At 50.6% G+C, this 253,756-nt stretch overlaps 12 protein-coding genes, 1 long non-coding RNA gene, 1 other non-coding gene and 2 pseudogenes across 41 annotated transcripts; 9 read left to right on the forward strand and 7 right to left on the reverse strand.

The window, feature by feature from the left end:
* Positions 1-3,157: 3,157 nt before the first annotated feature.
* CREB3L4 (cAMP responsive element binding protein 3 like 4) lies at positions 3,158-7,220 on the forward strand. Of its 2 annotated transcripts, none has more exons than XM_044266407.1 (9): positions 3,158-3,420; positions 3,601-3,823; positions 3,973-4,094; positions 5,473-5,751; positions 5,887-5,993; positions 6,115-6,183; positions 6,305-6,389; positions 6,552-6,648; positions 6,762-7,220. In XM_044266407.1, exons 1-9 carry the CDS (start codon positions 3,250-3,252, stop codon positions 6,950-6,952), a joined length of 1,344 nt encoding a protein of 447 aa, XP_044122342.1. In that variant the 5' UTR covers positions 3,158-3,249; the 3' UTR covers positions 6,953-7,220. The 2 variants fall into 2 exon arrangements, with proteins under 2 accessions (XP_044122342.1, XP_044122343.1); XM_044266408.1 differs by having other exon boundaries at positions 3,160-3,420; positions 5,659-5,751.
* JTB (jumping translocation breakpoint) lies at positions 7,128-10,253 on the reverse strand. Its single transcript, XM_044266409.1, has 5 exons — positions 9,841-10,253; positions 9,621-9,658; positions 9,377-9,459; positions 8,071-8,150; positions 7,128-7,665 (listed from the first exon to the last, which is right to left on the reverse strand). Exons 1-5 carry the CDS (start codon positions 9,921-9,923, stop codon positions 7,509-7,511), a joined length of 441 nt encoding a protein of 146 aa, XP_044122344.1. The 5' UTR covers positions 9,924-10,253; the 3' UTR covers positions 7,128-7,508.
* A 2,342-nt stretch (positions 10,254-12,595) lies between these two features.
* Positions 12,596-12,761, forward strand: LOC122918970 (annotated as a pseudogene).
* Positions 12,762-14,646: 1,885 nt separating this feature from the next.
* Positions 14,647-19,257, reverse strand: RAB13 (RAB13, member RAS oncogene family). Of its 2 annotated transcripts, XM_044266423.1 has the most exons (8): positions 19,049-19,257; positions 16,815-16,875; positions 16,016-16,076; positions 15,696-15,773; positions 15,519-15,608; positions 15,370-15,435; positions 15,211-15,264; positions 14,647-15,039 (listed from the first exon to the last, which is right to left on the reverse strand). In XM_044266423.1, exons 1-8 carry the CDS (start codon positions 19,170-19,172, stop codon positions 14,962-14,964), a joined length of 612 nt encoding a protein of 203 aa, XP_044122358.1. In that variant the 5' UTR covers positions 19,173-19,257; the 3' UTR covers positions 14,647-14,961. The 2 variants fall into 2 exon arrangements, with proteins under 2 accessions (XP_044122358.1, XP_044122359.1); XM_044266424.1 differs by lacking the exons at positions 16,815-16,875; positions 19,049-19,257 and adding an exon at positions 16,265-16,801 and having other exon boundaries at positions 16,016-16,159.
* RPS27 (ribosomal protein S27) lies at positions 18,655-22,414 on the forward strand. Of its 2 annotated transcripts, XM_044266421.1 has the most exons (5): positions 18,655-18,768; positions 21,020-21,285; positions 21,531-21,639; positions 21,889-21,999; positions 22,331-22,414. In XM_044266421.1, exons 1-5 carry the CDS (start codon positions 18,692-18,694, stop codon positions 22,398-22,400), a joined length of 633 nt encoding a protein of 210 aa, XP_044122356.1. In that variant the 5' UTR covers positions 18,655-18,691; the 3' UTR covers positions 22,401-22,414. The 2 variants fall into 2 exon arrangements, with proteins under 2 accessions (XP_044122356.1, XP_044122357.1); XM_044266422.1 differs by lacking the exon at positions 18,655-18,768 and having other exon boundaries at positions 21,212-21,285.
* A 272-nt stretch (positions 22,415-22,686) lies between these two features.
* Positions 22,687-105,892, reverse strand: NUP210L (nucleoporin 210 like). 10 transcript variants are annotated; one of them, XM_044266420.1, is made up of 39 exons: positions 105,740-105,892; positions 97,554-97,685; positions 96,000-96,093; positions 95,027-95,177; positions 93,468-93,600; positions 92,375-92,560; positions 87,496-87,564; positions 86,191-86,297; positions 85,394-85,534; positions 82,510-82,647; positions 81,163-81,318; positions 78,980-79,178; positions 75,069-75,214; positions 67,893-68,114; positions 66,686-66,859; positions 55,889-56,081; positions 52,067-52,155; positions 51,768-51,872; positions 51,428-51,529; positions 50,394-50,522; positions 49,753-49,880; positions 48,856-48,988; positions 47,562-47,624; positions 47,039-47,218; positions 46,608-46,688; positions 46,395-46,526; positions 44,223-44,381; positions 42,793-42,884; positions 41,123-41,297; positions 39,611-39,786; positions 38,805-39,022; positions 36,539-36,675; positions 32,593-32,719; positions 29,685-29,834; positions 28,093-28,343; positions 26,217-26,421; positions 23,320-23,424; positions 22,973-23,047; positions 22,687-22,896 (listed from the first exon to the last, which is right to left on the reverse strand). In XM_044266420.1, the coding sequence occupies exons 2-39, from the start codon at positions 97,576-97,578 to the stop codon at positions 22,793-22,795; spliced, it is 5,250 nt and encodes a 1,749-aa protein (XP_044122355.1). In that variant the 5' UTR covers positions 97,579-97,685; positions 105,740-105,892; the 3' UTR covers positions 22,687-22,792. The 10 variants fall into 10 exon arrangements, with proteins under 10 accessions (XP_044122355.1, XP_044122353.1, XP_044122351.1 ...); XM_044266418.1 differs by having other exon boundaries at positions 46,395-46,688; XM_044266416.1 differs by lacking the exons at positions 82,510-82,647; positions 105,740-105,892 and having other exon boundaries at positions 97,554-97,763.
* A 2,885-nt stretch (positions 105,893-108,777) lies between these two features.
* On the reverse strand, positions 108,778-132,868 carry TPM3 (tropomyosin 3). Of its 6 annotated transcripts, none has more exons than XM_044266428.1 (9): positions 132,655-132,868; positions 125,902-126,035; positions 123,984-124,101; positions 123,796-123,866; positions 122,450-122,525; positions 121,702-121,764; positions 121,461-121,530; positions 119,544-119,622; positions 109,960-110,048 (listed from the first exon to the last, which is right to left on the reverse strand). In XM_044266428.1, the coding sequence occupies exons 1-9, from the start codon at positions 132,784-132,786 to the stop codon at positions 110,045-110,047; spliced, it is 747 nt and encodes a 248-aa protein (XP_044122363.1). In that variant the 5' UTR covers positions 132,787-132,868; the 3' UTR covers positions 109,960-110,044. The 6 variants fall into 6 exon arrangements, with proteins under 6 accessions (XP_044122361.1, XP_044122360.1, XP_044122364.1 ...); XM_044266427.1 differs by lacking the exon at positions 122,450-122,525 and adding an exon at positions 123,085-123,160 and having other exon boundaries at positions 132,655-132,867; XM_044266426.1 differs by lacking the exon at positions 119,544-119,622 and having other exon boundaries at positions 108,778-110,048; positions 132,655-132,866.
* A 198-nt stretch (positions 132,869-133,066) lies between these two features.
* On the forward strand, positions 133,067-134,210 carry LOC122918228. The gene is made up of 2 exons (XR_006386576.1): positions 133,067-133,856; positions 134,032-134,210. It is a non-coding gene; the product is annotated as an uncharacterized LOC122918228 (long non-coding RNA).
* A 9,873-nt stretch (positions 134,211-144,083) lies between these two features.
* On the reverse strand, positions 144,084-144,934 carry CFAP141 (cilia and flagella associated protein 141). Its single transcript, XM_044267578.1, has 2 exons — positions 144,635-144,934; positions 144,084-144,185 (listed from the first exon to the last, which is right to left on the reverse strand). The coding sequence occupies exons 1-2, from the start codon at positions 144,932-144,934 to the stop codon at positions 144,084-144,086; spliced, it is 402 nt and encodes a 133-aa protein (XP_044123513.1).
* Positions 144,935-149,895: 4,961 nt separating this feature from the next.
* Positions 149,896-161,019, reverse strand: C10H1orf43 (chromosome 10 C1orf43 homolog). The gene is made up of 7 exons (XM_044266431.1): positions 160,750-161,019; positions 160,371-160,472; positions 156,500-156,617; positions 156,224-156,277; positions 155,450-155,616; positions 155,308-155,366; positions 149,896-150,698 (listed from the first exon to the last, which is right to left on the reverse strand). Exons 1-7 carry the CDS (start codon positions 160,813-160,815, stop codon positions 150,503-150,505), a joined length of 762 nt encoding a protein of 253 aa, XP_044122366.1. The 5' UTR covers positions 160,816-161,019; the 3' UTR covers positions 149,896-150,502.
* A 268-nt stretch (positions 161,020-161,287) lies between these two features.
* UBAP2L (ubiquitin associated protein 2 like) lies at positions 161,288-204,266 on the forward strand. The gene is given in 30 exon segments (XM_044266432.1): positions 161,288-161,372; positions 165,725-165,854; positions 166,775-166,852; positions 167,434-167,544; positions 171,760-171,928; positions 172,305-172,400; positions 172,840-172,885; positions 173,552-173,667; positions 177,950-178,002; positions 179,596-179,681; positions 182,022-182,193; positions 186,523-186,721; positions 187,314-187,591; positions 187,749-187,921; positions 189,258-189,447; positions 190,149-190,203; positions 190,618-190,792; positions 191,119-191,191; positions 192,857-193,052; positions 193,132-193,220; positions 194,546-194,599; positions 195,195-195,276; positions 196,011-196,228; positions 196,803-196,908; positions 201,382-201,449; positions 202,140-202,337; positions 202,746-202,796; positions 203,632-203,721; positions 203,723-203,821; positions 203,824-204,266. Coding segments are annotated over 29 exon segments (3,510 nt in total). The 5' UTR covers positions 161,288-161,372; positions 165,725-165,764; the 3' UTR covers positions 203,923-204,266.
* LOC122918941 lies at positions 194,980-195,116 on the forward strand. Its single transcript, XR_006386721.1, has one exon. It is a non-coding gene; the product is annotated as a small nucleolar RNA SNORA58 (small nucleolar RNA).
* A 942-nt stretch (positions 204,267-205,208) lies between the features above and the next one.
* On the forward strand, positions 205,209-207,930 carry HAX1 (HCLS1 associated protein X-1). 2 transcript variants are annotated; one of them, XM_044266433.1, is made up of 7 exons: positions 205,209-205,278; positions 205,815-206,074; positions 206,232-206,425; positions 207,006-207,057; positions 207,184-207,290; positions 207,419-207,509; positions 207,675-207,930. In XM_044266433.1, the coding sequence occupies exons 1-7, from the start codon at positions 205,256-205,258 to the stop codon at positions 207,758-207,760; spliced, it is 813 nt and encodes a 270-aa protein (XP_044122368.1). In that variant the 5' UTR covers positions 205,209-205,255; the 3' UTR covers positions 207,761-207,930. The 2 variants fall into 2 exon arrangements, with proteins under 2 accessions (XP_044122368.1, XP_044122369.1); XM_044266434.1 differs by having other exon boundaries at positions 205,212-205,351.
* Positions 207,931-209,062: 1,132 nt separating this feature from the next.
* LOC122918015 lies at positions 209,063-210,089 on the reverse strand (annotated as a pseudogene).
* Positions 210,090-214,643: 4,554 nt separating this feature from the next.
* On the forward strand, positions 214,644-217,344 carry AQP10 (aquaporin 10). The gene is made up of 6 exons (XM_044267587.1): positions 214,644-214,748; positions 215,126-215,252; positions 215,906-216,043; positions 216,141-216,259; positions 216,484-216,701; positions 217,152-217,344. The coding sequence occupies exons 1-6, from the start codon at positions 214,644-214,646 to the stop codon at positions 217,342-217,344; spliced, it is 900 nt and encodes a 299-aa protein (XP_044123522.1).
* Positions 217,345-218,494: 1,150 nt separating this feature from the next.
* ATP8B2 (ATPase phospholipid transporting 8B2) lies at positions 218,495-237,403 on the forward strand. 10 transcript variants are annotated; one of them, XM_044266440.1, is made up of 28 exons: positions 218,495-218,574; positions 220,760-220,827; positions 222,762-222,820; positions 223,150-223,263; positions 223,370-223,468; positions 223,738-223,799; positions 223,895-223,967; positions 224,642-224,712; positions 224,937-225,016; positions 225,753-225,911; positions 226,280-226,368; positions 227,701-227,897; positions 229,791-230,128; positions 230,634-230,677; positions 230,906-231,071; positions 231,197-231,385; positions 231,519-231,634; positions 231,719-231,883; positions 231,966-232,077; positions 232,175-232,280; positions 232,368-232,512; positions 232,641-232,824; positions 232,918-233,141; positions 233,491-233,574; positions 233,753-233,998; positions 234,082-234,220; positions 235,254-235,384; positions 235,621-237,403. In XM_044266440.1, the coding sequence occupies exons 2-28, from the start codon at positions 220,797-220,799 to the stop codon at positions 235,897-235,899; spliced, it is 3,702 nt and encodes a 1,233-aa protein (XP_044122375.1). In that variant the 5' UTR covers positions 218,495-218,574; positions 220,760-220,796; the 3' UTR covers positions 235,900-237,403. The 10 variants fall into 10 exon arrangements, with proteins under 10 accessions (XP_044122375.1, XP_044122380.1, XP_044122371.1 ...); XM_044266445.1 differs by having other exon boundaries at positions 229,920-230,128; XM_044266436.1 differs by lacking the exon at positions 218,495-218,574 and adding an exon at positions 221,497-221,569 and having other exon boundaries at positions 220,777-220,827.
* The last annotated feature ends 16,353 nt before the right edge of the window (positions 237,404-253,756 follow it).

The raw sequence follows: 253,756 nt of genomic DNA on the forward strand, positions 1-253,756 counted from the left end.
GAGCCGAAGGCTGCGGCTTAACCCACTGAGCCACCCAGGTGCCCCTATTTATTTATTTTTAAAAATTTTATTTATTTGTCAGAGAGCACAAGCAGGCAGAGTGGCAGGCAGAGTCAGAGAGAGAAGCAGGCTCCCTGCAGGACAAGGAGCCGGATGTGGGACTTGATCCCAGGACCCTGGGATCATGACCTGAGCCGAAGGCAGCGGCTTAACTGACTGAGCCACACAGGAATCCCCCCCAAAATAATTTTTTTTTCTTTTTTTTTTTTAAAGAATTTATTTATTTATTTGACAGAGAGAGATCACAAGCAGGCAGAGAGGCAGGCAGAGAGAGAGAGAAGGAAGCAGGCCCCCGGCTGAGCAGAGAGCCCGATGCAGGGCTCGATCCCAGGACCCTGGGATCATGACCCGAGCCGAAGGCAGCGGCTTAACCCACTGAGCCACCCAGGCGCCCCCCCAAAATAATTTTTTTAATAAAGATTTTTCTTTATTTATTCGACAGAAATCACAAGTAGTCGGAGAGGCAGGCAGAGAGAGAGAGAGGAGGAAGCAGGCTCCCCATAGAGCAGAGAGCCCCATGCCGGTTGGATCCGAGGACCCTGAGATCATGACCTGAGCTGAAGGCAGAGGCTTAACCCACTGAGCCACCCAGGCACCCCCGACTTTGTTTTTTTTTTTTTTTTTTTGTTATTTTTTTAGAATTTTATTTATTTATTTGTCAGAGAGAGAGAGCAAGTGAGAGTGAGCACAGGCAGACAGAGTGGAAGGCAGAGTCAGAGGGAGAAGCAGGCTCCCTGCGGAGCAAGGAGCCCAATGTGGGACTTGATCCCACGACCCTGGGATCATGACCTGAGCCGAAGGCAGCTGCGCAACCAACTGAGCCACCCAGGCGTCCCACTGACTTTGTTTTTTAATATGAAATTTTTAAATGTGTTTATTTACAAAATTTTTTTCTTAAAGTAAGGTCTACTCCAAACATGGGGCTTCAACTCACAACCCTGAGATCAAAAGTTACATGTTCCACTGACTGAGCCGGCCAGGCATCCCTCTACCTTAATTTGATGTGTGATCTTAAGCAAGTCATTTTCTCTCTCAGGAATTTGATGAAGCAGGTGAAAGAGGGAAGTCAGACTAGAAAATGATGCCAGTGAGTCCTTCCGGTTTTGTTTTGTTTTTAATTTTTATTTATTTCAGAGACAGAGATGAGAGAGAGCATGAGAGGGAGAGAGGGTCAGAGGAAGAAGCAGACCAGGGAGCCTGATGCGGGACTCGATCCCAGAGCTCCAGGATCATGACCTGAGGCGAAGGCATGGCTTAACCAACTGAGCCGCCCAGGCGCCCCAATTCCTTCCAGTTTTGATTAACAGAAGCTGACTACACTTTCCTCATAATCATCCGTGCACATGCAACCTGCAAGAAGCTCTTTGAAACCTTTCTTGCTCTAGGAGAGGTCTCAGCCAGGACAGCTCTGCTTTCCTTCGAGCTCTGCGTCAATCTGGGACGCCTGCCTAGTCTGCGCACTGCTTGAGCAGGAAGATGCAGGAAGACCAGCAGGAAACTAGCCTGGCACAGAGCAAAGAGCTCAGGCACCCAAACCTTGGCTCTACTTCCAGCGGAACCTTGACAAAGTTACTTCTCGCTCAAGCTACCACTTGCTATGAGAAATTACAGGAGTCGTGTCAAATGCCTGAACATCCAACGGTGACTCCGTGCGCACCAAATCCTGCTCCTGTCTACGCCCGGCGCAGGCACGCCTCCGGAGGGGCCGCCGGCCCGAGCTCCGGATCCACACCCCGAACCGTCCTGCGGCTCCGTTACCGCATTTGAAATGAACCCGCCGCGCATCCGCTTGGCCAAGGCAAGCGACACGGTCAAGCCGTGTCCGCTCGTCCGAGAGCGAGCGGCGGGCGGAGCGGCGGGCCGAGGCGGAGCGAGGAGCAGGGAGCCCGGTGCGGGGCTCGATCCGGCGCCCGGGGCTCCCGGCCTGAGCCGACGGCAGCGGCTTCACCGAGCCCCCCGCCCGCGTCCCGCCCCTGACCGCGTCGCGGAGACACGCCCTGCTCCGTGCCCCGCAGAGACGACAGGGAAGGGCGTTTAGGAAAACGTCGCGGGACCTACAGAAACGCAGGGCACGGACTCGTCGGAAATGACACCCGAGCAGCCCCCCGCCCGCCCTCAGTGCCTTCCTTCTCCGCCTTTCGGTTTCCAGCCCCTCGTGGGTCCCCCAGGCCAGTGGGCGAGTCCCGCGGGCGCGGACAGGGCAGCCCCCGCGCCGAGCGGGCGGGCGCGACTCTCCGCGCTCAGAGCTCCAGCTGGGCCAACCGGTTAGTCACCCTCGCCCGGCGCCTAGCCAGGGCCTGGCGGGCACGCGGGAAGCGGCTGCCCAGGCGGCTGCGCCCCTCCCCCCGCGGCCTCGGCACGCCCCGGCGCCCCCGCACCTGCCGGGCCGCCCGGTGGGAATCGGAGTCCTCCCGAGGCCGCCACCGCGGCACCCCGCCCCCCTTGGCAGCCTCCGACCAGTCAGCGCGCAGCCTGTCTCGAGGCGGCGCTCCCATTGGCTCTACGTTCTGCCCCTCATTCTCTTGCGTCCAATCAGACCCCAGAGCGGACAGAGCGCCTCGAGGGCGCAGAGGGGCTGCCTCGGCCAGTGCCCGGCGGTCGGCCGCCACTTCCCGCTTTTGTTTTCCAGCCTGTGGTGCGCTCGTCTGACCGAGTGACGGCGGGAGAACAGGCACTTCGTGTCCTCCAGTCCCAGCCATCGCCGTCCTTCCCTGAAGAGCCCCCAGGCTCTCGGGATTATTTGCTGTCGCTGGGAGAAACTGAGGCAGGGAGGGCGGGCTGCCCGTGCCTTCCTGCAGTCCGGTCCGCGGACGCCTGGGCTCCCAGCCCCCGCCCTGGCTCCCGGCCAGGGACCGCCAGCTTCGCGCGGCCGGAGTCAGGCCGGGGGCGGGGCTTGGCTGGGCCGGTCCAGGATGCGAGATCCTGGAGGGAGGAGGAGCGGCGGCGTTTCGGGCCGCCCGCGGGCTGGGCCGGCTCGGCGGGGCTGGGCTCTTCGGGACCGGCGAGGCGGCGGTGGGCCCGTTCGTCGGAAGCAGAGAGAGAAGGCCGGGGGCGAGGTCCCCGGGGTGGGGGAGGGGCAGGTGAGGCAAGGGGGTGACGGGAGAAGACCCCCGGGGGCCAGGTGAGGAAGGGGGCACCCAGCAGCTGCGTGGGAGGGTGCGCTCACCCTCCCGCCGCTCTCCCCGCAGGATGGACTTCCGAACCCCCGACCTGCTGGACGTGTGGCTGGAGCCCCCAGAAGAGGTCTCAGCAGGAGCCTTCCTGGAGCTGGGACTCCCCTGCCCTGCCCCAGAGGTCCCAGGGCCTAAGCTCCGAGAGCAGGGGCCTGGAGGCTGGGAGCCCAGCGGGGGACGGGGCTGTGTGAGTGTGAGGCCCGCAGGTGGGGTGGGCCGAGCTACAGCTGCGAGGGGGGTCATCTGGAGACCAAGCCCCTAAGATGTCCCAGGACACGGGGGGCTGAAATTGAAGCGGGGCGGATCTGGGAGCGCGCCGCTCTCCACACCTCTCCCCTGCACACCTGCGTGCTCTCTCCCACTGTAGGGCCTCCAGGAGAGTGAGCCCGAAGACTTCCTGCAGCGGTTCATTGATCCCAATGAAGTGTACTGCTCAGAGGCCTCTCGTGGCAGTGACCGTGCCATCTCCGAGGACCCTGGCCTCGCAGACAGTTCCCCTGCTCTCTGTGAGGTCGTCTATGAGGCAGGGGGCCTGGAGAGGCCGCAGGGGGAAGCTGGGCCGGCTGTAGGGCTCACCTCTCTCCAGCTAGGTCAGTGTTCTTTGTGGGAAGGGGAGAGTGGCCTTTCACGTCCAGCCCTACTCCCGGGGCTAAGGGGTTTCCCCAACCTGAGCCTCTCCCCGCTGCCATTATGGTCTACCCTTCCTCTCCTTTCTCCTAGCCACCCGTGTCTCCCTCAGGTCCACGGAGCCCACCACGGACGGTGCCTGCTGCCTGCACGGTCGGCGAGCTGCCCCTGGCTGCTCACGCGCACACACCACCCAGCGTGGGCGCTGTAAACCCAGTGGCCCCCGCGACCCTGGTGAGTCTTAGCCAGACAGAGCCGCACTCCTGGATGCAGAGACGCACCCACACAGATGGGGTGAGGGACTGAGGAAGGGGAACCCTGCCCCGGTTTTTGTGGGCCCTGAAGATCAGAGACATGAGCAGCTCTGAGAGCACGAAGTCGAGAGAGACACAAGCCTCTGGAAGTAAGGCGGTGACAATTGGATTAAGAAGGTGGGGTGAGGGAATCTGGGGAGAGGACCTGGGAGAAAGCCCAGACCTTATGTGCAGTTTACTCAGCCACAGGTCAGGACACGGAGTGGGATGGGCTGGCTGCCTGGGGATTCATCCTGCTAGGAGGCACCGGGTGGAGAATTTTCCACCAAAACAACTGTGCAGCTGCACCCACCACCCTGGGGGGTAACCCAGAGGTGCCTTCGGAAGACCGGCTGCTCTGCTTTCTGCAGTAGCGGGAGAAGGGGGTCTTGCTCAGGTCACTGTTGACCAATAGTCACTGGAAAAGAAGTTCTAGTCTTCCTGCCAGTCTGTGGCTGGAGCTGGCCCCAGGGTCCAAGCCAAGCAGCTCAGAATTGAGGGACCTTATTCTGTCTGATGCTTCTAGGCTTGCTTTCCCATCAAAACACTGGGGAGTGGGGCGCCTGGGTGGCTCAGTGGGTTAAGCCGCTGCCTTTGGCTCAGGTCATGATCTCAGGGTCCTGGGATCGAGCCCCGCATCGGGCCCTCTGCTCAGCGGGGAGCCTGCTTCCCCCCTCCTCTCTGCCTGCTTCTCTGCCTACTTGTGATCTCTCTCTGTCAAATAAATAAATAAAATCTTAAAACAAAACAAAACAAAAAACACTGGGGAGTTTGTGGCTTCAGGGGAGCAAGGGATCCTCAGGAAGAGGCAAGATGACCAGAAATGTTTTGGCTAAATGCCAAAGGCCATCAGGAGCCAAGAGCAGAGACAAATTCCTTTGAAGTCAGAATGAAGCATAAAAATCTCAAAAAGGAGCATCAGAAAGGCAGGTTCCTCGGCTGATGTCCTCTACCTGCTCACACACTGTGTTACGAGAAGCTAAGCCTGATGACCCTGGGAGTTCTCTGTAAGGAGACCGAGCTTTAGTCTTGAAAGTGGGGCTCAAATCCTGAGGGCAAATGGGCCACTGCCCCAGGGAGCTCCCTGACGTTGACCCTGCTGAGACAACACACTGCCCAGTCAAAGTTAATGGGCAAAAGGGAATCATTTGCTTGCTGTGAGATTAAGCAAACCCTGCCTTAGTGAGTTCCTGTCTTCAAATACCCTTCGGAATCGGGGAGGCATGCACCAGAACAAGCCCCCCCTAGTTTGCTCCGAGTGCCAAGGTCCTAAGTCTGGGGGCAAAGGATGTAACATAAGCCCTCCTCTCCCTTCACAGCCCCAGGAGGCCCCTTTGGCTTGGTCCAGGGACTGTCTGGATGAAGTTCCTTCCCTCACCTCATTTCATGGTTACTTATTCCTTAGTACAAATGGGAAACTCTCCAGGTGTGCAGGGGGCATGGCCCTGGGTGATGGGAAAGGGAAGTCCCTCTCCCCGTCATTGATTTTCTCTTTTCTCCACCAGCTGCCCTGTCAAACGTTGTTCCTGACAGAGGAGGAGAAGCGTCTGCTGGGACAGGAAGGGGTTTCCCTGCCCTCTTACCTGCCCCTCACTAAGGTAACATGCTTCCCCAGAGTATCCCCAACCCAACCCAGTGGCCCCAACATGGCCTCTGAAGAGCCAGGATTACAAGAACAAGTGGGGAGTTGAGGCAGGTTAAAGGCCCAGCACTGACACACCCGGGGCCCCTAGGCGGAGGAGAGGGCCCTCAAGAAGGTCAGGAGGAAGATCCGTAACAAGCAGTCGGCGCAGGACAGTCGGCGACGGAAGAAAGAGTACATCGACGGGCTAGAGAGCAGGTACGTCTGGACTTCGTGTCTTGCCCCCTGTGGGCCACACTGGGGGACTCCTTCCTTACCAAGGCAGGCCGGGTCTGGGACCACGTGACTGCAGACTGTCCTACCTTTCCGCGCTCTCCAGGGCAGCTGCCTGTTCTGCACAGAACCAGGAACTACAGAAGAAAGTCCGGGAGCTGGAGAGGCACAATATGTACGTGACAGCGGACAGTGCGCCCCAGGGGGAGGGCGTGTGGCACCCAGGGCCCATTCCTGGGCCTGGCTCCCAGGAGAGCGGACTCTCCATTCCTCTTCCTCTCTCTCCGCTGCGCCAGCGCTCTGGAAGCTCAGCTCCACCGGCTGCAGATGCTCGCTGCCCAGACCTCTAACAAAGCTGCCCAGACTGGCACTTGTGTTCTGGTACTACCTACTTCCCATCTCCCCCCACCTCGACCCTCACACCCCATTCCCAACCATACCCACCTTCCCATCCCCGATGACTCCAACTGCCCGCTGTTCATGCTGCCCTTGGGCCCCTCCTTTAGTGTCCCCACAACCCAAGTGTCCCTTTGCTTTCTCCAGATTCTTCTTTTTTCTCTGGCCCTCATCATCCTGCCCAGTGTCAGCCCCTTGCAGGGTCTCCGGGAAGCTGGCACCGATGACCACCAGCCGCAGGGAGGTGAGGCGGGGCAGGGTGGGGCTCCGCTTTCTCAGGGTAGTCGGGAGGTAGGAGGTCGGTCCCGTCCCGTCTAGGACCCCCCACCCAAGGGAACACTCTGTTACTGCCCACAGTGATTTCCAGAAATATCCTGACTCACAAGGACATGACAGAAAGCTTGGGGACCACAGCGGTAGAGCCTGGAAAGGAGGGGCCACCTAGGGCCAAGGGTGTCAATGGCTCAACAAGGAACCTGCTGAAGAGGGGAGGGAAGACAGGCCCCAGTGGGCATGTCAGAACTGTCCTGCATGCAGATGAAATGTGAGCTGGAACATTTCCCAGGCCACTTCCAACCGCAGTAAGGAATCCGGGATCCCCGATGGCTCTTTCCCCTGGGATTCCCATTCGGAGTTCTTTGGCTTCGGGGTCTGAATCATTTCAGGACATCCTAAGTATCTGTACCCTGAGGCCCAGGCTATGTGATGAGGCATTTCAGATACTTTTGTTATACATCTACAATTTTATTTTTTCTTTGGGTAAGGGTTGGGGGGAAACAGAGGTTTTGGCTGAGAAATAAAACTTTTTTGCTGAAATTTTGTCCTGAAAATTTTAAATAAGTACCAGAAGAAGGGGAAGATAGGTAGTTGGTACACTGGGGCCTAAAGCTGATATCCCATTTCTGCCACCAGGACTTCCTGTCCCAAACCAAATTGTAATAGAGAAGAAAACTACTCTGTATTTTGCTCGTTAATGATCCAGACAAGAGACAGAGAAGGAGGTGCCACCACAAGTTCCCAAGAACTAAGGGCCCAAGTCCGTTCATTCTATTGTCTGTGTCTGAGGTACAATCCCTAAGGCCCCTAACAAAAAGTGGAAGGTAGCTATATGGACTCGATTTGCTTCCGGACCTTTTCCAGAGCTTTTCTGTCCAGCTGTCGCTGACGAATGATGACAAGGCAAGCAAAGACCAAGGCCACACCCACGATGGCCCCTTCAAATTTCCAGAATAAATGTTGTTCCATCAGAGCTGAGCGGCAGCTAAGAGCAGGAAGAAACAGTTATTCCCGGGGAAGGCTGAACCACCTCTCCCTCCAAACTCCCTTCTAGCGAGGCCTAATCAAGATACAACTGAGAGAAAAGAAGAAGCCACAGTCATCCTTCTAACATGTTTACCCTATACAAATCCCAGTCAAATCTATGTTCAACTTATTTTCTAGGGAGGTAAACAGAGCTGGTATTAACCAATTCTACTGATGAGAAAATGAGACCAATGACGGAGTGCTGAGGATGAGAGCTGGAACGTGGATTCAAAGACTTTGGTGTCCCACCCCCCCATATGCCACACGACCTCCGGACAGAAAGATGTGGGGCTATTAGTCTGCTTAACACCACAAGAACAAAAGACGTGATCTAGAAGGTTCCAAGATGAGAAACACCACTTGCCTTTTGAATTCATTCCTCTTAGATGAGCTGCATGTGATTTTCTCCACATACCCTGTGGAACCACACTCAGGGGTGGTTTTCTGTCAGAAGAAAAGGACCAAAGCACATGTCAGAAAAGGACCAAAGCACATGTCAGGAAAGGGCAGCAGAAACAGGAAGACCTGCCATTCAGAAGCGCCAGGGGTCCACCTGCTATGCCGCAGAGCTGGTGGGCAACAGAGGACCAACAAAGAAATTGTTTTTAAGGATTGTCTTTATTTGACAGAGACAGAAGCAGGGAGAGGGAGAAGCAGGCCCCCACTGAGCAGGGAGCCTGATGTGGGGCTCAAACCCAGGACCCAGGGATCAAGACTGAGCGGAGGGCAGACACTTATGGACTGAGCCAGCCAGGAGCCCCAAGAGAGAGTTCTGATGGGGATGGTGGAGGTACTGGTTGCGTGATCACTGACATATTAGAACACTTCAGAGGGACACATTCCAGAGCCTACAGGATTAAAAATGATCATGACTGGGGTGCCTAGCTGGCTCAGTCAGCATTTGAGTCTTGATCTCAGAGTTAGGAGGTCCAGCCTCACATTGCTGTAGCGCTTACTTAAAGATAAGATTTTTAGGGGCGCCTGGGGGGCTCAGATGGTTAAGCCTCTGCGTTCAGCTCAGGTCATGATCCCAGGGTCCTGGGATGGAGCCCCTCATCCGGCCTCTCCCCGTGCCCCGCCCCCGGGCTTATGCACCAGCTGTCTTGCAAATAAAGTCTATTGGGGGGGGGAAACACCCACAAGAAAAACCGAAAACCGGTTTGTAATAATTATATAGGTTAAAAAAAAATCTTCAGGGCGCCTGGGTAGCTCAGTGGGTTAAGCCTCTGCCTTCAGCTTGGGTCGCATCGGGCTCCCTGCTTGGCGGGGAGCCTGCTTCCTCCTCTCTCTCTGCCTGCCTCTGCCTGTCAAATAAATAAAATCTTAAAAAAAAAAAATCTTCAAAGAATTAGAGGAAGGGCACATGAACCTGGCAAGTGGCAGAGAGCAGAATGTCAAGCAAGAGCCCAGAGCCCCACAAGACGGGGCACGACCCAGGGGAAAGTCAAGGAGGCTCAAATGACTGAGCCACCCAGGTGCCCCTAAAAATAAATTTTCCTTAAACGAACATGATTATTAGCCAAATATTACCATTAACTTGGGAAAGGGCACATTTTCAGAGAGAAACCAGTTCAGGGGGACACACACCGAGCCCGCAAGGGAAAGCACCGGAAGGCGATGCGGGGGCACACGCAGGCCGAGCCGGCAGCGCGGGGGGAGCACAGACTCACGGCCTGGAAGCGGGAGCAGGGCGCGCACTCCTCCGCCACCGCGAAGTCCTCCGCCAGCCAGCACGGCAGGTTCGAGGCGCCCACTGCAACGGCAGAGAAGGGCCGCCCGGAGCTCGATGGGAAAATGGGTCTCGCGCAGGGGCGGCCCACCCGACCTCCCAGCACCGCTGGCCGCCCGCGTCCCCACCTGCGCTCCGGCCCGGTGGGAGGACGAGGGGGCCCGGGCCGGCGCGCCGTCACCCACCTGACAGCTTCTCGGCGGGCGCGGGGGCCTCGGCCTGGCTGCAGCCGGAGCGAGGAGGGTGGGGGCGGGGAGGCACACATCAGAAGCCAGAAAACAGGCAGGTCCCCACCTCCGCGGCGCCGCATCCCGCGCGCCCTCCCCCCACCGCCCGGGCCCCACGAGGGGCGGGACGACGCGGGGCTCCCGGCCCCTCCGCCCTCCGCCCTCCGCCGCTCCTCACCAGAGCTTTAGGGTGAAAGCGCAGAGCAGCCAACACAGGTGGCGGCCCTGGGGGAGGCGCCGCCTCCCTCCGCCCGCAGGCATGGAGCGCTCAGGGTCGCGCCTGTCGGGGCGGAGGGACTTGCGAGACCGGCCTCGTGCCTCGGCCGGGGCGCTTCCGCCGCAGGCTCCGGGCGTCCGGTCAGGGCTGCGAGAAGCCGACACTGCCTCTCAGGGCAGCGGCATCACTGGGGCGTCCCCACGGCCACGGCAGGAAAAGCCATCACGCCTTCGTTGGACTGGGCTTGAGCTCGCTTCCGGGGGCCCGCACGGCCCTCGGGAGAGGCCGCGGGGGACGGCCTAGCGCCGCGTCACCTCCGGGGCCGTCCCGGCCGCCGCCATCTTGCTCCGCGGAGGATGCCGGGCCCGCGTTGGGCGGGAAGGGGCGGGGCGGGAGGAAAGGCCGCAGCCGCGGGGGATGCCGGGACCTGGGAGGGTTCCGGCGGCGGCGGCGGCGTTCCGCGCAGGCGCGCGAGTCTCGGCCCTCCGCAGGCGGCGGGCTGGGCGGGGGCCGCTCGGTCGGTGTTCGCGGCGGCCGAGTCCTTCTGCGTGGCCGCCCGCTGGCCCCCTGTGGGCGAGGTGAGCAGCGACACGGAACCGTCCGCCGCCACCTCCGAAAGCGCGGGGATGGCCCGCCGAGCCGCCACCCGGCCCCGTTCCTTCCCGGATGGTCCCGGGAGCGAGGCGCCCCCGCACTTCCCCATACCGGGGCGCGGTGTCTCCGCTCCTCCGGCCGAGCCGCCGGCGCCGCTGCTCCCGGACTGCCCCCGGGCCCGGTACCCTGGCGAGCTCCGCGCTCCGGCTCCGCGGTGGGAGCGCCGTTCGCGCCGGGACGGGAGCGCGGGACCGGGAGTCCCGGGGAGAACCGAGGCGGGCCTGCAGGGCGCCGGCCGCCTCTCGGTAGCCTCGGAAACGGGGACGTTCGTGCGCAGTTTCCAGGGTTAGGGCGACGTGCAACCAAGTATTTTCTTTATCCTCTGATTGCACTGGGTCCCATCACTGTCCTACTTCTTGACGTCAACGTTTCGGTCACCTTGGTCTTCGGTGACCCTGTGTTGTAAGCTCAGAGTGGAAGTGACGTGCAAGGCCACCCAGAGACTGACCGGGAGCGATTGCAAGGCCAAAGAGTCACCCCCCGCTTTCCGCCCCATGGAGATAACCCCCCATAGATGGACCCAGAACAGCGGAGACTTGGCCTGCTCTCTGGGTTCGTGCTTTACTGCCTGACTGTCCAACTCTGCCCCTGATTTCCTCCTAATTTTACATACACGTGGGTTCACAGCCTCCCAGACAATAAGAACGAGTGAGTTCACGGGGGTACTGAAATTCATACAATTGTGGTCACTAGTAGTAATCTGTCCCCCACTTCTCAAGACTAAAGGGCTTGCCTATTTAGTTAACCCTACCCCACATTCTCCTGTCCCCAGAAGTCTTCCTGGCCTCCCCCCCCACCCCACAGCCCTAAGGGCTAGAACATTGCATTTAAGTTGAGGCATATATGCAATGCTGCATCCCATAAAGGCTGCTGGGCCCTCAGCAGCAGGAACAATCGGACTGTGGAAAGATCATTAGATGGGGGTGGAGACCAAACTTGACTCTTCTTGTGACTGTTTGCTCATTCCTTGAAGTTACTGTTTGTACATGTCTATAGTTGTATGTAACAGGAAGTAGGTGTATTTTCCAGTAGCTTTTAGCTGCTAGGAAAGTTTGGATGAAATCCTTCTAGCAGCCTGTTACTCCTTATCAAACCTGACCACGGCTGGTAACAAGCTGTGGGAACCCTAAGCTCTCACTTCCAACAGCTGTACCAAGCAACTGAGTAGGTTTCTACATAGATACTGGATTTTTTTTTTAAGATTTTATTTATTTGACAGAGAGATCACAAGCAGGCATAGAGGCAGGCAGGGGCGGGGCAGGGGGAAGCAGGCTCCCCACTGTGCAGAGAGCCTGATGTGGGACTCAGTTTCAGGACCCTGAGACCATGACCTGAGCCAATGGCAGAGGCTTAACCACTGAGCGACCCAGGCGCCCGATACTGGGTTTTCTTTCCTTTTTTTTTTTTTTCCGATACTGGATTTTCAAACATCCGCTCTGGGGTGTGAAGATGTCAGTGTTCGTCCTGGGATTCACAAAATGCAAGTCTTTCCACATAATCCTGAGCAAAGCAACAGCAAAGCGGCTGACTACAGAGCTCAGGGCTGATCTTCACCCCGCGGAAGTTTGGTACTTAACACACATACGCAATCATTCCCGAGTTCTGCTCCCAGCATGGTCAGGCTTTTTCCTGGTGTTGTCCTTTACCAACAAACAGCGGCATCGATGCTGCTGACCCAAGCCTGTGCCATCCATTTCCATGCCACTGGCACGGGGATTTCTGAAGTGCCTTGAACTTCCTATCTGTAAAATTAAACTTGTGGAAGCCAAATGTGCCATTTTCATTAACCCTGATAAAAGGTTGTCTGTGAGATAATTTTGCTGTTTAGAAACTCGTGTGCAGGGTGCCTGGGTGGCTCAGTGGGTTGAGCCGCTGCCTTCGGCTCAGGTCATGATCTCAGGGTCCTGGGATCGAGTCCCGCATCGGGCTCTCTGCTCAGCAGAGAGCCTGCTTCCTCCTCTCTCTCTCTCTCTCTCTGCCTGCCTCTCTGCCTACTTGTGATCAATTTGTGTCAAATAAATAAATAAAATCTTAAAAAAAAAAAAAAAAGAAACTCGTGTGCAGCTTTGCGCAGTGGCAGTATCGTAGCCAATGAGGTTTATCCGAGGCGCGATTATTGCTAATAGAAACTCCTGTGCAAGTGTCCAAGGGGGCTGTGTATGTTTATGGGGACTATGTGTCATCAAGCCTGAGTTTTTGGGTGGTGGTTCTTTTTTTTTTTTTTAAGATTTTATGTATTTATTTGACAGAGATTACAGGTAGGCTGAGAGGCAGGAAGAGAGAAAGGGGGAAGCAGGATCCCCGCTGAGCAGAGAGCCGGATTTGGGGCTCCATCCCTGGACCCTGAGATCATGACCTGAGCCAAGTCAGAAGCTTTAATCCACTGAGCCACCCAGGGGCCCCTGGGGGGTGGTTCTTTAGCATGCCAGTAGTTTTGCCTCTTTGTTATTCAGTACTTAGGAACTGTTTCTTTTCTTTTTTTTTTTTAAGATTTATTTATTTATTTGACAGAGATCACAATAGGCAGAGAGTCAGGCAGAGAGAGAGAGAGCAAGCGCGGAAGCAGGCTCCCCGCTGAGCACAACGCCAGATTTGGGGCTCGATCCCAGGGCCCTGAGATCAGGGCCTGAGCCGAAGACAGCGCCTTAATCCAATGAGCCCCTCAGGTGCCCCAGGAACTGTTTTTGTTAAAATTTGCTTGTCCTTCTTTAAGTTCCACCCAAAACTGACCATTGTGTTTGGCACATACTAAATGTTCAATAAAGATTTATGACTGTGGGGGGCACCTGGGTGGCTCAGTGGGTTAAGCCGCTGCCTTCGGCTAGGGTCATGATCTCAGGGTCCTGGGATCGAGCCCTGCCCGCCTCGAGCTCTCTGACCTGCAGGGAGCCTGCTTCCTCCTCTCTCTCTGCCTGCCTCTCTGCCTACTTGTGATCTTTGTCAAATAAATAAATAAAATCTTAAAAAAAAAAAAAAGATTTATGACCGTGGGGTGCCTGGGTGGCTCAGTCGGTTAGGTGTCTGCCTTTGGCTCAGGTCATGATTCGGGGGTCCTGGGATGGAGTCCCATATCAGGCTCCCTGCTCCGCGGGGAGTCTGCTTCTCCCTCTGCCTCTTCCACTCCCCCTGCTTGTGTGCTCCTGCTCTGACAAATAAATAAATAAAAATCTTTAAAAAAAAAGATTAATGGGGCGCCTGGGTGGCTCAGTGGGTTAGGCCTCTGCCTTCAGCTCAGGTCGTGATCTCTGTCCTGGGATCAGGCCCCGCATACGTCTCTCTGCTTGACAGGGAGTCTGCTTCCCTCTCTCTCTGCCTGCCTCTCTGCCTACTTGTGCTCTGTCTCTCTCTGTCAAATAAATAAATAAAATCTTTAAAAAAAAAAAAAAGATTAATGACTACAGTGCCAGGGTGGCTCAGTAAGTTAAGCATCTGTGTTCGGCTCAGGTCATGATCCCAGAGCCCCATGCTGGCGTCCACCACCCCGTCAGTTTCCCTGCGGAGCGGTGAGTCCGCTTGCTGGCCCCACCCCTTGTGTGCGCTCACGTGCGCGCTCTCTCTCTAATAAATAAATATGTAAAAAAAAAAGAGAGAGAGAGAGAGATGACTAAATGAATCTCCTCCGTGTCTCATTTTCCTTACCTATGAAAGCGGAAAATAAAGCCTACCAGCTACCCAAGAGGACTGGTGGTAGAATCAGAGATGCTTGAAGGAAGCACAGGATGAAACCAGGGCCTGTTACTTCCTTGAGTCTAGGGCTGTCATTCCCCTGGGAAGACCTAAGAAAGAGTCCTCTGGAAACCAGGCAAGGCGCTGCCCACAAGGCTCCTCTCAACCCTATAACAGAAAAAGGATGTCCAGGTCTCCAGGTTCAGAGAATCTCCTGGTCTCTTCCTCATCCACGTGGGGACAGGTCCCAGTGTCACAGGAGGCCAGCCCGGTTCCAGCAGCCCAACCACCTCAGAGGCAGGAATTGGGTCTGATGATGAGTGTCACCCAAACCAGGGACCTTCGTGTGGGTGCTGATCCGTCATACTGACAAGACCGTGCAGGGTCATAGGGTCAAACTTCCAGAGGGGGTGCTGAGCCAACTTCTCACACAACCCTAAAACCTGATCCAGTAACAACAAATCAACTGTTTATTTACATTTATGTCTGCCCTAGAAGCCCAAGGAAGGTCTGACACCCAGGGCCGGTTCTTTCCTCCTCCCGTTGCTTCCTGCCCCCTCTCCTCCTGTTATTCCTTCGCCTCTCTCCTCCTTGCTTCTCCTTCCCTCTCTATTCTACCTCCTTTCCGTCTCTTGCCTGCCCGCGTTCGTCTCCGTTTGCTTTCCACCATCTACCTACCTCCAGCCCCTCCAAGTCCCACGTGCTGCTCCTCCCCTGCCCTCCCACAGCCTCCCTCAGGTCCAGCCTCCGGGCCGAGGGTCCTCAGCCGAGGGAGCACTTGCTGGTGTTCTTCTTGTCACAAGCTCTCAGGTCAGTGCCGGGGGGCTTGTGGCTGTTTCCCTGGAGGGGGAAGGGCACAGGATCAGGGTGACAGTGGCCGTCTGGGGTCTGTACACTGCTGGAAGGGGATCCACCCTGGGGGGCGTCAGCACTGCTGTCTCCTGGGCTTTCACCCCTAACAGGTGCGTTCATGCACACACAGCTGTGCCCCTCCCCGCAGAACCAACTCACCGGCCTCCGGCCTCCTGACTTGAGCAAGATGTCCCGGGCCAGGGAACTGAAAGCCTGACGGGTAAAGGAGTGAGTGGTCAGAACAGGCCGGAGGGGAGGAGGGGCTTGCCGACCATCAGCCGTCTCTGGGAGTGGGGGTGGGCACGGGGCATGTCTCACCTCATCCACATTTGTGCTGGACTTGGCACTGGTCTCGAAGAATCGGATCCCATGCTCGCGAGCCAGCTGTGGAGTGGAGGGGGAAGAAGAGAGGTGGGTCAAGGGCGGCAGCCTTCTGGAACCCAACTCCGTCTGGGCCTGGGCCTCACCTTAACAGCGCGCTCCTTCTGCACCTTCCTCTTGGCCTCCATGTCGCACTTGTTGCCCAGAAGCAGGCGCTCCACCCCAGCAGAGGCGTTCTGGGAGCACAAAGGCAGGAAGAGTCAGGTGCGGTCCCGCTCACCTTCACGGCTCCTGGTCTCCCGTCTCTTCAGGAGGGTCTTTACCTCTTTGATGCTTTTCATCCAGTTCTGGATATTCTCGAAGGATTTTTCATCCGTGATGTCATATACGAGGATAATGCCCTGCAGGATGGCGAGAGTTCACCATGGAGCCTTGGGCCCCATTCCGCCCCCCCACCCCGTTTCGGCTTCCTGCCCCTTCAAGTGACCCTGCAAATTCTCTCCAAGCTTCTCCCATAGTCCGAGTGGGGTCCTCCACCTCGCGCACTGTGCCCCTCCCAATTTCCCCGCCCCAGCCCTGCCCCTGGGGACTCGAACGGCTCCACTCCGCTGCCTCATCCCTCGTCCACACCCACACCTCGTACCATGGCCCCACGGTAATAGGCAGTCGTTATCGTCTTGAATCGCTCCTGGCCAGCCGTGTCCCTGAAGAAGGGGCAGGAAAGAGGGAATGGTTCTCCAGAGACAGAAATGCCCCTGCTAAGGTGCAGCTCTTGCAACATGGCGGGCTGAAAGAGCAGCATCAGGAAACAGTCAGGGAAGGAGGTGGGACGGCTGGGGGGGCCACAGACCCGAGGGACAAGGTCTCCCGGGCTCATCTGTCCAACACCTACCCCGTGCGAGGCGCCTCCTTCACCCTACCCTCGGGACGCATGTCGTCCGGTCCCTGCTTTACAAACGAGGGCAGAGATCCGAAGGGGCTCCGTAACGGATGAAGGTCAATCAGCGGCAAGTCCCAACCTACTCTTCTCCACTGCGTCCTAAAGCTTCTCCAGGCCGCCCCCGCTTCCACAGCCGGCACCGCACAGGTCTCCTGCGGCAGGTCGGCCCTCGCAGCTCGGCTCTCCAGGCTCTCCGTGACTCAGGGAGAGCACGCACAGACCATCCCAATTCCACCGTTTGCTGGGAACCTGCCTGAATGCCCTTCCCACGGGACAGCCCTGCAGACATCTACTGTCAAGTTCAGAGAACGCTCTGGAGCCAGGAGAGGCGAGAGAGTTATGAAAAAGCTGAAAATAGTTGAGCAGGCTGGAAGAAAGCCGGCAGGAGGACGTCTGAGGGCAGGGACAGGAAGGAGCAGTGGGGAGGGGAGCACCATGGGAGGTAACCGGTGCCAGGAGGGAACTGAGGGAATGCGCCCCGCAGTGCTGGGGGTTCACTCACCAGACCTGCAGTTTGATCTTCTTCCCCTCTACATCCACAGTGCGGATCTTGAAGTCGATTCCTAGGAGGGGGCGCACACGCTGAAGCTGAGACCCAGGGAGGCCTGGGAGGCGAGGGACTGGGGCACCGCAGTACTAGGGACTCTGCAGGGGCTGTACTTGGGAAGCAACCTTGTTGCAAGTGAAACGAGAATTTTCTCAAAGCTGTATTTGTACAGTAAGCATCTTGTTTCTCCTGAGATGTTACGGATCTGGGAGGGCAGGGCGAGGTGATGGAAACTCTCGTGGGCAGCTTCAGGCACCTCTTGGGTCCACCCAGCAACCCCAGCTGACAGCTCTCTTAGTTCAGTGTCTCCCTCAAAACAGGACTTTCAGGGGCACCTGGGTGGCTCAGTGGGTTACACCTCAGCCTCCAGGACAGGTCAGGATCTCAGGGTCCTGGGATGGAGCCTGCTTCCTCCTCTCTGTCTGCCTCTCTGCCTACTTGTGATCTCTCCCTCTCTCTGTCAAATAAGTAAAATTTTTAAAAAGATTTTATTTATTTATTTGACAGAGAGAGAAATCACATAGAGGCAGAAAGACAAGCAGAGAGAGAGGGGGGGAAGCAGGCTCCCTGCTGAGCAGAGAACCCGATGTGGGGCTCGATCCCAGGACCCTGAGATCATGACCTGAGCCGAAGGCAGAGCCTTAACCCACTGAGCCTCAGGCAACCCCATAAATAAAATCTTTTTTAAAAATAGGACTTTCGGGACGCCTGGGTGGCTCAGTTGGTTAAGCAGCTGCCTTCAGCTCAGGTCATGATCCCAGCGTCCTGGGATCGAGTCCCACATCGGGCTCCCTGCTCAGCAGGAAGCCTGCTTTTCCCTCTGCCTCTGCCTGCCTCTCTGTCTGCCTGTGCTCGCTCTCTCTCCCTCTCTCTCTGATAAATAAATAAAATCTTTAAAAAAAAAAAATTGGACTTTCAGCTTCCTCTTCCCTTCTGTTTTCCTAGAACGCTGTATCCTCGGTGTCCCGGCCACCCTCCAGCCCTATAGGACAAGGAGCCAAGAAAGAGGTAGCTGAAGGCGGTGTGTTATTAAGGAGCCACACTTGCAAGCAAGACCAATTCCTCCTGAGGCTGAACTAGGAAAGGCGGCATTTTCCTTTCCTTTTCTAACCAGAATTGTCTTGAGACTCCCCTTGTTTTATTTTTTATTTTTTTTTAAAGATTTTATTTATTTACTCGACAGAGAGAAATCACAAGTAGACGGAGAGGCAGGCAGAGAGAGGGAAGCAGGCTCTCTGCTGAGCAGAGAGCCCGATGCGGGACTCGATCCCAGGACCCTGAGATCATGACCTGAGCCGAAGGCAGCGGCTTAACCCACTGAGCCACCCAGGCGCCCCAAGACTCCCCTTGTTTTATTTCCCAGGCCAGAGAAGATGAAGAAAGACAAGAAGAGAGGACGGGAGGCAGCGTTCTTAGTGGCAACGTGGACCCCTCCCCAGAGCCCTTTGGGAACCCAACAGGGAGTCTGAGTCACCAGGCTGACTCAGGGCCCCCAAAAGTCCCTCCACTCCTACCCTCCTTGCCTGGCTGACTGTATATCCACCTTCCCAGTCCTTGGGCCACTTTCTAGCACAGAGGGTCAGTCTGTCCCACCCTGCCCACCCCCATTAAGCTGAGGGGCAGGGAGACTGGGAAGTGGTGAGGTGGGGATGCAGCGGGAGGCTCTGAAACTCAGCAAGATGGAAAGAGGCTAATGGACCTGGAAAGCACGTTCAGGGAGAGGGGGCACAGGAAATTCGGAGGGGGTTAAGGCTTACAGGTGGGTGGGGGTGGGGAGGGAGCACGGCGGTAAACGCAGAAGGGTTCACGTGGATTTGGGGAGAAGGACGTGGATGAGGGAGGAGGACGGTACCAGGAAAACGAGGGGCTGGCACAACCGAGAAGTTACGCGGCCTCAGAGAGCTTCGAGGTTGGTACCATTCGGAGAGATGTGCGGGGGATGGGCTGAGACTGGGCTGAGTTTAGAAGCCTCCCTCTGGAGGTCTGAGAAGTAGGGGCCACTGGGGGAGCCGGGGGTGTGGGACAGGGCAGGGGGCTCCGCCAACGCGCTCACCGCCGGTGGAGAGGCAGGGGTGAGGGCCTGGGGGAGCCGGGGGTCGGGGCGCGGCCGACGGGCTCGCCGCGCGCGGAGACGCAGGGGTGAGAGGGCCGGGGGCTCCGGGGGTCCGGGGCGCGGCCGGCGGGCTCACCGATGGTGGAGATGTAGGTGTTGTTGAAGCTGTCCTCTGCGAAGCGAATGATGAGACACGTCTTGCCCACCCCCGAGTCCCCGATGAGCAGCAACTTGAAGAGGTGGTCGTAGGCTTTGGCCATGGCGGACACTGGGGAGCCGGGGCAGGCGCCGGTGGGCGGGCCCGCAGGGCAGGCGGACGGAGCGGCCCGGAGCCCAGGCCAGGAAGTTTTCCTCCCTCTCCGCCCAGGCTCCGGGAAAGAGGGGAGGCGGCCCTGCCGCGGGCCCCACCCCCTGGCCGCCCGCCGGGGGCCCCCCCAGCCCCCTCCCCCGCGCGCTCGCAGTCCGCGCGGGGGACGCCGTGGGACGGGGCAGCCTCCGCCACGCGGATGGAATCTGGGGGACGCCGGCTGACGGCGGCGCGGGCACCGGGGGCCACCACCGGGGCGGGGGTGCCGAGACGAGGGACCCGAGGGCCATTCCAGGCTGCCCGCCTTCGGGACCCTGTTGGGCTCCGGGGTTCCCCGCCCTCAAGTCCGGCCCAGCTCCCCGGGAACGCGGCGGGACGCCCCGCGACACGAGCCACCGGTGCGGACGCTCCGCCCCCTGGTGGTCGGCGTGAGGCGGCGGCGTCCCGCAGCCCCACGGCGGGGGAGAAGCCGCGCGCACACGGGCGCGTCGACACACACGAGCCACGACCGCACACCGCCCCGGTACACGCACCAGCCCGCCACACACACACACACACACACACGCTTTCGCCAACTCCTTCTGGGCCTTTATTCGGAGACCCCGTGTGGGATCGGAGCGACGGAGACCGGGGCCACCCGTCTGCTTTCCTCCTCCGACGGGGCACGACCTTCACGTCCGGCGCCGTCCAAAGGCCGCAGAACGGCAGACGCGGCTGCGGAGACACTCGTTGTCTTTGCTTTCGGGGAGGACAGCGGACCCCGCTTCTCTCACAGCGGCCAGCGCGTGCGGTGCGGGAGTGCGAGGGCGCCTCTCGTCACCCGGCTCGGCCGGCCGTCTGGGCGCCCAGGGCCCGCCGGCCCATCCCCTCCGCCCCGCAGACCGTGACCCGTCTCCGGCCCTCACTTTCCCTTCTCTGCCGAGACAGCGGGCGGGCGCACGAGCAGGCGGAGGAGGACAGGGAGCAGCCGACGGCGCGCCGGGCGGGGAGCCGACGCGGGGCTGCGGACGCCTGGGCCCTGGGGTCACGGCCGCAGCCGAGGCAGAGGCTTCACGGCCGGAGCCACCCCGGCGCCGCTCCGACCCAGCCCCGAAGCCGCGCGCCCGCTCTCGCGGCCCGTCTGCTGAAGACCCGTCCGCGTGTCCTGTCCTTCGGCCCCGATCTGGGCTCTTCCCGCCCGCAAGCCGGGCTGCGGGACGCCGCTCTCCGCCGCGCGGGACCCCCCGACTCCGGCGCCGGCCGGCCCCGCTCGTCCGTCAGCCCGCAGCGCTCCTCTCGCGCACTTCAGCCGAAAGGCCGCTTCCTCGGGACGTTCCGGCCCCCGGCGGCGCGCTGGAGGCGGTTCTGCCCCCCGAGGCCGGAGCGACACCGGCCCCGGCGCGGGGCTGACCCCAGCGAACTAGGCAGAGGCACGTCAGGGCCCCGGGTCCGCGGCGGAGCTCTGGCCCGCACGCCCCGACCGCGGCGCACACGCCCTTCCCGGGACTCCCAGGCGCCCTCGCGTCGTCCTCGAGCCTCCTTGCGACCGAGGGCTGCGGAGACCGGGCTGCGCTCCCCGTGGGGCTTCCTTCCCGCTCTGCCAAGCGCGTCCGCGCTGCGGAGAGTCGGGGCCGGGGCGGACGGGCGGGAAGGGCTGCGGGAGGGTCAAGTGGCACCGCCGCCTCGGCGGGGAGGGGGCGGGACCCCGGGCGGCTCCTCGGGTCTGAGGTCGTCGTCGTGCGAGGAAAGGGGCCGAGAGACCCAACCAAACCCAGCGGCGGGCCGCGGCGCGGGCAACGGGAGCTTTTCTGCCCCGCGTAGCTCGCTGGCAACGAAGCCCGCCGGAAGACACCGAGGGTCTCCGCCACGTCCCGGGCACGGCTCGGCCGCCCCTGCGGACGCGCTCCTGCTCACGCCGCGCCGCAACCCCCGTCGGCGGGCGGCCGTTCCCGGCAGCGGCGGCGCGCGGACTCCGGCATGGCGGCCCAACGCGCGCGCGTCACTTCCGGCGGGCGGCGGATATAAGCGGCAGGATTTCCGCTTTCGCTCCTTTCCGGCGGTGACGACCTCCCCACGAGAACATGCCCGTGAGTTCCCCGGCCCGGGTCCCGGCGAAGCCCTCGCCTCTCGCGCGCGCGCTCGTCCCTCCGCCGGGTGCGGGCCCCGGGGGCCGGCCGCGGGCTTCGGGCCTCAGGCGACGGGCGCGGGGGCGGGCGGCGCGCGGCCCGGGGCGGGGGTAAGATGGCGGCCCCGCTGCGGACTTGGGGCGGCGCGAGGTGCCGCTGCCGCCGGGGCGGCCGCCGCCCTGACCGCGCCCGCCTGCCTCTCGCAGCTCGCGAAGGACCTCCTGCACCCGTCCCCGGAAGAGGAGAAGAGGAAGCACAAGAAGAAGCGCCTGGTGCAGAGCCCCAACTCCTACTTCATGGACGTGAAGTGCCCGGGTGAGGGGCGCCGCCCGGGGGGCCGACGACGGCCGGCGGGGGGAGGGGGGCCTGCGGACGGCGGATGCTCGGGGGGGCGGGGCGTCCTGAGACCGCGGCGGGCGGCTCCCGAGCGGGCTCGAACGTGCCTGTGCATCCGGCGCATCCCGCGGAGGGGTCGGTGGATTCGGGGGGGCGGGACGTCCTGTCCTGAGCGGGCAGGCAGGCGTCGGGGGTCCTAAGTCCCTGCTCCGTGGCGTGTCTCCCCAGGATGCTACAAAATCACCACCGTCTTCAGCCACGCGCAGACCGTAGTTCTGTGTGTCGGCTGCTCCACTGTGCTCTGCCAGCCCACGGGAGGGAAGGCGAGGCTTACAGAAGGTGAGCCCGCACTCGTGCAGCGGGAGCGGCCGTGGGTCGACTGTCTGACTGCTTCGTGACGCTGGTGGGCCTTGGGGTCGCTCGTCCCCCGCACAGTGCGAGGGAAACCGCGTCGTTCTTCGTGCCCACGCGCTGAGCGCTAAAGCCGAGGCGGGGGAGTCCTCGGCGGGTCTGCGTTTGACCGGGCGGTAGTGTTTCTGGCGCGCCTGGAGGGTAGCTGCAGGGTTACAAGGAAGTAAAGTCGTAGTTTTCGGGGGGGGGGGGTGTCATCAGGCAGGCCCTTGTTTTGTGGGGTGGGCAGGAAGTTAACCTCTGAACCTCCTCCTTCCAGGATGCTCCTTCAGGCGGAAGCAGCACTGAAAGCACCCGGGATCAGGATGAGCGGGACACTACCCCAATAAACAGATTTTGGATACGTTCTGTTCATGGTCTTTGTTTTACTGCTAGGAAGTTGTGCCTCAAGTACTCAGGGGCAACCAGAAGCGTGGACTGCTAGAGTCATTTGGGGCAAGTAAGTGGCCAAGTACTTAAGTCTATTTGGGACATTTTTGTCCAGTTAGGTTCACTGAGTAAATTTTCCGATCTTGATTAAAAACGTGGGATACTACATAAAAACGTTTATTTCATTTTTATGATTTCATAGTATGAAGTGTGGATACTTAATCTTTAAAACACAGCCCAACACACTTGAGCCTAAACAGCTTAGGATCCTTTATTTACAGCGTTCAGAAGCCTAGTTTGGGGCCTTCTGGCTCCGCTCTGCGACCGTTGAGGGGATTTGTGCGAGTGGAGGTTAGTGCCGTGCACTCCATAGCCAGTGTTGCAGCCGAGTGGGGCCCGGTGGTGGTTGCGGACTCACGAAAGGTGGAGGAGAACGTGTGCTGGAGGTGTAAGAACCTGGGAGTAGAAAGGACAAGCAGATGTTGTATGGAGTAATTTGAGCTTTTCATAGGTGAGGGTGGTTATTTTTTACCTGGTTGTGGTGTTCCTAGAGTTGGTACGTAAACAACTGGAACCGTCTGTATCTGGTTTAAGAAGGCATTGTATGCTGGAAAAAGAACAAGGCAGATACCGCCGTTATCTCCAGGCTTAGCAATGGTGTCCACTTCCAAGCGGAGTCTGTCACATGCAGTTTACTGCTTGGTGGTTTAAGTTGGGCAGGACGTTTGGTCCACTAGGTGACCAGGGCTGGGGAGGCTGAATGAGGTCCAGCTGTTTGACACAAGTGAGATGTGATCATCTAATTCTTCTTCTCATAGTTGGTGAATGAAGGCAGTTTATAAGTCAAAGGCCCACGGTGCTGAATGTAAGGTACCTTACCTAGAAAAGTGAAAGCCGTTGATGCCAGCACGGCAAAGAGGGTAAAGAGGATGGTCTGGTGAGAACCCAGGAACTTCTGGAGGATACCTGAGTCTTCACGTTGATCTGTGTATTGGTCAGAATGATACAAAGTAATAGTTAAAGCTAAAAACACATGGTCATGGGTATGAGAGCAGAAGCTCTCAGAACCCAGTCCTTGGGGAAGTTGTTTTGCTTCTTAACAGGGTTAAAGAGGTGAATTATGTACTTGGTCCCTCTGCCTCTTTGTCTTGTTCTCATCTCCTAGATAATAAACTCCCAAACTTGGAATCTTGTATTTCTTACCAACTTACAGATGGGTATTTAACAAATGGATACGCTACCTTAAGATGTATTTTAATTCCAAGTGACGTGCTTCTCTTGACCAAGTTTGTGATTGTGGCAGTTGAACTTCCAATGCTGATCCCTCTAACCTGAAATTCTTATTTGGATCACCAACCACTTTTCAGTTCCAAGGGGGTTCCCTTGTCCTGTTTTACTTAGGATGTGGTTTTTAGGGAGCATTCTGATTTTTGTATAACCGTGTCCTCAAACACAAGTCCTTAAGACTTGTATTTTTGAAGCACATCTGACATTGGACATTGGATTTTTCAAATTCTCCAGTGTCTAGAAACGAACACCTGCCCCAGCAGACTCCCCTGAACTTACAGACCTTCCCATATATCCATATTGTCACCAGGCCTTCCTACCTAGTTCCTATTCTGCATCTAACCTTCAGACTTGTGAGTGGTCTCTCTTCTCGTGGTACTTTGTTTCAGAATTGTTTACAAACTGCTTTGCTCTGAAGAATAGTTTGAAGTTGTTTGGAATAAAGATGCACTAAAAGCAAGATGTTCTATACTAATCCTTGATCGGGTCCAATTGTTGAAAGCTTTTGACTTTCCAGTATTTACAGAGTAAGAGTCCAAATAAATTGATTAGGAACAGGATTATGATTATGAAACATGATCAACCTTTCCAGTACTGCTTTGTTCTGGCTACAATGAACTGATTACTAGCTCCTTAATTAGGCCCTGTCTTAAATCGGATTCCTGTACTAGTACCATGCCTGGTGTACATACCATGCCTGGCATATACCAGCAGGTACTCTGTGGGCTTATGTTGATAAGCTGAAGGCTGAGTTGGATCTTTGTGTCTGACCACTTCTACTCACCAGGGCTGTACTATTCCCTCTGGTCCCTCTCTTAGCTCTGAGAAGTGTGGACGTTAACCATTTATTATGCTATGAACAACTTGGGCAGTATGGTGACACCTGTGGATCCTATCTCAGAATGTTTTTATTTTATTTTTTTTATATTTTTTCTGATATATATATATTTTTTAAAGATTTTAATTTATTTGACAGAGATCACAAGTAGAGAGGCAGGCAGAGAGAGGGGTAAGCAGGCTCCCTGCTGAGCAGAGAGCCTGATGTGGGACTCTATCCCAGGACCCTGAGATCATGACCTGAGCCAAAGGCAGAGGCTTTAACCCACTGAGCCACCCAGGTGCCCCATCTCAGAATGTTTTTAAATGCAAAAATTAAATTGTGTAGGAATAAAGAAAACCAGCTTGACCAACGTTGACCAAAACAGAAAAAAACTTAATTGTGATACAGCTCTGTATACACTTAGCAAGATGTTAAAAAGGCCTTTTTCAGATACAGTAATGTGCTTTAGTAACAAAGACCTAGACTCCGGTCTGATAACTACTGTAATTTTTTGTGTAATTTTGAAGTGAACATTGCTATCTAATAATTGGAACATGAAAATACCTGAATTCTGTAGGGGACAGAGTCCCTACACACTGCTATTACTGTGGTTTGTTGCCTATATTCATAAAACTGGAAATGGAAAGTTTCAGTTAGAGGTTAATTGAAAATAAAGGGCAGGGGTGCCTGGGTGGCTCAGTCAGTTAAGCTGCTGCCTGCGGCTCAGATCATGATCCCAGAGTCCTGGGATCAAGTCCTGCATCCAGCTCCCTGCTCAGTGGGGAGCCTGCTTCTCCCTCTGCCTGCAGCAACCCCTGCTGTGCCCTTTCTCGCTCTGACCAATAAAGTCTTAAGAAAACAAAGGTGCAGTTCTTCCCCTGTTGAGGGTCATGCGCTCCTGGAATTCCATCCGTGGACCCTTGCAGAAGCTAGATTTACAAGAGGACGCAGGTTGAACACTGGTTCTAGTCATGGAAACTTGAGCATCTCCAGTTCCTCAGAGGGAAAAACATCTACTTTAGAGTTCTAAGAGAACAAATGCATGCAAAATGCACTTAGGGTATTGGCCAGTACATACCCTGTGCTTGTAGAAACAGCTCTCCTTTCATGGGAGACGAACAAGGGTTCAGTCCAGTTCACTCCTAGTTCATTCAAAGAACACTTTCTCTGGAGGGATGGGCAGGTAGAGGTGACGGCACACGGAGGAGGATCCTTGGGCTTTCCTGACCTCTCCGTAACTACACGTGTTCCCATACCACCCAGGCAGGGGCACAGTTTCTAAACTGAGTCAGGACTAGAATCAGGATTTTGGAGAGTAAAATCTTAGTTCTAGGGCTGTCCCCATTTACCCACTGCCTGATACAAAAAGATCTGCCAGATGTTTTTGAAGAAAATCATTTCTCAAGAGGTTTACAACAGAGAAGAGTGTAATAACAAGACCGAAGTTCTTAAATTAATAACTACTCTTAAATATGTCGTCAAGTGGAATACCGTGGCGGTGGTAAGACAGCGTCCCGAGAGGTCGCGCTCCAGGCCGTCTCGGAAAATCAAGCTCCGTACCCAGCTAGTCTGAGTAATCCTAGCCGAGTGCCTGAGTTGTTTCTCATTAAGCAATACATTCTGTGGTCTTTCCTTCTCTAGTTTAAAAACAGGAGCCCCCAGTGCTCACCTGCGCCAGCCTTCTCCTCCAGAGCGCTCACTAGCACAGCCTCGCTTTGACTGGTGAGCTCACAGGAAATGTTGACGAAAATGGGTGATGCCGTCTGCTGAAGGGACGTGAAGTTGACCACCCTTACGGGATAGACAGCCAGGCCAGGTGTGAGGGGAGATTGCCTGTGGCCAGAGACCACTAGAACTGGGGAGCTGGGGAAGACCTTGGAGAAAAGAGAAAACGGCCCTTGTCTGACAGAAGGAAAATCAGTTTTGTATCAATCTTGTGTTCTAAACATACAGTAAGATCCCTGTATTTCTAGTTAGCAATCTTAAGTCATCTGCTTTTTCACACTCCGATGTGTTGAAGTAGATAATGGAAGAAAATGATCTATGAAGGCGCCTGGGTGGCTCAGTGGGTTAAGCTGCTGCCTTCGGCTCAGGTCATGATCTCAGGGTCCTGGGATCGAGTCCCGCATCGGGCTCTCTGCTCAGCGGGGAGCCTGCTTCCTCCTCTCTCTCTCTCTGCCTGCCTCTCTGCCTACTTGTGCTTTCTCTCTGTCAAATAAATAAATAAAATCTTTTTTTTTTTTTTAAAGATTTTATTTTTTTATTTATTTGAGAGAGAGACAGTGAGAGAGAGCATGAGCGAGGAGAAGGTCAGAGAGCGAAGCAGACTCCCCATGGAGCTGGGAGCCCGATGTGGGACTCGATCCCGGGACTCCAGGATCACGCCCTGAGCCGGAGGCAGTCGTCCAACCAACTGTGCCACCCAAGCGTCCCTGAAATCTTTTTTAAAAAAAAAAAAGATCTATGAGAATATTCAAAAAAGTTTTGAAGGCTCTAGGGGCGCCTGTGTGGCTCTGTCAGTTGAGCAGCCAGTTAACTCTTCGATTCTGCTCAGGTCCTGCTCTTACGGCTGGAGGATCCAGCCCTGTGTTGGGGCTCCACACTCAGTAGAAGTCTGCTTGGATATTCTCTCCCTCTGCCCCCACTTGCTCTTAAACGAATCGTTAAAAAAAAAAAAAAGCGGGGGGACATCTGGGAGACTCTGTTGGTTGGGCAACTGCCTTTGGTTCAAGGCATGATCCCAGGGTCCTGGGATCACACCCCACATCAGGCTCCCTGCTCAGCAAGGAGCCTGCTTCTCCCTCTCCCATTGTCCCTCTCCCTGTGCATGCTCTTTCTCAAATCTTTCTGGGCGCCTGGGTGGCTTAGTTGGTTGAGGTACTGCCTTTGGCTCAGGTCATGATCCCAGAATTCCAGGATCAAGTCCCACATTGGGCTCCCAGCTCCATGGGGAGTCTGCTGCTCCCTTGGACCTTCTCCCCTCTCATGCTCTCTTTCTTTCTCTTAGCAAATAAAGAAGTAAAATCTATAAATAAATATTTTTCTTTAAAGTTTTAAAAAAAATTTATTAAAGATTTTATTTATTTACTTGACAGAGATCACAGGCAGAGAGGGGGAAGCAGGCTCCCCACTGAGCAGAGAGCCCGATTCCATTCGGGGCTCGATCCCAGAACTCTGGGATCATGATCTGAGCTGAAGGCAGAGGCTCAACCCACTGAGCCACCCAGGCGCCCCTAAAAAAATGTTTCAAACTAGAATTCTAAAGATTGTTTAAGATGATGCTGGTGTTATCTTCCAGACTGACAAAGCTCATGACCTAAATTCTGGACTCTGGGAATCCCCTGGCATTGTGAAGAGGACAGATTTTCTTCATTCGTTTTAAGAACCACCTCCTTTCCCCTCCCCTACCGGGGGGCCCCGTCCCTGCTCATGGTGAATTTTATCAAAGTCAGTCCATAGCTGTTCCTTTGCCCTTGGACTACGAATGAAGACTCCTTTTTCAAAACCTTGATCTCAGTTATGTTTTGGTTCAGTGCTTCACATACCTCTAGCTTCTCAAGAACTCTGTCCACCCCCAGCACTCTGATCTCCCCAACGTCTTGTCTGCGGCTAAGAACCAATTCTGACTGGTTGATGTAAAAGGCTGGGATGAAAGGAATAAGGATTCTTTGCATTCCATTCTTGCTTCGCTCCCTGACCAGTGTGGCCCACCCATAGACTGCGGTGTCAGCCACGCTGAGGGCCTGGAGCAGCTCTTCAGACTGGGGTCGAGCCCTGATGAGGCAGACATAAACCCCTGCAGGAAAGATGAAAAATGAGCAGGGAAGGTTCAGAAGCTCTGTTCAGCCAGCTGGCTTGAAATAGGAAGGAAACATGGAAGCAAGTTCAGAAGAAAAGGTGAATTCAATTTTGACTGTTCCTCTGAGCCGACTGTTGCCAATGTGGGGAGGGAATGTACCGAAGGAAAACAGTCCCCGGCAACCCATAGCTGAACTTGTTGCTTAAATCCGGTAAATAACACAGGCCAAATGGAAATTAAGCAGGTATAGAATGAGGTGACCAACAGTTGCCAAGATCAGGAAAGGGTTTGTGGAAAGCTTTGAGCATGGCTTAGTCCCTTCCCCGTCAAACCAGATCTCGACAGAATATTGTGCTAGTTACCCCCGCTCGAACTCAGCTGTCTTTTCACAGACACCCTTTACTTCATTCCTTAATCCAACCATCCAAATCTTGCGAACTCCTCTTTTTGAAATGTCTGACACTTGCCCCTCCGTTAGTATCTCCCTGTTACTTGGGCTAGACCCTCAGCGGGTCATGCTTGGATTACTGCAGGGCCCTTCCCTGGCCGCCTTGCTGCCTCCTCTTCCCTCTCCATTCTGTGTCCTGCCGAACTCCGGGCTCTTTATTGCCTGGGATGTCCTGGCCTGTGGCCTTCTCACATCTAGCACATTCCTAGTCATCCTTCCACAAGCCTTGCTGTGTAAAACTGACCAACCCCCAGGTTCGAGGTACCTGCTCCTCTTTTCTTCCTGTCTCTACAGCATTCCGTGCATCTCTGCTCTGTGACGGATCTCCCGGCACAGCGCTGGTGAAAATGAGAAGCCCTGACTTGCTCCCCTGTGTGCACCTAGTCCCTGGCCTGGCACCATTCTGGTTAGTGCCCACCAGTTTCCTGAGTGAGCCTTCCGTCTGATACTGCCCGGCCTTAGAGCAGAAGGTCTCGGCCTGTAGCACTATCCTGTCGATGCCTTACGTTTGACATGAATCCTCTCGTTCTACAAGGTGATTCATATGAAATTCCAATGTCATGCCTGTTTCTGCTTTATGCTAGTTAATGCTACTCTGCTTGGAACAGCCTTCAGTTCAACAATAAACACTCCAACACTGCTACTTCCTGGGGATAAAAGATGAATGATCCAAGCCTAGAGATAACAGGGACGGACTAGCAAAGAAGAAAGTAGAAGACTCTAATAGAAAAAGCACAGGGTGTTACAGAGACTAAACAAAAACACTGGTTGAGAAAGTTTCCATAGTTCTACAGCAGATGAAACTGCAAAGTGTAAATGCAACCCAGGAAGGAAGTGGTACATGTGCAGAGACAGAAACAAGGGCGCCCGATGCAGCGAGTGGGACCCACCTCTCTCCATGCTGAACCCCACGTGGACATGGAAGACTTTGCTTGCTGGGATGTCTAGCAAAGTATTGCTGAACTGCACACGGCACAGCACAAGGGTCTCAGGAAGAAGTACTGTTGTGATGGCCAAGGCCTGACTTGGGGTACAGGATCCTAATAAGCAGAAAAGAGAGAAATGACTGCCATAAGAATCTGTAAAAGTAGAAACTTACATAAGCCAGTAGTTTGATTAAAAAAAAAAAAGGTAAGGCACGTGGATGGCTCAGTCTGTGGAGCAACTGACTCCATTTCGGCTCAGGTCATGATCCAAGGTTGTGACATGGAGCCCTGTGATGGCGTCTGCACTCAGCACGGAGTCTGCTTGAGATTCTCTCTCTTGCTCTCTCAAATCTTTTTTTTTTTTTTTAAAGATTTTATTTATTTATTTGAGAGACAGGACAAGCAGACGCCCTGACAATTGAGGGCTCCATCCCAGGACTCCACGATCATGACGAGAGCAGAAGACCGACATTTAAGCAAGTGAGCCACCTAGGTGCCCCTCAAATAAGTAAATCTTAAAAAAGGAGGCTAGGGAAGCAGCTGGGTCAGAGAAGCATGCAACTCTTCATCTCAGGGTTGTTAGTTCGAACCCCACACCAGGTATAGAAATTACTTAAATAAAAAAATTTTTTAAATAGCAAAAGAAAGCAGTCAGTTCTGTCTTACTAGGCCAGCCCCCTTGGGCTCCTGCTACAGTCAAGATAAAAGAATGGTCTAAGACCCTTGTTTTTGCTGATTTGTGAATGACTATAGTGGCGCTTCCATTATCAATATCATAGGTGGGTCCTCTTTCAAAAGTTTCTGAAATTTGTCAGTGGGAATGAGACAGATTCCAGGAAAACTGGACAGCGATTACAGCTGGGAGGCTTTTCAGTCTAGAAAGTCTGATTTTCCATAACTGATTGCAGTGTGATTCAAATTAGAGATATCCAGAATATTACAAATGCTGTCTTAAGTAGGAGCCACACAGCCTGCAAGAAACGGACAGTTTCAATGGACAGCAGGTGGTGTCCTGTCCAAGATTTTCCCTTGCACAGTTTCTGAAGTTCTTTCTCAGCTGCCAGTAGTCAGTCCGGTGACCATTCTCATCTTTTGGAGACTATAAGCAATATCAAAGGAGTTGTTTCATAATAAAATAAGCTGTGGTTTTAGAAAGATTCTGGGAGGAAAAATTGCAATCTGTGTATCTTAAGGCAGAGAGCAATGTATGAATATGTTATACATATTTAATACTTTGTAAAAGAACTTGGAACACTTTAAAAATCAAGTATTTATATATACTTAGATTATACGTATAAAATTAAATAATGTGAAAAGAAAGTAAGTGCTTAAAAACTGAATGACCAAAAGGGCAATTAGACTTAAATTTTACAGACAGTAATATTTTGGACTTCTTGGTTTTGCATGCTCTCTTTGCAAAAAAAACAAAAACAAAAACAAAACAAACAGAATTTGTTCTTTCTTTAAAAAAATGAAAGAATTCGGGGCACCTGGGTGGCTCAGTGCGTTAAGCCGCTGCCTTCGGCTCAGGTCATGATCTCAGGGTCCTGGGATGGAGTCCCGCATCGGGCTCTCTGCTCAGCGGGGAGCCTGCTTCCCCCCTCCCTCTGCCTGCCTCTCTGCCTACTTGTAATCTCTCTCTGTCAAATAAATAAATAAAATCTTTTAAAAAAAAATGAAAGAATTGGGGCGCCTGGGTGGCTCAGTGGGTTAAAGCCTCTGCCTTCAACTCAAGTCATGATCTCAGGGTCCTGGGATTAAGCCCCACATCGGGCTCTCTGCTCAGCAGGGAAGCCTGCTTCTTCCTCTCTCTCTCTCTGCCTGCCTCTCTGCCTACTTGTGATCTCTGTCAAATAAATGGATAAAATCTTTAAAAAAAGTAAAAATAAAAATAAAAGAATTTACTTGGACTTTGGAGTGGGACAGATGTACCAATTCAGCCACTAACTACATGTTTCTTGCTCTTAGATTTGGTATTTCTCATTTTTAAAATGATGGTAATTATTACATAAGATTGTTAAATGAGGGGCACCTAAGTGGCTCAGTCGGTTAAGCGTCTTTTTTTTTTTTTTTAATTTTCATGTAGACTTTTTTTTTTTTAATAAGATTTTATTTATTTATTTGACAAACAAGAGATCACAAGGAGGCAGAGAGGCAGGTTGGGGGGGTGGGAAGCAGGCTCCCCGCTGAGTGGAGAGCCCGATGCGGGGCTCAATCCCAGGACCCTGGGATCATGGCCTGAGCTGAAGGTGGAGGCTTAACCCACTGATCCACCCAGGCGCCCCATGTTTATTATTTTTTTAAAGTAATCTCTATGTCCAATGTGGGGCTTAAACGCATGACCCTGAGATCAAGAGTCTCATGCTGCTCTGAGTCAGGCACCACCTCCCCACCTTTTACTGACAGTAAATTACAGCCCAGTACAGAACAAAAAAACATACACGGTATATTTGCTGAGCAAATAACAGTTAAAATGTCGCATACTCCAACACTTCTTAAATCTAGGGAAGCTGGAAAAGAATTGGGTCTGAGGCCTTATCCAAAACTTATTAACTATCTGGATGGAGCCTAAGACCATATTTTTACAAAAGTTACGTCGGGTAGCTTTGAAAATCAGCCATATTTGGAAATCCCTGGTTTAGGCCACCTCTCAGGCAAGGTTATAACTAGAAAAACGACAGTGACCAAGTTTAGCCTATACCAAAACCTGGTATTGAGTCATTTTGTGAAGTTACAGCAGTCAATGATTTACTTATTAAAGGTGGAGTCAGTTCTGAAATAAAAATAAATATGGACTGCTAGTCTAAGGGGTACATGAGAAGGAAGACAGAAAAGATGGGAACAATCACCCAGACCTATTAAGAGACCTGACCTTTGAGATTAGCTCCGTTTCTGCCAGTGGTAATGAAGAGCTTGAACACAGTTGAATTGGGGGTATTGGTGAGGTAGGTCTTGAGGTCATAACTGAGCGTTAATCTTGATGATGCATTGACCACCACCTGGGAGCAAACCAAAGGAAAATCTGTCCCTAATTCTTAGAAAATATTGTTCTCTCCCTCTCAACGCTTCATACCTTAGCCAACCGGACGCGCCATCTCACTCAAGGCCCGGGGGCCTTTCTACTTCGCATAGTTAAGAACCACAAAATCTGTTTACCTTTGAGAAGAAAATAACATTTTTTTTCCCTAAAAGGAGGTCTTTGTCCATTATTCTGTTTGACATCCTCCCTTTAGATGACCCCCTACTAAAATGCCTTCAAAGACAACTGCAACTTTCATTAGTTGAATATAATCTCAGCCTTTTCTGAAACTTCAAAGGACTTTGTTTCTCTCAGAATACTTGTGATGTTCTGTCTTGTGCTGTAGGTATTTGTATTTTTGTTAAAAATCATTCCTATTTGAATCTAAGTTCTTCAACTGAGAGACTAATCTATCTTTGTATATCCTGTAATGTGCCTTGTATTTAAAGCAAGTGCTTCATGATTACATTGAGAGAAGATAATTAATGATGGCTCTCTGCCCCCAAATATCTTCAACGTAAGTGTCTGTTATCCTGTATCATTATGTCATTATTCCTGACATCATGTCATTACATTAAATGTATCTCGTATTACAACACAGTCTTCTCAGTACTACCATGATTTTTTGTTCTTTTCAAATATTCAAGAACCTTGAAACCAAGTTAGTGACATTAAATGCTCAGGAAGGGAAGGAGTTTTGTCTTTCTCATCTTTGTGTTTCCAGAGTCTGTCACAGGGCTATACAGAAGCGGCCTCCATGGGAGTCTGTTAGTTAGTAAACTATTAAATGATGATTTTACACAGTATACCACCGAGGGTCTATCACACCCTTTTGGACTTCTCTGTAGCCTCTGACAGCAAAGGCCAGTTCCTCCCTTGTGACCCTCTCTCTGCTTCCCCAGCACTGAAACCTTCTCAAACTCCTCCGGCTGTTGCCTCTGTCCCTAGCCCTCTTTTTTTTTTTTTTAAAGCTTTTGTTTATTTTTTTTTAAGATTTTATTTATTTATCTGACAGACAGAGATCACAAGTAGTCGGAGAGGCAGGCAGAGAGAGAGAGAGGAGGAAGCAGGCTCCCTGCTGAGCAGTGAGCCCGATGTGGGGCTCGATCCCAGGACCCTGAGATCATGACCTGAGCCGAAGGCAGAGGCTTTAACCTATTAAGCCACCCAGGTGCCCCTTGTGTATTTTTTTTTTAAAGACTTATCCACCTATTTGAAAGAGGAATATCAGAGTCGGGGGAGGGACAGAAGGGGAGGGAGAGAAGTAGACTCTGCGCTGAGTACAGACTCCAAGATTATGACCCAAGTCAAAATCAAGAGTCAGATACCTGATTGAGTCAGCCAGATGCCCCTCTTCTGTATTTTTTTTTAAGATTTTATTTATTTAGGGTGCCTGGGTGGCTCAGTGGGTTAAGCCTCTGCCTTCCACTCGGGTCATGATCTCAGGGTCCTGGGATCGAACCCCGCATCGGGCTCTCTGCTTGGCGGGGAGCCTGCTTCCTCCTCTGCCTCTGCCTGCCTCTCTGCCTACTTGTAATTTTTGTCTGTCAAATAAATAAAATCTTAAAAAAAAAAGATTTTATTTATTTATTTGAGAGAGATTGAGAACACAAGCAGGGAGAGGGGCAGGACAGTAGAAAAAAGCAAACTCCCACTGGGCAGGGAGCCTGATGTAGGGCTTGATCCCAAGACCCTGAAATCATGACCTGAACTGAAGGCAGACGTGTAACCAACAGCCAGGAGGCATCCGCCACACACAATTTTTTTTTGGAAGCTGCACATCAGGAATCAGATACTCCCCTAACTCCCCAGCCAGGCGTGTCTGGACTCTAGGAGCACCTCTAACTTGTCACTTGTAAAGCACTGGTCAGTTATGTTTTAGTTACTTAAATTGTCTACATGTAATTATTTCTGTCCTCACTAGACTGTGAACTCCTTACAACACCAGATACCCTGTGGGCACAGACTGTGCAGTTCAATCATCTATAAAATTGGGATAATACTTTGCAGGGTTGTGAAGATTAAGAATGATAGTTATACTGATGTAAAATTTAAAAAAACAGATGCAAAATGCCAACCCCACAGTAGATGTTCAACAAATGATAGCTGTTACATTTGAGTAATGGAAAGAGGAACAAACAAGTCCTCTGGGCACCGAGGAGGGAGACCCAACAAGGATTTAAGGAGAAAGAGAAAAGGCTTCATCAAGCCAACCCTTCACTTGTTCGACCGTCTCACCTGCTAGAGGTTGTTGCTTCAGCGACGCTCCCTACTCCTGCATCACATTTTCCCTTCTCTACTAAACACTCCTAAATCATTTTTTCTCCCATCTCAAAGAATGATCAACCAAACAAAAATTTGACTCCAGTTCCTCGCAGAGCTGTCCTGTGCCCCAAATCCACACGTCCTCTCAATCCTCTAGACTTGCGCTCCTGTCACTGCACGGAAGCCTCCTTCAAGTGACCACTGTACTGCGAACCCATCTGTCATTTCTGTCTTCAGGCTACCTGGCCTATCGATAACATTCGACATGGCTGATCCTTCACTCCCTCCTTGAAATACAGGGACCCCTTCACTTCTCAAAAATTTGCATTAAGCCCCATCACTTTTAAGAAAGACATTAGTAAATGGTTTCCCTAAGAAAAATAAATCCAAAGACGATTTTTGCTTTTACAAAAAAAGGTAAAAAGGGAAAGTAGCGTTCAGCATGTGTTTTGCAGAAAGCATGCACCCCAGGCCCCTTCCCTGGGGACCACGTTCAGCAACTAAGCATTCAACTGTGTAGCTTTTCTTTTTTTTCAGATTCTATTTATGATTTATCTGAAAGAGAGAGAGCGTACAAGCATAAGCTGGGCGAGGAGCGGAGGGAGAGCGACAAGCAGACTCCATGAGCGCGGAGCCAGATGCAGGGCTCCATCTCAGAACTCTGAGATCATGACCCGAGCTGAAATCCAGAGTTGGACGCTTCATCTCCTGCACCACTGAGGTTCCCCTCAAGTGATGGCAATTCTGTCCTTTTAGTTATTGAGTCAAAAACCTGAAGTCATTTTTTTAAAAACTTGAAGTCAATTATATATCATCTGATTACATCACATCATCAGATTACATATAATCTGCTAAGAAATTCTACTGGCTCTACGTATAAAGTACACTAGAATCTGACCAACTTCCCATGACCTCCTCTGTTACCAGACTGGCACCCCAGTGCACCGTCCTGTCTTACCTGGATCATTGCAAGAATAGCTTCCCAACTCTTCAACCCTTGCCCCTACTGCCTACTACCAACCAGTAGCTCCAGTGAGATAGAGATAGATAGATAGATATCTATCTATCTCACACCACCTTGTTTTGGGGGGAGGAGTTGGCACTGCTTTATTTATTTATTTGTTTTATTCATTTATTTATTTTTAAAGATTCTGCTTATTTGAGAGAGAGAGAGCATGACCCAGGGCAGAGGGAAAGAGAAAAGCAGGCTCCCTGCTGAGCAAGGAACACAACACAGGGCCTCAGTCCCAGGACCCTAAAATCAGGACCTGAGCCAAAGGCAGATACCCAGCTGACTGAGCCATCCTCCTGCCCCTGGTGTTGTCTGAAAGATTTTTTTTGGGACGCCTGGGTGGCTCAGTCAGTTATGCGACTGAGCTACCCAGGCGCCTCCTAATCACGTTTAGCTTTGTATTCCAAAGTTTTCTGGCTGGCTTTATATCTGACGTGTCAGTATATATCTTTTCCTCAGATGTGTATTCTATATGCATATCCCCAAATATGGAAATAGTCACCCTGGCCTTGTTAGGGTTACCTCTCGATACGTTTTTACCACTCCTGGGATGTCATGAAAGACTGTTGCTATTCCTGGACTCCTGGCCACTCCCACTCCGGTGCCAGTGTCTGTTTGTAGAATGTTATCAGCAGAAATCATCCATACCCCAGGTTCACCTAGGCAAGGACAAGAGAAAGCACTTGGTTGCAACCTCTGATCTAAACGGAAGGTCACTCCGCCCTTACGCAGATTCTGTATCAGAGGACCGTTCAAGCACACAGGTATCTTTTCCCAGGAGGAACATACAGCTTTGAAGATGACTTTATTTTCAGGTTCCCCTGAAATACCCACAATTCCCCCATCATACCCACAAAATATAAAACAAGGATTACCTCAGAATCACAGAAGGAGCTACTTAGTTGGAGGATCTAACTGTGCTTAGGAAATAGGAAAAATTCTTTTACACACAGGAATAACTCTCTTTCAGCTACTGATAGGTATCAGCAGAGGACTGCAAAAAAGGTGACAGCTGGCAAGGAAGAAGGTTTGTTTGCTTTGGCTTCAGTCTCAAAGTGGCAGAAAAATGCTACCTGGAGTTGGCGTTCGATTACTGATCCTGGTATTGGTCCTATTGCTTCCCATTCAAAGTGGTATAGATTTAGAAAGTCAGAGTATTCCGGAATGAAAGATAGGACAGTCCTAACAAAATCTAGCAAAAGAGTCTTTCACTGACAAGAGAGTAACAATCATAAGATTGTAACTCCGTCAGCCCTAAAGCAGGGCTAGCTCAGTGGCCCTGGGTTCCATGTTCGTGGTGGTTGCTTGCAAATCAGTCCTTATAGGATTGGGGGATCTGACCTGAGCTGAGTGGACTCCCTCTCAGTCAAGCCCTGAATATACAGACTCTGGCCTCACATCACATCACTGTACCCACATGGATCCGCAGTTCCCAGAAGAGGTCACAGGGCCATACAACGTGCCCTAGTCCTGCTCGGATGGAGGGTCGGGACGCACACACCCAGGCAGGGCACTTAGCTTTGGAATATGCTCTCGGTAAACCCAGAGAACCGATACTCATTTATTAACCAAAGATGTCCTTGCGCTCAATAGCACTTTTTAGGGCAGAAATGCTTTGTTGACCGAGAGTAGAGTCTAGCCCAGTACAAGGCCAAACCTTACTATGCTGATGACGTATTTAAGAGTTAGGCCTTCAAATGTCTCTCACAAAACAGTGTACTCACAACTGGTTCCTAAAACTAAAGCCTTACTGCATTTTCCTTCACTTCAGCTCATCCTTCACATTCTTCAACTTACCAACTCCCCTCCTTCAGAAGCTGGGAATGGGGGAGAAGACAAGGTACCCACACCACCTGCGTAATAATACAGTGAGCTGTGCGGCCAGGAGGTGCATGACCAATATTCCTAGAGAGACACTCAATATTTTTTTTTAAAGATTTTATTTTTGGGGGCACCTGAATGTTCAGTTGATCAAACATTCAATTCTTGATTTGGCTCAGGTCATAATCTCAAGAGCTGTGGGATCAAGCTCCACCCTTAGGCTCCAGGCTTGTGGGGAATCTGCAATTTGATTCTCTCCCTCTCCAGCTGCCCCTCCCCCACCCCTCTCTCTCACTCTCTCTCTCTCTCTCTCTCTCTCTCTCAAATAAACAGATCTTTTTTAAAAAAATATTTTATTTTATTTTTAAGATTTTACTTATTTATTTGTCAGAGAGAGTGAGCACAGGCAGACAGAGTGGCAGGCAGAGGCAGAGGGAGAAGCAGACTCCCCGCTGAGCAAGGAGCCCGATGTGGGACTTGATCCCAGGACGCTGGGATCATGACCGGAGCCGAAGGCAGCCGCCCAACCAACTGAGCCACCCAGGCGTCCCTATTTTATTTTATTTTTTAAATAATCTCTGCACCCAACATGGGGCTTAAACCAAAGCTCCAAGATCAAGAGTTGCACACTCTACTGACTGAGCCATGCAGGTGATCCTAGGCCCTCAGATTTTAAATCATTTTGAAAGAATTATCTAAGGCATGAGTTGTTTTCTCATCCTGTCAGCTGTGAAGTTAAGAAAGGGAAGGTAGGGGCGCCTGGGTGGCTCAGTGGGTTAAGCCGCTGCCTTTGGCTCGGGTCACAGTCTCAGGTCCTGGGATCCAGCCCCGCATCGGGCTCTCTGCTCAGCGGGGAGTCTGCTTCTCACTCTCTCTCTGCCTGCCTCTCTGCCTGCTTGTGATCTCTCTCTGTCAAATAAATAAATAAAATCTTTAAAAGAAAAAAAGAAAGGGAAGGTATCCAGACCATTGTGGTTGAGGAGGTGTGTCCTGAAGCAGATGACGTCTCCAACAAAGGTGAGCTGGGTGTCTGGCGTGATGGCATGCTCCACAGCAACCGGGATGTAATCTGCCACACCTGGGTGTCTCCGGTCCCAGATTCCCACAAGCGTCACTCCTGTGTTCACTGCCTGGGCCACATAAGTATAGTTCCTATTCCCTGGCCCAATAAGTAGCAGGTCATCTCTGAAAGGAGATAAGAAAGTAGCAGGTCGTCTCTGAAAGGTCACTGTTAGGACACAGTTCTGGGGGCAGAGCTCATCACAGCATCTGCTATTCAACAGCTCAAAGGTTCAGAAGGAATTCTACGGTGGAGGGCAAGCAATGAGTGGCCAAGGGTCAGGTCTATTATATACAGAGTACCCAGTAAGCCCTTTTATTTTAAATTAAAAATTTGTTTTCCAGTAAAGCTTTTTTTTTTTTTAAGGTAGGTTCCATGCCCAGCATGACTTGAACTCACAGCCCTGAGATCAAGACCCGAGCTGAGATGGAGAGCTGGATGACTAACCGGCTGAGCCACCAGGCGCGCAGTCCGGCTTTTTGATAATACTCCTACCAGCTCCCGAGGGAGGCTTCCTGTGAACTAGGGCTTGACAGATTGAAAACACCCTGAAATACTTCTTCATTAAACAACCAGCCCCATCTGGTGTTTCCCGTCCTAATGAAAGAAATAAATATCAGGTTCTGAGTTGAGAACATGAGAATTTACTGGACAACCCTAGCCTATCTGTACAGTTTCTCCCCCAACATGGTATCATTCCTTTGACTCCGCACCTGTTCAGAGCCAGATGAAGCTGGGTGCTGTGTGTGTGGAATTTCTCTCCAATGCTGTTGTAGAAGTGGACAGCGAAGGTGAGAGCCATGCCCACAGGAAAGGCCGGCAGAGCCCTCCCACGGGCGGCGTACAGCTTGGCTTGGCTGCTTATCCGCAGGTATGCCACTGGTGCCACCTGTGGGAGCAGGGCCACTGGAGAGGAACTGCGGCAGATTCTGAAGTTCACAGGCCACGGTAAAAACGGGGCTCTTCTCTCATAGGAAACAGCTCCTCATAAGGGATGACTCAAGTCAGAGTTGAATAAGAAACACAATAGTACAGGAAATGGCCCCTTAATTATTAAAGCTGAGAGAATGTGGAGAGAAGTTGGAACTTTCTTTTTAAGATTTTATTTATTTACTTGAGAGAGAGAGTGCACACGGACGAGCAGGGGGAGGGGCAGAAGAAGAGACAGAATATATATATCTTTTTAAGATTTTATTTATTGGGGCACCTGAGTGGCTCCGTCATTAAGCATCTGCCTTTGGCTCGGGCCATGATCCCAGAATCCTGGGATCAAGCCCCACATTGGGCTCCCTGCTTGGCAGGAGCCTGCTTCCCCCTCTGCCTCTCACCCTGCTTGTGTTCCCTCTCTCACTGTCAAAGAAATAAATAAAACCTTTTTTAAAAATTTATTTATTTATTTATTTATTTGAGAGAGAGAGAGAGAGAGAGAGAGAGAGCACAGAGAGAGAATGAGAGGGAGAAGCAGGCTCCCCGCTGAGCAGGGAGCCCGATGTGGGGCTCAATCCCAGGACCCTGGGATCATGACCTGAGCCAACGGCAGCGGCTTAACTGACTGAGCCCCCCAGGCAATGCATGGAGAGTGAGAATCTCAAGCAGACCCCGTCCCCAGCATGGAGCCTGACACAGGGCTTGATCTTACAACACTGAGATCATGACCTGAGCCAAAACCAAGAGTTGGATGCTTAACTCAATGTGCCACCCAGGCACTCTATGTTAGACTGAATTTTTAAATTCTAGTAACAAAGCCTAATTTTGGTAGCAATAGTTCTACCTTGCCCCACACCCTTTTGCCAACACTGCTCAGAAGTGCACCAATTTGAGGCTGATCCCTCTTATAACAAGGGCTCTAAAGGTCACTTTTAATTTGATGGCTTATATCCATGTCAAGACTGTCTCTATCTTACAGTTTGTTCTGACTTCCAGGGAAGTTCCTAGTTCTTAACTCAGGAAATCTGCCTCTTCAGGCCATGGTATTCCTTTTATTTTTTCTTTTTCTTTTAAAGATTTTATTTATTTATTTGACAGACAGAGATCACAAGCAGGCAGAGAGGCAGGCAGAGAGAGAGAGAGGAGAAAGCAGGCTCCCTGCTGAGCAGAGAGCCCGATGCGGGGCTCGATCCCAGGACCCTGAGATCATGACCTGAGCCGAAGGCAGAGGCTTAACCCACTGAGCCACCCAGGCGCCCCTTCCTTTTATTTTTTCTTGAGCAAGACCCTGAACTCACCTGAACTCCAGTTATGGTGGTCTGGTTGACTCCAAAAGGTTCTACAGACGTGACTTCCAACACAGCAGTACCTGCAATGGAACCAGCTTTCAGGAGCCCTTCACCATCCTCCTCGATGACAGACGAATTAGGGAAACACTTGAGAACACGGGAAGTCACAAAGGCGGCCCCTTCCCTAGGGAACAAATGGAACAGGTGGCATCTCTTGGGGGCTGTGACCAGAAAGGAAGGAGATCGGCAGGGTTACTGCTAGAAACTGAACTCCGAGGAAACCACTTGCCATTCTCCATGTTATGTGCTTATTTGTTCCTCAAGTAAAAGTCTGCGTTTGGATTATGCCTATCTCTCTAAAAATCACATCCTACTACATATTTATCATTAAAAATCATTCAGCTAGAGGCTCCTGGGTGGCTCAGTCAGTTAAGCATCTGCCTTCCATTCAGGTCATGATCCAGGGTCCTGGGATCGAGCCCTGCATCGGGCTCTCTGCTCGGCGGGGAGCCTGCCCCGCCCCCCTCTGCCCTTCCACCCTCACTCCTGCTCTCTCTCTCAAATAAATAAAATCTTTAAAAAATAATAAAAATAAATTTAAAATTCAGCTAAAAGGATTGAAACAGGTATTTAAATAAATAGTTCTGTGTGATTACTCATAGTAGTGTAATATTCACAAAAGCCAAAGGTAAAAACAACCCAACTGTCCAACAACAGATGAAAGGGTAAACTAAGTATGTTATACCCATACCGCAGAATATGGTTTAGTCATTAAAAGAAATGAAATAGGGGCGCCTGGGTGGCTCAGGTCATGATCTCAGGGTTCCGGGATCGAGCCCCATGTCAGGCTCCATACTTAGCAGGGAGTCTGCTTCTCCCTCTCCCACTGCCCCTCCCCGTACTCAGGCTTGCTCTTGCTCCCTCTCTGTCTCTCAACTGAATAGGTTAGCGTGACTGCTGATGGGTCTTCTTTGGTGGTGATGAAAATGTCCTGGAACTGGACAGAGGTGAGGGTTGCGCAATACTGTGATGCACTAAACGCCACAAAATTGTCCATTTTAAAATGGTTAATTTGGGGCACCTGGGTGGCTCAGTTGTTAGCCGTCTGCCTCTGGCTCAGGTCATGGTCTTGGGGTCCTGGGATCAAGCCCCATGTTGGCCTCCCTGCTCAGAGGACAGCCTGTTTCTCTCTCTCCCTCTGCCTGCCTCTCTGCTTAATTGTGCTCTATCTCTCTGTCAAATAAATAAATAAAATCTTTTTAAAAAATAAATAAAATGGTTAATTTGGGGGTGCCTGGGTGGCTCAGTTGGTGAAGCATTCGGCTCAGGTCATGATTCCTGGGTCCTGGGATCGAGTCCCACATCGGGCTCCTTGGTCAGTGGGGAGCCTGCTTTTCCCTCTGCCTGCTGCCCCTCCCCTTGCTTGTGCTCTCTCATTCTAAAATCTTTTTTTTTTTTAAGATTTTACTTATTTATTTACAGGTGCCCCACCTCTGTAAAGTCTTAAAAAAAGATTTTTATGTAACATGAATTTCACTTCAGATTAAAAAATTTAGATTAAAATTAAGATTAAAAAAATCTTATTTATGGATTAGAAAAATCACCTAGAAGGCAAGAGTTCTTTCTTATGTTCCTAATGGTAAGGTTGGAACCTGGCCTGCCCTTCCCTAATTCCTCACCTGTTGGTGTGGAGTCTGAGCTGGGAATTCATGGGCATCAGAATTTGCTCAGGCTGGCACTCCGGAAAGAACAGTTGGAGTTTCTCAAACACCTAAAGTGAGAAAATAATGTCTTCCTCATTTCTGGAAAAGACAAAACTATAACCTTTGCTCACATATCAACTACAAATCAATATCTACATCATTTTAGCTTGGCCTGAGGGCCCACAACACTCTTCATCAAGTGAGCCCGCCACTTAAAACATGCCTCGGTGTTCTAGAACACAAATCTAATATTAGCCCCACTCCTGATGAAGCCACACTGACTACCACATCCTCTGTATCACTTAGATATTAGGTATAAAATAATTTTGAGGGGTGCCAGGGTGGCTCAGTGGGTTAAGCCTCTGCCTTCGGCTCAGGTCATGATCGCAGGGTCCTGGGATCGAGTCCCCATGTCAGACTCTCTGCTCAGCGGGAAGCCTGTTTCCTCCTCTCTCTCTCTCTGCCTGCCTCTCTGCCTACTTGTGATCTCTGTCAAATAAATAAAATCTTTTAAAAAATAAAATAATTTTGAAATTTTTTTTCTTTTTTAAAGATTTTATTTATTTATTTGACAGACAGAGGTCACAAGTAGGCAGAGAGGCAGGCAGAGAGAAAGGGGGAAGTGGGCTCCCCGCTGAACAGAGAGCCCGATGCGGGGCTCGATCCCAGGACCCTGGGACCACGACCCGAGCCCAAGGCAGAAGCCCAACCCACTAAGCCACCCAGGCGCCCCATAATTTTGAAATTTCTAACTTTAGCTCTGCTTACCTGAAAAGAGATTTGAGAACAAAAACCTACAATAATAAATTAGGAAGGAACATTATTCAGGTTTTCTACTTCCTAGTAAAATGCACTTTCCTCTACCCCTCACTGAATCAGAGAGACAAAGCAAAATAAAGGAGAAGAATAGAAAAAGAAAAAAAAAATCAGTCCTAAACTCAGAGGCAGAGAAACTTATTCTCCCTCCAAAGATGATCCTTTTTCTTCTGAACACTAAAAACAATAGGGCCAGTTGGCTTTCAGCCTGAGAAACCTGTGGAAACCAACCATCCTTGCTCTTCACACTCCTGCAAGTTAGGGTTAGATCCCCTAAGTGGATGGTATCACAATATTTGTGTTAGGCAGAGCAGCTCGGAAATGAGTCCCTCTTTAGTTATTCTGCTTTGGCATCCTGTGTTTATTGTGTGGGGAGGTGAGGGAGTGCATATTCTTACAGTTTCTAAGATCACTACTTATATAGATGCAATTAGGAAGAATGACAAAGCTCTAGAAACTATGAGCCTGTTCTAGGGCTCCCTCTAGCACTTTCTCTACCTCTATCCAGACCAAGCTCCACATGGATGATAAGAGAATATAACTTTCTTCTCCTTGATATGTATAAACAAAATTTAGGTTTGGGACCTTACCAGAATCTGAACTTCATCAGACAATTCTAATAAATTCCCCTCAAGCTGCCCAGAGGAACTGTTCATACAGCGGACAGTGACTTTGATACTGGTCCGACCAGCTGCTTTTGTGTGGACAACCATGGCAAAGTTATTTTCTACCGGGAGCTGTAGGAAAACCTGGAAAACAGTCAGGAATGGATTAAGAAATATTCATTAATAATCACTGTGCTCGGGGCACCTGGGTGGCTCAGTGGGTTAAGCCGCTGCCTTCCACTCAGGTCATGATCCCAGGGTCCTGGGATCGAGCCCCATGTCAGACTCTCTGCTCAGCAGGGAGCCTGCTTCCTCCTCTCCCTCTGCCTGCCTCTCTGCCTGCCTGTGATCTCTGTCTGTCAGATAAATAAATAAAATCTTAAAAAAAAAAGAAAATATATGCTAGATAGATCTGTAGAAAAGAACTACAGTACCAGGGATTATTTTCATGGTTACTTCTTTTCATATTCCCAGCAACACAGTCACCCCTAAAGTAAACTCCAGGTATAGCACTCAACTAATTCTGGCAAGCCTCTGTGAGAGTCTCATGTTATTTTTTTTAAGTCTTTTTTTTTTAAAGTTTTTTAAATTTATTTGACAGAGAGAGGGATCACAAGTAGGCAGGGAGGCAGGCAGACAGAGAGGGGGATGCAGGCTCCCCACCGAGCAGGGAGCCCAATGCGGGTCTTGATCCCAGGACCCAGGGATCATGACCTGAGCTGAAGGCAGAGGCTTTAACCCACTGAGCCACCCAGGCATCCCTAAAACACTGTACATATCTTAATTAAAAATATTTTATTGGGGCACCTGGGTGGCTTAGTGAGTTAAGCCTCTGCCTTCAGCTCGGGTCACGATCTCAGGGTACTGGGATCAAGCCCCATATAGGGCTCTCTGCTCCAGGGGGAGCCTGCTTCCCCTTCTCTCTCTGCCTGCCTGTCTGCCTACTTGTGATCTGTCTGTCAAATAAATAAATAAAACCTTACAAAATATATTTTATTGGGGCACCTGGGTGGCTCGGTGGTTCAGTGCCTTTGGCTCGGGTCATGATCCCAGGGTCTGGGAGCGAGCCTCGCGTCTGGCTCTCTGCTGAGCAGGGAGCCTGCTTCCTCCTCTCTCTCTGCCTGCCTCTTTGCCTACTTGTGATCTCTCTGTCTCTGTCAAATAAATACTTAAAATCTTTAAAAAAATATTTTATTGCCAGGGTGCCTGGGTGGCTCAGTTGTTAAGCGTCTGCCTTTGGCTCAGGTCGTGATCCCAGCATCCTGGGATGGAGCCCCGCATCGGGCTCCCTGCTCCATGGGAAGCCTGCTTCTCCCTCTCCTACTCCCTGTGCTTGTGTTCCCTCTCGCTGTCTCTCTCTCTGTTAAATAAATAAATCTTTAAAAAAATCACTTCATTGCTAAAAAATGCTAACCATCACCTGAGCTTTCAGTGAATCATACTCACTGACAGATCACAGATCCCCATAACAAATAAAGTAATAATGGAAAAGTCTGAAATATTGTGAAAATTACCAAAATGTGACAGAGGTACAGAGTGAGCAAATGCTGTCAGAAAAAAATGGCACCGGGGCGCCTGGGTGGCTCAGTGGGTTAAAGCCTCTGCTTCTGGCTCGGGCCATGATCTCAGGGTCCTGGGATCGAGCCCAGCATTGGGCTCTCAGCAGGGAGCCTGCTTCCTCCTCTCTCCGCCTGCCTCTCTGCCTACTTGTGATCTGTCTGTCAAATAAGTAAATAAAAATCCTTAAAAAAATGGCACCAATAGACTTGTGGTTGCTACAAAGCTCCCGTTTGTAAAAACCTGCAGGATCTGTGGAGCACGGCGACGCGAAGCCGTCAAACATGTGCACCTTGTGTTCGTGACATGTCGCTGCTCGTGGAACACAGTCAAATGCTCACAAATACAATATTAAAGGGAACATTTTTTTGAGAACTCGTTCTAGCAAAGTATATTAAAAATTACACAGAATTATCTGAGTACTCCAGTTGAACTCTTCATATGATTTATAGGTTTCTAGAGTTCAGAGAACAAGGGGGAAAGGAGATAAACAGTAATACTGTGTAGTTTAGAAAGCGAAATCAGTCTCAAACTTGATGAAATAAGGCGAATTTACTATCAATGTCCCTGAGATGATGTAACAAAGAGATACATTCATACCTCTGAATGCCTGGGTACTAGATCCAATACATCCCTTTTGCTCATGGACCAATGGAATGTGAGTCCAGGGTTGGCGTTGCTGAAGGAGAAAGGGGTCTGGGTACTGGTCACTCCCATGACATACACGGGCATCTGAAAAGAAGATGTATGGGCTGTATGTCCTGCCCAGCTGGCACTGCCAGAGCGCGCCGAGAACAGAGCCCCCTTACCGACCTCAGTCGCTGTGACGAGTCGAGTGGCGGCTGCAAGGACCCTCACGGCCCTGAGCTGGACCACTTCAACGTGCACTTCATCCTGCCCCACGGGTAGAAGCAAGCGCAGGCTAAGAGGGAGTCCATGCGAGGCAGAGGACACTGACGCTGACTAGCTGCTGTTGTCTGGGGCACTCAGCAAAATATATGCCAGTAGATGTGCTTGTTTTTGTTCCCTAAACAGTTCCTAAGAGAGGGACTAGGTCTCACACCAATGCCAATACTCTGGGGGGTTTTCACTGAAGACTACATACTTCCCATGCTTGGTTAAGAGAACGCCACGTAAGGGACTCCAAGGGTTTTTCTGAGCTACTGACACCCTCCCTCATCGCCCCCACATGTCCCAGTTTGGCTCCCAGATAGAAAAGTGGAAGCAGAGCAAAGAACCAATACCTGGGAAAACACAATGACTTTGCCAGTATCTTCATTTACTGTCTGGATGGTGCCATGGACCACAGCTGTGCCAACTACCTTCCCCGTGACTTGCCCCAGCCTATTCACAACAGCCACCGTCTGGTTACTGACAGAGAAGTGAATGATAGATTGCGGCTGGGGGCCACCTTCAGACATGACCTAGAATTGACACGTGCAAGCAGAGGCCTGGAACACGGGGAGAAATCCCATCTCTTCTCCCAACATTTGTCCAAGCAATTTGACCTCTTACTCCCCGCCACTTCCCAGAGGACACATCCCACAGCAACTCATGGAGAAGAAACACCAGTGCCACATATGATCTGGGTGTTCCCAGAGGTGGGTGATACCCTGTTCATTAGGGGACGTGCTGTACTTATCGGGTCCTGCTGTACTTGGCGGGAGTAGACGAGAGGAGGCCAGTAGGAAGAAGGGCACATGTGGAGGGCGGGGCAGAGCAGGGTGAGAAGAAAGGGGACATTGGATTTCCCGACTTTGAGATCACCTGCATCATGTTAGCTGGGATCAGTGTCATTTTCTCTGGAACAAGTCTGAAGGGAGGAAACACCTTGAAGGAAAAGACCAAAAAGACAACAGGGACAGACCAGAATCAATTTCATAATAAATGATCATGCAGCTTATTCTAAGGGGAAAAAAAACCCTATACACAGACATGTATTTAACTTTTTTTATAGATATATATTTTATTTATAATAGCAAAAAATAAATGAGAATGCTTAAAAATTTTTATGTCCACTTATTGGAATAAAAGTGGTCATTTTAAAAAAGATTTTGTTTATTTTCCTTTTTTTTTTTAAAGGATTTTATTTATTTGACAGACAGAGGTTATGAGCAGGCAGAGAGAGGGGGGGGAAGCAGGCTCCCCGCTGAGCAGAGAGCCCGATGCGGGCCTCGATCCCAGGACCCTGAGATCATGACCTGAGCTGAAGGCAGCGGCTTTAACTCACTGAGCCACCCAGGCGCCCCTTTATTTATTTACGTGTGAGAGAGAGAGTGGATGGAGAGGACAGAGGAGAGGGAGAGGGAGAAGCAGACTCCCCGCTGAGCAGAGAACCCCGTGGGACTTGATCCTGAGATCATGACCTGAGCCAAAGTCAGATGCTTAACCGACTAAGCCACCCAGGTGCCCTAAAAGTGGTCATTAAAGTTATGTTTATAATTACCTTTCTTTTATACTTTTTTCCCAACATATATAAAAGTAGAGAAAGCAGTATAATAACTCTCAGTTACAAATACCTATTACCCAGCTTCAATAATTGCCAACACCTGGCCAACAATGAGCTTTTAATGACATAAAAATACTTTTGATAAAGGATTAAGATGAAAAAAGCAATATGATTCATCTATGTTAAATAGGCATGGGGAAGAAGAGAAGGATTATTAATAATGAACAGTTGCCTCTAAGTAGTGGAATTATAGGTGATTTTCACTTTGCATCTTTATTATTTCTCTTGCTTTCAAATTTTCTACAAGAAGTATTTTACTTTTTTTTTTTTTTAAAAGATTTTATTTATTTATTTGACAGAGAGATCGCAAGTAGGCAGAGAGGCAGGCAGAGAGAGAGGAGGAAGCAGGCTCCCCGCTGAGCAGAGAGCCCGACGCGGGACTCGATCCCAGGACCCTGAGATCATGACCTGAGCCGAAGGCAGCGGCTTAACCCACTGAGCCACCCAGGCGCCCTGAGTCAAATAATTTTTAACTTGTGCAAACTAAACAGAAAAAGATGAATAAAGCTAAAGAAGATATGATACTAACTGTGGTTGAGATAATTTCCTTACCTCAATTTGGCGAGGAGCTGATGTGAATTTCCTCCCCATCTTGTCCCTGGCAATAGCCACAAGTGTGGTTTGCCCAATAGAAACAGCTCGAAGGATATAATTTTCAGAGTATTCATCCTGTTCCTCCATTAGCCTGGGAAGACAAGACATGTGTGTTTGTAGGTAAGAAAGATTTGATTTTGGGACACGTGGGTGGCTGTCAGTTGAGTGTCCAACTGTTGGTTTTGGCTTGGGTCCTGGTCTTAGGGCCGGGGGACGGAGCCCCTTGCCGAGCCCTGCACAGAGTCTGCTAGTCCCTTTCCCTCCCCCTAAGCCCCCTCACAAAATGAATAAATAAAATCCTTAAAAAATATATATTTTATTTTAAGAGTAGCCAGTTATGTTTCTTTCTAAGATGTATAACATTTTCTGCTCATTTTAACTCTAGCTAAAGAGAACTGCCCGAAAATAAATTTCCAGAGTCAAGACGAAGTTCATGGCAATGGCAGGAAGCTCCTGAAGGCTGAGTGTTTGTTCTAAGGCCCCAAAGGAACAAGGGCAACAAAAACATAAACATAAACAAAACCATAAATACTCAAGCAACTTGGAGTTCTGGGTCCCCCTTTTGCAGAGGGGGACACCAGCACCTCTCTGTCTAGATAAGAGTTTTGAAGGTCCTCCAGGCTGAGGCACCCCAGACGATACTATCCAAGGAGAGTTTCATAAAATGGAAATATTCACAAGACATGAGGGTTTGTCCCGAAACAACACATCTGAGGGTGTGGAGGGCTGAAGCCGGGCAGTGTGGGCTGAAAGGCAAGGCTGCAGAAAAGGAACGAGGAAGATGTGAAGTCATGCAGGGAGGGCGGACTCCTGGCGCCCAGCACGGGGAGAAGGAAGCGCCGAGGGGGCACTCACGTCAGGGTGACAACGGCAGAAGCCAACTGCAGTCTGAGCTCCATGTTTCTGAAGTATTTAGTTCGGAATGGGCGTTTGGAAGAGCCCAGAACCCTCACAGTCACTAACACCGTTTTACCTATTTCAACCTGGTAGTAAAAGAGAAAAATAATTTTAGTGAAAGTGTTTCATTCACCAAGGACAGTCTAACGAACTCTTTCAGGGCGACAGACTATTTTGTTTGTGCTGAATGCTCCTGGTCAGCCCTTTATCAAGTCCCCCACTCAACATGCGCCAGGTTATCTGCTCTGCAGTACTCGCGGCGCCTGTGATGCTGAAATGTGGTTTTTTGTTTTGTTTTTTTTTTTAAGATTTTATTTATTTGTCAGAGAGAGAGAGAGAGAGTGAGCTCTGGCAGACGGAGGCAGAGGGAGAAGCAGGCTCCCTGCCGAGCAAGTAGCCCGACGTGGGACTCGATCCCAGAACGCTGGGATCTTGACCCGAGCCGAAGGCAGCTGCCCAACCAACTGAGCCATCCAGGCGTCCCTGGAATGTGGTTCTTTAAGGAGCATTTCCTCTCACATCACTGAAGGCCTGCTGCACGCACAGACCACACAGACCATACAGAGCGCAAATGAGGCCGCTTCTCTGAGGCCTCTCACCTTATCAATCAGATCGAGCTCCAGCTCCTGTATGTCTGACACCCTGACGTAGGCCACTGCTGGACCCAGGAAAGCCAAGCACAGATCATAGACCTCCAAGGTGAGAAATCCAGGGTGTACCGGAACTAACTAGAAGAAAGAAGAGGGCAGCTGGGTAAGAAAGAGCACATGCTCCAAACATAATCATAGCAGCTATTTCCATTCAAAGCACAAAACACAACAACTTACTTCCTTTGTGATGGGAACTGAGAGGTCACAGCGCATGGTGCAGGCACAGCACAATCTGCACCCTTAACAAACACTAAGGATAAGGAGCAAGGGTTAAGCTGACTGAATTCAAGCAGAATCCAGCGTCCATATCCAGCTTTCTTGATTATAAGCAGGGAAGGGATTTCATGAAGATATGCTGAAGCCACCAGTGGGGGAGGAAGCATGAGAAGAACCTGTTTCTGTCTCGGGCTGTGGATCCCGCCCGGCACAACAGGTCCTTCCAAACTCTGTCCCCAGCGCTGCAATCTCCCCCCTTAACAGTATGACCGAGGAGAGAGAAATTTCTTTGAGCTCTTAGAAGGAAGGGAAATACATACATATGTTAATATAAGCTATTGTTTTTATTACTAAACGTCAATTAAAAGTAAATCCCTTGGCATGTTGACTGCAAAGACGGCTTAATACATGGAGTCATCACACCCTGGCTAGAAACAGCCTACACTCAGGTTAGGAAGTCAACAGTACAACTAATTGTCCCCTCAGTTCTTGCTTTGAAATGTATAGAAATGAACCCTCTTTTCATGGAAATCTTATAATTAGATGTCTTCTACACTGTTGGTTCAATTAGAAACAAAAATTGCCCAGCTAGTTGAAGAAAAAAAAAAAAACCTTGTTTTGGGTTGGAGAATCTACTAAGGTTAAAAAATGAGGCAAATGTTACTTTTGTAACAAGTCTGAGACACACAGTGGAATTTTTCCAATCATTCTTGTAAAGATGAACTTTAACCCAAGACTGTCAACCTGGGACTATCTCTAGACCTCACCTGGATAGAACTTTCTGCTTCCATGTAAGTGACGGTGACAATGTCCTGCTCACTGCTGTTGACCAGAAAATAACCAGATCCTTCCACAAGGCTAAATATCTCCTAGGGAAAAATGAGACAGACAACACTCCGTCCTCTTTGGGCCAAAGACAAACCAAGATTATCACAGTATTACTACCAAGGGTGCTGCACCTAATTATTATGCACAGGTTACCTAAACTTATCAGGGATTCTCAACACATAAGTTAGCTTGTTTTTATTGCCTTACTGTTCATCTCAGTCCCCTCACACTCTCCCCCTCCCATGCGATCCCGTTTGACTCAACCCCTCCAGCTTTCACCTTCACATCAGGGTGGTTATAGACGGTGGCATTCTCAGGCAGTACGGTCACATCGTCTACCAGGAGCAGCTCCACAGCTGCAGATCTGGGCAAGTTGGAAAGTTTCTAGAAATGCACAATCACCACAAAGGTGAGTATAAACTTTTAACTCCTCAGCTGAGAGAAGATTCCAGAGTTCTTTCATGCACCACAGATAACAGAATCAGATTTACATCAGTTGCTAGTGATGTAGTGATTTTTGTTCTCTTTTTAAAGTTAGAAATGAAGAGTCTTACATTTCAGTGATTCCTCTTTCTTACCTCTGGACTTTTCTTCTCTGAGTAGCCCACAAAATTGACTCCGATGAGTACAGTCCCTTTTAACTGATGTACTTTAAGGACCTGATGACCTGGAGACATGTGAGAAACGGTAACATGTAGACTACAAAAGTGTCTCCAGAAAACCAAATTCTGCCCTATTTTTTTCCAAATGATGTTCTACTGCAGGAAGATAACAAATACTTTCTGGGGAAACACAAGAAACAGAAAACTGAGTTTTTGTGTTGATTGCTATTTTTTTTAAAAAGATTTATTTGACAGAGAAATTACAAGTAGGCAGAGAGGCAGGCAGAGGTGGGGGCGGAGGGAAGCAGGCTCCCCGCTGAGCAGAGAGCCCGATGCGGGGCTCGATCCCAGGGCCCTGAGATCATGACCAGAGCCGAAGGCAGCGGCTTAACCCACTGAGCCCCCCAGGCGCCCCATCAGTTTCTTTTTTAAATGAGGGTTTGGGCTAGGCAAAGTCTAAAATTCTTTCCAGCTCTAATGGTCTGTGGGTCCAAACACAGACTGACAACCGTGTATGGAGAAATTTTTTAGTTTAAAAATTGGAGTGAGGGGGCGCCTGGGTGGCTCAGTCCATTAAGTGTCTGCCTTCGGCTCAGGTCTTGATCCCAGGGTCCTGGGATCAAGTTCCACATGAGGCTCCCTGCTTAGAAGAGATCCTGCTTCTCCTTCACCCTCTGCCTGCGCTCCCCCTTCTTGTGTTCTTTCTCTCTGTCACATAAATAAATAGTAAAATCTTTAAAAAAAAAAAAAAAGAGAGAGAGAGAGAGAGAGGGAGGGAGGGAGGGAGCAGCAGGCTTCCCCCTGAGCAGGAAGCTGGATGCCGGAAGACACTTAACCAGCTCGGCCACCCGGGCAGGCGCCCCTCAGCTGGGCCACTTTAAATAACTATTCCTCATTACAGAAATTCAAACTCCTTCAACTAGTATTTGAAACTTTCTGTAATCTGACTCTGTTTTACCTATTTATTCTTTTTTTTCTTTCTTTTTTTAAAACTTTACCATAAATCTGCCACTTAAGTCAATTTTTGTTTTATCTTCCAGATAGTAGTATGATTGTGCCTGAGTCTGGGGGTTCCACGGGATGCTCCGTCCGTCCATAAACACAGATTTTCTGCGGGGCTACTGCAGGGACTGCGCCACATGATGAGGAGGCAGAGATGAAGAAGAAAACACAATCCTTGCTTTCCAAGAAGCCCGCAGGGTTAGTATGATGATGGAGAGGGAAACCAACCACTACCATTCCGTGTGTGAGTGCTGCTCTGTGCAGAGCACGGAAAAGGAATACTTTCCTTAGATAGGTAATATAGAGGAACAGATAACTTCCAGAGGGCAAGAGGAAAATTTCAGCCCCGTGACGGTGCAAGAAAAGAAAACATAAACTTGTGAAAGGGAAGAGGTACAAGAAGCCTTGTCATGGCTAAGGATATCAAGTTGTGAGTAGGGGGCCCTTGCTGGCTCAGCCAGAGGAGGGTGCAATCTTGATCTTGTGGTCATCAGTTCAAGCCCCACGTTGAGTGTACAGATGACTCAAAACAATAAAACCTTAAAAAAACCCTTTTAATAAATAAATAAAGTTGTTGCGTGTGAGAAAAATATAGAGTATACATGGGTAGTAACAGCACGTGGAGCCAGAGAGGTAGGCCGGGGTTGGTATGGTACGCTGGACCCCAGGAATTTTATCCTGAAAGACACGGGGAGTCCCCCCCAGCAGGACGGTGACAGGACAGTGAGTGGCTGACAGCTTAGGCTTCGGTGTCAGAGAGCTTGCTGCTTCCCCTATTTTCCTGCTGTAATCTCAAAGCTTAAAACTGCACCTTGAATATAGTCAGAACTCAACAAATGATGGGGGGACACACTGACACCCCAGGAGTAACACTGTACCAGGGCTGTTACGAGGGTCACACGAGAAAACACATGGGAAGCATCCGGTGCGGCGTTTGGCATGTGGTAGACTTCAGGCCACAGTAGCGAGAACAATTTTTGAAAAGATTGATTGATGGATGGATTGGTTTAAATTGAGAGAGACACAGAGAGAGAGTGGGGCCGGGGCAGAGGGAGAGAGAGAGCAGACACCCCACTGGCCTGATGCGGGGCTCAGTCTCAGGACCCTGAGATCAAGACCTGAGCTGAAACCCAGAGTCAGATGCCGAACTGACTGTGCCGGCCAGGCGCCCCGGGTGCCTCGCTCAAGGAAGAGGCTTGGATCTGTACTGCAGGAAGGTACTCTAGACAGCAGTGTGCAGGGCAGATTAGACGGCAGCACCGGCGCAGGGGGGTCAGCCAGGAGGCTACTGTGGTAACAGGGGCCGACAGGAGGACACAGCGACGGCGTTAGAGGAAGGGATGAAATCAGAAAGAGGAGACGCACGGATGGTATCTGGAGGTTGAGTGTCCCAGCAAGTAAAGAGCCTCTCTTTCCTCGCTCCTCTTTTTAAAGATTTTAAAGTAATCTCTGCAGGTAATGTGAGACTCGAACCCACACCCTGAGGTCAGGAGTCGCATGCTCCCCGGACTGAGCCAGCCGGGCGCCCCTCCCTGCTAGCAGGTATCACACGCGGTGCCAGTGCGGCGACCTGCTGCGGGCAGGGCTGCAGGAGCGCATACGCAGGAGCGCCGTGCTGCCGCGCTCCCCAGCGGAGCTTCCAGACTTGGCCTGTGGCTGCGTCCCTGTGCGGGTGGAGAAGGCTGAATCTTACTGCTCCTCTAAGCGTTTCTCATCCCATGAATGGTCACACCATCCATCCAAACCTTCATGCCGGAAACGGAACAGTTACCTTCTGGACCTCTTCCTTCCCGTGGGGATCGCTCTGCGGCAGACTTCCCTGTCACTGGCCTGCTTACACCCGTGTCCTTGAGCAGGGCTTGTCCACCTTGTGTCGGTCTGGGCGGGTGACTGCTTTGGTGAGTTGGCAAATGTGACACAGGCAGAGGACGGAGGACGGAGGCCACGTGAGGGCTTGCTGCTCTCTCAGAACTCCTGCTGGTCCCTCTGGTCCCTCTGTCAAAGTCGCTCACCTTATTCTCACTCTGTCTCCCCTTTTGGCCGCCCCCTCAGGTCTCAGTGTAAATGTTATTTTCTTGGGCGGCCTTCCCTGTTCTGAACTCCGTTACGTTCTCTAACTTACAGCAGCCCATCTTTGTCCTTCAAAACACCTAACACTATTGTAATATCTAAAGTCTATGAGTGGGGCGCCTGGGTGGCTCAGTCGGTTAAGCATCAGCTCTTGGTTTTGGCTCAGGTCTTGATCTCAGGGTCATAAGATCGAGCCCCCCACTGGGCTCCACCCTCAGCAGGGAATTTGCTTGAGATTCTCTCTCTTCCTTTCCCTCTGCCCCTACCTGCCTCTAGAATAAATAAATAAATAAATAAATAAAATCTTTAAAAAATACTTATACAAAGGCAGAGGTGTGTATATATACATATTTATACACACACACACATATGAGGGCAGAGGCCATGACCATCTCATATGCTGTTCCATCTTCAGGAGCCTAGCACAGGGTCCTACATGTAACAGTCACTCAATAAATATTTTCTAATAAATGAATGCAATTTTTATAATATTAGGCAAATAATATGTAATAAATAGATTAAAATTAATTTTATGTTCCTGTGAGAAATGTTGGATCCTACACCCTGACTTTGCAACAAGAAATCTTTATACACATTTGCTAAAACATACAATGATCAAAGATGAAAAGAGAGATAAGATGAAATCTGAAATAAACTGTTACCCAAGGGAAACAGTGCAGAAACACTAAGCAGACATGTAAAAGGATTTATAAGTCACCAAAATACCATGTAGGCGAGTCTGCCCACTGCCGTCATCCTTTGCTACCATCTCCACTGAATTATAATTTTCGAAATGAGCTAGTGTTTCATTTGAGGATTTCCATTCCAGCATTAGCGAACTGAAATTATCAAACTTTCTCCTGTGTTGATCAAACACTGCCAGTTCCAGAATGGTGTCCCTCAGGCTTGATACAGGAATCTGCATTAAAAAAATAGAGAGGGGGACGCCTGGTGGCTTAGTCGTTAAGGGTCTGCCTTCGGCTCAGGTCATGATTTCAGGGTCCTGGGATCAATCCCCACATCGTGCTCTCTGCTCAGTAGGGAGTCTGTTTCTCCCTCTCCCACTGCTTATTCGTGTTTTCTCTCTCTGTGTCAATAAATAACTCTCTTTTTAAAAAATTTTATTTATTCATTTGACAGAGATCACAAGTAGGCAGAGAGGCAGGCAGAGAGAGAGGAGGAAGCAGGCTCTCTGCTGAGCGGGGAGCCAATGTGGGCTCGATCCCAGGACCCTGGGATCATGACCCAAGCTGAAGGCAGAGGCTTTAACCCACTGAGCCACCCAGGTGCCCCTAAATAACTAAAATCTATTAAAAATTTTTAAAAAGAAAAAGAAAAAAACAATAGTTTAGGTGGCGTTGATACCCCCCTGAAGCAAGGGCTCATGTTTATCCCATTCTTTTCTCTTTAACAATTTTCTTTCTTTCTTTTTTTTTTTTTAAAGATTTATTTTTTTAGGGGCTCCTGGGTGGCTCAGTGGATTAAGCCTCTGCCTTCAGCTCAGGTCATGATCCCAGGGTCCTGGGATCGAGCCCCACATCAGGCTCTCTCTCAGCAGGGGGCCTGCTTCCTCCTCTCTCTGCCTGCTTCTCTGCCTGCTTGTGATCTCTGTCTGTCAAATAAATAAATAAAATCTTTTAAAAAAATATTTCAGTTGTTCTGAATTTATATATAATTTTTTTTAATCTTTTTTTTTTTTTAAGATTTTATTTATTTATTTGACAGACAGAGATCACAAGCAGGCAGAGAGGCAGGCAGAGAGAGAGGAGGAAGCAGGTTCCCTGCCGAGCAGAGAGCCCGATACCAGGCTCGATCCCAGGACCCTGAGATCATGACCTGAGCCGAAGGCAGAGGCTTTAACCCACTGAGCCACCCAGGCGCCCCCTGAATTTATATATAAATTTAATATACTCCCCCCAAAATACCTGGAATTGAAGAAACTGATATCCAACAATTTAGCTGATCCCAAAGCTAAGCATGCAGAGACGTGAGTGACCACAAGGGACAAAGAAATACAGACATTACAGACCTAGAAAGGTCACTGAACAGCTACCACTACCACAACAAAAACCAGTAACAGCCGCAAAACCTAGTGAGGGAACAATATGATTTCAGAATTGCTAGATTATGTGTTGGAGGCTATGGCATGGTTGGAGTCGAGGATCAAACCAGGCCTGACTTGCGTCTCCTTCAAAGTCCGGACCCCTTGACAAGGTTAAGGACGGGAAAGTCGAGCAACACTGAGAAAGGGTCTGTGCTCTGTGTCACGCGCTCGCCAACTGACTTGCACACACTCCCCTACAGAAGGGAGCAGCGTGGTCAGGGTCATGAATTCTTAGTTGGTCCTTGTTGTTCTGTACCGCCCATGACCCACTCCCTGGTTGACTGTCTTGCTAATGGCTTTAACCAAGACTACCTGGCATCACGAGGTTTGCTGGTAGTTCATGTAAACTTGTTATAGAAACTTGCGGTCATCTGACTAGGTACTGATGTATTCCTCCTCCTATTCTGGTCTGCCTTATAAATGACTGGAAGACGTGGAATAAAATCGGCCTTGTTGGACATCATCTTCGGTGTCCCTCCTGCCCCCACCTCTTTGTCTCTTCATTTCTTTCACCATCCTCTGAGCCCTCACATTTTCCTCGTCGATTTGTCGCGCTGGCCGTGACAATTATGCTATTTAAACTGTCATGTTTTGGGGCGCCAGGGTGGCTCAGTCCATTAAGCATATGCCTTCAGCTCAGGTCATGATCCCAGGGTCCTGGTACTGAGCCCCGTATCAGGATCCCTGCTCCACGGAGAGACCGCTCCTCCCTCTCCCTCTGTCCGCTGCTCTACCTGCTTGTGCACATGCATGCTCTATCAAATAAATAAAATCTGAAAAAAAAACAGGTCAAGTTCTCGACCAAACATCATTAGAAATGCAAAGAAACAAGAAAGTAGGGGCACCTGGGTGGCTCAGTCAGTTAAGCATCCGCCTTCTGTTCGGGTCATGATCCCAGGGTCCTGGGATTAACCTCTATCTTGGGCTCATTGCTCAGTGGGGAGCCTCCTTTTCCCTCCCCCACCCCCACTTGTGCTCTCTCTCTCTCAAATAAATAAATAAAAATCTTTAAAAAAAGAAAAAGAGGGGTGCCTGGGTGGCTCAGTGGGTTAAGCCGCTGCCTTCGGCTCAGGTCATGATCTCAGGGTCGTGGGATCAAGTCCCGCATGGGGCTCTCTGCTCAGCAGGGAGCCTGCTTCCCTCTCTCTCTCTCTCTGCCTGCCTCTCCATCTACTTGTGATTTCTCTCTGTTAAATAAATAAATAAAATCTTTAAAAAAAAAAGAAAAAGAAAAAGAAATGATAGCCCATACATAGGAAAAAAAACAGTTAATGGAAACTGTCCTGGGGTTCGGGCACCTGGGTGGCTCAGTCAGTTAAGCCTCTGCCTTTGGCTCAGGTTGTGATCTCAGGATCCTGGGATTGAGCCCTGCATCAGCCTTCCTACTCAGCAGGGTGGCTGCTTTTCCCTCTCCCTCTGTTCTTTCTCTCTCTCAGTAAATAAAACCTTAAAAAAAAAAAAAAAAAAAAAGGACACTGTCCCTGCAGATGTTCAGACACGGGACTTAGTAGACAAATACTTTTTTTTTTTTTAAGATTTTATTTATTTATTTGACAGAGAGAGACAGAGCGAGGGAACACAAGCAGGGGGAGTGGGAGAGGGAGAAGCAGGCTTCCCCCGATCAGGGAGCCCAACACGGACTCAGTCCCTGGCCCCTGGGATCATGACCTGAGCCAAAGGCAGATGAACCACCCAGATGCCCCATAAACATAGACTTTTTGAATCAACTATTTTGTTCAGAGAACTAATGAAATTTATGTTTAAATTAAGTGAAGTATGAAAATAATGTCTTAGCATATAGAGGATATCAATAAAGAACCAAAGTAAAATTTGAAATTAGTAGAGTATAATTGCAATGAAAAATTCACTAGAGGAACTAAATAGCAGATCTGAATAGGCAGAAGAAAGAATAAGAGAACTTTAAAATAGGTCAGCTGAGATTATCCAGTCCGACGAAGAGCAAGAAAAAAGGATAAAGAAAAATGAATAGCATCAGAGACCCACAGGACACCACTGAGTATATCAATATATGCAAAATGAGGGCCCCTACAAAGGAAAGAAAGGAAAACAAAAGAGGAAGAAAGGGTAGTTGAAAACGTAAGGGCCAGAAACTCCCTAAACGGAGGAACAACATTTAACCTCCAAGAAACACAAAGAACTCCGGGCAGGATAAATGCAAAGAGACGTGCCTCTAAACATGTCATAATCAAAGTCAAAGAGTAAGAGAGTCATAAAAGCGGAAAGGGAAGGACATAAGATTGATGCCTACTTTTTTATCAGAAACCATGGAAGATGTGATGAAAGAAAAGGACTGCCAGTGAAGAGTCCTATATTGAGCACAATAATCCTTCCAAAATGAAGGAGCAGGAACCTGGGGGGGCGGTCAGTCAGTGAAGTGTCTGCCTTCAGCTCAGATCATGATCCCAGCCTCCTGGGATCGAGCCCCACATGGAGCTCTCTGCTCAGTGGGGAGCCGGCTTCTCCTGCCTCTGTGTTCTCTTGCTCTCTCTCAAATAAATTAATAAAATCTTTTTAAAAATATAGGGGAAATTAAGATAATCCTGATATAACAAAACCAGAGAGGATTTGTTGCTAGTAAACCTGCCCTACGAGAAAGAAAAGGGGCTCCTTCAGGCTGAAATGAAAGGTCATTAGACAGTAACCTGAATCCCCAGGAAGGAATGAATAAAGAGCCTGGTAAAGATAACTACATACGTAAATATGCGAGACAGCATACATGGACTTTTGACTTTTGTTTGTAATTCTTTTTTTTTCCTGTCTGATTTTAAAAACAAATGGATAAAGCACTAATTGTAAATCTGGTGGAGGAGCATGCATGAATAAAGATTATGACACTAACGGGACAAAGAAAGGGGAGGAAATGGAATTTAATAGGAACAAAGGTTTTGTACACTACTGAAATTAAGTCAGTATTATTCCGAACTGGACTGTCAAACGTTAAGATGTTAATTGTATTCCCTAGAGTAATAACTAATAAAATAACTCAAAGTAAAATAGCAAAAGAAACGACAAGAGAAGTAAAATGTTACACTAGAAATATTTATTTATTTATTTTAAAAGATTTTATTTATTTACTTGACAGACAGAGATCACAAGTAGGAAGAGGCGGGCAGAGAGAGAGGAGGAAGCAGGCTCCCTGCTGAGCAGAGAGCCCGATGCGGGACTCGATCCCAGGACTCTGAGATCATGACCTGAGCCGAAGGCAGCGGCTTAACCCACTGAGCCACCCAGGTGCCCCATAAAGTATGTTTTCTAATCACAATGGAATTAGAAATCAACACAGAAGGGGGCACCTGGGTGGCTCAATGGGTTAAGCCTCTGCCTTCGGCTCAGGTCATGATCTCAGGGTCCTGGGATTGAGCCCCACATTGGGCTCTCTGCTCAGCGGGGAGCCTGCTTCCCTATCTCTCTCTGCCTGCTGCTCTGCCTACTTCTGATCTCTGTCAAATAAATAATATCTTTAAGAAAAAAAAAAGAAATCAACTCAGAAGGAAATTTGAGATATTCATAGATGGGTGGAAAATAAACAACACACTCCTAAATAAGCAATGGATCGGGGCGCCTGGGTGGCTCAGTGGGTTAAAGCCTCTGCCTTCGGCTCAGGTCATGATCCCAGGGTCCTGGGATCGAGCCCTGCATCAGGCTGTCTGCTCCGCGGAGAGCCTGCTTCCTCCTCTCTCTCTCTGCCTACTTGTGATCTCTGTCTGTCAAATAAATAAATAAAATCTTTAAAAATAAATAAATAAATAAATAAATAAGCAATGGATCAAAGAAGAAATCAAAGGTAAATTAGAAAACATGCTGAGACAAATGAAAATAAAACTCAACATATCAGAACTTACGGGATTCAGTAAAAGCAATGCTTAGTGGAAAACATAACTGCAAATATCTATATTAAAAAAGAAGAATCTCGGGGCGCCTGGGTGGTTCAGTGGGTTAAAGCTCCTGCCTTCGGCTCAGGTCATGATCTCAGGGTCCTGGGATTGAGCTCCACATTGGGCTCCCTACTCAGCAGGGAGCCTGCTTCCCCCTCTCTCTTTCCCTGCCTCTCTGCCTACTTGTGATCTCCCTGTCAAATAAATAAATAAAATCTTTAAAAAAAAAAAAGAAATAGAAGAATCTCAAATCAATAACATAAACTTCCACTTTGAGAAACTAGAAAAAATAGAGAAGCTAAATTCAAACCAAGCAGAAGGAAGGAAACAATAATGAATACAGCAAAATAAATAATATAGAAAAACAAAAGAAAAAAATTAACCAAACTAAAAATTGATCCTTTGAAAAGATCAACAATACTGACCAGCCTTTAGCTGAAATGATTAAGAAAGAGAAGACTCAGTTTACTAAAATCAGAAATGAAAGGAGGGACATTAGTACTATCCTTAAAGAAATAAAAAAAGGTTACATAGGGTTACTGTGAACAACTGTTTAATTCTACAAATTAGATAACCTAAGCAAAATGGGAAAACTCTATATACAAATGACTCAAGAAAAAATAAAAAATCTGACTATACCTATAACAAGAAAAGAGACTGAATCAGTAATTAAAGAAACACATAAACATTCAAAGAAATCCTAGGCCCTGATGGTTTCATGGGTGAATTCTACCAAATGTTTAAAGAATACTGAATACCAACCCTTCATAAGCTCTTCCAAAAACTAGAAGAGGAAGTCAGTACTTCCCAACTCATTCTCAAAGGCTAGTATTATTCTAATACTAAACCAAAGACACTACAAAAAAGTAAAACCACAAAATCTTGTATGAATATAGATGTAAAAAAACTAACAAAATACTAGCAAACAGAATCCAGGAATATATAAAAAGGTTCATACATCATGACCAAGGGGGTTTTATTTCAGGAATGCAAGGTTGGTTCAACATATGAAAAATCAATCAGTGTAACACATCATCTTGATAGAATAAAGGGAAAAATGTATGATCATCTCAACAGATGCAGAAAGAATATTTAACAAAAATGCACTTCTATTTCATAATAAAAACATTCAAAAAACTAAAAAGGAAACTTCCCCATGGCGCCTATGTTGGTCAGATGGTTGGGCGTCTGCTTTCGGCTCAGGTCATGATCTTCAGGTCCTGGGAGTGAACCCCACGTTGGGCTCCCAGCTCAGCAGGGAATCTGCTTCTCCCACTCCCTCTGCCTCTCTCCTTGCTATGCTCTCTCACTCAAATGAATAAATAAAATCTTAAAAAAATAAAAATAAAAGGAAACTTCCTCAACCTATAAAGGGCATCTTCGGAAAAACCCACAGCCAATATCAAATTTAACGGTTATAGACCAGAAGCCTTCCCCCAAGGAAATTTGCTATAGAAAATATTTAGGAATAAATCTAACAAAAGGAGTGCTTGTATATTCTAAACTATAAAACACTGTTGAAAAAAATTAAAGAAGCCCTAAATAAATGGAAAGATATCCCATGGTTATAAATCAGAGGACAATATTATTAAGATGGTAATACTCCCGAAATTGATCTAGAGATTCAATCTAATCTCTGTCAAAATCTCTGCTTTTTTTTTTCTCTCAGAAATTGACAAGATGATTCTAAAATTCATATAGAAATGCAAGGGACTCAAAATAGCCAAAACAGGGCACCTGAGTGGCTCAGTTGGTGGAGTGACTGACTCTTGTATTCAGTGTAAGTCATGATCTTGAGATCCTGGAATGGAGCCCCGTATTGAGCTTCCTGATTGGCAAGGAATCTGCTTGTTTCCCTCTCCCTTAGCCCTTCCTCCTACTCATGCTCGGTCACTCTCTCTAAAATAAATAAATAAATCTTTTAAAGATTTTTTTAAAAAAAGATTTTATTTATTTATTTGACAGAGAGATAGAGAGAGCCAGAGAGCCACAAGCAGGGGAACGGCAGAGGGAGAGGGAGAAGCAGGTTCTCCGCTGAGCAGGGAGGCCCATGCAGGGCTCAATCCTAGGACCCTGGGATCATGACTACATCTGAAGGCAGATGCTTAACTGACTGAGCCACCCAGGTGCCTCAAATAAATCTAAAAAAAAAAAAAAAAAAAAAAAGAACAGCCAAAACAATCTTGAAAATGAAGAACATAATTGAAGAACACACACTTCCTAATTTCAAAACGTACTACAAAGACTTTAAAGGCATCCCAAGGTTAACAGATTCTTTTTTAACAAGAGCCCAAGACAATTTAACCTTATTAAAAAGGTTAAGAATAACCTTTTTAACAAATGATGCTGGATTAAGTGGATTATCACCATGCAAAAGAATGAAGGTACACTCCAACCTCATGCCACAAACAAAAATTAACTCAAAATGGACTAGGCCTAAATGTAAGGCCTAAAAACTATAAAGAGAAGTCACAGGTATAAATATCTGTGCCCTTGGATTAGGCAATCATTTCTTAGATATGACACCAAAAGTACAACCACCACCGGGGCACCTGGGTGGTTCAGTGGGTTAAGCCTCTGCCTTCAGCTCAGGTCATGATCTCGGGGTCCTGGGATTGAGTCCAGCATTGGACTCTCTGCTTGGCGGGAAGCCTGCTTCCTCCTCTCTCTCTGCCTGCCTCTCTGCCTACTTGTGATCTCTGTCAAGTAAATAAATAAAACCTTTAAAGAAAAGAAAGAAAGAAAGCATTAAAAAAATAAATTTAAAAAAATTGACCAAAAAAAGGGTGCGTCCACATATAATAGGATTCTATTTATATGAAACGTACGGAAGAGTCAAATCCATAGAGACAGATAGTGGTTTCCAGGGACTGGGGTCGGGGGATGGGGAGTGACTGCTACTGGGTGTGCATTTCTTTTTGGGGAAATGAAAATATTCTGGAGTTGGACCAGTTGGAGTTGGCTGCAAAACACTTATTTGTATGCTATTTCTTTTTAAAGATTTTATTTATTTATTTGTGAGAGAGCGAGGGAGAGAGAGAGTGACAGTGTGCAGAGGGAAAGGGAGAAGCAGGGTCCCAGATGCCGGGCTTGATCCCAGGACCCTGGGATCATGACCTGAGCTGAAGGCAGATGCTTAACTGACTGAGCCACCCAGGCGTCCCTTACTTGTACACTTTTATTTATTTATTTTTAAAAGATTTTATTTATTTGTCAGAGAGAGAGAGGGAGCGAGAGCGAGCACAGGCAGACAGAATGGCAGGCAGAGACAGAGGGAGAAGCAGGCTCTCTGCCGAGCAAGGAGCCCGATGTGGGACTCGATCCCAGGATGCCCGGATCATGACCTGAGCCGAAGGCAGCTGCCCAACCAACTGAGCCACCCAGGTGTCCCACATGTACACTTTTAAAAGGGTCAATTTTACAGTATATAAGTTGTACTTAATTATTTTTTAAAAAGAAATAAATTCTTTTTTATTTTTATTTTTTTTTTAAAGATTTTTTTTTATTTGTCAGAGAGAGAGGGAGAGAGATCGAGCACAGGCAGACAGAGAGGCAGGCAGAGGCAGAGGGAGAAGCAGGCTCCCCGCCCAGCAAGGAGCCCGATGTGGGACTCGATCCCAGGACGCTGGGATCATGACCTGAGCCGAAGGCAGCTGCTTAACCAACTGAGCCACCCAGGCGTCCCTAAAAAAATGAAATAAATTCTAAAGTATGGGGAAGTATGTCTGTAAATTACTCCTAAATGGCTCCAAGAAAAAAATTTTTCTTACAAATTTTCTATTTAAGATTTTATTTATTTATTTGAGAGAGAGAGAGCATATAAGCTAGGGGGAGGGGCAGAGGGAGAGGAAGACGGAGAGTTCCAAACAGACTCCCCACTGAGCGTGGCACCTGATGTGGGGCTCGAGCCCATGACCCTGGGATCAGACCTGAGCCAAAAGCAAGAGCTGGATGCTCACCCAACTGAGCCACCCAGGGGAACCCTTTTCTTACAAATTTTCTATAAATTATTTCAATTGAAAAAAGTGACACTGAATGACAAATACATGGATAACTTTAATTCTGCTCCATCTACGTGGGTTTTTTTAAGATTTTATTTATTTATTTGACAGAGAGAGAGACAGAGACAAAGAACACAAGCAGGGGAGTGGGAGAGGGAGAAGGAGGTTTCCTGCTGAGCAGGGAGGCTGATGCAGGGCGCGATCCCACGACCCTGGGATCATGACCTGAGTGGAAGGTGTAGATGCTTCATGACGGAGCCACCCAGGTGCTCCCCAAGTGCTTTTTTAAAAAGCGAATCATTTATAGGTACCTGCGTGGTGCATCCTTTGAGTGTCAGACTCTTGGTTCTGGCTCACGTCTGATCTCAGGGTTGTGGGATGGCGCCGGGGTCCGTGCACAGCTCTGAGTCCACTTGAGTTTCTCTCTCCCTCCTCCTCTGCCTCTCCCCCCATGCTCTCTCTCTCTCTCTGAACTAAACACATCTTTTTTTTTTTAAAGATTTTATTTATTTATTTGACAGAGAGAGAGCTCACAAGTAGGCAGAGACGCAGGCAGGGAGAGAGGGGGAAGCAGGCTCCCCGCTGAGCAGAGAGCCCGATGCGGGACTCGATCCTAGGACCCTGGGATCATGACCTGAGCCGAAGGCAGAGGCTTTAACCCACTGAGCCATGCAGGCGCCCTAAACACATCTTTTTAAAAAGAGTACATGCTTCCCCCTCTCTCTGCCTGCCTCGCAGCCTACTTGTGATCTCTCTCTGTCAAATAAATAAACAAGTAAAAAATTAAAAAAAGAGTACATCACTTATAAACTTCAAATAATATTTCCTGTGGAATTTAGTTCTGAAAAAAAAAAAAAGTTCCTAACCTGTAGCATCTCATATTCTTCTTCTTTTATAGTAAAAAGAACAGTATCAAAGTCAGTAACATGTGCTCTGGAGTTGAGCAGGATACGCTATTTTCTAGCTTTATGCCTTTGGAGAAATTACTCAATCCCTAGGAGTCTCAAGACTCTCCCATCTGTAAAATAGGAACAATTGATCATTCTGTTCTGCATAGGCTAAGAAAGGACTTCGATTATCCTATGGTTATAATTAAAGTCGATCTCATTTAGTATACAGTCTGTTGTTCTAGTTTCTAGGTTAGAAAACTCATTTATTCCTCAATCCCTACTAGTTACATTATTGCTTATCATTACTCTTCATGGTGGGTTTAGAGAAGAGATAAATTCTATTAATTACCAATAATGACAATAAAATATCTGGTAGGGAAAGATACACCCAAACCATCTGGAAGTTTAGAGACATGTTCATTGTTTAGTGCCACAATTACAAGCTATGTCCCTAGTACAGTAAGCAAACTAAGTGTCACTAAGTGTAGCCAATTCTAACTAGTTTATCTCTTTACAGACACTGTCAGAAAAAGAATAACAAATATTTCCTTCACTTTCATAAGACAAAAGCTTTACTTTCTCTAAGGCATGGAAGGCAAAAGTATCAAGTTAGGCGGAAACATAGTGCTCACCAACTGTTTGTTGTGCTGTGGCAGAGGGCACGGCTGGGCACCAGCTGGCACTTTGTAGACTGGGGTCACGGACATGCTGGCAGGGTGGGCACATATGAAGCGCACCTGCACGGCCTCCACAGCTGGACTGGGGTTCAGCACACCTGGGTGATTTCCAATTCGGAATGTCAGAGCCTTTAAAGAAACAGCAGAGCAAGAGGCAACTGTGGGTAGATACTTGATGGCAGTTGTTCCAACCTACACGCGTCAGAATTATTCAGACTGCGGTACCGGATCCCTTTGGACACTGTAATCACCATAGTGCTGAATCATGTGGCTAAGAGAAGCAAGGGTATCATGGAGATTTATAAACAAAGAGAATATTTAAAAATCTAATTCTGAGGGGCACCTGGCTGGGTCAATTGTAAATCATCTGCCTTCGGCTCAGGTCATGGTCCCAGGGTCCTGGGATCGGCGGGCATCGGGCTTCCTGCTCGGCGGGGAGCCTGCTTCTCCCTCTCCCACTCCCCCTGCTTGTGTTCCCTCTCTCACTGTTTCTCTGTCATATAAATAAATAACATCTTTTAAAAATTTTAGTTCTGGCCAATTACTTCAGCCTTTTTCTCCACCAAATCTTTTGTTATCAGTTGGTAAAAAGTGGAAAAACTATTTTGTGTTTCGACATTTCTCTGGTGGAAGCACCAAATGAACAGAATGTGGAGACAAAAGGCAAGAGGGCTCTGGCGGAGAGGACTCTGCTCTGACACTGCTGACATCCAGCCACACACACAGCAAGGTTCGCAAGAGATGTTAGAAAGAAGCTCAGTTCTTTTTAAGTTAAAATCACACCTCGATTTTTTGTGGGCTGGTTACAGAGTCATACACTGAATTCTCACCCCTAGCGAAACTGCAACCCTTTGTGACTGGTTTGACAGAAGCGGGCACAGCTGTGTGTGCATCCACCACTGCTTCTAAAATCATCAAACTAATTCGACTGATAAAGGGCAACACACTTACTATCTTATCTGCACAGATCTAATCAATAATCAGAATTTCCCTGTTTTAACTCACTAGAATTTAAACAAAAATTTGGAAGAAAAAAGAGAATTTTCCTACCTAGTCTCTGAATGAAATCCATTCGAATCTGAAAAGGAATGGCTAGAAGCAAAAAAGACTCGAAGTATTACTACTAAAAGCAATGTTAGAAAAAGATTTTTTTCCTACTTACTTGTTCCCCCAAATCCAGGCACAAGACCCGGTAGATGTACTGGTTCTGTTTTCTCTTAGCTGGCAGCCGGACTTGTGTTAATTCAATTTTCTCTGTTTGCTCCATGCTCAACTCCAGAAAGAATCGGGAGGGCTCCAAGATCCATGGACGGGGCCCCCCTTCAAACACCATTTCCTTCACAGACTGCCACGTCACCAAAGCCACCTCTACAGGGTTTACAGCCTGATGACATTCAAAGAAACCCTTGATTGGTCATGGAACTCAACAATTTGTAAAGTGGAAACTAGTTGACTGCTGACAATGACATTAGACTTAACTCCCAAATCAGGAGACATGTACACGATGCCTCTCACTTGATGCTTCTCAACCTCTGTATTCAATCAGACCTTACCTATTGTTCAGGCCTGACTTGTGTGTCACCTCACCCATTAATATCAAAACATTCCGGACCACAACCATTTCCACAGCCTCAGAATTCTTACAATCCTCATCTCTACTATTCATTTGTACACTAGTTCATCTCCTAATGCTGTTTGAATATGTCCAATGTTTCACATCTGAGTGTAATAATTCTTCTTATGCTTTCTAGTTATATAAAATTATTCAGAGAAGAAAGCATCTTCTATCTAACTTTTAAGAGAATGTCTGGGGCACCTGGGTGGCTCAGGCAGTTGGGCATCTGCCTTTGGCTTGGGTCATGATCCCGGGGTCCTAGAATCGAGCCCCACATTGGGCTCTCCAGAGTGGACAGTCTGCTTCTCCCTCTCCCTGCTGCTGCCTGCTTGTGTTCTCTCTCCCTCTGTCTCTCTCTCCCTCTCCCTCTCAAGTAAATAAATAAAATCTTCAAAAATACATATAAAAATTTAAAAAAAAATAAAAGAGAATGTCTCTTCCTTAATGGATTTAGTACAATGTTGGGAACATAAAAGGTACAAGTAGCTGTATAAACATTTTAAATGGATATTTTAGGGGCACCTGGGTGGCTCAGTGGGTTAAAGCCTCTGCCTTCGGCTCACGTCATGATCCCAGCGTCCTGGGATCGAGCCCTGCATAGGGCTCTCTGCTTAGCAGGGAGCCTGCTTCCTCCTCTCTCTCTGCCTGCCTCTCTGCCTACTTGTGATCTGTCAAATAAATAAATACATTTTTTTAAAAAAATGGATATTTTAGGGACGCCTGGGTGGCGCAGTTGGTTGGACGACTGCCTCCGGCTCAGGGCGTGATCCTGGAGTCCCGGGATCGAGTCCCACATCAGGCTCCCAGCTCCATGGGGAGTCTGCTTCGCTCTCTGACCTTCTCCTCGCTCATGCTCTCTCTCACTGTCTCTCTCTCTCAAATAAATAAAATAAAATCTTTAAAAAAAATGGATATTTTACTTCTTAAAATCTGAGTATAGCTGACACACAATGTTATGTTAGTGTCACATGTACAACAGAGATTCAACATCTCTGTTATGCTGTGCTCAGAAGTATAGCTACCATCTGTCCCCATACCACACTAGTACAGTACCACTATGTTCCCTATTACATAGTGACTTTTATTCCCATGACTTATTCACTCCATAACTAGAAGACTGTATCTCCCACTCCTTTTCACCCATTTTGCCTATCCACCTGCACCAATCTGGCAACCATCAGTTTGTTCTCTGTATTGATAGGACTGATTGTGCTTTTTTAAAATTTATTTATTTGTTTTGTTTTTTAGATACCACATATGAGTGAGATTGTACAGAATCATTTGTCTTTCTCAGTCTGACTTATTTCACTTCTCATAATACTCTCTAGGTCTATGTTGGCACAATGGTATGACCTCTTTATTGTGGCTGTGTAATATTCTTCTATGTTTGTGCGTACATATGCATCGCATCTTCCTTATCCACTCTTCTGATGGACAGCTGGGTTGCTTCCATATCTTGGCTATTGTAAATAAGCTTCACAAACACAGGGGCACGTACGTCTTCTTAGTGTTTTCATTTTCTTTGGCTAAATACCCAGTAGTGGAATTACTGGATCATAAGATAGTTCTATTTTTAGTTTTATGAGGACCTTCAATACTGTCTTCCAGTGTGGCTGCACCAATTTATCTTCCCATCAACAGTGCATGAGGGTCCCTTTTTCTCCACCTTCTAAGACTTGCTGTTTCTTCTCTTTTTTAATGCAACCGTTCTGACAGGTGTGAGGTGATGTCTCACTGTGGTTTTGATTTGCATTTCCCTGATGCTAAGTGATCTTGAACATCTTTTTATGTGTCTGTTGGCCATTTGTATGTTTTCTTTGGAAAAATGTCTCTTCAGGTTCTCTGTCCATTTTTAAATCAAACTTAAGTTTTTTTTAGGGTTGAGGTGTGCAAGTGCTTTATGTATTTTGGACATTAACCCCTCAACAGATATATCATTTGCAAATATCTTCTCCCATTCCATAGATTACCTTTGCTTTTGTTGGTAGTTTCCTTCATGGTACAAAAGGTTTTTATTTTGATGTAGTCCAATAGCTTACTTTTGCTTTTGTTCACCTTGCCTCAGGAGACATCTAGAAAAATGTTCGATGTCAATGGCTGATGTCAGAGAAACTACTGCCTATGCTCTTTCTATTATTTTTATGGTTTAAGGTCTCACATTTAGGTCTTTAATCCATTTTCTGTTTATTTCTGTGTACGGTGTTAGACAGTGGTCCAGTTTCGTTCTTTGCATGCGACTGTCCAGACTTCCCAGCACCATCTATTAAAGAGACTGTCCTTTCCCCACTGGATATTCTTGCTTCCTTCATTGAAGATTAATTGGCCGTATAATCACGGGTTTATTTTTGGGATCTCCAGTCTGTTCCATTTATTGATGTGTCCATTTTTATGTCAGTACCATACTGTTTTGATTACTACAGCTTTGTAGCATATCTTTTTTTTAAGATTTTATTTATTTATTTGACAGAGAGTCTCCCCAACGTCCTTGCATTTTTTTTTTAAGATTTTATTTATTTATTTGACAAAGAGAGAAATCCCAAGTAGGCAGAGAGGCAGACAGAGAGAGAGGGGAGGAAGCAGGCTCCCTGCTGACCAGAGAGCCCGATGCGGGGCTCGATCCCAACACCCTGGGATCATGACCTGAGCTGAAAGCAGAGGCTTTAATCCACTGAGCCACCCAGGCGCCCCGTAGCATATCTTGAAATGTGGGATTGTGATACACCCAAGCTTTGTTCTTCTCTTTGAGGATTACTTTGGCTATTTGGGGTCTTTCGTGGTCCCATACAAATTTTAGTATTATTTGTTCTGGTTTTGTGAAAAACGCTGTTGGCATCTTGGTATGGATTGGTTTGAATCTATAGATTGCTTTGGCTAATATGAGCATTTTAACAATATTAATTTTTCTAATCCATCAGCATGGAGTATCTCTCCATTTGTTTGTGTCATCTTTAATTTCTTTCATCAGTGTTTTATGGTTTTCAGAGTACAGGTATTTTACCTCCTTGGTTAAATTTATTCCTAGGTATTTTATTCTTTCTGGTGTAATTGTAAATGGTGTTATTTTCTTAATTTCTCTTTCTGCTACCTCATTTTTAGTGTATAGAAATATCACCAATTTCTGGGTATTAATTTTGTATCCTGCAACCTTACTAATTCATTTATTACTTCTAGTATTTTGGGGGGTATCTTTAGGATTTCCTATGTGTAGTATCAGGTCATCTGCAAAAAGTGACAGTTTAACTATTATACCAATACAGAAGCCTCTTGTTTCTTTTTCTTGTCTGACTGCTATAGCTAGGACTTCTAACACTATGTGGAATGAAAGTAGTAAGAGTGGCATCCTTGTCTTTCTCAGATTTTAGAGGAAAAGCTCTGTTTTTCACCATTGAGTATGAGATTAGCTGTAGCTTTATCATATATGGTCCTTATTATGTTGAGGTATGTTATCTCTACACCCACTTTGTTGACAGTTTTTATCATCAACTGATGTTGAATTTTGTCAAATGTCTTTTCTGCATCTATTCAGATAATCATGATTTTTATCATTCATTTTGTTGATGTGGTATATCACATTGATTGATTTGTGAATACTGAACCATCCCTGCTTTCCTGGAATAATCTCACTTGAATGTGGTGAATGATTCTTTTAATATACTGTTGTGTGTGGTGTGCTAATATTTCATTGGAGACTTGCAGTTATGCTCATCAGTAATATTAGCCTTAGTTTTCTTTCTTCAAGGTGTCTTAGTCTAGTTTTGGTATCAGATAATGCTGGCCTTGTAGGATAAATTTGGAAGCTTTCCTTCCTTTTCTATTTTTGGGGGATAGTTTGAGGAGAAGAGCTATTAACTCTTCTTTATATGTTTGGTAGAATTCACCTCTGAATCCATCTGGCCCTGGACTTTTGTTTGCTGGCAATTTTTTGATTACCAATTCAATTTCATTAGTAGCAATCACTCTATTCAGATTTTCTATTTCTTCCTGATTCAGTTCTAGAAGATTGTATGTCTCCTTATTTAAACAGACAAACAAGCAAACAAACCACAAAAAAAAAAAAGATTCATTTATTTTAGAAAGAAGGGGGTGGGGGTGAGGTAGAGAGAAAATCTCAAGCAGACTCCCCACTGAACTCAGAGCCTGACATGAGGTTTAATCTCACAACCCTGAGATCATGACCTGAGCCAAAATCAAGAGTCAGACAATTAACTGACTGAGCTACCCATGTGCCCCAGGAAGATTGCATGTTTCTAAGAATTTATACATTAAATGGTATTTTATTAAGTTAGCAAAGAACTTTTGTCCTAAAAATATAAAATAATATGGGGTGCTTGGATGGCTCAGTGGGTTAAGCCTCTGACTTCAGCTCAGGTCATGATCTCAGGGTCCTGGGGTCGAGCCCCGCATCGGGCTCTCTGTTCATCAGGGAGCCTGCTTCCTCCTCTCTCTCTGCCTGCCTCTCTGCCTAGTTGTGATCTCTGTCTGTCAAATAAATAAATAAAATCTTTTTTTTAAATAAATAAAATCTTTTAAAAAAATCAAATAAAATAATACATCTATACACTTCACTCCATTTCTCAAAGAACTCCCACCTAAGAGGTGGAGTCAAGACTGGAATTATTCGGGGCGCCTGGGTGGCTCAGTGGGTTAAGCTGCTGCCTTCGGCTCAGGTCATGATCTCAGAGTCCTGGGATCGAGTCCCGCATCGGGCTCTCTGCTCAGCAGGGAGCCTGCCTCCTCCTCTCTCTCTCGGCCTGCCTCTCTGCCTGCTTGTGATCTCTCTCTGTCAAATAAATAAATAAAATCTTTAAAAAAAAAAAAGACTGGAATTATTCACTCCAGTACACAGAGAACTTGGATCCTATTATAGATGAGCAAACTTGTCTTCAGAAAATAAAATATTATAAAAGTATAGGTTATTTTCATGTGGCACACGGTGTCTATCTACAACAGTGACTAAGTTGTAAAATGAAGTATAGAGTTAAGCAATCATTAAAAATATAAACAAATCATGCCAGTATTTCTTTCCTGAACTAGTCAATCATATTTATTATTGAATGCTATTAAAATTAAACATTCGTATGTCTAATGGCAGTATTCTCTTAAATAATGTACATATAATTCAATTCAACAACTATTCACTGATGGCCCATTGGGGATATAGTAATAAAAAGTCAAATAAGATCTTGCCTCACAGTGGAGCTCATGGTTTGGGAAAGACAGATTTGAAGTAGATAAAGAGCATGATGGGCATCACCAAAAGGCATAGTACAGTGTGCCATACAAGCCTCTAGTAGAAGAAACAGAATTAGAAGTTTCACAGAAGGCCTCCCTGAGAAAGCAAGACAGAGATTATTCCTTTTTCCTAGATACATAGTCCAAAATTAACCAGATCAACTGAATTGGACTGATATGTAAAAGGACAAATTGAGAGCTGTACCACGTACTGAAACATAATATTGATAAGAAAGATGGAAAACACATATTCTTTTAAGCAGGTAAAGGGAAAAATATACAACCAAAGCACTACATAGAAAAGGAAAATCATCATTTTACTTCCTTTCCTTTAGGGGCAGTTTTTGTCCAGGGGAAATCTGATCTGTGGACACACAATACAAAATAATGTTCGGAATAATCATAAAATAAAAAACCTAATAAAACAACAAGGAGCCACAGCCAAGTACTTTCACTTAATTAGGCAACTAAGATGATTCATCCACTGAGAATAAATGAAATGTGCTTAAACGGTATGTTTAATACTTCTGCTACATAATGTGTAATAAGGCCAACTTAAAATGCAAATTTTAAAATTAACTTACCTTGCTTCTTTCGTTAGTGTTAATTTTTCCCCCTATGGGTGCCTCCTTATTCCAAGAAACACTGACTCAGGATTTATCAGTATCTATTAGCAAGAACTTGTAGACATCAGTTTTAGCTCCTGAAGGATTCAAATATGAATGCAAACAAAAGGCTCTACTTTTGTTTTGAAATGCCATCTGTCATAGTGTCCCAGTTATAATGGACCCATCTTTAGGGCCCTAAATAATGATAGTTGTGCTGAAAATTCTTTTTTTTTTTTAAAGATTTTATTTATTTATTTGACAGAGAGAAATTACAAGTAGATAGAGAGGCAGGCAGAGAGAGAGAGAGGGAAGCAGGCTCCCTGCTGAGCAGAGAGCCCGATGCGGGACTCGATCCCAGGACCCTGAGATCATGACCTGAGCCGAAGGCAGCGGCTTAACCCACTGAGCCACCCAGGCGCCCTGTGCTGAAAATTCTTAAGTATAAAGGTTAAAAATAACTAATGTCCCTCTCTGAATAAAGTTTTCTTTCAGAGTTCTTCAAAAGAGGCCATACTAATACTCAATATCTTATTCAGGGTTATGTTTACAGGGATATACACACAGGTAAAAATTCAAATAGTACCTTAGGATTAGTGTGCTTTACATACTTTACTATCCATATTTTATATTTCAAGAAAAAGGAAGAAATAAAGGGGAATATCTAAAACTTGCTGATACAGCTTAAAGATATTCCTGTGGCAGAAACATGAGGGAGTAAACTCCCTGATACCCGATACTGATTTGATGACAGAGCAGGTCAATAAAGAGAACACAAATATAAACTGATCTTTAATAGACATCACAGAGAGCTGGGAAGCCTCTGACGTGGACACAGTGGATTCCATGAAAAGATATGTCAATTCCTTACCATGAAATGTCTCACCTTTAGGGGTTCATAAGCAGCAAAAGTGGCACTGCTCTCCAAGTACTCCTCAGACTCAGTCACACTCACTGTGACCAGGGTATGGCCTAGAGACTTGGCTGCTATATGTATACTAGAACAGTGTGTTGGCCCAGGTCTTTGAATACCTGCAAATCAAAAAAAAAAAAATGACTTCATCTGTCATAGTGTCAGGATAACAAGCAGTCAGTTCTCAAGGGGATCAGTCTACAGAAATATAAGAATTTTAATACATTAAAAAACATTTTGGGGGCGCCTGGGTGGCTCAGTGGGTTAAGCCGCTGCCTTCGGCTCAGGTCATGATCTCAGGGTCCTGGGATCGAGCCCCGCATCGGGCCCTCTGCTCAGCGGGAAGCCTGCTTCCCCCTCTCTCTCTCTCTGCCTGCCTCTCTGCCCACTTGTAATCTCTCTCTGTCAAATAAATAAATGAAATCTTTAAAAAAAAAAAAAACATTTTGGGGTGCCTGGGTGGCCCAGTCATTAAGCGTCTGCCTTTGGCTCAGGTCATGATCCTAGGGTCCTGGGATCCAGCCCCACACTGGGCTGCCTGCTTGGCCGCGGGAAGCCTGCCTTTCCATCTCCCACTTCCCCTGCTGTGTTCCCACTCCTGCCATGTCTCTCCCTGTCAAATAAATAAATAAATAAAATCTTAAAAAAGAAAATCTTGATCTCACACACTAACTACTAGGCCCCAGCTGTTTATGTCAAACTGATATAAAAACCTGTTCCTTCTGTTAACAGATATATACCATGTAAGACACAATTTCATGTTCAGTGAAGACACAAATATGAGCAAAGATCCTAACTTCAAGGCATATATAGTTTAGAAGTGGCAACTGAACATTTACATAAATTAAGGGAGTAGAAAAACATGATAAGCAGTATAGAGATCTAGAAAACAGAAAGATTACTTCTAGTTGGAGAGATCAAGGAACATGTAGCTATAGAGAACACAGTATGTCAGACGGATGACTAAGCAAAGACAGAAATATAAATAAGATACATGTGAGTATATGAAGGACTACACGGGAAATTTTAACTTAAATAGTTTGTTTAGCTGGAGCCATATATGAAAAAAGTCAAAGTATGAAGTAGTACTTTTAAAAAAATTTTTTAAATTTATTTTTTATTTATTTTCAGCATAACAGTATTCCTTATTTTTTCACCACACCCAGTGCTCCATGCAATCCGTGCCCTCTCTAATACCCACCACCTGGTACCCTGACCTCCCACCTGCCCGCCACTTCAAACCCCTCAGATTGTTTTTCAGAGTCCATAGTCTCTCATGGTTCACCTCCCCCTTCCAATTTACCCAAATTCCCTACTCCTCTCTAACGCCCCTTGTCCTCCATGCTATTTGTTATGCTCCACAAATAAGTGAAACCAGATGATAATTGACTCTCTCTGCTTGACTTATTTCACTCAGCATCATCTCTTCCAGTCCCGTCCATGTTGCTACAAAAGTTGGGTATTCATCCTTTCTGATGGAGGCATAATACTCCATAGTGTATACGGACCACATCTTCCTTATCCATTCGTCCGTTGAAGGGCATCTTGGTTCTTTCCACAGTTTGATGACCGTGGCCATTGCTGCTATAAACATTGGGGTACAGATGGCCCTTCCTTTCACGACATCTGTATCTTTGGGGTAAATACCCAGGAGTGCAATGGCAGGGTCGTAGGGAAGCTCTATTTTTAATTTCTTGAGGAATCGCCACACTGTTCTCCAAAGAAGCTGTGCCAACCTTCATTCCCACCAACAGCGTAAGAGGGTTCCCCTTTCTCCACATCCTCTCCAACACATGTTGTTTCCTGTCTTGTTAATTTTGGCCATTCTGACTGGTGTAAGGTGATATCTCAATGTGGTTTTAATTTGAACCTCCCTGATGGCTAGTGATGATGAACATTTTTTCATGTGTCTGATAGCCATTTGTATGTCTTCATTGGAGAAGTGTCTGTTCATGTCTTCTGTCTATTTTTTGATATGATTGTCTGTTTTGTGTGTGTTGAGTTTGAGGAGTTCATTATAGATCCTGGATATCAACCTTTTGTCTGTACTGTCATTTGCAAATATCTTCTCCCATTCTGTGGGTTGCCTCTTTGTTTTTTTGATTGTTTCCTTTGCTGTGCAGAAGCTTTAGAATTTGAGGAAGTCCCAAAAGTTCATTTTCGCTTTTGTTTCCTTTGCCTTAATTTTTTTAAAGATTTTATTTATTTATTTGGCAGAGAGAGATCACAAGTAGGCAGAGAGGCAGGCAGAGAGGGTGGGGGGAGGCAGGCTCCCTGCTGAGCAGAGAGCCCGATGCGGGGCTTGATCCCAGGACCCTGAGATCATGACCTGAGCTGAAGGCAGAGGCTTTAACCCACTGAGCCACCCAGGCACCCCAATATAGTACCATTCTTAAATTTGTTCAAAAAGAGTATCTTTTTCTAATAAAAGGAAAATGTGAACAAGTCCCTAAAGACCAACATCATTTCCTGTGACTGAATAGCATGTGTGATCCTGACTACTGTTGTTCTTTAATTAGTAATAGCAGTAGTAGTATATAATATTCACTCAGCCTTTGCTATTTGCTACACTCTGTTCTGAATACTCCTCATGTATTAGCTCTTTTAATTCTCACAATGCGGGCGCCTGGGTGGCTCAGTGGGTTAAGCCGCTGCCTTCAGCTCAGGTCATGATCTCAGGGTCCTGGGATCAGGCCCCGCATCGGGCTCTCTGCTCAGCAGGGGGCCTGCTTCCTCCTCTCTCTCTGCCTGCCTCTCTGCCTAGTTGTGATTTCTCTCTGTCAAATAAATAAAATAGTTAAAAAAAAATTCTCACACTGCATCTATAATTTGGACTTCTGCCCCTGTTAAGTAATACCTCTGTCCTCAGTTCTCAAGGTGTGTCTCCCAATTTTTAGGCCCTCACTATCTCTCATCTAAAATATAACAGGATGCTCCTAACTGTTGCTCACCTTTGATAATCTGTGGCTACAAAATGGACCTTCATGAAACTCACCCTTTTTTTTTTTTTAAGATTTTATTTATTTGGGCGCCTGGCTGGTTCAGTCTTTTTTTTTTTTTTTTAAAGATTTTATTTATTTATTTGACAGAGAGAAATCACAAGTAAAAGGAGAGGCAGGCAGAGAGAGGGGAGGAAGCAGGCTCCCCGCTGAGCAGAGAGCCCGATGCGGGATTCGATCCCAGGACCCTGGGATCATGACCTGAGCCGAAGGCAGTGGCTTAACCCACTGAGCCACCCAGGCGCCCCAGTGGGTGGTTCAGTCTTTAAGCGTCTGCCTTCAGCTCAGGTCATGATCCCGGGGTCCTGGGATCGAGCCCCAAATCCGGCTCTCTGCTCTTCAGGAAGCCTGCTTCCTCCCCTCTCTCTGCCTACTTGTGATCTCTGTCTCTCCAATAAATAAATTGAAAAAAAAAAGCATGGTACCATATCCATCCTAGAACCCTTCGTACAAGCCAAAGCAACAGCTGCAGCACTTCTCTGAACATGCTATTCAGTTGCTGGGCTGTTGTGTTTTTTTTAAGATTTTATTTATTTATTTGACAGAGAGAGACACAGCAGGAGAGAGAACAGAAGCGGGGGGAGAGGGAGAGGGAAGCAGGCTTCCTGCCGAGCAGAGAGCCCGATGCAGGGCTCGATCCCAGGATGCCAAGATCATGACCGGAGCCAAACACAGAGGCTTAACCCACTGAGGCACCCAGGTGCCCCATCAACGGGTGGCTTTTGTTTCTAAATTACATTACACTGAGGCAGTAGACAGAATTTTAAAAAGCACTGTAAAGAAAGGTAATGTGTGAATTTAGACTATAATTTGTACTTCCTGAATTGATGATCGGTTCTCTCATTCAATGACGAGGAAAGGAGAAAATAAAAGGCTGACTCTTACCTTCCTTGAGCAGAGTAAAGACTCCTTGCTTATCCATGTTCAGATGCAACAATAAATGAGAGCAGTCTGTGAACACAATGACATCTTTGTGCTCCTTATTTACATGGTACATTGCAATGGGGATTTCTATAGTCTGGCCGGTCTCCACATCAGCATGAAATGGTAACAGCTCCATTTTGTTCAGTTTTAGGACATATATCTGGAGAGAAAAGAAATTAATCTTTCAAGAAAGTTGTGTTCGGGGCACCTGGGTGGCTCAGTCGGTTGAGTGTCTGCCTTTGGCTCAGGTCATGATCCCAGAGTCCCGTGTTGGGCTCCCACTCAGTGAAGAGCCTGCTTCTCCCTCTGCCTCTGCCTGCCTCTCCCCCTTGCTTGTGCTCTCGAACAAATAAATGAATAAAATCTTAAGTTGTCAGATGGAGAAAATAATTAGATACTTTCTAAACACAAGTTTTATCATATTATTAACCTTAAAAACCTGTGTTGCCTCCCCACTGTCTACAGTAGGGGATCAGCAAATGTTTTATGGAAAAGGCTAGATAGCAGATATTTTAGGCTTTGGGGACCACATGGTTTCTGTGGCAAACCCCACTGTGTAGTTGTGTCTCGAAAGTGGCTAGAGACCATATATAAATGAATGAGGTCGGTTGTGTTCTGATAAAACTTTAATAAAATATTAGCAGTTTCGGGCGCCTGGATGGCTCAGTGGGTTAAGCCACTGCCTTCGGCTCAGGTCATGATCTCAGGGTCCTGGGATCGAGTCCCGCATCCGGCTCTCTGCTCAGCGGGGAGCCTGCTTCTCTCTCTCTCTCTCTCTCTCTCTGCCTGCCTCTCCATCTACTTGTGATCTCTCTTTGTCAAATAAATAAATAAAGGGGCGCCTGGGTGGCTCAGTGGGTTAAGCCGCTGCCTTCGGCTCAGGTCATGATCTCAGAGTCCTGGGATCGAGTCCCACATCGGGCTCTCTGCTCAGCAGGGAGCCTGCTTCCCTCTCTCTCTCTCTGCCTGCCTCTCTGCCTACTTGTGATTTCTCTCTGTCAAATAAATAAATAAAATCTTTAAAAATAAATAAATAAATAAATAAATAAATAAAATCTTAAAAAAAAAAATCAGCAGTTTGACGTTGACCATTAGGTCTTAGTTTTATCCTTCAAAGTCGTGTTCAAGTTCTCATCTCTTCATAATAGTCTCTGACTAGTCATATCCACAATGATACTGATTTTATAAACTAATAATACTTTTATTATACAACTTAAGTAGCTCTCAATTATATACTGCTTTAAAATAACTCATATCATTTCCTCAAAGTGTTATTTAACTTCATGTGACTAGATCCTCCTATTAGAATTTAGATTCTTTAGGGGCGCCTGGGTGGCTCAATCATTAGGCGTCTGCCTTCACTCGGGTCATGATCCCAGGGTCCTAGGATGGAGCCCTGCATCGGGCTCTCTGCTTGGCAGGAAGCCTGCTTCTCCTTCTCCCTCTCCCCCCTGCTTCTGTCCCCTCTCCTGCTGTGTCTCTCTCTGTCAAATAAATAAATAAAATCTTAAAAAAATAATTTAGATTCTTTAAAGTAGACATGTATGTTATGTTTGTTTAAATGTCTTATGACACCTGGCACAGTGGGTTACGTCTCAGTAAATGTTCACTGAACAAAACACTAAGTTTTTCAGGGAACAACAACATACATAAACATATATTAGACGTGGGGAAAAAACAATAATGTGGTTGTATAATACACTGACAAGTGTTTTCAATCGTTTAGAAACAAGATTGACAAACAAATATGAGACCAGAAATAATGTTACTATGAAGGTTATATATATATAATAATGACAAAACACAATAACAAAAATAGATAATATTAAGTATTGAATATATTCCAAGCAATGAGGTAAAACATTATCTCATTTTCTTCTGACAATAACACTTTGAAGTAGATACTATCATTATTCCCATTTTAGAGACAAGGAAACAAAAACACCCATTCAGAAACTTGCTATTAAGTGAAGCAGGATTCAACCCAGGTCCAGAAATATTTAAGGTGTACTTCCAGAATGAATTTAAGTATCATTTTCAAATACCCAATTTGGACTAGAAAGACTTTTAAAGATATTCTGTACTTAAATTAAGACAGCACCGTCTCAGGGTATGATAATAAGGCTCTCTAGAGAGTTGTTTACCTTAATTTCTCCATATCGAAAGGGATTTTGTACATCTCGGGCCAACACAGTACTGTTCCCTCCGACCTGACCCGCAGTCACCACTCCTTTAGCGGTCACCATGGCTACTGTCTCATTGGAAGAGGTCCAAGTGAAGTTGCCACTGCCACCCTCTACCTGTGAAAAAATAGAACTTTATGTTTAACTGCCAAAGGAAGAAAATGGAATTTAGGTAAAGATGTAAAATCTGGTGAAATAAGAAGTCAGAAATAAATAGGGCGCCTGGGTGGTTCAGTCAGTTAAGTGTCTGCCTTCAGCTCAGGTCAGGATCCCAAGGTCCTGGGATCGAGCCCCACATGGGGCTCCTTGCTCGGCAGGGAGTCAGCTTCTCCCTCTCTCAGCTCATGCTCTGTCTCTCTCAAATAAATAAATAAAATCTTAAAAATAAATAATAACAATAAAAATATATAACAAATGATTTATGGACATATTAGGAAGCTGTGCTGCTGGGGCATCTGGTCGGCTCAGTCGGAAGAGCCTGTGACTCTTCATCTCAGGGTCATGAGTTTGAGCCCCACATGGGGTGTAGAGATTACTTAAATAAATAAAACTTCAAGAAAAAAAAGAAGGTAGGGGCACCTGGGTGGCTCAGTGGTTTAAAGCCTCTGCCTTCGGTTCAGGTCATGATCCCAGGGTTCTAGGATCGAGCCCCGCATCAGGGGGGGGGTCCTTGCTCAGCAGGGAGCCTGCTTCCCCCTCTCTCTCTGCCTACTTGTGATCTTTGTCTGTCAAATAAATAAGTAAATCTTTTTTTAAAAAAGAAGCTGGGTGCCTGGGTGGCTCAATCATTGAGCGTCTGCCTTCGGCTCGGGTCAGGGTCCTGGGGTCCTGGGATCAAGGCCTGCATTGGGCTCCCTGCTTGGCCGGAGGCTTGCTTCTCCCTCTCCCACTTGCCCTGCTTGTGTTCCCTCTGTCTCTGTCTCTCTCTCTGCCAAATAAATAAATAAATAATCTTTAAAGGAAAAAAAAAAAAGCTGTGATGCTCTAATAAAGCAGCTAAATGAGCAAGAGAAACTAAAAGGACGTTATGTAACTGGAAGTGTCACAAAATGTTAAAACGAGCACAGGGGAGCTTGACAAAAACCTTACAAAAGTCCCAAGTAAAGGACACAGGGAAGAGAGACAGAAAGTACAGCAAGTCTTATTAAGGTAGCATTCAAGAACATGACTTTGTTACCACCAGAAACTGAATTTTATTATTAGGATCAGGGAGAAATAAAAATTAACATTAACCAAATTTCAATAAACTAAATTAACAGAGAAACAGACTTATCTCTTTGTAAACTCTCATATAATAGGACATCATACCTGCACTTTATACCGATATAATATTCCCATAGGATGATGAGGAAATGCCAGAAAGTTGGGTGTAAGCTTGATGGGAAAATATATATTCACTTCTTGCTGATGTATGATTGGAAATTTTATAGGCTGAATATTTTTATTCTATAAGAATGGGGGGAAAAAAAGGAACAAAATAGATTTTATAAGGACTGTTTTTATAATCCATTCATATTCAAAGCATCAGCAAATGGTGTGCTAATGAATTACTCAACCAGTTTCTTTCTATAAACGAAGTAAGTAAATGGTCCTATCGTGAGGAGCTCAGTCAGTTACGTGTCTGACTCTTCATTTCAGCTCAGGTCATGGTTTCAGGGTTGTATGACTGAGCCCCACGTCAGGCCCCATCCATGTTCAGTGGGGCGTCTGCTTACGTATCCACCCTCTCCTTCTGCCCCTCCCCCACCCACAACTCTCTCTCAAATGAATACATAAAATCTTAAAAAAAAAAAACACTCTATGATTGTTTCAATAGACAGAGAAAAAGCATTTGAAAAGTACAACATCCATTCATGATAAAAACCCTCAACAAAGTGGGTTTAGAGGGAATATTCCTCAACATAATAAAGGTTGTTTATGAAAAACCCACAGCTAACATCATCTTTAGTGGGGAAAAACAGAACTTCTCCCCTACGGTCAGGAACAAGGCCAGGATGTCTACGCTCACCGCTTTTTTTTTAAGGTTTTATTTGTCTGAGAGAGAGAGAACACAAGCAAGAGATCATAATCAGGGGAAATGGCAGAGGGAGAGGGAGAAGCAGGTTCTCAGCTGAGCAAGGAGCCCAATACAGGGCTCAATCCCAGGACCCTAGGATCATGATCTGAGCCAAAGCAGACACTTAACCATCTGAGCTACCCAGGCGACCCTCTCACCACTTTCATTCAACGTACTAGAAGTAGTACCACAGTAATCAGACGACAACAACAACAACAACAACAAAAATGCATCAGGGGGTGGGGCGCCTGGGTGGCTCAGTGGGTTAAAGCCTCTGCCTTTGGCTCAGGTCATGGTGCCAGGGTCCTAGGGTTCTCGGATCAAGCCCCACATCGGGCTCTCTGCTCAGCGGGGAGCCTGCTTCCTCCTCCCTCTCTCTGCCTGCCTCTCTGCCTGCTTGTGATCTCTGTCTCTCAAGTAAATAAAATCTTAAAAAAAAAAAAAAAAAGGCATCAGGGGCGCCTGGGTGGCTCAGTTGATTAAGCGACTGCCTTTGGCTCAAGTCATGATCCTGGAGTCCCAGGACTGAGTCCCGCATCGGGCTCCCTGCTCCACAGGGAGTCTGCTTCTCCCTCTGACCCTCTCCCCTCTCATTCTCTCTCATTCACTCTCTCTTTCTGTTAGGTAAATAAATAAAATCTTAAAAAAATTTTTTTAAAAAGAAAGAAAAGGCATCAAAATTGGTAAGGAAGGGGGTGCCTGGGTGGCTCAGTGGGTTAAAGCCTCCGCCTTCGGCTCAGGTCATGATCCCAGAGTCCTGGGATCGAGCCCCGCATCAGACTCTCTGCTCAGCAGCGAGCCTGCTTCCTCCTCTCTCTCTGCCTGCCTCTGCCTACTTGTGATCTCTCTCTCTGTCAAATAAATAAATAAAATATTTTTTTAAAAATTGGTAAGGAAGAAGTAAAACTTCCACTATTTGCAGATGACATGATACTATATACAGAAAACTCAAAAAGATTCCACCAAAAAACTTCCAGAATTAATAAATGAATTCAGTAAAGTTGCAGAATACAAAATCAACGTATAGAAATCTGTTCATTTCTTGGGGCTCCTGGGTGACTCAGCTGGTTAAGCGTCTGCCTTCAGGTCAGGTCATGATCCCAGGGTCCTGGGATTGAGGCCCACGTTGGGGTCCCTGCTCAGCAGGAAATCTGTTGCTCTCTCTGCCCCTCAGCCTGCTCAATGTTCTCACTCACTCTGTCTCTCAAATAAATAAAATCTTCAAAAAAAAAAAAAAAGACACTGTGGGGTTACTAAGAAATGGGTTTGAGAGATATTGAGAACTGACATGGCATTCAATATTGTAAATGTAGTGGGTGAGGGGAAGGAAGCGTCAAGGACCACCCCTGGGGTTTTATCTTAAACAGCCAGATGAAAAGATCCATGGGAAAAAAAGGAAGTCTAGGAAATGGCAGGCTATTAAAAACCAGAAACTTGGGATGCCTGGGTGGCTCAATCTGCTAACTGTCTGCCTTTGGCTCAGGTCCTGATCCCAGGGTCCTGGGATCGAGTCCGGCATTGGGCTCCTTGTTCAGTGGGGAGCCTGCTTCCCCCTCTACCTGCCGCTCCCCCTGCTTGTGCTCTTTCTCACACAAATAAAAAACAAAACAAAACAAAACCAGAAATTCATGCATTTTAGAAACAGTAGAAACAGATTCATACTTTATCCTTTTACCCAGTAATTCCATTTTTGGCATTATGCCATATGAAAATTAACCAAAAGAAAAAAATTACACAAAGAAACTCAGTTATGGCATTTATGAGAGTGAAAAAATGGAAACGTAAAAAGTTCACTGTTAGCGGCATGGTTAAATAAACTGACATATTAACCCTTTGGCTCTTGAGACTAAAAGTACTCTACGTAAGCCTGACAACACATGGAAACGCACACATGAAATAATTTTTTAAAGGAACCTCAAGTGGTATGTCCACCAATGAGCACAGATGCAGACGTGAGCACTAACAAAGGCGGCAACAGAGACTCTGCACGGGGACAAACGACCGAGGGTACTGGTCGTCAGGTCCTCTTCAAGTTTACGAAGGCGGGTGCGACAGACCCGTGTCTGCCTGTCCATCAGGAAGTCAGTGAGCCTCACCAGTACTGGGGGACTCAAAGACTGTCCTTTTGATTCCTACCTGGTAGACAACGGAAGTCAGGGATGCATTTATCACCACGACACCACTTTTCAAGGCTTTGACGACGTGGTAAGACCCATTCACAGTAGTGAGCTGCTCCTCGAAGTACTCCCTTCGGAACTGGTACATGATCCTGAGATTCTGTGAATCAGCCCAATAGTGACACAAAACTGAGATGTTTGTTTTTTCCCGACAGCCATCTTAATCCCAAAGCATTAAAAAAATTAAAAGTGTGGCTAGGCTCTCTGGGGACAAATAAAAACAAAACTTTGGCTCTCCTCATGGAAATGCTAAGTTGGAAAGAGGTAATTTTAAAACGGTACTCGAACGATCCATTAATGGCAAGTGATCAGAAACAGAGTCAAAGTTTATATAAATTTTGGTATAATTTTTGCCATTCCATAAGTTAACATTTTTTCAGGGAAAAAAACCCCAAAGGGCACTGGAGTGTAAGTGCGGTACTGTCCTCTGGGACTCCACTGTTCCTTGCACCGCTGCCAAACAGAGGTGAGCAACTCCGAGGGCCTAGAATGAGATACCCTCCAGATACCCTCTGGCCTTCCCTTCGACTCTTTCCTAGAATTCTGACTGAATTATGTATTTTACTTTCAGTTTAGCTCTCCTAAAGGACAGAACTATTTAATAATCCTAATAAAATAGTAACTTTATTTTGGTTTAAATTTTTTGTAACTTTGAAAGGAAAGTCTAGAAGCAAAAAAAAGAAAGCCTTCCTCGCCAGAACGGTGGCGCACTCAAGAAGTTATCTCACGTGGGGCTGGAAAACACGAGACACTCACATCCGAAACATGGACCTTCGAACCGCTTTTATCAAACACTTCGACTGTGATGACATACGCCCGCCCCACCTCGAGACTCCAGCGGCCTCCAGGCTGAACGGTGAAACCTGTATATAAATCAAGCAACAAAAGAACCAGAAGCGGCAGCTCCATGGCGTAATGGTGAGCACTGGACTCTGACTCCGAGTTCAAGTCTGGATGGAACCTCGCCCTTTGGGCCAAGCCGCCACCGCCTTTGGGGCACCTGGGAGGCTCAGATGGTTAAGTGTCTGCCTTCGGCTCGGGTCACGATCCCAGGGCACTGGGATCAAATCCCGCATCAGGCTTCCTGCTCCTTGGGGAGCCTGCTTCTCCGTCTGCCTGTCTCTTATGAAAAACATCAGAAGAGAACGTTCATTTTCTACAATGAATTAAAAAACACAGGGGCACCTGGGTGGCTCAGTGGGTTAAGCCTCTGCCTTCAGCTCAGGTCATGATCTCAGGGTCCTGGGATCGAGTCCCGCATCGGGCTCTCTGCTCAGCGGGGAGCCTGCTTCCTCCTCTCTCTCTCTCTCTCTCTACTTGTGATCTCTGTCTGTCAAATAAATAACTAAAATCTTTTTTAAAAAAAGAAATAGATGGAGATTATTTCTAAGCTTGATCATTTAGCTCCCTCCATCAAACTGAATAATTTGGAATTCTAAAGATCCTGGCTTAATTAAGTTAATCTCAAGTATAAAGAAACCCTCTCACTCACATCTGTTTACAAAACAAATCACAGTTTTGCTCGTTAGTACTGTGTCAGGCAAGATTTCAGCCTCTTTCAGTCAGACCAGTTTGATATGACCTAAGGACATCAGTGTTCTTTTCTCTCTGTATGAAGTCTCTCTTTCTGACCCAATATTGCACCCAATATTGTAGAAGTCTTCACATTTTTTCACAGTGTTTCAAGATGCTTCACTCTTGCAGGCAGCATGGAACCATAACAATGTGAGAAAACATGTCAAAGGAAAGTTAAACTTGAAGGCTCAAGAAGTACTCTAGTATCTAATGCACTCATTTTAATGAAATAGTCAAAGCTATTCAGCTTTCTGAAAATCATTATCTAAAAATACCTAAAACTCCAGGAACACCTAGGTGGCTTTGTCGTCTGGGTGACTGATTCTTGCTTTCAGCTCAAGTCGTGATCTCAGGCTTGTGAGATTGAGCCCTGAGCTGGACTCTGAGCTAGGCACGGAGCCCACTTAAGATTCCCTCCTTCCCTCTCTACCTGCCCTTCTTTCCCCAGACCTTTCTCTAAATATAAATAAATAAATAAATAAATACCTAAAAATCCAGGCTCCACAACATATACGGTGCAATTTGGGAGTCCAGACACAGATCGCATATGGACATCTTAATTTTTGCTTAAGGAAATCATATGAATCAGAATTGGGTGAAAAGCCAAATGTGAGCTACTGAAGAAAAAAATAATAAATGCACAAACAGAAACAAACAAATATCCTATCTTTTATTATCCTTTGAAAAGCAAAAAAATGTGTACATTTCTGAGAGAAGTCTGAGGAACTCAGTCATAATAGGAATCAGGTATTCTTGAATTTCAAATTTAAGGAAGATGGAATGATACAAAAAGATAACTGTCCATGCTTTTAGTATTCATTTAGCTGTAGAACTCTTTCTCCAAGTAAGTTCTTTTTTTTAAAGACTTTTATTTATTTATTTGACAGACAGAAATCACAAGTAGGCAGAGACGTAGGCAGACAGAGAGAGGGGGAAGCAGGCTCCCCACTGAGCAGAGAGCCCGATGCGGGACTCGATCCCAGGACCCTGAGATCATGACCTGAGCCGAAGGCAGAGGCTTTAACCCTCTGAGCCACCCAGGCGCCCCTTCAAGTAAATTCTTACATGAGGGGCCCCTTATGGAAAGCAGGACAAAGTGGCATCACTCTGGCTGTTGAAGTGGATAGTGCTGATGCCGGGGAGGGAGGGGAGGGGCCTGCCACCCAGCCCAGCAGTCTGCCTCAGGCTCTGCAGACAGTTTTAAAAGTTACTAGTTGGGGCGCCTGGGTGGCTCAGTGGGTTAAGCCGCTGCCTTCGGCTCAGGTCATGATCTCAGGGTCCTGGGCTCGAGCCCCGGATCGGGCTCTCTGCTCAGCAGGGAGCCTGCTTCCTCCTCTCTCTCTGCCTGCCTCTCTGCCTACTTGTGATCTCTGTCAAATAAATAAATAAAATCTTAAAAAAATAATAAAATAAAATAAAAGTTACTAGTTGATTTTCCGTTATCTACGGTAAATCTTTATTACCAAATGTTTTCTCTTTGTCATGAAAGATACTGCTAGTCACTTAGACACCATATTACCCACTACCCCTTCAGTTAATTTCTAGCAAAAATACAAATTTATTCTGTTATTGTCCTATACAGAATCAGGAATATACTTCCCTCTCTAAAATATACTACACCCAAAAGCTAAGAAAAAACATATAACTGAGATAACTGAACAGAAAACACTCAATCAAGGGACGCCTGGGTGGCGCAGTTGGTTGGACGACTGCCTTCGGCTCAGGTCATGATCCTGGAGTCCCGGGATCGAGTCCCACATCAGGCTCCCAGCTCCATGGGGAGTCTGCTTCTCCCTCTGACCTTCTCCTCGCTCATGCTCTCTCTCACTGTCTCTCTCTCTCAAATAAATAATAAATAAAATCTTTAAAAAAAAAAAAACACTCAATCATTCCTAAGTACACTAATTTAGGAAGCGTAGTAATTCAGCCATACACTAGATTACAATTTATCACTACTGTAACCCATTGTGATAATGGAAGTAAAGTAATATTTAATCCACTTGAGGGATCAAACTTTTTTTTTAGTGTTTTTTTTCCAATTTATTTATTTTCAGAAAAACAGTATTCATTATTTTTGCACCACACCCAGTGCTCCATGCAAGCTGTGCCCTCTATAATACCCACCACCTGGTACCCCCAACCTCCCACCCCCCCGGCCACTTCAAACCCCTCAGACTGTTTTTCAGAGTCCATAGTCTCTCATGGTTCACCTCCCCTTCCAATTTACCCAAAAGCACATACCCTCCCCAATGTCCATAACCCTACCCCCCTTCTTCCAACCCCCCTCCCCAAGGGATTAAACTTTTAAAACTGCCTCAAAATTCCAAATGAACTATTGATATACAAACAATTGACATGTCAATTAAAGATTACTTTTATCTAGTCATTAAAACAAATCTTTTAGAGACTGTACAGGCACCTCTGTGGCAATCTAGGTTTGGTTCTGATATGTACTCTAACGTTCATAAAATGTAAGAGCCAGAAGGAAATTCAAAGACACAACACTCCCTCCACTTTTAAAGACCAGGAAACAGATTTGGACGGATCGCTACACTAATTCATTCCCCCTTTGTCAGAATAAGAGACCTTCCACCCAACCCTTCCATGTGTTCTGGAACTCCTTTTCCCTTACCCCTCAGAAACCCTGCTCCGACATGCACTGACCCTCCTTTCTCCCACATCTGTGCCATCTTTCTGTTTACCTTGCAGACATGTTCAAGTCTCTCTTATATCATAGAAGTTCTCAGGTCTTGGGGCACCTGGGTGGCTCAGTAGGTTAAGTGCCCAACTCTTGGTTTCGGCTCCGGTCATGATTTCAGGGTCAGGAGACTGAGCCCCCCTGTGCGGCCTCCGTACGGAGCACAGTGTCTGCTTAAGACGCTCTCCCTCTGTCCCTCCCCCACCCAGCTCATTTTCTCCCTCAAATAAATAAATAAAATCTTTAAAAAAAAGAGGAATTCCTCTTTTTCCACATGAACCTTAAAAGCTGGTCTTTGCTCCTCTTCTCAGCTTAACTCTATAAACTCTCAGTGACTTTTGTCTCCGACAACAGCTTCAACTGTTCCCGATCTATAAACTGATCTCTCAAATACCGATCTTCATTCTGAATCTTTCTCCTCCAGATGCAAAATAAATGTGTCTGTTGGGGGTGCCTGGGTGGTTCAGTTAAGTGTCTGCCTTTGGCTCTGGTCATGATTCAGGAATCCTAGGACCGAGCACCGCCTTAGGCTCCCTGTTCAGTGGGCAGTCTGCCTCTTCCTCTCCCTTTATCTCTCCCCCCTTCTTCGTGCTAAGGCACACGCTTTCTCTCAAATAAATAAAATCAAATAAATAAAATAAAATCTTTTAAAAAATAAAAGTAAAATATCTGTTGGCATTTTTTTTTAATTTTATTTGTTTACTTGACAGAGATCGCAGTAGACAGAGAGGCAGGCAGACAGAGAGAGAGAGGGAAGCAGGCTCCCCGCCGAGCAGAGAGCCCGACGCGGGACTCGATCCCAGGACCCTGAGATCACGACCCGAGCGGAAGGCAGCAGCTTAACCCACTGAGGCACCCAGGCGCCCCTTTGTTGGCATTTCTATCCCACAGGTACTTCAGGTTAACTTGTGAGAAAGTGACCTAGTTTTCTTTTCCCTTAAACCTGCTGCTTCTCTTGTTCTCTACCCAGTCTCTACGAACAGCCCCACCAGTCGCCCTGAGCCAGGGGCTGGGAGAAATTATGATTATCACCACCCTTATCCTCAAGGAAGACATATAAATAGATAAGTATACTGCATTTTATTTATTTGACAGGGAGATAGAGATCATAAGCAGGCAGAGAGGCAGGCAGAGAGAGGGAGAAGCAGGCTCCCTACTGAGCAGAAAGCCCAATGTCAGGCCTCAATCCCAGATCCTGAGATCTTGACCTGAGCCGAAGTCAGAGGATTAGCCCACTGAGCCACCCAGGCGCCCAAGTCTACTGTATTTTAATATCTACTACTTTGGAATAAATAACAATATGACCTGAGAATATTGGGGCGGGGGGTAAGGTCATATAAGTCTGCCTGGGGAATTCAGGGAAGCACCTGACACACAGCTGGGGCTCTAATATTGAATGACTTAGTCAGTTTTGTAAGTACTCTTGTCTCTGTTGACCAATGTCCTATGCACCTTAAAATGACTAAAAAACAAACAACTTTGGACCCCAAACCCTCAATATGTTTTAGACAAGTAATATAAGGCACTAATATGATTATACAAGCAATACTGTACTTCTCTAGCCTACTAGGTGCCACGTAACTCCCTCCCTCCCCCGTTCCCCCACCTCTCCTACTGCGCCCCTCTTCTCGGCACTTCGGTCTACGGCCGTCTTTGCTCAACTTTAACCATGCCGGACACGTTCCGCCTCACCAGCTCGGCAAGCGCTATCTCCTCCTCCTGTTGCTCTCTCACCCCGGTATCTGCACGACCCACCGCTGCAGGGCCACCTTTCAGAGAAGACGTCCCTAACTACCCGGAGTCAACGAGCGGTCCGCCTCTCCAGCACTCAGAACAATGTTGAGCGTACTGTGGGAGTCTAATAAATATTTGCCAAATGAATTAATTTCTTTCAGATTCAAATATTCAAAAACAGGACATATTTCAAAATCAAACATTGAGAAATGGAGTCCAAATATTTCAATTTTGTTTACATCTTCATTCTGGGGGCGCCTGGGTGGCTCAGTCAGTTAAGCCGCTGCCTTCGGCTCAGGTCTTGATCCCAGGGTTCTGGGATCGAGTCCCACATTGGGCTCTCTGCTCAGCGGGGAGCCTGCTTCTCTCTCTGCCTCTGCCTGCAGCCCTGCCTGCTTGTGCTCGCTCGCTCGCTCTCTCTCGACAAATAAATAAATAAATACAATCTTTTAAAAATAAATAAACCTTCGTTCTGTTTTCGTGGACTATAACAGAGCTCTAAATCTCTCTTTGTTCAGTCATTACAGAGCAGGTTTAGTGAATTTTTAAAAATTACTCTCAACTCAATTTAACAAATATTAATTAAGCATCTACTGCAGACAATACCACACCATCTTTTCTAAAATATTCATGTGGAAATGAAATTGAACAAAATTCACAGAAGTTTCTTCAAGCTGCTTCAAGCTGCTTTTCCCAGTCTAATTATAATTTCATTGAGGTTGCAAATAAGCATCGAAGTCAACAGATGCCATGTTCCAACTATTCATTTCCTCACCTTCCCTTTGTTAGAAATTCTGACAATAATAATTTATAGTTCTTTGTTAAAAATAAAACCTATACAAAGTAAGTATAATCGTAACAAATTATTTTACCAAGGAACATGTCTTGCATGCCCAGGGAAACAGACTGACAGCTAAAACTTGAAAAGGATACTTTTATGGACAAAGACAAGGTTAGTTTGGCCCGGTTGGACAGCAGTCACCATAGCTCTTCTCTCATCCAGTGAAGCCACTTTGGAGCTAGTCTTGAGACCAGCTCTTTCTTTAGAAAGAGACCAATTACAGGCAACTCTGTCATCTTGCAATTCCAGTATATAGTGTTCTAGGGGAAATCCCACCTCTGTAAGACATGAGAGATACTTTATAAATGTACCAAGAGCAGCCATTATAAGAGACAACAATGTATTGTTGGATTCTAAGAGGCAAATCAGGAAGCACGCCTAAGTAAGAGTATGATCTGCTTCTACTTTCCTTCCCCCTATGATAAATTTTTACATTAGCCTTCGGGGTGGGGGGGCGGTTACTATATGAGCTTATCATTGATAATGCTTGCATTCTTAAAAACCAGTGAACTGGAAGTATCAAGAAAGATCCCCACTAAGTAAGGAAGGAAAGGACTAAGGCTAAAGGAGCCAAGGCACACTTTATAAACTCAATGGGACTTCTAAGGTCAACAGGGTGTTAAGTTTTCAGTGAATAAACTGAGTTTCTCAAGAAACAATTTCTACAAATATCATTAAGTCCCTTCTGGTAAAGTGTCCTCACTTGCTGTACAAAATCTAGTAAATATTTGGCTGTGGTTTTAACAGAGAATTTAGATGCCTATAGGCACCAGGCTAAGCATTAGTCTGTTCAAGACATGGGGACAATCTCTGCACAGTATTATCTCAAATATAGCAATTAAGGAATGCTTTATCACAAAATCTAAAAACATAAAGAAGTATTTGTATACATAAGATGGAGTTGCTTCTCAGGGCACCTGGGTGGCTCAATGGGTTAAAGCCTCTGCCTTCAGCTCGGGTCATGATCCCAGGGTCCTGGGATCGAGCCCCGCATCAGGCTCTCTGCTCAGCAGGGAGCCTGCTTCCCCCTCTCCCTCTGCCTGCCTCTCTGCCTACTTGTGATCTGTCTGTCAAATAAATAAATAAAATCTTTAAAAAAAAAAAAAAAGATGGGAGTTGCTTCTCTTATTGTCAGCAGGAAGGATCTGGGAAATGTTCATCTTAGGAAAAGATAAATAACCTTACCTGTCATTCTTCCCTGCACCATTTTTGCAACTCGATATTTAATATATGCTCCTACTAAGAGATATATATCATGTGATGGTATAAGAAATATATTCTCCAAAACTAACAGACGTATCAATGCTGCTGCCACTTTCTAAAAGAGGAAGGAAAAAAACGAGTTTCCATAAGCAACGTTTCCCGAAGTTCATCTTCCTTGTTAAAAGTTTACTTCGTGAGGCACCTGGGTGGCTCAGTGGGTTAAAGCCACTGCCTTCGGCTCAGGTCATAATCCCAGGGTCCTGGGATCAAGCCCCGCATCGGGCTCTCTGTTCGATAGGGAGCCTGCTTCCCCCTCTCTCTCTGCCTGCTTGTGATTTCTCTCTTCCCTCTGTCAAATAAATGAGGGCGCCTGGATGGTTCAGTGGGTTAAGCCTCTGCCTTCAGCTCAGGTCATGGTCTCAGGGTCTGGGACCGAGCCCAGTACTGGATCAAGCCCCACATCAGGCTCTGTGCTTCCCCCCTCTCTCTGCCTGCCTCTCTGCCTGCTTGTGATCTCTCTCCCTGTCAAATAAATAAATAAAATCTTTTAAAAAAATAAAATAAAATAAACCATGAATGCAAAGGGAGCTGCTGTTCCTACAAAAAATTTAAATGTTTTGTAAAGAAGTCCAAAGCAAGCTGAAAAAAGGTAACAGCTATCACTGTTAGGTGTAGGTGAAAAGTATAAAAGATTATGGAAAAATCCTTGAAAAATACAAAATTCTGTACTCAAATTGCTTCACACATGTCTAATTTTTCACTTGACTATAAAATGAAATTAAAAATGAAAACAGGGGGCGCCTGGGTGGCTCACTGGGTTAAAGCCTCTGCCTTTGGCTCAGGTCATGATCCCAGGGTCCTGGGATCGAGCCCTGCATCAGGCTCTCTGCTCAGCGGGGAGCCTGCTTCCCTTCCTCTCTCTCTGCCTACTTGAGGTCTCTGTCTGTCAAATAAATAAATAAATAATCTTTAAAAAAAAAAAAAAGAAAAGAAAAAGAAAGTAGGAATTGCTCCGGATGTAAGCTTGAGGATACATGTTTCTAAACCATGAGCTTGTGGCCAAGAGTTTTCTGGGCTACACCAAAGGACAGGAGAACAAACTGCTCTTACACATTTTAAGAGAAACACCAGTTGTATATGTAATTATAATTAGGTAATAACAGGCTTAAAGAAGATATTTTTTTAAAAGATTTTATTTATTTATTTGACAAAGAGAGATCACAAGTAGACAGAGAGGCAGGAGGAGAGAGGAGGAAGCAGGCTCCCCACTGAGCAGAGAGCCCGATGCGGGACTCGATCCCAGGACCCTGGGATCATGACCTGAGCCGAAGGCAGCGGCTTAACCCACTGAGCCACCCAGGCGCCCAAGAAGGTATTTTTTATGTCTACCTATTTCAAATGAGTTTTCAATTAAAGACCAACTATTGACCCAAATCATATCAGGTTAAAGGGCTTCCATTATAAATAAATATAAGGAATAATATTTTTCACAGACAAGGCCCTTAAATGAAAGTTTGAAGGTTCGTGGCACAAACTTTCACCTTATAGAATGGCTCAAAAATCCGAACTCTGACGACGGCAGCACCCGTTCTGACCCCAGACACCAAAACTGTATCTCCTTGTTTCTCTTCTTTTTCCATCTCAGCGATATACACGGGGGGGGAATACTCGGCTTCAGAGTATTTCAGAATCCTTAAGAGATAAAATAAAGTTTGTTCCTAGTGTAATCAAGTAATGAGTCCTCTTCCAAAAGGCCCTAAGAGACTTTAAACATAGTCTCTTCAATGTCTATATATTGTAAAAAGTCCTGAAATTTGTTTTTCATTGGCACGTGAGTGGCTTAGTCAGTTAGTCAGGACCTGACCCTTACTCAGGTCCTGCAGAGCTGGATCCCGGGACCCTGGGATCACGACCAGTTAAGCGTCTGCCTTCAGCTCAGGTCGTGATCCAGGGTCCTGGGGTCCAGTCCCACATCGGGCTCCCTGGTCTGCCTCTCTCTCTCCCCTTCCTCCTCCCCCTGCTCATGCTCTTACTCTGCCAAGTAAATAAATAAAATCTTTTTCTTTTAATCTGTTTTCCATAAGGATTAGATAGAACGAAAGTATTTAATGTGCTTCTGGCTAAAGCTATTATGGGACTAAAACTTGGGACTGTCTGAGAGCTGTTTCTTAGTACTAAGACAAAATCTCATACTGTCACCCACTCACTGTCCCCCAGCATGTGCAGAGAGCGCGAGGGACTAACGAGCCAGAGGACGCACCTGGCTCAAACAACTGCACAGTCCTGAGCCCAGGAATTCCTCTGGAGTGGTTCACATGAACCAATCATAAAAGTACCTGCGCCCACACATATGTCTTTCTATCGAAGACATTTCCTCCTGGTAAATTTATCTGTTCCAAAACAGTCCAGACAGCAGGATCATCAAAGCCCATACAGACAGCTGCTGTTCAGAGCGTCACCCAAAGGCAGATGTCTCCTTCAAAACGAGATGGTTTATGTTGGTTTCAACGTTACCTAATTTTGCTAGACAATTCTTCTCTTGCTGATCCGTTATCCTGGGCGATGCTCCACTCAAACATCATCCCTGCCAAACTACTAAAAGTATTTCCTATAAAGCAAGCCAAAAGCAGACAGGACAGAATCACATATTCAAAAATATTCACAGATCTTTACCCAGAAAAAGAAACCTAACTAGAAAATTATATTTAGGCCTCCTTCATTAACAAATAGAAGCACTACCATTAGTGAATTTAAAACACATACAGCAGGAAGATCCCTACACAAACAATAAGACTACTGTTGCTACACAAACTTTCTGAATGCAGAAAAGACTCAAGCTGATTAACTTCTGGCTCTTTAACTCTTTCTGTACCCTTCCTCATAAAGGCCACCACACAGTCCACTTCAGGGATGATAGGCAACCCTAAATCCTGGTCCCTTCAACATAAATTTTTATAAAAACTAGATTCCAGAATACTTCTAATATTTATTTTGAAATTTAAAAAAATATTATTTATAATAGTTTACAAAGAAAGTGGCAATAAATTTAAATATTTTTTTTGATTTTTTATTTTTATTTATTTGACAGACAGAGATCACAAGTAGGCAGAGAGGCAGGCAGAGAGAGAGGGGGAAGCAGACTCCCTGCTGAGCAGAGAGCCCGATGCGGGGCTTGATCCCAGGACCCTGAGATCATGACCTGAGCCGAAGGCAGAGGCAAATTTAAATGTTTTAAATACCACATTACAGGGGCGCCTGGGTGGCTCTGTGGGTTAAGCCGCTGCCTTCAGCTCAGGTCATGATCCCAGGGTCCTGGGATTAAGCCCCACATTGGGATCCAGACGCCCACTGGGCTCCCTGCTCGTCGGGAAGCCTGAGTTTCCCTCTCCCACCCCGCTGTTGGTGTTCCTCCTCTCGCTATCTCTCTGTCAAATAAATAAATAAAAATCTTAAAAAAGAAAAAAGAAAATCATAAAACTTTTCACAGGTTTACACATAATTCCCCTGGCCTACAAAAAGTGGACTGATCAAAACAGAGCTAGTAATCAATCGCAAACAAATGTTCTTAATGGCTGATCTAGGGATCATCAGCAGAAGCTCAGTGACTGAATCCAGATATTTAAGAAAACATCTGAGATAACCAATAATTAAATATAAGCAGAAAAATTTTATGAAAGTACGTAGCTAATACATTGAACCATACTCATAATTATCAGTTCCTTGTGTACATGACCCTCATATAAAAAAGTAAATACTGGGGCGCCTGGATGGCTCAGTGGCTTGGCCCTCCTCTGCCTTCAACTCAGGTCATGATCTCAGGGTCCTGGGATCGAGCCCCCCATCAGGCTCTCTGCTCAGCAGGGAGCCTGATTCCCCCTCTCTCTGTCTGCCTCTCTGCCTACTTGTGATCTCTCTCTCTGTCAAGTAAATAAATATTTTAAAATAAATAAATAAATACGATTTCTCATCTACTTTTATCTCTCGAGTTGCTTTTTTCCCCAAGTACTAAACACAAAGGAGCATTACTTTATTTTAGGTAATTTTGTTGAGTCATCTGAAGTCCCCTACCTTCAGCATCCAACGCCCTCACCATCAGTTCCAGTGGTGAATCATCTACATAGAGTTCCCGGGTTCGAGATATAATTTCAATTCTGTCTATCACGTCAACCTTAACATCACAGCGCAGTTCATGGTCCGTCACTATGATGAACCCAAAAACTTAGAATTTAGTTCAACAGGTCATGAATCTATTAAATATCTCAAACACGCAAACCCTTATTCTATATTATAAGAAAGGTTTTCACAGTTGCTTTCAACCTGTGGAAGAAAGGAGCATAATGACAAATACCGAGTGTCTGTTTATAAGCGACAACAGACCGGTCGTTCTCAGACACTGACCTATAATGATATTTTCATTCATCCATGGAACAATGAGAAAGGTAAGGATCTTAAAAAAAACAGTAATAAAATTAAATGTCTTCACTTTGAAGGAATATAACTCAGGGGCGCCCGGCAGCCTCAGTCAGTCGGACGTACAACTCTTGATCTTGGGATTTTGAGTTTGAGCACCACGTGGGGTACAGAGTTTACTTAAAAATGAAATCTAAAAAAAAATAATAACGGGGCACCTGAGTGGCTCAGTGGGTTAAGCCTCTGCTTTCAGTTTAGGTCATGATCTCAGGGTCCTGGGATCGAGCCCCGCATCGGGCTCTCTGCTCAGCAGGGAGCCTGATTCCCCCTCTCTCTGTCTGCCTCTCTGCCTACTTGTGATCTCTCTCGGTGTCAAATAAATAAACAAAATCTTAAAAAAAAAAACGAATACACTTTATTATATCCTGAGCTTTGAAGTATTGAAGTTTTTTCCTTTATGAAATTATGGCATTAGATTTTTTTAAATGTATTTGTCTCAGAAAGCAAAAGGGTGACGACCACATGCCAGTCACGCCAATCAATTTTTCTCTCTGAGGTTAGAAAGCCTGGGAGCAATGTATTAGACCAGCCAGAGTTCTGGTCAATATAACCACAGTGAACTTCAGAAACATAAAAATAAACAGTACAGAATGAAATGAGGATGAAATAAAAATTGTTTTGTACTATCTTTTAACAATATCCCCTCCTCTTGTATCTGCCATGTGTTAGAGGATTGCCTACGTAGCTGTCTCATTCTGCTGGTATAACTGTATTTTTTACTTTCAGCTTCATGTATAAGAAACAAAAGCAAAGTAACTACCACTACAATACCCCAAATTACCAGTGGACAGCAGTGGTGAACTCTGTCCCTAGCTGTGGATCTGCTTTTATGGAATTCTTAAATCAAAGGAAATGTTAATCAGATATTATAGGCAAGTGCCCCTCAAAAAAGGCCAAGGATGGGGTGCCTGGGTGGCTCAATGAGTTAAAGCCTCTGCCTTCAGCTCAGGTCATGATCCCAGGGTCCTGGGATTTAGCCCCGCATCGGGCTCTCCGCTCATCAGGAAGCCTGCTTCCCCTTCTCTCTCTGCCTGCCTCTCTGCCTACTTGTGATCTCTGTCAAATAAATAAATAAAATATTTTTTAAAAAGAAAGAAATACAGATATGGGGGCAACCTGGGTGGCTCCATCATTAAGCATCCGCCTTCAGCTCGGGTCATGATCCCAGGGTCCTGGGATTGTGTTCCGTCATCAGGCTCCTGCTCAGCGGGAAGCCTGCTTCTCCCTCTCCCACTCCCCCTGCCTGTGTTTCCTCTCTCTCTCTGTCAATTAAATAAATATAATATAATCTTTTTTAAAAACTGGATAAAGAAGATGTAGGTATACACATACAATGGAATACTATGCAGCCATCAAAAAACAAAGTCTTGCCATTTGCAATGACATGGATGGAACTAAAGGGTATTATGCTGAGTGAAGTAAGTCAGTCAGAGAAAGACCACAATCACACAATCTCTCTGATATGAGGAATTGGAGAGGCAGGGCAGGGGGCTGTGGAGGAAAAAAATGAAACAAGATGGGATCAGAATGGAGCCAACCCATAAGAGACTTAATCTCCCAAAACAACTGAGGGTTGCTGCGGTGGACTGAGAGGGACGGGGCGGCCGGACTCTGGGGAGGGCATGTGCTATGGCGACGGCTATGGAATGGGTAAGACTGATCATTCACAGACCTGTACCCCTGGGGCAAATAATACATTGTATATTAAAAAAATACAGGTATGTGTTTATATGGTTAGTATATATACATATACTTCCTAGGGCTGTCTGCTTAGATGGCCTAGGAACAGTGACATTACAGTAGCAACAAGCACACTAGCAGCATATCTTGGTTTCTCTCTCTCTTTTTTAAGATTTTATTTATTTATTTGAGAGAAAGACAGTGAGAGAGGAAAAACAAGCAGAGGGAGTGGGAGAGGGAGAAGCAGGCTTCCCGCTGGGCAGGAGCCTGATGACGGAACACAATCCCAGGACCCTGGGATCAAGACCCGAGCTGAAGGCGGATGCTTAATGACTAAGCCACCCCCGGGCCCCATAAATAAATAATCCCTAAAAAAACAAAACAAAACCAAAACAAACAAACAAAACCTGACCAATACTCTGAAAATGTCAAGGGCACGAAAAGCAAAGAAAAACTGAGAAACTGCCATAGGTCACAGGAGATAAAGGAAACACGACAATGTAGTTTAGTAATGTGGTGTCCATGGGTCCGTAATCAAAGGAGCGAGACTGATACAAAGCGAAGGTCAAGCAAAGCTTTATTTCGTGCCAAGCATCGAGAATCACACTGACTGGTCGGGGCTGCCTCTTACAGGGAGGGCAACTCTTCCTTGCCTTACCCACTAGCTTTTAAAGGGCAAGGGCCGTGTGGTTGAGCCTGGCCACACACAGGCGGCCAATGAGATTGCAACACACAGAGAAAGCTGCACAGTCACGCTAGGTCACACACAAATGACCAATTGAATTACAATTTACCCTACAGTAGATATTTGAACTAGCCTATCACCTTGGTCAGAATTGGTGCTTAAAAGGTGCCCAAAAGGCGGGGCCCACACTCCTTGGTAGCTAGGGAGACAGTATGCTCACCCCACCGATCAGATGTCTCCACCTGGCCTGACCCGCCCTTGTATTTGGGCTTTGTTACCTGGGACCGGTTTCCCAGACTTACTTTTAAGTAAGTCCCCTGGGGCGGGGGGCAGGATCAGTTTAAGTTTTACTGCACAAACAACAAAATCACTGTTTAACCGGATGGAATTGCTCTAACTAAATAGGCCCTTACAGTGTCTTGAATTAAATCCTAGATCAGAAAAAGGACATTAGTAAAACATTAAAGAGAACTGGGGCAGGGGGCGGGGGTGGGGAGCTGGGTGGTTCAGCCTGCTAAGCGTCTGCCATTCCTCAGGTCCTGGGATTGAGCCCCACATCCGGGCTCCCCGCTAAGCAGGGAGTCTGCTTCTCCCTCAAACTCTGCCCCTTCCCCCTGCTTGTGCTCTCTCCCTCTCTCTTATAAATAAATAAAACACTTTAAAAGAAAAAAGAAAGAAAACTGGGTGAAGCGTATACAGGAACTCTTTGTACTATCTTTGTATCGCTTCTGTAAATTTAAAATTATTATTTTTTTTAAAGATTTTTATTTGTTTATTTGACAGACAGAGATCACAAGTAGACAGAGAGGCAGGCAGAGAGAGAGAGAGGGAAGCAGGATCCCCGCTGAGCAGAGAGCCCGATGCGGGACTTGATCCCAGGACCCTGAGATCATGACCTGAGCCGAAGGCAGTGGCTTAACCCACTGAGCCACCCAGGCGCCCCTGTAAATTTAAAATTATTATTATTTTTTTTAATTTATTTATTTGACAGAGAGAGATCACAAGCAGGCAGAGAGGCAGAGAGAGAGAGAAAGGGAAGCAGGCTCCCCGCTGAGCAGAGAGCCCGATGCGGGACCCGATCCCAGGACCCCGAGACCACGACCCGAGCCAAAGGCAGCGGCTTAACCCACTGAGCCACCCAGGCGCCCTTAAAATTATTTTAAAAGAAAAAAATTTTTAATGTACTTGATTAATCTTTTACTTAATATTTAATTGAACAGAGTATGACGTTAAAAGAAATGAAGACTGGGACGCCTGGGTGGCTCAGTTGGTTAAGCACCTGCCTTCAGCACAGGTCATGATCCCAGGGTCCTCAGATAGAGTCCCACATGGGGCTCCCCAGCAGGGAGCTTGTTTCTCCCTCTGCCTCCTGCTCACCCTGTTTGTGCTCTCTCTCTCTCTCTCACTGTCAAATAAATAAAATAAAATAAAATAAAAAGAAAGAAAGAAATGAAGACCAAAATATGGGACCTATCATTAAGAACCAAGAGAAGCTGAAATCCTATGGGATTTGCTGGTAAAACACACTATTAAGGATGTGTTCCAAGGATGACAAAGGAAGGAAGGGTGACCTTAGATAAAACACTAGATAATTAGGCCTGGATAATCTAACAGTACTTAAATGGGAAATTAAATACTTTTCTTCTGTGAAGAAACATGCAGGGCAACTGTTGGATGGAAGTAGCTGTAACCTTACATAAAAAATATGAAAAGCCTTGTGCATGCAATGACTACCCACCCGACTACTTCAGCGGCAATAAGCTTTTCAACACACGGCCATTGACTATAAGGGAAAAATCACAATTATTTTATCGGATGAATTAAATTAATTCAAGTAAATCAATTAAATTATCGGATGAATTACAGGTAAATTTAGAGTGACTAACAGAAATATTATACCTCCAACTTCCCTTTTTTCTTTTTTAATTTTTAAGCAGGTTTTTGTTGTTGTTGTTGTTGTTGGTTTTTAACAAGGAGAGGTAAGGGGAAGGGCAGAATGAGAGAGAGAAAATCTTAAGCAGGCTCCACGCCCACAGTGCAGAGCCTGACATGGGGCTCGGTCTCACAATCCCGAGATCATGACCTGACCTGAGCCAAAATCAAGAGTCAGGCACTTAAACAACTGTGCAACCCAGGTGCTCAACTTATCTTTTTAAAGACAAAAATGAATAACTTCATTAAATAATACAATGGAAAATAAATAAATAATATAACGAATATTCTTATCTACCCATCCATATTACTTCAGGCCCACACAGGAGCAAGGCAATAAAGGGGAAAAAATGAATGAAACAGACAGGACGAGAGCTGATCCCGGGAGATGAAGACGGAAGAATAGAAAAATAAGAGAATGAATGAAACCAGAATTGCAACAATCAAGGGGATGCAGAGCAGAAATGGCACATATTTCCTGCCTTCCCTGAGTCTCGTATTGATCCTAGCTTCCAAATCATCTCCTCTTGTTTATACAATTATAACCCACAGTAGCAACTAAGCAAGCTGTAAGAATTTACGGGACATCAAGCACATGCTGAGCACAGCACACTAAGCACTGCTCACCCTATATTCCTCTCATCCCACACCAAAATCTTCCAGTTATCCAAACCTTTCTGCACCCTTCACGTGAGCTAAAATCATGCCTTCACCTCTGAACTCCGCCATCTGTCATTGGCCCAAGGCTAAAAATCCAGATTTCCAACTAGAAAAGGGGCACATTCATATATTCAGATTGCCTCTGAAGGATACAGAGAAGTGGCTACCTCTTGGAGAAATGAGGTTAGAGGCTTACTTTCCACTCTATACCCTTTTATATTCTTTGAAGGCTTTACCAAATGAAGTAGCACCTAGTCAAAGCAAAACAAAAATCCCAACAAATCTAGCACTCCCGCCAAACAAAACAAGCCCACTTCGGTAGGTCCTCTCTACCCAACATCTCCATCACAGCCACTAAAATGCTTCACTAGTGCTGACAAAAACATCATAAAATTCTAAGCACCTAGACACCAATGGAGTGCTTAAATCTATCTTTACAGACATCTTACAGTTAGTAAGCCTTTCGTTAAATATTTGTCAGATGAATGAACATTCGCTCTTAGGCATATGCTCCCCTCTCCCCTCTCCCGTTGCCGAGTGCTCTTTTCCACTCAGATGAGAAGGGACCTGGTAGGACACTGAAACTGGCTTTTACTACTGAGTCTAGCAAAATTGGGAAAGTGGATTTAAAAGATATTTAACTTTGGAATATTTATAAGTCAGATGAAATTAAGCCGAGGCCAGATTTGACATTTTTCCTAGCAACTGTGTAAACGTATCTTTTGATATCAGAATGAATTCATGTAGTTAAAAGTAATTACATTAAAAAATCACTTATGTGGGGGTGCCTGGGTGGCTCAGGGGGTTAAACCTGCGCCTTCGGCTCAGGTCATGATCTCAGGGTCCTGGGATCGAGTCCCGCATCGGGCTCCCTGCTCAGCGGGGAGCCTGCTTCCTCCTCTCTCTCTCCGCCTGCCTCTCTGCCTACTTGTGATCTCTGTTAAATAAATAAAATCTTTTTTTAAATAATTAGCTAATTAATTAATAAAAATCACCTATGTGACTAATACAATTCTTTTTTTTTTTAACATTTTATTTGTTTATTTGACAGACAGAGATCACAAGTAGGTGGAGAGGCAGGCAGAGAGAGAGAAGGAGGCTCCCCGCTGAGCAGAGAGCCAGCCACGGGGCTCGATCCCAGGACCCTGAGATCATGACCTGAGTTGAAGGCAGAGGCTTAGCCCTCGGAGCCACCCAGGTGCCCCACAATTCTTCTCTTCTGACCTTGGTATCCTTCTCTATCTATTGTAGCTGCCCTGTATGACATGTTCCTCACAGATTCTCATCTTTGAGAGCCCTCATACCATATTTCACTGATTCTAAGAGTTATTTTTTTGATATTTTAACATCTCTGAAATTGAGATTTTATCTTATAACTGATGACATCTTCCAGTTGCTGTCAGCCAGGCGGCAGTCACAACATAGCTGATTGACTACAGATGTGAGAACATTAAAAGGGCCAGCATCAAAACTTGTAGAATAGGTATCAGCTGTAAGAAGAAAATCGTGGCCAATCAATAGTGGCACACTCTTTAATCCCCTGGGAATCAAATGGTTAAGGAGATGGGGTGGGAAGGGTAGTAAGCGAGGTGTGCCAGGTACTTTTCCATAACTACAAAAAAAAAAAAAAAAAACACACACAATAGTTCCATATAATTGCAAAGCTAAACTTAAGAGCCCAGTAGGATAGCTTTTAGGTTTTAAAAGTTTTATTTAAAGTTTTATTTACTTAAGTAATCTCTACACCTATTGTGGGGCTCAAACTCACAACCCGGAAATCAACAGTTGGGGTGACTGGATGGCCTATTCGGTGGAGAACACGACTCTTGACCTCAGGGTGGTGAGTGTGAGCCTCATTCTGGATATAGAGATTACTGAAAAATAAAATCTTAAAAAAAAGAAAAGTTGCACACTCTTCCAACTGAGCCAGCCAGGTGTCACAGCTTTTACGTGTTTTAATTTTTAATTAATCCTTTTAAGAAATACTACATCCGTAACAGCCTTGCTGGCATAGAGGAAGATATTGTGGGGATAAACACAGACACTGATGATTCCTAGTGAAAAAAATGTTTCATCTGAGAAAGAAACACTAAGGTAGTTTGAGAAATACTTTAACCAGTTTATTTTATTTATATTTCCCTTTGTATTAGGCATGAGAGTGAAACATAAAAATAACCATCTAATTAAGTCTTGGTTCTTCTATAGGCATAAAGCAGAAATTCTAACTAAAGCAAAGCATAGTTTACTTGGCTGTTTTTCTTAGTAGTACGTTAAAAAAAAAACCGCTTTATACCAGATGGCATCATCAGTCATATAAAATACGGTATACCAACGACTTGAAGTTCTCTTTAATAACGTAATAGAGTTGTATCATTTATCGAAATATTTTTAAACAATACAGGTATTTCTGGCCTATCAATGTAGCAATGAAGTGCCAGAAACTGGGACAAAAAAAGCCTTGCTTTGATTTTGGATACAAACAGCATTTCTCCAGCGGCTCTAACCTAACAAGACTGGTGCACGCTTCCTGGGCTTCACTGGAGAGCTTTGTTAATTCCCTGGGACCACTTCTGAGATTCTAGTTCAGCAGAACTGAGATAGGGTCTGAGAATTTACATTTCTTTTCTGCACCTCACAGTTATATTTTATTTATTTATTTATTTATATTTGTTTTTACAAAATAGGATGTCACAATTAGGGTTATTGTGCAACTGCTTTCTTTTCTACTTCTTACCATTTGAAGCCAACACCGTTTGTATTAACCATGTATAAAAGAGATCAGATTATTCTACTCTAGACGAATGACTTCACAATTCTCTCAACATACCTATCTCTCGAGCAAGAATAATACTGCTGAGGCGTATCGGTTGGGTAGATTCAGCAATAAGCACAGCTTTTTGGGAACATAAGGTGCCATTTTCATATAAAGGCTCAACAGTTACTGCATCATGATGGGAGGAATGCCTGCCAAAATAAAATACCTAAGAGTCTGAAATAAGAATGTAGGTTAAAATTAACTTCCAGAGGAACACAGATTCTTAGTTTTTCCATATTACACACTACCTGGTATATTTAAATGACACTCTTTAAAGTAGAAAACATGCTTAAGAGAGAGAGATCTCAGTGAGACTCATAAAAACCTTTCCCTAATGATCACTTGTGCAATGTTAAACATGTATTATATTCCTCCCTCGATATTTAAAACAGGTTTGTACCAGGGCCCCTGGGTGGCTCAATCCGTTTAGCATCTGCCTTTGATTCAGGTCATGATTCCAGGGTCCTGGCATCAGATCCCATATTGGGCTCCCTGCTCAGTGGGGAGTCTGCTTCTTCCTTTCCCTCCTGCTCTTGCTCTTTCATATAAATAAAATCTTTTTTTTTAAAGCCCCGACGTGGGTCTCGATCCCAGGACCCTGAGATCATGACCCGAGCCAAAAGCAGAGGCTTTAACCTACTGAGCCACCTAGGTGCCCAAATAAATAAAATCTTTAAGAAATAAACTAAGGGACGCCTGGGTGGCTCAGATGGTTGAGCCTCTGACTTCGGCTCAGGTAATGAACTCCAGGTCCTGGGATCAAGTCCCACCTGTCCCTCTCCCCTGCTTGTGCTCTCTTGGTCTCTAATGAATAAATAAAATCTTTAAAAAAAAATAAATAAAATGCGATTGTTCCATTCTTCCCTCAGTAAGCAAAAACAGGATTCATGGGGGCGCCTGGGTGGCTCAGCCGATTGAGCCTCTGCCTTTAGCTCAGGTTATGACCTCAGGGTCCTTGGATGGAGCCCGCGACCGGCTCCCTGCTTGCTTCCCCCCTACCACTCCCCCATGCATGGACCCTTTCCTGCGCTTTTTCCCCCTCTCTCTCCAATAAATAAGTAAAATCTTTAAAAAACAAAAAATAAAACAAACAAACAAACAACCGGGATTGATGTTGTTTCCAATAATGGAAGACAAGGATTTCTCATATTGTGAGGAATGAGTTTTGTCCAATCTTAACATGGGCTGCCAAGACAGAAAAACTGCCTAAATTCTGAAGTGTGAGTACGATCCAGAATGCAATTTTTAAAAAGTATGTTGGGACACTTGGGCGTCTCAGTTGGTTCCGCGTCTGCCTTCGGCTCAGGCCGTGACCTGGGGGTCCTGGATCCAGCGCAGAGATCCACTGCTCCTCCCTGTGCCCCTCGCCCTGCTTGTGCTTTCTCTCGCCGGCTCGCTCTCTCAAAAACAAATAAAATCTTTTAAAAAAATTAAAAAGTTAACGTTTTGGCTTCGGATGGGGAGATTCCGGGCGTCACCCGCAGCGGGTCAGGTTCCCCGGTGAAACGCCGGCCGCACCAGCCCCCCGGCCGCACCAGCCCCCCGGCCGCAGCACACAGCACACAGCCCGGCCCGCGGCGGCGCCCCCTCCCCTCGGAGTCGAGGAAGCGCCGCGACACCCCCGGCCTCCTCTCCCCGAAGCGAGGCCGCCCGCGCCGCCGGGTCGGGGCCTCGCCTCGCACCGGGGCGCACCGCGGCGGCACGAGGCTCCAGCTCGTCCGCCGGCGAGGGCCGCGCCCCCACCCCAAGCCCCGCCCCCCAGAGGCAGCTCCGCCCCCCAGGGGCAGCTCCGCCCCCAGGGGCAGCTCCTCGGGCGGTGCGGGGACCTCCTCGCGCTCCAGCGGGTCCCCACGGGCAAGCCCCTGCCGGCCAACGGCCACAGCGCGCTGCGGCGGCGTCCGCGTCGAGGAGGCCCGTCGGCCCCGGCTCCGACCCCGGCTCCGGCCCCGGCTCCGACCCTCGCAGGGCCGAGGGGGCGCGCAGCCCCGGGACCCCGCCCCTCACCAGGTGTAGCAGCCGCGCTGCGCCTCCAGCAGGAAAGGCACGCGGCCCGGCTCCCGGCCAAAGGGGAGCAACACTCGCGGCACGTTGAGTTTGCTGGCCCGGGCCGCCCCCAGGCACTGCAGCAGCAGCAGGACGCCGGCCGCGGGCCCGCCGCCAAACGGCCGGCCGCATCCGCGCCGCGGGGCCCCGAAGGCCGTCATGGCGCCCAGCCCGTCTCGGGTTCCCGCTCGACTGCGGCCGCGGCCCGAGCCCCCTGCGCCGGCCAATCGCTGGGCGCGACGTCACGGGGGCGGGGCCTCCGCCGGCCGGGAATTCTGGGAGTTCCTCCCGGGAGCGATCGCGGGGCCGCGCGTGGAGACCCGGCGCGGGGCGGGCGCGGGCTCGGACTCTCGGGCGGCCCCAGGTCTGCTGCTTCCGCTGCCGGCCTCGTGCTCGGCCTCCAGGCGACCATCTGTGCCGCCGCGACGTCCGAGCGGCCGTGGCCCGCGCCCCCGCGGCCCCGGCGTGCAGAGCGGGGCTCGGGCGAGGAAGCCGCGCCGTGGGTACGACCAAGTGGGACTCGCGTCCCGCCTCAGGCCAGGGCGCGGGGTGGGCCGGCGAGTCCCAGGCGGCCGCCCCGCGCGCGCTCCCGGCCCGGCCCACCCGGCTCCTTCCCGCAGCTGGCGGAGGCCCAGCCGGGGGGGGGGGGGGGGGGGGGGGGGGGGGGGGGGACCGGGCAGGTCGGGGCAGGACGCGGACCGTCGTCGGAGGCGGCCGGTCACTTCCCGAGCCCCGAGTCCGTGGCTGCCGAGCGTGGGCCCCACGCGAACGCGCGCCAGTGAGGGAAGCTCCGCTGTCGCCGTCACCCGGTCTCACACACGGAGAAGCCGAAGTCTCGACATCGGGCGCCAAGACGGAGCTCTGAACCCAGCCTGGGGCCGCTTCCACGGGCGCGCGTCACGCCGAGGCCAGCCCGCGGCCGCCGCCCACGAGGATCTGTCTGTGAGACTCCGCGGGTCCTGGGGACCAAGTACAAGTGGGTTAGTAAGGAAAGCCGAGCCGAGGGCTAGAGGGACTGGTTCTTTATTTCAAAAAGACACTTGTCAATTTTCAGTATCAAAACAGTTTGCACTGTGGGTTTCCTTTCTCCCAGTCGCCCCGGAGGGAGCACACCGGCGGGGCGCACCTGACGGGCCTCACAGACACCTCACCCAAAAGGGGAGCTGGGGAGGGAAAGAAACTGGCACAGACCAGCACAGGTCGGCCACAGCCTGGACAGAATGCTCAGCCGGCGGCGGCCGACGTGCCCCAGCCCTACAGAAGCAAAGTTTCAAAATAATATAAAATTTTAAAAACAGTTTTGTACATAAGCTATTCAAGATTTCTCCAGCACTGACGGATACAAAGCACGAGATGGCACTTCTAGGGACAGCAGCTTTGGACCCAGCGAAGGGAGAGGAGAGGAGTTGGTCTCATGTGGCTGAATCAGGGACAAGCCGGTCATTTTCTTTTTTTCCTTCAAGGAGGCAGGAAAGCAAGAAAGTGGTCACCTCAACATAAGGGGAACATGATCCATTCTGTGGGCAGTTAGGGCCAAGACAGGCCCGGGATTTGGTCTCACCATCTTAACTTATTTGGTCACTTCTGATGAAAAAAAAGTAATAAAGTTGCTCAAAGATACCTTAAAGCGAAAGCCTGAGCCACACTTTTTTGGCCACGCCTCCTGGAATCATCTTTCTAATTTGGCTGGTACTTTGGACAAAGCAATGAAGCTTCCCAGAGTGGGGCTCTTTCCGGGCTCCTGCTCTCAGCAAGGCAGGCAGGCGCCCTCTGCGGAGGGCAGTATGCACTGAACTGAAAAGTTACTTGCCACATGTGAGGAAGGGATGAGACCGCTGCTTCAGAACCGTGGGTAATCTGGAATGTTTTACAAATGGTCACTACATCAACAACAGCAAAAAAGGAATTACAAAATGTGTGCATCACACCATGCTTTTAAAGACACTTTGCATTGTGCTCACATTCCCTCCAACATTGTTCCCAAAGGTGCTCGGCCTCAAGCCCAGCTGGAATCTCTAGGGAGAGGCAGAGACAGTTTGGCGAAAAAGACAGGGGATGGGGTGGGAGAGGCGGCAAGAGGAGAAAGCAGCCTTCCAGTTAAAGATCAGCCCTCAGTTGCAAGGCCGGCTTCGGGCAGGCCGGCCTCAGGCGGAGTCGGGGCAGAGGGAGGAGCAGCGGCGGGCGGGATGGGTGCTCTACATCTCATTCAGGTCCAGCAGAGTCTGGTCCAGCATCCTCTGTGTGCACAGGTGCTCCTCTTTGGTGCATTTCAGCTTATCTAATGGGGGTAAGGGAGAGATGTTACCCGAACTAGCAGTGAACATCCCGGTCTTCCCACCGAGAACCACTCCCGCTGCGGGGCGGCCGCGGACTAACACAGCAGCTGCCCGCTCAGCCACCGGCGCACGCTAAGGCACCGCTCGCTTCTGCGGGCCCAGCTGCGGTTACAGACGTTGCTATTCCTCTGGGGGGGGGAGAGTGGGAGACCTTATCAGTCATTTCCTCATTCACCCACACTCAACCAAGGCTTTCAGTTTTCAGTCACTGGAGGAGGCACCCTTAAGCATCAGCCATCCCTTCTTTCTGGGCTCTGCCCACAGGACAGTGCCTGCTTGACATGGCTCACGGTGGCGTGAGCACTAAGAACAAGGATGGGCATGTTTCTACCGGTAAAAACAGGCTCAGTACAAGAGGAACCTCACGCACTACAGGCTTCCTCCAACAAGGAAAGGAACAATTAATTGGTGGGATAAATGAAAGACCCCATGCAGCCTGTCACAGAATCACTAAAGGCCAGAGAGCCAATACTACTACTGAACATACAAGCAAAACCTTAACTGCGACTTTTATAGAGCTATTCTCCAAAGCCAGCCTGTGACAGTTACTTACAATTAAACATAAAACCAGGAAAAGGGAGCAAGAAGGAAAAAGTCAGGAAGAAAACCTGTGGCGTGAACAGCAAGGAGAATCTAATCTGCTCAGCAAGCAAACCACTCAGACTGCTCTAGGGGCGCAAATAACTCACCACGGCCTTATTAACACCCCATACCCTTCCCCTCCTTTCCCTTTTCCCCACCCAGTCAGAAGGGCTCAATCTCTGGGCCTGCAGATGAAGCAGTCACGACATCTTGCCCAATTGGTTCTCTTATTGTTAGAAAACATCCACGCAGGGGGAACACCGCCTACAGCCAATGTTCAGGTCCAAAGGCAGCAAGTCAGGGTGGAAACCAGAAAGCTCTCTCTGGTTCCTCGCTACGATCTCTCAAGCCCCTCCCTTTATCACCCATTATCTCTTGAAAAGGAACAGAAATGCCACGCCAACTGTTCTCCCTCTGCACAGTCAGGAAGCCATCGATACTCTCACTGCCCCAATTAAAAAGTAATTTGTGGGGCGCCTGGGAGGCTCAGTGGGTTAAGCATCTGCTTTCTGCTCAGGTCACGATCTCAGGGTCCTGGGATGGAGTCCTGCGTTGGGCTCTGTGCTCAGCAGGGAGTCTGCTTCTCCCTCTCTCAAATAAATGAATAAAATCTTAATTTTTGTTGTTGTTGTTTTGTTTTGTTTAGGGCAAAATGACTTTAAAAAGAACAATCCGCTTTCTGCTGGAGCCCAGGTCAGTGGTGCCAGCAGTAGGCTCAGCTTATCGGACACCAGGGAGCCCTGCTCTTCGGTCCCCCAGACCATGCAGCATGCGCTGCCGCCGCTTGCTAGAGAGCAGGCGGGTTCGTTCAGTTTGGCTGTAGAGACGCTCTGCGGCAGCACGAGGAGGAGGAAGCAAGAGCAGGAGAGGGCACAGAGGAGAAAGAGAGAAAGGGGAGGTTAGCAGAGCACCGCAAGGAAGCCTGAGATTTCGGACTAGCTGACACACGCGCCATGCACATGTAAGGCAGAGCTGATGCCGGCGGCATGCAGACAGAGAGGGCAGGCAGAGTCAGGCAGGCAGTGGGAAGACCAACAAAGGAACAAAATAAAACATCCTGACGGGCCAGCTGGAAGGACAACGCTTTGAGAAAGAAGAAAGTATCTCCTTTGCGAAGGTATTTATTCCGCGGGTTGAGAAACACACAAGTGAAACGGCGAAGCAAGGCACACAGCTGGCTTGTCATCAGGGTTTGACAGAAGCTGAAGAGGGCGGCAGGAACACTTTCTGTAAAAGCATTCAATACAGGGTGCCCGGGGCTCAGCTGGGGAAGTGTCTGCTTTTAGCTTAGTTCATGATCCCAGGGTCCTGGGACAGAGTCCCGCATCAGACCCCCTGCTAGGCAGGGAGCCTGCTCCTCCCTGTGCGGCTCCCTCTGCTTATGCATGTGTGCACACTCTCTGACAAATAAATAAAAATCTTAAAAAAAAAGATTCAACACAGTATTATGAATGGTAAATTACGGTCAATATCCTACACCCACTCAATCCTACCTTCTAATACTCCTTGCTGTAGGTGCTCGGTGGCTAACCCATCTGGCGGACTGTCCCATCAAACCCCACCTCCCCTTTTCAAAAAGAACCCAATCCGGGGCGCCTGGGTGGCTCAGTGGGTTAAGCCGCTGCCTTCGGCTCAGGTCATGATCTCGGGGTCCTGGGATCGAGTCCCGCATCGGGCTCTCTGCTCAGCAGGGAGCCTGCTTCCTCCTCTCTCTCTGCCTGCCTCTCCATCTACTTGTGATTTCTCTCTGTCAAATAAATAAATAAAATCTTTAAAAAAAAAAAAAAAAGAGAACCCAATCCTGTTAAGATGGGCAGCATGTCCAGCCCCAAGGAAGGCCAATCAAGATGACCCTGCCGTTTTTCCAGCCTCCCTTGCAGTTAGAGGTGATTATGGAATCCAGTTCTGGCCAGTGAGATACAGGGAGTCGTCTGCTGGAAGGCTTCTGGGAAAACCAGCTTTCTTTCTTGCCTTGAACATGGATGTGAGGGTGAAAGTTACCGATTTCAACCTCAAGAGAGGGCCAAGAGAATCACAGAAGCCCAGCTACACCAGACCACTGTTGCTCGAACCTGGACTTCTTATTACAGGAGACAAGTCAGTCCCATATTTATTTAAGCAACAGTTAAGCTGTTTCCCATAACCAAATGCGGTCCTGGTTAAGTGTAGTTAAGTACTGGGGCCTGTGGGTGGCTTAGTCGTTACGCGTCTGCCTTCAGCTCATCATCCCGGGTTCCTGGAATCAAGCCCCACATCAGGCTCCCTGATCAGCAAGAGACCTCCTTCTACCTCTCCCACTCCCCCTGCCTGTGTTCCCTCTCTCACTGTGTCTCTGTGAAATAAATAAAAATCTTAAAATAACAACAACAACAGCAGGGGCGCCTGGGTGGCTCAGTGGGTTGAGGCCTCTGCCTTCCGCTCAGGTCACGGGGATCAAGCCCCACATGGAGCCCCTCTTCAGGCTCTCTCCTCGGAGGGGAGCCTGCTTCCGCCTCTCTCTCTGCCTACTTAAGATCTCTATCAAACAAATAAAATCTTTTTTAAAAATAATAAAAATTAAATAATTGAATAATTAAACGTACTCAAACCACTGACTTTACCTCAATTTTCCACTGGGAGCACACCTTTAAGAGGGGGCACAGAGAGAAACCAAACCCATCTGACCACAGGGTTAACAGGAATTTGGGGACAGATCTTCCTGGTCTCCAACTCTCCAGTTCACAAACAAGTTTCTTCCTACATTTTGTAGTCTGTTTCAAAATGGCCTCAGGACAGTAAAGATATATTCTTCCGTCTTAAAGATCAAGTGTATCTGCAGATAGACTGTGCCCACAGTCCAAGTGCATTGCTCAGGCGCCTTGCCCTCTGGGCAGAGGTTTTCTCCTGCTCTACCCGGAAGCTGATGACCAATAACGGTCCCAAGAATACTTGCCACTTTACGCACACTATCAAAACAGAAAACATATGTATACAAAATGATCCTGGGAGGAAATAACTAAAAATAATAGTTATATTAAAGGGCAGAATTAGATCGAACTTTAAGAACTGCACTTCCTGGGGCGCCTGGGTGGCTCAGTGGGTTAAAGCCTCTGCCTTCAGTTCAGGTCATGATCCCAAGGGTCCTGGGATCGAGCCCTACATCGGGCTCTCTGCTCAGCAGGGAGCCTGCTTCCCTTCCTCCCTCTCTCCCTGCCTCTCTGCCTACCTGTGATCTCTCTGTCAAATAAATAAAATCTTAAAAAAAAAAAATGCACTTCCCATTAAACCAGTGGTTCTCAATACACGTGCTATTATTGCCTGTTCTCTCCCCTTGGAATGTGTGGGGCAGGTTTTAATTGTCACAGTAACTAGCAGACCCTACGCGTATTTATTGGTTAAGGGACAGCACTAAGTAGGACTGTTCCGTACATCCCAGAATCACCTTGGTTTGAATGACCACAGTCCGCCACCGAGAAACACTACACTAGTCTACGAGCCCCACGAGGCCTGGGATCGGAACTGTCTTATTCACTGCGGCATCCCTGACAGACGTGGGGGCTCAAATCTGTGAACGCTCACTTCTTAGGCTTTTGGAAACATTCTACACAGATTCTAAACACCGCCTGACTCTGCTGTAGTATCCCTATCCACCAGTTCCTGCAGCCCACTCCTGTCCTGGGAAAGAAGGGTCGTATCAGAATCTAGTCCCTCGGGACGCCTGGGTGGCTCAGTGGGTTGAGCAGCTGCCTTCGGCTCAGGTCATGATCCCAGCATCCTGGGATCGAGTCCCACGTCGGGCTCCTTGCTCGGCAGGGAGCCTGCTTCTCCCTCTGCCTCTGCCTGCCTCTCTGTCTGCCTGTGCTCGCTCTCTCCCCCTCTCTGACAAATAAATAAATAAAATCTTTAAAAAAAAAAAAAAAAGAATCTAGTCCCTCAAAACAGCCTCGTCAGTGAGGGGTTTGTTCCATTTAGGGAAGGAATAAGGAGAGAAATGGAAGCGTTTTCTTGCCTGATTAAATCCTAGAACCCACAGTTCCCTAAAAACGGCAGAAGGTCAAAAGATAAATGTAGTTATCTGTTCACCCTGAATTAGTATGCAGGGGTTCTAATCTTGCTATCTCTGGTAACTAAAAATTCAGGATCAGATACCAGCTCATTTAGTCAAAGTTCTTGGTTCCCTGATAATAGCAAAATAAAACAAACAAACAAAGAAACAAATGCAAGCCAGAGAATCCATTTGGTCTGATGTTCCTTTTAGGCCTGTCCAATTAATTAGGGAATGATGCCATGGATGCTGGACAGCCTTGGGCTTCCCTGGTCTGAATCAGGTCAATTCGTTCTCTAACAGGAAAGGGAGTGGGAAGGCAGGAACAGTGAAGGGAACTCCGTGTGTTTTAAAGCCTCACAATTCAAGAGATGAAAAGGAACAAATTTTGCCTTTTTTTTTTTTTTTCCAACTTTCCCCTAATATTAAGGCGGGGGGATATGCAACCAGTACCGTGAGAAAATGCTAGATTGGGCGGGCCTAAGACAGGGCTGCCCAACACTACAGGGCAGTTCCGCCAACCAGGTAACTTGGGACCCAGTCACATGTTGTGCCTCATCCCAATGAAGGTAACAAGGAGGGGTAGAAAAGACTAACACATCAGACTGTGATTCAGTCTCAGAAATTAAGAGGGAAAAGAGATCAAAATGCTTTGCTCTGAGATGGCCAATGCCGCTTCTTGACCCCGTCCCCATAGCTAGTTCAGGCTCGAGTCACATACAGCGGCTTCTGCAGTAAGCGGAAGAATGAACTTGGCACCACGCAGCACTTCAAATTTCACTCTGCTATTCTGGCCTGCTGGTTTCCATGCCTGCTCACACCAGCCATGCCCCTGGGGGAAGACAGTGGCCACCAGGAGCAGAGCGCCTCGCTTTTGTCCTAATTGGCCTCCATCCTCACATACTGCTTTCTTTCCCAAGAAGCCTTTCTCTGTGCCAGTCAACTCCTTCTGCCCAAACACAAAACATCTACCACTGCACTATCCAACACAGCAAGCAGTCACTGACCACATGTGGCTATTACATTCAGTAGTAAAACTAGAAGAACCTTAGCTCCTTGGTCCCATAAACCATGCTTTGAGTGCTCTGCAGGCCCTGTACGTGCCTGCTGGTCACTGTCTGGGCAAGACTGTCAGAAGCTCTTGCTGGGCAGCACGGCTTCCAGGCTCTATGTCTTGCCCCGGTTTTCCTTCCACTTAGTTCACCCTTCTGCTCCTTGAAATATGGCTTCTGTCCTTGATCTCAATGCTCAAAACACACCCCTGAATTAATGAAGTGCTCACGGCAATGTCCCATCTTGAGCTATCTTTCTTCTCAACCTGTCGAAGTTGAGAACCTCGGGAAGTCATCCGTCAACGGCTCAATTAGCAAAGCTGCTGCTTCTCTTTCCAGCCCTCTGACCAGCTCCGCCTGAATTCCTCCTCTGCGCATGTTTTCCTGTTTGCTTCATTCCTTTTACCTCTGCAACTGTCTTTCGGGCTCTAAATGTACGTCCGTGGTCTAAGCGGCCTGCCACTCCTACGGCCTTCTGAATCTTGCGCCAGCCAGCCTATCCCCTCAACACCCAGAATTCTGTTTTCACCTGGATACCTGCCATTATTCCAGACTCCTCTCTTGTACCCTCTCCTGCCTCTTCAAACCAGGACTACATGATCTCCCTATACCTTCAACGCTACCGTTTTCCTAGGATCCAAACCAGTCACTCCTGACTTTCTTCCTCATACCGCGCGCACCCCGCCGCGTGCGCTTTCGGTGCTGTCTCTACAGATGATGATCTCGGGGAAAACTGCAACAATCTAAGCCAGTTTCTCTCAAAGCCAACTTGCTGCTGGTGCTGCGTAAGGAGATTTCTGACAACATACGCTTGTGAACTTAAAAAAAACTTACTTGCTGTATTGTTTTCATGTGCTTTAGGAAAAATCACTAGTAGGCATCTAACCTTTTACTTTAAATCAGAATTATGTATCTTAAGACAAATTTGAAAATAAAGAATAAGTGTGAAGAAAACAATAATGTAGGAAGCACATGAATATGGCAAAAGCCACCAAGTAGGACACAAATGACTCAAATCTGTGAACTGTCTTCTATCTAAATGCATCACTTTGATAATCTGCTCCCCTTGTAATCTAGTAACTTAGCCGCCAAATCAATTCTTCATTGCAACTCATACCAGAACATATCCCTGTTCAAAATCTCCAGGGGCATCCCCATCCCCTATAAACCCCAACATGGATTTCAGCACACACTGCCCCTCCTGCCTAAATCCACCTTTACAGCCATTATATCCTTCCCATCGCTACCGATGCTTCTACTCTCTTGCTTTTTAACCAAATGCTTAATATCCACAACCCTCCAACCAAAATCTGTTTGTCAGAAATCCAATCCTTTAGAACCCAATAAAAATGAAGAGGCAAGTTTTAATATGTTTATTAAGTACCTATTATGTGCCGCCTCCTTTGAGTCTGTATCACCCCCTGCACACAGCCTCTTCCCCTGCTGAATTTCCACAAGCTGCTTATCTGTGGTGCTGCTCACAGACCACCTTTAGCTTTATATATACGCTCTCCTACCAGACTCCGGGTAACCTAGAAATAGGGGTGGTGTCTCCCTCTTGGACTATTTCTGTCCCCAGCCTGATAACTTTACGACTTCTAAAGACAACAGTCCAGCTGTCAGCTGAACCAACCAGTCTGTTCCTTCACCTCAAAGGCTGTGGAGCAGGAGGAAACGGTGTGAACAGGAAGAAACCTGAATTCAATGAGACCTCAAGTTTTAGATTAGGGAAAGCCTTTCTTTGATGGCTCTGTTCAAACGAAAAGCAAGTTGGAAACACGAAATTTGCTGAGAAACTGAAGTACTCGGTGTGCTGAACACCGCTCAGGTGATGAGATGTGTACGAGGACAGCTGCACTGTTGGGCTCGGAACCATCCCAGCTGTGGAAGCTGGACTGGGAGCTTGTCAAGTGTTGCTATGTAATCCCACAGTATGAAGCAGGAACAGTTTCACTAGCAGAAATGTATCATTTTTAGGGGCGCCTGGGTGGCTCAGTGGGTTAAAGCCTCTGCCTTTGGCTCAGGTCGTGATCCCAGGGTCCTGGGATCGAGCCCCGCATCTGGCTCCCTGCCCAGCGGGAGCCTGCTCCTCCCTCTCTCTTGGTCCCTGCTAGTGTTCCCTCTCTTGCTGTGTCTCTGTCAAATAAATAAAATCTTTAAAAAAAAAAAAAGGAAATTTATCATTTGTATGTACGTAATGAACTATCAGCACCTTGTGCACATTATCTGAAGCACGCGTGACTGGTTGTTCTAGTTTTCCCAGTAACGATCATTTATCACCTGCCTTCTAATCCACCAGCACACACCAACAGGCAAATGGCAGTGAACCCCCAGCACGTGACACGAGTTTGGGCAAGAAAACAAAAATGTGCTGAAAACACCGTTTTTCTGTGACTTGGGATGGTCTAATTCGTTAAGTTTGCTGCTAGTACATTTGAGTCCGATGAGTACTCTCAAGAGGCACCATCTGAACCACTGGAAGAAGGGCCGAGCACATGTATTCGGGAGGCATGTGGATGCTACCAGAAGAGAAGAGACCAAGGAGGAGGGGAGGCTTCCAGGTGGCCAGACTCAGGAGCCCCCAAGTACAGGACTCGGACTCCCGAAGCCGGCACAGAGGACCCCTACCCTACGGGACCGCTGCTAAGCCCGCCGCTCCGACAGACTCCGATCAGTTGAGCTTAAATGTCAAGAAAAAATAGACACACACAAAAGTGGCTTTGATTATGTAAGTCAGGGAGGCCTCCAACAGCTGTTCTCCACATCACACCCCAAGGCTCCCTTTTAGGGACAGCAGCAGCTTTGTCAATGACACAAATGCGGGGGGCATGAGGCTTCCGGCAGCTTAGCATTTTAATTTAGGGGGATGGGGAGGAGTGGAAGAATACATAAGTTGCTTTGTGCCCCCCACTACATCCTAATGCTTTGGGGACCACCAGGCTGACCCAAATGGAATCCAGAGCGAGAGTGGGGCGTTGGGCTCCCCGAGGAAAGGGGGCAGATCCAGAACAGAGCAGAAACGGTGAGGGTTATCTGTGTGAGAAAGTAAGGAGACTCTGGGTAAGAAGGATCGGCATCAATCTACACAGCAACTGGGGAGGAAAGGGAAGAGAAGGCAGCAGGAACGAGAAAGCCAGCCAGACACTCCAGCCTGAGTCCTCCGGCTTCTTCTCAGGGTTAGTGGGAAAGATATAAAGGGGCGGATTAGCGTCAACGATCAAGGGTCCACAGCAAACGGATGAAATCCCCAACAACTCTTTCGGGTGCTTTTTACCGCCTGGCTTGCTCTGGGACTCAGCTCAATTCTTTGGTGAATTTGGTTGTTTCCAATCATGGCTGTTTCCTCTGAACTTTAGTATCACGACACAAATTAAATACACCCAGGAGGTGTGAATTCTGTTATGCAATGTTAGGGCCCAAGTCACTGTTCTCTGGGCCCTATGTCCTTAGTTATATGATGACATGAATCTACCTTCAGCAGTGTCCCTCTGAGAAGACCGAATTGGAGAAACAAATAGAAACACCATGGTGTTATAAAGAAGGGTCTATCAACAAAAATTAAAAAACAAAAAAACCACACATGTACATCAGGGTGCCACTGCAGATCCAGTATGAAAGGCCACCCAGCTTTTGCCAGTAAGTAATCAGCACCAATATTTTAAAAATAGCTTGAAGTTTCTAATATCCAGAGGATAAAACCAAACCACACTATGCACAGCCTATAACCCCAACCACCCACAAGCCAAGGTCCCAGCCCCGCTCTACTGTCAGATAGTTACATAGAGGTCATGTCATTGAGGGCGTGGTCCAGCTCCTCGCTAATGGCCTTGTACTTCAATTTCTGGGCATAGAGCTCATCTGGATACGCACAGGAACACCGGAAGGGACGAGGGGACAGAGTGAAAGGTATCAGAAGCAGATGACAAGAAGAAATCATTAAAAATAAGGAAGAGTGTGACTGTGGGTCTAATACCCCAGGTCAGGAAAACATCTGTCCTGATGGCCACAAGAGGCCATTTTCAGATCCACTGTTCCCCCAGGACCACTGGACTTCTCAATACCTCTGGTCAATTACAGTCAGGATTGAGAATCTGGGCACACTCATGACTAGAAATTCCTATTACCAAAATACTATTCCCACCCAGTTAACCCAGTTCCTAGCAGGGGTGACACAATAAAAGTAGAAAAAGGAGAAAGCACTCATTAGTACTTCTTCTCTACCAAGCAAGACCAGTACATTTGGCCCCTTTGTTCTCCAGGCTGCCTGCCCAAACCCCCCCGAAGACTATCCTGCTACCCAGAGCATACCAAAGAGCCCTATTTCAGAGTTCTCCAAGTCTATTTTTGCTCATTAGAGCACACCAGTTGCCAAAATAGGGGGACAAAAAGTATTTAGAAAGCCCCTCCCTGGGGGGGGGAGAGTGCCTAGATGGCTATTTACTGAGCCTCTGCCTTCGGCTCACGTCAGGATCCCAGGGTCCAGGAATCAAATTCCGAATCAGATTCCCTGCTCAGCAGAGAGTCTGCTTCTCCCCCTCCTCCTTGCTTGTCCCCCGACCCCACAAATAAATTCTTTAAAAAAAAAAAAAAAAAAAGCAAAGAGGGGCGCCTGGGTGGCTCAGTGGGTTAAGCCTCTGTCTTCAGCTCAGGTCATGATCTCAGGGTCCTGGGATCGAGTCCCGCATCGGACTCTCTGCTCAGCAGGGAGCCTGCTTCCCCCTCTCTCTCTGCCTACTCGTGATCTCTGTCAAATAAATAAATAAAACCTTAAAAAAAAAAAAGAAAGAAAGAAACATTTTATTTATTTATTTATTTATTTGACAGAGAGAGAGAGATCACAAGTCGGCAGAGAGGCAGGCAGAGAGAGAGAGGAGGAAGCAGGCTCCCTGCTGAGCAGAGAGCCCGATGTGGGACTCGATCCCAGGACCCCGACCGAGATCATGACCTGAGCCGAAGGCAGCGGCTTAACCCACTGAGCCACCCAGGCGCCTCAAACATATTTTTAAAAAAAAGGAAAAAAAGAAAAGAAAGGGGTGCCTGGGTGGCTCAGCGTTAAGCATCTGCCTTAGGCTCAGGTCCTGGGATCAAGCCCTGCATCAGGCTCCCTGCTTCTCCCTCTCCCACTCCCCTGCTTGTGTTCTCTTTCTCTCCCTGTGTCTCTGTCAAATAAATAAATAAAATTTAAATAAATAAACAGATAGATAGATAGATAAATATAGAAAAAAAAAGAAAAATTTAAAAAAAGAAAGCCCCTGGGATTCCTCAGCTCTAAGACATGGACATTTCACAGCTGCCTCTCTCCGAGATCCCCCAGAGCTTCAGTGATGAACAGGACTGCCCAACGTCGCCGTGGGGTACCACACACCTCACTGCCTCCCGAAAGCGTGGCTACCATTTCAGCCCAGAGACCAAGATTCAGGACTACTATGCTGGAGGTAAATGCCGTCACTACCAGTCTCTTCCAAGGAAAGGACGCAAGTTCCAGAATACTAGGTAAAGTCTTAGCAAAGGAAAAGGTTGTATATGTAAAAATCCAATGCTAGATTTTGACCTTTTTCACCTCACTGGGACACAGGACAGGGCAAGGGGCATGTGGCAGGTCACTACCAACTCCCTCTGGTGGACAGGGAAGGAGATCAACAGTCAATGGGCAAGGGCTTCCTCTGTCTCTCTCATTCCTCTCCCAGGCTCCATACCTTCCAAATCATCAATGGTCTTCTCCAGCTTCGCGACGGATCTCTCAGCAAACTCAGCACGGGTCTCTGCCTGGGGGAAATGGGACACCAGACAGAATCAGAGATGAAAAAGACAATAAAAAGGATTCTCTCTCTCCTCCACTTTCTATGCACAGAACTTTCAGAGCCAAAGCCAAGCCTGTCTGAGTCTTAAAGAATGCGTCATACGCCTCTGACGGTTTTGATTCCTTTCCTAGCTCACCTCCTTAAGTTTATCCGTGAGAATCTTTATTTCTTCCTCGTATTTGTCCTCCTTTTGCGAGTACTGTAAGAGAAGTAGAATAAAAGTTTCAGAGTGGAAATTCCTCACACAGACCCTACCCCCTGCCACCACATTCACTCATACAGTGAACAGCCTCTTGGAGTTAATGTGCTGAATGGCCCATGAGAAAAAGAGCAAGGCCCATTTCTAGACAAAAGATCCTTAAAATCCACAAACCAATTTCCTTAGAGTCTTGATACCCTCTGATTAGAATCCTCCAGACCTTTATTTTTAAAATGGACCTACGGTTTTATCTTATTCAGATCAACCCAAAGAGGTTTTTCCTTCCTCCTGTTTAACCAGTAGGTGTAATGACAGCCCAAGGCCACATGGCGGAACAGCCCCACGTGCTGGTAAAAGCCAGTCATCTGTCTTGACTGCTACTAGCTCTCCGATCCGCTGTATGATGTCCCTATCAGTCTGCTAGAAAACCGCCCGGGGCCCTGTGATTACTGCTACTTCGCACCGCGGCATCAGCCTCAGGAGGACAGACCCCAAGCACCTGAGGCCACGAAGTGAATTTTCACTAAAGGAATCAGTGTGCACAGGATTTAGCATTAAACCCAGAATCTGGATGACAAGGACGCATCTCACTACGCTGTGTAAGGAATGGGTTTCTCCAGTCTTTCATCAGGGGCAGGGCTGGGCCCAGGCCCCCAAGCCTGTCACCATCACAACCAACCCCTACCTTCTCCGCCTGAGCCTCAAGAGACTTGAGGTTGTTGGTGACATTCTTCAGCTCCTCCTCCAGCTCAGAACACTTACTGTGAATGTTTTAAATACCGCAGGAGAGGAAAGGGGAAGAAGGAGAGAATAAAAAAAAAGGGAGAGAGAGACACACAGACGTGAATTGAACCTATATGGAGAAAGAGCTGGAAGGCATACTGGGGCAGAGAGAAGTTCCCGGGTCACCTGAGCAAGTGTCACCCCTCCTCCCTCTACCACGGAGAGCGCCAGAGGCCGGGCTCTCCTGGGCGAGGACTCAGAAGTCTGGACACTAAGCGAACACGTGAGAGAAACCCCTCACAGGAACAAGCGCTAACCGCTGGCTGGGGTGGAGGTGGGATCAGACCTCCGACCCGGACAGGCCCCGGGCCACCCACGGGAGGGAGCGGCCCTGCAGAGAGGTGGTGAAGCCACTCGGGAAGAGACGGAAGAGGCTGAGTAAGTGGGAGAGAGTGGAGCATTCCATGAAGAGATGAGAAAGCGCTCAACAAACCAACCAGTGGAGGGGAGGCAGCTGTCGGACAGACAGAAGGACGGAACAGAACGGAAGCACACCACACACCCGGAACCTGGTCGCGGGTCTAACGGCTATAGTACCTTTTCTTCAGCAGCACTCAGACACTTGAGGTTCTGGTCCATCAGTCTGATCTGCTCATCCATCTCCCGGCAACGGCTGTTAGTGACAGTCACGGGGGTCGCACAAGCCAGGTTGTGGGGAGGGAGAAAGGTCAAAAAGGACACAGCAAGGAAACAAGCAGCAAAACGGGGGGGAGGGGGATTTTTTCCAAAAAATGGGAAGAAAACACCACCATGGTCATGCTATGTCATGTCTGGGAGAGGGGGATACAAAGGAAGCACAAATACATGCGCACGTCAGCACTGCCTTTGTTACGCAAGGCCCAGAAGGTGCCAACAGGGGAGCACTTCCTGTCTGCCCTTGCCCTTGCCCTCAAGTTCCCCAGGTAAAAAAGAGATCAAGAGATCGCAAGTCAGCAGAGCCACTCCAGGTGGGAGGGCCCTTTAAGGGCCTGTAAGTTAATTCTTCACCATATATTAATTAGTCTTTATTTGCCCATTTGCAAACCCTCCCTACAAGAAATAAAGGAAGCCTCATTTGTCACCTGTCACTAGTCCAGAGCGTTCAAAAAGCGCACGGCACACAGCCATTCATTCTCAGGGTCTAAAAAAAGCCCACTCTCTAGGCCCTGTTTAACAAGGTTGAAGGAATGCTAGTTGATTTACATTAATGCACAAGCCAAAGGGAAAGGGACAGAGCGGTATGGCAAGATTTGGGGAGAAGATACTCACGACTCTGCCAGCTCAGCTCGTTCCTCCGTGCGTTCCAAGTCCCCCTCAATAATCACCAACTTCCGAGCCACCTACAGGAGAAGAGCCCATAACAGCTCGGTGAATCAAAGAGGAAGCCATTTCCCTCTACCATGATTCTTTTTCAGAAACCCTACAACACTGAAGAGGACACACACAAGGCACCGTACCTCTTCATACTTCCGATCTGCCTCTTCTGCAATGTGCTTGGCCTCTTTGAGTTGGATTTCCTGGAGTTCCATCTTCTCTTCATCCTTTAAGGCTCGGTTCTCAATAACCTTCATACCTCTGCCAAAATCAACAAGGACTAATGTGGCACTGACTCCCTGGGGAGTCTACCACCGGCTCACCGGGAAGGACTAGGAATGGCCCCTTTTGAAGCCCATGCCTCTCTGCCTACCACCCCAAAAGAACTCCCACGCCAGCCGCTTAAGCATCTGCTTCGGCTCAGGTCATGACCCCAGGGTCCTGGGATCAAGTCCCACATCAGGCTCCCTGGTCAGCAGAGCCTGCTGATCACCCGCTTGTGCACTTTCTCTCTGACAAATAAGTCAAATCTCTAAAAATAAATAAATAAATAAAATGAACTTTTTTTTCCTTTTTAAGATTTTTATTTATTTATTTGACACAGAGAGAGAGAGATCACAAGTAGGCAGAGAAGCAGGCAGAGAGAGAGGGGGAAGCAGGCTCCCTGCTGAGCAGAGAGCCTGATACAGGGCTTGATCCCAGGACTCTGGGATCATGACCTGAGCCAAAGGCAGAGGCTTAACCCACTGAGCCACCCAGGCGCCTCTGAACTTTTTAAAATAAAAAACAATACACCCTTAATATTAAGTAAACAGTTTAGGATACAAAGTAACCCTCCCCACCTCTACTCCTGCTCAATAAACTCTTCATAACCCTTCCAGAAGAGTTTTATATAGATAAAATCCAAACAAACCTCACCCCCACTTCCCCACACCCCAAAAGAATCATACACTACTCCGTTCTGCAACATGTTTTCTTTACTTCCTAGGATCTGGGGTGCTACTCCGCACCAGCAGAGACCGCCAAATTCCTCACCTTCATAAGCAGCACTGTGCCCACGTGTTCGATAGAGCATTTCTTTTTTTTTTTTTTAAAGATTTTATTTATTTATTTGACAGAGAGAGATCACAAGTAGGCAGAGAGGCAGGCAGAGAGAGAGAGGAGGAAGCAGGCTCCCTGCTGAGCAGAGAGCCCGATGCGGGACTCGATCCCAAGACCCTGAGATCATGACCTGAGCCGAAGGCAGCGGCTTAACCCACTGAGCCACCCAGGCGCCCTCGATAGAGCATTTCTGATGCTGAAAGCCTTCCTCTGACCTCACGCATGTCCTCACACACCTTTGTTCTAGTCTAACTCACAGCGGCAAGAAGCCAATTGGCTATTTTCAGCAAAGATGAGTTTTGATTTGGTTCAGGGACTGTGGTTCTCAGCTACAGACACCCATTATCAAACAAACTTTAAAAACATCCACACCCAGAGCCTGCTTGCAATGGACTCTCACTGAACTGGGGTGGCACTGCAGGCATTCTGTTATTTTCAACTGCCCAGTGATCCCCTCCCCTCGCTCCCATGATTCTCGTGGCGGACAGAGGTTCTCTCACACTCACTGCCGGCTCCCGCTCCAGAGGTCCTGACTCCCAGATGAGGGCAAGGGCTGAGAAACTGAATTTTCACCGAGTTCCCAGGTGCTGTTGGGCGGGGAGCTCACCCTGAGAATCACTGCTTTAGGGAGACTAACCTCACAAATTAAGCCTATGATTCCGTGGAGGCCATCCTGCTGACCCTATTTAAGAAATGAATCATTAGATCAGTTTCTAGTGTAACACCAATTACCTAAGGTCACAACGCCCAGGTAACCCTTAATCTGCCTTCAAGTGAAAAGGATACGCAGAACAGAAACAAAGAGGTAAGTTACTATTTCTATATGTCAACTAGGTGGAATTTAAATAAAAACTTGGTGGGGGGGTGGAGCAGGGAGCAGGACTGTAAGGAAATCCTCCTTACAGAGTGTCCTGCAGGCCCTGGCTCCGGAGAGCCGCGCCCCACCCGGCGCCCACACACCTCTCGCTCTCATCAGCAGCTTTCTCCGCTTCCTCCAGCTTCTGCAGGGCAGTGGCCAGGCGCTCCTGGGCGCGGTCCAGCTCCTCCTCAACCAGCTGGATCCTGCGGTTCAAGGAGGCCACCTCAGCCTCGGCCTGTGAACAAGAGAACGGAGAGGCAGAGCAGAGCTAAGACAGTGGGGCGCCAGGAAGGAGCCGGGGTCCAACATGGCAACACCTGTCCTAGTGCAGATGAGCCTCGCTGACAAGACGCCCATTTCCTCCCTTTCCCATCAGCGGGTTTCCATGTGCTCCGCAAGAAGCAGGTTTTAAAACTCAGTTCCTTGCCCAGCCCAGTGCCAGTTAGCACTAGCTCCTTTCTGGACTCAGGTCAAACTACTGAACACACTAGTGTCGGAAAAGGTGGCCAGTGAAGGGCCCTCTGCCTGCGCTCTGGCCGAGAAGGGCGTTCCACCCTTGAGCAACTTTCTTCTAAGTATCTCAGAAAGTGAGAATATAAGTAAGCGAAGTCTCTTAAAGAGGGAAATGTGAATTATCTATTAATTTGCTGCTCAACTCAAGTTGTTTACCCTCCAATGATCTTATCCTAATATACCAGGAGGGTCTCTAGCCAAGAGAACATTTTTCAGAGTAACAGTCCAGACCAGAAAGCAAAAGGATCCAAGATCGGGATAACCACCCTCCCACCCCTACGACTGGCTCCCCCTCCCCCCCTTTTCAAAGGTGACAACAAGGAGCTCTCCTAGCGAAAATGACCTGCCTTGATGACATACCGGAAAAATGGGGGCAGAAGAGAATGTTTCCCCCAACGCCTACCGCCACTCCTGCAAAATTCTCAGCTGCGACCCCTTGCTACTCCTGCGGTCCTCAGACTTCAGCCTCACCCTCCCCACCTGACAGTCCTCTCCCCGCCTCAAGCACAGGCTCAAACTCCAGCCATCTCATGCCTCCTCCTTGACAATGGAGTGAGAAACTAGAAACAGAGGCTGCCTATACGGGCACGAATTCTACCGGCAGAAAAGCCTCCCTCTTAGGACTTCCTCTCCCCTCCATATGCCTTTACTGGAGGCACGTGGCCGCCGCCACAAGCAACCAAGAATTTAATCCACTCTGGAAGCCAGCGGGTTCAGCTGCTTATCCAAGCGCTTGGTTAACGCGATCTCTCTCTACGGTCCAGATTGTGTCTGAATTCTATTACCCTGATTTCCTGCTGGCAGTCAGGGTGGGAGCAGGTACAGAAATAATCTGGGCCACAGTCCCTAAAGGGAGGAATATAGCCCCAAAGACTCCCGTTAAGAATCGGGTTATTTGGGGGGTTCGGAGCAGGGGGAGAACTCGGCTCAGTCAGTTGAGCATCCAACTCTTGATTCTGGCTCAGATCTCCAGCCCCACCTCAGGCTGCGAGCTGGGGATTCCCCCTCCCTCCACTCCTTCCAGCTGCACTCTCACTCTCAAAAAAACCCCAAACAAACAAAGAAACCAAATCAGGTTATTTGGCACACAGATTTCCAAATACAAACACAGGAGGTTCAAAGTGCTGTCTGGGTTGGGACTCCAGAAGCACCAACCCCCAGGAGGAAAATAACAAGGAATCCACAGAAGCTGAAATTACGAAGAACCCATCGTGTCTCTAACTATCCTACTCAAAATACTACAGAAACGAGTACTCTCTCATCCTGTCTCTTCCAGGAAAACAGATGTCCCATGGCCCCTAGGACAACACACACTGCACCTCACAAGCTCAGAAAGGGCAACAGGTCAAGATTACAAGAACAAGTCAAGCTACCGGACAAAAACACGGCCAGGGCAGTGTTTACCCCCTCTCCCCCCTTCAAATGCCTAGAACAATAACAACAACAACAACAAAAGGAACCAGATTTGGAAGAAGCTCATAAAATCTGAGTCCCCATCTAGCTCACCAGTAGTTACCCAAACAGAGAAGAGAACAGGGTACGGGGGCGGGATGTAGGGTTTCCATGACAACAAGCTGGCTCCGGCAGTTTCTCCCACAAATCAGCATTTACAATAGAATTCATAGCAAAGACGAAAAGGGAGGAGAAAACACCTCTTGGTGCCCTCACCAGAGCATGCGCACACTGAACGAGCTTGTATCAAAAGCAGAACCAGCCATGGGTGTCCCAGCAAAAGCTTAGGGGTGGGGGGTGTGACACGACACACACTGTTCTCTTTTTTTCTCCTCCTACAGAGAGGATCAGTTCTCTCTACAATGAAACAGAAGTCTGCAGAACCAACATCTAAGACTATGTCTAAGGGAATAAAGGAAGACTTCTGCTTCAAGCCAGAATCTGTGTACAGTGCCTGTCCAGATCTATCTGTCCTGCAAGACGCTGGCTGGGACTAACTCCTGCAAGTCAGGATGGGAAAAGTAAACTTTATGCTGTTCCAACCACCCTAGGCTTGGCACATCCAGAAACAGTTTTGAACTTTCAGCCCACCCACCTCTGCCCCCCAAGAGGATACATTCTAAGGGCTTTCCCTTAGGTAATAATCGGACTCTCCATGGTCCAAGAAGCAGAGATCTCAAGGGAGCAGGAGGGTCACACCAACAATTTGTTCACGGTGGTTGACGGGCCGATCACAGCATTCGCCATGAAATGACTCTGGCTTAAACATTACCATCCTCAAAAAAAAAAACAAAAAACATTAGCATCCTCCACACGGAAGAGTCCCCAAGCACACTACACACCTCCAGGCAAAGAACTGACAGGGCACTGGTGCTCCGAGGCAGATCAGGGCCAAGGACAGAAGGGGACTAGCCTAAATCTGGCACTCTGCCACTCGGGGGTTTCTCTTTTTAGAAGAAAGCCAGAGATGAAATTCAAAGAAAACCAGTAATGGAATAGACAGGAGTGAGCCTGTGAGCAAAAGGGCCGCTTGGTATCACCTTGTTCACAAATGCTGTACCCACGGAGGCCCACTGTCCTCCGGCACTCGAAATTCACCAAAGGGGAGGCAAGCGGGGGGAAGGGAGCTCAACTGTGTGCCCAGAGCAAACAAAGGTGGAGTCTACAGGAGGAACTCCGAGCAAAGGGCTATTTGCCTCTCCCCTATGAGCGTGTGCTCTAATGTGAAGGAGAGAGAAAGGTAATCAGCAAGAAAGTAAATCTAAACCAAAGGTGATAAAGGCCATTGTGCTGTCCACCAGACCCCACAAACAGGAGAGCCACACAACAGCTAGGCATTCTAACTCCTCCAGAGACCAGGAATTGGGTATAAAGCCAGAATCTGAACTGCTGTTGTTTTTTTTTTTTTAAAGATTTTATTTATTTATTTGACAGAGAGAGATCACAAGTAGGCAGAGAGGCAGGCAGAGAGAGAGAGAGGGAAGCAGGCTCCCTGCTGAGCAGAGAGCCCGATGCGGGACTCGATCCCAGGACCCTGAGATCATGACCTGAGCCGAAGGCAGAGGCTTAACCCACTGAGCCACCCAGGCGCCCCTGAACTGCTGTTTTAAAGCCCACTCACTTTCTCAGTAATATGCCTCAAATTTTTTAGACCGAGGGGGGATAAAAAAGAGAGAGAAGGAAATACCAGGATAAGTTAGGAGAGACCTATTAAAAACAGATAAGAAAAACTATATAAAAATGGCTAATATAGGGGCGCCTGGGTGGCTCAGTGGGTTAGGCCGCTGCCTTCGGCTCAGGTCATGATCTCAGGGTCCTGGGATCGAGTCCCGCATCGGGCTCTCTGCTCGGCAGGGAGCCTGCTTCCTCCTCTCTCTCTCTGCCTGCCTCTCTGCCTACTTGTGATCTCTCTCTGTCAAATAAATAATAAATAAAATCTTAAAAAAAAAAAATTAAAAAAAAAATGGCTAATATAGGAAGTTTCATGTCGTGTGTATTGCTACCACCACCAAAAAACCCAGCAAAGAAAAAGACTGCATTTGAGTATTGTTTAAGTTTACCAAGAACTGCAAAGGGGAGAACACAGTGCTACAATGTAAAAGGTCAATCTCCTGAAAACAGAGAGGAAAGATGGATCCCAGAACAACTCCAGACTCAGCTTTGGATTCTTCCAGCTTCCCAACAAAGAGTGAATGCTCACACAAAGCAACCAGAAAAATAATTAAGGGACAATCTCACTAACAGCATGAGATAGCATCAGGGAGGGCTGAGTTTCAGCTAAAGAGGAGGGAGGAGCCTAGAAAACTCACATTCCAGAAGGCCCTAAGAGGAGAACATGCAGCCCAAGCACCCACTTCCTTTCCAGGGCTGTCTCCTCCTCAGGAGGAGTTCAAAGTTTGCCAGAGCAGAAGGTCAAATGGTTAAGCTCCCTCAAGCTGGAAGTAGAAACATAGTGGTTTCATCAATATTTAACTCTCACTCTACTTCCCCATCTGAACTTCCTCACTAGACTTCAACGCTCAACTCAGGATGCAAATTTTCAGGCTGTGAGAAAGGAACAATTTAAGGAACATGTGAAGCTGCTCACTGGGCTGCCGATCACCGCAGAGCCACCTAGGAAGAGCGGGGTGAAAAGGAGACACATTTTCCTGCAAGGAAAATTACCAAATCCTGGGGAGAGAAGGGAGGAGTAGATGGGGCAGCGCCCACTCTAGAAGTATTCCTGGGATGCTCATACTTAAATGTTGAGCCCAAGACTGTAGCTCAACACATGGATACCTCTTTAAAAGCCATCCTGCCTTACTCTTTAAGGGGATCTAGTCTCCAAAACAAAGAAGATGAAAAACTGTCCCTACTCATAATCAGCCAGCCAGTCCGGCTCACTTGAATTGATAATTAGAAGTCACCAGTATAATGCATAGGGAAAAAAAATCCCCTGAGAAAAAGGTGACAGAGGAAGACATACTCCCAAGCACTTCCATGCCCAGTTATAAAAAGAAAAGTGTATTCTAACAATTTTCATGTACCAGCTTAGTAGGCAGATGCCAGAACAATAATTCTCAGCCACTCACCCAGGGGAGGAAAAGAACAGAAAACAAAAAACAAACAAAAAACAAACAAAACGGGGCGCCTGGGTGGCTCAGTGGGTTAAGCCGCTGCCTTCGGCTCAGGTCATGATCTCAGGGTCCTGGGATCGAGTCCCACATCGGGCTCTCTGCTCAGCAGGGAGCCTGCTTCCTCCTCTCTCTCTGCCTACTTGTGATCTCTCTCTTTCAAATAAATAAATAAAATCTTTTAAAAAAAAAAAATTTTTTTTAACCGGAAAAGAACAAGGAATGGCAATAAACCACAAAAGTTCTTCACTGGGTCTTCAAATTTTAGTAACACTTACTTTTCTTTCCAGCCTAGAAATCCTCCAACAAAACCAAGGCCTGAAGTCAGGAGGTCATCTCCACCCAAGGGATGCGCCCTACACCCTGGAAAATCTCATGGCTTGCTAAAACTCAAGAACCATTTCTAAACAGAAAGCAGTTTCAAGGGGCACCTGTGTGGCTCAGTGGGTTAAAGCCTCTGCCTTGGGCTCGGGTCATGGTCCCAGGGTTAAGGGATCGAGCCCCGCATCAGGCTCTCTGCTCAGCGGGGAGCCTGCTTCCTCCTCTCTCTCTCTGCCTGCCTCTCTGCCTACTTGTGATCTCTCTCTGTCAAATAAATAAATAAAATCTTTAAAAAGAAAGAAAGAAAGCAGTTTCAAGAATCGACTCATTCCACCAACATTTTACGTTTCAACTTTCTGTTGAACTAATACGTAGTGATCTCTAAAGCCCCCACCACCACCACCGTGGAGGGTAGTCGGGACAGCAACAGAGTAACATCACTAGAGGCCACTTGGACCTTATTTTGTCTGCATCACCCGCACGGCCGGGGTCAACCAGAAACCCTGACAGAAACCGGCCCTCCACCGACTCTCCGCCACACCAACTGGCTTATCAGCTCTGCTTGGAAGAAGGCTTCTTAACCGGCTCAGCTTGCACTGATTACACTTCGGCAATAAAGGCCCGAGCCTGGAGCCTGGCAGAAGTCCCTGCCTTCCAGGTCACCCCGCGCAGGGCTCGGCGAGCTTCGCTGGTCGTCCGTCTGCACCAGCACAGCGAGCGAGGCACCAGCTCGTCCTCTGCTCCTTCGCGCCGACCGACAGGGTGGGTTTAGCGGCTGCCCCCGTAAGAGGAAAGAGCCCAGGCCGGAGGATGGGAGGCACTGCTGCGGCCTCTACCTCCTCCAGGCAGGGCACCGCGCTTCCTCTCTGCCGACTGCTGCCTCATTTCCTGAGCAGGAGGGGGAGCGGAAAAGCCGCCAGCAGGCCAGGCCGGGGGCTTTCCGGCGGTTCCCACCCCCACCCCCACCCGTGCACCGCAAGTTCGGCCCGGCCCCACCCAACCAGGGAAGCACCCACCGCCTCTCACCTCACCCTCTGGGCCGGAAACCTCTAACGAGAGAGCGAATTCCGCACCCCTCCCCGCCCTTCACGGAGGAGTGGGGGAGGGAGAGGCCGCGGAGCCCCTCCCCCGGCCGCGCCTGGCTCCGAGGGACTGAATGAATGAGCCGGGAGAGGAGGCGGAGAAGGAGGAGGAGGAGGAGGAGGAGGAGCACTGCCGGGCCCGAGAGACTTGGCTCCCTCAAAGGTCAAGTCTGCTCAGCCGAACAGCCAGGTCCCCCCTCGGCCGCCTCAGGGCCACCTGCGGCTGAGCCCCACCCATCCTCCGGGCTCCACCTTCATCTCCGAGCCGGCCGCCCCCGGAGAACCGCGCTGCGCCGCGGAACGGGGGCCGCCCCATCCGGGGTCCCAGCCGCGGCAGCGCCGGCTCGCCGCACGCGCCTCACCCTCTCCGTACCTGCTCCCGGGCCCGCCTTTCCCCTTCCACTTCCCGCTGCAGGCGCTCGGCCCTCTCCTCCGCGTCATCGGCTTGTTGCTGCAGAACCTGGATCTTGCGCTTCACCGCCTCGATGGTGGTGATCCCGGCCATGGTGCCCACCCAGCCCCTGCTCGCGCTCGGCTTCCTGCCTCCTCCGCTCGGCGCTGTAGCCGCTTCTCACCCCCACTTCCGCCTGCTCCGCCCTGAAATACCGGAACTCGCCCACCCGCCCGGATGTGACGTCACCGCCGCGCCCTGCCGCGCGGGGCCGCGGGAGGACAGCCCGCCGCGCAAGCGCGGGGCGGGGCCTTCTCGCGCCAGCAAAGGCGGGCGGGGCTGCGCCGGGGACGAGCTACCACGGCGACCCGGGGAAGCGTCGCGGAGACGCTGCTCAGGCCTCGCGGGCAGCGCTTGGGTCCGCGCGCCCGGCCGCGGCCACCCACCGGTCGGGGCACCTTGTGTCCTCCCGCCCCGAGCGCCGCGGGCGCTTCTGCTTCCACCCGCCGCACAGGGCCGGGGCTTGCGGGGCCGCTACTCCGCAGTGCCCCGCTCCGCCCTTCCCAGGCCGACCTGGGAAGTCCTGGGATCCTCGGCCCCCGCCCGAAAGCGGGTGAGGGGATCCGGGGGTGGGAGGAAAAGCCGCGGGGCCACTGCTCGTCCCGCGGGGCGTCCGTTAGGAACGAAGCGCCGCTTCCGTCTCGGAGCCGCGCTCTGGCCGGCGCCCTCGAGAGTCGGTGCGGTTCACCCGCCGCAGCCGTGCGTCGCTCGGGCCTGGTCGGGCGTCGTCGCTGCGCGCCTCTGCCGATGAGAGGGCGTCGTGCGCCCCCGCGTCCCCGGGAAGGAGCCGTCTAGGACGGATCGCTGCTCCCAGGCCCTTCGTGCCGCCGCCGCAGGAGAGCCTCTGCGCGGCGGTGCGGCCCCGGTCCGCGGCCCCGGCGGCTCTGCGGTGCCCTGAAGAGCTGTTGGGACTTGGAAACTGCCTCTCCGGCACCGCCATGCAGGATTCTCGGAAGCGCGAGAGCGCGGACACCTGGAAATGGTGCCCTCCCCGCCCTTCGTCTGCACGCCTGCCTCCCCGCGAGCCCTCGGAACTGACGGCCCCTCCGGCGCAGCTCTCCTCCCCTCCGAAGTACGGGCCGGAGAGCACTTCGAGTTGAGAATCCTGACTGCGGAGAGGGCCGGTGGGTAAGACAGGTGCTGCCCTCACTGCCTGGTCCCGAGGACGCTCGTGCACAGGCTCGGTCTTCCCTGCCTCCTCTTAAAAATACTGAGCAAATGTGGTGGTGTGGGGAAACCAGAGATACGGGGGCCGATCGGACCCCCCTGCCCTTTATGATAATCCTCTGTGACCCACAGAGAGTAACCAGCCCCTAAAAAGGAAGGAAGCTCTCCATGAGACGGTGAAAGGATTGAAGCTTCCTGGTTAGCTTTCTACAAAAGACCAACACCAAAGGCCCTCATTGGCAACCCGAGGACCCCTCTCACTCCTGAGAGCTTTTTCTGTGTCTTCACTTAATAAACTTCTTACAAACTAATTAAATAATAAACATCTAAAAAAGGAGGACGCGGTGCGTCTCGGTGGCTCAGCGGGTTAAAGCCTCTGCCTTCGGCTCGGGTCATGATCTCAGGGTCCTGGGATCGAGCCCCGTATTCGGGCTCTCTGCTCGGTGGGGAGCCTGCTTCCTCCTCTCTTTCTGCCTGCTTCTCTGCCTGCTTGTGATCTCTCTGTCCAATGAATAGGTGAAATCTTTAAAAAAAAAAAGTCCGAAGCAATGAGCCTATTGAGAGGAAGCAATTGAGACAGTAAGTAATTTGCTTGATAGAGTAAGCTGTACACTGGTTTCTCTCTCCCACTCCCAGGAGTTTGGGAGGAAGAACAAGGTTCCGAACCTTGGTAAACTCTACCCTGATGACCTAAGAATTTTCCATCTCTTTTTGGAGAAATCTGATGAGAGACTATGGAAGCAGAAATGAGACGTTGTCATCTGGGTGGCCATCAGCAGGGGGCACTGTTTACCTCCCTTTGTCCTAGTGAAGTTGCGGGAGACCTTATCCAAGACAAACCCAAGACTGCTGAGAGCACCACCGCATTCCTGAAGCTGGTAGATGTGAACAGATAATCTTCTCTTGATCCAGGGAAACAGGTGGATTGACTCCTGATACCCTTTAAAGGCATGATGGATGGGCAGCAAGAGGCCCAGTGCTATTGTTTTCCTGGTGACCACAATACAACAGTCTATCAGGTGTTCTCTGTCCATCCCTGGCTCTTAACCTCCCACCCCTTCCACGTCTGGTATGACCCTATGTTCCAAACATTACACTCTTCTTTCCCCTTGTTTTACACTAATTTGCTTCTGACTTCACCTCGGGTTGAAAGGACCTTAGACATCGTTGTATAGCACTGGGAATGTTCTTACTGCCATTGAAGTTACACTTAAAAATGGTTAAAATGGCAGATGTTACCTGGTTGTATTGCAGTTCTTTTCAAAAAGGACCTCAGACAAATTCAGGGAGGAAAAACAAGTTTAGACTGACCTTGCCAACCCTTTGCCCTTTCTTTGTTCAAACAATCCAAGTAATCCTGTGCTTTCCAGAAAAGCTGCTCAGATAACCAGAACTCACTGTGTGAACATGCACTGACTGACTCCCTCTCCTCTTCTTCTTCCCTTTATATCTGCATCAAAGTCATATGCTCTGTTTGTTCATCTCAGAGGTGGAAGCTGGACTGCGAAGGGCTTGGCCAGTTGTATGGGACAGTGCCCTTCCCCACAAAATACACCTATCATGTTGCTGATGACTCTGACCCTTGCTCTTGACTTTAAACCTTGCTGCCTACTCCTTAGTCAGCCCTTTTGTCAATTCCTATAAACACTTTCCTTCTTGGATCCTTTGAGGCAGGAATCTCCCGCCTTTTTCTATAAAAGACCAGACTGTCAGTTTTTCTGGCTTTGCAGGCCCTGGGGGTGTGGTGACTATTCCCTGGTCGGGAGGAAAACGAGAGAGGATATGTAAGTGAGTGGGCATATCCTGTTGTGCCAGTAAAAGTCTACAGAACTAGGCTGTGACAGGATTCACCTTACAAGTGGGAGTTGCTGACCCCAGCTTTGAGGAAAGAAACCCTTCCTCTTCATTTCTTGTTCCCCAGCACATCTCTGCGGGCACTTACTGCCTTGTAAGGAAAGCTCCCAGGGTGGGGGGGAGGGAGAATTTATTTATTTATTTTTTTAAAGATTTTATTTATTTATTTCACAGAGATCACAAGCAGGCAGAGAGAGAGGAAGGGAAGCAGACTCCCCTCTGAGCAGAGAGCCCGATGCGGGGCTCGATCCCAGGACCCTGGGATCATGACCTGAGCCAAAGGCAGAGGCTTTAACCCATTGAGCCACCCAGGCCCCCCGGGAGGGAGAATTTAAATGAGTTTTTCTACCCTCTTATTACATACTGAGGTGGGTTTTGATGAGTTCCTATACAAAGAGGAGAAACTCCTTCCAAGTGAATCTGCCGAGTCCATGCTGTCCAGGTGGGGACGAGAGTGTGTGTTCAGCATGTGTGCAACAGCTTAGGACAGACAGAATTTATTCTCGGGAAACTCCTTTATCTTCCAAATAAAACTGAGGTATTGTCTAGAGCTTCTGATCTTTCTAGGGCAAACATGAAGTGGAAAGATCTAAGGTTCGACTTTGTTCTCACTGCCCCTCGACACACCACCTCCATCCCACATGCTCGTTTCAGCCTCCAGGATCTCCCTGAGGGCCCTCGGCCAGCATCTCCCATAACTGTCATTAACCTGCCACTGTGCTGGTTTGAGAAAATGCCTGTCCCTAGATCAGCCCAATGGAGTCCGAGAGCCCTGTCCATGTGCACCTGGAACCCTGGCCAGCCCACTCCAGCAGGCCGAGAGGCACTTGCCCAGAGCTCTGGAGGTAACCTGCATTCACTGCAGTTTTCTAGGGAGGGAGAAGTAATAGTTTGCAGGGGACCAAACTTTGGAAACTAGGAATATGTATAATGTATATGGTCTGCTTTACCTCTGGCCTCCCGTATGACACATTCAACAACCCTCACCATGTTCCCTGACCCCTGAAAGTGCCAAAAAGCCAAAGAGGAGATGAGACACCTCACAGCGGAGAGGCCCCATGTGAGGGTCTGGAAACATTTGTGAATGGCCCACGTTGTGTCTCCAACTCCTTGCTAAAGCCAAATGTGATTTTAGGTGGTGCTGAGGCAAACGTGAAGTGGAAAAAATAATTTTATTTCACGTTTGGTTGGGAAAATCCAACCCTGAGCCTAGAAAAGCTGAGTCATAGAACCAGTGCCACAGAGTAAGGTCTGGGGGTGACACTTTTAGCCCATAGGGTTCCTTCTTGCTTCTACCACGGTCTCTCAGAAAGCCTCTCTGCTGCCCTAGGAGCGATGCTCGGTCCGGCCTCTCGGCAGCAGTAGGGCAGACACTCACATTAGCCCTGATAAATAAAGCCATACAGGGCCAGGGTCAGTGTGACCTCTTTTGTCCCATTGTGAAATCGGAGCCGGCTCCACGGGGCAGTTGAGAGATGAGAGTCTCCCTATTAATACACGGACCTCTGCGCCAAGTCTTGGACACAAAAGCTAAGAATGTGGCACGGGGGTGGGGAGGGAAACGTGAGAGCAATCTAGACTCCGTTGCTCGGGTCCTGAGACACCGGGAGGGCTCCTGGGTGGAGGCTGAGACAACATCTGACTCCTCCCTGTGCTTAAGAACAAGCGTGCGGTTCCGAGAGCGTGTCCGCTCCTACAAGATCATACGCAGAAATGCCTGTGTGCGTCTCCGCTCTCTGAACCCCGCGTGCGCACGTGTGCAAGGGTGTTTGGGACCTAGTCCCGCCCGTGCGGCGCTCTGTGCGCCGGACCGAACCCGCCCGCCCGCACTCACGTCCGCGGCCTTCTTCTCCGCCAGCTCCAGCTTCTCCTGGGCGTCCTTCAGCGCCTCAGAATACTTGTCCAGCTCGTCCTCCGTCCCTTTCAGCTTCTTCTGCATGGCCGCCAGCTCGTCCTCCAGCTGTGGGAGCCCCAGCAGTCGCACACAAGACATGCACACAATGGGGCTAGCTCAGACCCGGGGCTCCTGGGCCGCGAGCGGCCCCTGAACCCAGCCTCGATGTCACCCATCCAAAAGAGACACACTTTCTCCCCAGCCACTCCCAGCCCACTGCTCCAGGACTCGTGCCTTGACGTGGGACCCTGGGATCTCCGACCCTAAGATGACCAAGCCCTGCTGGATTTTCCTCAAAGACCCTGGGATGGGAAATGCCTTAGGGAGTAGGTGCCTGTGACCCCAATTAAGGCCGGCTCTGTCAGTAGAGCTATGTGACTCTCGATGTCAGGGATGTAGGTTCGAATCCCACCTTGGATGTAGAGGTTACTTAAAAATACCATCTTTAAAGATTTTATTTATTTATTTGACAGAGAGAGATCACAAGCAGGCAGAGAGGCAGGCAGAGAGAGAGGAGGAAGCAGGCTCCCTGCTGAGCAGAGAGCCCGATGCGGGACTCGATCCCAGGACCCTGAGATCACGACCTGAGCCGAAGGCAGCGGCTTAACCCACTGAGCCACCCAGGTGCCCAAAAATACCATCTTTAAAAAAAAAGTTTTTTAAGGGAAAAGAGATGCTACGCTACGTGCCAAGCTCCCACCTTTTCCCCTAGAAATCGGGTCCTCCCAAAACGTGATTCCCGCCCCCCCCCATTTAGATCCAGCAGACACACCATGGCTCAGAGGGGGCTACTGGCTTTCCCAAGGTCATGCAGGCCATCTGGGGCAAACACCCTAGATGTTCTCTGTCCATCCGGGGAGGTTAGGAAAGAAGAGGGTCCCTCCCACCCAAAGAACAAGCAGACACAGGTGCTCACTGCCTCTCCCACGAGGGCTCTCCACCTGCCAGTCTTGCTAGCCAGCGGGGAGGAGAAGCTGATGGGCGCCCACCTGCTTACTCCTCTCTTCCGCCTGCTTCTGCTCAGCTTCGGCTTGTTCCGCCCGGTCTAGAGCATTCTCCTTGTCCAGCTTCAACATCTGCATCTTCTTCTTGATGGCCTCCATCGTGAGCAGTGGCTGTTGGTGAGCTGACCCGTCAGCACTGGAGAACTGGAGACGGAGGGCAGAGGGGAGGGGCTGCTGCCTGACCGACTAGGAGTCCCTCAGCCTTAAGTCTTTATCCCTACTCCTGGCTCCACCTCTGGTTCCTAATATGGTCTTTCTAGCTCCTTCCATCCCGTTATTGTTCTCCCTGGGGGAGCGCAGGGTGAGACACTTTGATGGACTGACATCACCAGCAAAGAAGAGTTCGGGAACAGCTGAGGCTGATTTTAGACAATGGAAAGTGGGGGAGGGTAGAGGTTCTTCCTGACCCTGAAACTTTCCACTCACGGCAGCTCTCTGGGTGTTCTAAAAGGCAAGGGCAGGGGAGAACACTGAAATAGAGAAGGGTACTTGGGCAATTCCAGATCAGTGGTTCTCCCCCAGAGTGTCCTGTTTCCAGTAACGTCCCCCTGCCTGTGTTGGTGGGGGTCGGATTGCGTTGGCTGAATTCTACCTTTTGATTGCCGGTGTTCAGGGAGCTTGAGCCCCAGTGAAGAGGTCGGTCACTGGTGACCTTGACAATTCCCCCAGACCCCCAGATCCCCAGATCAAGTTACTGTGCTATTTCCAGAGTCTCTAGTTGGCAGGGAGACATCATTCCTCCTCCTTTAGAGCCACAGGGATGGAGTAAACGGAGAGGGTTGGTATCTGGAAAGCTCTCCCAGAACTTCAAGTGGGGTGAGGGAGAGAAGCAGGGGAGGGTCCCCAACATCTGGGTCGGATCATGCCCTCTGTTTGCCCACTGTGATCTTTAAGTCGAGCTTCCCTGCCCCCTCAGCCAAGCTCTGCCTGCTGTCCACTCTGCCTGCTCCCGGCTTCCTCCTGACCCCTGCCCAACCCACTGCCGTGCTCGCAGCACAAATGTCTCCATCACCATCTCTGTTCTCCCGGGCCTCCCTAGACCGGGTCATTCCTCCACTCGGAGCCTGTTACTGACAGGCGGCAACTGATCCTGGGGCGCCAGGGGAGAGGTGGGCCCCGCTCAAGGTGACAAGCTGGGCCATCAGAGGAGTGTGAGGGGCTCTAGCTAGTCATTATGTCAAGGATAGCTAGCTCCTGGTGGCGCGAAGGCCCAGCAGCGGGTAACTGAGACCCTCACCGGGTCCGAGGGCAAAACTGGAGCCCACTCTTGAGAGCTTCGGGTCACTAGAGGTAGGGGCAGAGAGACCCATCGGTTCACCCTGAAGGAAAGCAGAGAAGCCAAAGACCCCCTGCCGGACACGTGAGTGAGGAGCGAGGAGGTCCCAGGGACGGGAGGCAGCAGTTAACACGGGTGTGGGGAGCGTTGGGTACAGAAAGTACAAGGACAGAAGGTCAGAGAAACATCCCTTCCAGTGTGCAGGAGAGCTGCAGGGAGATTCGGTCTTCAGATTCCGGCGCTCGTGCTCCCACCAGCCTCCAGCTTGGGACTGAAGTGCACGGAGTCGCCACCACTGCTTTTCTGGAGGGTCTTGGAGAGATGAGGTTGGGTACAGGAGCCCCAGAGCCCCAGAGGCTGATGCCGAATTGCCCGCCTCCGTGAGAGTATGTTCGATATTCAGTTGGCTCCTGACCAAACAACCCAATATCAAACATATCACACAGAAGCAGGCAGGAGAGCCTCGGGGGTCAGGTCCCTTCCTCCCCTCCAGCCACCAAGCATGGCTGGACGGCAAGCCATCTCCTCGGGGAAGGACACTGGCCTCTGCTCTTCCCCTCCCCAGACAGCCGGCTCTTACTCTGGCGCCGCGTGCTGTCCCTGTGTCACCCCCCCGCCCCCCCGTCGGTGCCTGGCCTTTGCTGGATCACGTTTGCCTAAACCAGGAATCATGTCTGGCAGGGCTCCACGTCCGGGCACCTCTCCTTTCCCCGGGCTCCCACACAGAGCTTCTCCCCCTGGTGTCACGACCACAGCGCTGAGAGCCGGTCCGGCCACCTGCTGTCCTCAACCTCCTTCCCGCTGCTCTGAGGCTTTCCGGGGGCAGGGGTAGGCGGCTTGCACACCCTGCTTCGCCTCTCCAACAGCACTCCCGACCTTCCAGATCACCCCCGGCTGACCGCTGAGAGCCTTTGAGCTGACACCCTCCTGGACTCCTCCTGTTCCTAAGTCTTACGGAGAAGTAGCCCTGAGGAACTTCCAGAACGTTCTGCTGCTTCCTCCTATCACCTTGTCCCTTCTCACCGTCTCCCCATGGCTTCCAGGCATCCTTAAAGTCACCCTTGGATGTCCAGAAGAGAAGAGTGACCCGTCCCCTTGGTAGCCTCCAGCCTGGGCTCCGGAGCAGATGTCCGGTCTTTCCGGCCCGGCAGGACGGACTCCAGGGAAGGCCCCACTCTGCCGGGAGGCAGCCCGCCATCCTCAGGGCTCTTCTCTTCTGGGGATTTTACTCTGAGAACTCCTGGCCTGGCTTTTCTAAGGGCCTGCCCTCGTGGGGATCCAGCCGTGTTCCTTTCTGGGGGATTTTCTCTTCTGAAGAGGATCAGGTCTGTTGACTGCTCTGTGGCCAGCTGATGCTCCTCACCACTGTGGCAGAAAAGAGCCCAAGTTATAGCCTCGCCGGGCGGCCAGGGGGCTTGGGTGCAAGGGCAGGGGTGGGAGGAGTGTGCTGCGCTTCAGCCCCGGGCTTGTTCCATGTGTCCTTGTTCCCATCAGTCTGGATTCCCGCCCCCCTGCAACACATACAGCAACCCTACAGTGCCCTTGATTGGAATCAATAGTTTGTCCAAAGCCCTAGTTGATTCCTGTTGTGTGGCTCTGGCTGCCCAGGGGAAGACAGACAAAAGGGTCTCCAAGCCCACGGTGGCCCTGTGCTATTGTCTTACGTCCTCGCTACTTCATGGCTCGTACTGGGGATGTGTAAGTTTTGCTTGTGACCCATCTTTCCTACCCTTACCCCCACATTTAGTTTCCTTCTCCGGGAACTTTGATTTCCCTGGCCAACCAGAGGCTGGGAAATGATGAGCAGGAGGTAAAAGGACGAGGCCGAGATTGGGAATAGGATTGACGTACAAGAGGAGAGACTTTCTTAGGAGGCGTTGACTTTGGGGCATAACTGAGCAGAAGCATTGATGGCATCTTTCTTGCTCTCCTGGAGTGGCTTCGGTGCAGCCACAAGGCCGAGCCCCTCTGAGCAGAACAGACAGGCGAGGCAGCAGCCCTGGAGGAAGACGGGATGGATGGGTGTGACGGGCTGAAACCCTCAGCTGATGTGATGAGAGCAGACAGAGCCGGTGAGGGGATCGGAGGAGATGGGCTCCGGAGGGGCCAAACTGCCAATACAGGAGCCTGCCTGGCACTGACAAGCCCTGGGGAGAGAGGCCAAGGTCAGGGATCAAGGCAGAGGGGGCAGGGTGTCCTGTGGGTCCCAGTGGATAGAGGAAGAGAAATGAACTTGCTGAAGGAGTGTGGTGGTGGGTGGGGAGCAGACAGGAAACGCAGGGGAAATGGAAGAGGGAAAGAAATCTCCTAGGGCAGGAAACCGTCATGATGGCATTGGACATTATGTGCTACCGTGTGAAGGAAGGCATCGTCTCCATTTTACCAACAAGGAACTGTGACTCAAGGCAACTCGCCCCAAGCTGCTCATGCAGTAAGCGACAGACACAGGGTTCAAAGCCAGATCTGCTGTGGTCTCCCGAGGCCAGGCTCTCCTAGATCTGCTGTGCTCCCCGGAGGCCAGGCTCTCCCGGGGAGTGGGAGTCGCAGAGCCTACTGGGGGTCGGCCACAGGTGGACGACAGACATGGAGGGATGTGGGGGCTGTAGGAGACCTAGCCTCAGGCTGGGGGTCAGATCCAGGCCACGTGCTCCTGTTTCTGTCCCTTACAACAGGGTCACCACCCCTTCCTCCCTCCCTCCCTCCCTCTCTCCCTTCCTCCCTTCCTTCTCTCTCTTTCTAGGGAGTGCAGGGGAGGGGCAGAGGCCGGGGGAGGGAGGGAATCCTAAGCAGACTCCCTGCTGAGGACGCAGGGTCGGCTCTCACAAGCCAGAGACCCTGACCTGTGAGGAAATCAAGCAGTCAGATGCTCAACCGACTGTGCCACCCAGGAGCCCGTCGCCTGCCTTCCTTGTCCACGTCTGCCCCCCACCCAGCCTGTTGGTGCCAGAGCTTGTGAATCACTGACTAACGATGCTTGGGAAGCGGGGCTGACGGCAGCTGGCAGACGAATGGATGCCCAGGCTGGAGAGGCGGGTATGGGATCAGGGACAACTCGGCTGCACAGAGGGTGGCCAGGGGCTGGAGAGGGGCGTGCGAAGGGTCTGCCTGGGTCACAGGGGAGTCTGAGAGGGAAAGGGAGGTACCCGCTGGTGGGCACGCACTGTGCACACCTCACCTTATTTCATTCTCATAAAGCCCCTGTGAGGGGTGTTATTTTCCCCACTTTCCGAAGACGAAACTGAGGTTCAGAGAAGTAACTTACAGAAGGTGACTATTAAGGATGAAACCGGACTCTGAGCCCACACCTGACTCCTAACCCGTAGCCTCCTCTGCACCGCTGGCTCCCTGGGACCCTCCGCGGGATGCCGAGCCAGGAGCGCGCGCCGGAGGGCGGGCGGGAGTCGGGCGGGGGCCGGGCGGGGGCCGGGGCGGGGCGGGGCGGGGCGGGGCGGGGCGGGGCCGGGGCGGCGGGAGGCCTGCGGGGCGCACCGCCCCGGGGGCGGAGGGCGGGGCGGGGTCGGTGTGGACCGCACGAGGGGGCAGCGGGGATGCAGACGGCACGTGAGGGGCCAGGGAAGTGGGCCTGGTGGTGCCCCCTCACCTGTCGCCCCCGTCGCCCCCGTCGCCCCCGTCGCCCCCGTCGCCGGCTGCGCAACAGGGAGCTCCCAGGCCTGGGATCTCGTCGCACGGAGAGAGGATCTTCGTGAGCAGAGCCGGGGGCTCCGGACGCGCGTGTGCGGCCGGCGCTCTGCGGGGCTCTGCGGGGCTCTGCGGGGCTCTGCGGGCGCTGGTCCTCCGGCTGGAACGCGCCGGACGGTCCCCCCAAGCCTCACGGCTCCTCGCTCCCCGCACCCGCCGGCCCACCGGCCTCGCCTCCGTGACACCTCGGGGCCTTGTCCGTTTGCGGCGGGGGCAGGCAGGAATTCGGGTCCGGGGGAGAGAGACCTGCCCGGGGCCTCCCGGCCGGCTGACCCGGGCCTCCCGACTCGCGGCCGCGCGGCGGGTCCCAGACGGACGCGACCAGAGAAGTGAGGCCTGAGAGGCGGGAGCACGACCACGGGGCCGTTCTCGGGTTTATGGCCACGAAGGAACAGTGTTCGGAGGACCGGGGACTCGGGACCGGGGGACGCGCGTCCGTCCGCCGCTGCAGACGCGCTCAGAGCCTCTCCGCGCCGCGCGCTCCGCCGCCCGCGCCCAGCTCCCGCCGCCACCGGCGATGCTCCGCTTCCAGCAGCGCGCGCAGGGCCGCGCGACGGGCCTGCGGGCGGGGGCGGGCGTGAGGCTGGCCGTGCGCGGGCCTCGCTCTCGTCTCCCCGCCGGCTTTCCGGCTGCGTCCGTCCGACGCGCACTTCGCCGTGCCAGAAGGCTGGGCAGCAGCCAGCCACCGAGGGCCCCGCGAACGGGGAGCTCTGCTGGGCCCCCGGGGTACGGAGAGGACATCCCGCGGGCAGCTGGGACTCCGGGGAGAGGGCGTCTCTAAGAGGCAGGTGCTGGACCCTGAGATGAGGGGAGCGAGGACTAGCCCGCCTCTGCGACCTGAGGATGTGCCACCTGCGGCCGAACGCGAAGAGGCTTTTAATGAGAGTCGGCTCTGAACAGCGCAGATAAGGTGGGCAGGTGGTGGCAGCAGCTCAGAGTCCGGAGCCCAGTGGCCCCAGCACAGGGCAGGGGCGGATGAGCCTTCGGGCCCCCCTCGCTAGAACTCACCATCAGGAGTTGCTTGTGGGCCAGCGCTAACTCCTGTCCCAGGGTGTCCTGCAACCTCGCGGTAGCCTTCAGGTTTCTCCTCTGGCTGAGCGTCGTCTGCCACAGACAGCGAGCCTGCGAGTTTCGCCACCTGCCCCAGGGACAGAGGTAGGAGCCGGGTGGGTTAGTTGGGAGTGGAGACACAAACCCCTCGGTGAGGCCCAGGGCCTCCGGGCCAGTGTCCGAGGACCGCGAGCTCCTTGAAAGGGTAACCGGAGCTAACTTGGAACCTGGGATGTGTTGAAGGAGCCATTTAATCATCACGACAGACGACTGTCCCAGAAACCGGCATCTGCAGTGTGCCGCAGGGAAACAAAGCTCAGGTGAGCTGCCCAAGGTGGGTCACTTAGTGGCAGGTACAGGTATCAGTCCTGTCTAAGAATTGATACCTTCTGTTATACCCTGATCCTCAACCTTAGCTAGACACATTCTAGAATCATTTGCTAAGGTTTTGTTAGATTTTTTTAAAAGATTTTATGTATTTATTTGACAGAGAGAGAGAAAGAGAGATCACAAGCAGGCAGAGAGGCAGGCAGAGAGAGAGGAGGAAGCAGGCTCCCCACCGAGCAGAGAGCCCGATGCGGGACTCAATCCCAGGACCCTGAGATCACGACCTGAGCCGAAGGCAGCAGCTTAACCCACTGAGCCACCCAGGCGCCCCTAGATTTTGTTTTTTTGGTTTTTTTTTTTTGTTTTTTTTTTTAAAGATTTTATTTATTTATTTGACAGACAGAGATCACAAGTAGACAGAGAGGCAGGCGGAGAGAGAGAGGAGGAAGCAGGCTCCCTGCTGAGCAGAGAGCCCGACGCGGGACTCCATCCCAGGACCCTGAGATCATGACCTGAGCCGAAGGCAGCGGCTTAACCCACTGAGCCACCCAGGCGCCCCTAGATTTTGTTTTTAAGCGATGTCTCCGCCCAGCGTGGGGCTCAGGCCACAAACCCAAGACCAAGAGGTGGACGCGCCACCTCCTGAGCCAGCAGGCACCACCTAGGTTGCCTTTTTTTTTTTTTAAAGACTTCCTTTATTTGAGAGAGAGAGAGGAGGGGTAGGAACCGCGTGAGAGGGACGAGCAGACTTCCCGCTGTGCACAGAGCCTGACTTGGGACTTGATCCCAGGACCTGGAGATCAGGTCCAGAGCCCAAATCAAAAGTCAGCCACTCAACAGACTGAACCCCCCAGGTACCCCTAACACGTAAGAGGAGTATTTGTTTCTTACACACACACACACACACACACACACACACGCGTGCGCGCGCGCGCACACACATACACGCATGGTCTGCTTGGGTAAACCCCGTTGAAAAAAATTTTTAAATATTTTATTTTCAATTTGTTTCATGGGGGAGGGGCAGAGGGGGAGGAGAGAGAAATTTTTTTTTTTTTTAAGATTTTATTTTTTCATTTGTCACAGACAGAGATCACTAGTAGGCAGAGAGGCAGGCAGAGAGAGAGGAGGAAGCAGGCTCCCCGCTGAGCGGAGAGCTGGATGCGGGGCTCGATCCCAGGACCTGAGATCATGACCTGAGCAGAAGGCAGAGGCTTAACCTACTGAGCCACCCAGGTGGCCCAGGAGAGAGAGAATCTTTTTTTTTTTTTTTTAAAGATTTTATTTATTTATTTGACAGAGAGATCACAAGTAGGCAGAGAGGCAGACAGAGAGAGGAGGAAGCAGGCTTCCTGCCGAGCAGAGAGCCTGATGCGGGACTCGATCCCAGGACCCTGAGATCATGACCTGAGCCGAAGGCAGCGGCTTAACCCACTGAGCCACCCAGGCGCCCCGAGAGAGAGAATCTTTTTTTTTTTTTTTATAGATTTATTTATTTGATAGACAGAGAGGGATCACAAGTAGGCAGAGAGGCAGGCAGAGAGAGAGGGGGAAACAGGCTCCCTGCTGAGCAGAGAGCCCGATGTGGGGCTCGATCCCAGGACCCTGAGATCATGACCTGAGCTGAAGGCAGAGGCTTAAACCACTGAGCCACCCAGGCGCCCCCCGAGAGAGAGAATCTTAAGCAGATTCCATCCTGAGTGCACAGCCTGACCCGGGGGGTTGAGCTCCCTGATGTAGTTTCAGAATGTTGGTGACTCTGAAGCCAACTGCCAAAAGAGAACTTTTTTAAGATTGTATTTGTCAGAGAGAGACTGAGAAAGCGCGCGCACAAGCAGGCAGAGCGGCAGGTGGAGGGAGAGAGAGAAGTAGGCTCCCCTAGAGTAAGGAGCCTGATGCAGGACTCGATCCCAGGACTCTGGGACCATGACCTAAGCTGGGAGGCTCAAGGCTCAAACGACTGAGTCACTCAGGCATCCCAAGAAAGAATTTCCAAGGCAGAACTCTTGATGGATCTCTGGCACAAAAAGTTTCATTAATGCAGGGAAGGCGGTGGAGCGGGTCTGAGGACTGGGTGTTGATGTACTGGGAGTTCAGGGAGGTTTTTCATATGCTAAAGAGATCCCACAAGATACTGGAGGCCTCGCCTTTGCCAAGTTAAGGCTTCTCCCTCTAGCAAGCCATTAACAGGAAGACAGTTGGGAGTTTCCCCCTGGAAGTTAGGTTATTGATAATAATGCTTTTTTCTTGTAAATCACTAAGGCATTTGTAAACTGAGGGAGACTCCCATCCTCCTGGGTGTGGAAGTGGAACCGTTTGTTTTCCTTCCCTCCTTTCAGAGCCGCCAGGACTGCCTGAGCAATGTTCTCGGACCCCACCGGACTGAGCTTTGTCCTCCTCTTCCCTTCTGTTCCCTCGTCATCAAAACCCTGAGATCTCAACCCGAGCCAAAATAGAGTCCAACATGTAACCAACTGAGCCACCCAGGTGGCTCTAAAAGATTTTTTTTTTTTAAAGATTTTATTTATTTATTTGACAGAGAGAGATCACAAGTAGGCAGAGAGAGAGGAGGAAGCAGGCTCCCCGCTGAGCAGAGAGCCCGATGCGGGACTCGATCCCGGGACCCTGAGATCATGACCTGAGCCGAAGGCAGCGGCTTAACCCACTGAGCCACCCAGGCGCCCCTCTAAAAGATTTTTTAAGAATTATTTATTTTTTAAAAAATTTTAAAGGTTTTATTTATTTGACAGATCACAAGTGGGCAGAGAGGCAGGCAGAGAAAAGAGGGGAAGCAGGCTCCCCGCCAAGCAGAGAGACCGATGTAGGACTCGATCCCAGGACCCTGAGATCATGACCTGAGCTGAAGGCAGGGGCTTTAACCCACTGAGCCACCCAGGCGCCCCAAATTTTTCTATCATATACCAGTAAGTATAGTATTATTACCTTTTTACTATGAATCCATATGTTTACATAAGTTGTATTACTTAACAGTTTGGACTTTTCCTACCGGCACACAGAGATTTGCTTCTTCCTGTGTAAAGGCTGGCTAGTATGTTTATGTCCTAATTTTACCAGCTCGACAGTTTCTATTTTTAATTTTTGGGGGTTTATTTCTTTTGAAGTCATCTCTACACCCAACTCACCACGGAGATCAGGAGTTGCCTGCTCTACCTACTGAGCCCGCCGGGCGCGCCCCTGCCCACTTCTGCCAGCGAGGCCATCTGGGGCACCTGGTGCCGCTGGTCTCCAGCTCTCGCAGGTGCGCATGCGTCAGGCCGACCAGACGTACAGTTGCCGGTTCTGAGATGTGAATTTTGAGATCTTCAGTTTTGATAGATTTCATAGTGTCTTTGTAAAAAGGCTCCATGAGTCTGGACTCCCACTAAAATGACGTGCACTTGCTCCCTCGTGTCCTTGCTGGCTCCTGGTATTAATTATATATTAATAACCTGTGAAACCTTTAAAAATGGGCCTCTCCTACCTGATCCCAGGCCACCGCAGTCAGAGTCTTTCGGGTTAAGGCCTGAGCACCTGTGTTTCAAAAAGCTCCCAGGTGACGGACAGACGTACAGCCTCATCCCCTCACCACGTACATGCCGCACACCTGTCCCATGATCAACACAACAGATACTTGCTTCTACTTAAAAAAATGAACACAAACTTCATCTGCTTTTCCTTCAGGCCTCAGGCAGACCGATGAGGAAAGACTGCGCGTAGCACAAGCTGGGGGCACTGGGAGGCCGTCCCTGCAAAGGGCTGCTTCTGCCCCCCACACAGCCAGTTCCTTCCTGAGGAGTCCAGACAAGGACGGGATCTGAGAGGTGGCTGCAGGGGGACACGAGGGCAACAAGATCAAGTTGAGGGGTAAGGGAAGGGATAGAAATAGAAATTACCTGTCGGCCATCTTCTTAAATCCCAGGACCCTTTGAAAATCCTGCAAAAAAAGCAAGTTGCTCGTCTGGCTTCATGTCCAGCACCCCACCCGGGCACCCTTCACGTGGACCTCCCTTCTGGCAGGGAACGGTCACTTCCTCAGGGACGTGAGAGCCAGAGTGCTACTCCGTTCAGAACAGACCAAAGAAAACCTGCAGGGAAGAGCTGGGATGCAGCAGCCAGCCATAAGCTCAGGGGCCCCTCAGGAAACTGCCTCCGGTCAACCCAGCCCCTTCCAGCTCTGCGCACCTCTTCGACTTTTGTCCACAGGCTGGCGGGACGCAGGCTCAGGACGTGAAGCAGGATCTCCCTTCTGTCTGGTCGGTCACCCAGGATTCAGTAGTCGTAGCAACACATTCACCTCCAACAACACACCCCAGGCCTAGGACTTGATTGGTCACCTCGCCTGTTGCCCCGGAGAGCTTAAGAGAATCCTGGTTCTCCTGCCTTCTATCAGTGACAGAGGCAATTCTAGGAGCAAGGACCAAAGTACCTAAAGGTCTCTTCTGTGGGGTCCCAGTATGATCCTAAGTCCCAAGGACATGTTCTATGCCTGTTTCATTAAAAGGTAACCACAGGGCACCTGGGTGGCTCAGTAGGGTAAGCATCTGACTTGATCTCGGTTCAGGTCATGATCTCAGGGGCAGGAGACGGAGTCCCAATTGGGCTCTAGGCTCAGTGGGGAGTCTGCTGCTTTCTCTGCCCTCCCCCTGCTCATACACATGTACATTGTCTTGAATTAAAAAAAAAAAAAATGGGGCACCTGGGTGGCTCAGTCATTAAGCATCAGCCTTTCGTTCAGGTCATGATCCAAGGGTCCTGGGATGGAGCCCTGCATCGGGCTCCCTGCTCAGTGGGAAGCCTGCTTCCCCCTCTCCCATTCCCTCCGCTTGTGTTCCTTTTTGCTGTGCCTTGCTTTCAAATAAATCTTAAAACAAACTATAAAGAAATGAATCATATACTTTTAAAATTGTTCATTTTTATTAAATAATCTAGAATGTCAGACCAGTGCATTGGTCTGACATTTCTTTCCTGTCCCACAGCACCCCCAGGAAGTGTAGGGGGATGGGATTAGGTTAGGCTCCAGTGTTCCCTTTATTCAAGACAGCATGGAAAGAAAGCCCAAAGGCGGATCCTTGCATATCAGGGAAGCCATGTTAATCTTTCAACCGCCTCTTAAGAGGAAGATGTCTCAAACCCATATGGTCCCCATGAAATGATGTAGAACGGGGCAGACATGGAAGACACCAGTCCACACCATCCCAACTCTCACTCTTAGGATTATTTATAGTTTGGAAAAGGGGAAAAAAAACAGATGAACTATAATAAAAGTGAAGTGAGCCTTTTTAAGAAAACATTGATGGAAACATCTGAATTCAACTCCAGAAAAAAGTGCTACCAAGGGAAAATAAAGTCCTGAATTCCTGAAATGGGCTCTAAGAACTAGCTGGAGAAGGATCCTCCAGGAATGAACCCTAAGAACTCTGGACACTGTAGCAGGTCAGCAGACCTGGGCCCTCCAGCCATGTGACCTGAGGCCAGGGGCCCAGCGGCCGTGGCAGCCCCTCACAGAGTACTTTCCAGGGTGTTATAGTTGTCCTTAAAGCTCTTCAGTTCCAGGAAGTGCTTGGCACGTTTACTCTTCTGACTGGAGGGGAGGTATGTCACCTGGATGGTCGCTGGCGAGACTTCGGGAGACGGGGTCAAGTCCTTGGCCGCCGACTGGTGCTGTCGCTGCGAACTCCCACTGCGCGCCTTGACCCTGGAGCACAGGGCGGGCGGCTTAAGGACAGAATGAGGACTAACACAAGAACACAGCTGAAGGCTCATCCATTCTATAAACGTAGGTGCAGCTGCAAATGACCCCTGTTCTTATCCTGCCTTCTCTCTCTTTTTTAAAGATTTTATTTATTTATTTGACAGACAGAGATCACAAGTAGGCAGAGAGGCAGAAGGAAGCAAGCTCCCTGCTGAGCAAAGAACCTGATATGGAGCTTGATCCCAGAACTCTGGGATCAGTCATGACCTGAGCCGAAGGCAGCGGCTTTAACCCACTGAGCCACCCAGGTGCCCCCTTGTCCTACCTTCTAAACTAGTTACTAAAACCCCATCTGATAGCTTAGAAGTAGCAGAGAAACCAATTTTCCCACTGAGTCCCTGATTCTGGCTCAACATTTTCATTTCACTATGAAGAAAACTAAATTCTGCTGATTTCCCTAATGTGTGTGTGCCGCGAACATACTCCCAGTCCAAAACAGTCCCTTGAAAACTGAAGAGCGAAAAGTAAGAAACTCAAGTAGCTACTGAGTACTTCTGACATGTTACATTAGACTTGGTGTTTTACCAACATCTAATTTACTGATATTCCAATATCTCTATGGTGACGTAACATCCTCATTTTCCAGGTTACGAAACTAAGAGCCCCCCCCCTTGCCTGTCCTGGGTAGCTCAGTGGGTTAAGCCTTTGTCTTCGGCTCAGGTCATGATCTCAGGGTCCTGGGATTGAGCCCCGCATCGGACTCTCTGCTCGGCGGGGAACCTGCTTCCTCCTCTCTCTGCCTGCTGCCTCTCTGCCTACTTGTGATCTCTGTCAAATAAAAATAAATACAATATTTTAAAAAATAAAAAAACGGGCGCGTGGGTGGCTTAGTGGGTTAAAGCCACGGCCTTCAACTCAGGTCATGATCCCGGAGTCCTGGGATCGAGCCCCACTTCCGGCTCCCTGCTCAGCGGGGAACCCTGCTTCCCCCTCTCTCTCTGCCTGCCTCTCTGCCTACTTGTGATCTCTGTCAAATAAATAAACGAAATGTTTAAATAAAAAAATAGGGGTGCCTGGGTGGCTCAGTTCGTTGGGCGTCTGCCTTCAGCTCGGGTCGTGATCCCAGGGACCTGGGTTTAAGTCCCGCATTGGGCTCCCTGCTTGGTGGGAGCTTCTCCCTCTCCCTGCCACTCCTGCTTGTGCGTGCACACGCGCTATCCTTCTCTGTCAAATAAATAAATAAAAATAAAGTCTTTAAAAAAAAAAAAACAAGGTAAATAAAAATCTCTGTCCTTGTGGGGCATCTGGCAGCTGCAGTAGAACGACTCTTAACCTTGGGGTCATGAGTTCAAGTCCCACTTCAGGCATAAATAGGGGTACCTGTGGCTGGCTCAGCTGGAGGAGCATATGACTTTCTTTTTTCTTGTTTAGAGAAACAGCATGAGTGGGAGGGGCAGAGGGAAAGGAAACGAGAATCTCAAGCACCCTCCAAGCTGAGCATGGATCCCAACGCCAAGCTCGATCCCAGGAGTCCCAAGATATGACCTAGACCGAAACCAAGAGATGCTCCACTGACTGCCACCCAGGCACCTAGCACTTGACTCTTGATCTTGGGGTCTTGAGTTCAAACAAATAAATATTTTAAAATAATAATAAAAAAAATAAAAATTCAGTCCTTGATTGCTAGCTTTAGTGAGAAAGTTGCAATGAGTGATGAAGAGAACGGACTACACAATCCAACAGACTCGCACCCAACTATCACTTTCTTTAAGATCGATTTGTTTGTTTACTTGACAGAGAGAGGCAGAGCTCACAAGCAGGCAGAGAGGCAGGCAGAGAGGAGGAAGCAGGCTCCCCGCTGAGCAGAGAGCCCGATGTGGGGCTCGATCCTAGGACCCCGGGATCATGACCTGAGCTGAAGGCAGAGGCTTAACCCACTGAGCCACCCAGGCACCCCTATACCCATTTATTTCTGAAAAGATTTTATTTTATCTGAGAAGTTTGAAGTGGTGAGGGGTGGGAGGTTGGGGGAACCAGGTGGTGGGTATTAGAGGGCAAGGATTGCATGGAGCAGTGGGTGTGGTGCAAAAACAGTACTGTTATGCTGAAAATTAACTAATTAATAATAATAATAAAAGATTTTATTTTGGGGGTGCCTGGGGGGCTGTCATTAAGTGTCTGCCTTTGGCTCAGGTCATGATCCCAGTGTCCTGGGATTGAGTCCCACATCGGGCTCCTAGCTTGGCAGGAAGCCTGCTTCTCCCTCTGCCTCTGCCTGCCGCCGTCTGCCTGTGCTCGCTCTCTCTCCCTCTCTCTCTGACAAGTAAATAAATAAAATCTTCAAAAAATAAAAAACATTTGGGACGCCTGGGTGGCTCAGTTGGTTAAGCAGCTGCCTTCGGCTCAGGTCATGATCCCAGCGTCCTGGGATCGAGTCCCACATCGGGCTCCTTGCTCGGCGGGGAGCCTGCTCCTCCCTCTGCCTCTGCCTGCCATCCTGTCTGCCTGTGCTCGCTCTCTCTCCCTCTCTCTCTCTGACAAATAAATAAAATCTTTAAAAAAAAAAAAAGAAAAGAAAAAGAAAAAATAAAAAACATTTTTTAAAAAAAAAAAGGCAATCTTTTATTTATTTATTTATTTGACAGAGAGAGATCACAAGTAGGCAGAGAGGCAGAGAGAGAGAGGAGGAAGCAGGATCCCTGCTGAGCAGAGAGCCCGATGCGGGACTCGATCCCGGGACTCCGAGATCATGACCTGAGCCGAAGGCAGCGGCTTAACCCACTGAGCCACCCAGGCGCCCCAAAACATTTTATTTTTAAATAATCGCTGCACCCAATGTGGGGCTTGAACCCACAACCCCACAATCAAGAGTCACATGGTCTACTGAGCCGGTCAGTCACCCCAAGAACTTAATTTTTAACATACCTGTGGTAAAATACACCTGAAATTTACTGTCATAGCCATTTTTAAATGCTTCCGTTGAGCAGAGTCAAGCAGCACTGTGCAGCCGACCCACAGCCCATCTCCAGCATTCCTTTCATGCAGCAAAACCAGTGCTCTGTTCCCATGAAACCCTAACCCTCCAGCCCCTGGTGCCCACCAGCTCCTTTCTAGCCTTATGAATTCGAGGACTCTCGGGACCCCCGAGGAGTAGAACCAGAAGGTACTTGTCTTTCGAAGACAGCACAGTTTCAACACGCCCCGGACTTCCAGACTGCGCACCCGTCTCACCTCTCCCTGCAGTTTCACGCCTGCTCTGAGCAGCGTTTACTAGACCCTTTGTGTTTGGAGAAAGGTAGTTTATTTTTAAGGACAGAAACAAGAGGGGACAGACGCCCCTTATCTTCTGAGAAAAAACCGTTATGTGCTTTCAACACAGCAGAAAACAGAGGTGGCTCTTCTCAACGCCGGTAAGATTTTACTCTACGCTGGCTTTCCCTCTTCACTCTCTCAACATTTGCATGAACAATACAACGAAGCTACGTTAGTGCACATTTAAAACGACGCCAGACAGGGCGCCTGGGTGGCTCAGTGGGTTAAGCCGCTGCCTTCGGCTCAGGTCATGTTCGCAGGGTCCTGGGATTGAGCGCCACACAGAACCCTGCGTGGGACTCTCTGCTCAGCAGGGAGCCTGCTTCCTTTCCTCGCTCTGTGCCTGCCTCTCTGCCTACTTGTGATCTGTCAAATAAATAAAATCTTAAAAAAAAAAAAAAAAAAAGACAGGGGCGCCTGGGTGGCTCAGTGGGTTAAGCCGCTGCCTTCGGCTCATAGCCATGATCTCAGGGTCCTGGAATCGAGCCCCGCATCGGGCTCTCTGCTCAGCGGGGAGCCTGTTTTCTCCTCCCTCTCTCTCTCTGTCTGCCTCTCTGCCTACTTGTGATCTCTATCGAATAAATAAAATCTTAAAAAAAAAAAAAAAAAAAAAGACGCCAGACAGAAGTCGGGATTCCAGTAACACACTCAACATCTACAACTACAGTAATGCCCTTAGTTTCAGACAAAGTTCCTAGTTGTCCAAGTGCTTATAAACGTGGATGGCACGGGGGTGCATGGGTGGCTCAGTGGGTTAAGCCTCTGCCTTCAGCTCAGGTCATGGTCCCAGGGTTCTGGAATCGAGCCCCGCATCAGGCTCTCTGCTCAGCGGGGAGCCCGCTTCCTCCTCTCTCTCTCTGCCTGCCTCTCTGCCTCCTTGTGATCTCTGTCAAATAAATAGAATCTTTAAAAAAAAAAAAAAAAAAGAAAAGAAAAAAAGGTGGATGGCGCTTAACTGTTACTTTTATCAGACTAAGACATGTAAGGACGACACTGGAACCCTGGAAGAGAAGGAAATCTCTATACTGAAAAACCTCATTCCCTTTACTGATAGCAATGTTATACCACTTCCGACATTTTACTCACCTGGACTAAAAAAAATTGAGGGGTAGGGGCACAAAAGTAGAAGAGGTTCTCCCTCTGTAAGCTTGTAGAGCAACACATTTCAGATGTGCGGGAAAGGCAGAACCGGACAACCCGTCCTCGTGGTTTCGTTAGTGCTGCCCATCAAGGGCATCCCGCCTGGGGGGTGGCTGCCCTCTCCAAGCAGGCCCTCCAACGTAGTCCCCTTCCCACTTACACAGTAGCCAGCTCGCTCAGGGCCTCCTGGTAGCGCAGGTACTCACTCTGGCCGAAGACCTGAGCAAAGAGGAAGGGCAAGAGTCCCTCAGGCTGGGGTACTCCTTTAGTTCCCTGAGGGAGAAAGTGGCCACCCCACTTACCCCTGTCCCATAGCGGGCCGTCTCATAGCCATCCAGCAAGGTATCAACGAGGGCCTTGCGCACGCCCTTGAAAGGGGTACTAGTGTTCCGAAGATCTAGCAGGTAGGAGCGGAAATTCTTGCCCAGTAAGGAACGGGGATGCCTGCCTTCAGCGTGAAATGGTATCTCTGTGCAGATAACAGACGACAGTGCTAACACTTCTCCCGCTTATCAGTGTTTCTAGTTAGCCTCCCAAGTTCAGAAATGGGTCCAACGACTGACTGACTTTGGGGGAATTCTAACAGAATGAAGAAGACCACAGGTATAAAGCTGGTCTGAGTGGTCACTTGGTGGTGGGAACACAGCTGTAAGCTACGTCAATGGTGCACAATACTGTCCCCATCCAATTTACGCTCCTGGCTCCGAAATACAAACCAGGTTTTATCAGAGAGGAAGCATATTTGACAATGGTCACAGAACAGAAAAAACTCAAGAACCATTTATCTTGGTCTTACTGAAAACGCAGATGTCACCGGTCTTTTGTGGAAAAAGCAGTCACCACCCACCACCCGTCAATGAAGCTGAAGGTCTATGAACAGATGCACTCACTGGAAAGTAATGTGCCTCTGTCACTTCCTCAGACAAAACGATAACCTGGTACTCTCAAAACTCGAGGAAATTCCTCCTAGCCGGAGATCAGAGAAAGGACAAATTCTAATATATACAGAGTGGGCTTCCTCCCTCTTCCCCAGGGGAGCCTCCAGGGCCCTGAGCATCCTGCCGGGTAGGCCTTACCGGAGGCGCGGATGGCATCCAGCGCTTTCATCCTGTAGAGATAGTTGTAGCAATCTGTTGAGAGAGAGACTGGTCACAGACTTAATTAACCTCAGAAGACTTTCCAAATTTCAGCAAGCTAATCAACAGCTTTCCCCGAATCTGACAGGTACCCAGCAACAGAGGAACCACAGGTGAAGGTTTTGCCAGGGGCTATGCTAACAGCTTGGAGAGCAAAGGAATTCTGAACTTGGGAGGATTCCTCACTGAAGCATCCTTCAAGAGCGCGCCACGTACTCGGACTGCCCTGGGTTTCCAGCTGTAGCAGTCTTGCATCACCATCTGCAAGGAGCTGAGGCTCATACTTGATATCCTGAACCCTGGACAGCCGGATATCAATTTCCTCTTTTAAGTCCTGTTTACACAGAGAAAAGAACATGCCATCACTTACCCTATACTCTGCTTTCCATCACCCTGGAAATGAGGCAGAGCAAGTGAACAACTAAGACAAAAGCAGCAGAAAAAAAGCTCATAAGGCTGATAAAACTGTCAGGTTAAGACTAAAAACTTTTTTTTTAAAATATTTTATTTATTTATTTGACACAGAGAGAGAAATCACAAGTAGGCAGAGAGGCAGGCAGAGAGAGAGGAGGAAGCAGTCTCCCCGCTGAGCAGAGAGCCCCATGCGGGGCTCGATCCCAGCACTCTGGGATCATGACCCGAGCCAAAAGCAGAGCTCAACCCACTGAGCCACCTAGGCACCCAATATTAAAAAACTTAAGGATGGGATTAGGCTCCCTAAATACCTTTCCAAACTGTACATCTCTAAACTAGATCTTTTAACCTGCCAGAATTTCTTCAAGGTCCCCAACATCAATGTTATTTCCGATTCAACTGGGTTTAAAATCTTAGTTTTTATAAAGAACTTCCGGAGAAAGAGAAAAAATGAACAACAATTGGAGATCATACTCTAAAATCTGTAAAGAGGCCTGTAATGATTTATAATAGCTTAGGGACCACCCTACCTGGTGCACCACAGAACTTCTACAATTCTTCTTCTGGATACATTAACCCCCCCCCCCCAACCAATATTTTATTTATTTAACAGAGAGAGAGATCACATAGAGGCAGAGAAAGAGGGGGAATCAGGCTCCCTGCTGAGCAGAGAGCCCAATGTGGGGCTTGATTCTAGGACCCTGAGATTAGGACCTGAGCCTGAGCCAAAGACAGAGGCTTAACCCACTGAGCCACCCAAGCACCCCTACGTTAACTCTCTTAAGTAGGTAATTCACATCCATGGTGTAAAATTCAGAAAAGGCTCTAAAGCCAGCCCTCATGTACCCAGAAGCAACCACTGTTAATAGTTCCAAGCTCATCTCTCTTACTTATGAGGGTTCCAGAGCCCCAACAGATTTTCTTCTTGTAACTTTTTTTAAAGTAGGCTCTACACCCAGTGTGCAGCCCAATGTGGGGCTTGAACTCAGAGATCAAGACCTGAGCTGAGCTGAGAGTTGGAGGCTTGACTGACTCAGACAGCCAGGTGCCACTTCTTGCCATTTTAGAAACTTCCAGGGTGAATTATATATGGAATATGTGTTACATACATTTTAAGTAATCATAAAAATCATTAAGATAAACACCTACATCCACTATCCTGTTTATGAACTATAATGTTACCAGCGACTGTGAAGTCTTGCATGCCTACCCTGATTGAATGCAATCCCCAATGTTAATTTGTCAACAATCTCGTTTTTCAAAAAAAAAAAAAACCAACCAAAAAAAAAACCAATCTCGTTTTTCTTTACTGTTTATCACATCAACCTAAACAAGATGTTTAGCTTTGCCTGGTTTTGAACTTTACACAAATGGAAAAAATGTTTTGAATTCCTCTGCAACTTGTCTTTTAAAATTTTAAATACTTGGGGCGCGTAGGTGGCTCAGTCAGTAAAGCGTCTGCCTTCAGCTCAGGTCACGTTTCCACCATCCTGGGATCGAGTCCCTGCTCAGCGGAGAGCTTTTCTCTCTCCCTCTGCTGCTCCCCTTGCTTGTGTGCTCTGTCAAATAAATACCTAAGTAAAATCTTTAAAAATTTTTTTAGATATTTTATTGCAGTAAGTTGAACTTACACGTGATAAAACACATCCAATTTGTGTGTACTGATGATTTTGACAGATGAATACACCCACTCAACCACCGTTAAAACCAAGGTACTGAACATTCCCATCACCCCAAAATGCTGTCCAATCCCTTTGCAGTCAACCTATCCTTCCCTGCTCTAGACAAGTTATGTACTTTCTACTGATGGAATTCTGCCTATTGCAGAATTTAATATAAACGGAATGCAACAAAAGTTTTACGAATGACTTTCTGGTTTTTTTCATTCAGCATGTTTTAAAAATTCATTGAAGTTTGTAATTTTTTTCATTCAAAAATGTTTTTTTTTTTTTTAAACATTTTATTTATTTATTTGAGAGAGAGATACAGTGAGCGAGAGCATGAGCGAGGAGAAGGTCAGAGAGCGAAGCAGACTCCCCGTGGAGCTGGGAGCCTGATGTGGGACTCGATCCCGGGACTCCATCCAGGATCACGCCCTGAGCCGGAGGCAGTCGTCCAACCAACTGCACCACCCAGGCGTCCCCAAAAATGTTTTTAAAAAAGACTTAATTACGGGGCGCCTGGGTGGCTCAGTGGGTTAAGTCTCTGCCTTCGGCTCAGGTCATGATCCCAGAGTCCTGGGATCGAGCCCCGCATGGGGATCTCTGCTCGGCGGGGAGCCTGCTTCCCCCTCTCTGCCTACTTCTTTCTACTACTACTGTCTATCCAATGGATAAGTAAAGTCTTTAAAAATAAAATAAAATAAAAAATCAAAAAAAATCAGAAATCACAAAAAAGCAGAGGAGCGGGGCGGGGGTGGGGGAACAGGCTCCTCGCTGAGCAGAGAGCCCCTGTGGGGCTCGATCCCAGGACCCTGAGACCATGACCCGAGCCGAAGGCAGAGGCTTAACCACTGAGCCCCCCGGCGCTCCTGGTTCAGTGCGTCACTGGTGTTCCCGCGGTTACGTTGCTCGGCTTCTTGCTGACCCTTCCGGTACTCCAGGACACGTCACTGTCAACATCCTCTCAGGCATCTGGACCACCACGGACACGACCGCCCGGGCACTCGTCTGCCGCTTCAACCGCGCCAGCGAAGACCCAGCGCCCCGCGGGTCAGGTGCAGGCGCAGCCCCCCTGGACCCGGTGTTCCCCTCCGGCACTTCCCCCGGCGACACGCGACAACGTGGACGAAAGACCTTTTCAAAGCGGAAGGAATCGCATCTGGTCCAGGGACGTCTCAAACCCTCCGAGTCGTGACCGGACCGTGAGGTGCCGGACGCCGGCCCCGCGCCCCTCGTCCGGAGGGCGGGTGGCCCTGGGAGAACTGAGGCCTGTGGAAGCGGCCCCGCACCAGGTTTCAGGCCACAACTCGTTCCTGCCGGTTGTCCGCGGACGACCCCGGCCAAGAGGAGTCACCGCACCGCGGGGGGCCGAGCAGTGATCGCGGGGCCGAGGGGACGCGGCTCTCAGCACCGTGCTACCGGCCCTGCCTTTCCTGTGGGCAACAGACCTGCACTCCCGAGGCCGCCGTCGAGGGGAGACCGGCCATTACACAAAGGGACACACATCAGGTCTGCGGGAAACAGCTCCTGGAAAAACACGGGGACGCGAGCAGAGACGGGAGCGCGCGCCTGCACGGGGAGGAGGGCGAGGGCGGCCGTCGCCGGGGCACAGCCGAGCGCGGGACAGCGGACCCCCGCGGCCCGACCGCAGCCAGACGCCGCGCCCGGGGCGAGCCCCGAGGCCCCCAGGCGGCCGGCGCGGGCAGGTGCGGGCTCAGGCGCCCGTCGGGGCCGGCGCACGACCCGAAGTCGGCCCGCGGGACTCGCGCGTGCCCAGAGCTGGGCGCACACCGAACGCGGCTCTTCTCCCCGGATCTGACCGACTTAGCGGAGCGCGAGCGCGAGCGGGCGGGGCAGGGCCAGGAAGGGCCGCGGCACCGGACGACGCCCCGAGACGCCGCGCGGGGCCTCGGCTCGCACCCGCGGCCGGCCCTCCCCGCGTCCCGCGCCGCGCCGGGGAAGCCCGGCCTCCGCAGTCCCCTCCCGGCCCGCCTCGGGCCGCGAGCACCTACCTTGGGGGCGTTGTGCCCCACAGGGACGTGAGGGCCCCTCCGCGACTTCATGGCGAAGCGCATGATCTGCCTCTTGACGAAGATGAACAGCAGCACGAACACCTGTCCGAAGGGGGCGGGGGGCGCCTTAGTAAAGCAGTTACCGGCAAGCGGGCTCGCCTCGGTCCCAAGGCCCCCGTGGGGCTCCCAGGGGCGCTCCGGGGCGGGGGCGGGGCCGAGGGGGCCGCCGCTTCGGTCCCCGCGCACTCCGGAGGCGGCTCCGAGTCCAGGCCCCGAGAAGGCGCAGCCGAGAGCGCGGAAGGCGGGGACGGGGGACGCCCACGACAAGGGCCCCTACGGGGCCAGACGCGGCGGCAGGACGGGGCGGGGGTCTCCTCACCAGGCTCCCGTAGGCCATCACCAGCACGACATTCACCCCCGACAGCCAGTTACTGCCGGACGCCATGGCCGCGCCCGCCCCCCCACTCCGCCCCGCGCACAGCTCCGGGTCACCCGCCGCCCTGCCTCGTCAGCCCGGGCTCCGCCGAGGCACGGGCGCTTGGGCTCCCTGAAATCCCTCGGCCATTTCCTCACGGGGAAAGACCAAGGCTGACCCGGTCCGAAAACATGGCGGACGGGAAGCCAAGAGAGACCTTCGCCCTCCCGCTACCCCCCAACACGTGACGGAGGCCGGCACCGGCCCCGCGGGCTGCGCGCGCCGAGGCGCGGAGCGACGCAGGAACAGGAAGCGGAGGCAGCCAGTGCGTCACGCGGCCGAGGCGGGGGGTGGGGACGCCCGGAGCCGCAGCGCGGCGCGGCGGCTCGTGGCGGGGTAGTGCGCGCACGCTTGCGTGCGCGTCCCTTTTCGCGTCACGTGCCGGGGTACGCAGGCAGGCGAGTGGGAGGGGGAAGGCGCGAGAGCGAGCGCGAGAGGGGAAAGGAGGGAGGGGGTGGGGAGGAGGGAACCTCACGTCACGTGACAGGGGCGGCGCGGCCCGGGGTGTCAGTGTGGAGGAGACTGAGGTAAAGTTGGGAGCGCAGCGGCGTTGGCGGCGGCGGCGGCGGCAGCGGCAGCGCGGCGGGGCCGGGTATTGTCCGCGGCCCCTTTAAATCCGCGGTCTCCCTTTCCCCTCCCTCCTTTTCCCCTACCCCGCCGGCGCCCCCCCCCGTAGGCCCCCCGCCCCGTGCGTTCCCCCCACTGGACACCCCTCCCGGTCGTGCGAGCCCGGCGCCCCCCCTCGAGTCGGCCGCCGGGGGTTTTGTTTATGGTTGGATCTGCGGCCTACTGGGCCGCGCCGGAGCCGGGGCCTCGATTTGGGAGCGTGGCCGGGGCGGGGCTTGGGCAGCCGGAGGGGGGGGCCATGCGGCTTGAGCCTGAGCGGGGAGAGCGAGGAAGAGCGCGAGCGAGCGCGGCCTGGGCCCCGCCTGAGGTAGGGCCTGCTCTGCTCTGGCCACTGCCCGTGAAGACGACGAGGGGGCCTCCTCCCTTCCCAGCCCGCTGCGGGCCTCCTCGGATCCGGATCCGGCCTGGTTTGGGGGTGGCGGGGGGGGGCGGCGGGTGGAGCTGCCCCGAACTCCCCCATGTGGCCCTCCGTTTGGAGGGCGGAGGATTAATTTGTTCCGGGTGGGAGGTGAGGAGGCGATTGGCCCCGGGAGCTCCCGAGGTGGCGCGGAGCGGGGTGAGCCTCCCATCCTCCACGCGTGGGCTCGCGTCCCCTCTCGGTTCCCAGCCTCTTTGTCAGCGCCTCGGGTCGCCCTTCCTTCTCTCGCGGCGCCCCGGCTCTGGGGACGTGTTCGCGGCTGCTGTCGTTGGCTCGCTGTTGTCCGTGCTGTAGCTTGGGTGCCCCGAGCAGTTGTGCAGTGTTTGGGAAGCTGGACGGGGAGACCCCCGTGGGCTGTATTACGCCTAAGGGACGTCACTAGAGCCCTGGGGTGTGTGCTCCCTCCCCCCGAATCGGATAGGAATTCCGAATTTCTCCAGACCCCTCACTTTGTGGACAGTCCCTGAATTGCTTTGCAGACTGATGTCACAAACAGGAGACTGCTGGCCACCGGTCTCGAGACGTAGCCGCCTCTGGTGTAGGATGTTGGGGAAGCAAAACCGCCACAGTAACAGGCCTTTTTTGTTGTCATTGTTACCGTGTTCGCCTTTGAGTGTCCCTGAGTGTTAGATGGAGAAACGCTTTTTTTGTGTCCTCTCCATCCACCTTTCCCCGCCGTTCCCTGCTTGGGGGGGTGTGCGGGGGGACTTGGGAGGGGATGGGGGTCAGTGACAGCCAGCCTTCCTGGAGATCGAGCGTGCTGGTCGTGGGTGGGTCCTGGGTTGGTAAAACTGCTTTGAGATCTTACACCATTGTCCTTAAAAGAGTAGAGCATGCCAGTGATTGTTTCCGCGCGAACAGCAAGTACTGCCCGCCCAGAACTAATGATGCAAGACCTCAAAATGTACTGTTTCGTTTCTGATTTTTGAAGCCCCTCTTTGCTAAATGTGTCCTAACTGGCAAGTACTCTTTAAAGTTAGACTCCAGTGTATGGAGAAGGGGATGCTGGGGTCATTTCCACAAAGCCTCTAGGGGAATTAGTAGCTGTGTTACAGGTAGCAAGCCCTGTTCCCCCCAGTCCAGCTTCAGAGTGTCTGAATTGTTTCTCAACTTAGATTGTAAGCTCCCTGAGGGCAGCAACCAAGTCCTACTGCTTTTGTATTTCCTGAAGTACTGGACACATAGTAGATACTCAATAAATACTTGTTATTTATTTTTTTCTGTAAAATTTCTCTGGCTATTTTTTCAAGTAGCTGGTTTTCAAAAGATGGTCAAGGGCATTCCTGTATTGAAACCAGTATTTGTTCCTGGGCTATTCGCTTGGTCTCCCAACACTTCTCCTGTGTTTCCCGTAAATATTTTTATTTTCTAAGGAAAAGTACTTAACAAGATTCCTCCCCTCCACTGTGATAACTCTAGGTATGTGTCTCTGCTTGCTACTAAAAGGCTACTAATTTTGTGCCCTCCGGTGATCCCAGATCACTCAATTTTGACCTGTCGCTCGGTGTGGTTACCTACCTAGGTGGTAAAATTTTCTTAGTCACACATTTCAAAGCACTTGTAAGAAGGAAATGGAAGTTAACAGCCGGACTGATCAGGATGATTTCTTTTTTCCCGTCAGTAGTTAGGAGCCTTTCAAGAAAACGCGTTAATGTATTTACGCAGGTACGGCGCGTGCAGTCATCCCTACTGGTGGGCACGCAATTCACATCTGTAGTATTACTTCTACTCGAGCAGTCAGTAGTTGTAAATTACAGGAGCATTTATTCACATTAGAAATTTCATTTTAGAGCCAATTAGTAAGTATAATAGTTTTCGTCTAGTTTTAATTTTTCTCTTTGATTTGAATCCAGCGGTACTGGTGAAAGAACACTTGTTTTTTTGTGAGTGGTGAAACTTGGCTATAATGCCAGTCTGGGAAAATGGACTACTGTGTAGCAAATAATCCTCTACTAGCTAAAAATATTTACAGGCCTTTGTGTGCACATATGCACGTGTGTAGGGAGAAGAGGTAGTGGTTAAAGAATTAGCTCCAGGATTTCTTTAAAAATTTTGGCAATAGAGAATGTAAAACTCTTAATTCTTAATGACTGTATCAAAAAAACCCAAAGACCTGTGCATCCTGTTGATCCAACTTGGTGAAGACTTGATCCTCAGGGAAGTTAGCTTTCTTTGTGACCCAAAAAACCAATGAAATTCACTTCCTTAATAATCCTACTATATTTCTTTAGAAGCCCAACCAATTTCTCCCTCAAATTCAGCAGTGTCTTTTGAGTGGTCTAACATTACCCCATATATAAAGTTTCATTAATGAAAAAAATTATGTGTAGAGCAGAAAATATAAACTTACTCTCTTTGGGACGGAATAAAACAATGCAGAGTAACATCTTATTTTGAGCACTTCATCATGTGGTAGATATTTTCTTTGTTTACTAAATGCAGCAGCTGAGGTTGTGTTACAAAGCAAAGTATGAATGAAGGGAAATTAAGTTCTGGAGAATCCTCGCTTGCTAGAACTGTTAATAACAAAAACTGTTCTGGTTTTGGGAAGGCCATGTGTGTTCTCTGTCTCTTTAAAGACTCAACAAAGTCCCATTGCTGGCAATAGTGTCTCAAGTTTAAAATGATAATCCTAGGGGCACCTGGTTGGCTCTGCTTCTCCCTTTCCCTCTGCCTGCCACTGCTCTTGCTTGTGCTCTCTCTTTCTGTCAAATAAATAAAATCTTAAGAAATAAAATCCTAACTCTTCTTAAAAAAAAAAAAAAAAGATAATCCTAGAAGCCCTTTCTTCCAAATAAAACTTTGTGCTAGACGCTTTTGGTTTGGGACAGGTTTGCGATTCTCTGTGTATTAAGGTGAGTGGTAAAGAGTTTTTGCATTTCTGGCGCCTGGGAACTGTGGACTAGGAGGCAACAGAAATAGCTGGGAAAACTGTGTTTGAATTATCTGGGGAACTGACTGAGATTCTGAGCAGTCACTGGGGCTAATACTCGCTTTGTTGAAGGTTACACAGGCTCCCACTGCGTGAGGAAAGACAGGAGGGAGGGAGGAAGGCTAGACTTCGCTTATCCTTTCCCAAGTGATGGAGGTTACATGCAACATACATAAACTGGTTGTAAAGGGAGGTAGGAGTGCTTCTGAAGGTAGACTGAGGAGTACAGTATTTTAAATTGTTTTTATTTGGAGTGTAGACTAATCCCCTTCCTGGAAAGCTTTGTTTCCAGGTTTTGCTGATTATCTTTCCTTCTGTCAAAGGGACTGATATTTCCATGTAGAGGACTTTAGATTTATTAACATTGTTTCCCTTGGCTACCAAGATAGCAAAACTTCACAAAACCTATGTCTAGGGGGCTAGTAACCAGACTGTGCCCATAACTTTAAAAAAATAAAAAATAAAACCATCACTGGGGGCACCTGGGTGGCTCAGTAGGTTGAACCTCAGCCTTTGGCTCAGGTTGTGGTCTCAGGGTCCTGGGAACGGCCCCCGAATTGGGCTCTTTGCTCGGCGAGGAGCCTGCTTCCCCCTCCGTCTCTGCCTGCCTCTTTGCCTACTTGTGATCTCTCTCACTCTGTCAAATAAATAAATAAAATCTTAAAAAAATAACCAGGACTTAACACTTGCTTTATATATTTTTTGTTCTACAGAAAGATTAATAGCCATTGTTCCTTAAGGAATTTATCAAGCTAAATATGTCTTAAGAACAGATGAATTTTCTTGTTTGTTGCTTTTAAAGAAATAAAAGTGTTTGCTTAAGATGCTGATGAAAGAGAAGTTGAAAACATTTTGCCCATATTTAACATCTAAATTGCTTTTTTTTTTTTTTAATCTTTCAGTATTCTACCTTGTAAATACTGTTATTTGTATATACTGTAAATGATGACGTCGGTGGGCACTAACCGAGCCCGGGGAAACTGGGAACAACCTCAAAACCAAAACCAGACACAGCACAAGCAGCGGCCACAGGTAAAGAACCCAAGGGATATGGATTTATTGATAGCATTACTGGTTGTTACTGGTTTCCATCCAGTGCAGCAGTATTTTGTGCTTTGGATTCTTGGTTTGGATTTTTTCTTCTTGTTTTCTAATCCTTGGCTCTTTTTAAGTAGGGCTTGATGACTGTTAATGATATGCCGTGATGCAGTGTTCTTCCTTTTTGCTGTTTAATACGGCATCATGAGACTTGGAAAGAATGGGTTCTGGGCTTTGTATCTGTAAGGTAGCATTTCCCTCAGACAAAATCTTAACGTTGTTCTCAGCCCTAGAGATTAGGGGGTGGCATTGGTCCTTGCAGAAACAGGAACAGGGTTTACACGTGACATTGCAAATAAATATAAATTATTTAAGGCACATTGGGGCGCCTGGGTGGCTCAGTGGGTTAAGCCGCTGCCTTCGGCTCGGGTCATGATCTCGGGGTCCTGGGATCGAGTCCCGCATCAGGCTCTCTGCTCGGCGGGGGGCCTGCTTCTTTCTCTCTCTGCCTGCCTCTCCATCTACTTGTGATTTCTCTCTGTCAAATAAATAAATAAAATCTTTAAAAAAAATTATTAAAAAAAAATTATTTAAGGCACAAATGTTTCAAAAAGGCACTGTGAACCCCAAACAGGAGCTGCTTTAACTGTGAACGTCGGTGGAAAAGTTCCCTGGTTTTCTAGGGATCGTAGGGTGGAGTACTAATAGCTTCAGTGTTATGTTGTGTTGTGTTTTGTTTCGTCATTTTGCAAATTTAGGCATCTTACTTGATGTTAGTATTTTACCACTTGGTCATTTGTAACAAGGAGAAGGAAATTGGACTGGGAGGTGGGGTGCATTATTGACTATATAGGCCCTCTTCTCTAAACTGTTGTCTCTCGATCATGCTTTCTTGAACTTGTTTTAATTCCTAGGCCACTGCGGAACAAATTCGACTTGCACAGATGATTTCGGACCATAATGATGCTGACTTTGAGGAGAAGGTGAAACAAGTGAGTGTATTGCTAATTTGCTGTAAGCAGTGGGGAAAGACATCAGGATTAAAGCATAGTTAAATGTCACAGATAGCTACCAGGGTCCTTTGTGCTGTAGGTATAGAAAGAATTATGACCTGAAATATAATAGGTTAAGCCGATAAGTACATGCTTTTGCTTTCTGACTTACCATCCCGCTTTGGACGGCTACCTTGTTCGAAATGGTTTTATCTTAATTTTAACTTCCTATTTATTGGATGACTTTGTTGATGCCATTTCTTATAGCAACTTTGAGCAGTTGTGCCATCTAGGAATTGTAGAAGCTGATGGTGTGGTGAAGCCTGTGTGCTTCTGGGTTTCATTCCCTATTAGATACTTCATTGTTTGATTATTTCATAAATACTTTGGCCCCATCCCTAATCAAAGGTAAATATTTTGCTTATTGAACTAGAATACCAAAATTCTGCATATTTTGCTTTTTTAAGCCTGGGGTTCTTTGAGACTCAACTGGTGTCTTCTCCCTTTTCCCTTGCTCACCTGGCTTCCTTTTGTGAGGAGTGCAAACTTGTTCTTGATGGTTGCTGATCTTTTTCTTTCAGTTGATTGATATCACAGGCAAGAACCAGGATGAATGTGTCATTGCTTTGCATGACTGCAATGGAGATGTCAACAGAGCCATCAATGTCCTACTGGAAGGAAACCCAGATACGGTAGAGTGTTAATGGAACGTTCTAGAAAGTGGGTCCCTGGCTGAGAAGCTCAGAATATTCTAAAAATAGCAAGTGGAGTAACTCAACTTAAAGGAGAGTAGTTTAGGGGCTTCTCGGTGGCTCAGTCATTAAGTGTCTGCTTTTGGCTCAGGTCGTGATCCCAGGGTCCTGGGATCGAGCCCCACATCGGGCTCTCTGCTCAGTGGAGAGTGTGCTCTTCCTCCTACTCCCCCTGCTTGCGTTCCCTCTCTCACTGTCTCTCTGTGTCAAATAAATAAATAAATTACTGGGGTGCCTGGGTGGCTCAGTGGGTTAAGCTGCTGCCTTCGGCTCAGGTCATGATCCTAGGGTCCTGGGATCGAGTCCCGCATCGGGCTCTCTGCTCAGCAGGGAGCCTGCTTCCTCTCTCTCTCTCTGCCTGCCTCTCTGCCTACTTGTGATCTCTCTCTGTCAAATAAATAAATAAAATCTTTAAATAAATAAATAAATAAATTACTTTAAAATAAATAAATAAAGGAGAGTACTTTATTCTCCAAACGGAGCAGAGAACTGCCCTGGAGATTGTTTGCTGTGGGTTACGAATACTTAAAATTTATATACAGTAAGTAGGAGGAGACATAAAATCTGTCTTTTTTAATTCGCTTAGAATAAATCATTCATTCTAGGCTATCGAGTGTTTTCCAGACTGGTTCTGAATTAGGTAGGGAGGCTGTATGTTAGCCTTAGTTACTAATCATAGAACATTCTGCTCATCTGTTGTATTGCTGTTGAATAAAGCCACACAAACTAGTGAATTCTGATTTCAAGACATTCTCATTAGTGTTACCTTTTACAATACATTTTCATTGCTTGAAGTTATTTCTGTTGAGGTAGTAGAGAGATTGTTAACAGCCTTTTGACCATACCTGGAGATGATAGGGGATATCTTGGAGGACCTCTTGCCCTAGAATTTCACCTCTTCTCCTTTCCACTTAAGGAGATCTTTATATTTTTGTGCTTGTCTTATCACTGTCCCAAGTTGTTAAGTCCCTTAAGAGCAGGTGTTCTGCCTTACTAACCTTTGAGATGTGCCTGTGGTGCTTAGCAGAGAACTTTATTGTTTTAATAAGCAGTATATCATTTTAAAGTAATCTTCGTTTATGTGGTCTTACTCTGGGGATCTTTGGTTGGGTAGATAACCAGAGTTCGCTTTGAGAGAGATCAGCTTACTGGTGTTACAGTGTCACATTAGCTAAATGTTGGAGGTTTGTCAGTTTCCTTGAGACAATAGGAAATAGTAGTGGAAAGCTTTCTTTAGTCGTTGAATTTAAATTTGTGGATTTTTTTCTTAAAAACTGTGGTCTTGGTCCTGGCTGGCTCAGTCAGGGGAGCCTGTGACTCTTGATTTCAGGGTCGTGAGTTCAAGCTCCATGTTGGGTGTAAAGTTTACTTTAAAAAAAATGTTGTTTGAGATTTTACATTATTGATCTTACTTGAAAATTACTGTCTAGATAATCAGATAATAGTGCCTTTGGCTCACTTTGAGTTTACTCTAGAATAATTGTAAGATTTTTGGGTGCGGGGAAGAGGTGGGACTGAACTCCTGCCTTTTAAAAGTCTGGAATCCTCCTTCCCTCCCACCTTCCCTCCCTCCTTCAAGTCACATTTGTTTCACCTTCCATCATCTTCTGCTTAATGCTCTGAAGCTAACCTTCCACAACATCAGAAAGGAAAATAAACTGGAAAATGTAGGCTTATCCTACAAATAAACTATCTGTTAGTGAAACCAGTGGGGCGTAATGTCAGCTGCCAGGGGATGTTGGATGTCTTTGGGTGGATGAGGTCATATCAGAAAACTGGCAGTGCCTTTGGGGAGATCATGGTAATTTCTTTTCCTTATAGAACCTGGGTAGCACCAGCTGCTGATACATGCCATAGAGAAGGGAAGGGTGACAGGTTTCTGAAGCTTTTGCCAGGTTTTAAGACAAACTAGCTGAAAACTCTGAAAGCTGTTCTGAGTCTAGTTTCCAGGATTCCTGATGCAGATTTAGTTATAATAGGGGTACAGTAACTTAGGAATTGAAGCGACTGTGAGCGTAAAATGACCTACCGGCTGTGGTGCGGAATGAGCTTGGACTGGAAAAGTCGGCAGCAAGGAGCTGCCGAGTCCTGGGTGGGTCCTTAATCTTTTAAAAAAGTTATTAGTGAACTATTGTAGATTCTTTAGAATTGTGGTTATGATTTTGCTATAATTTTAAGCTGAGGTTTTAACTTAAAAACTTTTTTAAAATTATAGTAAAATACATTTAAAATTTATCGTCTTAATTTTTTTTTTTAAGATTTTATTTATTTGTCTGTCAGAGAGCACAAGCAGGCAGAGTGGCAGGCAGAGGTGAAGAGAGGAGCAGGCTCCCTGTGGAGCAAGGAGCCCGATGCAGGACTCGATCCCAGGACCCTGGGATCATGATCTGAGACGAAGACAGCGGCTTAACCGACTGAGCCACCCAGGCGTCCCTCATTTTAACCATTTTAAGTGTGTAATTCAGTGGCATTTAGTACACTGACATTGTTGTGCAGCCATTAGCATTATGCATTTCCAGGACTCTTTCATTTCCCAAACAAATAACTGTATCTCTTAAATAATTACTCCCTCCATAACTCCCTCTTTCCCCATCTTCCCAGCTCCTGGTAACCTTCTATTTTCTGTCTCTATAAATTTGCCTATTCTAGGTACTTCATGTAAGTGGAATCATACAGTATTTTTTTTTTTTTATGTCTTCTTACTTGGCGTAGTGTTTTCAGAGTTTATCCATATTGTGGCTGTGTGTCCGAATTTCACTCCTTTTTAAGACTGAACAGTATTCCAATATATGGATATGCCACATGTTGTTTATTCATCCATTGATGGACACTTGGAATTATCTGGAAGTAAGTTATAGTCATCATAAATAAAATACTCTACAGCATGCTTCCCTTAAAGAAGGATATTCTATGTGACCATAATGTTAATTGGCCCTGAAAAAATTAATAGTTATTTTGTATTATACTTGGTCCCTGTTCTTTAAAGTTACTAGATATTGGATAGCTGTTGCTGAGCACTGGGTCGTTGTTGTTTGAGTGAGATGGGAACTAGGCTGATAAAGATCTGGTCGTCTTGGTGTTTGGGAATTTTTATTTGTATTTTCTGCAAAATATGTGTGAATCCAGAGTTGTTGTTTTCTTTAAGATTTAACTTACTTGACAGAGAGAGAGAGAGTGAGTGAGGGAACACAAGTGTGGGCAGAAGGAGAGAGCAGGGAGCCTGCTGTGGGGCTGGGTCCCAGGACCCCGGGACCATGACTTGAGCCAAAGGCAGATGCTTAACAACTGAGCCAGCCAGGAGCCCTGAGGGGTGTGTTTTTAAAACTTCAGATTTATAAAACTCATTTCCTGAGGAATGAGGTTTTCGCAGGATGGTCTGGCTTACTTTCCTTACCACAGATTTTCTGTCCTGCAGTGTGGAATGAATCACAGATTACCATGCTTTGGAGAAAGTTTAATTGGACTATTATCAGTTCATGAAAGATAGGGAGAACGCAGCATGTAAAACCTGGAATAGAAGGTTTCCTATAGTCCACATGTCTCAGGGCCAGGGCTGTGTCTTATTGACTTGGTCTTTGTTAGCAAAGGAAATTGGTGTGTGGTTTGGAGGGTTGGGGGTGGTGATGAGTAGGTGCAGTTGTTCTCCTGCATTCTGGTTGCTTGATGAGAAATGTGCCTAGGAGCCCGATGTGGTTTGTTCCTTCTGAATTCAAAGTCAACCTTTAGAAACTTGCAGTTCTTTTCTGCTTTGATAGGAACAAGACTGTAAAAAGTTGAGGGTGGTCGCTGAATCCAAAGGGAATGTTTTTTCAACCCTGGAAATACCCTTGAAAGATAGGGACCAATAACTAGGTCCTTTGATCTGCCAGGTGACTGCTCTGGATCCAGATCTTGGCGATCCTTATAGAAGTGATCCCTGCGATCCATTAGCTATAAACACCTCCCCCACAATAAAGGACTTCGGTTTTGCAGTGATAGGTGTAGAATTTGTACTGAGATTGTAGTCTGTACCTTCCATTTAAACAGGCCATAAATTAGTGGAAGTATCTTAGACTTGGATGATGAGAGGAAAAGTGTTGACACTTTTCCCAGCTTTTATCTGTGATTTCCTAATAGCAGTCCGTATTGATTAGACGTGAATGTTCTGCCCTTCAGCATTCATGGGAGATGGTCGGGAGGAAGAAGGGAGTCTCCGGACAGAAGGATGGCGGCCAAACGGAATCCAACGAGGAAGGCAAAGAAAATCGAGACCGTGACCGAGACTATAGTCGGCGACGTGGCGGGCCACCAAGACGAGGGAGAGGTGCCAGCCGTGGACGAGAGTGTATGCATGGGGCTTTAACAAAACCAGCTGTGGGTCAGTAATGTCTGGACTTGAGGGAATGTCAGAACGCTGCTAGGCTGGCCCTAGTAACCATAATATCCTTTTGATTTGTTTCTTCCCACTCTTTATTGTGAGGCCTTGGTACCTCTTACAGGTAGAGTTTTCTAGCTGCAGCTACCAGGTTGGCATGAAATTATTCTGCAGTTATTGGTGAAGTTGTATCACCTGCAACTCTCTGTTGTGGCGCATCCCTGAGTAGACCTCATATCCCATCTTCCCAGCTCATTTTCTCTTCCTCATTTTTGACTCCCCACATGCCATTTACATATTTAGATAAATTCTATTGACTCTGCTCTGGCTGTGTTTTTAATTTTAGTTCGGGGTCAGGAAAACGGATTAGATGGCACCAAGAGTGGAGGGCCTTCTGGAAGAGGTACAGAAAGAGGCAGAAGAGGACGTGGCCGAGGCAGAGGTGATCAATTTCTTGAGGGGTGGGGGTGAAAATGGGGGGCAGGATTACTCTTACTGTTAGTCCTTTAGGGGTCTGCTTTATTTGAAAACAAGCAAATTCACATGGCATCTCATTATCTTAACTGTTGAGATGTCATGCAAATTCTAGAGATTGCTGAGTGGGGCAGTGGGAAAGAAGGTAGGTGTCATTTTCTTTAATCTTTATTGTTGATGTTAATGTATTTGCTTAAGCACCAGCATTTGGTCAGCAAAGGAAAAGTCTGTCCGTAGTAATGGTGTCGCTCCTGTGGTGTATAGTAACTGCACTGCAGGGTGAGGGAGAGAACATCTTCATCATATCACCCAGTTAACTAGGGCAGAGTTGTCTCATTTAGCAAGGTAGTTGTATATCAGCTTCTAAAATAGTCTTTTTTCCTCTCTTTTTCTCCTTTTCTCTTTAGGTGGCTCTGGTAGACGAGGAGGAAGGTTTTCTGCTCAAGGAATGGGGTAAGTTTAATTGATTTGGTGCTGAAGTCTTTAATCTTTTCCCCCTAAGCACCACTGTAATATTCTAGAGTGGCTGATATCCTGGTACCCTGAGGGTAATAGGCAGCCCTACCGAAGCTGTGATCAGAAAAATTTCTAGATCGTTTGACTCAGATAGGTATGTAGACTTTGGGCTTAGAGATGAGTGTCCCCCCCAACTGGGTCATTCTCTCCATCTCATAGCTTTATTTGAATGCATATACCTGCTGTTTTCCAAAATTTTATGTGGATTTTATTATTACTACTCTTTATTAAAGATTTTATTTATTTGACAGAGACACAGCGAGAGAGGGAACACCGCAGAGGGGAGAAGCAGGCTCCCTGTGCGGCAGGGAGCCCAATATGCTCTACCGCAGGACCCTGGGGTCGTGACCCACGCCTCTTACTGTGATTCTTGATGTCCTAATCCAGGACAGATGGTAGATCTAAATTGAGATTATACCATAGGATTTTAGGTAGGCTGATAAGTGAGGGAAGTAGATGGATATAGGGTTATAGAATGGGCTTGGTTGATCTGTTGTTAGGGCAAAGTCAGGGTTCTTGTGGCCATCCTCTCTGAGTTCATTTTTGCTGGTGCTGCTTAGAGCTCAGAGACTCTTTTAAGCATTTCCACCCCCCCACCCCCAGAACCTTTAACCCCGCTGATTACGCAGAGCCGGCCAGTACCGACGATAACTACGGCACTAACAGCGGCGGCAGTACGTGGAACAACACTGGCCACTTCGAACCAGATGATGGGACGAGTGAGTGACTGTTTCTTGTTTCTTGTCTCTAAAACCTAAGGAAATAATTACTTTGAGGTTATCGTCATATTAAAAAGTGGAGGAATAGTTTTTGGGTGCAGAGATAGGAGAGAGAGGGATGGCTATCGAAGTACTGTGTATATTCTCTTCCTGTCTGTGTGCCTGTGGGCACTTAAGCATGCTGTGTCACCTGGCCTCGCCACTCTTCTGTGAGATTGACGCTAGTCGCTATCCTCAGATGACAAGCAGACTGAAAGGGTGGTTGTGAAATTGCTAGTATTTGAACTTAGAATTGTTGGACTCTCAGAGCCCATGCTCTGTCACCCTGTGTGGCTTCCGTTAGGTCCACGTGCATTTCCTAGGGTTTCTGTTAGAGTGTCTGCTTTGCTCTCAGAAAAGGTATCCATAATCACTTAATTGAGCCACTACTTGTAGAGGTGAAAAAGGTCTGGAATCAAAACCCACTAACAACAAAAAAAAACCCCACTAACAGCTTAATTGTTTTCTCGTATTGAGATAATGTCTTCTTTCCCTTCATTTTTGGAAAATTGCAGTATCTGGGGAAAGGGGAAATTGTATATTTCTAGCTCTATTTATTGGATAGTCTTCTGAATGTGGAAGAATATTAAGGGGATTTAAATACGATTTTTTGTTGTCATTAGCTCACTTGTAGCTGGGTAGGCTCTATATATTTAAGGATATTTTAGGTTTGTGGGATATACCAAGAGCTGTTAGGGAGTAAAAGATGGTTTTCTCTCTCTCTCTCTCTCTCTCTCTCAACTTTCACCCTTTTAAATAAGAACAGCTTCTAGGCAACAGCGTGTTTTATTCTTATGTGATCACTAACTTCTTACAGCTGAGCTGGCACATGGAGAGCTCACGCCCCTTTTCTCCTGTAAAAGGGGGAATGATTCAGTAGCAGAACATGAATTAGGCTCTTTGACTCCATCTGTTTACTTGCCTTGCCCTTTTTCAAAGACTGTTGATCTTTATCTCTTTCTTTGGGAGGGTCTTTGGGAGGGTCTTTGGCACAAACAGTTCATCTACTGCCCACAAATGTGAGACCTTAGGTCCTGAATGTTTCTTGCTTTTTGTTTACCACACTGTCTCATTAGTGCTTTTTTTTTTTTTTTTTTTTTTTTTTTTAGATTTTATTTATTTATTTGACAGAGAGAGATCACAAGCAGGCAGAGAGGCAGGAGAGAGAGAGAGAGGAGGAAGCAGGCTCCCTGCTGAGCAGAGAGCCCGATGCGGGGCTCGATCCCAAGACCCTGAGATCATGACCTGAGCCGAAGGCACCGGCTTAACCCACTGAGCCACCCAGGTGCCCCATTAGTGCATTTTGGATACAGTTTTCCCATTGGTGGAGACTGAAGTTGAGTTATGGACAAGATGGAGATCCGTTTTAATTCTCTAGACATTTGGCTAAGAAATGTCTTTATTACTTTGGAGGTTGATGAATGAGTTGCTCTTTATTCATCTCCTGATGGCTTTGTAGAGGTAGTGGTAGCAGTCTGAGTAACAAAAGTTATAGTTTCTGAGCTCTAGTTCTTGGACATTTGGTTTTTTATCATTGGTACAAAACAGTATAGAGATTAAGGGATTTGTTTTCTGTTGTGGATAGAAAATCACGCAAGGAGTCCTAGTCCTCGATTGAAAGCCTTAGCTGTTCTCAGCAAGGATTTGGTTTGGAAACAAGGAATGATGAAGTGTGTGTTTATTTCTTCTTAGTAGAGTATAGCAGATTTGGAAGGTTAGAATCAGAAATCTGAGTTGTGGCTGAATGAAAAACTGTGATTCTGCTGCCATCTTGCTAGTGTGAAAGAGTCGGGTGTAGCTTCATGCATTTCCGTTGTTCATTTCATAGCAGGAACTGACTTCCGTGCATGATCTTTTTGTGTTTTCATGATAGCACACTTCAGATTCTCTTTTTAGATTTAAAAAGAAATTCATACCTACCCTTAAAATATCCACAGGTACAGTGGGAATTGTGTTTTGGGGGCAAATGTTCTCATTCATAAGCAAAATTTCACTGGTTGTTTTTTCTTTTCTTTTCTTTTTTGTTTCAGGACTTGATTTCATTGGGGTTGAGGGGTCAAATTATCCCCGAAAATTTGAGACTGCTCCTGGTATGATACATCCAGGTGCCTCACTGCCCCGGATATTTTTTTAGATTTTAATGAATTGAAATATCTGTGGATATGTAATTTTTCTGTCATCCTGCTTTTTTCCTTTTCTGCTTTTCTCCCTCATACTCTGGGCCTGTTTTCCCTTCTTGAAAAATTTTGTCCATTAATGAAGATTTAACATTTTCATTGACTCCTGTCTGCTGGCAGAATGGAAACCCTTACCTGTTCAGATTCTTTGCACCCTTTCTGTTCCTTCGTGCTGCGTCAGTTACAGTCTTCATGGCCACGACTACACGTCCTGTATTGGGTCAAGTAGGCATCTTCCTTCTTTCTTCCCATCCAGATGCAGTCACCAGAGTGCAGGCAAACATTCCTGCTTTGAGAGAGCCTATTAGTACGTGGTTACTTCCAGCTCCAGGGTTATGTATGTGGACAGATTGGGATTCCATTTACCCAGGGCAGGATGGCTGTCAGTGCAGAGGAAGAGTAGTGTTACCGGGAGAGAGAAGAGTGTGCTTTGTAGCTTGTCTCGACTGAGATTGGACGTCCATTTGATTTGGAGAACATTGCCATTATTAAATGGTTTAGAATTTCCCTGGTCCAGTTACAACGCTGTGGGAGAGCTATTACAGTGAACATCTTTTTCTCTAGGAAATGAGGTTCTTTCATTATTAAAAGTTAAGAATTTCTTTCTTTCTTTTTTTAAGATTTTATTTTGAAGTAGTCTTCATATACAGTGTGGGGCTTGGACGCACGGCCCCAGCATCAAGAGTCACATGATCTACTGACTCAGCCAGGCAGCCCTAGAAGAACCTCAGATGGGTTTTGTAGGTTTAGAACATTTCTCTTCAGTGACAGTGAAATACCTGAATGCCAGACTTCCGTTCTTTTAAGAGGGTTTCTCCATTTGGAAAAAAGGCTTTAAGAGTTAATACATACTCTTGTTCTAGAGAAGAAAATAAAGAGTGTTCTTGTCCTTTTCTATAGGCAGGCTGTTTCTTACTGTGGTCCTTGTTGAAGGGAAGAATCCTGGCTCTCACAGAACAGTTTCCCTTTCCGAGGATCTATGTATACATGAAGCAGAATAAGGGGGGGTATGGAAGGTGGTGTGATTGGTGATGGCCCTTTCCTATAGAAACTATATCCTGACTTCATTTTTACCACCGTGAGGAGAGTGTACACCTGTATTGTCTTCACAGAGCCCTTGGTGGGTTAGATGCCACACTTTGTAGGTTTAGGATTAGGATAATAACTAACGCACATTTGATTTCTCGGTTTTGGCCAGTGTCTTTTGAAAAGAGCAAGACCCATGACGGTTTCTTATGATTAGTCCAGCGAGATCTATAAACTTGACTGCTCCTGAGTATACGTTTTATTTTTTATTTATTTATTTTTTAAAGATTTATTTATTTATTTATTTATTTGATAGACAGAGAGAGATCACAAGTAGGCAGAGAAACAGGCAGAGAGAGAGGGGGAAGCAGGCTCCCCGCTGAGCAGAGAGCCCGACGTGGGGGTCGATCCCAGGACCCCGAGATCACAACCCGAGCCGAAGGCAGAGGCTTAAACCACTGAGCCACCCAGGCGCCCCTGAGTATACGTTTTTAAATTGAGTTCCTGTAGCAGATAGTTGTCCATCCCCTTTGTTTGGAAGCTGGTCCTTCTTCACTGCTGTCCCACTGTCCTGTGGCAGCTGTTTGTGCTCCTTCTCACTGCTCTTTTCTCCAGACCCCCCAGAGTTGTCTCCTACCAGATGAGTCGGTGTAGTTCTGGTTTAAATTGGCTGCTGCCATTTTACTGGAATTGACCACTAAGTCAAAGGGCTGAAGGGTTTAAGAGTTTGCCTGGAGCATTGGATCTGTTGTCCCCTGGCTCCTGCACCCCCACTGCCTTTACCGTTAAAACTATGTAACAAAACCAGAAAGTAGGTGTGAAATCATCATCTTATTAAAACCCTTATATTCTGAGGTATCACTTCCTAAATAGTCTTTTTCTCCTTCTGGAGCCTAGGAATCCCTTCTGATTACTAAAATCTGGCTACACTTTTGGCTGCCAAAATGTTAATACGTTAGTGTTTTTTGCACATATCTTGCACTGCCACTTAAAATTACTTCACTGTTGGTTTTTTTTTTTTTTTTTCCCTTTATTGCCAGGTGCTTGGAGGACTGCAACCGAGGAGTGGGGAACTGAAGATTGGAATGAAGATGTAGGTATTCCCGGGTTATTCCTCACTAGTGCTTTCTATCCCTAAGTGGTGTTTAGGGATAGAAAATGGGTATGTTTCTACCCCTCAAAATTCACCCTTAAGATTCTGACCCAAAACTTTTACATCCAAAATAGTGTTCTGAGCCAGAACATTTCACATATGTTATATGAAGGAGACTGGGCATGAACAGGACTCTGTGGAACCAGACTATGGAAAGGGCAAGTGCACCTGTGTAAGTCCAATATCTGATTGTCGGATTTATCCCAGGAAGAGATGGTGGTTGGGTAGGGCACCAGAAAGGGAGTCAGGCAGGTGGTGCGCTGAGTAGCAGCCGCTGGCGGCGTGTGGTGCCAGAGCTGGTCTGTTGTTTGGTTCACATTCAGGCATTGGTGTATGGTCCTGGGATTGGCTTAGAGGTGGGTACAAAGAGAAAAGGACTGTACCACATCTTCAGGTTTACAGTCTGGTTGGTTCTGGAACCCTTTTATTTACTTGAAGCCCAGCTTTGTACTTGAGATGAATATATAGAGCCAGCTGTCTTCCATCTTGACTCAACCTGGAAACCTCGTACATGGGTGGCGTAAACGTGGCACCAAACAAGCTGTGAATTCACTGGAGTAGTACCTGAGAAAAAGAATTTTTCGGATTCTTGGTCATAGTCAAGCTTTTGTTGTGAATTCTGCTTTTCAGTGGTCATGGTTTAACTTCTGTTTTAACATTTTTCGTTCTACTTTCCTGTACTTGTGTGTATTCAGGCAAGACAGCTCATGTAGTGAGAGGGTAATCGGTCAAACTGTCCTGGTTTGCCAGGCCTGAGTTCTTAACATTTCAGATGCAGCAGCGAAGAGGGTGATTCTTCTCTGTTGTAACTGAGCTGTTGCCTTGTGAATACTTTCTAAGATTTGGCTTATCTGTTTAAGCAACTTTCAGAAAGTGCTGTATTTAGGGGAGTAGATTCCCTCCTTTTAGAGAAAAGATTTTAATCAAAAAGTGAAAACAAAACCAAATCAATTTTTGAATAGTTAGAATGAGTTATTCCTACAGTTGCTTACCTACACTGCAAAGACTAGGTGTAATAAAGTTACCATTAAGGCAGAAATTGCATATTGTTGAAATTATCCCTGAAAATACCTTAATTCACCAGTATTTGGGCCCTTACTGCTCAAAAGCTAGGAATTAATTTCTTTTATTTCTGTCTTTGTCTTGACTGTAACCTTTCTTTGAGAGGAACATTGGAAGTTAAAATTTGGTCTGGGTCGAGGTGGGAGTTGGGAACTCTGATCAGAAGGTATAAAAAGGTTTTCTCTCTTTTTTGTATGGCATGTGTATTCAGGTTTTTGTCAGTTTGGTGTGCATATCATGTGACTCCACTATATTTTACTGGGTTTCTTGATTTTACCCTCTCTTTTGATAAAATCACTGAGCCTGTCTAGAAGGTGCGTGGAGGTCAGTCCAGGTAGGGTTCCTCTGGGTAGGTGGTCCTTTCTTCTGAGGGTTTTCCATTTTCCTTGGTATTAAACTCCCCTTATCTATGCCAGATTTCTGACTGTAGCCCACCTAACACCAGGAGTGACTAATCCCTCTGTTTTACAGCTGTCTGAGACCAAGATCTTCACGGCCTCTAACGTGTCTTCAGTGCCTCTGCCTGCGGAGAATGTGACAATCACTGCTGGTCAGAGGCAAGTGTGTGGTAAAGTTCAGCATCTTTTTCTGGAGGGGCCTGGTGAAAGCTATAAGGAAGAGTAGCACTGGGCCTTCATATGCTGCTATAGTGTTGGTAATGGTAACCAGAGCATACTAGGTTCCTTTTTAGTTGATTGATAGGTTTACAGGAGTTGATCTACTAAATGGAAATCTATATATTACAATTTTAAGGATGTTTCTCTCCAAAATAGCTTCTTTAATTACATAGGTCAATCTGAATTAAAATTTTGAACAATATAACTTAACTGGTAGTAAGGTAAAGTTAAACATGGAAATGTTTGCATTTATTTGAGTTTGCAGAAGTATTTAGTAGCTTCTTCTCTTGCTTTATAAATAAGATTTTTGTCCGCTGAGCCTACTGAGTAAAGCGATCATTTTTACTGTAGGATCTGGCTAATGAACTTTTTCGAATTTGATCCCTAAAGTATTGGGGTCAGTAGAGGAACAAACACTTACCAGGAATATTTTTATCCCCAGAAGTCCTCTTAGATTATTTCTAGACCTAGGTATGATAGCTGTTGACTCAGAAAGTCCCGAATTGCACCAGAAATAGGACGTTGAGGCCATTACCCCCAGAGGTGATGTGTATTGTTTTTCTGACCCGAGTTCTTCAACTCTTTGACACCAGCTATAGCTGTTCAGTAATTCACTTCAATTCTGATACTATCTAGAGTTAGCGCACAGCCTAGTAGATGCCTTTATCCCGTAAGACCGCCCTTGCTTCAGAGGTCAACTGCAAATGGGTGCCCAAGGTATCCATACACTTCTGCCTGGCTGACAACAAATTTGGGGATTCTCACGGCCTCCGTCTTAAGTTCAGTAATCCGCTAACATGACTCCCAGAACTCAGGGAAGAGGTTCCTTGCCATCACTGGTTGGTTATGACCAGTGCTCAGGAACAACAGCCAGTGGAAGAGTTGATATGGCAGGGCATGGCGTGGGGCACAAAACCTCCCAAGTTTCATTACTTAAATAGGCCTGATTGATTAAGCCATTGGCTATTAAAGACAGTCCCCAGCTTCCCACCCAGGAGTGGGTAGAGTGTGCTGGGGCTGAAAGGTCTAACCCTATAGTCCCCTTCCTGGTGTTGCTGGTGGCCGCCCCCTTCCTGAAGCTCTGTTGGGGGGGCTCCTATCCTGAGTAACCTCAGTATTACAAACTTTTGTTGAAAGAGGCTCATTACGGGGCGCCTGGGTGGCTCAGTTGGTTAAGCATCTGCCTTTGGCCCAGGTCATGATCTCCAGGTCCTGGGACTGAGCCCCGTGTCCGGCTCCCTGGTGAGCAGGGAGTCTCCTTTTCCCTCTGCCCTTCCTCACCTCTCCTTCTGTCTCTCTCTCTCAAATAAAATCTTAAATTCTCTCTAATGAAAGTAAGAATAAAGAGATTCATTATGAATAACAAGATATTCTGGAAATTTTAAGGGTTTCAGGAGCTCTCTGTCAAGAACTGAAGACAAGGGACGCCTGGGTGGCTCAGTTGGTTGGGCAGCTGCCTTCGGCTCAGGTCATGATCCCAGCGTCCGGGGATCGAGTCCCACATCGGGCTCCTTGCTCGGCGGGGAGCCTGCTTCTCCCTCTCTGCCTGCCTCTCTGTCTGCCTGTGCTCGCTCGCTCTCCCTCTCTCTCTCTGACAAATAAATAAAATCTTTAAAAAATAAAAACAAAAAAACTGAAGACAAAACCAAACTATAGGTGTTTTTATTATACCACATTAACTTTGGAAATTTTATAAAAACTGGGGGAGGGATTCCAAAGACATTTGAAGAAGATGCCGGTGTTCTAGTATATGTTTTTATGTATTAGGTACTACTAATGACAGGTATTCAGTATTAAAATATTGGCTAGGGGTGCCTGGGGGGCTCAGTGGGTTAAGCTGCTGCCTTCGGCTCAGGTTATGATCCCAGGGTCCTGGGATCAAGTCCCGCTTCCCCCCCCCCCCGCCTGCCTCTCTATCTACTTGTGATCTCAGTCAAATAAATAAATAAAATCTTTTTTTAAAAAAATTAAAATATTGGCTAAAGAATTGTAAAGTTTTGGCCTAATAATCAAGCTGCTATTAAAACTAACATTTGCTATTTCCTCAAATTGATTTCACTAAATTGGAATATTTAACATATTATGGTTGACAACACCATTGGCATACAGCTGGATCCTACAGGGGCTCTTACATACCAATTACTTTGGTAGATGAAGTATCGCAGGCCTTTGTGTTACTGATGAGGGCTTCATTTTGATCTAACCAAAGTCTGAGTTGCGAGTTGGGGAATGCTGGAACGTTCTGTCATTATTCATCACGATGTCGCGTCTCCCCACTAGAATTGACCTTGCTGTTTTGTTGGGGAAGACACCATCTTCAGTGGAGAATGATTCATCTAATCTGGATCCATCTCAGGCTCCTTCTCTTGCCCAGCCTCTGGTGTTCAGTAATTCAAAGCAGAGTGCCATAACCCAGCCTGCTTCCGGAAACACATTTTCTCATCACAGTATGGTAAGTAGGAGACATGGTGTCTTCCAGCCACACTTTGCTGCCAACCCCAGCACACACATGCAGTACTGCCTTCTGATGACAGGTTTGGGGCAGGGTAAAGCATCCCCTTTTGTCCTCTAAGCAACCTTGGGTGTAGAGATGTAGAATTGGGTAATAGGGGCGCCCCCAGAGGAGGACATAGTTTTGGACGCACTGAATCTTTTCTAGAAACGAGTGCGCTCAGTTACTGAATACTCGCTGTGCTGGCTGGTCCGATGGTAGTGGGTTATCAGAACTTATTAACATTAGTGTCACTGAATACTCGCTGTGCTGAATGTTACTTGCTCTTAAAAGAAAAATATGACATCTAATTTTAATCCTTCTTTAATTCTAATTAAACTTTGATGGGAGGTTGTAGTGTTTCCCTATTCCTTCCTTCCTTCTTTTCTTTCTTTCTTTCTCTCTTTTTTTAAGATTTTATTTACTCATTTGACAGAGCACAAGCAGGAGGAGCAGCAGAGGGAGAGGGAGAAGCTGACTCCTGCTGAGCAGGGAGCCTTTGGTGGGGCTGGATCCCAGGACCTCAGGATCATGACATGAGCCGAAGGCACACGCTCAACTGACTGAGCCACCCAGGCAGCTCTCCCTATTTTTTGATAGAAGAGAATTGCCATATAAATTTGTTTAAGCCAGATATTTCTGAGCTAGGCTTCCAAAAACTTGAAGTTTTCGTGACTCTTTCTGCTTACTGTTAATCCCTTTCTCTCTAAGCAGGGCTGAGAGTAATTGCTTTGCCTGCCTTACTGAGCTGTGGAAAGACAAAGTAAGATGAATAAGGGCCGTGCAGGTTTAGAGTGGCAGTGGTATTGTTCATTAATGCCTAGAGTGCTCACGGCCTGTGACTTGTCGATCCAGTTAAAAGACTTAAGGTCATTAGTTACAGTAAAGGAATCATTTAATCTAGAGAAAGGTGGTGAACCAGGTTTTTTTGGGGGGTGTTGTCACAAACAGGAAACTTTATCTGCAGCAAAAAGGAGATCACAGGGCGGGGTGGGGGGTTGACCAATTTTTTTTATAGTCTGCAAATCCTAAGAAATACTTTTTTTCTGTTTGCTTTTCCCTTCCTATTTGTATCTTTTTTGGTGGAAGAATACTATAGTTGTTAAGAGCTAAGAGACCATGTGTGTGCATATAATTTTATTTTTCCGGTCGTAGGATTATAGTAATTACTTGTGATAGAAAACTGTTGAGCTAGCCTCTAATCCAGAACTGTCCGTTTTTAACTACTGTCTAAAAATTTTTGTGTGCGTGTTAGTAATTTGGTGATTGATGTTCTGACATACATGAAAGGTGGCAGGTGAGGAAAGGTGGGGCAGATGGACAGGGAGCAGAGCATCGGGATTAAAGAAAAAGGGAGAATGAAGAACGCTTGGGTGGCTCAGTCCATTAAGTATCTGCCTTCAGCTGAAGTGGAGATCCCAGGGTGCTGGGATCGAGTCCCACATGGGGCTCCCTGCTCAGCGGGGGGCCTGCTGGAATGCACATGTGTGCACGTGTGTGTGCACATGTGTGTTCACGCCTGTTCCCGCTCTCTCCCTCCCTCAAGAAATAAGTAAGTAAAATCTAAAGGAAAAAATTAGAGACAACAGTCATAAGGTTAAGGAAATAATACCAATCCCTGAGCTATATGGTGGGGAGATGTGGTGATGCATTCTATCTTTTAATTGCCTTTTTAATACCTGGATTGTAAAGATGTACAACCTAATTCAAACTCTGGTATGAAAAATAAGTTTTCAGCATATTTCATTTATCCTAATAGTCTGTGTAATATGTCACATGATGTTAAACTAAATAAAAATAGCAGTCAATATTGTGTTCTTCTCATTAGCTGTATTGGTCAGTATGCTGTTCATTTTCTTTCCTATTAAGAGTAAATATTAGAGGATTAATTTCCATTAAAATTTAATAGATTAAATAATATAGGAGGTCCTCGTTATCATGTGTGATATGTAGTCATTACCTCAGGTGCTGTGCCTGTAATGTAAAGGTCCGCACTCTCAGACTCTCTGGTCACCGTTGCTACCTGCGACCATCTCTTTGCCACGATCCATACTTTTAACTCGACCTCTAGTGTTTTGGTTTTCTTTGTATAATCTTGTGAAATAGATTGAAATGGGAAAAATGTCTTACCTTGGGTTGGACAGATTGGTTTTGTGGAAGAAAACACTGCTCAGGGGCAACTAGGTGGCTCAGTTAAGTGTCCCTCTTGGTTTTGGCTGAGGTTGTGACCTTGGGGTGGAGAGATTGAGCCCCGCATTGGGCGCTCTGCTCAGTAGGGAGTTTGCTTGGAATTCTCTCCCCCTGCACCACTCAGGTGTACACGCTCGCTCTCAGATAAATCTTTAAAAAAAAAAACAAAAAAAGCACTGCTTAGTGTTGATGAGGATGGAATGGTTTGGTAAGAACCTAAGGAGAACCAGGTTCTAAATCTCCTTGAGGGGCGCCTGGGTGGCTCAGCGGGTTGAAGCCTCTGCCTTCGGCTCGGGTCATGATCTCAGGGTCCTGGGATCGAGCCCCACATTGGGAAAATCTCTGCTCAGCAGGGGGTCTGCTTCCTCTTCTCTCTGCCTGCCTCTCTGCCTACTTGTGATCTCTGTCTGTCAAATAAATAAATAAAGTCTTGAAAATAAATAAGTTGATAAGTTAATAAATCTCCTTGAGGGTGTTTTAAAAGGTTTTATTTATTTATTTGGCAGAGAGACATCGAGAGAGGGAACAGAAGCAGGGGGATCGGGAAAGGGAGAAGCAGACTTCCCACCAAGCAGGGACCCCAACAGAGGCCTCGATCCCAGGACCCTGAAATCATGACCTGACCCGAAGGCAGATACCCAATGACTGAACCACCCAGGCACCCCTCCTTGAAGGTGTTTTAGAGGAGTCAAGGCCACATGTTTCATCTTTTGGATGAGCCTGGTCGTCTTACCCAGGAGTAGGGAGTGGGGAAAATCTCCCCAAAGCCTGAAGAATAAATTTTGCTTTGTTATTCATTGTTACCCTATAGAACTTGGATAGATACAGACAAAACAAATCATACTGACTTGTTAGTTGATTGTCCAGTGCAGACATTTTTTTTTTTTTTTTTTTAGATTATTTATTTATTTATTTATTTGACAGAGAGATCACAAGCAGGCAGAGAGGCAGGCACAGAGAGAGGAGGAAGCAGGCTCCCCTCTGAGCAGAGAGCCCGATGCGGGACTCGATCCCAGGACTCTGAGATCATGACCTGAGCCGAAGGCAGCGGCCCAACCCACGGAGCCACCCAGGCGCCCCCAGTGCAGACATTTTGATAGGCTCCTCTCCGTCGGCTCCTGTGCTGGTTAGAGCAGCGTGGCGTGAGGCTCCAGTTCCTTCTTGTTGCTTTTCAGCTGTTCATCGGAAGGGGCTAGGACATTAATGCCTAAAGTGAAATTTTATGTTAACCTTCGTATTAATTTAATAATCACATACTGGTTGATTCAAAACTAAAAGGAAAAAAATTCCTTTTAGTCATTAGGTGTTAAATTCTTTTTTAAAGATTTTTATTTATTCATTTGACAGAGACACCGAAAGAGGGAACATGAGCAGAGGGAGTGGGAGAGGGAGAAGCAGGCTTCCTGCTGAGTAGGGAGCCTTACGTGGGGCTGAATCCCAGGACCTTGGGATTATGACCTGAGCCGAAGGCAGACGGCCTAACAACTGAGCCACCCAGGCGCCCCTAAATGCTAGTTATTAGATCTTTATCCCTGAGGAGGAAGTGATGGAGTAAATTTTAATGGCTCTCATTTTTTTCAGTGCTTATTATGTGCCATGCACGTATTAAATGTCTTTTTTTTTTTTTAAGATTTTAATTTATGTATTTGACAGAGAAACAGGGAACACAAACACGGGGAGTGGGAGAGGGAGAGGCAGGCTTCCTGTTGAGCAGGGAGCCTGACAAGGGGCTCGATCCCAGAATCCTGGGATCATGACCTGAGCCGAAGGCAGATGCTTAACAGCTGAGCCACCCAGGCACCCCTAAATGCTTTTTTATGTGTATTACTTGTTTAATCCTCCTACAGCTTTATGCAGTACTATTCTTATTTCTATTTTCAGGTGAGGAAAATGAGGTCAGAGAAATTACAAATGAGTTTTCCATGATTCCGTAGCCAGGATTTGAACCTAAGCAGTCTAACTCCAGAGACTGGGTACTCAGTCTGCTGACATTCTTAGCTTGTCTGAGCTCCCCTGGCTCTCACTGTGGAGAAGTGTCTTTCTGGGTAGTGAACACATTTGCTTGCTGTGGATTTCTCTCATCTGTCTGTTGCTCTACAGGTGAGCATGTTAGGGAAAGGATTTGGTGACGTGGGCGAAGCCAAAGGTGGCAGCACCACAGGCTCGCAGTTCTTGGAGCAGTTCAAGACGGCGCAGGCCTTGGCCCAGTTGGCGGCACAGCATTCGCAGTCTGGAACCACCACCACCTCCTCTTGGGACATGGGCTCTGCCTCACAGTCCCCATCGCTGGTGCAGTACGGTGAGAAGAATGGAGAGTGACTGGAATTCTTGAAGTCTGGGAGTATGAGTGCCAGACGCTGGCCGGAGTCAAGGGTGGAGAATGAAGAAGGGCAGCGGGGCAGCCAGCTGGCTAGTCTCCCCTGCTGATCTCCCCTCGTCAGACAGGCTGGGTTCGGAAAGCTAGGAAATAGAAAAAAGTTGAGGCTTAGGATGTCGTTATCAAAATTAAACACATCCATAGTTGCAGTCTTCAGTTGATCTGGGGGCTTTTGGATTCTCCCTAGATGGGTTTTTAGCGTTTGAAAAGAACACATTGCCTTTGAGAAGGTTCATGGACTTGGCCGTTTTAGGACCTTAACATTCTAAATGCGGCCAGTCCCTCGATCTGTCTTACAGAGGCAGGGTGGTCGTGCTGGCTTGATTGGGCTAAACGGGTGTGATCCGGTGGTTGTCACTTTCAGAAATGAGGGGAAGCCCTAAAAAGAGAGCCTGTTCATACGAGGTACTGAATCTTGAGGGTCTTGTTTTCTGCTTTTTAGAGTAGGAAGGTAGCGTGTTTTGGAGGTTTGTCAGCATGTCTGGTCTCACACCTACTGGGTTTCTTCATACAGATTTGAAGAACCCAAATGATTCAACCGTACACAGCCCCTTTACCAAACGCCAGGCTTTCACCCCGTCTTCAACCATGATGGAGGTGTTCCTTCAGGAGAAGCCACCGGCAGTGGTCCCCTCCGCCGCCGCACCTCCACCCCCTTCTTCTCCTCTGCCGAGCAAGCCCACCTCGGCCCCGCAGATGTCCCCCGGCTCTTCAGACAACCCGTCTTCTAGCCCTCAGCCGGCCCAGCAGAAATTGAAACAACAGAAGAAAAAGGCCTCCTTGACTTCAAAGGTAGCTGAGCTGTGAGACGGCTACCATCTCAGGGCAGGACGCGTATGGGACGGGGGAATTGAGATTGTAAGGGGAGCGTGCCGATGGGAAGCAGAGCTTTGTTGTTGTTGTTAGTCTCCCGGACGGCTGGACTGAAAGCCTTCCTTTCTCGCTCTAGATCCCTGCTCTGGCTGTGGAGATGCCTGGCTCGGCAGATATCTCAGGGCTGAACCTGCAGTTCGGGGCTTTGCAGTTCGGGTCAGAGCCCGTCCTTTCCGATTACGAGTCCGCCCCCACCACGAGCGCCTCTTCAAGCCAGGCTCCCAGCAGCCTCTATACCAGCACGGCCAGGTAGAGGACACATCAATCATAAGACTTTTTTTTTTTTTAAAGATTTTATTTATTTATTTGACAGACAGAGATCACAAGCAGGGAGAGAGGCAGGCAGAGAGAGAGAGAGAGAGAAGGGGGAAGCAGGCTCCCTGCTGAGCAGAGAGCCCGATGCGGGACTCGATCCCAGGACCCTGAGATCATGACCTGAGCCGAAGGCAGAGGCTTAACCCACTGAGCCACCCAGGCGCCCAATCATAAGACTTTTTTAATAGGGCTTTTCCTACTTTTTCTGAGTCTCGGGCTGATTCCTTTAATTCCTAAGAGGCCGAGCCTCTGGCTGAATGAAGGAAAAGTGTCTGATTATAGCGTTTCACTAAGTATTTCAAATAGTGTTATTAGCGTTATCTGTAACTCGGAACAGGTGGAGCGATGCCCCTTGGGTACTGAGAGTGTCCGCGCCCAATTCTTAAGAGGTGTGTGTGACACTTTTAGCAGGAGGACCTTGCTGTCGCTCACAATGCCTCTGACACATGTGGTCCTTTGCTGTGTGTCTCTGGCCTTCTAGAAAAGACGGAGCATTGGTATATCACATAAGTTAAATGGAACTTCCCTGCCTCCTCCGACAGCTGGCGGAAGCAGCAGCAGATCTGGAGGACTTCCTGGGACTCTGCTGTTTTCCTTAGTCCTTCGATTTCAGAGCCGTTAACGCATGTGAATATTTTAAAAGTTCTTCTTAGGAGAGTTTTACCAGTAAACTTATATGTAATAGGGTTTCTGAGAAAGCCAGGAGGGGTCAGAGTTCGTTAAAATGAATATGAGCAAAAGATGACTTTGCTTATGCTTAGGTTTCCTGTGAGGGTGTTTCGGAGGGATCAGGAGTGGTCCATCCTTTCTGCTTTTGTCTCTTTTTCCTATAACAACAGAATGTAGGGTAGGGGTTTCAGTTTACACCCCTGATTATATAGGATGTGGAAATGCTATTGGTTTTGTTGTTGTTTTTTTTTTTAAGATTTTATTTATTTATTTGACAGAGAGAGATCACAAGTAGGCAGAGAGGCAGGCAGAGAGAGGAGGAAGCAGGCTCCCTGCTAAGCAGAGAGCCCGATGCAGAGCTGTATCCCAGGACCCTGGGATCATGACCTGAGCAGAAGGCAGCGGCTTAACCCACTGAGCCACCCAGGCGCCCCGGAAATGTCTATTGTTGTCAGGAAAAGATTGTTTTTTATCTGTTCCTGGAAGTTTTCATTTTGACTGTAATCAAATTACCCTAGTAGAAGATCTCCACTATTTCCTTCGTATCAGTGGATCTGTTCTGCTTTGTTTCTCTGAGATTTTCCTTCTGCATTCCCTACAGTGAATCTTCATCCACAATTTCATCTAACCAGAGTCAGGAGTCCGGTTATCAGAGCGGTCCAATTCAGTCGACAACCTATACCTCCCAAAATAATGCTCAGGGCCCTCTGTATGAACAGAGGTCCACACAGACGCGACGGTACCCCAGCTCCATCTCCTCATCGCCCCAAAAGGACCTGACTCAGGCAAAGGTAGTGGCTTTACAAGTCCCTGGGCTGTGGTTAGGACAATACCGGGGAGAGTGTCTTCAGTGTTAGTTTTACTTCTTGATAAATGGTGCTGGGATATCTCAGAAGTACGGATTGCGAAGCTGGAAAAAACCCATTTCTGTGGTTGGTGATATTAAAAAGTTCTTTTCAGCAGGCTTAGATATTCAGAGCCAGAAACTATTCTCTTTGCAGTAAAGATTCATTCTTTGTAGTAGAATCAGTGTCAAATAATGGTTTACTTTTCTGGGAAGCTCTGAGTTCTAGGCCTCGGGTGTTGACCAGTAGACACCTTGCTGTGTCTTGGCCCCTTGCGGGGACAGCATGTCCAAGGTGCTTAGGCGTGATGGTCAGATGTAGCCAGTGCACGGGCTGGTTTGGCCAAACCGTCGGACTTCACCGTCCTCCCCTGGGGCCCTAGACTTAGGCCTTTGCTGTGTCTCTTCTGGGTTTGGGGTGTCTCAAGCAGGTTGGGGGTTGCTTTCTGCTGCCGTGGGTCACACGGGATTGGCGTACCTTGTTTTCGTTCCATTTCTTGTCATTCTGTTGGGATAGTCCACGTTACGTTAATCCTTCGGTCAGCTTGCAGAATTCTCTGAAAGATTTGTTCTTGGAAATTAAGCTGAGTCAGTGCTGACTGGACCTGTCCACTTGAGCTTCTTACTCCTCTGTTGTTTTTGTACCAGAATGGCTTCAGCTCCGTGCAGGCCCCGCAGTTACAGACCACACAATCTGTTGAAGGTGAGTGTTTTTCAGGCCTTTTCCTCTATGTTGTAGTGTTTTTCCTCCCCCTCAGCATTGTTTGCTTTTCTAGGACTATAGTGAGAAGAGTCCCGGCCTTGGCCATAGTCTTGATTTGGTTCTGCCTTGCTATTTAATATCAAACAAACTTAAGTTTCCAGTTTCTCTGTTTTCGAATAGTGATAATACCCTTGGTTCCCTTAATTGCATAAATGAGATCAGTGCCCTAAAATGCTTGGAATCTAAAAAGAGAGAGAGAGAGGGAAAAGGGGTTACCTAAACACAGAGAGTCCATTATTAAATAACTCACACTCTTGGCTTGGGGACAGCCTGGGACTCCCATGACTAGGAGTCGTCTCTTGACTTCGCACTCCTTTTCTCTGACGAGGTGAAGTATTTATTCTTGATCTCCAGGTGCTACAGGCGCTGCGGTGAAATCTGACTCCCCTTCTGCTTCGGGCATCCCCCCTCTCAGCGAAACGGTGTCTGCAGCGTCCTTACTGACGACAGCCGGTCAGCACTCATCCTCCTTGGGCGGCTTGAGCCACGGCGAGGAGAGTCCGAATGCCACCACCACGCAGCACAGCAGGTGATCTGGGCTGCGGCGGCACGTCGGGCTTGTGCGGCGCAGAACAGAGCTCTCCGCCTCCGCTTTCCCTGCTGCCTGGCAGGGGCCACGTTAGCGAGGCGGACGACCTGAAAGTACGGGAAGTAGAAGCAGAGGAGGCCTGTCCTCCCTTCTCAGCAGCCCCTCTGGCTGTGTCTGCTCCCTCCTTCGGGCTGGTCACTGCACTCCCCGTGACCTCGGGTCTCCTTGGCCCTGTATTCGGCCGCCTCTCCTCAGCCCTGTTCCTGCCGCGTGCTCCGGGCCCCATAACCACAGCCGCGTGGCTGATGGCGGCCTCCTCTCTGCAGCCCCTTGGCCGCGCAGCAGAACACCCTGTCGTCGTCTACGTCTTCTGGGCGCACGTCTGCATCTACTCTTCTGGTGAGTGTGATACTGCCGAAGAGGAAGTGTGCTTTTCTTAACGCTTCTTAAGAAGGGTTCTTGGAAATCTCTTGAGGGGATGCCAGAAGCAGGAGAATCCATAGATGCTACAGAGCCGTGGGCCAGTTCCCCAAACCCCTGAGTCTATTTTTTTTCTTTTAAGATTTTGTCTATTTGACAGAGAGAGAGATTACAAGTAGGGCAGAGAGGCAGGCAGAGAGAGGGGTGTGTAGGCTCCCTGCTGAGCAGAGCGCCCGATGCGGGGCTCATTCCCAGGACCCTGATACCATGACCTGAGCCAAGGGCAGAGGCTTAACCCGCTGAGCCAGGATCCCTGACTCCTGAGTCTTTGACTTTTTTTTGTTTCTTAACATTGAGGTGGGTGGGACTTTGTATGCTCTGACAACTGCTGTAAGGATGTCCCTTTCTGGGGCGCCTGGGTGGCTCAGTGGGTTAAGCCTCTGCCTTCAGCTCTGGTCATGATCCCAGGGTCCTGGGATCGAGTCCCATTTTGGGCTCTCTGCTCTGCGGGGAGCCTGCTTCCTCCTCTCTCTTTCTGCCTGCTTATGATCTTCGTCTGTCAAATAAATAAATAAATAATCTTTAAAATAAACAAAAAATGTCCCTTTCCCGTTCTGGCTGTTCTCATTCCTTGGTCTGGGATGTGCCGAACATGACTGCTGAAAATCATCCGTGTGGGTCTGGGCATCAAGCTTTTGATCAAATTGTTAATTTTACTCTTGTGATTTAGAACAACCATTTGTGGAATTAGGCTGATACAGGGTAAGGAAGTTGCATTCTGGGCAGAGATGTCTGGTTTGCTGGGAACCTGGGGAAGATGGTGAGCGCTGAGGCTTCATTTGAAGGCTCTTTTTCCTTAGATACAGATTCCTCAGAACGTGCTGACCTAGTGAAGGAGAATGTGGGAGAGGAGACTGGGATGTATTTCTTTGACTTAAACAGTTCATTGGCCAACCAGCACCGGTTTCTGGAGTGTTGGTGCTCGCTTACTCTGCTGCCTCTGACGAGGGTGATGTGCGGTGGGTCTGTTGTTACCACCCCTGCCTGACAAGTCTTGGGAAATGGGTAGCTAGAGGGTAACTCCTTTGGCAGAGGGCACCCAGGATTCAGCCGCAGCCTCTTTTTTTTTTTTTTTTTAAGATTTTATTTATTTATTTGACAGAGACAGATCACAAGCAGGCAGAGAGGCAGGCAGAGAGAGAGAGGAGGAAGCAGGCTCCCTGCTGAGCAGAGAGCTCGATGTGGGACTCGATCCCAGGACCCTGAGACCATGACCCGAGCCGAAGGCAGCGGCTTAACCCACTGAGCCACCCAGGCGCCCCATCTCTCTTTTTTTTTTTTTTTTTTTAAGATTTTATTTATTTATTTGACAGAGATCACAAGGAGGCAGAGAGGCAGGCAGACAGGGGAAGCAGGCTCCTCGCTGAGCAAAGCCCGATGCGGGTCTCAATCCCAGAACTCTGGGATCATGACCTGAGCTGAAGACAGAGGCTTAACCCACTGAGCCCCCCCAGGCGCCCCGGCCTCAGCCTTGTTGACTGGGCAGCGGATGCGCTTTCCCCCCAGGAGGGGGTGTGCATCTTTCCTGACCTGTTTGGCTAACTGCTGTTTCATCCTGTCTTCCACCGCTCCCCCTTTTTCAAGCACACAAGCGTGGACAGTGAGGCGAGCCTCCATTCTTCCTCCAGCACTTTCTCCACCACATCCAGCTCGGTTTCCGCGCCTCCCCCCGTGGCCAGTGTCTCCTCCAGTCTGAGCAGCGGCAGCAGCTTGGGCCTCGGGCTCAGCAGCAACTGCACCGTCACAGCCTCAACCCGGAGCTCGGTTGCTACAACTTCAGGTAGAGGGTGGTTGGCGCTGCTCTGGGACAGGGACGAGAAGTCAATGTGTGACAGGGTAAAAGTGATTTCTCTTTCTAGGAAAAGCTCCTCCCAACCTCCCTCCCGGGGTCCCGCCATTGTTGCCTAATCCGTACATTATGGCTCCGGGGCTGTTACACGCCTACCCGGTAAGTGAGAGGGAAGTACCTTCTCCAGATGACGAAGACGGGGTGGCTGCTCTCGACAGCTGTGGCTTCAGGGGGAGCCTCTGAGTAGAATCCCGAATGAACGAGTTGTCATATGGAAGCAGACCGGTTTTTAATCTTTGTAGTTTGGGAAGAACTAATCGTTTCTAGAGAGGAAGGGCTAACCCGAAGCCATTTCTCCTATTGTGTATTTTGTCTGCGTGAAGCACAGATTCTGGGCCTCTGAATCTAAAGGCCAGAGAGTCCGTCTGCAGTCCCTTTCGGTTTCTCTGAGAATTATTTTCTCTGGTTGGATTGATAACCCTGTCTTGGAGGGTCTTACTTAGCTGGCCCTGAGCAGCCAGCTAGAGTTCTCTGACCTGATCTGGGACGATCTGAAAGCAGGCAACAGACAGTGGTAGCTTTTCCCCCTGCTGTTTCTTCTGTCAAATTTGTGGATGCGGTGCCTGTTAAAATGAGGGTATTTATTTTGAAATGTTTAAAAAGACATGTTATGTTTTTGCTCCTCAGAGTGTCTAGGTGAATATCATACAGAGGAAACATCCAGTAATGTTTTATACTTTTTTTTTTAAGATGTATATATTTATTTGAGAGGGAGAGTGCATGAGTTGGAAGGGCAGAGAGAGAGAGAATCTTACGGAGATTGAGTGCTGAGCACAGAGCCCAACGTGGGGCTCAGTCTCACGACCCTGAGATCACGAACCGACCCAAAACTGGGTTGAACGGATGCCTAACTGTGCCACCCAGGCACCCTACACTTTTTTTTTTTTTTTTTAAGATTTTATTTATTTATTTGACAGCAAGAGAGGGAACACAAGCCAGGGGGAGTGGGAGAGGGAGAAGCAGGCTTCCTGCTGAGCAGAGAGCCAGAGCCAAAGACACGCTTAAATGACTCAGCCACCTGGGCCCCTCCCTTACACTTTTTAACAATAAACATACCACCTTAGTCCCCATACATTAGAGAAAACAAAGAGTAAAATGTGAAGCCTTTCTGAAACAGATAAATCTTACCCCATGTTTTCGAAGGGGTGACAAAGACTGGGGGCCCCCACGCGGCTCCTGTCCTGTGTCACTGCCCGGGCAGGCGGTCTGGTTCAGTCGTGTGGCTTAGAGTTTAAGGGGCGCTTAAAAACCTTTCACACATCACTTAATCTTTTTGTAGTTTACTTTTTTCCTCTTGAAGGAAACTGAAAGAAGTCATCTGTGTCCTGTTCTTCCTAAGAATGACTTACCATGTTTCTTAGCACCTTGGGCTGCTCCTGTGGTAACAGTTCCTGTTAATACTGTAACACACTTTTATCTTGCAGCCACAAGTTTATGGTTATGATGACTTACAGATGCTTCAGACCAGATTTCCCTTGGTGAGTACGTGTGTAGAGCTTAGGAAAAGAACGAGATGTTCACCTTATTGTTGAGTGGTTCAGTTGATAAGTCACAGGCTTAGCCCTTTCCCAGCCTGCTTGTCCACACACAAACTCTGATTCTCAGGCTATGTTAGAACACAGGGACTTTGGAAGTGGTTTTAACTGAAGGTAACTTTTTGTTTTTTAATCAGTTGGGATTTCTTTGAAGTAAACAAATTTTAATGTGATCCGTATCTCACAGTAGGAGCTGTCTGGGTGCTTTTTCCGTATGCATCAGGTGTTTTGAATTACAGAGGGCAGACTCTTTTCCAGAAGCAGTAGATACGTAGAAGTCCGAGTGTATCCTTGGTTCCGATGGCCTCGATGTGTTTCCTGGTGGGCATACCCGTAGACCTTGTCTGACTGTGCCTGTAGCCAGGCAAGGGGGACAGTGTATGCGAGAGTAACTTGGAGTCGGTGCTTGCTCTGACCAGCGGAGTCGGTGGCTGGGGAAATTGCAGCACTCCCAACATTGTGCTTCTCCCCCTCTGCTGTTCCTCCTGCTGGGGACTGAGTGGCATTGAGGGTGTGCTCTTTGATTTCTCTCTTGTAGGATTACTACAGCATCCCGTTTCCCACGCCCACCACTCCGCTGACTGGGAGGGACGGTAGCCTGGCCAGCAACCCTTACTCTGGTATGGCCGAATGAAGGGGGAGTGTGTTGGAATTGGTGGCAGAGACCTGCTTAATAGGAGGGGGATAACCGCTGTCAGAAGGAACCCCGTTCTCGCTTTAATTAAGACCTTTGGCAGAAGGTATAGAACGGATGTGATGAATCAGGGTGGGTAGAGGTGGAATGCTGCAGAAGACGGACATTTCCTTCTCATCCTACTTGGCTGTCTCCCAGTGGTTCCCGGTGACATCTGGACTTCGTTTTCCCTGCTCTTCTCCAGTCTTTCCCAGACGCGGAGTGCTTGAACTGGCCGTTCTCTGCTCCGCTCCTGTCCCTGCCTGCAGCGGCAGTCTCAGTGCCTTGCCTCGGCCGTGGTGCTTCTTTATACGCCTGACCTGTCATCCTTTTTGACCTCGCTTTTTTCCTGACCCGTTACTGTGTTCTGAGTCCAGCATGGAGTGTTCCTCATGGAGGGGAAGCAGGGGAAGACAAGAAGGGGGGGAATGAAGGGAAAAGAGTGGCCTGGGCAGAGAAATCTGCAGGAGCTTTGTTCTCGGGGTCTGTGTCCCACAGAATTGTACAGGCAGCCGACGTTTGGCTTGACTTAGCCCCGTGCTGAGTGTGCGCTTAGCAGTGCTAAGTGTTGCCATAAAGAAATTTAATTCAAACAATTGAACTTTTAATAGTCTTGGGTCAGGGTCTTCTGGAGTTGCGGGTGAAGAAAGCAGTAGGTCCATTTAGTCTCTTCTGTCATAGGTGACCTCACGAAATTTGGCCGTGGGGATGCCTCCTCCCCGGCCCCGGCCACAACCTTGGCCCAACCCCAACAGAACCAGACTCAGACTCACCACACCACGCAGCAGACATTCCTGAACCCGGCGCTGCCTCCTGGCTACAGTTACACCAGCCTGCCGTACTACACAGGGGTTCCGGGCCTCCCCAGCACCTTCCAGTATGGGCCTGCTGTGTTCCCTGTGAGTACCTGGGCTTGATCTTTCCATGTGGTGGGGAATCCCAGCCCCCGGGCACTAGCCTAGCTGCCTTCAAGGCTGGTTGACTTTTTAATAATGTGCGAGGAGAAACATTTCCTCTTCTGGCCTATTGCTGGCCTGGCGGAGGGCGGCTAGAATTGGTGGTATTGGGATAAAGGTTACCTATTCTTAGAATTATCTCCCATCCAAGTACTAACCAGGCCCGACCCTGCTTAGCTTCCGAGATCAGACGAGATCCGGCGCGTTCAGGGTGGTATGGCCGTAGACTATTCTTAGAATTATCTCAAGGGGATAGGAGATGTGTTCCCACAGGGCTTTGTCCCCTAGACGGTCTTCATTCCTTGCGGCAGCTTGCCCCTTTCCCTTCCTCCGAACTACCATTTCTTGACTTCACTGGTAGATTTTATAAAGCTCTGTAGGGAGCCCATTTCACTAAGCAGACTGGCCAGCCCATCTCAGGGTGGTAGGCATCTGAATGCCCAGTCCCTGGAATAGGACCGTGAGCGGATGGTTCTCGCCCACCATGTCACCTCACTTCTAGCCCTTTTGTCTTCAGGTGGCTCCTACCTCTTCCAAGCAGCATGGTGTGAATGTCAGTGTGAACGCATCGGCCGCCCCTTTCCAACAGCCAAGTGGATATGGGTCTCACGGATACAACACTGGTAAGCAGCCCTTGACCCCGACTGTCCGTGGTTTCTGCAGGACGTGACTGAGTGAGTTTCAGGAAGCAAGGCGTGGCTCTCGAGCGACGGGGCTGCTGAGGCATGCTGCTAGCGGTTCCGCAGACGGTTTTCCTGTGCGACTGACGGGGCTGTCTGTCCGAGCAGCAGCAGCCGAGGGGCGTGACGGAAGAGCATGTGTCCGACACTCCTAGGGGGAATAGCCCGGGGCACGTGTCGGCTGTTATTCTATGTTGGCTGGCCTAAACTTTGCGGGGGAGGCAGGGCAAGGGGCCCCGAGGTGTCACGGAGATGTCCGTGGAAGCGAGCGCTGGCGTGGCCGGTACCGGTAGGTAGCACGGAAGGCGAGGTGCTTGCTGAACGGCAGACCTGGGTGGGTGTGCTTTTCACTCCTTTTCTCACGCAGCCCCTTTCCGTTCCTTAGCTGGGAAACGCAGGATGTGGAGAGAAAGCATGGGACACGGGTGCCCAACAGAGGGAGAGTAGGACCTTCAGGTCCCTCCTCTGTATATGGCTGGTCTCTTGGCAAAGTCTGTGTGCACATCTGATGGCAGGAGGGAAAGGCGGGAATCCTCTGCACGCGCACTGGCCGCACAGATAACTAGTCCAGCCCCGGCCCCTGGCCCTGACGTCTGCGCCCCTTCCGTAGCGGCTTCATGCACTTGCTCAGTGACTCGTACAGACACAGAGAGGAGCTTGTTGCAGTCGCAGGGACTTGGGATCGAGGGTTTTTCCGAATTCTGAGCTGTGCTGTCATGGTGATTGGGATGGAGCTGCCTCTGTGTGCTTCACTCCTGTGTGGGCTCCAGGTGGGTCGGTCGTCCGGGCTTCTCGGTGATTGGGAAGCTGAGCGGAACACAGGGGCAGTAGATCTGGCAACCACTAGCCAGGCAGACCTCTGAACTGTGTTGGAGCAACTTGGAATGAGTCTGGATTTAACCTGGAGAAATCCTGAGACACCCTAACTCCTTGTGGCCACCCCTCTTACCAAGCAAGGTGCACCCTGATCCTTGGAGGGGAGGATTGTAAGCTTTCTCACTTGGAGTGGCCCCATTCTGAGAACATTAGATTTAAGTTTTAGCTGGACCAAATTGAAGAATTTTAAGAGGTAGGTGATTGCTAATATAAAAGAATGGCGTACCGCATTTTTATTCCCCTTAAGATTTCAGAAACCTGCCATAACAGTCTTTTGAGCACCCCAAGTTCCCAACCCCACAGAGGGCTCTTATCATCCCATTCCTCATCAACCTCTAAATTCATTTATTTTTATGTATTTGATTCCTTTTAGGAAGAAAATATCCACCCCCTTACAAGCATTTCTGGACGGCAGAGAGCTAATTTGGCCCAAGGCTGGGGGCTGTGTTTTGTGTGTGTGTATAAATTTGCACTGAAGTCTTGTTTCAGAAACCAGACCACTGAGGAGAGCCTGCTGAGCTGAGGCCATGGCCTGCGTGGCTTGGGGGAAATGAGTTGGTGGATACCTTCTGGGCTTTGAACTTGCCCTTCCCCCGTTTCCCTCTCCCCCATGTGTCTGGCCCTGTCTGACCCATTTCGAGTTCAAGCGGCGCAGCCCCTCCGAAGCCTCAATGCACACCTGCTGTCGCTTTTTGATTTCTGGAAGGCATGTAGTTTCAACTTGTAACAAAATATTTGTAGTCTTCAATAAACTGTGGTATTTCTTTAGCTAACTCTGGCGTTCTTTCCGTGCATGTCTTTCTGGACACCAGGAGCCAATGTTGTGCTGTGGATGAAGGGTGGAGGGGGCCTTTTTGAGACCGGCACAGCCAAAGAGCTAAGAACCGTTAGCTTCTCGCCATGGTGATTGTATTAAGGTGGGAGAGGGGACGCGGCCTTCAGGTTCCAGCCCTTTGACTGGGAAAGGAAGCGATTTTGTAGAAAATCCCCGACGCTCCTGCTTACTGAGCTCCTTCACTTTTCCACCCAGCTCTTCCCCTTGCCTCTGACCTGGGCAGAGGGAAAGGCGAGACACAGCTTGCAGTGTCCGGCCGCGGTGAAGGCAGGAGAGGTGGCGTTCAGAGCTGCTTTAGGGAAGTGGCTTCCAAGGCCCCAGGCCAGGTGGCTGGTGGAGATGTGAGAAGTCTTTAGTGACCAGCTAGTTGAGGACTCCAGCTGTGAAGCTGCGCTAGCCGGCAACATTGTTCTTATGCTTCGACCCTCCATAGGGCCGCTCAGGGATCGCGGATTAGCGTCGTTCTGCACTTGTGGGTGTGGCTGCGCATGTGCGGGAGAGGTGTGCGTAGACTCTCCTTGACTGGGGAAATCTTACCCCACTCAGTCCAGCCGCTGCAGAGTTCACGTGCATAGTGTGAACACCATCCTTGCTTAATTGGAAACCCAGATACTCCACTTCCTTTGTATTTGTTCCCAGCCCTCTGGAGTCATTTTTCCTGTGAGTGTGACCCCACCTCCCAGGGGCTGCCGTGCTGGGAGACGTTGGTTCTTGCTTCTCCGTGCTGTCCACATGTCCGTGTGGTCGCCACTGCTTGGGAGTGGGGGGTGGGTAGACGGAGCGTGGACTGTTGAAAGGCAAGCAAGAGAACTCGGGTCTGAGGAGCTTTCTCGTAACTGGTGAAGGGTAAGTGCAGAAGCCAACGCCTGTTCCGTCCAGTGCTCGCACTCAGACCGTGAAGGCTGCTAGAGGGTTCTCTTGTTCCTTCAACCAGTACCCAGACTGAGTCTCAGGACCGGAAGCTGGATTTCAGCTAGGCCAGCCTCTGGAAAGAACGAGGCCAGGTGTGGGGAGAGCGGGGGGCCGGGGGGGAGTGCTGGCAATCTAAATTCCTCCCACCCAGCTTGAGAAACAAGGTGGCGGTTCCTCTCATCCAGTACGGGGTAACCCTGGGCGTCTGCAAGGTGTTAGAGCCTTTGCAGTAAAGATCAGTCACTGTCTCTGATTTCCCTCAAAAATGTTAGCACTCTTTCTGGCCCGCCACACCCTCAGCCCCGTCCACACAGACCTCGGTGGCTCAGCCTTTTCCGTAAACGCACTGTGGTTGACGTTACGTCTGTTACCATGGGGTTTGAAGAGGAGGGGGCCAGACTACCCCCCCGTTAGTCCCTGTCTGGCCCCTTTCTTTGACTTCCGTGCCTTTGAAGTATAGAGTTGCTGCTCTGGAGATCGCAGTATCTTCTCCTGCTCTGTTCCTGTAGTTCCTTTTGACTTGTGCTCTGGGAGGGCTTTCCAGGTTACGGTGCCACTTGTGTTAGGAAGGTCCTGCAGTAGCTCTCCAAGGAGGGCTTAACCTTTGAGGGCTGCCTTTGTCCTTGGCATCGGGAGGATCGGGGTTCCGGGGGGGAATTTGTGGTTTGGTCACGTAAGCACAGTGGTTCTAAACCAACTCTTACATCGAAGTGCCCCTCACAGCAGGAGAGAAGGGTCCAAGGATACAGGCTGAAAGGTTTTTCTGAAGTTTCATTTAAATTATCTCATGTGACGAGATTGAATGTATCTTTAAAAGTGTGCTTTACATTTGAGTTATTTTTCCTCACATCTTGGCATAAAATTTCTCTCGTAAGATGCTCGATGATTTTATCTGATGGCTTCTTCCTGTCGCCTGACCCGTGGCCCCATCCCCAAGGGTAGCGTGTGTGTACTTGAGTGTCAGAAGTAGGAATTAAAATGAGGAGTGGTGCTGCTCTGGTGTCCTCGCAGTGGGAGCGGTGTAGGGAGCTGTTCGGCGGGAAGCACGCAGGCCGTCGGGAGCCTGGGTCCGAGCCTGTGTCCACGGAGCAGCTCAAGTGGAAAATGGTGTCGGATTTTGTGTTCCACGTAGATCACAGGAGATGGCGTACACCACCACCTTCCTGAGCTCCCCCACTCCCACCCCCATGCTTGGGCTTAAATTTCTTAGCTGGAAACGCACCTCAGTGTCTGCTCGTTAAGTTGGAAGTACCCAGCCTAGAAGAGCCAAGACTGGAGAAGCTGGGCCGGGGGAGCAGAGACTCCGAGCATGTGCCCTGCTTTTGGGGTTGGACTGGACTGCTCCTCCAGCTCTTACCTTACGCTGTGAAAGCACGGATCCTGAGCCCCAAAGTGTCTCTTCGTGAACAGAAAGAGCCCAGACTACCTGTCTTCCAGGAGCAGGACTGAGTGGAGTCTGGGTGGGTTGATTTGAAATGGACGTTTAGAGTTGAATCCATTTCTTTTGGGCTTTGACACAAAAGTGTTTTGAAAAGTATGTTAGCGGGGTTTGGCGAGGTCTCCTTGCCCCACAAAAAGCAGCTGCCTTGCTTTCTGACACGCAGAACTCAGTACATACCTGGAAAGGGCAAGAGATTTGGGTCACGAGCTCTCCTCTCTCAGGACTGACCTGAGCTGGGCAGACAGACCAGACTTCGCCGGCGGCGCGGTAGCTAGACAGGCTGCGCCATCTCCTCGCCGGGAGCGGGGCCGGCGGCCAGCCGAGCTAACCCTGCTGTCTCCTCCTCCCCCAGGTGTCTCCGTCACCTCCAGTAACACGGGCGTGCCAGATATCTCGGGTTCTGTGTACTCCAAAACCCAGGTAGGTGCCTAGCTCTCGAGAGACGTGCAAAGATACGGACGGAGGAGGTGGCGGGGCAGTGACAGAGGCTGAGTGCGCAGGCACGACCCTGACAGGGCCCCGGAAACCAGCCCTAGCCGCATGGTCTCTGGAGGGCAGTTTCTCAAAGAAGTTGAACCCTAACCCTCTGAGAAAAAGCCAGAGAAGTGTGACCGGACGATGAGGCGTGGCAGGGCACAGCGGTGCGTTGTGCGACTCCTGGGCTGCCGTCCTGGCTTTGTGTACCCACCGCCAGTGTTCTCGCAACTTCCCAAGGGACCGATGTGGAATGAAGGGAGACTGGTTCGCTCCGTTCCCCGGACGAACGGGAGCGGGGAGTGCCGCGTGAAGCACGGGGTGTTCGAGGAGGCTAGAGCCGCGCCGCGCATGCGCCCGGCTGCGGGGAGACCGGCGAGGCACAGGGCACGCTCACAGCCATCTTCTGCGGTCCTGACAGCTGGAAGTCAGGGGCGCCCTGTGCTGTGTGTGAGAAACAGGAGTCAGAGACACGAGTCCTTCTCTGAGCGGAGACAGACCCGAGCACCGGGCACCAGGTGCAGGGCTCCTCCGCAGGCGCGGACGGCTCTTGGCGGCGGGGGGCTTGGGCTCAGAAACTCCAGGGCTTGGTTTGCTGACCCTTCGACTGTCTCGTCTCTCCGTCCCCCTGCGTAGCAGTCCTTTGAGAAACAAGGTTTTCATTCCGGTACTCCCGCTGCCTCCTTCAACTTGCCTTCAGCCCTAGGAAGTGGGGGGCCCATCAATCCGGCCACAGCTGCTGCCTACCCGCCTGCCCCCTTTATGCACATTCTGACCCCCCATCAGCAGCCGCACTCCCAGATCCTGCACCATCACCTGCAGCAGGACGGCCAGGTAACAGCCCTCCCCCTCTCCTTTCCCTTCCTCTGCCTTCCTGTCCCTTAAAACTGCCCCCCTTTCCTCTTCTTACCCTTCCTCAGCACCACCTTCACCCACCCCTCCCAGCGCCAGCCATGGGCACACAGCACACACAGACACAAGCGCACAGAACACCAGCCGCCGGCTGAGGAGAGGTCAGAGAAGGGGTCAGGCTCAAACCTCCTTTGCCCCGTTCCTTTGGTCCCTTTCTCCTCTACCTCCTGTAGCACAGCTGCCCTCATCCCATCAGACCTGGGTCACACCTACCCTCTGACCTCTCCCAGCCTCCCCCCTTCCCTGACATTGTAGCTTTCCCTTCTGACGGTGGAGTTCTATTGTCAAAGTTTGTCCCTTTATTTTCCATATATCCTGGTTCTGCCTCAGCTACCATATTTGCAGATGGTTCTCTGTTGCCAGCGCCAGCAGGAGGAGCAGGTAATGAAACTGAATGATGGTGTGCTTGAACCCACTCCTTTCCAGCCCCCATGTCACCTCCACAGCCTCAGGGAACTTGAAAAGGCTGCACGGTCACAGATCAGGACACACGAACACAGACACCTTGCTGAGCTCTCTGGCCTCCCGTCCCTCTCCTGTCCTCCCCTCCCCAGTGCCCTCTTTTTTCTTTCTGCCCTTCCCTGACTCTGGAAACACTTGGTTACCGGCATGGAGAGGACTCTTGGGACAGCATCTGGAGCCTGGGGCCTCAGACTGTCTCTCCTACCTTGCCTGCAGTGGGCTCTCCGCGCGGCTGTGTGGTGGGGGTGGGGAGCTGTGGCGGTAGTACAGGTGGCCTCTCCTCCATCATGGGTGGCTGGGGAGCTGGGATAAGGGCTTCCTGGCTCTCAAAGACAGCTTCCCCAGTTCAGGTCTTCTTGGGATCAATGAAATCACCGTATGATCGCTGCTCTCCAAGAAGCCATAATTCCCTTTGGGAGAGTAGCCTTTTCTCAGAGCAGTGGAGGTGGGGGTGGGGGGACAGGGTGGGATTGAACGTGGGTAGAACTCATTCACTGTCTTGTCTTCAGGAGGTATCCTGCCATCTTTACGCTGCTGCCCTGCTGAAAGGTTGAAAACGCTGTTCGACCTGTCACAGGGGCTCTAGCAGCTGTACACACCGGGGTGTCTGGGGTTGGGAAGTCAGCTTCAGAGTAGTTTCTAAGCAGGGAGAAGGGGAGAGCAAGACGAGTTTCCAGATCGCCACCTGAAGATGTCACAGATTTGTCCCACTAACTACACACCTTTTTCCTCCTCATCGTCCCATTCCCTGCAGACGGGCAGCGGGCAACGTAGCCAGACCAGCTCCATCCCGCAGAAGCCCCAGACCAACAAATCTGCCTACAACAGCTACAGCTGGGGGGCGAACTGAGGTCCTGACCCTCCTCTTCTCCCGGTCCCATCTTCTGAGAGGGCTTCTCAGCCTGGCAACTACGGAAACAGCATCAAAGAAAGGAATGGGTGGTGGGGGGGTCCGCTGCCCCCTACCCCCAGCGGCCCGCCCCATGCCTCAGCTTCACGTCTGTCCCGTTCCCACACCATCCCCACTCTGTTGTATGTATTATAGGATTTGTATTTTCTCCTTTTTTTTTTTTCTTTCCCTTTCCTCTCCTACCCCCTTGCATTCAAGATTATGAAACTTTGCTGTGGGCCCTGCCTTCCTTTTCCTCCTCCGGTTCACCCTGGTGGTGTATGGGTGAGGTGGGGAGGGGGGAGCCCAAATATATATCAGCCCAACAGCCCTGAGTCTCCTCCTTTATTATTAGGAAACAAAACAACAACAAAAAACGGCGTCATGAACATGAACAGCATTGTCACATGAATTAGTTGAAGTGTTTTTTTTTGTACTGTGTCCTCCAATTTAATGGATTAATGTGTCTTGTATATATAAAAAGAAAACCTCTACCTTCAGCCTCTGCCCGTTCTTGATCCGTCTAGGACGGTCTCGTCGGCCAGCTTGGTGAATGGGTGTTCTGTGCCCCCGGCGGGGCTCCCGAGTCGCGGGAATAAAAGCTCTGGGGCCGCCAGGATTTTGTCCCCGGGGATTCCCTTTCCTCCTGCCCCAAGGGTTTCGCACTTGCGAGGAGCCGCTGACGACCCCGGTTCCTCCGGAAGCTGCCCCCGCCCCCCGCGGCAGGTTTCGGGCCATGAAGGGAGGGAGTGGACAGCAGACATTGGGCGGGAGGAGATGAAGCAGGAGCCGGAAGAGTCGGCGTGCGGTGTAGACGGGGCGTGCGGTGTAGACGGGCGCAGGCAAACGCGCGGGACAGCAGGGAGCGTCACCTGCAGCCGCCGAACACACGGGAGCCCGGGCGCTCCGCGAGAACGGGGGGGAGGGGGCCCGGGGAGGTCGGGGACGGGCCGGGGGATACTCACAGCTCCGCACGCCGCTGCCCCCGCGACGCTGGCCCGGTCCCCCGGCTCCGGCACCAAGAACCGCCCCGCAAGCGGCAGAGCCCGCCCGCAGCGGTGAGGGCTGCGTGCGGGGTGCGACGCGCCCCTCGGCTGCGGAGCGCCGAGTCCGTGCGGCCCGGCGCGGGGACACACGCGCGGCCCCGGGCACCTGCCGCGGCCGGCTCGCGGGACGAAGGCTGACCCCTGGCGGCGGCGGCCGGCCCCGCGCGACCTGGAGGCCCCGGCGGCCCCGCGCGGTCGGCGCAGACGGGTCGGCTCCGGAGGCGGGGCCCGCCCGGGCGGCGGCAGGTCCGCGGCGCCCGCCCACCGCCCTCAGCGGAGGCCCGCGGCTCGGGACCCGGCGATCCGCTCCGCGCCGCCCCCCGCCCCGCCGTCGTGCGGACGGTCGTTTTACGACAGTGCGGGTCGCAGGCCTGCTTTCCGGCAGGCGGCCCGACGCTTCGCTGCGCTTCCGGCCGCGGAGCGCAGGCTGCCGCCGGGTACGCATGGGCTTCGCTGGGGTCCGCAGGTTCGAGTCCCAGAACGGGGATGAGCCTCTTTGATCTCTTTCGGGGCTTTTTCGGCCTTTCTGGACCTCGGAGGTTAGAGTGGGTGGGGGTCGGACGAGGGTGGGGTCCTCTGAGGGGAGCGCGACCCCTGACGCCCGGTTCTTGGGAACGCCTCGTCGGCGTCACGCCGTCGCCTGCCGCGGCCAGGACGGAGGTCCGCACCCGAGCGCTCACCCGCGGCAGCAACCTGGGCGGCCGCCGAGCGGAGGACTAGCGGCAGTTTAAGCCTTTCTCCAGTCTGGGGTGATGCAGCAGGGGCCGCGGGGACGACGGTGGGGCTGGGGGCGCCGGTGCGGGGAGACGGCCGCCGGGCGCGCGGGGGCCGCGAGGCGAGGCCTGCCTGGGACGGCGGCGCGACCCCCGCACTGACCCCACGGCCCGCCTCTGCCCGCACCCGGCTCTGCGCGGCCCCGCCTGCCCCGGCCCCGCCCGCCCGGGCGCGGGGGTGGTCGACGGCGGTGCTGAGGTCCTGGGCTCACGTCTGCCTTCACCCCAGCCACAGAGACCCGTTTTTCGGAGGCTTGACTCGAGATGAAGACGAGGACGACGAGGACGAGGAGGAAGAAGCCCCGTGGGGCGGTGGGAGCTCCGGGTTCGAGGGCCCCCAGCCCCCCGAGGAGTTTGGCTTCGGCTTCAGCTTCAGCCCAGGAGGAGGGATGCGTTTCCATGATAGCTTCGGCTTTGACGACCTAATTCGGGATTTCAATAACCTCTTCAGCGACATGGGGACCTGGACCTTGCCTCCCCGCCTCCCGGGTGTGTGGCCGGCCCCGGACGGCCTGCGCTTTCTCCTGGGAGATCCGGAGCCTGCGGAAAGGCGCGAGGGGCGGGCGGCGTGAGAAGCGGTGGGGTCGAGGCTGTGCAGGGCCCACGTCCTCTCCAGCCCCGGCAGCCCCCTGCCCTCTTTCTGCAGAGCTTCCAGGTCCTGGTCCCGAGTCCGAGACACCCGGTGAGAGACGACGGGAGGGACAGACTCTCCGGGACTCGATGCTCAAGTATCCAGATAGTCCGCGGCCCCGGATCTCTGGGGGCGCCTCGGAGAGTGACGCCAGAGGCGAAGCCCCCAAACCCGCACCGGACTGGGGCTCCCAGAGGCCTTTGGGTGTGGTGAGTGCTCTGGACCCAGAGCGAGGGCCTGCGGGGGACACACCGACTGGAGGCCTGTGGGAGTCTGGGCTCCCCGCTTAGCGTTCATGTCTGTCTTCTGTGTTAAGCTCCTTGTAGGATTTGGGTGGGAGTGGACACAAGGATGGGAGTTCTGCTTTCTCTTAAAAAAAAAAAAAAAAAATCAGGGCGCCTGCGTGGCTCAGTCGGTTAAGGGTCTGGTTTTGGCTCAGATTATGATCTCAGGGTCCTGGGATCCAGCCTCGTGGCGGGCTCTGTGCTCAACCGGGAGTCTGTTTCTCCTCCCTCTGCCCTTCTCCTTTCTCGTGCTCGCTCTTTTTCCTTTTCCATCTCCAAAAAAAAAGTCTAAAAAAGAAAGTGTCCATTCAGGAGAGCCTTTTGGTAGAAGGATAGATAAAACAGATAAGAAGGAGGAAGGGGTGAGTAAGTAAAGCTATCCCGAGCGTGATTATCTCTCCCAGGGAAATGTGGTTTTGGATCTTAGGGGTACTTTGTGTCCTGTGACCCCCCTCAAGTTTCAGAGTGAAAGGTATTATTTCACCTACTTTGCCTTTTTCTACAGTTTGATGATATGTGGCCTATGACCCCCCGTTCTAGAGCCAGAGAAGACAATGGTGAGTCTGGAGGGAGAGGCCGTTTCAAGTGCCCTCAGCTCTCCTCCCTGAAGTTTCCTTTCGTACTTGGCCCCCTCTTTTCCTCGGACTCTTGATTTTGTGTTTCCTCTCTCTCTGCCCTTCTAGATCTTGATTCCCAGGTTTCCCAGGAGGGCCTCGGCCCAGTTCTCCAGCCCCAGCCCAAATCCTATTTCAAGAGCGTCTCAGTGACCAAGATCACTAAGCCAGATGGGGTGAGTTGGAAGAGAGGGGTAGAAAGAACTGTGGCCAGAGGATGCCATGGAGAGAGCAATCTGGGTAAAGAAACCAGTGAGCTCATCTTTATTGATGTTAGAGACACGGTTCGGGCTTCTCCTTGTAGACAGTAGAGGAGCGCCGGACCGTGGTGGACAGTGAGGGCCGGACAGAGACCACCGTAACCCATCAGGAAGGAGATGGCCGTCCCCGAGATGGTGAGTAAAGTGTGTGAATCAAAGGGACCCGTCTCTTCTTCCTTGAGAAGGGGGAACCCGTACTTTTCTAGCCTTTAATATTATTACTTTAATATTATTACTCTCCTTATCCTTTGCCCATTCCCTTTCATTTAGTGTGTCTCTATGTCTCACTTTCTTCCTTAGATCGAGAATCACCAAACCCTGCAGCCCTGGATGGCGCCTATTCCATCCTGGATTTATTCCTAGGACGATGGTTCCGGTCCCGGTAGCCTTGTCAACCCTCAGAGGCCTTCAGATTCTTTCCACCCTTGGCACACCATCAGTGGACTTACCTTTCCCTCCTGCCGCCTCAGGGCCTTGGGTGTGAAGAACAGTGAATTGGGGGTATGTCAGTTTGTGACTCACCCAAACTGACCAATAAAACCTTTATTTATGCTAATTCCTTGATCTTAGTTTTGTCTAGGCTGTTCTACTTCCTAGTACCATCCAGGGCTTCCCAGATCTTTTTGGCCCACAATGTTCTTATTTCTTAATTTTTTGTTCCACTTCCAAAACCGATTTGATAAACAGGGTCAGGTACCAGTAGAAAATGATTACTTTTACAAAGGGAGACAATTCCAGGAAAATTTTTACACAGGGACGCATTGGATTCTGAAAAGAGGGAGTGTGTGCGGAAATGTAGGGACACTTGTTTCCCTAGTTGTGGGATCACTATGATCAGACAGTTCATGACGGAATTCAAGGACCTACATTGGCAAATTTTTTTTTTTTTAATGTATGTTGGAGAAAATGTAACTAGCACAAGAGTAGCTAGATTTTCTTCTCATTAAGAAACCTTTTGGGGGCGCCTGGGTGGCTCAGTGGGTTCAAGCCTCTGCCTTCGGCTCTGGTCATGATCTCAGGGTCCTGGGATCGAGTCCCGCATCGGGCTCTCTGCTCAGCGGGGAGCCTGCTTCCCTCTCTCTCTCTCTGCCTGCCTCTCCATCTACTTGTGATTTCTCTCTGTCAAATAAATAAATAAAATCTTAAAAAAAAAAAAAAAGAAAGAAACCTTTTGCACACCTGGGTGGTTCAGTCCATTAAACATCTGCCTTCAGCTTAGGTCATGATCCCAGGGTCCTGGGATCCAGCCCCACATCCCTCTCCCTGCTCAGCGTGGGGTGTGCCTCCCTCCCACACCCCGCTCATGCTCACATGCATATCCTCTCTCTCTCTCTCAAATAAATAAATCTTTTTTTTTTTTTTTTTAAAGACACATTTATTCAGCGTCATGATCAGACTATTACATTTAGCAATCAACAGCATGGGTGCAAAAAAAAAAATCTACATTAAAACCCTTTGTTGGAATGCTTTACACTTTCCACAGAACAGAAACTAAAATAACCTGTTATACAATTAGTCACAAATACAGTCCTCGAGTTTTTTTGCCCATACACATGAGTATTGTCTAAAACATGTCTTCTTTGTAGCAGCTAGGCCCTGCCACCACTGTGCTTGGCTGAGTTCACAAATCTGTTGTAACCTGTAGCTTCCCTGTCACTTCTCTGGCTCTCCTCTCCTGCTAAGCTTTGTTTCCCGGCAGTAATTAAAACCTTCTGCCACTGCCATAGCTGCTGCTGCTGCTGGAACCACCATAGCCACCTTGGTTTCGTGGTTTGGCGAAGTATTGGCCTCCACCACCATAAGGGCCAGAGCTTCTGCCTCCAAAATTGCCTCCTTTCATGGGTCCAAAATTTGAGGATTGATTGTTGTAATTGCCAAAATCATTATAGCTTCCGCCACCTCCAAAGTTGCTTCCATCATTACCAAATCCGTTATAGCCATCCCCACTGCCACCATATCCACCACCACCTCGACTGCCACCAAAGCCACCTCGACCACTGAAGTTTCCTCCGCGACCAAAGATGTCATTCCCACCAAAACCACCTCCACGACCACCACCAAAGTTTCCAGAACCACTTCGACCTCTTTGGCTGGATGAAGCACTAGCCATCTCTTGCTTAGAGAGCACTTTCCTTACTTCACAGTTGTGGCCATTCACAGTATGGTATTTTTGAATGACAATCTTGTCTACAGAATCATGGTCATCAAATGTTACAAAAGCAAAACCCCTCTTTTTGCCACTGCCTCGGTCAGTCATGATCTCAATCACTTCGATTTTCCCATACTGTTCGAAATAATCTCTTAGATGATGTTCTTCAGTGTCTTCTTTAACGCCACCAACAAAAATCTTTTTCACAGTTAAGTGGGCACCAGGTCTTTGAGAATCTTCTCTTGAGACAGGCCTCTTTGGTTCCACAACTCTTCCATCCACCTTGTGTGGCCTTGCATTCATGGCTGCATCCACCTCCTCCACAGTGGCATATGCGACAAACCCAAAGCCTCTGGAGCGCTTGGTGTTCGGATCTCTCACGACCACACAGTCCGTAAGTGTCCCCATTGCTCAGAATGGCTCCTCAGACTCTCATCGGTCGTTTCAAAGCTCAGACCTCCGAGGAAGAGCTTCCGCAGCTGTTCAGGCTCTTTGGGAGACTCTGACTTAGACATGACGGCGGTGGGAGGGGAGACTTGACCGATGCTTACTCGGCGGCGCCACGGGCAGAAAGTCAAATAAATAAATCTTTAAAAAAAAAACAACAATGGGGCACCTGGGTGGCTCAGTGCGTTAAGCCGCTGCCTTTGGCTCAGGTCATGATCTCAGGGTCCTGGGATCGAGTCCCACATTGGGCTCACTGCTTAGCAGGGAGCCTGCTTCTCTCTCTTTCTCTGCCTGCTTGTGGTCTCTCTCTGTCAAATAAATAAATAAAATCTAAAAAAAAACCAAAACCAACCACAAACCGTAGCCCTCTGACTGATAGTGGCAGATCTTACACATTCATTTACCTGTTTTCTTGAAATGACTCAAATGATGAGGGATTTTTCTAAGGAAGCCAACCATGAGAACAAAGAAAAAAGGTACAGCAATAAAGTTTTGTATTTTTATTTTCCTTATTAAATCTTTTCATGAACAGAAGTTGATTTATTGTAGCTAAGTTTATATTCTCTATGGTTAGTGCTCTCTATATCTTTTTTTTAAGGTTTTATTTATTTATTTGACAGAGATCACAAGCAGGCAGAGAGGCAGGCAGAGAGAGAGGAGGGAAGCAGGCTCCCTGCTGAGCAGAGAGCCCGATGTGGGGCTCGATCCCAGGACCCCGAGATCATGACCCGAGTCGAAGGCAGAGGCTTAACCCACTGAGCCACCCAGGTGCCCCAGTGCTCTCTGTATCTTTTAGGAATTTCCCCAACCCAACGTGAAAAGAATGTTCTCCTTTATTTATTCTTCTAAGGTTTTATTAGTTAAGCTTTTACATTTAAGTTTTTAAATCCACCAGGATTTTCTCTTTTATTTGATATGAACCAGGGGATCAACTTTGTTTTTTTCTATTTGGGAAAATAAACACGTGTGTATAAATATGTATGTACAAACACTATGAATATATTTTATACACACACACATACCTACAAATACACATGGATCCCTTTGCTGGGTCTTTCCGTCTTTTCTGCTAATCTATTCGTCTACCTCTGTGCCTACTCACATTTTAAAATTGCAGGGCTGTATTTAGTAGAACATGTCCTCCCATTTTTCCCCAACTTCTAGTATGTAAGAATGCAGCTGGGGCGCCTGGGTGGCTCAGTCATTAAGTGTCTGCCTTCAGCTCAGGTCACGGTCTCGGGGTCCTGGGATTGAGTCCCGCATCGAGTTCCCTGCTTCTCCCTCTGCTTGTGTTCCTTCTCTTGCTGTGTCTCTGTCAAAGAAATAAATAAAATCTTAAGTTAAAAAAAATACAATTGATTTTTAAAATTTATTTATTTGAGAGAGAGCACACATGTGAGCAGGGGAGGGGGCAGAGGGAGGGAGAGACTCTCAAGCGGACTGCCCACAGAGTGTGGAGCCTGCTGCGGGACTCGATCTCATGACACTGGGTCATGACCTGAGCCAAAGCCAAGAATGGGATGCTCAACCAACTGAGCCACGCAGGCACCCTTGTAATCGATTTTTCAGATCCGCTTTTCAGCGTCTCCCCATAAACACATGGAGCTGGAGACAGCCAGACCTGTGTGGGTGGCCCAGAGCCTGAAGGCTGGACATCCAGACAAGCCACTTGGGAGAAACAGACCTGCAGAAAGATGAAAAATTAGGAAGGACACATTTAATGTCCTTAGAAGTGTGATATATCCAGAAAGCCAGAAGATATTGCTACAAAGGAGAAACAAGTAAAATAAGAACGAACTTTGAGGAGTTAAGTGTGACGGCAAAAATGAAAAACTATCCAAAGATTTTGATGACAAAGTCGGTTTCTGGAAAGACCAAGTAACAGAGACAGAAAACAGGAAAAAAGTACCCCGAAACTGACATGACTTATCAACGATACTCCCAACTTAAAAAAGAATTTTTGGGGGGCGCCTGGGTGGCTCAGTTGGTTAAGCGGCTGCCTTCGGCTCACGTCACGATCCCAGCGTCCTGGGATCGAGTCCCGCATCGGGTTCCTTGCTCCGCCGGGAGCCTGCTCCTCCCTCTGCCTCTCTGCCTGCCTGTGCTCTCTCTCTCTCTCTCTCTCTCTCTCTCTGACAAATAAATAAATAAATAACATCTTTAAAAAAAATTTTTTTAAAGAAAAAAATAAGGGGAAAAGGAAAACTGGAATTGTATAAACCATCAAGGAAATAAACCAAGAAAATATCCCAGAAGTGAGGAATATTTACTTCTAATCTGAAAGACCCACCACATGATAAACAGCAAGGATCAAACAAACAAACAAACAAAACCTCTACTTCAGAACACTAGAGAAAAAGGAAAATCCAGATGATTTGAGAGAGGGTTCAGAGGAATCTGGGGATTCAAGATTCTCATTTGCATCTACCCAGATGTCGTATCTCAAGTGTCAGCGTCCTACCCGAACCTTGACGTAGGAAACCGACTGGGGCCGAGAATCCCACCTTCTGCGAAGCTCAGCGACTCCTCCCAGTCGCGCTGGAGCCGATGCCGCTGGGCGCGAGAGGCTAGGCTTTCCTCCGATGCTGCAGGGGAGACCCTGGCTTTCGTACTGAGCCATGGCGTAGTGATCCTTTCTGCGGCACCTAGGACCGCTTCCCTCAGCCTCTCCCGGGCCGGACGTCCGACATAGATGCCGGTCCTTCGGCCCGTGACGGCTTCCAACGGACGACAGCGGGCGACTTTAACCATCGCATTGCTTCAAGCCACAGACGTCCATCTCCAGCCTACTACCACGACAGGGTTCTTGTCAACCAGCCCATAAGTGATCACCCAAATTCCATTCTAGAGTTCGTGGAACCACTGTCTCGGGTTCCCTGGGAAGAGACATGAGCACAGTTTACTGGGGGTGCTAATGGTCTCAGGGGACACGATGTGACAAGGTGAGGAAAGCAGGGTTAGGCAAAAAGGGAGAGTGACACGAGGCGGTTACAGGAGAAGCCTCAGCTGATCTGTGGGGACTTGGAAGCTGGAGGGGCCCTTGTGGTTGTTCTACTTCAAGGCAAAGAGGCCAGATCTTTGCATCCCTGCACCGACCAGGCATTGACATGGGCCGTGTAAGAGGGCACGTCCCCTTGGGGGAGGCTGTCCCGGCCGTGAGAGGTATTCCCGTGCAGGAAGGAGCTGTGTGCTCTCAGCATCTGAGAGTCCCAGCCTGGCGATGGGTGCATTGGCCCCAACGTGGAGTCGGGGGGGTGGGCGGCAGGCATCCGGAGCAGGGGAGGTGGTGCTCAGCGCGGCGGGGAGCGGAGGCCGGGGACACAAAGCTTGAGCACTTTCTCACCGAGGGGACACTCTGCATGAGGGCAGGGCAAATGTGCAACGAGTGGGTTTTATCTTAAGTGTCCAAAGGGGTGGTGTTGTACCCGAGTTTTCGCGTCCGAGAGACCACCAAGGAACCAACACCGATGCAATCACATGAGGGTTTATTTGACAAGCTTAAGCTTGGGCCCAAGTATACCCGACACAGCGGAGTAGGGACTTGGACCCCGAACCAGATGACAGTCGGAGTTTTGTGTTTTTTTTTTTTTTTTAAAGATTTTATTTATTTGACAGAGAGAAATCACAAGTAGGCAGAGAGGCAGAGAGAGAGAGGGGAGAAAGCAGGTTCCCTGCGGAGCAGAGAGCCCGACGTGGGGCTCGATCCCAGAACCCTGGGATCATGACCTGAGCCGAAGGCAGAGGCTTAACCCACTGAGCCACCCAGGCGCCCCTCAGTCAGAGTTTTTAAAGGCAGAGTAGGGGTGGGTGAGGACAAAGGGGATTATGGATGATGTAAGTCTCTAAGGAATTTTGGAAGTGAGGTCTCCAGGACCTTGAGGGGCTAGCTATTGTTACCAGTAATAAAAATCTTCTCGTGAGACCCTTTAGATGTATATCAGTGGGTCATATGCTTGGGAATGGTTGTTGACACTATTTTGGAGGTTTAGAGAGAAAGTTCCCTAAAGGAATTGTTAAAGTAGACTTACAGGATCCTGGTTGGACCTGTCAGGGTAGGGGGTCAGTCAGGCTAGGACTGTCCTCAGCAAAACCTCAAGGTGAGGGCAGTTGAGTCCCCAGGGACCACTCTGCCTGTTTCAAGGGCTTGTCAGTAGGTGAGGAATTTTAATGATTTTCTTCTGCCTCTGTTTCCCACATCAGGTGAGGGAGGTGCTTCACATTCCGCAGGAGACAGCAATCACGCAGCAGGAGATGGGGAGGAAGACTGAGCCCTTAGACGGCCATGTGGCTTTGGGGAGTCCCGAGGCTCTGGAGACCCTCACAAGCAGAGTGGGAACGGTAGTGCTGCCTCTTGGGTGCTCCAAGAGCCCCGACGCGGGCCACTCCCTCCACCCCGGCAGCCTAGGAAGAGGTTACTCCTGGAAGGCATGGGGGTGACAAAGGGGACAGAGCCTGGGCAAACTCCAGGCTCTGGTCATGCATGGGACCTGGCCTGCCCTTCGACCTTCTCCCATTATCTCTACCTCCCCAGCCCGTACACGTGTACAGATACAGATATTGTAGTGCAGGAGCTGAGCCCATTGGTTTTAAAGTCACTTCCTTATCACTTCCCCTGTCAGTAGTTGCGTGCCTGTGCGGACGGAGGGCGGCAGGTGGGCACGGCGGTCTTCACCATGGCCTACGGCTGGCCCCTGGCCCGAGTCAAAGGCTGCCTCCGGCTCCGCAGCCAGCTGGGCCGACAGTGCCTGGCGGAGTTTCTGGGTGTGTTTGTGCTCATGGTGAGCTGGGACGGGGCGCGGGGCTGCGGGCGGGGGGCAAAAGCTCTTCGCGTCTCCCGGGTCTCTGTTTCTTCTTGCGTCCAGCCACTCGTCATTTCTCTCCCCGTCCGTGTCCCTGCCATTCCCGTCCTGCTCCCTGACTTCGTCCCGGCCCTGCCCATCTCTCATCCTCCTGCCCTGCCTTCAGCCGTCCTCCTCGGCTCCCCTTTACCGCCCTCCGTCTGCTTCTCCCCCTCCCTAGCCCATGTGCTCAGCTCTCCCGGCTGGTGCCTTGCGTTCCAGGCCTCTGTCCCTGCCGCCCATCCCCCAGCCTTTGTCCCGCGCTGCCGGCCCCCCTGTTCCCGGCTCCTGTTCCTCATCCGCCCTCTCCCCACCAGCTCCTCACCCAGGGGGCTGTGGCCCAGGCCGTCACCAGCGGAGAAAGCAAAGGCAACTTCTTCACCATGTTTCTGGCCGGCTCCCTGGCCGTGACGGTAGCCATCTACGTGAGCGGTAACGTTTCAGGTGAGAAGGGCGGGGTCCGGCCATCAGAGACGGGGACGGTGCACGGGAGTGTGGGTCTATGGTGACGGTGACAAGGCAGATCCTTTGGTGATTCATGGACATTGCCTCCTTGAGCTTGGCTAGTGTCCCGGACGGAGATAGGGCTTTGGCCTGGTCCCGCCCTCCCCTTCGTGTGTCTCTCTTCCACTCACCTAGACAGAGATCTGTGGCGAGGCATCGGGGTGGGTGTCATCTTCTTGGGTCCCCCTCCTGAAGCCCCTGGGGTCATCTTCGCGCGGCACCTCACCTGCTCCTCCTTTAGACACGTGCTAGGCCGGTGTGCCCGGCCGGAGCCTGGTGTTGTAGAAAGAGCAGGCAGACCCTGGGCTTTCCTCTGTGACCCGGACAAGTTGCATGACCTCCCTGAGCCTCAGCTTCCCGACACACGACGGGAGCGGTCACATCTGCCTTCAGAGTTGTGAGCAGCAGCGGTGCCGGCCGGCTCAGCCCGAAGAGTGAGCCACTCTTGATCTCAGGGCTGGGAGTTCGAGCCCCACATGGGGGGCAAAGAGATGTAAGATTAAATCGAAAGCTGTGAGGAGCCGCAGCGTCACCTGGCGAGTGCCTGGTGGGACACTTCATGGATGTCGGTTTCCTTTTCTGGATCCTTGAAGGGGCCCACCTGAATCCGGCCTTCTCCCTGGCCATGTGCCTCCTGGGACGTCTGCCATGGGCCAAGCTCCCCATTTACTGCCTGGTGCAGCTTCTGTCGGCCTTCTGCGCCTCCGGAGCCACCTATGCGGTCTACTATGGTAACGTGGTTGGGCACATTGGGGTGTAGCTGGGAGAGCCTTGCAATGGTTTTCCGTGAACAAAGATGGGAATCTGGGGTGTCCCCCTCCCCTGCAGATGCCCTCCAGAATTATACAGGTGGGAACCTGACAGTGACTGGCCCCAAGGAAACGGCCTCCATCTTTGCCACCTACCCTGCCCCTTATCTGTCCCTGAACAATGGCTTCCTGGATCAGGTCAGTGTGAGGGAGAGACCCCGGGAGAGCCCGGCTCTTTGCCCTCATCCCCTGAAACTCCCTGGGCTGTGGGGTTGGGTTCTCTCTGAGCCACCCCCACCCCAGTTGCCCCTGTTGGACAAAGTCAGAGGACAAGGGTTGGTGGCCTAGGACCCTTGCGTGAGAAAGGGCAGAGGGACTGTCTGGCAGCTTACAGGGGCCCCTCTGCTTCTGTCACCTCTAAGGTTCTGGGCACAGGAATCCTTATTGTGGGGATCTTGGCCATCACGGACACACGGAACAAGGGAGTGCCTGCGGGTCTGGAGCCTGTGGCTGTGGGGCTGCTGATCCTAGCCATCGGGCTATCCCTGGGTGTCAACTGTGGGTTCCCACTCAACCCTGCCCGCGACCTGGGCCCACGGCTTTTCACCTATGTGGCTGGCTGGGGTCCTGAAGTCTTCAGGTGGGAGACTACGCCCCCCCTCCCCGGGCAGTCCCTCCCCTCTCCTTCCAGAGTCTGGGTCCCCAGCTCTCCCTTTGCGTAGTTCTCCCAGCCTCTTGGGACACTGTCTCCCACCGACACCGTCGCTCTCCTCTCCCTCTTACCCTTCTCCTGTCCCGCCCCCCGCCCCCCGCAAACTGTAGGGATGATGCTCTTGGGTGGGTCATTACCTCCTGGGCATTAGGGACCTCCTCAGCAACACGGCTCTATTCAGATCATCCTCTAGGGCAAGAGGCTGGACCAAGGCTCTCCTAGGGGCTCCCTCCAAGCGCTGTGCTCCTCACAGAGCCACACTCCTCTGGCGTCCATCTCCCCAGGAACTGCTTCCAGGGCGCCCTTGCGATGGCCGGTCCTCCGCGGGGAGGCGAGGGGAGTCAGCCCTGAGGTCCTCCTTCTGGCCCTCTCTTGTAGTGCCGGGAATGGCTGGTGGTGGGTGCCTGTGGTGGCCCCTCTGGTGGGGGCTGCGCTTGGCACAGCCACGTACCAGCTGCTGGTGGCCCTCCACCACCCCGAGGAGTCAGAGCCAGCTCAGGATCTAGAGCTCGCGCGACGGAAAGCCTCAGGCTTGGAGACATCTGCCCCAGCTCGGCGGCCGCAGCTGTGATTCCCACAGGACAGCCCTCACCGCCCTGGTGGACGCTGCGGGGGCCAGAGGTCCGGCGCCGGGAACAGGACATTCTTCCTCTGACGGACGCGCCGGCTTCGCGGTCGGCTATCGAGGCACCGTTTCCTCCTAAGCCGGAGAGGACGCCGGCGCGGGGCGATCCGGGGCCAGCCCCTCCGGGCCTCCCCCGCTCCTCCCTCCTCCCCGCGGCCCCTCCGCCCTCCTCCCCCCTCCCCGCGGCCCCTCCGCCCTCCTCCCCTCCTCCGCTCCGCCCTCCTCCGCGGCTCCCGCGGCTCCCGCTCCCGGAGCTGGTCTTTGGCCCCCACGGCTGCTGCGGACGTAGCGCCTCAAAGCAGCCACCAGAGGGCGCGCCCCGGAGAGGCGCGGGGGGGCCGGGGGCGGCCGCGGCGAGGGGCCCTTGCTGCAGAGCCCGGTCCCCCTGCAGGGCTCCCAGCCCCGGACCTCGGCGCGGCCGCCCTGCCCTCGCGGGGCGGCTCTCTGGATGGCGAGGGGGCGAGCCGGGACGGCCTGGCGGCCGGGAGCGCAAAGGGGGAAACTGAGGCACGGCCCAGCGCCCAGACGCTCCAGCCGTCCGTCCCGGAAAGGGGTGCGGTGAGCCGCGGGGCGAGGCCCCGACTCCGAGGCCGCGGGGAGCCGGGTGAGCGGGAGGGGGAGGCTCCGGGGGCCGCGCCGCGGGGCTCCTTTCCAGCGAAGAAACGCGCCGGCCCTCCCTTAGGGGCGCCGGGCGGGCTCTGTCGGAGGAACCTGCGACGCGATCTCGGGGTCGTGGGTTCGAGCCCCTGTTGCGCGCGGACAGAACTGAAATAAATAAACTTGAAAAAACAAAAAACGCCCGGGCTCGCTGCTGTGCTGGCTGGTTTGGCGTTTTGGCTGTGGCATGGATGTGCAGTGGGGGTGGGGGGACACGGCCTCGGGCGGGGAAAGACCCCGCCCCCGCCCCGCCCCGCACAAAGATGGCGGGTCCCGCCTCCCCTCCCCCCCCTCCCCTTCCCCAAAACCCCCTCCCGCCCCCCGCCTCTGCCGCCTCCTCCGTCACTTCCGCCCCGCCGCGGCCGAAACTGACACAAAGTAGCGGGCCGAGCCCCGGGGGAGCGGGGCTGCAGCTGGGGGCGGGAGCCCGCGGGGAGCCGAGCCGAGCGCCCCCCGCCGCAGCCCCCGACATGGGCAGGCCGGGGAGGCCGGGGCGGGCGCCGGGCGCGGCGCGCTGAGGTGAGGCGGGGCGGGCGCGCGTGCTGCAGGGACGACGGTGCGGGTGCCTGAGGATGGGGGGGGGGTCCCGAGGCCGCCCGCACCGCGGGAGGAGGGGCTGCCCAAGTGGGGGGCGCGGAGCAGCCTGTGGGGCAGCGAGTTGTGGGCTGAGGGCAGTGTCCCTGGCCCGAGGGTCTGGGCGCCTGGAGAAGCGAGTGCGGGCTGGGAGGCTTTTTCTCAAGGTGGAGGTCTGTGCGTGAGCCAAAGCAGGGGCGCAAAGAGCGGCAGTAGCTCTGGGGTTTCGCAGCTGGGGACCGAGCCCTGGCATCTGTCCTTGGCGCTGTAAGGTGGCCAGGGGTGCTGGTGGCAAGTGAGCTGGGGGGGCTAGGATTCCATTTCCTTCTGTTCCCCTGACCGGCCCACACGTATCCCTGCCAGCCTCCTCTGAAAGAAGGGGTTCGTCTTCCCGGGCTTGGGCTGGAAGGGAGCAGGGGCCAGGCCGAGAGGAGGAGCCGTTTTCCTCCATGAAGCGTTGCCTTCTTCCCAGAGCTGGCTATTTTTATCCCAAATGTGGCTTCAGAGGGGGCTGGGGCAGGGTGATGGGCAGGGCGACGTGGCTGTTGTGCCTGATGGATCAAAAACCCAGGCTGTGTGAGACTGGGGAGAAGTGAGAGGGATTCCGTTTCCCTCTGCCACTCTTGCTCCCTCCCTGTCAGAGCCCCCCAGAGGGGATGAGCTCTGGGCCCAAGTCAGCTCTCATTCTTCCCAGGGTCTTAGAGAGGTAAAACAACTTTCCTGCTCCCTGTCCAGACTCCTGACTCCTAAAGGTGTGTGTAGTTGCCTCATTAACTCTCTCATGGGACTCAAACCCAGATCTTCAGGCTGGTGGTGTATCTTGATTGCCTCCCTTTAGGGGGGTGGGGCTGGCATGGAACTTGGGATGCCCACCGTAAGGTCTCCCTCCACACCCCACCCTGCCGTGCCCACCCTTCCGTCCTCTCCTTAACCTCTCCCTCCACACCCCACCCTCCATGACTCATACTCAGGACTGGGTGGAGACCCTGGCCAGAGCCCCCGGAGGAGGGCTTGGCATCTCCAAAACTGTGGATGAGATTTTTCCTCCTTAGCCAGGCACCCGTGGCGATTGGTGTTGGGGAGGGTCGAGAGGAAAAGGCCTTGTGGCTTTGTGCCTGATCTGGGGCTCAGAAAGGGAGTGTGAGTTAGTGAAGGGATGGCGGGTGGCCGGTGTGGGTGACAGGCTGTGACCAGAGCCTGTAATTACAGAGGTTGGGCAGACAGGCAGTCGGTATCTTTTTTGGCATCAGGCTGGCAGGCTGTGTCGAGGAGGCCCAAGTCAGAGGCACCGATGAGGGGAAGGCTTTGACCCAGACAGAGAAAGGGGACGACAGGAGTACCTGGGACCCAGCTGCAAGAGGGATGAGGCTCTGTGATCCTGCTTTGGAGGCCTTTTACCTTTTCGGGTGAAAGGGACACAGAAAGATGGAAGGAGAGCAAAAGCCTGTCTGACCGATGCTCCCAGAGCCTGCACCTCTTGCCATCCCTAACAGTCTGGGCTTGCGGGGGGGTGGGGGGAGCAAGGGCTACTCCCCAGCACCGCTGGGCAAGGCCCCTCAGCTGACCCAGACTGAGAGGAAGTGGTTTGGGGACTGTGTTCAGGAAATGCAGACCCTGCCTTTAGTGTGAGCTCCCGGAGGTGAGGATGGAAGGCCCAGCAGTGGGGGGATGGGGGCCTTATAAGCATTTTGGGAAGGGTGGAGCCTGCCCACTTGGTTTCCTGAGGTTCTGCCAGGTGTTTCCTGGCTCAGGTCCTTCAACCCCACCCTTTGGTGGAAACTGCTTTCCAGTAAACACAGGGACCACTCATCACCACCAGGAGGGCACATGGGGGCATTCATGGCCCCGGGGATGGGCTCCCTGAGAGCTGTCCCCTCCTGTCTGGCCACTTCTGTCTGTCCCCTTTTTTTTCCCCGTAGGTCTCAGCTTCTGTAAACTGCCAGTCCTCACACACGTGCACACCCCCCCCCCAATCTATCCAAGGCTGAGGCATGGGCATGGGCGGGACGTGGAGGGGGACACCGTGGGGAGGGCCGGACCTGGGGAAGAAAACCTCCAGGAGGGGTCCGAAGAGGGGAATGAAGGGTTGCCCTTGGCTTTCTGACCTCAGGCGTATGTCACCTTCCTGCAGGGTCTCCCATGGGATTGCTAGGACCTTGCTGGGTGAGATGGCACTGTGTGCAAAAAAGCGCCCCCCAGGTAAGACGGGGGCGGCAGGGGGATTGGTATCCCTGGGATCATCAAGATTGGGTGTTACTATGGCTCAGGGAGCAGAGGGAGGAGGGACGACGGGCACGGAGTCTGGAGGAGCCCATCCTGGGGGGAGCCTAGGCGGCCAAGTCGTCTCCCGGATGCCTGAGCGGGGCTCTCGTCCCCGGGGTGCTGAGTACCTGCCCCTCACTTCTCGGGGCACCCGAGCGCTTAGTCTCGGGCCTGGGGCGCTGCGATTCCACCTTCTCTGTAGTCTCCCTCCGCCCCGCCCCCCGGTTTTCCTGCAGGCGGGGGCGGGATGTAAGCGGTTGCCCGGACAACACTGGCGGCCCCCCCGGGGGCGGGGCTCCGCGGTCTTCGCCTACGCGGCGCTGGCAGGCGCTGCCCTGCGGGCGGGGGGCGGGCGGGGGGCGGAGCCGGGGCGCGCGGCGCGCTCGGGCCACTGGGCGCGCGGGCGGCCGGGCCTGGGGGCGGCGGCCGCGGGGATGGCCGGGGCTGCAGGTGGGGCGCGCGCCCGGCGGCCGGGGCTCCCCTCTCAGCGGCCGCGGCTTTTGCGCCTGCCCGGGGGGCCGCCGCATCCGCGCCGCTGAGGCCGAGGACAGACCGACAGACAGCCCGCCCTCCCCCGCTCAAACCGGGATCATGACGGTCCCCAAGGAGATGCCCGAGAAGTGGGCCCGGGCCGGGGCGCCCCCCTCCTGGAGCAGAAAGAAGCCCTCTTGGGGGACAGGTAACGGGAGGCAGCCCCTAGCAGCTCTCCCGGGTCCGTGCTTTTCCCTCCCACCCTCCCATTGGGCTGTCCCCAGCTGTCCCTGGTCCTCTCCTTTCCAGACCCAGAGATCCGGCCCCGGAACGGTCAGGGCCCTGCCTCTCGCTTGCACGGTCCCTGGAGACAACGCAGGGGGCTCAGAGCGAGGGGTCCCCGCTGGGGAAGTTTCTGGGAGGGAAGGAGCCCTCCGAGTAGGCGGAGGGAGCCCCGTACCGAGGATTTGTTCCTGCGCTGCGCTCTGCAGGGGTCTGGAGGGGTGAGGGGGTCTGTAATGCAGCATTTGGCTCCTGCGCTGGTTGAATGCATTGTGTTCCCTGCGGCGCCAGGGAGCCCCCCCTTTTCAGCCTGTGGTCCTTGTGACCCCCAGAGGTGGTCTGGAGATCCCTTTACAGGACAGTCCCACGTTTTGGGACATGAACTTGGTACCTGCAGCCCCAGATGAGCGAGTGTTAAGCATAGGTGCCACTCCGTGGGTGGCAGGTGTGTTAAGGGTGAGATGCACAGATGGCACAGGAAGGGTTACAGTCAGAGCAGCCCTTGAAAGTACATCCCGTCCCTGCCTTCTTCATCTCCGTCTTGTTCTGCGTGACCCGTATTCCTGACCGCCCCCCCCACTGGAAGATGAGCTTTGAAATAAGGTGATGTCATTGTGGGCCAGTCAGAAGGCTCTGCGGGTGACAGGTGACAAGCGGAGGGTGCTGCACGTGGGCTGTGGGGCTGGGAGGCTGCGGCAGAGCACGAGCAGGGTGATCCCCTGGCTTGCCACCCACCCCACCCCCAGATCGGCAGGAGGGCAGTGGCTAGGCCTGCAGGGGTTCCTCTTTGTCCGCAGCTGCTGCTCTGGGGATCCCTGAAGCTAAGGTGTTAATTAAAGGGATGGGGGAGGGGAACTGAGTGCCCCAGCAGAAGACCTTGACACTGCTGGTCTTGTCCTGTGAATGAATGCCTGCGGAGCCAAAAGGCCAGGCAGGTGGTGAGAGGGACGGGAGGGAGGAGCCAGCGACACCTCCGGTGGGGCACCAGCTCCTTAAAACTGTCCTGTGGAGGGAGCCAAGAGCCCTCAGTGGAAAACCCACAAAATGGGTAGCCCTGACAGGGTGTTGGGCCCCCCTGGGCCCCTTCTGACTGCGGCATCATCCTCCTTCTGTTGCAGAAGAAGAAAGGCGGGCTCGAGCCAACGACCGGGAATACAACGAGAAATTCCAGTATGCGGTGAGTGACTCTGGCTGGCCTGCTCCCTCCTCCTGAGTGTGTGTGGGGGGGAGTGGCCCCCTTGAGGTGGGGGTTGGGGGACAGAAGCAGCCCCCGGGGCCACTTGCCCTTGGAGGCTAGGCTGATTTTTTTCCCACCTTCACCTGGTGGTGCTGCAGGATGGGTGGACCCCAGAAGACTCCCTTCTTGCTGCCTTTCCCCCCACCCCAGGCCTGTGCTTGCTGGCTTTTGGGGGCAGAGGTTTGGGGAGGGTGGATGGAGGGGGTAGCACTGCCTGGTTCTGGGTGGGGGGTGGAGGCTGTGTGTTGATCTCCCCCTGCCTGCCGCAGAGTAACTGCATCAAGACCTCCAAGTACAACATCCTCACCTTCCTGCCTGTCAACCTCTTCGAGCAGTTCCAGGAAGTTGCCAATACCTACTTCCTGTTCCTTCTCATTCTGCAGGTAGACCCTTGGTGACTCCTGAAGCCAAATCAAGGAAGAGGGAGGTGGGGTGGGGGTGGGAGGGGATGGGCGGGGCCTCAGAGCCACGTCCTCTCTCCCCCTGCAGTTGATCCCGCAGGTGTCCTCCCTGTCCTGGTTCACCACCATCGTGCCTTTGGTTCTCGTCCTCGCCATCACGGCTGTTAAAGACGCCACCGATGACTATGTGAGTGGCTTCCATTCTCCCCTGCCTGCCCCTCTTCCTCACCCCCACTCCCAGCTTGCTCTCCTCTGCCCACGGAGGAGAGCAGGTTGCTGCCATCCCCCACCCGGCCCCTAGACCTGCAGCACCTTGGCCAGGGGCAGGGGGTGGAGCCCGGGAGAGCGTCCATCTGTGGACAGGTGCACTCAAGGCGGGACCTGGTCGCTTAGCATCCCACGGAGGGTCTCAGTCCCTGGGAGTGGGGAAGGCATCTGATGTCTAGTTCTTTGCAGTTCCGCCACAAGAGTGATAACCAGGTGAATAACCGGCAGTCCCAAGTGCTGATCCGTGGGAGGTGAGTCTCGGTGGAGACCGAGGGCCTTCAGGAGGAGGGGGTCCCCAGGAACTTCTCTTGCTACTGACACCTCTCCTGACCTCTCATTGCTTCAGCCTCCAGCAAGAGCCATGGATGAACGTCTGTGTTGGTGATATCATCAAGCTGGAAAATAATCAGTTTGTGGCGGTAAGGGACAAGGTGGCCCTCTAGGGCTGCGTGTCTCTTCCGTTTTCATTGGCGGAAAGAAATGAGTCTTTCCTGATTTCCGGCAGCCTCATAATCACGCATGGATTGAACTTCCTTGAGTGGAGCTTTTTTTTCCCATATGTTTTATTTATTTACTTTTTGAGGGAGAGTGCATGTGTGCGTGCCTGTGTGAATGGTGGGGGGAGGGGCAGAGGGAGAATCCTCAGCGGGACCCACACCCAGTGCAGAGCCCACCATGCGGCTGGAGCTCACAGCCCTGAGATCACGACCTGAGCCGAAATCAAGGGTCGGATGCTTTTTTTTTTTTTTTTTTAAAGATTTTATTCATTTATTTGACAGAGATCACAAGTAGGCAGAGAGGCAGGCAGAGAGAGAGAGAGAGGAGGAAGCAGGCTCCCCGCTGAGCAGAGAGCCCGATGCGGGACTCGATCCCAGAACCCTGGGATCATGAAGCGTCAGACGCTTAACCGACAGTGCTACCTGAGCTCCCTGAGTGGGGGCTTCTGTGTCCTATTAACATGCCTGGGGCTGGCGTCTTCCTGGCCGTCACGCTTGGGACTAAGCAAACTAAGAATGCTCAGGGGTCAGCAAAGAGTGCGTCATCGCAAGTGGAGGGTTGGGCCTTTGGGCTCCTCACTGGATTTTCTCTCTAGGCGGATCTCCTCCTCCTTTCCAGCAGTGAGCCCCACGGCCTGTGTTACATAGAGACAGCAGAACTCGACGGGTAGGTCAGATGCCCAGCGCCACTCATCTCCTGCCTCCTTAAGGGTAAAAAGCTTGTTTTCTGGAAGAGATTCCCAGGTCTGGAGTCTATACCCCTTGGACAGTTTTTCGGGATCAGAAAAGTTTTGGGTATGTGGAGGTGGGTGATGCCCAGAGGTCAGGTGCTCCCAGGTAGAATCTGGAGGAAGGGACGGGAACCAGAACTCAGGGACACTGCCCTTCCAGGGAGACGAACATGAAAGTGCGCCAGGCGATCCCAGTCACCTCGGAGCTGCGAGACATCAGTAGGCTCGCCAAGTTTGACGGTGAGAGACTTTGGAGAAGCAACTTGTGGGTGGAGGAGGTGGGGCGGGTTTTGGGGTTTCAGCTGCACGGCTCCTTTTTACTGGGCGGCAGCTCCCCAGATCTTTCTTGGTGGGGGAGTGTCAGCGTGCAGGGTGGCCCCCGCCTGCTTGAGTTCTCTGCTGCTGGCTCCCTCCTGGCTGTGAGTGTAGAGAGAAGTTCGGTTCGTTCTCATTTGGCCCCGGTTGATGATGTTTGCTCCTTTGCTAGAGAAACAAACCATGATCTGTGTGAGAAGCGAGCCTCCTGCGCCCCGGTTTCGCCCTCGGGCCAGGTGCAGGGCCCCTTCAGTGGGTGTCCTTGCACGCTCTGTGTTTGCACAAACCAAAGCACAAAGCAGTGGGGCCCTGCGGCCCCCAAGTCCCCACACCGGCCTCTCCTTACCTGCTGCGTCCTTCAGGCACGTCCGCGCCTGGCACTTCCCAGAGACCAGCCTCCTTCCTCAGGCCGCCTCACTGGGCCGTCCCTCTGCCGAGCAGTTGCTTCTGGTTTCTGGGTTTTCACTGTTCAGTGGCAGCTCAGTAAACCTGGGGGGACCTATGCTGTCACTTCTGTAGAGCTGGGCCCCTCCGTGGGGTCCCAGGCCGGAGGGCGCGTGCGACCTTGTCCCACACGCCTGCGCTCCTGCCCTCGCGCTCCCGGCCGCGAGTTCCTCCGGGTCACCTCCCGCAGCGGCGTGTCCGCTCTGTGCCCGCGCAGGGGAGGTGGTCTGCGAGCCGCCCAACAACAAGCTGGACAGGTTCAGCGGGACGCTGTACTGGAAGGAGAGCAAGTTCCCGCTGAGCAACCAGAACATGCTGCTGCGGGGCTGCGTGCTGCGCAACACCGAGTGGTGCTTCGGCCTGGTGGTGTTCGCGGGTGAGCCTGGGGCTGCGGGGAGCGGGCGGGGAGCGGGGAGCGGGCGGGGAGCGGGGAGCGGGCGGGGAGCGGGCGGGGAGCGGGCGGGGGGTGGGTGGGCGGGGAGCGGGCGGGGGGGGGGGTGGGCAGGGGGGGGCCAGTCCCCACCGAGCCTCTGGCGGGAGGGTGGAACCTGCGCGTGCGCCCCCCCGCCCCCCCAGCTCTCTGGACTCCAGGACGGGGGGGGGCGGGGGGGGGGGCGGGGGGGGCAGAGCCTCCATGGGCCGAACCCCCCCCCAGCCCTCCCCGCTCCAGCTCGCGGTGCTCCTCGCTGTGGCCCCGGCGGCCCCGTTGCGGCCTTGGCTTCCCCGTCTTCCCTTCCCTCCTAGGTCCCGACACGAAGCTGATGCAGAACAGCGGCAGGACCAAGTTCAAGAGAACCAGCATTGACCGCCTGATGAATACGCTGGTGCTCTGGGTGAGCCTCCTCCGCGCTGCCCCCGCCCCGCCCTTGCTCCCGCCGCCTCCTCCAGGCAGGCGGACGTTATTTACGGGAACCTTAGGGACCGGAGCGAATCAGGGGTGGACAGAGCGGGGGCAGGTCTTCCCTTCTCGAGGTTCCAGTTACCGTGGCCACTTGGCGCAGCGTGTCCGCTTCTGTTTGCTTTTCCGGGGACAAGGAGCCTTTCACAGGGAAGGAGAAGGCGTTAAACGAAAAACTTCCACTTGGTGGCTGGACAACGGACGGGTCTTTCCCCTGACGTCTCAGAGTGCAGGGTCCCAAAGGAAACCTTACTGTTTTAGTTTCTGGGCTTTTCTGAATCCTCGTCTTGTTTGCCCGGAAATTGGAGGTCCTTGTTGGGCTCTCCTCCCCTTCTTGGCGCCCCTGCCGCCTGCTGCCAGCCCTGCACGCCGGCTTGCAAAGGTTGGACCAGCGTCTGCGGAGCCAGTCCGCCCCGGCCTTAAAGGGTTTGCCAGACCTCACCCCAGAGAGTGGTTAACTGTCACACGAGGGCTCGCATCACCCCCCTGGCGGTCCTTGGGCACCTGGGTCGTTCCTGTTTGGTTCCAGAGCATGGATGGTGAGCGTAGCTTTGCAAACAGATGTCTGAAATCAGACAGTGGTCTCTTTTTTCTCTTAACCGCCAGGATTTTTTTATGGTCCTGTTTCAGGGACTGCGAGATTTATTTTATTCATTATTTTATTTATTTGAGAGGGAGAGAGTGCATGCGAGAAAAAACACAAATGGGAGCAGGAGGTGGAGGGAGCAGCAGGCTCCCCGCGGGGAGCCCGATGTGGGACTCGATCCCAGGACCTCAGGATCATGACTGAGCCTAAGGCAGAGGCTGCACCGACGGAGCCAGCCAGACGCCCCAATCTTTTACAATCTTTAAACTTTTTTGCTTTCAAATAATCTAATTTATGAAGATAAAATGTGTTTCCCTGGTTAAAAACGTTTTTGGCAATCTGTATGAGATAATGAACATTGCAGAAGCCTGGCATTGTCTCCCACCTGGGGAAGCTAGTTCAAGTGGGTGGGGGTTTGCCGTGAGCGCTCGCACCCGCCGACCATCCGGGAAGGGCTCCTTCATCACACAGTGGACACAGGTGCTCCGAGACGGGACGTGTGGCGGTTGGCGGACCACGAGCTCTCAGCAGTCCTGGGGGCTTCTTGGGCTAGCGTGGCGCCGTTTTAAAGATGCCTGAGCCTTTGGGGGTTTGGGGTAGGGGCTGTGACCTTCAGGGATGCACTTGATTTTGGGGGCCTCCTGAGTTGCCACCTCGCCTCGGTTTCCCGTTGCTCACCAGATTTTCGGGTTCCTGGTCTGCATGGGGGTGATCCTGGCCATCGGCAATGCCATCTGGGAGCATGAGGTTGGAACGCGCTTCCAGGCCTACCTGCCCTGGGATGAGGCGGTGGACAGTGCCTTCTTCTCCGGCTTCCTCTCCTTCTGGTCCTACATCATCATCCTCAACACCGTTGTGCCCATATCGCTGTACGTCAGGTAGGTGCTCCCTCTGCCTGGGCCTCCCGGGAAGCTCGGCGGTCCCTCGGCAGACTCAGTGAAGGTGGACCCTTGGGGAAGGAACCTGGAGCTCCTTGTGCCTCGAGCATCTTGTTCGCTGTTTACCTTTGTGTGCGGAGCAAGCTTCGTCATGGTTTCCGGGCACTTTGGACGGTCGTGACAGAAAGAGTCCGATTTATCTGGCACGGGTCGCCTGCATGCTGACTTCGGCCGTGCACGCCACAGAGACATGTTAGGGACAGACCCCGTGCCCTGCAGGAGCTTCAGTCGCGTAGAGAGAAAAATCTAAATGCCTTCTGAAACGAAACGGGACCGAGTGCTCTGGGAGTCCCTCCCCCTGCAGTGAGTGTGAGCACAGGGGACGCAGGGGTGCAACCCTGTGTCTGCCTCGGGAGCCGCAGGCTGGGAGGGGGTGCGAGGCGCCGAGACCCCGCGACCCCACTGTGACAGCACCAGGATGAGGAGCATCAGCCCCTGGGCCATTCGTCAGGGAGGGCCTCTCTGAAGAGGGGGCTGGCGGGTGCAGGGGGGCCTGAGGGAGAGGACAGACACAGAGGCCTGGAGGTGCGACCCTCGGAAAGGTCACCTGCTGGCAGCAGCACAGGGCAGGACGGGGTTCCCGCTCACCTGGTTCCTGACAAAAGGTCTTGACGCTTTGTCCGTCCTTAGTAAACACTGAGAGTCCTTAGAAAAGAGTCCGAGGAACGGTCCGAAGCCTTGGCCGGCGGCGGAGCGCGGCGAGTAGGAGCTCAGCACGTGGGGGACGCTTGAGGCCCGGAGTGTGTGAACAGCGGGGGGGAAGCAGCAGGGGGGGGGAAGCAGCAGGAAGATAGTCGGAAGAAAGAAACTTCCACGTGCTTACAGTCTTGCCCTTGGGGGCGAGGGCCGAGACCTGTGCAAGGAAAGCCTGTCTGGAGGCTGGGGCTCTTCCTGAGGGCCCGGCCCGTTTCCCTCACACACACGCCCCTGGTGCCCTCCCCTGAGTCCCGGTGCCCACGGCGTTTCGTGCCAAGACTTGGGCTTTTCTAGAACACGGACAGGAGGCTCCTGGCCGCCAGGGGTCTCGGTCTCCGCACGTAATCTGGGAACGGTCCCGTCCCACCTTCTCCCCCGCGCGTTGCCGGTGCGTTGACAGGAGATGCGGCGTCAGAGGACGAGACGGTGGCAGGGGAGACGGTGGCAGGGGCGGGCGGGGGCGCGTCCTGGCCGCCGCTGCTCCCTCGGGCCTGCTCAGGCGCTTTTCTGTTTACGTCTGGCCCGTCCCGATCCTGGGCTTCTGTCTGAGCTTCGTCCCTGCCCCCGGCGTCCGTGGTGGCTGCCAGGAAAGCCTCTCGCTGCCTGCTCGGGCTCCGGGCTGTGCTGGGGGACGAGAGCCGCTTCGCAGGGAGAAGGCTGAGAAGACCCCTCTGGCCGGCTGCGGCCCTCGGTCACACCACACAGGGCTCCAGCGGCGCACCCCCCCCCCCCCCGGCTCGGTCCCCTGCCTGGGGCGCCGACCGTCCGTGTGGGACCTGGCGGAGGGCACCCTGCGGGGGTCGCCGGGCCGGAGGGTTCGCGCGTGAGTCAGTGGCGTAAGGACAGTGCTTGCGGCGGGCAGTGGGGCCTGTGCCCTGGCCGTGTCTCGCTCATCCCTCCCTCACACGCTTTCTCTTGTTTTCTCTGCATGGTTTCTGTGTAATTAGTCCGAGGTAAGAGCTGGCCGAGCGCCGTGTCTGCGGTCCCTTCCTCTTCCGCCTGTGCTGTGTGCCCCGCCCGCCCAGGCCCTTCGCCCCCTCTTGTCCGGAGCATCACAGGGTCGGGGTCAGGGAGCTCCTGGCGGCCACAGTGAGTGGCCCGCTCCACTTTCAGGCTCTCCTTGCCCTTCCCTCCCAGGTTCTGTGCCCAGGTGTCCGTCCGTCCGTCCTGTCTGCCCCCAGGCGGGGGGGGCCTGCCGCGGAGGCCCGTGCGGGTGGGTCCCGTCCGCGGCTCCCTGCCCGAGCCTGACCTCCTGTCCCCGTGCAGCGTGGAGGTCATCCGCCTGGGCCACAGCTACTTCATCAACTGGGACAAGAAGATGTTCTGCGCGAAGAAGCGGACGCCCGCGGAGGCCCGCACCACCACCCTGAGCGAGGAGCTGGGCCAGGTGGAGTACGTCTTCTCCGACAAGACTGGCACGCTCACGCAGAACGTCATGGCCTTCAGCAAGTGCTCCGTCAGCGGCCGCAGCTACGGTAGGGCTGCCCCCCCCCACCGCCGCCGTCTGGACGCGGGCTTGGCTGCCTCCCTGCATGGACCTGTGGGGCGGGGGGGTGGGGGAGCGTCTGCCTTGTGCCCCAGGTCAGGCCGCAGATACGGGGTGGCGATGGAGGGCTCGGCCCTTCCCATGCTGCATTCTGGGCCCTCTTGCGTCTCTGGACCACGACTGTGGTTCCCAGTGTAGCCTTGCTGCTATGGGCTCGTGGCCGGGCCCCAGGGTGACCTGGGGCAGGGGGTGTGCGGGGCTCACTGCTTTCTCTACCAACCTGGGCCTGTGGTTGTGTGTGGGGTTTGCCCGGTGTTCGGCCTGTGAGGTGAAAGGCATCTGGGGGTGCTGGGGGATGGCAGGAGAGCGGGAGGGGCGTGCTGGGGCCGCGGCGCTCAGCGAGGGCTCCAGGTGCCTGTGGGGTTCTGGGCCGGTGCTCTTCGTCCGCGGCGCCGAGGGCTGCTGCGGCTTCATCTTCTGTCTTGTGCGCGTAGGGGACGTGTTGGATGTCCTGGGACACAAAGCCGAACTGGGAGAGGTAAGCCCAGTCACGGTGGGCCCGGGGAGGACAGGGTGCTCCGGGCCCGGGGCGGAGGCTGCCGGGACAGGCGGTGTGTTCGGGAAGACCGGGGAGCCGGAGGGTGACGCGGGGTCCGCAGCGGGTGGGGTCGAGGCTGCGAAAGGGCAGGAAACCGCGGGATGGGCGTGGCGAGGCCGGGGTGCAGCCTGCGGCCGCCCGCGACTCCCGGCCCTCTTGTCGCCCTAGAGGCCAGAGCCTGTGGACTTCTCCTCCAACCCTCTGGCTGACAAGCAGTTCGTCTTCTGGGACTCCAGCCTCCTGCAGGCCGTTAAGACGGGCGACCCCCACGCGCACGAGTTCTTCCGCCTCCTTTCCCTGTGTCACACCGTCATGTCTGAAGAAAAGACCGAAGGTGCGTCCGGGGCTGCCTCGCGCTCTCCCGGCCTGGCCGCGGGCCTCGGGTCTGCTCTGGGGCGCGGCCAGGCGGGTCACGGCCGGGGCGGCCACGTAGACCCCGTGCTCCTGCTGCCGTCCCAGGCGAGCTGTACTACAAGGCGCAGTCCCCGGACGAGGGCGCCCTGGTCACCGCAGCCAGGAACTTCGGTTTTGTGTTCCGCGCTCGCACTCCGCAAACCATCACCGTGCACGAGATGGGCACAGCCGTCACCTACCAGCTGCTGGCCATCCTGGACTTCAACAACGTCCGCAAGCGGATGTCTGTCATCGGTGAGGCCGGGGCCCGGCTGGGGCGGCGCCCGCGGCGGGGGAGGGGTGCCGGGGGCCCCGGCTGACGAGGTCGGTTGCGGGGTCTTGGCCTGCCTGAGTCCTTCTGGGACTGTCTCCCCCGCCCCGACCGTAGTGCGGAATCCAGAAGGGAGGATCCGACTCTACTGCAAAGGGGCCGACACTATCCTGCTGGACAGGTTGCACCCCTCCCCCCAGGAGCTGCTCAGCACCACCACGGACCACCTGAATGTAGGTGTCCAGACAGACCCTGTGGTGCGGGGCCTGCGTCGTGGGCGGGGCGGGGCCGGCTGACCCTCTGGGCTCTGTCCCCAGGAGTATGCCGGGGAAGGGCTGCGGACCCTGGTCCTGGCGTACAAGGACCTGGACGAAGAGTACTACGGGGGCTGGGCCCAGAGACGGCTCCAGGCCAGCCTGGCCCAGGACAGCCGGGAGGACAGGCTGGCCAGCGTGTACGAGGAGGTGGAGAGCGACATGGTGGTACGGGCTGTACAGTGGGCTGAGGGGGGCCGGGGGGCTTGGGCCGGGACTCTCCTGTCCGGAGCCCGTGTGGTGTTTTCAGCTGCTGGGTGCGACAGCCATCGAGGACAAGCTTCAGCAGGGGGTTCCGGAGACCATCGCCCTCCTGACGTTGGCCAACATCAAGATCTGGGTGCTGACCGGGGATAAGCAAGGTGAGAGCCCGGCGCCCAGGGGCAGCCCCACCGGGCCCTTGCGTGAGCCTAGACCTCAGGCTGGAGAGCGTGCCGAGCTCCCCGGTCTCTGTTGTAGAAACGGCCGTGAACATCGGCTATTCCTGCAAGATGTTGACGGACGACATGGCAGAGGTGTTCATCGTCACCGGCCACACCGTCCTGGAAGTGCGGGAGGAGCTCAGGTAGACGCAGGCCGAGGCGGAAGGTGTCCTGCTCTTACAGGCCCTGCTTCTGTGCTGGAGCCCACGGGTGCCTTTCCCCTCCCCCAGAAAAGCCCGGGAGAAGATGCTGGACTCGCCCCACGCGGTGGGGAACGGCTTCACCTGCCCGGAGAAGCGCTCGTCTGCCAAGCTCCCTTCTGTCCTGGAGGCCGTTGCCGGGGAGTACGCCCTGGTCATCAATGGGCACAGCCTGGTGAGCGTCCTACCGGGAGCCCTTCTCTCCGCGTGGCTGGTCATCCGCCTCGCGCTCAGTCCCCCGACCTCAGCGCGACTCCCGGTCGGCCCAGGGGAGCGGGGGCTCTCTCAGGCTCTGTGTTCCAGGCCCACGCGCTGGAGGCGGACATGGAGCTGGAGTTCCTGGAGACAGCCTGTGCCTGCAGAGCCGTCATCTGCTGCCGCGTGACCCCTTTGCAGAAGGCACAGGTGGTGGAGTTGGTTAAGAAACACAAGAAAGCTGTGACGCTGGCCATCGGGGACGGAGCCAACGACGTCAGCATGATCAAGAGTGGGTGTGGATGTGGGGGGGGAGGGGCTCCAGCCTGCTGGGGTTCTGAGTGTGTGACCCTCTGCTTCCCCTCGCCGCCTCCTGTCCCCGTAGCGGCTCACATCGGCGTGGGCATCAGTGGCCAGGAGGGCATCCAGGCTGTGCTGGCCTCCGACTACTCCTTCTCCCAGTTCAAGTTCCTGCAGCGCCTCCTGCTGGTGCACGGCCGCTGGTCCTACCTGCGCATGTGCAAGTTCCTCTGCTATTTCTTCTACAAGAACTTCGCCTTCACCATGGTCCACTTCTGGTTTGGCTTCTTCTGCGGCTTCTCCGCCCAGGTAGGGTGCCCGCGGCCGCTGCGGCCCGTCTGGGAGCGCCGTCGGGGCCTCACCACAGCCGTCCTCTGTGCGGCATCACCCTCCGGGGCCCAGCGTGGTCTGGCTCGTGCGTTCAGGGAACATACCGAGCGGCTCCTAGTCCTGCGACGTTCGGTCTCGGGTTGGGAGTTCGAGCCCCAGACTGGGTGCGGCGTCTACTTAAAAACACAATGAGAACAAATGAACGCTTGTTCAGGGCGTAGAGACGGGCTCCAGAGGGTTCCCGAGGCCTGGCTCAGCCGTCTCTCCCCGCCCAGTCTGTGGGGGAGAGCGTGTGCTCACCCTCCCTTGCTCTGCGTTCTCTTCCCAGACCGTCTACGATCAGTATTTTATCACGCTTTACAACATTGTGTACACCTCCCTCCCGGTCCTAGCCATGGGGGTCTTCGACCAGGTGAGGGGCAGGGGGCCGGGGCGGGCGCTGGGACGGCTGTGCTCCCGCCCCGCTGCTGCCGCCCTGGGACTTTCCTGGGTGGGGTGGAGGCGGGGTCTAGCTGTCAGAGACTCTGGAAGGGAGAAGCTGGACGGGGTCTGCCCTCGGCCGTCCTGAGGCCCCTGTGGTCCCCGCCCAGGACGTCCCGGAGCAGCGGAGCATGGAGTACCCCAAGCTGTACGAGCCAGGCCAGCTGAACCTCCTCTTCAACAAGCGGGAGTTCTTCATCTGCATCGCGCAGGGCATCTACACGTCCGTGCTCGTGTTCTTTATCCCGTACGGGGTGTTGGCCGAGGCCACGCGGGGCGACGGCAGCCAGCTGGCCGACTACCAGTCCTTCGCTGTCACCGTGGCCACGTCCCTGGTCATCGTGGTCAGCGTGCAGGTGTGAGGCCGGCCGGACTGGGGCGGGCAGGGCGGGCCGGGGGAGGGGGCCGCTCTTCCTGCTGTGACCACCGCCCTCCTCAGATCGGGCTGGACACCGGCTACTGGACCGCCATCAACCACTTCTTCATCTGGGGCAGCCTGGCCGTCTACTTCGCCATCCTCTTTGCCATGCACAGCAACGGGCTCTTCGACATGTTTCCAAACCAGTTCCGGTTTGTGGGTGCGTCCCTGCAGCGGCTCCCCACGGACGGGGCGGGTGCCTCGCAAGCGCCGGGGAACACTGGGAATGCTGGCCCCACACGCCGGGTGCCCAGCACGCTGCTGGGGGCGCATCGGGCTGTCTCTGCCCCGGGCCGGGCCTCAGAGGGCCTCCGTATCCAGGCCATGGGGGGGTCAGGCTCAAAGGGAGGGCTGACCTGCTCATGATCAGCAGATGACTGTCGGGGGGACTTGGCCGGGGACGGTCCACAGGGGAGGCTGCTGTGAGGCCCACTCCACGCCGGGGAGCCGGCAGTGTAGGCGGGCAGGTGAGAGGTAGGAAGGACGTTGGAGGCACCAGCACTGGGCTGTCAGGTCCTGATTTATTCCACTGGGAGTCTTTTTTTTGAGGAAGGAGAGGGGGAGTGGCATTAAATGGTTACTTCAGAGAGGAGCCTGGTGGCCAGTGCGGAGCTACCTTAGTGACTGACGCCCGGCGTCCGACGGGCAGGGTGGAGAAGTAGAGAGGGGCTGCTCGGGAGGCACGACGGGAAGGACGGGTGCAGGGGCGCGTCAGTTCCGATCTGTTCTTCCTCCGCTGTTCAGCCGGCTCCGGCTCTGGGCCACTCACCGTCCCGAGCGCTGCGGGGCGGCACCTGACGGCAGGGACAGTCCTCGCTCTCCGGGGCTTCGTGCTTCCGTGAGACCCTTTACAAGTTAGCAGATGGAACGTTTAGAATTAATGAGTCTTAGGAAAAACGTCAAGCAGGATATGGAGAGAGAAGGTAGTCAGGGAAGACGCCTTGAAAAGATGACGTTGGCGGGGAGGAGTCAGCCTGGCAGAGGGACTGGTAGAGGAGTCCCAAGGGAGCTGGCCTGGAAGTTCCCCCAGCAGAGGAGGGGTGTGGAGGGAAGGTCCCAGCCGCAGAGGAGGGCAGTGGGGGAAGGTCCCTGCAGCATAGTTGGGGAGCAGGGAGGACTCCAGAGCGGAGAGGGGGCCAGCAGGGCTGCCCCTTGTCTCCGGGTGACCCCGGGGCCACCGGCTGCTTCCCCAGGCAACGCCCAGAACACTCTGGCGCAGCCGACGGTGTGGCTGACCATCACACTCACCACGGCTGTCTGCGTCATGCCCGTGGTCGCCTTCCGATTCCTCAAGCTGAGCCTGAAGCCGGATCTCTCAGACACAGTGAGCCGCCGGCCAGGGGGGACGGGACGGGGCGGGACAGGGAGCCGTGTGGAGGGAGCGTGTGTGCCGGTGGGACAGACCCCGGCCCCCCAGCACAGCCTCCCGTCCCCGAGGCTCTGGGTTCCTCACTCAGGGGGCTGGGGGCGTGGGGGGCGGGGTCCCTGGTGTGCGGGGTCCCTTGCCCGCGACACCGAGGCCGTCACCAACCCGGCCCCTCCCTGCGCTGCCCCGCCCAGGTGCGCTACAGCCAGCTGGTGAGGAAGAAGCAGAAGGCCCAGCACCGCTGCCTGCGCCGCGTGGGCCGCACCAGCTCCCGCCGCTCGGGCTACGCCTTCTCGCACCAGGAAGGCTTCGGGGAGCTCATCATGTCGGGCAAGAACATGCGGCTCAGCTCCCTGGCGCTGGCCGGCTTCGGCGCGCGCTCCGGCTCCGGCTGGCTCGAGGGCCTGCGGCGCAAGAAGAGCGACAGCGCGGGCAGCCCCAGCGCGGGGCCTCCCAAGCCCCTCAGGGGTTAGGGCTGCTCCGGGGGCGCCCCGCACCCTCCCCGCGGCTCTGTCCCGCGCGCGCACCTGCGGTGGCCACGGGCGGCCACCTGCGGCCAGGCGCGGGGTTGGGGGGGGCCGCGGGGCCGCGCGCGGGCCCCAGGGAAGGGTCCGACGTGGAACCAAAAAGTGAAGAAGTTGAGATTGGGTCTGCCCCAGCCCTGCGCGCATCCCGCAGGCAGACTACAATCTCGGTATTTTTTTACTCCCACTCCCCAGAGGGGGCCGAGAGCCTCTGTTCCTGAAGTACACAAGAATGTATCACGCCGGGAAGCCAGAGATCTGCTGCGGCCCACGGGCCCTGCACGTTGTGTGTGTCTCTCCTTGATTGTGTTTGTGTCCAGTTCGGGTTTGTGTTTCTTATTTGGCAGGAAAGGGGGTTTCTGAGTGACTTCTGTGTTGTGGGAACAGGAGGCCGGCCCCCAGGGGTGCCCTGGCTGGCTGGGCGGCGGGGGGGGGGGGATCCGGAGGAACCAGCGCTCAGGGAGGAAGGCACCCGTCTGCCCGAGGGGTGCACAGAGCACGGAGGAGGATTTGGGGCCGTCTCCTTCCCTCACCTTGAGAGGGATGTGCTCCTTCCTCCCCCAACACACGTGTCTGTTCCTGGTCCGTAAGTCCTGCTGGTGTTGGGCTGAGCCCGGGTGCACAGTCCTGTCATGTCTGACCTAAGGCCGATGTGAGATGTAGTCCAGAAAAAGATTTCTGTCGTTTTAAATTTTGACCCGAGTTCGTTAGCAGAGTCCTGCCTGTCTTCCTCTTGCATCATCGAGCATTTTCCTGCATCTACACCTGGGACCAGAGACGGGTCTGAAAGGGGAAGTCGACTTCTGCTTCTCCCTTCTTGTACATGGGGGGTCCCTCCCCTCCAGGCCCAGCAAGAGGTGTAGAGGAGTAGGAGGGCTGGACCAGCCGGCGGGGGGCAGCGGTGCCGGGCTGGGCCTGGGCGTGTCTGTCCCTCCTTCCCACCATCCGCACCCCACATCGGGCTTCTGGGGTGGTTGCTCCCAGTTCAGTCTCGGTAGTGGAGCGGTTGCCGAGGGCTGGTGTGGGGTTGGGAAGGGCCCTCCGGTCTCACTCAGTGTGGCAGCCTCAAGGGAGGTGGGCTGGGCAGGGACCAAGGGGAGGGGAAGCTCAACAGGGAAATCCCTTTTGGCCACACAGTTTACAAACCCAACATCATGTCTGTTTGCGTGTCTCTCAAGGTGAGAGTCTGATTTTTATACCAAAGAGGAAATGATTTTTTTTTCATATTTGATTTGTCTATATTATATAAATATATATATATATACAGTTATATATATATTATTTTTTTGGTTCTCTCTCGTTTTTTTAGGGAGGGAAGCAGTACCAAGTTGCATTGAGCTGTAATTAAGGAACATTCTGTATAATTTATGACACATTTCTATACTTGCAAGAATTATATCATTTTATGGACATAAGAGAAAAAAATGCCTTTTTATAAAATTCCAATTTCCGAGAAGTGTGTAATTTGTCTCTTTTCTACTCTTTAATCGAGGCTGGTGGTAAACGCAAAGACTTTCCTAAACGGAATTCAGTGGGTGGATCTGTGCTGAGGGGAGGAAGCGGCGTCCGCCGGTTTCTGCACCGGTCCTGGGACTGAGCCTCCGCCGGACGGGGCCGTGGGCAGACGGGCCCTCGTGCGCACCCAGGCTGGGCACTCGGGGCCTGGAACCGTTTGCTTTTCCGAATAAGCCACCACGCGTTCCCACGCAGGGTGGCTGGGTGGGGGCAGAGCCGGGTGAATCGGTGTTGATGTTTTGGTGCCCGACGTCTTGTTTTTCCCGCGGGCCCCGGCCTCCCGTCTTCCTGGCTTTTCACGGACGTGGACCCCAAGGAGCCCGGGTGTAGAGCACGTCTGAGGTTCCCAGGTGAAGGGAGGTTTCCGGCAGGCAGCGGAGCAGGGGAGGCTGTGTCCCGGGTGCGCGGGGAGCGGCAGTCGGTTCCCCGGTGACCTAAGCAGCCCTTCCTGCCACAGTGACCGCCTTCTCCGAGTTCCGAGCAGGTGCGAGGCCCGGAGGGGAGACGTCCGACAGAGGACGCCCCTTCCTCAGGAGAACTCGCCTGAGCCGAAGGGGAGCTTAACGGTGCCGCCCAGGCGCCCCCCAGATGCCTCCCTGGGATCACCTTTGACCTCCACGTGACCCCTGGACCTTTCCAGGCCTGAGCTTGCTTGCGCCTGACTTGGCTTCCATCTCCCCCTTCTCCTCCTCTGTGTGGTTTCACCCCTGCTTCTCCGGTCCTGGAGGCGCTTCCTCTCCACTGGGCTCTGAGCTCCTTGGTTTCCTCCGGGTCCTGCGGTGACAGAGTCGCCGTCGTTCAGCCCCAGACGGACTTCCGTCCCCTCCGGGCGCAGCCCCGGCCCAGCTCCTCTCCACACGCCCCACGCGGGACTTTATTTTCCTCAGCTTGGGCTGGTCTTGCCGCAGCGCCCCCCGCAGTGAGGGGCACGCTGTGCTCAGGCCGCCTGCGCCGGGCGCCACGCGGGTCCCCGAGGGAGGCCACCACCCTGCCCGATGGCGCGGGGGACGGCTGCTGCTCGTGGGGCTTGTGACCCAGGCTGGGTCGCGGCGGCCCCGTGTCCGCGCCGAGGAGGAGACTCAGAACAGACCCTTCTGCGGGGAAGGCGCCGCACTCAGGCCCGCCGGGCCCCACCGGGGAACGGGGACAGGCGGGCGGTGGCTCCAGCCCCTCCGTGCCCACGGGAGCGGGTCCCTGCGAAGACCCAGGACGGGGAGCCGTGACCTCCACTTCGGGGGACCCTCCGTTGGGAGAGGCCCGGCCCGTCGCTCTGGAGCCGAAGGGAGGGGCCCATCCCCCACTCAGCTCGCCCTCGGAGCAAGGCCGGGCAGCGACACCCAGGCTGCGCGGGGCTCTGAGTGGGGCGAGCCGCGGCCGGGGGTCAGGGACGGCCCAGGCGGGGTGGCTCTCGGCTGCCGCGCGGCCACCCCTGAAGGCCCACGGCCTGGCCCGGGCGAGAGACCGCCAGCTCCTGGCTCCTCTGGGGGCTTCCCGCGGGGGGGGGAGTGTCCGCTTCATCTTGCCGGAGGACAAAGGCCTTTCCCAGACATTTCCCAGGGCCTGGAATGTATACAACAAAGCCGCATGGGGGTGTTTTCCCTTAAGAAACGAGCGCTTTTGGACAGAGGACGTGGGCGTCCTGAGGCCAGGACCGCGCGAGGTCTTCCTGGGCCGGAGGGTCTGCAGCGATTGTCCACGCTGCTGTGACTGGGGCCCGAGACACCTGGGGAAGGAACGTTCTCTGTCCCCCGGGGCCCCGCGACGGCTCGCGTGGGCCTGAGTGTGCGGAGCAGGCGTGTGGGACACCAGGTCCACTGAGGCCCCGCAGGGGCGAGGAGGGGGCTGGAAAGGAAAGGAAAGGACCGTGGACGCGGGGCCCTGGCTGGGGTCAGGAGGACTCCGGCGGCAGCTCCCGGGGCAGGGAAGGGCCCGCAAGCTGCGTTTGCAGGAACTGGAGCTGGGGTCTGTCCTGGCGGAGGGGCACCGACTCCCAGCAAAGCAGAAGCTGCTCTGTGAAGACAGACGGACACAGGGCGATGACAAGGGACCTCAGCCACCCATGACAGCCACTCCTGGTCCTACCCCACCCAAGAAGAAACAGCCCTGACCCTGACTCTGGAACAGGACACTAGACGGCGCCAACTGGTCCCATCAGCTGTTCTGCTGCCTCTCGACAGAGAGCTGTTTTTTTAGATTTTTATATTTATTTTAGATACATATAGAGTGTGAGCGCACGAGGGGAGGGGCAGGGAAAGGGACAAGCCAACTGTGTGGGGCCTCACCTCATGACCCCAAGACCATGACCTGAGCTGACACTCAGAGTTGGACACTTGACCGACCCAGGCGCCCCCCAGCTGATGGCTCTGAACCACATTGGCTCCGGAGCCCCTTGAAATTGGGCGGTACTTCGCTGGGGTGCATGTCCGGGGCCCGTGGGCTCCTAGCAGCTCGGCCTGGGGCACTCGGGGTGGGCCGGCCTGGGGCATGGCGGGGCTGGGGCGAGTGACACAAGGAGGCCCGCACACCTCTTGTGTAAGTACTGGGGGACTTAAGGGTTCAGGCTAACGGATGTTAGAGTCTGGTCTATCCCCTGCCTTAACAGATGCTTCTCCTTCTTCTTCTTGTCCTTTTTTTAAAGATTTTAGTTATTTATTTGAGAGAGAAGGACAGAGGGAGAAGCAGGCTCCGGGCCGAGCAGAGAGCCCGATGCGGGGCTCCATCCCAGGACCCCGGGATCACGACCTGAGCCGAAGGCAGAGGCTTAACCCACTGAGCTGCCCGGCGCCCCAGAAATGTTATTACTTTTGATGGAGCCACTGAATTCCCTAAGTTTATTCTTGTTTTGTGTAATTCTTTTTTCTCTTTTTTGGACTTCCTTGCTTTCTGTCTTCTCATTTTGTCCAAGTCTCTGTGCCCGCTTCTGTGCGTTAGGAAAGTCCGCTTCGTCTCCTGCTGTTGAAGGCAACAGGCTTGTGAAGAAGTGTCCCACAGCACCCTGTCCCCTGTCCCCCAGGCCTGGCACTTCCGGAGGTGGCCCCAGTGTGTGCTGCGTGTGCCCTCCTGTCGTGTCCTGGCCACCCTACCCTTCAGGCCAGTCCTCTGCTGAGGCTCTCTCTGCCGCGTGTTGGGCACAGACACAAGTGGGGCGAGTTTAGCTGGCTTGTGAGAGGAACCCTGTCGCCAGCACCGCGGGAACCGAGGCCTCCGGCACTGAGGCGAGTGTGACCAGGAGTGGCCGTTCCACCAGAGCACGAGGGCGAGGGGCTTGGCGGGAGCCAGTTAGGCGGGGGTATTGGTGCCTCACTGGTTCCGGCAGGTGGCCCTGTGCTTGTGCTGGGAGGCAGGGTAGGAATTGGCGCCTGCTGGCTCCTTGTTCCTGGAGGGGTCTCTGTGAATGCTGGGGTACAGCTGGAGAAGAGCCAGCAGCCCTCCGGGCGCTCTTCAGCTGCTGTTTCCACGCCGCATGTCCGTGGGCTCTTTGCTCGACCTCCTGTCCAGGAGCAGCCCGACGCCCCCCACCCCGACGCCCCGACCCGGCTCTCCTGGAACCATGGCCATTGACCTTTAAAACTGCAGGCTTTAAGACCCAGTGGCTGCAAGAACTCCTGAAGTGCAGCCCCTCTCCCCTCCCGCGTGCCAAGCCGGTGCTGTGAGGAATGTCTCCCCTTCCGTCCGTCCGTCTGTCCGTCCGTCTCTTGTGCTTCTTCCCCACCACAGCGGCCACCGGGCCTCTCGCTCTCTGTGTCTTAGCACGTGCTCCCTCCGCTGCGGCCTCTTCTCCGTCATTAGTTGTGGAATTTGTTCTGCCAGTCTTCAGGGTGAGTTCTGGGGTATTTAGGATGATTTGGTAGTTATCTGTCCGTACTGGTGGGACTCTGTGAGCCTAGGGTCCTCCAGCTCTGCTGCAGTCTTGTGGTAACATTTCTAAATGCTTGCTTTCAGCTTCCATACGTAGCACCAGTGGCTGGGCAACGAGAGTTTGTGGACCGGCTGTCGTTAGGCGACCTCCACACCTTGAGCAGCTCCGGAAGGAGTCAGCGTGGGCTCTAGAAAGCAGAGGGCTCTGCTGCTGTGTCTTACGGGCGGGGAGGCCTCTCTCCTCCATAGGGGAGGACTGTGCGGGGTGCTGATGGCGGCCTCTAGATCAACTCTTCTTGCTGATATTAAAATAAAAAGAGATGAATGTAAATGTCATGCTAATTTGTTATTTTAAACAAATAAAAAAATAAAATATGTGTTTTTTGAAATGGTCTAGTTATTATTATTTTAGAATAAATCAATGTATGCATATTTTTAAATTCTCAATTTTACTTTCTGAATGATAGCAATTGTTAGATATAATCCACATAAAGACAGCTCTGTGGGGTCCTCAGTAACTTAATTGCTACAAAATAGGTTACCATAAAATTTATAATTGTAATCATTTGAAAGTGCACAATGCAGGGGACGCCTGGGTGGCTCAGTTGGTTAAGCAGCTGCCTTCAGCTCAGGTCATGATCCCGGCGTCCTGGGATCGAGTCCCACATCGGGCTCCTTGCTCGGTAGGGAGCCTGCTTCCCACTCTGCCTGCCTGTGTTCTCTCTCTCTGATAAATAAATAAATAAAATCTTTAAAAAAAAAAAAAAAAGCACAATTCAGGGCACCTGGGTGGCTCAGTGGGTTAAAGCTTCTGTCTTTGGCTCAGGCCATGATCTCAAGGTCCTGGGATCGAGTCTGGCATCGGGCTCTCTGCTCAGCGGGGAGACTGCTTCCCCCTGTCTTTCTGCCTGCCTTTCTGCCTGCTTGTGATCTCTGTTTGTCAAGTAAATAAATAAAATCTTTTAAAAAAATACAGAATTCAGAGGCATTAAGTGCATTCACACCATTACCACTATCTGGTTCCAGAGCCCACTCATCATCCTAAATGGAAACCTCGCCCCGGGAAGCAGTCCCAACGTTTCTCCGTCCCCCCAAGCCCTTGGCAACCACAAATCTGGTATCTGTCACCATGGATTTGCCTAGTGTGCGTATTTCATTTAAATTAAAACATATAATATGTGGCCTTTGTTTCTCTGGCTCCTTCCACTTAGTGTGATGTTTTCAGAGCTCATCTGTGCTGTAGCACGTGTCAGTACTGGATTCCTTTTTGGGGACCAAATAGCATTCCGTCGCGTGAGTCCACATTTTGTTTGTCCATTCACATGTGATAAACATTTGGTTGTTTCCAGCTTTTGGCTATTGTGTATAGGGCTGCTGTGAACACTCCTGTGCAAGCTTTCGTTTGAACAGCCGATTCTGGCTCTTCGGAGTATATAGAAGGAGTGGAATTGCTGGCTCATACCGACAGTTCTGTCTTTAACTTACCAGGAACCACCAGCTGGTTTCCACAGCGGCTGTGTCATTTTATAGTCCCATCAGCAATGTGCAACTGTGTCTGTTTCTGCACATCTTTGCCAGCATTTGTTCTTATCCTTTTTTCTTAATTTATTTTTTGAGTTTTCATTATAGCCATCTACTGTGGGCATGAAGTGGTATCTCCCTGTGCTTTATGTTTTCACTGAAGTAGTTGACGCGCAATGGTGTGCAACACGGAGGTTCCACAAGTCTGTACTTACGCTGTGCGGTAAGTGTGGCAGCTGTTGTCACCACACGGCGCGATGACAATACCACTCACTTCTCTATGCTGTGCCTTTTGTTCCCAAGACCTGTTCATTCCTTGACTGGAAGTGTGCCCCTTCCGCTCCCCTTCAGCCATGTGCTATGCCCCCACGCCCCTCTCTGGCAGCTGCCTGATTGTTCTCTGTATTTATGAGTCACTTCTGCTTTTCATTTGTTCGTTTGTTCATTTGTTTTGCTTTTTAGGTTTCATGAATGAGTGAAATCATATGGTATTTGTCTTTCTCTGTCTGACTTCTTTCACTTAGTGTAACACCCTGAGGTCCAGCCTGTCTCACGTGCTTTTCATCTGGGTTTCTCTCGTGACTAAGGATGTTGACCATGTGCTTGCCGGTCATTTGTATAGCTTTCTTGGAGAAATGTCGATTCAAGTGTTCCCCATTTCTTTTTTGTCTTTTTGTTTTTGAATTGTAGGTTTTTTTTTTTTTTTAAAGACTTTATTTATTTATTTGACAGAGAGAGATCACAAGTAGGCAGAGAGGCAGGCAGAGAGAGAGAGGAGGAAGCAGGCTCCCCGCTGAGCAGAGAGCCTGATGCGGGACTCGATCCCAGGACCCTGAGATCATGACCTGAGCCAAAGGCAGCAGCTTAACCCACTGAGCCACCCAGGCGCCCCGGTTTTTTTTTTTTTTTTTTTTTAAGATTTTATTTATTTGGGGTGCCTGGGTGGCTCAGTGGGTTAAAGCTTCTGCCTTCAGCTCGGGTTGTGATCTCAGGGTCCCGGATTCGAGCCCCACATCGGGCTCTCTGCTTGGCAGGGAGCCTGCTTCCTCCTCTCTCTCTCTGCCTGCCTCTCTGCCTACTTGTGATCTCTGTCAGATAAATAAAATCTTTAAAAAGAAAAAGGTTTTATTTATTTATGCGACACAGAGAGAGAGTACAAGCAGGAGAGCAGTAGGGAGAGGGAAAAGCTGAGACCCGCTTCGCTTAAAAAAAAAAAAAGACACTGTAAAGAGAGCGAAAGACAGCACATGGCGTAGGAGAGAGTGATCCGTAAGTCCTACATTTGATAAGGGTGTAGTATCCAGAGCGTGTAAAGAACTCCTACAATTCGGGGCGCCTGGGTGGCGCAGTGTGTTAAGCCGCTGCCTTCGGCTCAGGTCATGATCTCAGGGTCCTGGGATCGAGTCCTGCATCGGGCTCTCTGCTCAGCGGGGAGCCTGCTTCCTTCTCTCTCTGCCTCTGCCTCTCCGTCTACTTGTGATTTCTGTCAAATAAATAAATAAAATCTTAAAAAAAAAAAAAAAGAACTCCTACAATTCAAGGGCACCTGTGGGGCTCAGTCGTTAAGTGTCTCGGGTCATCTCCCCAGCGTGCTGGCGTCCAGCCCCACGTGGGGTTCCCTGCTCAGCGGGGAGACTGCTTCTCCCTCTCCCTCTCCCTCTCCTGCTGCCTGTGCTGTCACTCTCACTCAAATAAATAGGGGCGCCTGGGTGGCTCAGTGGGTTAAGCCGCTGCCTTTGGCTCAGGTCATGATCTCAGGGTCCTGGGATCGAGTCCCGCATCGGGCTCTCTGCTCAGCAGGGAGCCTGCTTCCCCCTTCTCTCTCTCTCTCTGCCTGCCTGTCTGCCTGCTTGTGATCTCTGTCTGTCAAATAAATAAACTCTTCAAAAAATAATTAAAAAATTAAATACAGGGGGGTGGGAGGTCGGGGTACCAGGTGGTCGGTATTAGAGAGGGCACGGATTGCATGGAGCACTGGGTGTGGTGAAAAAATAATGATTACTGTTATGCTGAAAATAAAAAATAAATTAAATACTTCTTTTATTGACATATGTTATGCATAGACATGAAGTGCACTAAACTTAAGTGTACAGCTTAGTGAATTTTTGCATAGGACACATCCAGGAAAGCCCCTCCCAGACCAAGATATAGACTATTTCAAACAGAAGTTTCTTCCGTGTCCCCATGCTGCGCAAGAGGAACCACTGCTTTGACAATGCTACCTATTGGGTCTGCGCCTTCTGCATTTCGGCAACAGTGAATCATATGGAACCTTATCTTCTGCGTTCGGTTTACTCTGTTCAACATAACGGCCTCTCTGCCTCTGTGTGGGCTCCCACCTGTGAGCAGACAACTGGTTTACCTCTCCTGTTGGTAGACACTTGGAGGCTGGGCTGTTTTCACTCCTTTTTTTTTTTTTTTAGATTTTATTTATTTATTTGACAGAGAGAGATCACAAGTAGGCAGAGAGGCAGGCAGAGAGAGAGGAGGAAGCAGGCTCCCTGCTGAGCAGAGAGCCCGATGCGGGACTTGATCCCAGGACCCTGAGATCACGACCTGAGCCGAAGGCAGCGGCTTAACCCACTGAGTCACCCAGGCACCCCTGTTTTGACTCTTTTGCTTTTGTGAATATTCTTTTTTTTTTTTTTAAATTTTATTTATTTATTTGACAGAGAGAGAGATCACAAGTAGGCAGAGAGAGAGGAGGAAGCAGGCTCCCTGCTGAGCAGAGAGCCCGATGCGGGACTCGATCCCAGGATCCTGAGATCATGACCTGAGCCGAAAGCAGCAGCCCAACCCACTGAGCCACCCAGGCGCCCCGCTTTTGTGAATATTCTTATACATGTCTTTTTTTTTTATGTTTTATTTATTTATTTGAGCGAGAGAGAGCACAAGCTGGGTGGGGGCAGAGGGAGAAGCAGGAGCAGGGAGAAGCAAGTCCCATGCAGGACTTGATCCTATGACTCCAGGATCATGGAAGGCAGACGCTTCACTGGCGGAGCCCCGGGCGCCCCAACCACCGTAGATCAGTTTTGCCAGTTTTTGCATTTTATAGACATTGAATCATGTACTCTGTACAATTTCACGTCTGGCGTCTTTCGTGAGATCCACCCATCGTGTGCTATTAAAACACAGGCGGTGGCCCGCTGTGGGCATGGGGGGGTGAGGGTGGCGGGGGTTTGCTGATCCCAGGCTGGAGTCAGCAAGGGCCGAACCATGGCCAGTGGGCTTCAGTTCAGCCGTTTGTGGTTGTCATCTGGGCGATGGTGGCCCCAGGCTGGCTCCTCCTGGACCGGGAGGATCAGCCCTGACACCCGCACTCACCGTGGTCCCCACGGGCCAGAGCCAGGAGGGATCTCCTGGGGCAGACATCACATCTGCCCTCACGCCGAACCACACTGCCTCCCGGGGACGGGCAGCCCTGCACCTGAGTGTGCGGGTGCGTGGGGACGTGCGCGTCGGGGCACGCCTGCTGCAGGGCTCTCTGCTGTGGGGCCCCAGGCAAGAAGCGCCCACACTCACACCGGGCGGCGCGCGTGAGCTCCGGAGCCCATTGAGCCCAGCGATCAGGAGCCCGCGGCCAGAGCGCACCTGGAGAGGGAAGGTGGCGGTTCTGAAACCCGGTCGGACCACGCAGGCTCCTCCCCACCATCAGCGGGAGCCTGAGGCGTGGAAAGTGGAAGAGAGTTGGTCTGTGCGACTCACAGCTTCCCAGGCCCTCCCGGCCACGTTGTCCTTCCCTGATAACAGCTGGCCCACCGCCAGTTTCTCGGCTTCTCAGGAGAGTCTGGTGTTCTCCCCTCCACTCCCCTTCCCACCATCCCTGGGGAGGGAGGTGGCGGTCCAGGAAGGGGACAGGGTGTGAGAGTCGAACTTGGGACTCAGGGCTGCGGGTCTGCTGGGGAGGGGAAGTGCTGGGAAGCCCCGTGAGCCCGGCCACTGAGTGTGTCTGGAGGCCAGAGCCCGGTCCGGAGCGTGAGGATGAGCTCGGTGCTGCCTGGAGCGTGGCCCTCTGCTGCAGACCCCCAGCAGGAGCCGGCCCATTCCTCCCCACGCCCCCGCTGTGGTGGGCCTGTGGCTCTGTGCTGCCTGCCCCCTCCTGTAGATCCCACAGGCCTGCTCTCGTGCAGGCCACGTCGTGTGAGAAGCACGAAGCTCTCAGGGCTTCATTTCAAATGTCTTTATTCTCTCCCCGCCTGACTCGTATTTTGGCTGCAAGTGTTTCCCGGCACAACTCTGAAAGCTTTGTTCCGTCACTTTTAGGATCGCTGCTGAGGTCAAGGTGTTCTGACTCCTGGGTCTGATCAGGAGACAGAATCACACAGTGATTTAAACAGGAAATTTAGGGGTCCCTGGGGGGCTCAGTCAGGTGAGCGTCCGAATCTTGACTGCGGCTCAGATCATGACGCCAGTGTCCTGGGATTCAGCTCCGCTTCCCGCTCCCTGCTTAGGGGGGAGCCTGGTTCTCCCTCCCCCTCCACCCCTTCCCTTGCTCGCTTGCTCTGTCTCTCTCTCAAATAAATAAATCTTATAAAAACAAACAAACAAACAGGGATTTTTACCATAAAGAGATATTAAACTATGACAAAATAATTAAGATGCGATGTAAGAGAACTCTGTGGTCCCCAAGGGCTGAGGGCAGCCAAGGAAGAACCCATTTGGCTGGGACCCTCCCCATGGCAGGGGTCAAACCTCACTGGAGAAGGGGCTGTTGTGGTGCAATGCATGGGGGAAGCGGAGTGGTCTGGGGGCCGGACCCAGTCTGCAGTCCAGGAGCAGGCAGGGATCAAGGCCTCAGAACCCTGGCAGCCAGCTGGGGTGCAGAGTGCAGCAGGCCTGGGGCGCACAGGGCCCTGTCGGGAGGGAGGACTGGGTGCGGGGGCGTGCGTGTCTAGGGCACAGTGTTCCACCCATCTCCACGGAGGGCGCAGCTGCTGGAACCCAAGGAAAAGCCCCTTCCTCAATGTCCCTCCAGCTCCTTCTACCCAGAGGCTGAGCATTTCTGCAGGGAGAAACGCTTCGGGAGCCCTGGTCATCGCTGAGAAGGCACTGAAGGCTGTGGAGCGTGAGGTTGGTAACTGGCACAAGGGTCCCTTGTGGGGGCGACTGTCCCTCTTTCTTGGTCTTCAGGGCCCCTTGGTGTTCGTCCAGTCCCGTCCCTTGTGCGAGGCCTCCCCCAGCAGGCTCCTTCAGGACAGAGACCAGGGTCCCCGCGTTCAGAGAAATCTCCCCAAATTACTTTATTTCTTCTCACTTTTTCCTTTTCTCTCTATCATTCAAATCCTGTACTTCTTGGACTGTTTGTCTACTTTTGTTATCTTTTCCTCATTTCTTTGGATTTTCTTGCTCTAGCTTCCGGGACGTTCCTATATCTTTCCACACTTCCATTTATCTTTTTTTTTTTAATTTGACAGAGAGACAGAGATCACAAGTAGGTAGAGTAGGAAGCAGGCTCCCCGCTGAGCAGAGAGCCCGATGTGGGGCTCGATCCCAGGACCCTGAGATCACGACCCGAGCTGAAGGCAGAGCCTTTAACCCACTGAGCCACCCAGGCGCCCCAACTTCCATTTATCTTTAACTTTGTCACCTCAGCTCTTTTCATTTCCGGTGCCACGCTTCTAACTTCTGAGTGTCCCTGTGGAGAGTGTTCCGTTTCGATTCTCCGTCGCCAGATCTTCTGATGTCTCCCTGAGGACACTCGTGATCTTTCCCCCCTACACGGGCTGTGTGCAAGTGGCTCTTCTTCCCGTCCTTGCTTGTTTCTGTCTTTCCTGGGCTGTTTGTTGCTCATTCCCAAGCAGGGAACCGGCGGGGCAGGGACCGTCCGGCTCTCCCAAATCAGGATCATGTCAGGATTGACTTACAAAGGCCGGCGGTAGGAGAGGGGTCACGTCCCTGGGGCTGCGGGACGGAGGCAGCCGAGCTGACCCATCTGAGGAGACGGAGGGACACCTACCCCAGCCTCCCCTCCTCCTGCGGCTCCCACCGGCAGAACCAAGCAAAAGTTGGGGGGTGCGGGAGCCTGCTGGGGTGGGCCAGGCCCGGGAGCTTCGCCATGGGGACGGGCTGCGGGAGAGGGAGCGGCGGCCCAGGGGAGCCCGGCGCGGGGACCCTGTGCTCCCGGGCAGCGCCGTGTGGGGCAGGAGTCCCGACGGGGCTGTTTGCGGCCACGATTCCCAAACAGCTGGACCTTTAGGTCTTCCCTCTAGGGCTGGTCCGCTTCCCGGAGAAGAATCCAGCCATCTCCTTCCCGGAGGGGAAAGGTTCGGCCCCCAGGGTCTCGGCTGCTGGAGGAGGCACCGTCCGGCCGCACACAGGCCGCCCTCCAGCTCCGGGACCACAGGGAGGCTCTCCTGGGGAGACCCTCTGCTCTGCCCCGTCCAGAGATTAGCCGTCCCTGTCTGCCCGTGGGGGCGAGGGGCAGCCAGCGCCGGGGCCCGGAGCCCGGCTTCCTTACTCACGCGCCGTCCGCTTCGGAGCCCGCGCGGCCGAGCCCCGGGAGGTCCTGTGTGTCCCCGTGCGCGGCCGAGCCCCGGGAGGTCCTGTGTGTCCCCGTGCGCGGCCGAGCCCCGGGAGGTCCTGTGTGTCCCCGTGCGCGGCCGAGCCCCGGGAGGTCCTGTGTGTCCCCGTGCTCACGGGCGGTTCAGCAGCGGCGGCTCTCACAGGTTGGCCGAGTCACAGGTTGGCCGGCGGCGACGCGCAGGATCTGCGGCTTTATCTGGAAACCTGGAGCCCTCTTGTGTCTCCGGCGTCTCCAGAGGGGCCGTGGGGAAGGGAAGGGCAGGGCCCTGGGGCCAGGCCGCAGGCCGTTTCGAGTAGATCGTACCCAAGCCCAGAGGCCGTAGGACTCAGGTGGGAGCTACAACAGGACCGGCTATGGCGCCATCTGGCAAGTCCATGACCCATTTACGTCCCATGGGTCCCAATCTACTGCTTCCCGTTGACCCCTCAAGCAAGCAGGAAGCAAGGACAGGCTAGACGGTGCTGCGCGCATTTTCAAAGGGCCCAGAAGTTTCCTGTCTTCATGTATTTGCTCAGTGTTGCTTCTGCTTGGGATTTCCTCTCTTCCCTGACCTCTAGCCCTCCTACCCCATCTGGAGAAAGGGTACCAGTAAGGCCCGGCTAAGCGTGAGCTCCACTAGGAGCCTGTTTCCCTCGAGCCAAATGGAAACTCCCAGACTCTCACGCATTTACTGATGGTGTCGCGTTCTTGCTTGCCTTCCTGCTGGTGTTGGTCGGGTCTCCAGAGAAACAGAAGCAGGGGGAGAGGTATTTTTACGTGCACACAGATGTCTAGCGCAGGCGCATATATGGGGGACGCATATATCCTTTATACGTGCACAGTAGATCTCTTCATATATATTTTCATTATATTATTTATTACAACACATAGCGGAGACTTATTAAAAGGTTCACATGGAGGCGCCTGGGGGGCTCCGTGGGTTAAGCCGCTGCCTTTGACTCAGGTCATGATCTCAGGGTCCTGGGATCGAGTCCCGCATCGGGCTCTCTGCTCAGCGGGGAGCCTGCTTCCTCCTCTCTCTGCCTGCCTCTCTGCCTGCTTGTGATCTCTCTCTGTCAAATAAATAAATAAAATCTTTAATTAAAAAAATAAATAAAAATAAAAGGTTCACATGACAAGGGCGCTGACAAGTCCTGAGATCTTCAGGGCGAGTTGGCTGGAGGCCTAGGAGAGCCGGTGATGTCGTTCTGTCCACACCTGAAGGCCAGAGAATCAGGAGAACCACTGCCGAAGGCTGGCCAGCTGGAGACCTGGGAAGAGCTGATGTTTTAGTTCAAGCTCAAGGACAGGAAAAAGTCGACTTTGAAGGCCATGAGGCAGGAAGAGTTGTGTGTTCCTGTGGCGAGGACCGCTCTGAGCATCGGTGTCCCAGTGTCTGTAGCTGTGTCGTATCCTCGGGTGTACCCCGGGAGCGGAACTGCTGTGTCATTGGTGACTCCACGCTTACTTTGAGGACCCCCCGCTTACATCTGACGTTCCCGCTGGCCACACCCAGGGGCCCCGGCCGGTCATGGCAGAGCGGGACCCGGGTTCAGACAGTTTGGCTCACGGACCTGATCTCCAGCCTGTCAGCGCACACACAGCTGCACATCTAGACACGACGCCAAGGAGCCCGCCAAGGGTCACAGTGTACCGGCGACAAGCGACCTAGAGGTCGCTGTTCCTCCTTCCTCATTCTGTGAAACTTCAGAGTGTGATTCGGCCTCTGCTGGGAAGTAGAAGAGCCAACTGTGCATCCAAGATGGAAACGTCTTCGGGAAAGGGGACGTGGGAGTCGGAGGCCCCAGGTCTGACAGGAGACCCCTGCTGACCACAGAAGCAACCCCGGTTGGATGTCTATGTCTGCCCGTAGTTGGTCTCGAATCCAGAACACGACCAAACCCACGAGCTGGAAGGAGCCTCCCAGAGCATCTTGGGGCCAAACTCTATCTCAGTGGTCTGTTTAACAGGTGACACAATGAGCTGTCACTAAAACATATTCGGATCGAGTCTCCTGTCTAGCAAGAAGGTGTTTTGGGAAAATTTACATGTTCACATTTATTTAATAAGCACTCATACGGGACTTACCATGAGTCAGACACTGTTACAACATTTTACGTATGTTAACTAATTTAATTCTCATAAGATCTTAAGAAGGTTCTTTTACAGGGCGCCTGGGTGGCTTAGTGGATTAAGCCTCTGCCTTCGGCTCAGGTCATGATCTCAGTGTCCTGGGATCAAGTCCCACATCAGGCTCTCTGCTCAGCGGGGACCCTGCTTCCCCTCTCTCTCTGCCTGCCTCTCTGCCTACTTGTGATCTCTCTCTGTCAAATAAATAAAATCTTAAAAAAAAAAAAGAAGGTTCTTTTACTTTCCCTGTTTTGCAGATGGAAACCCCGAAGTCCAGAGACATTAGGTACCTTGTCTTAGAGCACACGACTACTGAGGGGCAGAGGGGACCCAAACCCAGGCCGTCTGGCTCCAGGTTCCGTGTACCTACAGAGGCTGTGTGTTGCATGTAGGAAGTCCGCTCTCTCAAGGAATGTTACATCATGTCCTTACAGGAGAGGTTACCCCTTCTGCAGCTCGCATGCATCTGTTCTGTGTATCTGAATTTTCAAGCTCCTAGTTTGTTTAAACTTAACGTTGCGATGTTTTGTTAAAAAGCTGGTAAAATATGCAGAAGATAATATTCCCCATTTAAAAATATGTATAATTTTTATGTTTATTACCTTTTTAAAAGATTATTTATTTATTTGACAGAGAGCGTGTGCACGCCAGAGAGCACGGCAGGGGGAACCGCAGAGGGAGGGAAGCAGGCTCTCCGCCGAGCAGGGAGCCCGATGCGGGACTCGATCTCAGGACTCTGGGATGACCTGAGCCGAAGGCAGAGGCTTTAACCCACTGAGCCACCCAGGTGCCCCTGTTTGTCATTTTCTTAAATGTTTTTATTTTTTTTTAAGGTTTTATTTATTTATTTGACAGACAGAGATCACAAGTAGGCAGAGAGGCAGGCAGAGAGAGAGGAGGAAGCAGGCTCCCTGGCGAGCAGAGAGCCCGATGCAGGACTCGATTCCAGGACTCTGAAATCATGACCTGAGCCGAAGGCAGCGGCTTAACCCACTGAGCCACCCAGGCGCCCCTGTTTGTTATTTTCTTAACAAGAGAAGAAACATTTGCAAGGTGGCAGACCCTAGACACACGTGAATTAAATTATCCCATTACAACTGCGGGGAGGCGGTTTAGGAAATAGTGTGCTAGTTTGTTTGTTTGTTTTTAGGAAATAAAGGTTGCGTTCATTTTAGCAGAGGTAATTTTCAAGAAAACAAAAAGTAACTTTAGTTCATTCACATGGGATTTCTGACCCACATAACTGCAAATAGTTAATGATGTATTTTTCAAATACCAGTGACCCCGATATCTGCCCTCGCAGGGCCAGACATAGGGACGACCCTGAGTTTTATTCCTTGGTTTTTCTGTGACAGAGTCTGTGAGTTAGAAGTAAAATCTCACCTCCCTTTGGGACAGTAGGCTTAGGACGCGTTTTATCTGTGTTTCTGCTCACAGATAGCGGGTCTTCCTCTCAAAAACTGACCAAGAGTATGTGTCATGAAAATGATATACAGAATGATATAGAAAACAAACCTCCAGTAACGCAGGATAAAGGGAGTTCTAGAAACACTCGGAAAGTGTTCTTTGAGCAGAAAACACTCTTTAACAACAGCACGAGCTGGGGTACCACAGGCACAGTATTGTGCACTGGGCCCTGCGGGGGCTTGACTGTACGGGGGTCACTGGCCTAGCATGCGGGGTTCTGTTGATCAGAATGGGGTCCCCATATTACACCCCAAGAGCCACAGAAGGTCCCTCCCAGGCTGACAGGAAAGGAAAGGGGCGAGGAAGGTTTCCTGGAATAATGAGTACCTTCTGGCAATGATTGCTTTGTCCTGGCCAGAGGTCAGGGGAGGGGTCTGCAGCACTCAGGGTCATTGCCCCCAAAGGGGACAGAGAACAAAGGGTATTGTTTCCCACTCCGGCTGCTGACAGGACAGCCCAAGCCCGAGGGATGGGAGTAGTGCAATTAGGAGAAGAAGAAACAACTCCTCTGAGTTAAGGGATATCACCTTCGGAAGGAACCATTCCACCCCTGGAGGCCCTGGTGGAGGAGCCGGCGTTGCTAACTGCCGGTTAGATTTCACACCCCCCTGTGTGCTGTGGGGTCTTTCCTGGACATCGGTCAAGGTTTGGCTCTGGCTGGGTGCGGAGCTGACTTGGGGGAAGGGTCTGAGAAAAATGGTCCAGCCCGGGGCTCCCCTTGCGGGAGGGGAAGGGCGACTGCAGGAACGTGCAGTGGGTGAGGGCCCCCGAGGCAGGGTGTCCCCCGCCATCCCCCACTCTTGTGCTCCCCTC

This window comes from Neovison vison, chromosome 10 (assembly GCF_020171115.1).
Source record: "Neovison vison isolate M4711 chromosome 10, ASM_NN_V1, whole genome shotgun sequence".
Taxonomy (NCBI): domain Eukaryota; kingdom Metazoa; phylum Chordata; class Mammalia; order Carnivora; family Mustelidae; genus Neogale; species Neogale vison.

What these genes read in the sequence shown, in the direction of transcription:
- CREB3L4 (XM_044266407.1), top strand. Translation starts at nt 3,250, where the DNA reads ATGGACTTCCGAACCCCCGACCTGCTGGACGTGTGGCTGGAGCCCCCA. An exon ending in ATCGACGGGCTAGAGAGCAG is followed by an intron (nt 5,994 to 6,114) that starts GTACGTCTGGAC and finishes CGCGCTCTCCAG; the next exon opens with GGCAGCTGCCTGTTCTGCAC. An exon ending in GAGCTGGAGAGGCACAATAT is followed by an intron (nt 6,184 to 6,304) that starts GTACGTGACAGC and finishes CCGCTGCGCCAG; the next exon opens with CGCTCTGGAAGCTCAGCTCC.
- JTB (XM_044266409.1), bottom strand. Translation starts at nt 9,923, where the DNA reads ATGCCTGCGGGCGGAGGGAGGCGGCGCCTCCCCCAGGGCCGCCACCTG. An exon ending in GCCCGCCGAGAAGCTGTCAG is followed by an intron (nt 9,460 to 9,620) that starts GTGGGTGACGGC and finishes CTGCCGTTGCAG; the next exon opens with TGGGCGCCTCGAACCTGCCG. An exon ending in AAGAGGAATGAATTCAAAAG is followed by an intron (nt 7,666 to 8,070) that starts GCAAGTGGTGTT and finishes TCCTGCTCTTAG; the next exon opens with CTGCCGCTCAGCTCTGATGG.
- RPS27 (XM_044266421.1), top strand. Translation starts at nt 18,692, where the DNA reads ATGAGGGAGGAGGACGGTACCAGGAAAACGAGGGGCTGGCACAACCGA. An exon ending in CTCCCCACGAGAACATGCCC is followed by an intron (nt 21,286 to 21,530) that starts GTGAGTTCCCCG and finishes TGCCTCTCGCAG; the next exon opens with CTCGCGAAGGACCTCCTGCA. An exon ending in CATGGACGTGAAGTGCCCGG is followed by an intron (nt 21,640 to 21,888) that starts GTGAGGGGCGCC and finishes GTGTCTCCCCAG; the next exon opens with GATGCTACAAAATCACCACC.
- RAB13 (XM_044266423.1), bottom strand. Translation starts at nt 19,172, where the DNA reads ATGGCCAAAGCCTACGACCACCTCTTCAAGTTGCTGCTCATCGGGGAC. An exon ending in GGATGAAAAGCATCAAAGAG is followed by an intron (nt 15,609 to 15,695) that starts GTAAAGACCCTC and finishes TTGTGCTCCCAG; the next exon opens with AACGCCTCTGCTGGGGTGGA. An exon ending in AGAAGGAGCGCGCTGTTAAG is followed by an intron (nt 15,436 to 15,518) that starts GTGAGGCCCAGG and finishes TCCACTCCACAG; the next exon opens with CTGGCTCGCGAGCATGGGAT.
- NUP210L (XM_044266418.1), bottom strand. Translation starts at nt 97,578, where the DNA reads ATGGTGAGGGCGTTGGATGCTGAAG. An exon ending in TAGTACCCAGGCATTCAGAG is followed by an intron (nt 44,382 to 46,394) that starts GTATGAATGTAT and finishes ACTGTTTTCCAG; the next exon opens with GTTTTCCTACAGCTCCCGGT. An exon ending in GAGTTCTTGAGAAGCTAGAG is followed by an intron (nt 26,422 to 28,092) that starts GTATGTGAAGCA and finishes CTTTTCTCCAAG; the next exon opens with GTCTTCCCCAGCTCCCCAGT.
- TPM3 (XM_044266426.1), bottom strand. Translation starts at nt 132,786, where the DNA reads ATGGCCGGGATCACCACCATCGAGGCGGTGAAGCGCAAGATCCAGGTT. An exon ending in CGAGCTGAGCTGGCAGAGTC is followed by an intron (nt 122,526 to 123,795) that starts GTGAGTATCTTC and finishes AAACATTCACAG; the next exon opens with TAAGTGTTCTGAGCTGGAGG. An exon ending in TTGAGGCTCAGGCGGAGAAG is followed by an intron (nt 121,765 to 122,449) that starts GTAGGGGTTGGT and finishes CTTCTCTTACAG; the next exon opens with TACTCGCAAAAGGAGGACAA.
- CFAP141 (XM_044267578.1), bottom strand. Translation starts at nt 144,934, where the DNA reads ATGATTAAATGGCTCCTTCAACACATCCCAGGTTCCAAGTTAGCTCCG. An exon ending in CCCACAAGCAACTCCTGATG is followed by an intron (nt 144,186 to 144,634) that starts GTGAGTTCTAGC and finishes CCCCGCCCGCAG; the next exon opens with GCCCGTCGCGCGGCCCTGCG.
- C10H1orf43 (XM_044266431.1), bottom strand. Translation starts at nt 160,815, where the DNA reads ATGGCGTCCGGCAGTAACTGGCTGTCGGGGGTGAATGTCGTGCTGGTG. An exon ending in CGGCCCGCTATGGGACAGGG is followed by an intron (nt 155,367 to 155,449) that starts GTAAGTGGGGTG and finishes CTCTTTGCTCAG; the next exon opens with GTCTTCGGCCAGAGTGAGTA. An exon ending in CTGAGCGAGCTGGCTACTGT is followed by an intron (nt 150,699 to 155,307) that starts GTAAGTGGGAAG and finishes CCTGTGCTCCAG; the next exon opens with GGTCAAGGCGCGCAGTGGGA.
- HAX1 (XM_044266434.1), top strand. Translation starts at nt 205,299, where the DNA reads ATGAGCCTCTTTGATCTCTTTCGGGGCTTTTTCGGCCTTTCTGGACCT. An exon ending in CTTGCCTCCCCGCCTCCCGG is followed by an intron (nt 206,075 to 206,231) that starts GTGTGTGGCCGG and finishes CTCTTTCTGCAG; the next exon opens with AGCTTCCAGGTCCTGGTCCC. An exon ending in AGATCACTAAGCCAGATGGG is followed by an intron (nt 207,291 to 207,418) that starts GTGAGTTGGAAG and finishes TTCTCCTTGTAG; the next exon opens with ACAGTAGAGGAGCGCCGGAC.
- AQP10 (XM_044267587.1), top strand. Translation starts at nt 214,644, where the DNA reads ATGGCCTACGGCTGGCCCCTGGCCCGAGTCAAAGGCTGCCTCCGGCTC. An exon ending in CGTGAGCGGTAACGTTTCAG is followed by an intron (nt 215,253 to 215,905) that starts GTGAGAAGGGCG and finishes GGATCCTTGAAG; the next exon opens with GGGCCCACCTGAATCCGGCC. An exon ending in CACCTATGCGGTCTACTATG is followed by an intron (nt 216,044 to 216,140) that starts GTAACGTGGTTG and finishes CCTCCCCTGCAG; the next exon opens with ATGCCCTCCAGAATTATACA.
- ATP8B2 (XM_044266435.1), top strand. Translation starts at nt 221,482, where the DNA reads ATGACGGTCCCCAAGGAGATGCCCGAGAAGTGGGCCCGGGCCGGGGCG. An exon ending in AAAATAATCAGTTTGTGGCG is followed by an intron (nt 223,968 to 224,641) that starts GTAAGGGACAAG and finishes TTTTCTCTCTAG; the next exon opens with GCGGATCTCCTCCTCCTTTC. An exon ending in ACAAAGCCGAACTGGGAGAG is followed by an intron (nt 230,678 to 230,905) that starts GTAAGCCCAGTC and finishes TTGTCGCCCTAG; the next exon opens with AGGCCAGAGCCTGTGGACTT.